This window comes from Castor canadensis, chromosome 12, assembly GCF_047511655.1.
Source record: "Castor canadensis chromosome 12, mCasCan1.hap1v2, whole genome shotgun sequence".
In the NCBI taxonomy this organism is placed as follows: domain Eukaryota; kingdom Metazoa; phylum Chordata; class Mammalia; order Rodentia; family Castoridae; genus Castor; species Castor canadensis.
The window spans coordinates 46,448,793-46,737,150 of record NC_133397.1 but is presented as its reverse complement, the minus strand read 5'-3'; the positions used below and the strand labels follow the sequence as shown (position 1 = coordinate 46,737,150).

The 288,358-nt window shown below is 37.7% G+C and overlaps 5 protein-coding genes, 1 non-coding gene and 3 pseudogenes across 14 annotated transcripts in view; 5 read left to right on the top strand and 4 right to left on the bottom strand.

The window, feature by feature from the left end:
* Positions 1–91,512, top strand: part of Psme4 (proteasome activator subunit 4) — a 96,177-nt gene extending 4,665 nt beyond the window's left edge. Inside the window, exons 2-47 of one of the 4 annotated variants that reach the window (XM_020168581.2) lie at positions 12,722–12,862; positions 14,161–14,277; positions 25,519–25,563; positions 27,455–27,604; positions 28,369–28,432; positions 29,146–29,220; positions 30,337–30,459; positions 32,576–32,668; positions 33,317–33,582; positions 36,567–36,753; positions 37,663–37,752; positions 38,992–39,056; positions 39,331–39,481; positions 41,958–42,056; positions 42,343–42,412; positions 42,926–42,993; positions 43,814–44,029; positions 44,718–44,875; positions 45,977–46,072; positions 53,255–53,310; positions 54,758–54,814; positions 55,031–55,086; positions 55,173–55,271; positions 56,763–56,825; positions 56,961–57,056; positions 57,869–58,000; positions 60,402–60,611; positions 62,289–62,425; positions 63,406–63,459; positions 64,011–64,140; positions 64,751–64,832; positions 65,951–66,104; positions 66,619–66,688; positions 67,244–67,369; positions 67,883–68,035; positions 70,033–70,137; positions 70,640–70,731; positions 71,673–71,804; positions 72,189–72,397; positions 74,712–74,797; positions 78,678–78,806; positions 79,949–80,104; positions 85,717–85,879; positions 87,736–87,869; positions 88,526–88,664; positions 89,989–91,512. In XM_020168581.2, coding sequence (XP_020024170.2) covers positions 12,722–12,862; positions 14,161–14,277; positions 25,519–25,563; positions 27,455–27,604; positions 28,369–28,432; positions 29,146–29,220; positions 30,337–30,459; positions 32,576–32,668; positions 33,317–33,582; positions 36,567–36,753; positions 37,663–37,752; positions 38,992–39,056; positions 39,331–39,481; positions 41,958–42,056; positions 42,343–42,412; positions 42,926–42,993; positions 43,814–44,029; positions 44,718–44,875; positions 45,977–46,072; positions 53,255–53,310; positions 54,758–54,814; positions 55,031–55,086; positions 55,173–55,271; positions 56,763–56,825; positions 56,961–57,056; positions 57,869–58,000; positions 60,402–60,611; positions 62,289–62,425; positions 63,406–63,459; positions 64,011–64,140; positions 64,751–64,832; positions 65,951–66,104; positions 66,619–66,688; positions 67,244–67,369; positions 67,883–68,035; positions 70,033–70,137; positions 70,640–70,731; positions 71,673–71,804; positions 72,189–72,397; positions 74,712–74,797; positions 78,678–78,806; positions 79,949–80,104; positions 85,717–85,879; positions 87,736–87,869; positions 88,526–88,660 — 5,290 coding nt within the window. In that variant the 3' untranslated portion in view covers positions 88,661–88,664; positions 89,989–91,512. Of the gene's footprint in view, positions 1–12,721; positions 12,863–14,160; positions 14,278–25,518; positions 25,564–25,612; positions 26,475–27,454; positions 27,605–28,368; positions 28,433–29,145; positions 29,221–30,336; positions 30,460–32,575; positions 32,669–33,316; positions 33,583–36,566; positions 36,754–37,662; positions 37,753–38,991; positions 39,057–39,330; positions 39,482–41,957; positions 42,057–42,342; positions 42,413–42,925; positions 42,994–43,813; positions 44,030–44,717; positions 44,876–45,976; positions 46,073–53,254; positions 53,311–54,757; positions 54,815–55,030; positions 55,087–55,172; positions 55,272–56,762; positions 56,826–56,960; positions 57,057–57,868; positions 58,001–60,401; positions 60,612–62,288; positions 62,426–63,405; positions 63,460–64,010; positions 64,141–64,750; positions 64,833–65,950; positions 66,105–66,618; positions 66,689–67,243; positions 67,370–67,882; positions 68,036–70,032; positions 70,138–70,639; positions 70,732–71,672; positions 71,805–72,188; positions 72,398–74,711; positions 74,798–78,677; positions 78,807–79,948; positions 80,105–85,716; positions 85,880–87,735; positions 87,870–88,525; positions 88,665–89,812; positions 89,954–89,988 lie in introns of those variants that run through there. The other 3 variants (XM_074049705.1, XM_074049706.1, XM_074049707.1) reach the window with 3 other exon arrangements.
* On the bottom strand, positions 12,984–13,112 carry LOC141415298 (small nucleolar RNA SNORA51). Its single transcript, XR_012440280.1, has one exon. It is a non-coding gene; the product is annotated as a small nucleolar RNA SNORA51 (small nucleolar RNA).
* On the top strand, positions 21,600–21,815 carry LOC141415241 (small nucleolar RNA SNORA73 family; annotated as a pseudogene).
* A 3,492-nt stretch (positions 91,513–95,004) lies between the features above and the next one.
* Positions 95,005–104,517, top strand: Gpr75 (G protein-coupled receptor 75). Of its 2 annotated transcripts, none has more exons than XM_020168583.2 (2): positions 95,005–95,220; positions 100,109–104,517. In XM_020168583.2, the coding sequence occupies exon 2, from the start codon at positions 100,226–100,228 to the stop codon at positions 101,846–101,848; it is 1,623 nt and encodes a 540-aa protein (XP_020024172.1). In that variant the 5' UTR covers positions 95,005–95,220; positions 100,109–100,225; the 3' UTR covers positions 101,849–104,517. The 2 variants fall into 2 exon arrangements, with proteins under 2 accessions (XP_020024172.1, XP_073905809.1); XM_074049708.1 differs by lacking the exon at positions 95,005–95,220 and adding an exon at positions 98,328–98,475.
* A 24,976-nt stretch (positions 104,518–129,493) lies between these two features.
* LOC109689639 (sorbitol dehydrogenase pseudogene) lies at positions 129,494–130,125 on the top strand (annotated as a pseudogene).
* Positions 130,126–131,465: 1,340 nt separating this feature from the next.
* On the bottom strand, positions 131,466–132,160 carry LOC109689638 (CD9 antigen pseudogene; annotated as a pseudogene).
* Positions 132,161–139,456: 7,296 nt separating this feature from the next.
* Erlec1 (endoplasmic reticulum lectin 1) lies at positions 139,457–168,928 on the bottom strand. Of its 2 annotated transcripts, XM_020168575.2 has the most exons (14): positions 168,189–168,928; positions 161,091–161,195; positions 159,798–159,878; positions 159,060–159,137; positions 158,865–158,928; positions 155,609–155,643; positions 153,438–153,661; positions 153,216–153,345; positions 150,120–150,281; positions 148,579–148,638; positions 145,349–145,473; positions 143,604–143,681; positions 143,308–143,383; positions 139,457–140,372 (listed from the first exon to the last, which is right to left on the bottom strand). In XM_020168575.2, the coding sequence occupies exons 1-14, from the start codon at positions 168,348–168,350 to the stop codon at positions 140,301–140,303; spliced, it is 1,452 nt and encodes a 483-aa protein (XP_020024164.1). In that variant the 5' UTR covers positions 168,351–168,928; the 3' UTR covers positions 139,457–140,300. The 2 variants fall into 2 exon arrangements, with proteins under 2 accessions (XP_020024164.1, XP_020024165.1); XM_020168576.2 differs by lacking the exon at positions 148,579–148,638.
* Positions 168,920–263,235, top strand: Asb3 (ankyrin repeat and SOCS box containing 3). Of its 3 annotated transcripts, XM_074049709.1 has the most exons (10): positions 168,920–169,059; positions 189,322–189,530; positions 201,842–202,000; positions 224,682–224,794; positions 225,409–225,544; positions 227,867–228,044; positions 230,765–230,962; positions 238,239–238,496; positions 243,614–243,747; positions 261,210–263,235. In XM_074049709.1, exons 2-10 carry the CDS (start codon positions 189,335–189,337, stop codon positions 261,413–261,415), a joined length of 1,578 nt encoding a protein of 525 aa, XP_073905810.1. In that variant the 5' UTR covers positions 168,920–169,059; positions 189,322–189,334; the 3' UTR covers positions 261,416–263,235. The 3 variants fall into 3 exon arrangements, with proteins under 3 accessions (XP_073905810.1, XP_073905812.1, XP_073905813.1); XM_074049711.1 differs by lacking the exon at positions 238,239–238,496; XM_074049712.1 differs by lacking the exon at positions 243,614–243,747 and having other exon boundaries at positions 261,210–261,419.
* Positions 176,516–184,104, bottom strand: Chac2 (ChaC glutathione specific gamma-glutamylcyclotransferase 2). 2 transcript variants are annotated; one of them, XM_020168578.2, is made up of 3 exons: positions 183,725–184,094; positions 179,948–179,983; positions 176,516–178,094 (listed from the first exon to the last, which is right to left on the bottom strand). In XM_020168578.2, the coding sequence occupies exons 1-3, from the start codon at positions 183,857–183,859 to the stop codon at positions 177,729–177,731; spliced, it is 537 nt and encodes a 178-aa protein (XP_020024167.1). In that variant the 5' UTR covers positions 183,860–184,094; the 3' UTR covers positions 176,516–177,728. The 2 variants fall into 2 exon arrangements, with proteins under 2 accessions (XP_020024167.1, XP_020024168.1); XM_020168579.2 differs by lacking the exon at positions 179,948–179,983 and having other exon boundaries at positions 183,725–184,104.
* Positions 263,236–288,358: the final 25,123 nt, after the last annotated feature.

Here is a 288,358-nt window from a genome sequence, read left to right as displayed (position 1 = left end):
GGCTGGCCTCAAACTCGAGATAGTCCTGCCTCTGCCTTTCTAGTGCTGGGATTATAGGTGTGAAGGACCATGCCCAACTCATTTGGTCTTTGAGTGCCTTGTATGAGCTGGTCACTATTTTTGGCATTTGGCACGTATTAGTGAAAGACTTCTGCCTTCAGGAAGTTAGTACATTTTTGTTCATTTAGAACATTCCAAACAGTGGTAGTTACATGAAGAAATTTGGAGAAAGGAAATGTGAATTTTAAATGTATCTCATTAAAAAATTTGGGGTGGGGACTGAAGGTGTGGCTCAAGTGGTAGAGCACTTGAATTTTGTACCTGCAAAGCCCTGAATTCCAATCCCAGTACCACCACCACCACCAAAAAAAAAAAAAAAAAGAAAAGAAAACTCACTCTGAGCAGTGTGATTTTAATGCCTTGCATTAGGCACAAAGAAAGTCAGTTAGAAAACAATAAAACAGTACCATCAGGTGTTCTAAGACCTGAATGTTTGCTTTAAACAAACTTTGAATTTGTTTTTGCTGCAGTGTTGTAAAATAAATACATTTTAATTTTAATACAATTTAATTTTAATACAACTTAATTTTAAATGCATGTTCTTTTTCCTTTTTTTTTTTTTTTTTTTTTTTTTTGCATAATGCTGGTGATGGAACTAGGGCCTTGAGCATGCTAGGCAAGAGCTGTGCCACTGAGCTACAGCCCCAGACTGAAATAACATGTTCTTAAAATTGAAGTTGAGGCAGAAATTTTGTTGGAGAGGAGGGAAATATTTATCAGTAAGTACAACTTTCTTTTTCTCTTTGGTGGGACTAGAATTTGAATTCAGTTCTTTAAGATCACAGCAGGCATTCTACAGCTTAAGCAACACTTCCAGTGAATTTTGCTCTGGTTATTTTGGAGATAAGGTCTCATGAACTTTTTACCTGGGCTAACCACAAACCTTGATTCTCCTGATGTCAGCCTCTCAAGTATCTAGGATTACAGGCGTGAGCCCCCAGGTAGTAAATAGAATTTTCAAATTTTTCTAATTGTGAAATCTTGGAGTTAACTTTTTCTAATCAATATCCTTCTCATTTTAATAAAAAAAATCCAAGTCTGTGTTTTCATCTAACCTTTATAGAACATTAGATCAAAGTCTCATTTTGTATGAACAGATGGAGAGTACGTTAATAAAGTGACAGCATAAACAACAGCAGCGATGACAAAAAGTTGTATATGTTGAGACCCCCACGGAATGTTAAAAGCAGCACATGCTATAAATATTCCCGTTGGGAATCTTGAGGTTGACTACTTCCATATTCAGCCTGTGCTTGTGTGTATTTCTTCCTTCAGTGCATTCTCTTCTTTCTTCTTTCTCACGGTACTGGGGTTTGAACTCAGGTCCTCAAACTGGCTAGGACAACTCTCCACCCTTTGAGTCACTCTGCCAGCCCCAAGTGCATTCTCTCTTGATCCCTTGTTCATGCTTTTGTATTTTTGCTATATATATCTTCTTTACTGGGAGTTTTTTTTTGAGGTCTGTATTTACTTCTCCAACTGTCTACCATCAATATTGGTGTATATATTCATAGGTACTCAATGTTAGAATTGCCTTTGTGTACTTTGTAAGCTAAAGCATTATGCAGATTTTAGGAATTGTTAATTTTATATTCAAAATAGAGCAAATAAACTGGATGAGATCCATTTTAATACTGGATTCAAAAGAAAGTAAATATTTAACTAAAGAATTACAGAGAGTGAACATTTTGGTTAAGAAAGAGATTAGTGTGTTGCAGAGGTATCCAAGAGCAAAGCTTAGAAAAAGTAGGTAATATTGTTATATCAGGGATTTTGATCAAGAGTTTGATTTTAAAATAAATCAACAATAATTGTTATGGCAAAATATCAAGTGTTACAAAGTCTAGGCTACAGTTATTATAATTTTTGACAGCTGACCGTTAAATTTTGGTAGTAATCATCACCTTTTTATGTTAATTTGGCTGTTTATCACAATATGTAGGCCCTAAATAGTTGAGATTAAAGATACAGCAAATATTTTTTCTTTCTAGGAAAAAGCTAACACCATTGCAACTGTGAAATCAGTGTGAGAATAGTACTGTAGTCCAAACAAGTTGGAGATTGCTGAAGAATTATTAAAAATGTTTTGTAGGTCTGGATGTGTGGCTCAAGCGGTAGCATGATTGCCTGGCAAGCACGAGGCCTGGAATATCCAGTGCCTCCAAAAAAGAAAAACATAACTTTCGAATCTTCTAATGTCTAAAGGGAACGTGTTGCATCTGGGGGGTGTTTTTATTTCATTTTCTTAGGTTTTTTTTGTGTTTTGGTGGTACTGGAGTTGAACTCAGGGCCTTGCATTAGGCAGGCTGTATACCACTGGAGCGATGCCCTGGTTCTTTTTGTATTGGTTGAGATAAGCTCTCCCTTTATGTCTGGGCCAGACTGGACAACAGTCATCCTATTTGTGCTTCCCTTAGTAGCTGGGATACAGGCATGCATCCAAGCCATTGGTTGAGATGGTGACTCATACCTGTAATCGTAGGTACTTGGGAGGCTGAGATTGGGAGGATCACTCAGGCAAATAGTGTGAGGGACCCTATCTCCAAAGTAATTAGAGCAAAATGGACTGGAGGTGTGGCTCGAGCAATAGAGTGCCTGCTTTGCAAGCTCAAAGCCCTCAAAAACAAACAAACAAACAAACAAACCCAAAAAAACCTACTGGCTAGGCTGACCTCCAACTCAGATCCTCCCCATCTCAGCTTCCTAAGTAGCTAGGATTACAGGCTTGAGGCACCACACCCCACACTCAGCTGAATTTTTTTGTTTGTTTGGGTTTTTTTTTGGGGGGGGGCAATGAAGTAGAAGATTGTAGAGCAAGAAATGTTATGAACACTATGTTTTGTGTGTGATTATGTATATTTGGGCAGATAATTCTTTCCTTCTCCACTCAGACAGCTTTAGAATGGAGTTGGCAGTTTTTGGCAGATTCCTGAAGAGTTTGTTTAGTGACGTATTTATTTAGTTTTGCAGGGCTGGGAATCCAATCCAGGCTTTGTGCATGCCAGACAAGTGTTCTGCTTCTGAGCTACACTTTGAACTCCCTCTGAAGAGTTTAGTTTGTATTCCAAGGGAAAGTAGATCACTTCCAAAAAATCAAAATGACAAATTTCTGTAAACATAGAACACATACCCATCCCGTCCACCCCCCCCCCCACCCCGGTCCCCAACGTACTACCACTTGAGCCATGTCCCCAGACCTCATGCCTTCTTTGAGATATGGTCTCACTGTATAGCCCAGCTGGCCTGGGACTTGCTGTGTAGTCCTGGCTGGTGTTGAACTTGAGATCCTCCTGTCTACCTGAGAGTACTCAGATTACAGGCATGCACTACCTTGTCAGGCTTGTATTTTGTTTTTGATACAGGGTATCACTAACTTTCCCTGTCTATGGCAGATCCAAGTCTGATTTGGAAGTGTGACTAAAAAATTCATAGTTTAAGATCAAGAAATATCTTAAGACCTTTTTACTTTGGATTTTTTTGGGGAGGTGGATTACAATCTTCTATCTGTATGTTCATTTATAAGTACATTACATAATTTCCAAATAATGAGTCACGACCAAAAGACTGACATCAATTTGATAGGTTTTAACTAGTTTCTGTTTTGTTTTGTGTGAAGTAGACTAAAATGGCTTGTGTATATTTGACAGTAATTATATAGAGTGATGCTCATGATCTCTGTTGAAGTTTCATATGTATGTATGTATGTGTGTACTGGGTTATGATACATATGTTACACAGGGTTATAGTTAAAATTTTTTTAAAGCTACATATTAAATAGGTTTCTCTCTACTTCAGGTCTCAATCAGCATTTGTTATTTAGTCTTAATGTTTCCAATTGCTATGTCTGGCTCAAAAGTGACACCCAGCAAAACATTTCAAGAAATTACTTGCTTTTATCCATATCTAGGAAAGAAAACTGGGAAAAGAGCAGTGGCATTATTAATAGTGGGTGACTTCATTACTATGGAAATTGTATCAGTTTTAATGAGTAACAAAAGAGCATAACTGAACAGAAATACCCTGAAACTCCAGTGATTTTTATCCAGCCCGTGGTGGCCTGAGATAAAGGAAATGTCTCATCTCTTTGTTCGTTTGGAGCCTTCCATAAAGAATACTATACTTTGTAAAGATGGTAGACCTGTTTTTTATTTTTTATTTATTTATTTTTTTGTGGTGGGTCTGGGGTTTAAACTCAGGACTTCATGAAGTTTAGAAAGCAGGTACTGACCAGGTGCTGGTGGCTCAGGCACATAATCCTATCTACTCAGGAGGCAGAGATCAGGAGGATCACCTTTGGAAGCCAGCTGGGTCAAATAGTTTGAGAAACTCTATCTCAAAAACCCTTCACGAGAAAAGGGCTGGTGGAGTGGCTCAAGGTGTAGACCCTAATCAAACCCTAGTACCACAAAAAAAGAAAGGAACAAAGCAGGTACCCGCTTGAACCACACGTCTAATCCATTTTGCTTTTGATTGTTTTAGAGATGGAGTCTTAAGAGCTATTTTTCTTGGGGGGGGCCTTGAACCTCTATCCTACCAATTTCAGCCTACCAAATTGCTAGGATTACAGGCATGAGCTACTGGTGCCTGGCTTAGATCTAGTTTTTTATGTTTTGGTAACGTGTGTGTGTGTGTGTACAGTACATTCAGTCTTTTAAAAAGATGTTTCTCAGAATGTTAACCATGTTAGAGCTGTTACAGCTCTACACCTGTTCAGTAGGTGTAGAGGCATAGTCTCATTCACAAAGTAGCTTTCAGTGAAAGGAGCACAAGTGTACATACATAACTATAGTATGAGATAGAATGTGAAAAGTACACACTTGGTATAAGCTATTAAAGGACAAAGAGGACAAAGATAGTACTTGTGGTTGGGAGTGGTAAAAGATTATGAAGGAGGTATGTCTTAAAGGATGGATAGGCTTCCATGAATGTGGACTGATAATTCATATGACAATAATTATAGTAAATGAACTTCTTAACACATATTTAGCCTCATAACTAATTAAAGCAATATAAATTGAAGTGGATTGCATGAGTATTACATTTTTAATGATTTGAGTAGTCTTTAAAAAGCATACAGGCAGGGCCAGTGGAATGGCTGAAGTGGTAAAGTGCCTTCTTAGCATGTGTGAGGCCCCGAGTTCAAATCCCAGTGCTGCCAAAAAAAAATTGGAAAAAAAAAAGCATGCCTTTTGTTTCCATTAGCTAACATCCAGGGGTTCTCAAACCTAGTGAGACAACTGGGGAACTTAGAAAAAACTGGGATCAAGAGCCCCAGTCCAGAACAGGTAGATCAGAGTATATTTCATGTATATTAATCAGTTTTCTATCATCATAGCTTTATAAGGAAACCAGGTTTACAAATACACGGATTGATTAAATAATTTACCCAAGGGACTGACATAAAGCAATTTGAATTCTCAGCAAATAAAACCATGCCATTCCTGTTTTCTTGGCTACTGTGTTGAGATTCGTAAATACTCTATGCAGAGTTGACTATATTGTTGGGAGTTGCAAAGCATGCTAAATGGAAACTTTAGATACATCTAATTTACCTTTGTTCTATGCCAGCAGTTTCTTGTCCCTGTTGAGTGTATATTCATAGAAGAAAGAGTATATTCATTTTCATGATCCCTCAGCTTGGTCTCTTAGGAGAGGAAGTGGGAGAATATATATAACTAATATATATAGTTAGTTATCTCTTTGTCACAGCAGTACAGTTCTTAATCTCTTCCTCGATCTAGAGCTGTCCCTTAGGACTTCCTATCTCTATCCACAAATGCTTACCTTTTTTTGTTTTTTATTTTGAGATAGGGTCTTCCCATGTAGCCTAGGTTGGCCGTGAACTCACAATACTCCTTCTGCCTCGCAAGCGCTGGAATTACAGGTATATACCACAACACCTCTCATGATGAAACTTTTGTTTAAAAAAAAAAGCCGATGTTTGTGGCTCACACCTGTAATCCTAGCTACTTAGGAGGCAGAGATCAGGGGAAACACAGTTATTTATTTACTTATTTTAATTAAAAATTTTTTTTCTCTCTCCCCTCTAACCCCTGCTCCTTCCCTTACCCCTCCTCCCTCTGCACCCCCTGCCCCAACACAGTTTGAAGCCAGTCTGTGCAAATAGTTTAAGAAACCCTGTCTCATACCTAACAGATGCCGGGCGCCAGTGACTCACACCTGTAATCCTGGCTACTCAGGAGGCAGTGATCAGGAGGATTGTGGTTTGAAACCAGCCAGGCAAATAGTGAGACCCTATCTTGAAAACACTGTTCACAAAAAAGGGCTAGTGGAGTGGCTCAAGGTGTAGGTAGGCCCTGAGTTCAAGCCCCAGTACCAGAAAAAACAAAAAACAAAAACAAAAAATGGCTTGGTAGAGTGGCTCAGGAGGTAGAACACCTACCTAGCAAGCTACCACGTGTGAAACCTTGAGTTCAAAGCTTGATACCACAAAAAAAAAAAAATCACAAAATTCTACTAATACTTCATTTATCCTACTTCTATATATTTAGTTTTCCAGGTGCCTAGAACTCACACCTTTTCTATGATTGTCTTTTCATATCTGATTGTGAATTCTTTGCCTAAAGGGACTATTTGAGTCACATTCTTGTCCTAGGTATGTCATTTGCTCTGGACATGCATTGTGATTAAATAGGTGTGAAGAGAGGAGAGGTGAGCTTTTACTTATTCACTATTTCTAGCAGTGAAACACTAACTGTAACTTTATTGATGAATATAGTCAAAACTCCACAAACCTAGTGATTGCCTTGAAGAAAACCTATTGGTTAAATGAGAGCTTATACTGAAAATCAATGTTGTTAGCTTCTCTGTCTTAGTTTATTTTAGTAGTACTATGTAAGTTTATATTTTACTTTATATTTTCTTCTGATGTATGGTAAACCACCTTTAGAATATACAATAGAAAAAAGATCTTTGGTTTTATACATTTTGTTAAATAATTACCTATCCAGGTATGCTGTTTTCTTTACTAAGATGAAATATTAAGGAGTTTGATAGCACACTGTAACATTGTGAGGAAGAATCAGCTGGAAGTGCTTTTGTATTATCTTTTTCTCTTGTGGGAGGATGGAACATAATGACTTGTCATTTGTATATTCTGCATAGTTTAAGAAATGTTCTATTCAAAAGTTCAGTCATGACTTAACCATGGTTTTCAAGTACTTGAGACACCTAATACTTATTTTTAGTACTATAACCTAATGTAAAAATTAATTGGAGAAAGGAATGGACCATCTGTAAGTACAGTTTTAGGTAGGGTTTTTGAGCTTCAACATATAGAAAAATCAAATTGGAGTAATTTTAAACATGAAAATTGTTATTTTCCACTTTTTTTTTGTTTTTTTTGGGGGTGGGGTGGGTGGGGGGAGTTGTGAGGAGTTGGGATTTTTGAGACAGGTTCATGAGTAGCCCAGGCTGGCCTAAATTCATAATCCTCCTGCCTCAGCCTCCTGAGTGCTAGGATTATAGGTATGCACCACCATACCCGGCATTTTTTTTTTTTAAACTGGCTTTTACTAAGATTTAACACTCCCAGTAGTTTTGATGAACTAAGTCTAAGATAGCTTTCCCAAGAAAATATGCATTTTAAATAGTTACATAATCCTGCTGAAATAATCCTTCAGCTACTCTTTTTTCCTAAAGATAAATCCATGTTTCATTCATGTTTTTCACCTCATTTAAAAATTGAGGCATAGCATTCATTCACCGAGGAGAATTAAATGCACCGCTCTTAAATGTGGAACTTTATGAATTTTTGCATGTGTGTATACTTGTGAAACTTTTACCCAAATTAAAATGTAGAATACTGCTAGAATCCTATAAAATTCCCTTTTCCCAATGAATATTCTTTTTGTTTGTTTGTTTATTTGTTTTTGTTTTGGTGGTACTTGAGATTGAACTTGGGTACTCCATCACTTGAACAAAATTACCCCCACACCCAATTAATATTCTTTAGCCAGAGAATAACCCCTACTCACTTTTGACACCGTAGATTAGTATTGTCCATTCTTTAAAATGGAACCATGTAATTTCATTCTTCTAAGCTTGACTTCTTTTGCTCATCCTCATGATTGGGAGATTTTTACACATTTTCGTACTTCCCTTTTGTTGATCTGTGTCCTCTGTGTATGCATATCTGTAGTAGGATTGCTGGGCCATTGAATAGGCCTTCATTTACCTTTCCTGGTAAAGGAAAGGCTGTGTGTTAGCCTTCCCTAACTGTGCAAACACCTGAGATAAATCAGTTTAGAAAGAGAGAAGGTTTATTTCAGTTCACAGTTTGGAATGTTTAGTCCATAGTTGGGCAGACGCATTGCTCCTAAGCTTCTGGTGCAGGGGAGGGGAGTGAATTACATCATGGTGGGAATATATGGAACAGCAGCATATGCAGTTGCAAATGTCCACTTAAGGGCTGGCAGTGAGGGTAGGGGAGGCCAAGGGTCCAATGAACCTTAGGACATGTTCTCAGTGACCTAAAACCTCCCACTAGGCCCCCATCCCTTGAATTTTTCAATCCCTCCCAATAGTGTCAAGCTGGAGATTAAGTCTAAAAACACGTAGGCCTTTGGGGTGCATTTCAGTTTCAAATTATAGCACACTGTATTTTCCTCAAGCAAAATAGGAAAGGTCCACTTACTCCAAGTTCTTAAAATGGATATTGTTATGCCTTTTTTTAAAATTTAGCTAACCTGGTAATGATGAACTATTGTGGTTTTAATTTGCTTTTAGGCTTTTTTTTTTTTTTTTGTGGTACTCGAGTTTGAACTCAGGGCCTACGCCTTGAGCCACTGCACTAGCCCTTTTTTTGTGATGTTTTTTTTCGAGATAGGGTCTCTTGAATTATTCACCTGGGCTGACTTTGAACTGTGATCCTCCTGATCTCTGCCTCCTGAGTAGCTAGGATTATAGGCATGAGCTGCCATCACTCAGCATTGCTTTTAGTTCTTTTTTTTTTTTTTGTGGTACTGGGGTTTGAACTCAGTTCCTTCTTTTTTTTGTGGTACTGGGGTTTGAACTCAGGGCCTACACCTTGAGCCACTCTGCCAGCCCTTTTTGTGATGTGTATTTTTGAGATAGGGTCTCACAAACTATTTGCTTGTGTGTGATCCTTCTGATCTCTGCCTCTTGAGTAGCTAGGATTACAGGTGTGAGCCACCAGCTCCTGGCAGATTTTTTTTTTTTTTTTTTTTTTGGCAGCACTGGAGTTTGGACTCAGAACCTCACGCTTTCTAGGCAGGCACTCTATCTCTTGAGCCACTCTGCCAGCCTTTTAGTTCTTAATAATGATGTTGAATATCTTTTACTATGAGTAATGATAATGCATATGTGCTGATTAGTCATTTGCCTGTTGCCTTTTGAGAAGTACCTGCCCCCATGCTGACACCTGAGAAAAAGCTTTTGGCTTTTGGCTTTTCTGAGGCAGGGTCTGTATAGTCCATCCTTACCTATAACTTGCTATTAGACCAGGCAGGCCTTGAACTTGTGATCCTCCTGCTTCAGGCTCCTGAGTGCTGGAATTTTGTCCATTTTTTATTGGGCTGTTTATGTGGGGTTTTGTTTGTTTTTTTTTCTTTTTAATTTTGTGGTACTGGAGTTTAGACTTAGGGCTTTGCACTTGCTAGGCAGCCAAGTGCAAACCAGCCTTTTTTGCTCTGTTATTGTGGAGATATGGTCTTGCGCTTATGTTTGCTTGGATTGTGATCCTATTTCAGGCTTCCTGGTGTCATTGGGATAACATGTGCGTGCCATCATGCCCAACTTTTTTCCATTGTGATGGGGTCCCACAAACTTTTTGCCAGGGCTGTCCTGGAAACCTTAGTCAATCCTCTCAATCTCAGCCTCTTGAATAACTGGGATTACAGTTATGCACCAATACTTTTCATTTTTAATGGTGTCATATTACAAATAGAAATTTCCAATTTTAATGAAGACCAATTTATTAATTTTATTCTTATGGCTAGTGCTTTTTTTTAATTATTAATATGTGCTAGTGCTTTTTATATTTAGAAAATCTCTTGGATCACATTTTGAGAAATGCTGAGAAAAGAAGTGTTGCCATTTGGCAAGGATTTAGGGAAATGAAAGATTTCTGAAGAAACCCCTTAAAATCATTAGCTTTGTCAGCAGCTCTGTGTGTTTGAGACATCCCTTCCCCACCTCTTTTTACAGTATTAAAATTTGAGTTTTGTGAATTTTAAGTCTCTACTGTTAAACATATGGTGTGTGTAATGCAGTATATGCAGTGGGCTGTAACGCCTTAGAGCTGCATTTCCTCCACACTTCAGGGAAGAGTGCTTTGTGCATAAATCTGGCAAGGCCTGAAGCATAATGAAAGCAGGAAATAGTTGTTTGAACTTCTGCTTTATCTTAAAAAAAAAAAGATACCAGTTTTTAAAGATAATTGGCTTTTATTTTAAATAGCATTTAAGAGATTCTAGCTTTTACCTCTAAATTTAGAGTGAAATAAAGGGGGCTGGAGTAATGGCTTAAGTGGTAGAGTACCTGCCTGGCAAGTGTGAAAGCCCTGAGCTCAAACCCTGATACGGCCAAAAAAAAAAAAATAGTAATAGAATAAAATAGAGAGGGTGGCTTCAGGAGTCTCCCACCTTGCTTAGCCAGCAGCCTGAAGTATTTTTGGTAGCCCTGGGCTTAGAATCTCTGGTTTTTTTTTTTTTTTTTTTAAATAGGATCTTGCTAGGCTAGCCTTGAACTAATAATCATCCTCCCTTGGCCTTCTGAGTGCTGGGAGTACTGGCATGCACCACCACGCTGGCTTTAGGGTCTTTGTATATATTGTCTTCACACAAGCCTGAGAAAAATATGAATGTTCTTACTGTACTAAGAGTTTTGAGGCATTTCTGGAAGATAGAAGAGCACTTAGGTGCCCTAACTTTGTAAGTTAAGCATAAATTTAATTGGATTTTAAGCTGTTGAGGGAGTGCTAGAGATCATATAAGTAATAGTAATGCTGTCTTTTCTGTTGACTTATGCACTTAATTGTCTGTAAAATGACCCTCATCAAAGTTGTTTTTTGGTTTTAGGTATCCAATAATTCTAAGTAAATTTTGGGTGGGTAGTTCTGACTTTTTTTTTTTAAAGCAGTACTGACTGGGGTTTGATGTCAGGGCTTGACACTTGCTAAGCGAGCACTCTACTGCTTGAGCCAACCCCAACTCTTGATTTTTTAACTATGTTGTGATTGGTCATTCTTGTGTTTTGGAATACTTTTTTTTTTTTGTAAAACATCTGCTTATGGTTGGTGCTTTTAATTACATTGTTTCTCTAAAGTTACAATTTTGAAAATGTACTTTCCAGATGAAATAGTTCTGACAGTTTTATTATAATTATAAATTACTGCTTAGAGACAAATACTGCAAATTATATAACTTGCAGTGTTGTTTGAAGAGTCTAAGTAAACTATACCTAATGTTAAAACATTTTTATGACTAGTACATTAAACTGTATTTATTTTCTTTAATTTTATTTAACTTTAATTCTATTCTTTAAGTTTAATTCTGTTTAACTTTAATTATATTGTGGTATGCTGTGTTTTTTTTCCCCCCTGTAATACGGGGGTTTGAATTCAGGGCCTTACACTTGCTAGGCAGGCTCTGTACCACTGGAGCCACTCGGCTAGTCCTTTTTTGTGTTGGATATATCTGAAATACGGTCTCGTGAACTATTTGCCTGGGCTGGCCTCAAACCAAAACCCTCCTGATCTCTGCCTCCTGGGTAGTTATGGTTACAGGTGTGAGCTGCTGGTGCCTGGCTCACTATGCTGTTTTTAAGCAACTTCAGGGAATTTAAATCAAGTGTTATTTTGTATTAAGTATTTCCTTAGTAAAGGGAAGGGGCCAGAAGAACTCTTTTCAGGATACTTATGATCAAAGGCCAGTAAAGACCATGTGACAATAAGACAGCAGTGTTTTAATTGACGTTAAATGTTGTTGAGAACTTTGTTATCATTATGCCCTTTATTATTAAAACATTTACTTAGTAATCTCTTGATGAAAGTATAGAATAATTCTTTGTTGCATAATGATGAGAAAAGATATAAACTTCTTAATGGCAAAGATATTTGAAATGAATGTATTTGAGATTTTGTGTGTATATGTGGTTTAAAAAACCACATCATAAATTTACCCTCTTAACAATTTTTAAATCAAAGTATTACTAACTATATGTATTTTTTTGTTTTATATTTTTTCATTTATTCATATGTGCATACAATCTATATGTATGTTGTAAGCATGTTCCTAAACCTTTTCATCTTGCGTGACTCATACTCTACACCAGTTTCATAACCACTCCCCAATTTCCCTCTCCTAGCAGTTGGCAACCCCCATTCTACTTTCTGTTTCTTAGTTTGATTATTTTGATAGCCCACATAAATGGAACTATATAGTGTTTGTCTGTGATTGGCTTATTTTATTTTATTCAAAGTTTTAGCATATGATAGGATTTCTTTCTTTTTTTAAAAGCTGAACAATTCATCATACTACATCCACCTCATTTTCTTCATCATTTGTCCCTCCATGGACAGTAAGTTTTGTCTGTTTTTGTTAGTCTAGATGATAAAACAAAGAACATGAATGTGTTACCATACCTATTTTTAAAGGCCTTATCAATCTTTCTCTTCCAGGTATATTCGACTTTATGGGAGAAAATTTAGCAAAGAAGATCATGTTCTTTTTATTAAGTTACTGTATGAGCTGGTATCAATTCCAAAACTGGAGATCAGCATGATGCAGGGGTTTGCTCGTCTCTTGATCAACTTATTAAAGTAAGTCCATTTCTTGTGGTTTATGGCAAGAAACCTTGTTTCTTCAAGGTTTTAGAGAATGAGAACCAATTTTGGAAAAAAAAAAAATCACAGAAAACATCATAAGTTTATGGTATATTTTCCATGCCTTCCCATTCACAATTCAGATCAGGCACAGGTCCTGAGCTGAGGTATATATGGGGTTAGGTTTACTTTCCCTTCTCTTTATACAGTCAGTGTAATAACAACCTGTGATAAGCACCAGGAGGCTTTAATTAGTTTTTATTTAAAAATTCTAGCCGGATGTGGTGGTACATGTCTATAATCCCAGCACTATGGAGGCCAAGGCAGAAGGATCAAAAGTTTGAGTTCAGCATGGTCTACGTAGTGAGATCTTGTCTCAAAAGCAAAACAAGGGTTGATGATTTGATTTAAGTGGTAGAGCACTTGCCTAGCATGTGTGAGGCCTTGGATTCAATTCCCAGAATCTCCAAAAAAAGAAAAAAAAAGCAAAACAAAAAATTCCATTTGCACTATGAAGTCTTCTCGTGTAGCATATATCAACTATACAGCTGATAATCAGTTGTCTGATTATTTTCTTATCCTAATTATTTTTCCCATATAGATTATAAGTCCCTTGAGAAGTCAGAGATTGTATTGTTTCTTTTTTAATTTTCATTGTTTTGGTGATAATGAGATTTGAACTTGGGGCTCTGAGCTTGTTAGGCAGGTACTTTCCACTTTGAGCCACACCTTCAGTCATATTTTGCTTTAGTTGTTTTTCAGATAGGGTCTTATGTTCCAGACTGACCTGGAACATGATTCTCCTATATATGCTTTCTACATAGCTTGGGCGACAGGCATGTGCCACCTTGTCCAGTGTTTATTGGTGAGATGGGGTCTTGTGAATTTTTTGCCCACATTGGCCTCAAACTGTGACCCTCCGTCTCAATTGCCACCTCCTGAGTAGCTAGGATTACAGTTGTGAGCCCACCACACCCATCCAGGAACATATTCTTTTGCTAATCCCAAAGCATTCAACACAATGTTGGAAACATTAAATACTCCCTAAATGCTGTAGAAAAATGAAATTTGTCTACAGTAATGGTGGCACAAATTTAAATGTCCCCTTTAATGCCGTTTGATATTTGAGGAACAGCAAAACTCTGGTGCATTGTACTTTCTAATACTCTGTTCTGTCAGTAAGTTGCTGTGAATGGGGAAAAGCAAAACCCTCTGTCATTAACTGTGCTCCCTGTATAGTGTGTTTAATATACATAGCTCTGCACACATATGTATTTCATTTTTTTTTTAATTAGGAAAAAGGAACTTCTGTCAAGAGGTGATTTGGAGTTACCTTGGAGACCACTTTATGACATGGTAGAAAGAATATTATATTCTAAGACAGAGCACCTGGGATTAAATTGGTTTCCTAAGTAAGTGTTTCTGTTAAAGTACTTCTTTGAGGACACCTGGAGCTTTTAAGGGATTGATCATGATTGACAAATATTGGGTTATTTGAAATAAGCAAGTGAATACACATTGTATTATGCTTATTTCTGTGTAACTTGACTCCTAAGACAAGGCCCTCTTGAAACTATCTGAAGCTATACTTCTCAAGGCTTTTCTACCAAGATACCTCTAACAGCTAATGTCACCATACTGACCAAAGGAATCAGGAGACTTTTCTTGAACTTTAGTTTTTGTCCTCAGAAGCAATCCATGTTTATCACTATCCAGACCTTTGGCTAAGATCAAGTGTGGAAGTAATCCACATTTGGCATTCTTCACACTATATCCATATGTTTTAATTCTTCAAGTTGAACGAATGCTTCAAGAAGAGGAGCCTTATGTATTCCAGAGGGTACCCCTATCCCAGAAGATACACACTCACAGTTAAAGAAATTTCAGTTTCAGTGATTGCTTTTAGCGCACAAACTATCTAAATATGCACTCATTGGTTTATGCTGTTTCCTAGTCATGTTTAGGTTGATAAATGTCTTGCTGATTATTAGTGTCTTGAATGTACATGTTGACTCTTCTAGACCTTTAGTTTTAGTAAATTTTGTTTTATTTTGAATGTATAAAGTATGATATCATCTGTCTTTTTATATTAATAATTTCAGACTTTAATGCTAATGTCGTTTTCTCTGTTAACAGGGTCTGTCCGGTTGTGATCTATCTTTTAATTTTCTCAATCTTAGCAAGTTTGGCTTAAAATACTCTTACCTATGTGATTAAGATTAATTTTTAGTAATTTTGTCTTCAGCTTTAATAGCTATTTCTTTTCATTGTCTAGAGTCATTTCATACAGTTACGTACTGATTTCCCGAGGAGCACCATTTTATATGTCTGTAGCAATTTCTCTTTTCCCTTTTATAAATTAAATCTTTAAAGACTTATTGGTGGTGTTTCTCTCTCAGTCTTAGACATGATGACATTAATACATTATTTCCTATAGCTTCCCTAGTTCAGTGCTTTCATTCCAAGATGATTAACTTTTAGGCTTTATTGACTTAGTCAGCAATCTGTGTTCCTTACATAAAAATTTTTTGAGAATGACTGCAAATGGTAGACTTTAAAAGATCTTTAGATCATAGACAAGTGGGAAGTAAAATGATATAAATGGAAAGCATTACGAAAATGACTACAGGTGATCCTTAACTTAGGCCCTAATTGATTTTTGGACAGTGATCTGTCACAAGTAGAGTGGCTACAAGTCATTTCCTGAAAGTGTCATATGTTAAACTCATTTCAGACATAAATATAGGAAAGTATATCATGAAACTGAATGATGCAATGTACAAATATGCTTTTACAAATTTTTAAGAAAACTCAATTTAAAATGAAACTATTTTGGTAAAAATTATTATTTTGTTGTTATTTTTGCTGTAGAGACCATAGCATGGATTGGATTGACTTAGCCTTCTTTAAATATGAACTCGAGGAATTTATGAAATCATAGCTTTCTGAGACCTTTGAACTATTATCAGTTATCTTCTTGAAAAATTCTTTTTTGGCCTGACTCTTAAAATCATTGCCAAATGGAGGGTGAGGGAGGGAACACAGTTTCTTCCGTAAAGTTCTGTGTCAATAATAAGATCCGACTTTGTTCGTTGGTGATATGAACTGCTTGTGCTCTGTTAGTCAGTGCTTATCACATTCCAACCGTGAATCTTGATAGCGTGCTTACCATACCATGTTTCTTTCTGAAGTGACAGCTCATCCTTGCTCTCATGGAAACCTTCCTCCTTTAAAGCTTCACCACAGCTTTTCTTTAAAAGAGACACTGTGATTCTACTGAAATCTTTTCTTGGTGGTAGAGAACATGACTAGTTATTAACTTTCTTAACTCTAGCCAATTCAGCATTCCATTATGTAATTTGTTATTATTCTGAAATCAGATTTAATAAAAACATAACCAGGCTGGTGTATAGCTCATTGTGGAGTATATGTTCTTAGCATATGCAAAGCCCTGTGTTCAGTCCCCACCATCACTAATTAATTAATTAATATAATTTATACTCAGTGACAAAAATAAATACAAACAATACTTTCATTTAAAAAGAGAAATAATAGGACTGGGTGGATGGTTCAAATGGTAGAGGCCCTGAGTTTAATCCCCCAGTAATAAAAAAAAAAAAGAGAGAAATAATAGTAAAGCACTTTGTTACAGATTTCGAACATACAGATATCATTACACTAAAAGACAGTATCTATCTAATATGAATATGTTGGACTTAAAGATCAAAGCACATTTCGCATAAGAAATACAAAGAAGCGAAAGTGCAGCAATCTCTGGGTTGGACATTGAAATAAAAACTAGGGCTAGGATAAAGAATACTCTTATTACATGGAAAATCAATAGAGGCAAAGGGTGAATAGGGAAAAGATACAATATGTGAAGCCACAGAAAATTGGTGCAGTATACTTCATGGGGGAGTATCAGAGTAAGGTTAAAAACTAGTAAGTCATTCAAAATAAATGATGCCAATATATAATTTCCACAATATAAATTGCCTTTGTGCCACACAAAAAGGGATGGCAGTAACACAAAACTTGTGTGTAGGTGGTGGTGGTGCTGTGGATCGAACCCAGGACTTCATGATGCCAGGCAAGCATTCTATTGACTAAGCTACATCCTCAATCCAACATGAAGCATTTTAACAATAAAATTCTGAAATATCATTATTTTGTGTGTTGTTAACTGTCATTTTAATGACCTTTGGTTTAAAAGTTATTAAAATGATTTTCAGTTGCATATTCCCATGAAGCAATTGCATTTGCAAATGAATATTGGCAAATCAAGTGGAGCAATTGGAGTTGTCATTAGTGGAATGATATTTCAGAAATAGTGAATAACTAGGTAAAATTTAAGACAAAATAAATGTAGTCTTCAATTTACATGTTAGTAGCATTCCTAGGAGCTACAGTATCTTAAAACTATGGAAAAATATGTTTTAAGCAATTAACTTTTAGGTTCAAAAAAATTTTTTTAACTGCATTCAGTGGTGCATTTGAAAGTCTTACAATAATTTTTTTTGTTACATAGAGATATTCCAGGAATTGCATGATATTTAATATACTTGGCTTTTGACCACTGAAGGTCAACTGAATTCTCCCCAGTCATGATACTTAAAAATGTCTGATGGGGCCCAGGGATGTAGCTCAGTGAAGGAGGTCGTGAATAGCATTTGTGAGGCCCTGGGTTTAATTTTCCAGCAGCACCAACACCATATGTTTCCAGAATGCTTTCTAGGCAAATGTCCTACCACAGATTACCACCTCTCCCCTAAGTGTTTTCTAGATATGGTTTAGAGACGCATGAATTTATGTCACCTGTTCTCTTACATTCAAGCAATCAAAGGTTTTCTGCCTCATGAATCCATCCCTTATGTTCTTTTTACTGGTCCAGCATGCTTTACCTTTTTTTCCCCCCATTTTTAATTCTGTGAAACCCTGATCGTCTTATTTCTAAGACAGTAAGAGGTCTTTTCCCTGTACTACTACTACTTCTCAAACTTTCACTTAATACCCCCTTCCATTTCCCAAAGGCTCTGATGTGTACCTGAAGAGTTCCTAGTGCGAAGTGCTGCATGGAAGTTTTTCATGTTATCTTGGACATCATAGCAGGTGTATTAGGTGATGTTTTTATAAGTATATTTCTTTCCTATGTGTCTGATTCAGATCGATGCTTGAGGAGTATGCCCATACTGGTCCAGTGGCTTGGATTGTTCCGTGCCCAGGATGTTGCATCTTCACTATACTAAGTAGACACTATGAAGTACAGTCTTGATTTAGCCTCTTCTTCTAGTATGTTTTTTTTTGTGTGTGTGTGATGGTTCCGGGGTTTGAACTGAGGGTCTCACACTTGCTAGGCAAGTGTTCTACCACTTGAGCCACTCCACCAGCCGTTAGCCTCTTCTTGAGAATGTTAATCAGTTCTAGTTTTCAGTTGGAATGAATCAGGAAGAATACTAGAATCTGGAGCTGCTTTGGTTTTTTTGTTTTGTTTTCTTTGGGTTCTTTTGGGGATGGCACTGGGGTTTGAACTCAGGGCCTCATGCTTGTTGGGTAGGTACTCTTACTGCTTGAGCCAGCCCTTTTTTGGGTGTTCTTTTTTTGAGATAGGGTCTCATGAACTATTTTCCTGAGCTGGCTTCAAATATGATCCTCCTGAGTAGCTTGGATTACAGGTATGAACCACAGGTTTTTAAGGGGCCCTGGCTTGGTGAGAGGCAGCACTACAGGACAAAGCTTAGTGTTTCTAAACTTTTTGTTTTAATGGTACTTAACAGTTTTTAGGACTGCAATTCTTCATTTTCTGTAATTTTCTTTAGTTTGTTTTTCACCGTTACTACCATTCATGTTTACTTTTGAAAGGAATACCTGCTACTTTATTTCCATTTAGGTCTTTCATACTTATTTATAAAAATTAGCTTTGAAAAGCCATGTTCCTGTCTGTAATTTCAAATTTGTTGGGTCTTCATCACAGTTGCCTTGAATTGAAGAATCTAGTAGTCTTGGTTCATTGAAATGTTAAGAAACCGGATGGGGAGTACAGCAGTACTTGTTCTTCAGAGAAACTCTTTGTCCACTGTAATTCTAAGCAGAAATTGTTTTTCAAGAAAAAATTTTATTTGATTTCTTTGCTTAACATTTGATTAAATATACTAATAATAGCAGTGCTTTAAGCTTTTATGGTCAAAGGATTAAAATTACTACTTTTTACAAATATTTTATTTCCCCAAGCCCCTTAGATTATGAAAAGCCATTTACTATGGCCTGCTTTTAGAACTGGAATTTTGTTTTGAGCGTTTTTGTCTTAGATATATTTTGACACATTTTAAAACAGTTTTGTCAGCTGACTACATGTGCTCATACTATTTTTAGAATACTTTTTTTATAATCACAAGTGAAAGGTTGCTTCATTTGTTAACCATTTGTCTTTCACATCTTAAACTTTATGTCCCTTATGTATTTGTACTTATGGAAGCCACCGCCACACATTTCAGCATTATTGGAAAAGCTGATTCTGTTGTTTGGAGGAAAGGTTATCAACATTGTTGTCTCTTCCCTTCCCCTTTTTCTCTTTCTTCATCTTTTGCCTCAAAAGTAAAGCCCCTTTTTATTCTCTTCATGTTTTTAGTTTCTACTGGAGAAAGAAATTTGTAGAGTTGTTTTATCTATTTGTTTGTTTGTTTTTGAGACAGTCTCTCCATGAAGCCTAGGCAGGCCTGGAGCTCGTTATCCTTCGGCCTCAGAGTGCTGAGATTACAGGCATGAGCCACTACCTGATTAATGAAGTTTTTAGTTCAGTAGAGAAAGCAAAATTGGAAAGGAGATGAGTATTTGTGAACCTCACACTAGCAATGTAAGAATTATTGTTTACTTCATTAAAAGAAGCATGTGACTCTTTCAGGCATTGTTTCATTTTATGAAACAGTGTTCTGTACACTTTGAGTAGTATATTGCAAGTTAGAAATATAGGCAGAGTATAATGTAGAGTATTTCTCTAATAAAATGTGGGAGAACTATGCATAGATAAGTTCCTACAAGTGAGCATAGACAATTCATATTTGAATTAGTATGCATATAAACTTGCTTACTTCATAACCACTAATTTAGTTTTGTGGGTTGTTTGATGTTACAGGCTTATATTTTTATCATGAAGAGTTTTAAAAAGAGCTGGGGATGTAGCTCAGTAGTAGAGTACTTGTCTGGTATGTGCAGAGTCCTTGGTTTGATTCCACCCTCCCCCCCGCCACCTCCCCCACACAAAAAAGGTTTGAGTGTCAGGAATTTAGTTCAGTGGTAGAGTGCTTGCCTACCATGCTTGAGGCCTGGGTTCAATCCCCAGCACCATTTAAAAAACAAAAATTTGTGTCTGCATAACTTATTTACTGTTTTTTTTTTAAATTTCAGAGTATTTTTGTTTTATGTGTTTGCTCTAAGAGTATCATGAAGTACTGTTTTTTATTTTTCATATGGCTCTAAACTCAGAACTTCACATTTTAAAGCAGGTGCTGTACCACCTCCAGTCCGTTTGTGCTCTGGTTATTTTGGAGATGGGGGTCTTTAAAACAATTTACTTGGGCTGATTTCAAACCTCAGTTCTCCTGATCTTAGCTTCCCAATGAGCTAGGACTACAGGTGTGAGCCACAAGTGCCTGACTTGGTACTTGTTCTTGATGACCTGTGTTTCTGTTGCAGTGCTGAGGACCATAGCCATGCACATTGTATCACTGAGCTACATTACATCTCCAACCTGTGTTTCTTTATTGAGCTGTCAAATGGTACTCTTAATGTTACTTATTTTTTGGCAATACTGGGGTTTAAATTCAGGACCTTGTGACTGCTGGGCAGGCACTCTACCACTTAAGACACACACCAGCCCCTTTTGCTTTTTTTTATTTTTTCAGGTAGGGCCTTGGGTTTTTTTTTGCCCTGGCCAGCCTGGACCGAGAATCTTTTTGCACCTGCTGTGTAGCTGGGATCACTTGCATGACCACTGTGCCTGGTAGTGAATTGGTTCTCTTAAGTTTAAAATACAATTAGGCCAAATGCCAGGGCTCATGCCTGTAATCTAGCTATTTGGGAGGCTGAGATCTGGAGGATTGAGGTTTGAGGCCAGCACAGGCAAACAGTTTGTAAGACCCTATCTCCAAAATTATCAGCTCAAAATGGACTGGAGGTGTGGCTCAAGTGGTAGAATGTATGCTTTGCAAAAAAAAAAAGATGCACTTAAATTTTTGTTTGGCCCCATCACCACCATATGGAAGTGAACTTCTGGAGTTCTTGGCATATTTCTGAGTTTAAGTTAACTACTAGCACCTCATGAATTATGTTTTAATAGATAATGAAATGATGAAGTAATTTCTCTAAGGACCTATAACTTAAGAGAATTGTTACAGTTATTTCATCAGTAAGCTTACTAATATGGTATTTGTAATGATTTTTAATGTATTTGAAAAACATTTTATTTGCATTTTAAAACATTCTGTTTGAGAATAACAGAATAAATATTATAAATGATTTTGATAATGTTTCTTCCAAAAATTGGGTCTCCACTACAGTGATTGCTTTAAAAACAAAAAACAACTGATAAAGCAGTTTAAAAAAAGACATAGTTCACATGGATCAGGTTTGCATCATTTAAAACAATTGTGTGTACTTTTTTACATGAGTAGTAAGGTAATTATAATTTCTTAAGATTTGCCATAGAGAATTACTTTTTTTCCTTAATTTTAATGAAAAGTCAGTGTTAACACTGCATTAATGATGAAGATTTTGTACTTTATACTTTTATTGTATAATGATCACGACCTTAATTTTAGATGAAGTAGCTATGAAGAATGACTCCCCTTCCACAACATTGGAGAAGTTGGGCCTGAAGTCTGCACCTGCACATTCCTATGACTTCTCAGAGTCCTGTGAACTATTACTGAGGAGACAAACCATGCAGGAAACAATGTAAAAAACAGAAAGAAAAAAAATGACTCCTTGCTCACTTAACTGAGCAATAGTAGATTTTGAAAAAGTAGGTAGGAGATAGAAAATGTTTAACTTAACTTAAGATGAGTTTGTTTAGGTGTAGAGAAAGAAGGCAAAAACTGACTTCTACATAAAGCATGTGGTACATGCTTGAGGAAAAAAAATACTATATAAGCAGTTGCCATTAAATTATAAAGAGATTGAAGGAAATAAATGTAGAGTGTGTCATTGTTATAGTTTCCCAGTTGATTTATGAAAAAAGCAAATACAATTATTCTGAAATCAAATTTTCATTCAAGTGAAGCTGGAAGTACATGGCTATGAGCACTCCAGTTTATTCTTATCTTGAATATATCATATATTATTCATTTCTAGGGTTTAGAAGTGAATATTGTCCTGATAGTTATATACAAAACTATGGAGACAGGAAACATAAACCTCCAAATTTGTATTGTTTCAGTATCTCAGTAACTGGAGGCTAAGGCTATTGGCTTTCCTCAGGCTTTTCTTCTACATATTTGGCATTTATTAGTGTCATCATAAGGAATGTCATTGTAAGGAAATTGAGTTTCAGAGAGGGAAATTCACACAGACCCCTTGATTAAAACTTGAATAAGAGCTGGAAAACGAACAAGAACACACTTTCTGCCCTGTAATAATAAAATGGCAGTTGAAGAGGATTTCCCATTTTGATGTAATTTCCAAAATCTTATTAGTAGCTACTCAAAGGCAATAGAAACACTGCAAAAAGCAAAATAAGCACAAACTTTCAGTTCTTACAGAAATTGAAATACAACTTAGTTTGGCTAAGTATAATTGTTAACATTTATTGTACTTAATTTTGAGCCTCTTTCTGGCTTTCAGTGTAATGTAATCTTTATAACAGCTTTATGACAGGTAGGTGTTATTGCTCATATTGATGAAAAAACTAACCTATGATATTGTACCATGAGGAAATGGCAGAATTGGCATTCAAATTCAGATCTGTCTGACTCTTATCCCAAATTGTGAACCATTTTGCTCTACTGTGGCTTTCTTTTTCCACTTGACCATTTGTAAGAGGAATTGAAGTATAAGAAAACCCACCCAAAGCTTAGTCACTCTGTAGATCCTTTTTGATTTTTTTTAAAGTATTTGAATTGTTATCAGTTTAGTATTTTAAATTCCCAACAATTGGAAAGTATGTAATGATTGTTCACGCCCTCTAAAAATTAGTGAAATATAGTCTAGTAGCATCTAGCCTTAACCTTTTATTTTATTTTTAAACAGAAACATTGTTCCTTTCATCTTGAGAGATTACAAGAATCACAAAAGGTCACTATACAGATATCACAGGTTAGAGAGATTGTACCCTTTTCTGGATAAAGAACATAAACCCAATGGTACAGGCCTTATGTATAAGAAGGGGTTGAAATTATTTAGGTGAACTAAATCACATTCTCACAAACCCTAGTCCTTATAATAAATGAAGTGACACCAAGTGTTATGATTAACTTTTTGCTTCTGAAGAGTGAAGGGGTACTGGAGGAGTGGCTCAAGTGGTAGAGCACCTACTCTATGAGCACAAAGTCCTGAGTTCAAACCTCAAGCCCCCCCCCAAAAAAGTGAAAGGAACTAGAGAAAACATGTAGCTGTACAGCCTTTAATGACTTGCTTTTTAGAATCATTTTTGACATTACTTGGAAGTTTCTTGGTATAGGGAAGTTACTTGGTAAAAACTTCAGGTTTTCTGTATAACATTCTCAAATGAGTAGCTACAGAACCAGCAAAATTTAATATGAAATTTTATATAAAATTTAATATCATAAACATTGGGAAGCATGGTAGAGTCACATATCTTCTGCTTATTTCCTTGAAAAGACAGTTTACAACTTTAGAATTACCCTTTTAAGCCAGGTGTGCTGACATATGCTTGTAATCCCAGCTACTTGGGAGGTCGAGGCAGGGGGATTGCAAGTTCCAGGCCAGCCCTGACAAAGGCAGCAGCGAGACCCTGTTGCAGAAACAAACTAAAACCAAAGATAAGGCTGGGGCATAGCTCAAGTGGTAGAATGCTTGTCTAGTATGTGCAAGTCCCTGGCCTCAATCCTCAGCACCATGAAAAACAAATAAATAATCTTTTTAAGTCTGTATTTACATTGATTTATTGTTTAACTTGGGACTAGATGGCTCTGTAAACCTTGCCTGTTAATTCTGTAATTTGTTGCTGTAAGTGGTTCTTCAATCCAAACTGAAAGAAGATCTGAGATCTTGTTTGTTGCCCTGATAAAAAGTACTTATTGAGGATTGTAAGTAAATGGATAAATATAAGTGTGTGTAAGTATATGAGCAGACAGCCTTATTACAAGCACTTTGGACATGCCTGAAGGAAAACTCATAGCCATGGCTTCAAGAAGCTTTAAGTGTAGTTCGAAAGAAGTTTGCCCTTTCTGAATTGCTTAGCTTGTGTGTGTGTGTGTTTGTGTGTGACAGAGAGAGAGAGAGAGAGAGAGAGAGAGAGAGAATAGCCTCTCTTCTGATCAGAAAAATGCTTCATGATTGGCTCTCTGGCCATTTGGTCCCACTTTGTTTTTGTTTTTATGTTTTTTAATTTAGAGGTCCTCTCCTGAGTTAAAACCTGATTTCCTTTCCAGTTTTTCTCTGAGTAGTTTTGAAATGAAATATGATTCCTGCTATTCCCAAATAATGAGATTATAGTCTCCTGTCTTGGTTTTATAATACATTGGTTACTTGTGCAGAGTTTGCTTAAAGTTATTCCTTGGACTTCCTTTGTAGTTTAGTTCCCTCAGAGAAGTTGGATAGAACACTGGACTTGAGACTTTGAAGAAGCGTAATGATAGTATCAGGTGAAAACACTGCCTGAAAGTTAGCCCCTTTTTTGAGATTTGAAAACTGTTTTTACTTGTATACATCATGCTGTAAGTAGTCACACATTTATTTTAAAATTTCAGTTCAAAATTATCTAATGCCTTTTTGTTTGTATTTGACCTCTTTTGATTATGGTCTGGTTAATATTTTGAATATCCCATTTTGGTCACAAATTTAAACCAGTTTTACATGACCTTTTCCTTAACGTTCATGTATACATTTGTGTGTTGGTTTCCTGTATGCACTTGAGGTACCAATTTGTTAGAGAATATGTTTTATCTGACTTTGGCCAAAGAGATGGTTGTTCCTTTTGGTAACTGCTGCTGGCAATAAAGTGCCTTGGAGGGTTACAGAACTCTCATTAATTGATTATGGAAATTTATTTCTGGCATTTGCTGAGAAGCACACCAGATTTTGCTGTGTCTGCTGCTTACATTTTGATGTAAAAGCATTATAACAAAAGTTATTTGAAGTTTTCAGCCACTAAGCATACTTCTTCAGGTGTTGATAAGTATGGTCATTTTTGCACATTTTGTAAAGATTGAAAATAACATGTCCTTTTTCCAGAGTAATGTTTTCTTCTGTTGTTCTGTTTTGTTCATAACAATATGACTAAAATGAGTGTAGAGGAAAGAGTAGATTAAGGAGTCTAGGTAGTTAATTCTTGCAGTTCTGTCTGTATGAAGGAGAATTAATTACATGTAAACAGACAGTATCTGAAATACGACCATATCTTTGATATATTGGCTAATAGCATTAGATGTGTTCTTAAAATACCTTAGTCTAATTTATCAAATGGCTTTTTTTCCCCTCAGTTCTGTAGAAAATGTTCTCAAAACACTCGTGAAAAGCTGCCGACCGTAAGTAGCATCTCAATTTTATAAGCCTCTTGGTTCTGTGGGCCTTCCCCATCTTTAGTATGCTTTGAAGAGGAAATTAAAGGTATAAATAGTTCCTGACGTTATGATACTAGTCATTGAGCATAACATACCATTCCCAGCTCTTGAATTGCATTGTTCATATTTCATATTTAAATTTAGAAAGGTTTGTCACCTTTATAAAATAAGAACACCGTAATTTACATATAACTTTGAGAGGTTTTCCTTGAGTATTGTTATTCAGATTAAAAATATTTTCCAAAAATATTTACAAAAAGTGTTGTAAATATTCACTAGAATATGAGTAATAACAAGAAGGTGATCTGTAAGTCTTTCTTACCATGTACTGTTTTAGTAGAATCCTTAACTCTAAATACCCTGTACTCTGATGATTAAAGATGAATGTGGATAGAATTTAATTTTAATTAAAGTCCATCTTTATGTACTTGAATTATTTTCTTGTTTTTGTTATCAGGCTATTCTACGATTTTTCTGCTATGGATGCAGTGAATACGTTTGAATGGAAAGCCTTATATTTATCATGCTTATATGAGTTTTATTTATTTAATAAGTTACTTAACAAATGAGATTTATTATTGACATATTATACTACTCAGTCCTAGGCAAATGTATTTTTAGGATATAAGACCCTCTTAAGAGGCTTAAGGTCTAACCTGAGTCATATGTCACCAGTGAGAAATGTCATTTTGTGCAAGACTGTTACCCTTTTGGCTATGTTTCCTCAGTGGAAACTTATCACTGGGGTACTTACTGGTTCTTAACGTAATTCATAAACTCCCAAGTTTTTATTTTGGATTACTAGGCTAACAATTGACTCAGAAAAATTAGGAAGCGGAATTTTGGTGTTTGAGAACCTTGAAGGTGGAACATAGGTTAGTGTTTTTGTTTTAAATTCCAACCTATTACACAAGGGCCCGACATAAAATGTTTGGTTAACTCGATAGAAGTATTATTACAAATGTAATCTTATTTTTCACGTAACAAAGTGAAGTATGATTTAACACAGGTTTTTAAGATAGAGGATTAATAATATGTTATATAGGTCAAATCTGTGAGTGGATTTGAAGGGTCTTTGGGAAGAACACTCATTCAGTTGCTGGTCTTTAGTTTAATCCTCATAAGATACATTTAGTTATGCATGTGTTGTCTTTAGCCATGTGCCTTCGTTTTGTGTGTATATGCACACTTCAGATTTCTTTTTCAAAGTTTCTAAATGTACCACAGCAACACTAAGGCCATTTCACAGAAATACAAAATATTAGGGCCTGTAGAAACTTGTACTCTGGTCTATACCTCTCTGGTATATAGGACTCCAGGGTCCATTGAGGTTAAATGGGTCCTGAGATTCCTGGGCTGATGCCTTCTTGCTCAGTTACTGATTATTCATTTCTTATACAAACTGGAGTCTAATATAAGACATTCAATTGCTATTATATAGTACAAAGGAAGCAAAAACTGCAACCATATTTAACTTCATAAGTGATTTAAGCTACTTTATGTTTTAACTGAAATTTATCAACTTCATAGCATTTTCTGAAAGTCTCTTAGACAAGAGGAGAATTTACTTTATCCCAGGTGTAGTATTTTATTTGTGTAAAAATGTGTTTACTGTGGCCTAACTCAACATTTGTAGTTTGTGATATATCTTATGAAATTGATTTTCCTCTCCCTGCACACACTTTTTCTTTTGTGGTACTGGGAAATGAACATAGGGCCTCAGGCATGTAGGCAAGTTCTCTATCACTGAGCCCTGTCCTTTCTTCTCTCTTTTTTTTATCAGTCATATATAGGTGCTGTAGAATTTGTTTCAAATGATCTGATACAAGAAACACTTTTTTTTTTCTTTTTTAAGATACTTTCCAGCAGATGCAACAGCAGAAATGCTAGAAGAATGGCGGCCTTTAATGTGTCCTTTTGATGTAACAATGCAAAAGGCCATCACTTATTTTGAAATATTTCTTCCTACCTCCCTTCCTCCAGAACTTCATCATAAAGGTTTTAAGTAAGTATATACATATTTGACAAATTCTAGAATGTAGCAGGAAATAGTTATACTAACAAACTAATAAAGCAATAGCTAAAAAGAAACCCTGCAAGCTTACCTATTATATTTATTATACTGTAAGTAAATAGTTAGAAGACTAAAACAGTTGAATATGTGATTATAAATAAAGAGAGAATAATACTTGTCTAACAAGCCAAATAAGAATGAGGGTTAAGCCAGGCACTCACTGGTGGCTCACCCTAGCTACTTGGGAGGATTGTGGTTTGAATCCAGCCTGGGCAAATAGTTTGTCAGATTCCATCTCCAAAATAACCAGACCAAAATGGGCTAAAACCCCAGTCACACACACACACACAAACAGAAAAAAAGAATAAGAATTTTTTAAAAATCAGGAGAGAAGAGAGAAAGAATAGTGTGAACAGGTAGTAATATTAAAAATAAAGGGATAGATAGGGAGCAGGAAGAAGACAGTTATAAATAGTTGTTCGATAAGTGGATAGGAGTGCACAATAGTCATTTTAACAGTGCAGTGAAAGTTTAATAGATGCAATTACATTTTATAGCATAAATAAATTTGAAGAAGGGTATATTCATATAAGAAGTACTCCTTTGTGCTATTAAGTTTGTAACTTTCAGTATTATTTTTTCTAGGTTGTGTAGTTATCAGTAAGAATAATAGATTTAAAAAGTACAAAGGATACCTGGCTTTGAACCACTGTCTATAATCACTTGCTATTCATAACAACATTTTTCTTCTTCAGACTTTGGTTTGATGAATTAATTGGCCTTTGGGTTTCAGTGCAAAATCTCCCACAGTGGGAGGGGGTAAGTATCTCTTTTTTTCTCCTATACTTTTTAATTTTGAGATAAATAGATCATTTGATAAGTAACTTCAATTTCTTAGATTTGCTATTAGCAATGTTATGGTCAATTCCTTTTTATCATACTGTTTTCTAGCAAAAGCAGACATTCATTTTGGTCTTATCAGAAACGTAGAATATTAGCATGTATTATGAAATGCATGAACTGAAAGACTGTTGTTTGTTTTCTTTGGTACCATCTCTAGATGGTGCTAGACACATAGTGGGTTTTTTTTTTTTTTTTTTTCTTATTTATTGGGTTAAACTTTCCTTTTCTGTTTGCATTGTGGTTGATGTTTTTTCATTTTTCTTTTTAGAAGCATTTCAGTTGCAATTGATTTTAAATGGTTGACATGAACAGAACTTAAATTTGGAAGTTTTAAAAAAAAGTTTAATTCATAAGCTCTATAAGTTGTGCAAATGATGCTGAAAAAAGTAAATGAGGAGCCAGGCTTAATGGTGAAGTTCTGTAATCCCAGCTCTTGGAAGGTTGAGATAAGAGGGTCACAAATTTGTGGCCAGTCTGGGCTGCTTGGCAAGTTCCAAGCCAGCCTGTGCTGTAGAGTGACACCCTACCTCAAAATACCAAAGATAAATAAATAAAAAATAGGGTATGACTGTTACATTTATAAACAACAAAATATGTGTAGTTAACTTTATTTTATTTTTTACTTTCAGCAACTAGTAAATCTCTTTGCTCGATTGGCTACAGATAATATAGGGTACATTGACTGGGATCCATATGTACCAAAGGTAATTCAGAATATTTGAATATATATACTGTAGTATTTACATCAACTTTATTTCATAAAGGAGAATTGTTTTTTGTATATTAATGCCAGGTGCCACATAAAATATTTTTGACTGGTAGTGAAAACATGCATAATTTACACTTGGGTCAGTTGTATGCAGAAGTTAACTAGAATATATCAGGGTATCATGAGTATGTGATTTTTGTCTTATCTATGTAGGATATGAACAACAGGTTTCATAGTGAGTTATTCAGAAAGTACTAAGTGTATTACTGTGAGTGTCATAATTTTTTTCTTCCAACAAATTTTGTATCTTATACTTGATAGCTACTCTAGAGATCACAATGCACATTTTCCTAGAGTAAATAAAACTAGCGTATCTTCAGGTGCAGTGCTTAACACTGCATCTTTGATATAATTTCACTTGTGGGAGATTCTCTTAGGGAGCTTTAGTGGGGAATAGGCCATCCAGGTGATTCTGATGCATATTAGAGCTGTCCTGGGAATTAGCAGAAAGGCTCTAGTTACCTTTGCTTGTGCTGTCTTTTGTTGTTGGCTATTAAAAACTATAACTGAGGGGAAGACTTATTTTTTCTCCTCACATTTGGGTCACTATTAGTAGTTAGAATTTAAAATGTAAGCTTATCTTAAAACATAGTTATTAATTGACTGCTTCAAATATAAATACATAGGGGAAAATCAAGTCCACATTAAGATTTTAAGAGGGAAAGTGATGTGCTGGAAGACTACATTGAGGTTGTACTTTGGCATGGAATAGGAGCATAGGAAAAATAATTTGAATAATTTACATGCATTTAGAAAGGGAGCAGTGGTAAAAAAATTTCATCTAACTGCAATATCTACATTTTGCCTTTTTATGTCTAACTGTAAATATCTCATTTGTCTATTTTTGGGTACATGGACACAGTTGCTTGATTTCTATGTGCCTATGACCTCAGAGCATACAATGTATCTGTTTGTATTTATATTTATGTTTATATCAAGACTTCCATGGTAAAATGAGAATATATTCTGTCACAGTAATATACACACTAAGTTATTTAAGGAATTTATTGTGAAACTTATAAATATTTTTCTTCTTTTCATTTTTTAAAAGATATTTACAAGAATTCTGAGAAGCCTGAACCTCCCAGTGGGAAGCAGTCAAGTGTTAGTCCCAAGATTTTTAACAAATGCTTATGATATAGGACATGCTGTAATATGGATTACCGCCATGATGGTTTGTAACAAATTCTGTTTGTCTTGTGTAGTTTACCTCTATTTTTCCCTTAACATACAAAAATTCAAGTCCTTATTAGTAGGTTGGTTGGTCACTTGATTCCTGTATTTTTTTTCTTTCCTTTTTTTGTGGAGGGGTGATTGTTAGGGATTGGACCCAGAACCTTGTTCATGCTAAAAGATTCTTCAGTATTTTCTGATGTAGCATATTTGTGGTTATCAGATCCAGAGTGTAGACATAATCCTCCTAACCAATGAAGCTTAAAAATAGGATTGAGAATTCACTGGGCACTGGTGGCTCAAACCTGTAATTCTAGCTACTCAGGAGGATTGTGGTTTGAGGCTAGCCCAAACAAATAGTTTGAGAGACCCTATCTTGAAAATACGCAACACAATGCAGGCATAGTGGAGTGGTTGAAGTGGTAGTGCACCTACCTAGCAAGCGTAAGATTGAGTCCAAACCCCAATGCCGGCAACCGCCCCCCCACCCAAAATTATATATATGTTTCTAATAATAGGGTTGAGAGTATTGAGGGATTCAGTATTTCTAACATTTTACAGACCAGAACCAGACTCATAGTATAAGGATTTTTCCAAGGTAAGATTAGAACTTAGGGTTCTGCATATACTCAAAAGCTTTACCTATTCACTTTTAATGTTCACTTAAAACATTATACTAAACACAAAGCTTCTTAACATTTTTTTTCTTTTTTCTTTTTTCGGTTGAAGTGGAGTTTGATCACAGGGATTTTTGTTTGCTAGGCAGACACTCTCTCACTTGAGCCACGCCTCCAGCTCCCAGTATTTTCTTAGTGATGGAAGAAGTATGAAGGATTGATTTACTATTATTCTTGAAGGAAAGAAAAAAATAGAAGTTTAAATTTCAGAGTCATCTTTGAAATAGGAAAACAGTATTAGAGCAACTTTTTGATTTGCTATTAATAAATTATTTCTCTGGAAAAGATAGAATGATCGTTACAGATTTATAGCAAGAAATTCATGCTCCCCCTGCTTTGCCATTTCATTGATAAATAGAGGGAAGAATCTCATTTTTTCCTACTATGCAAAAGAGCAAAAACATTTCGAATGTCAACTACATTGACAGTAAGTTAAAACACATTTTCAGGAGGCTCATTGAATTGGATAGTGATCACTATAAACCTTGAGTTAATTTTGCTCTGCTTTCCCACACAGTTCTCACCGGCAGCTTCATTTTCTGATGTGAAAATAAAGTCAATAATGACAGTATTGTCAGAATTTTGAAAAATCTTTGAGACATTTTGCTATAGAATTCTTACGGTCTTTTTGAGTAGTTGGCCTGTTCTATCTTCTAGATTAAGAAACACATAGTTTTCATTTTAGCAGTTCCTACTATAATTTGACATGTTATCATCTGTACTGTTTTTGAAGAAGATCACCATGAGTTAGACAGGAGGTTTTAAGGCTATGTTGTAGTTTTTTTTATTAGCTATTTGATAGATAAAAGCTGGCTTTTTCCCCAATTTTTCTTCTAGGTTGTTTGCTTGTTTGTTTGTTTTGGCAGTAGATTAAGAAAATAAGAATATTTTTCTTTTGCATCAAAATGTGACCAAATATAACAAGTATGATCATTTTAAACATTTAGAGGTAATTATAAGATATCTGAATGTGTTTTTGTAAATCTTCCCTCTTCATTTCATGAGAAATGAGAAATTCACCTAATGATTGATTTTAAAGAATGCCTGGTATTCCTTAGATTACCACTCTTGGTTGTTTTCTTTTTCCCCCTTGGCAATACTGAGGCTTGAACTCAGGGCCTCATGCTTGCTAGGCAGGCGCTTTACATTTGAGCCACTCTGCCATCCAAAAATACGGTTACCCAATTTTCAGTTTTATAATTTCAATTTTTATAACTCTGGTTTAAGTAAGTTGCTCTTATTTTTAGTAAAATATTTTAAGTTGAGTTGCATGAAATTCATGGGGGAGTTGTTTTTGACTCCTATTAGAGGAAGAATTGATTTTTGTCAGTGTGATGAAGGGGAACCACGTTAGAAATCTGTATCGGGTTGTACCTATTGGCCCCCTCATTTTTATAGAATATTCTAAGTACTGACATTTTTGCACTTTTATCTGGACAGGGTGGACCAAGTAAGTTAGTGCAGAAACACTTAGCTGGCTTGTTTAACAGCATCACATCTTTTTACCATCCTTCAAATAATGGACGTTGGCTGGTGAGTATTTTCATTTTGCATTGTAGTGTTTGAAAGCTTAGAGATAATGGTTATATTTAACAGTTGCCTATTGTGTGATGTGTAATAATATTTTCTGTCCTTGGGGCCATAAGCAAGTGATTATACTTAAGTTACTGTGTTTGTAAGACATACAGAAATATATTAGGACAATACCATCTGATAACTAGTAGTGACAGAATGCCACAAAAACATAGGATCTTTTCAGTTTTTTCATGTCAACTGTTTTTGTTTTGTTTTATTTTGATTTCTTTTAATTGCTTGACTAAAATGGCTTTTCATATAATGGAAAATTTATGTGGTGCAAGAAACTCTTTTAAAACTAGAATTAAAGGCAAGGCCAGGTGGACTACTGCTATAATCCCAGTACTTGGGGGGCAGAGGCAAGAGAGTCACAGGGCTAGCTTGGGTGTATAGTGATATACCCTGTCTAAAGGAAAAAAAAAAGTTCCTGAAATTAAAAGTCATTTTTATTAATTGGCATAGTGTTTTATGTAGTTATGCTCTATAGGTTTTTGTATTTTGAGCTATTATTTTAAAAATCTTTTTTTTGAGTGGGTAGAGAGGAACCATGAATACCTATGTTGGAAAATTGAACCTATTTAGAACTTTTTGTTTCTTTGTCCCCAGAACAAGTTAATGAAACTACTTCAGCGGTTGCCAAACAGTGTTGTTAGAAGATTACATCGAGAAAGATACAAGAAGCCCTCTTGGTTAACTTCTGTGCCTGATAGCCATAAGCTTACTGATCAAGATGTTACAGACTTTGTACAATGCATTATTCAGCCTGTCCTCTTGGCTATGTTTAGCAAAACTGGTAGTCTAGAAGCAGCCCAGGCTCTGCAGAATCTTGCACTCATGAGACCTGAGCTAGTGATACCCCCTGTACTTGAAAGGTAAGTACAGCTTTACATGTTTGTGGAAGTATCAGCCATAGTTGGGTTGTTCTTGTCTGTTCCCTCTCCTGTTTTACTTTGTTCTCTTCTTCTCTGTGGCATTTGTTTAGCATGTTCTATGCTTACATCTTCCTGTTCATAGAATAGAACCAAGATATTTGAATTTAATTGGTAGCTTGGTAAAGGTTTATTGGAGAGAAAAAATTAAGTAAAATGTTTAGCATAAGTATTTTGGATTATTTACACATTTTAGTTCTTCAGATTTTTGCTTGTAAATTAAATATGTTTTCTCATCAAAATGTGTCACTAAATATTGATAATGTGAGAATCAGTGATATAGATGAAAATTTCACGGTCTTTATTCATGTTTTGTGTAATCTTAGGTGTAATGTTTTTATAATATGAATCTTATTACATTCATTTTTTTTTTTGTATGTTGAGCCAGTATTTATTTACAGTAGTCCTCTATTTGCCTAGTCACTGTCACAGTAGAGGCATAATTTGTGTCCTAGGAAAGAGACTTAATTTTTTTGTTTATGTTTGTTTGTTTGCTTTTGTTTTAAATGTTTTTGGCAGTACTCGGCTTGAACTCAGGGCCCCATGCTTGCTGAGTAGACACTCTGACACTTGAGCTACTCTTCCAGCCTGAGACTCAAATTTTGAGTATTAGATTATTTCAACTTTCTGTTATGCTTATTTTTTTTCACTACCTGAAGTTGAATTTTATAATTCCTCTCCAAATGCGCTTGTCAAAAATAGAAGGGAAGTATACTTTTTTAGAGCCCATCAGGATCTGGCAATGGAGTTCCGCTAGTGGTACTTGGTGGAATAACTCACTACAGCCTATTTTCTGACTCACTGTTGAGACAGGATAAGTATTAGTCACATTTATTGTAAAGACCTTGACCAAGATGAGGCTCTATTATCTGTGAATTTCAGTTCCACCTGCTGTCTCACCTTATCCTTTTACCATGAATATTCAAGTTTGGTCTAATTCTTCCCCAACCTTTTTTTTTTTTTTTTCTGTGTTGGGGATCCACCCTAGGACCTCACTCATGAAAGGCAGCACTTTACCACTGAGCCACATCTCAGCCCTATCCTCTCCTATTTTTGTGTGCATATTTTGGTACTTAAACCACTCCAATGTGTAGAATTAGGAAATGGAGTGGGAAAGGTTTTCCCCTCAACTCCCAGTGTTCTTTGCTACTTGGCCTCTATTGGGCAGTAGAAGCTAATAGTCAGTAGCAGTTCCCTTGATGCTCCTTGGGGAGGAGGGACCTCAGCTGTTTGCATAGCTAAAATTTTGAACTTCAGAGTGTTAAAATGTTCTCTATTTTTCCCTTTGTTTTTGTTTTTTTTTTCAGCTGGTTAATTTTGAATAGTAAGAATTTTTTATATAAGGAATAAAACTTATAAGTACAAATACATTTATCACATTTTCCAAGTCCTCAATATTTGGGCAAATATCAATATATTGGGTGATATTTTATGCTTAGCTAAGATGTCATTTTTTTTGAAGTTTTCTTTCTTTCCACTGTTTTTTTGTTTTCTTGTTTTAGTTAGCGATAGTATCTTGCTATGTAGTGCAAACAGCCTGAAACTCACTGTATATCCCAGGCTGGCCTCGAACTTCTTGTGATCATCTTGCCTCTCAGCCTCCCAAACTCCTGGATCACAGTTTTGTGCCACCACACCTGGCTTGAGACTTTAAATTGTAGTCTTGTGCTGTTTTGATGTGTCATGACTTTTTTTTTTTAAAGGTTTTCTTTTCTTTTTTATTTTATTGTAAACCAGGCACAAGGCAGGAGGAGCACTTGAGCCAGGAGTTGAGACCAACCTGGGCAACATAGTGAAACCCTGTCTTGGAAAAACAAAAACCAAAAAGCAAAACTGGATTAGTGACTCACACCTGTAATCTCAGCTACTCTGGAGGTGGAGATCTGGAGGATCACAGCTCAGGGCTGTGTAAAATGTTAGCAATATTCAATCTCAATAAGCCAGGTGTCTTGGTGTACTCCTGTGGTCCCAGCTACAGTAGGAGTCTGTCCATAGGCAGGTGGATCTGGATTGTGTTTTAACTGAAAAATAAAACAAAGGGCTGGGGGTGTGGCTCAAGTGGTAGAGTGGCCGGTCTCTCGAGGGGAAGCCCTAACATCCACCCTTATTTTTTGTTTGGTTATTTTGTTTTGGGTTCTTTTGAGACAGAGTCTCACTATGTGTAGCCCAGGCTCCCTTGAACACATGATCTTCCTGCTTCCACCTCCTGAGTGCTAGAATTACAGGTGTGCTCTACCAAGGCTGGCTTGATTATTTTTTTTAATCTTTAACTATAAATCCTTTTTCAGACTTATATAATGAAATTTCCCTTATTCACTTTTTCTGCATGAAGTAGATATAGGATAACTTTTTTTTCTCTGTAAAATAGAATCTGAGAAGTGAAATCAGTGAGTCAAAGAGTGACTTTTTTGTTCGTTTGTTTTTGGTGGTGGTGGTGGTGGTACTGGGGGTTGAACTCAGGACTCAGGGCCTCGTACTTGCTGGGCATGTTGCTCTACCACTTAGCTCTTAAATATTTCCTTGGTGGTTTTAACATGTTTTGAGTAATTGATTTAAAACAGAAGAAATTTCAGCATTTTAGTAAGATGGTTTTACCTATTACAGGATGAATGGGATATTTGTAACTTATTCCTGAATTGTAATAATTACTTAGCTGTTGTATTAGTAAGTTTAATGTGAATTGAAGTGATTGAGATAATGCAAAGCCTCGTTTTTCACCATGGAATTTATACTGAGAGGTGACAAGATGGTATGAGGTTGGAGAAACATGCAATATTCTGCTTATTTTTTCTTTATATGTGTAATTCTGTTAACGTTGACCTCAAATCTTCACTTCAAACGTTCTGCTGCCTATAGTCTTTTAAGTCGAAATGTAATTTATGAATTTAGGTTATTTAATGTTTTAAAATTCTGTTTTCAAATTGTAGAACATATCCTGCATTAGAGACTTTAACAGAACCTCACCAGCTCACAGCCACTTTAAGTTGTGTAATTGGAGTAGCCCGAAGTTTGGTGTCAGGGGGCAGATGGTTTCCTGAAGGTCCAACACACATGCTACCTCTATTGATGAGAGCATTGCCTGGGGTGGATCCAAATGACTTTAGTAAATGCATGGTGAGCATATCAAGTTTTTATTATGTAAATGGACATCTTTAGAATATAGTTCATTGTAAAACCTGTTAATGATAGCACAACATTATGTCTGTAAATGCCTGAATTTAGACTTGTGGATAATTAATTTATGTAATTTGCTGTAACCTGTGTATATTTAATTATATATTGATTTAAAGCTCATTATATATTTACCTTAAACAGTTATGTTAAAAATCACAGCTTGAGGTCACTTACTCTTCTCTTTATTTACATTTGTGACAAGGTAGTGTGATGAGATGTTGTGAGTTATAGAACCTAAGCATGGTGATTTATGTCTTAGGAAGCTGAAGGTAGGAGGATTGTAAGTTTGAGGCTAACGTGGGCTCCATAGGGAGACTCTGTCTCAAAAAACCAATCGACCAAACAAAACACCTCCAAAACATTGTCGGCTATAAAATGCCAACTCCTACTTATACACAGTCTTCTCCTAACTTAACCAGTTGGCTTATCTTGCTTTTTTCCTGTTTTTTTAGCTTTCTGCATTAGCTTTCTTTTCTTGGCATTTCTGGGGTTTGAACTCAGGGCTTCACACTTGCTAGCCAGGCAGTACTCTTACTGCTTGAGCCACTCCACCAGCCCATCATTTTCTGTTTATCCTTAGTTAATGCCGCATTTTTAGGTGGGAGGCAAAGTAATTTCTCAGTGTATAAACCTAATAAATAATGAAAATAAATTCAGTATAACTTCATTACTGAAGTAACATCTAGTAAATTGTTAGGCACCTTAACATGTTTGGTTGTTAGTGTAAAATATCCAGAAAGATTATTGTGGGGTTTCCCCCAAGATAGTTTATTTGGGTGTTTAGCTTATGGCATAATTGTATTGTAATAGAATTAAATAATGTTGAAAATTCTTTATATCTTTCCATAGATCACATTCCAGTTTATAGCAACATTTTCTACTCTGGTGCCTTTAGTAGATTGTTCATCTGTACTACAAGAAAGAAATGACCTCACAGAAGTAAGGATGCTTTCTGGTGGTTTAACTGAGTTCTAATTATTACTGTGTATGTATAGTAATATTTGTACAAAAACAACCTTGTGTAGGTTCTATACCATAAAATTACTCTTTTGTGACTAGAATGGTATAAATGAAATGTGAAGGCATCACTGATAAGATAGGTGGCATAGCATCCATCATAGGAATTGACTCAAAAGAAGCTATTTATTAATGGCTGCTAATCTGGAAATGAAGTTCAATTTTATGTCACATTTCATTGTTTTGTTGCATAGGTGACATTTTTTTTTGTCACTGTCTGTTAGAAAAAAAACTTTTCCAGGACATTGGCATCTAGCAGAGGGGTTTCCTTCATTACTGTGGTTCTTTTAGAAATGTTAAGAAGCACACTGTCGAGTGAAGTGTTACTAAACGGCAAATTATTTTAGTCTGTCCTTACAAATCTAAGGTGGCTGATAATCTTGCAGTTTATAAGGTGAAAATTGAATATCCCTAAACTAAAATCAGACCCTTTAACCACATAAATCAATATACCATTTTAATCTGGGAGGTAGAATGCTCCAAGCTCCTACCCAAATATCCTAGCAAGAAGATATTTTCCTACTGTAAAGACCCATCCAGGAATAAAATGGCCTGTGCAGCCCAAATAAGTGATTATATCATTGCCTCAAGAAGTTACTCTGGCAGAGATGTGGAGACTGATAAGCCTAAGATTTCATAGATTCCCAATGTAGATACTGCTGACATTTTGAGCCAGTTAATTCTTTGTTATAAAAGGCTGTCTGGTACATTGTAGTACAATGGAATGCTTAGCCTGTATTGAAGTGTCCCTAGTACCAGCCTGGTTTCCCTCACACAGTGCTGACAGCAAAAGTGTCTCATATTGTCAGATGTCCCCTGAGGTTAAAACTGACCCCTTCTGTTTTCTTTATTGTAAGCTTGACTTGTATTATTTACATATCAAGTAGTGCTACATGTTCTTTTCATAAATACCAGCAGTTTGGTAACTGAAATTGGTAATAAAGGTGGCAGCCCGACCTCTGACTTTGACCTGTGTAAATCATGTACTTTTTTTTGGTTCTGAGATCGAGTTATATGGTTATGGTGGTGTTTCTCACAGTGTCCAGTATAATAATTTATTATCAGAGCTATTTGGTAGGTCATAATTGAGTTTTATTAGTTCTCAGGGAAAAAAAAAATCAAAGCCTATTTATAATTTTTCTCCACTTTGGGATATTAAAGGTGGAAAGAGAACTTTGTTCGGCCACAGCTGAATTTGAGGATTTCGTGTTACAGTTTATGGACAGGTAAGCTGATAGCCCAGACCTATCCTGTTTTGATAGTCAAGAAAATGATTGTCCTGTCCTAGAAACCTTAGTTTCTTTCTGTATTATATCCTTTATTTAGCACACAAGGGTGGTTACTTGCGAAGTTAAAAAAGACAATTGTTTTGTGAGCCATGTACAAATTAAGTAGCTATTATTTGAATAGTCATGACAATTGAGACTTGTTTAATCATCATCAAAAATATTTTTAACCCGTTTTTAGTTGCTAAAATTATACATTGTTTGGATTATTTAGATGCTTCGGACTTATAGAAAGTAGCACATTGGAACAAACAAGAGAAGAGACAGAAACTGAGAAAATGACTCACTTGGAGAGTTTGGTTGAATTAGGTCTGTCTTCTACATTTAGTACAATCCTCACACAATGTTCCAAAGAAATATTTATGGTAAGAGAGAATTGCTGTAATAATTAACCTTCAGTCTTTTGTTTCATTTGACTTTACACAGTTGACCTTCAAGTACTTTACATGTGTTTGTCATGCCAGTTCACCCTTTCTATCCATACTGAAGTTTAAAAACATGTACAGGGTTGGAGGTATGGCTCAAGTGGCCAATATGTGCCTCACAGTGTAAAACCCTGAGTTCAATCCCCAGTATCTCCAGAAAAAAAATTTGTACAGTTGGCCCTCATAATTCCCAAATCCCATATTTGCAGATGTACTGTCTTGATGTTGTTCTTTTTCTTTTTTGGTGGGACTGGAGTTTGAACTCAGGGCTTAATGCTTGTGAAGCAGGTGTTATACTGTTGGAGCCCAAACCTCCAGGCCCATTTTGTTCTGGTTGTTTTGTTCATTCTTCTTTTTGAAGCACTGGAGTTTGAACTCAGGAACTGACCTGCAAGGCAGGGACTTTTGCAGCTTGAGCCACTCCACTAGCTGTTCTGGTTATTCTGGAGATGGGGTCTCAAGAACTATTTGCCCGGACTGGCCTCAAACCAAGATCGATCCAGGCAGCTAAGGTCACAGGTGTGAGCCACCAGCACTGGGCTGATTTCTGTTCTTTTGTGAGAGAATCTAATGATGTAACACAGGGCAGCCTCAAACTCAGACTTCTCCTGCCTTAACCTACTGAGTGCAGGGATTACACCAAACTCAGGGCCTATACCTTGAGATACTCCACCAGCCCTTTTTTGTAATGGGTGTTTATAAGATAGGGTCTCACTGTTTGCCCATGCTGGCTTCCAACTGCAATCCTCCTGATCTCTGCCTCTTAAATTCATACTTTTGTGAGGATTTGTAGAGTGGCAGAAATGTGAATTAATTGGCGCGCACATTCCCAGCTCAGGTCAAACAGGGCCACACACTCTGCCTTCTTGTTTCAGTTCTAAAATATACTATAAGTGAGCGATTAAGTGCAACATTTTTTGAAAGCTTTTCTTTGATAATTTTCCTGTTTAAACATGTTTAAAATGACCTCCAAGAAATTAATGCTTAAGTGAAATCTATTGTTCCTAAGCATAAGAGAATTGGATTGTGCCTAATGGAAAAAATATGAGTGTTGGGTAAGCTTCAGCAGGTGTGGGTTATATTGCTGTTAAATGAGCTCAATATTAATGAATTAATAAGTTTAAATAAATGTCTGCAAATAGAGACACACTTAAAACAGAATTATATATTGATGAATTGATAAAAAAAAATGTGACTAGTGGCTCACAACAACCTAATCTTACATTTCCCTTAGGAGCAGTATATTAGTATTTGCTAGTTCAGCATTCACAGCAGTATTATAAAATGTTAATACCATGAATAATAAGAAATGACTGGGTGGTTTTTTTGTTGTTGTTGTTGTTACTGTCATTTTCATCAATACTGGAGGTTGAACTCATGACCTCCCAATTGCTAGGCAAGCACTCTACCCTTTGAACTACACCCCCAGCCTTAGGCTGTATTTTTTATTTTTTATTTGTCTTTTTCTCAAGACAGAGTCTCACTATGTAGCCCAGGCTGAACTAGAACTTGCAATTCTCCCGAGTGTTGGAATTATAGGCCTCCTGCCACCATGCCTTGTGTTGACTGTATTCTTTAAATTCACAGTTAAACATAATTACTTGGGAGGGAAGCCTTTTTTTTATGCCATCACATAACAGAAATTAAATTCTCAACATAAAAGTCTGGCTCTGTGATAGATTTAGAAAGAGTTGTCCTCATAAGGCATCTAATAAACATCTGCTGATTTGATACTGGTTGATACCTGTATGTGCATTGTGGGTTTAAGACTACTCTGTATTCCATTTCTGTTTTTTCTTTTTTCATCTGAGGTTTTCACTGTTTAACATGTTCATCCTGGTTAAAAGCTAAATTGCTTTACATCTACATGAAATTAGATGTTACTAAGATTATGTTAGTTTAAAGAAATGAACATGAATCATCTCTTATTTAACTGAAAAGAGTTGCTTAGAGTTTTCAGCATTGTTAATCTAAGTTCAGAACTCCCTCCCTCCCACATCTTTTGCATGTAAGTTAAAATTCTGTGACATGATTGTAAAATTAAATAGACTGCTTCAGGTCTTTCAGAATAGGAGCTGATATTTATAGTTGATATTTGTCAGAATGACAGATTGTAGGAATTAGATATTCTAAAAAAAATCCATGTTATGGATTAACCATCTAGATATTAAATTATTTCTATCATCTGTAATTTTGTGTATAGGGTTTTTGTAGCAAGTAAAACCTTGCATCTCAAATGTTTTATCCAAGTTAGGATCATCTGCAAAGACTGGTCTTACAAAATTAGATGGTTAAAACTTTTCTACTTGGTGATTTTTGGTATAGTTTGAGTATATTTGTGTCATTTTCTTTTATTCCACACACAAAAGATGTTTAATTTTCTAAATACTGATTTCTTTCATTTCTTACACAACAGGTAGCCCTTCAGAAGGTTTTTAATTTTTCTATTTCACACATATTTGAAACAAGAGTAGCAGGGCGCATGGTGGCAGACATGTGCCGTGCTGCTGTGAAGGTGAGTTTATTTATTTATTTTTGAGATAAGGTCTCACTGTGTAACTCAGGCTGACCTCTTTAACTCTCTATCATTTTGCTAGGCTTCCATAGTGCTAGGAGTTGAGTTTTTTGAACTTATGAATTAATGTCTTAACAACCAACAAATTTACGCTTGCGAGACTTCAATATACATTCTTGTTCAGTATCTGAAAACTTACTTGCCACTAAAAGTAGTGCTAGTATATATTTTGTAACTGTTAAATATTTACCTTTCAGAACACTCATTTATACAAATATCTTTTCAGTGCTGCCCAGAAGAATCTTTGAAACTATTTGTTCCTCATTGCTGCAGTGTTATAACTCAGCTTACAACGAGTAAGTCATAAATAAACTCATTATTCTGTCTTTACAATTTTAGATAAAGTTTTTTTTTCTTTGCCTCTATTAGTGTTGATTTTTGTTTGTTTGTTTTGGTGGTACTGGGTTTTGAACTCAGGGCCTCATGCTTGTTGTGCAGTAATTTAATTTTGTATTTGGGAAGGAATTGCCCATCCATCACCCAGGTTGGCAGGTAGTTTAGAAAATTGTAATATATAATATTTTATATATTAATATAAATTTATATAATATTTTCATGCAACAGCTAGCAGAGGTTACTTTAAAAACTATCAGTTATTTTTTGAGTTGCTTGAGGTGTAGTAGTCTTGGTCATTATGTTTATTTTCTCAAAATTGAGTTTATTTACACATCCTTTCAGAATTAATTCACCTTCATGAAGAAGAAATAAGTCCCATGAAAGTGATTTTATGGACTATTAGTAGTATTAAACAGAGATATTTTTAAATGATGCATACATTTTTTTCTCTGATACGATTTTGCCATGTTTAGATGATGATGTACTGAATGAAGAAGAGCTGGACAAGGAGTTATTATGGAATCTTCAACTTTTGTCTGAGGTATTGTAAATCTTTGGAAGAAAATAATACTATGAAAATATTAACTTGGGTTTGGTATTTAGCCCTTTTTGACAAATTGATTTCTAAGCATACGAAAAATTCAAATTATGGGAATTTCTCAACCTATAGCTTCAGAAAGTCCAAATATTGCATATTCTCTTATTGTCAAAGAAGTCTAGAAATTATTTATTGCAGCATCATATTCAATTTAGTTTTTGCTGATTAATTCTAATATGAGTAGCTCATTGATTGGGAAATTTGTCAGATTTGGGAGTCTTTTTTTCTTTTCTCTTTTTTTTGCTGCCCTGGGGTTTGAACTCAGGGCCTTGTACTTCTTAGGCACCCTTAGTCCTAGGAATACTTTTCTTTTGTATTAAAAATTTGCCCATCAATCAAACTTCAATTTCTTTCTTTCTTTTTTTTTTTTTTTTTTTATTGCACTGGGGTTTGAAATCAGGGCCTCAGGGCTTGCTAGGCAGGCACTCTTACTGCTTGAGCCACTTCACTGCTCCCAAACTTCAGTTTCTATTATGAGAATTTAATTTAAGCAAGTAAAATGTGTCTCTTTAAGGAGATAGACCCTTTGGAAAGGGATTTTACTTTGGAATGTGAGAGCCTAAGGTCAGAAAATGAAAATGTTTTCATTTTTTAAAAAGAATTACTAGTACGTAGTTAAAATGACAATTCTAAAATGAATTTTAAAAACAAATTTTAGACGAGTTTAGTGGCCAAACATTGAACTTTGCATTATGATTCTTGATCTTTTGACCAAAATATGTTCAGCTGGTTTTGTTGGGGTTTTTTTTGCTTCTCTTTTTAGATTACTCGAGTGGATGGGAAGAAGTTGCTTCTTTATAGGGAGCAGCTTGTAAAGATTCTCCAAAGAAGTCTACATTTAACCTGTAAGCAGGGTTACACTCTATCTTGTAACCTTTTGCATCATCTTCTTCGTTCTACTACACTTATCTACCCTACAGAATACTGCAGTGTTCCAGGTGGCTTTGACAAGCCTCCTTCTGAATACTTCCCAATCAAGGCAAGCATTTTCAGTAATTTAGGATTTAAGAATATATTGGGTTCTTTTTCTAAGTAATTCACAATATTTTTTTTCTTGTGTGTAAAAATGTTCCCATTTTTAAAAAGTTGTTAAAACTCTTATTGGAATGTATTAATCTTGTGCGGTCTGTGTGGAGTTGAAACTTCCTTCCTTCCTCCCTCCCTCCTTCCCTCCCTTCCTCCCTCCTTCCCTCCCTTCCTTCCTTCTTCCCACCCTCCCTCCTTCCTTCCCTTCCTGCTTCCTTCTCTCCTTCCCTCCTTCTCTCCTTCCCTTTTCTTTCCCTTTTACTCCCTCCATCCCTCCCTTCCTTTCTTTCCTTCTTCCTTCCCTCCCTTCCCCTCCCTTCCCCTCCCTATGCCACCACTTTTCTTCTCTATTTATATATGAAACAACTTGGCATGCCGTATCTCACCTCCATAGTTCCATGTAATTTTATTACTAAGCTAGCTACCCTTATAAACTTATTTCCTCTCTTACATTCATATGAAGTGGCTCTTTAGAGAGACTTTTTTTTAGGAGTGATAAGGAAGAGGTAATATATTTTCATGATATTCTTGCATATTATTTGCTTAGTTTAGGGTTATTTCCCTTAAAGTCTTTTATATTTTATGTATGTATATTTCTTTGATCTTCCCACTTGCTGAACAAAAGCTTCTGTTTTTTTTAGGACTGGGGTAAACCTGGAGACTTGTGGAATCTGGGAATCCAGTGGCATGTTCCCTCTTCAGAGGAAGTATCCTTTGCCTTTTATCTGTTGGACTCTTTTCTTCAGCCTGAGCTCATCAAACTCCAGCGTTGTGGGGATGGAGAACTTGAAATGTCTAGGTTAGTTTTCTTTTATAATCAAATTGTATTTTTCAATTGCCAACTAAAAAACATCTCTCTCATCTCTGACATGTCCAATTTCAGTGTGTGTTTTGAAAATCTATCTCAAATGTATTTAGAAAACAATTTAATATTGTACAACAGAAAAATTTAACAGCATTTAAACATTTTTAAAATAGAAAAACTCTAGTTTTTTCTAGTTTCTAGTAGAAACTGTTTTCTACTTAGCATTTCACTTGTTTCTTTTGGAAAGTATTATAGGTATGTCCCCTTTGAAAGGAAATGCCTATTTTCCTGTATTGAACTGAAAATCTCTGAGATTTTTTTTTATGTGGGTATTTAACAAGAAACAATTACTTTTGAGCCAGGTGCTGGTGGCTCATGCCTATAATCATAGCTACTCAGGTGGCAGAGATCAGAAAGATCGTGGTTTGAAGCCTGCCTGGGCAAATAGTTCAAAAGACTCTTATCTTGGGGGGAAAAAAAATCATTACAAAAAAAGGGTGGTGGAGTGTCTCAAGGTGTAGGCCCTGAGTTCAAACATCAGTACCATAAAAAAAAGAAAATTACTTTTGAGAGACCTTTAGACTTTTATAGTTTGAATCTTTGGAAGTTCCTAAAATAAGAAGAAAATTAGTATATATCAAACACCAGGAATCTTATTCAATAGTAGTGGGCTTGGAGGAAGAAGTCTGATTGTCTAATGTTGACTATGGTAGTACACTGTACTGCTTTGGGAAGCAAATGTTTATCCAGGTCCATTTTCAAAATATGAATTAAGGTAAATTTATAGTACTATTTCCCATTCTTGTTAGTGGCAGCAATATTTAGTAAAAAGATAAGAAGAATTGTTTCACAAAAGGCAGTTGTGATTATTTAAATTATTTGCTTAAATGCAAATAGGTCTAGTATTAGTAATAAATATGTTTAATTATCCTACACTATTAAGTTAATAAACTGAAGATATTTGCTACTTCCTTCATTCAGTTTTGTATATCCACACTTGAACAAGGTTTTGTACTTTACCCTGTACTCTAGAAGTCCTGTTAAGTAGCAATTAGGACTCTTATAAAATATGACAAAATCTTTTATCTTGTTTAGAGATGATATTCTACAGAGTCTGACTATAGTGCACAACTGTTTAATTGGCTCAGGGAACCTCCTACCTCCGTTGAAAGGCGAAGCAGTTACTAACTTGTAAGTAAAAATAACTATTTTACATATTTTACTGTTTTTGCCATTTGGCATACATTTTAAGTTAGTCACTTAATGGGGTACTGGTTTTGTTACTGCTCTTGTTTTTGTATCACTTTTATCTTTTTTATTTGTAATTGTTAGTACAAAATTACTGAAGGCACAATTTGGGTCTGTACACTTCTTAAAGGCTTTATTCATATTTTCATATGGTACCAAGATATAATACTTTAGATATGAATAAATTTGAAAATATCAGCTTAGAGACATTAAGTTTATCTGCTAATTTAAAATAAGTAATTTTTTAAAAACAAACAAAAAACAAAATCTTTCCTTTGCCTTCTTTCCTTTGTCAACATTGTTAGAATTTTGTAGGAGGAAAAAAAAGTGGAGTGTTTTTTAGTAAAAATTTCTTCAGTGTTACTCAATATGATTTTGAACTTCTTATATCTATAAAGATGATTTTATGATTTTAATTGCTTTTCAGCATATTATTTGGAATGAATATCTTTATTCCATTGTTAGTGCTACCACCTAAGCTGAAAAAAAGAGTTACAGTGAAATCAGCAGTATTAATAACTTTTGCTTAATTATTTAGTAGACCGATGCTAGTTTCAGTAGTCTTAAGATTTTTTTTTTTTTCAAGTCTCATTACTGGATCAAGGTAATGAAAATCAAATAAAAATGAATAGATAATCTCATCTACCCCTTCAAAAAACACAAAGGGAAGAATTTTTTGCTGATTTTGCAATGACAACAAAAAAGCTTCTAGTGGTGGTTTAAAATTGTGGCTTGCTTGTCTTTTCCTTATTTTGTGTAGCTGTTGTTTGGGGTTGTACTTTGCCATAATTCTCACTTATTCAACTATAAACTGTTTCTAGAAGGAAAAGTAGAGTCATTTTTAGGCAATGGAAATCTGTTTTAAGATTGTCTAGGAATTTGCTGAATTCTTCCGAAAGAGTTGATAGTTTAGGATCCAAGAGCAATTTTACCAGAAGTTCATTCTGTTATGAGAGATTGATTTTAAACACCATTTTAAAGTGAGAGGCCTTGAGGTTTTAAAATTTTTTTCACAATGGTTTTAACTGTTTATAAGAACTTAATCATTTAATGGCATGCAAAAAGCTATTTCCTACTTCACAAAGTTAGCTTATATGTAAACAGAGTTATACTTGAAAGTGCTGACTGAGAGAATAGTGGTCATTTAATCCAAATGTTTTTCTGAATAAAAGCACAGAAAATTTGCTTGAAAATTTTTAGTGTTAGGCGGGGTGCCATGCAGTGGCTCCTTTAGGTACTCATTAGTGGGAGGTCAGGGTGATCCTGGTTACAGGCCAGTAGGAGCAGAAAGTTAGTGAGATCCCTATCAACCAGTAAGTCAGGCATGGTGGTGCTTGCCTCTCATCTCAGTAACGCACAAGGTATAGGTAGGAGGATTTTGACCTGAGGCCAGCCCTGGGCAAAAACACAAGACCCTATCTGAAAAATAATTGAAGCCAAAAAGGGATAGGGGTTATGGCTCAAATGGTAGAGTGCCTACGTAGGTGGGAGACTCCAAGTTCAAATTTCAGTACTGCTAAAAAAGCTAAGACTTTTAAATATTGAATGATCATTAGGATGCAGTGGTAAAAGGTCAGCTAAGAGGGTTACTTGTTTCCTGTGCAGTTCATATCAGCATGTAGTCTACTTATGTCATGTGCACTATAATGATTGAAGCAAATCTTTATCTTTTGAACTAAATAGTCACCATAATGAAAGCTCTTTATAAGCCAGATACAGTACTGTACACCAATAATCCTAGTACCCGAGAGGCTGAGGCAGGAGGATCACAATGTTTGAGGCTAGCCAGCCTAGGCTGTATATATAAGGAGACTCTTTCTCACACACACTTCCCCCCTCACTTCCCCCTCTACAAAAAAAAAAAAAAAAAAACAATTTCCTTAGTTTGGGTTATTATAAAGCCAATTCATTTTTTCTGTAATGAGGGTGAGTATATCATAAATTTTGAAAGCGATATACTCTATAGTACTATACATTGTAAGCTCTAAAATTGTTACTGTCACAGGGTTTCTCAGAAAAAATGGAAGGAAAGATAAATTTAGACTAGACTGAAAAGTTTTGTTTTAGAATTTTTACATTTAGAGTGAAAATCTAAATGCATTTAAGAATAAAAATATAAAATGTTTCCTAAACTTTAATTTTTAAAAAACCATTGAATAATATGTATGTTTTAGGGTTCTTTGTAGTTACATGTATCTATGTAGGATAATAGTTACATAATACAGAATTAAAAAGAGAGCACATCTTCCTTTTACTTTTAAATAGTTCTTAACAGAATCCTTTCCAGCTTATAATTTGTATCACCTTTATCTGAAAATTTATTTTGACAAAGTAACTTTTTATATTTATTTCCTATGTGTTGCATTGTGAGTTTCTTTTTACAGAACGTAAATTAATTTTCACCAAACTGTCATAAACTAATAAAATCGATTTTTAAAATGCTTATTCTCATATAGTTTCATAGTTGTCAAAATCTAAATCTAAATTGATTTGTAAAATAAACAATAAAATAATTTAAATGGTTCCCCTGTTCTGTGACGTGGAGTCACATTCCTAATGTGAAAAAAGAATTATCTATAGGATAATTCCCATAGATTATCAGCAAGTTAAAACTGGTAGGGAAAAAGAAAAGACTGACTTAGTGTATTAGTTATCTGTAGGAAATGGAAGGAAATGTACTTATGGGAGAGATAAGGATGCATAATTTTGATGAGCACTTTGTATAATGCTTAAAATGCCTGAGGAAATACCTCTTGTTAATGACAGTTTGGTTGTGGAATTATGAAGCATTCTTATGAGACATTCATGGTGGGAAACACAAGTCTTTATCATGTAGATAGATGCTCTAGCTTCTGTAATTATTTTCCATCAGATTACTCAGTGTTAGATTTGCTCTTTCTATGTATTGGTAGTATAATAATTGTTTCCTAGAACATTGTGATGAAAACCTAGAAGTTGAGTTTATTTCTGAGTTTTCCTATAAGAAATCTAACTTGATTTCTAACAGAGTATATGTGATGGTCTTTATCTCATTGTTAGGGAAATGGCTTCAAGATGTGAAAACATATTTTCTGTGCAATATGATTAGAGATTGACAAAATACAAAAAGGTAAATCCTAAGTATAAAAGTGAATGATCTACCTATTAGGCCTTAAGCAATGTAGAGCTATGAAATACTTGTACTTAATAGACTATAAACTTCCGTTTCAAAGCACAAGTATAATAAGGTCCTTTAGGGTATAAATAGTTTAGTTGACTTTAAACAATTTGAATTTTTAACAGTTTTGTCAGATACCACAGGTTGTTGAATGAATCTTAAAATGGAATCTCCCTATTTTGCTATGGGGACCATTAGTTAATGTTTAAGAGAGATCTTAGAGCTATCATTAGTATTCATAGTTCTACCTCTGCAGATGTGGAAATTGGATTATGTCTTTCAAGGGTCACACAGGAATTTTGGACATTTGCCTTTAATCTTGAAATCCTCAATTTCTGCTTTTTCAGTCCACTGTTCTTTACAATCTTTTAGGTCTAACCAGCTATCACAGAATGCAAAAAACTAACATCTAAAAAACAGGGTTACTCAAGGTAGAGCAGTCACCATTTTTTATTTCAAAATACTTCTTTGTGCCCTTTCCCTCTGATCTGTTAAATCATTCTTAGTTAAATCATTCTTAGGATCTCAACTTTACTAACTTTTCACTCAAAAAAATTCTTACTTAAGGTCTAAGAGTGAGACCATTTCGTAGAATATGTGAAAGGATGTGTTGCGTATGCAATGAGGGGCAGGGCTAGCTAACCTCTCTTGGCACCTCCAGGAAACTACCCAGCTCTGCTGGGGAAGCTGCACACAGAAAAAGGAAACAGTTACTACTCCACGGTGAGTAACCCTGTTTTCTCCTTATTTCACCTTCTGACTGTTTTCATTGATTTTTAAAAGCTTTGTGTGTCAGACATGCAGTATGTAAAATTTCTTTGTGAACCCTTTGTTCACATGGTAGATGAACAGCCAGCTTTTCACTGTGTTTACAGCTATTGTTGACGTGTAGAATTGAATTGGCTAGTAGAACACAGAAATAGGCCAACTGTCTCTTAAGAAACACTTGTACTTTAAAGGGAATAGAGGGTTATTAGTAGCCTGATTTTATGTCTTTTATGTTTGCTTTTATTTAGGGGAATATTGGGAAGTACAGGATGTCCTTTCCCTTATACACAGGAAGAATTTTATATTGTTTGTACCTGTTTTGTGATACTTCACCTAGTCTTCATTTGCGTATTTGGATTGCTTATTTTGCTGTTATGTTATTAGTCATTTCTTCCCTTTTTTTTTTTTTAACCATCCTCTCTTTTTCACTTGTGGTTATTTTCAGTTCTACTCAAAATCTAAAGATTGCCATCTAGTGGTACAAATAACATAGTAGTAGGAAATTCATAGGTCTTTTTAGTGACACATACATTCTGTTATAAATTAGGTGGCTTGGTACTATCTAATGACTTTGTAGCTGAAATTATTTACAATATGTTGTGTTAGAATTGTTTTTCAGAATTGTGTTTAGTTCTTGGGTCTAATGATGTTAGATTGTAAAATGAATGAATTAATGAGTAGGGTGAATTTCCATAAGGGAGGGGGAATGATGGTATTTGATTTAAATTATAGATATTGCTACTATACCTTTTAATCCGAACATAAGTCTGTAGGTGTTGATAGCACTTTTAAGTCCATTCAGCTAAGATTATGTAGGTAGCAAAAAGTTAGAAGAGCAGTTTTACGTATCAGTGAGTATAGCTTTGACATATGTAGACCTACATAGTAGCTACAGAGAGATATACTCCTCATGCAGAGATTTCTTTTAGAAAATCACTTGCCTAAAAATCAGAAGAGCCATGCCTGTTGGTACATGCTTGTAATCCCAGCACTTGGGAGGCAGAGGCAAGGAGAATCAAGAGTTAGAAATAAGCCTGGGTTAACTAACAGAGACTCTATCTCAAAAAAACCAAAAAGAAAAGAAATCAGAAGAAATATTTAGTGTAATTACCTATTTATACTTTAGTGTATGCCAACTCAGTTGGATTGTAATTATATCGTGATAGTTACGAAAGCACCAAATTAAAGCTGACAAAAGAAAATTGTGGATAACAAAATTAAAGGTGAAGAATATATCCAACCAGATACCGTGTGTGTGTGTGTGTGTGTGTGTATAGGTATATATGGAAAATCCATTTTAATCCAGGTTTTAAAAGTAGAATAAAAGGATAAACCATTTTATTTAAACACATTAGTTAATACTTTAAACTCCTATATAGACTAACATGTTTTCAAATAGTCAGCTAAATAATAATCTTCAAATGTTCTGATAAGAAAATAGTTCATAGTGATCAGGCCTCTTAGGATTATGATTGGTGTTGCTAGAGCCAGAAATGTATGTAACAAAACCACTTTAGATTATCAAGTGATAGTGTTATTTGATACAGTAAAAGTTGTGGAAAATAGCTTTCTGTAGAGACTGCTTCTTACTCTTATGTGTAAGAGTAGTGTGACTACTTGACTTGTGCTTGATTAGATATTAAGTAGTACTAGGTATGGACTGGGTAAAGTGCAGTTGCATTTGTACTTTAGAAGACTAGGAGTTTGTAGCAGCAGTGAGAGACAACTGTTCCACATGACACAGCTCGTGACAAGCACTTCCCTGTCCTGAAGCAGAGGCAGTGGTAACCCCCTTTTGGGCTTTATCCTTGCACTTCATTGAGCAGAAACCTTTGTTCTTGATGGTAAAATCTAATCTCAATAGAAACTTAAATTCATTGTGAAGGAGTCTGATTTTTTACTGACTAGATTTTATATACATACGTACTCTTGATCCTACACAAATTTGCAGTACGTTCAAGTTTGCAAGCTATTGCCACAGGATGAAGCTTTATAACATGAAAGCAAAATTTTAAGGAAAGTCTCAGGCTGGTAATGTAGCTCAGTGGTTGAGTGTTTGCCTAGCATGCACCAGGCCCTGGGTTTGATCCCCAGTGCCATCACCGCCCCCCTCCCAATTAAGCTTCTGAAAAACAAATTCACATTTTATACTAGAAAATATTAGTGAGACTTAAATTAGTGAAAAAGAAGCCATTGCTTGTTTATCATCTGTAGGCTTGATTATGAAATTTGAAAAGATACCGTTGCTTTGGTAAGCACTGCTGGATTATGATGAGGGACACTTACAGCTGAGTACCTATTATTTAGCTACATTTCAGAATTTATAACTGTCAGATATTAAGATAAAGAGCCCATTTAGCTCAACTACTTTTGGGGATATGTTGGGACATGTTGATTTAAAAATAATATGTTCTTCATTATAAGTGCTGTGTAGCTCATTAGTGATTAATGGATTATACTCTGTTTATTAATTATCCTGTATTGAATCTGCTTACCCTATGTTTCCTCGGCATTTGTGCCTATGCTCTTCCTCTTAGAAAGTATCTTCTCTTGGTATAAAAACTGCTATTGGGTCATATATAATATTTGAAGTGTGCTTTTTATTATATTTCAGATATATAGATTCTTATTTATGATTTTAGCTGGGTCTGGTTGTGGTAACGTATTTCTCTGTGGCAGATTTTTAATTAGGAAATACAATTTTTTACCTGTGAATTTCTTCAAAAGGAGTGACATTTTACTATAAACATATTAGGAAGAGATCCATTTTGCTGGTTTAAAGATAAAGGGTATTGATTATCTAGAAGCTGGTCTGCTATATATATTTTAATAAAATTTGACTGAGTTTAACCATAATTATACAGTTATGAAGTTTAATTTTCTATGTATGAATGTATAAATGTTTATCATTGGGCTTAAGCTTTTACATTTGAATATTCAATTATCAATATTATGTTCTGATGGGAGGTGCATTTTTCCCCCGAAGACAATAAGTTAACATGTTCGTTAAGTAATTTGGTTCTTACTGAAACAGATAGCATTAATCTTGAGAAATATGAAGAATTGAAGTATTGAAGATACTGTTTGCTGAAAAAGCATTATCTTTTTTTAAAAATTTGAACATTCTAGCAATGAGACTTTTCCCTTCAATTTTCATATTGGTATTATTGATAAATGCAAGCACTCTTGTTTTTATACAGGGTACCAAGTATGGTGTCCTTGGAGGAAACAAAGTTGTATACTGGACTTGAATATGGTATGTGAATCCTAATCTGAGTAAATCTGAGTGGGCTACTTTTAATATAATTCCATAAGAATTAAAGTGGAATACTTTTGTAATTGTGAATTTCGTAGACTCTGAGCTAAAAATCAATCAGTTACATAATAATCTTTTTTGCTGTTTCTGGAGAAACTAGAAAATTGTCATATAATGAATATAGCTAGTAAGAGGTAGCAATTGGGTTAGGAAATTTGAACACTTTCTATGTGCACAAGAAATCTGCACTATACCATAATGTTCATTTGTGTTTATAGCCTTTCAGGACTGATATACTTGATATTCATATTGTAACCCTTATATTCTAGTGATGTTTGTGTCTTTCTAACACAGTGATTCAAATTTTATTTCATTCATTTATTTTTGGGTTTTGAACTCAAGAGTCTCACATTTACTAGGCAGGTGTTCTACCACTTGAGCCACTCCGAGTACCAACCCTTTTGGGCGTTTTTTTTGAGATAGGGTCTCACAAACTATTTTCCCAGTGCTTGCTGGCTTTGAATCTTGATCTTCCTGATATCTGCCTCCTGGGTAGCTAAGATTATAGGAGACAGCCATCAGCACCTGGCAAATTTTCTTTTCTTTTAATTTATTTTTTCCTGTGGTGCTAGGGATTGAATTTAGGACCTTGTGAATGATAGGCACGTTCACTACCACTAAACTACACCCCAGGCCCTTGAATTTTACGTTAATATTTATGTGAAACAAGGCCAGAGATGTAGGTCAGTGGTAGAGTACATGCTTAACATGCACAAAGTCCTAGGTTCAATTTTCAGCACTGGAAAAAAAAATTTATATGAAACATTTTTTGTGCTATTTTAATGTTCTTGATCTCACCTTAAAAGATACTTAGCATACTTCCTTACTAGTGGATTGAGCACTAGAATTAGTTAATATGCATTAATTGCTAAGGCATAATTGTTTGCTTGATTTAAGTCATCTATAACTCTTTAGAGAATTCTGTGCACTTGTAGTCTCTAGTTGGCAACTAGAGCCTTTGAAATATTGGTAATTGGTTTTTCTCCCCTCCTTTTTGCCCCTCCCCCCACCTTACTGCCTAAAGGTTTTATGAACTAGTAATTTTATTTACTTTTTTTTTTTTAATTTCAACTTTTTTTTTGAGAGAGATCTCACTATGTAGCCCAGCTTGCCTTGAACCTGCCATCCTCCTGCTTTAGTCTCCTGAGTGTTGGAATTACAGGGGAAGCTAGACATTCTAAACATGGATGTTTTGGAAGTAATTGTATATATGTATCATGCCTGCTACTAGGCCAACTATGATAAAAGACAGGCCCATTTGTTTTTTTCCCTAGATACTTTATCCCTTTTTAACATAAGCTATTGATAACAAATGTCAGTAACCTGAGGAACCTTCAGTATCTAAAATGCTTTCTCTTGTTTTTGTTTGTTTGTTTGTTTTAAACAGATACATCCAGAGAGAACCATCGAGAAGCAATTGCTAGGGTCATAAGGAAGCTTCTTAGTAAGTGTAGATAATACAGATGTACATACATACATTTAACTTATATGTGCTAATAAGTGATTAGGAATTTTAGCCTGTAACTTATGTGCTTTTACTTAGCATTTTTTATCCTAAATGGGGAGAATATTGGGCAGGGTTTTTTTCCTTAAGTAATGAATTGAGATTCACACAGTAATTCAAAATATTTTAAACAAAATTGTTTTTTACTCATTGCAGACCACATACTTGATAATTCAGAAGATGATACCAAGTCATTATTTCTTATCATAAAGGTATAATTATTATAGTTCCATAATTATTAATATAATCTGGCATGACTTGGTGGCTTGTAATTAAAATGTGAAATTCTTTGATACAGATTATTGGAGACCTTTTGCAATTCCAAGGATCTCATAAGCATGAATTTGACTCCCGGTGGAAAAGTTTTAACTTAGTAAAGAAATCAATGGAAAATCGGGTCAGTATTTTCACTTAAAAGCTGAAATAATATTTTTAAAAAGATGTATAATAGTCCTGATTTGGGCATTGGTTTGTTTTTTGTAGTACGGGGGTTTGAACTTAAGACCTCACGCTTGCTAGGCAGGTGCTCTGTCACTTAAGCTACTCCACCCACTGGTCCTTGGAGATTGTTTTGTTTTTGGAGATTTTTTTTTTCTACAGAGGAATTTTCCCTATAAATAAAAATAGTGTATTTTAAGATATTGTATGAAGGCTGAGAACATCATGGTATAGTTCAAATGGATCATAGAGAAGATGTGTTTACTTATGCAAAGTCATCCAGCTCCTTCCATGATCATTTCTGAACTCTCAGTGGGAATTTGTACAACAGGATCCAGGCTGTCTCTCAGGAACTTAAAAATACTAAAAAACAGGAGGAATTGTCAAAGGCATGAACATTTATGTAAATCAGAAAAATGTATCTTGTGTTATATTTGTGCTCCAGTGGAAGTCAGTATGAGCTTCTCTGGAAGCATGGAAGAAAGAGTGTCTGATTACACAAGGAGCTGTTTGTAGCAATGTTCTTCTACAGGGGACTTTTACTGAAGTTGAATCTGTAAAGGTTGTATGCTAATTGTGCTACATATTTTGGAGAGAGGGAATAATATGTAAAGGGGCAGAGAGACATAAAACATGGCATCCTTTAGGGAAGAGTGGTGGGAAGTAAATTAGGTTGTTCATAGGTTCACTAGTTTGTTTTTAGAAAGTGTTTCAGTTTTATAATCAGCACTGGGGAGCCATTAAAAGTTCTTAAGGTAGATTTAATTTGAATGTTGGAAAAATGAATATTCAGTTTACTGAGTATTGGCAAGCTCTGCCACTACTGAGAAAAACAAATACTAAGAGATCAAGAGTGGAAACTGGGATGACAGTTCAGTTGTCATTATAGTCCAGGTGATTAAAACACTGCTTAATCAAGTTACTGGCATTAGGGAGATCATGTGTTTTGAACAAGGCAGAATTGTGGGGACTTTGACGAATGTGATAATGGTGTGCAAAAGGAATGGTCTTTGAATCTTAAGTGTCTTCCTTCGGTGACTGGGTGGAAGATTATGTTTGAAAAAGCTTTAATGATAATTTTTAGGAATATGAAACATACTATGTTTTGTAGTAAACGCATAGTTATCATGAAAGGCTGTTTGTAAATGTAACAGAGTTACCAGTTTTCTTAAAAGGCTTTTTTGTACTTTCAGTAAATACTGAAACTTAATACAGTTAAATAGTAATAAGTACCAACTCTTGTTCTTCCTTGCATCAAATCAATTAATAAACTACCAGCAAAACGAGCTATTTCTGGAGCATAAAGGAGGATGTTTCTGCTATTAGACATAATATTAATTCAGATGTTATATTTCTAAGTGTAAGCCTGATGGTTTCTGAATGAATGAAATACCACCAGCACTCAGCAGTCCACCATGAAAGTTTTTTGAAATACTGCTTTGTTTTCTAGCTCCATGGGAAAAAACAACATATCAGGGCATTACTGATTGACAGAGTAATGTTGCAGCATGAGGTAAACATCTTTTTCAATCATGATAACCTTTTAAAATGCCAGCTTTCTGGATGAATACTTATTTATGGTTTTCATAAATAAATTAACTTTTAGTAAATGTTAAAGAGATCTGATTTTTTTACATTGTTTTCTTAGCTACGAACACTAACTGTTGAGGGTTGTGAATACAAAAGAATACATCAAGATATGATCAGAGATCTTCTTCGATTATCTACAAGTTCATACAGTCAGGTAAGGCTTATCTGAGCACTCTGCCCTTCATTCTCATTTTATTATGTGCAATCCAAACATAATAATAATCTCTCAAAGGTCATCCAGTAGGAAATAAGAAAAACAAAATTAAAATCTAGGCCCCACTTAACTCATACTAGCATTGAAAACACCTTTCAAATATATTCAGTTTTTTTGGATAAAAATGTTTTAAGTTTGCTATTGATAATAAGTTTCTCTTTTTTTAAATTTAAATTTGAGAGAGAGTGCTAGTATGGTGTTGCTGTCATTCAAGTTAGATTTTGAAGGCTGCTCTATGAAGGCAGTATCATTCCTTCTATGCATTGTGCTTTGGTTTCAGGGAGATGCTACCATGTAGGGTAGGGTCCATTCTTTAAGGTAGGACAGGACCAAGAGATATCTCTAAGCACACAGAACTGGAAAAAGGAAGTAATTCACATGCAATCACTTATTCTTTGTAATTTCCTTTGTGTGGACAGAATAAATCTGACTTTTCTCATTAAGAGTAACTCAGTAAAATGTTTGTTGATCTGTGACTTACTTAGTTATGTTACTGAACAAATGTTTATCCATTCCATTACATTCAAGTTCCCTTTTATCAAAAGAACCTAAGCCATGAATATGGTTGGTGATTATGTAATTTTCTTTCTGTAATTGTCTGCTCATTTTTTTAGGATACATACTTTGATATATTTTTCTGTTAATTAGAAAGCATTTAAATTACCATCACTTCGCTTTTGATAATTCATGTAGACATCTTTCTTAGTTTGTCTACCATTTCATTAAAAATCTGATTTTAATACTTTTTCTAGGTCAGAAACAAGGCTCAGCAAACATTTTTTGCTGCCTTGGGAGCATATAACTTCTGTTGCAGAGATATCATTCCTTTGGTTTTGGAGTTCTTACGGCCCGATAGACAAGATGTCACACAACAGCAGTTCAAGGTATATATGTTTTTTACTATGAAAAATTTCAAAGATACAGAAAAGAATTCTGAAATAACCATCCATGTATGCACTACTCAGATTCTATATTTAAAATTTTATTTTACTTTAGCACATGTCCATTTATCTTATTTTTAAAATGTATTTCAGAGTAAATGAAAGAACATCAGGGCAATTTATCTTTAAATAAGTGTACTCTTTTTGTCCCTAATTATTCACATGGTCATTGTTACCATGAAGAAAATAAAGCATGCAGACTCCCTTCAAGAAGAGTTAAGTGATTGAATAGCCTGACTAACCCATGGGAGAGGGAAATGAAAGACCAAAAAATTTAGAGTAGCATGACCAGCATGAAGGAAGGGCCTGAGACAGTAAGAAATATTATAAGTAAGAGCAACTGAGTGAAAGCTTCTGTGATTTGAGCAGAGAGGGAAGGAAATGACACAAGGTAAGGCAGATACTATGTCTTACAGAGATGTGGTAGAGTCTGGGTGAGATGTATTGATTGTTTTTATCACCAGAAAGAAATGGGTTGATTGATAGTTATTAAGGAGAGAGAATGGATAGGACTTGGCAAATGAATGTGAGAGGACTGAAAAGTGGGGGTATTTATCTACCTCTAAGTTCTGGATTGTACAGCTGGTTACTGGACGCATCACAAAGTGAGAACTGAATTAATTTGTTTGGGCAAGTTGAATTTGTTTGAGTCCTATAAACCAAAAGACAGTGTCTAGAAGGCTGTTAGCACAGATACCTTTTCTATGTATTTTGGTAATAAATGAAATATTTGGGTTTGGTTTGGAGCCTAGACGTTGAGTGAGAAGAGGGGCATGTGTTTGAAAAGCTCTTTTAGAAGCTAAGTAGAGCTGGGCATGGTGGTACTCACCTGCAGTCCCATACTTTGAAGACTGAGGCAGGAGGACCAATTGAACCTATAAGTTTGAGACCAGCCTTGGCAACACAGCAAGACTCTATCTCAGAACAAAACAAAAAACAAAACAGGGCTGGAGGGAAATCTCAAGTGGTAGAGCATACAAGGCCCTGGGTTCAAATCCCAGTACTGGCAAAAAAGAAAAAAATCAAATTAGAAGCCAAGTGGAAGAGCTGACTGAGATTCAAGGAGATCAGAAAGATATCATGAAATGAGGAATCATAGAAGGCAAGAAGAGCTCTTCCTAAAAACTATCCAACTTTCTGCATAAAATAATGATGAGCATTAAATAGGTTCTTGAAGTTAGCTTGTAAGACAGAAGTCAGTAAACTATAGCCTGGGCTCAATTATTTGCTTTTGTACACAAGGTTTTATTAGAACACAACTGTATCCATTCCTTTATGTATTCTATATGGGTGCTTTCATGCTATAGCAGCAGCAGTGAATAGTTGAAATTGCTACCAGATGAAATTGCTTTCTGGTCCTTTACAAAAAGAGTTTCCTGACCTCCAGTGGCAAGTGTTGTATGTAGAAGGATGAATTGGAGGGTATGTGGTTGACCTCTTGTTTTATATAGACAATATAGGGAGGTCAAGTAGAATCAAAATTGAAAAACACCTATTTAGTCAGCAAATTGAGGTAACCAGTGACCTTGTGGAGAGCAGATATAGAAAGGAATGGAATACAGGTATGTATAAATCTAGATTGGAATGAAGTTAGAGTAATTGTTCTGGAAATAACAAAGTGTTGTGATAGTAACAGCTCTTTTTATGAATAAGGGGTACCTTAGGGCTAGACGCATGGCTCAAGTAGTAGACCACCTGCCTAACTAACAAGCATGAGGCCTTGAGTTCCAGCCCTCATACCAAAAATTAATTAAAATAAGTAAATTAAGTAAAATAAAATTGGAAATTACACACACATACCCTCTCTTTCTCTCTCTCTACATATATACATATATACATATATATATATATAGAAAAGGGACTACCTTAGAAAGAGTATCCACTGTCCTCAGAATCATTCTGGTTAGTTGAACTGTGAAAACTACATAGTATAATTAAATAACCAAATTTTTATATACTTAGTAAAATGCCACACAACTGAATATTAACAACTACTTTAAGCCATGTACCCTAAAATACTGATATGTATTTTATGATATGGTAGAAGAAAATTAGAATGGAATCTATGTTCTTAGAAACATCCTTTGCTGATTACCTTTTTAATAGTCATTTTATACTGGGGGTTTGAACTCCACCTCGTGTTTGTTAGGCAGGCACACTACCACTTGAGCCACTGCAATAGCCCAATAGCCGTTCTTTTAGCAAACCCTTCATGTTAAATGTGTGAACCTATTTTATAAACCAATGTCTAGTATTTAAGTAATCAGTGTGAATTTAAAAATACCATGTCGGTGCATTGGCTACACCTAAACCATTTTACATATAAATTTATTTCTTCCTGCAGGGCGCCTTATATTGTCTCCTTGGAAATCACAGTGGTGTGTGCTTGGCAAACCTTCATGATTGGGACTGCATTGTGCAGACATGGCCAGCAATTGTTTCCTCAGGGCTTAGTCAAGCAATGTCACTGGAAAAGCCATCAATAGTGAGATTATTTGATGATCTTGCAGAAAAGATTCATAGGCAATATGAAACAATTGGCTTGGACTTCACAGTAAGCAAACCATTTTTTCATTCAAATTTTAGTGGAAATACTGCCTTACTAAAAGTGCCTTTTATTTTTCTACATTGTCTTTTTTTTTTCAATAACAATAATTGTGACCTTTGATTGTAATGATTTTTGAAAGCTGTTTGTTATTCTCTTTCCATTTTGTGCTTTTAGTGATCGTTATTACAGATAATGATAATAATAGAATAGCAGAGCATGTCCAGGAGAGAGCCAGGCCATTTTCTACCAAGAGGCCACAATGATTAATGTTGTGTCTGCCGTTATTCCATGTGTGTTCATGGTAGATTTTTTAAAAGTTCATTATATTTTAGCCAAAGTCACCAAAGATTGGGCACTGGGTTCATACTCTATAGTGCAGAATATCAAAGTTGGATGATTTGACAAATGAAAGAAATAAGGACATAAGTTTCAGTTGACCTCAAATGGAAACAGATAATTAATAGATCTTCTAGGAACTTTCCAAACACACATTCATGCTCCTTAGCATGTCAGAATGAATAAAAGAAGGGTGAAAGAGTAGTCGAACCCCCCCCCCCCAACCTCCCACCCCCGTTTCCTAAAGTGATTATGGTTTGCATCCCTCCCTGGTTTAAAAACCACTGCTCTAAATATATTCCCTGCTGTGCACAAATGTCATTAAATTCTGCTTTCTCTCTCTCTCCCTCCCTCCGTACCACCTTCTCTCTTCCTCTCTCTCTCTCTCTCTCTGTTTTTTGCAGTACTAGGGCTTGAACTCAGGGCATACACCTTGAGCCACTCCACCATGCCTTTTTTTGTAGAGGTGTTTTTGAGATAGGGTTTCACAAACTGTTTGCCCCAGGGATGACTTTTAACCGGGACCCTCCTGAGTAACTAGAATTATAGGTGCCACTGGCACCCGGCTATGCTTTTTCTCTTAATTGAAATGTAATTTGCGTACCATTAAAATTTCATCCTTCTAGCATGTATAGTTGAATACCTGTATGCTCACAGAAATCACAGTTGTGTAACCATTACCGTTCTAATTCCAGGAGATCTTCATCACCCAAAATGAAACCTTGTACCCAATAGAATTCCCTTGTACTCCTTACCTCTGCAGACCACTAATCTATCTTCTCTCCAAATTTGCCCATTAATAGACATATCATATAAATGGAATAAAAAACACATGTATTAGTTAGACTTTTCGTCACTGTAGCAATTACCTAATGAAATCAGAGATGCCTTTTGGCTGATAGTTTCAAATGTTTTAGTCCACAGTGCCTGAGACCTGTCACTTTGGGCCTGAGGTGAGGCAGAATATCATGGCAGAGGAGTCTCCTCACCTCACGGCAGCTAGGAAACAGAGAGGAGTAACAAGAAAGGGCTAGGACATGCTCTTCAAAGGCACACCCCCAGCTTTCTCCCATTAGTATGCCCTACCTTCCGTAGTTCCACCACCTCCTAATAGTCCACTCACATTTTAAATCCAATAGATTAACCTATTAATGAAAGTGGAGCTCTCATGATCCAATCACTTCCCCAATGCCCTGCTTCTGAACACCGCTTGCATCGGACACCAAGCCTTCAATACATACAGGAACCTTTTGGTGGAACACTTCATATTGAAACCATGATAACCTGTATTTGTAGTATGTGTCACAGTTCTGTTTTTTTTTAATCTCATTTTCTCTTTTTAATAAGATTCCAAAGTCATGTGTTGCAATAGCAGAAGTCCTTCAACAGTCAAAAAATCCTTCTGTTAACCAGGCATTACTTAGCCCGGAAAAAATTAAAGAAGGACTTAAACGCCAACAGGAAAAGAATGCTGATGCCCTAAGGTAATTGATGAATAATGGCCCACTAAGATGGATGACATTATATTTAGTAGGCTTTAAATAACTCTAAAGTATAGATGTACCTTATTACTTACTTTTTATGAATTGATTTCTGAAAAACTGCAAAATGTTGCAAGATAATTCTCGCAAAGATTCCTAATGTTCAATTTTAGCTATGGAAGTGGAAAACATCATCTTGAAAGTAAAAGTTATTTTAATTTTGTATCCTTTTCTTACGTGATTTGTCTCTTTTTTTTTAAGATAGTAACATATTAGACACTGTGTAGTTAATACACCTTAGGCATTAAATCCTAAACTCAAATTCAACACATGTAATAATTACTTTTTGATTAAATTTAGTATCTGGATATTAGTAAACTTTTTGGATTTTTGGAATCAAAGCAATTCAGTGATAACACTGAAGTAGGAGCCTTCCTAAACTCAATTTTGCTTTGCCTTATAACTAGAATGTGATTTTTGCCTACCTATTGTTTTCTAAAACATTTGTTTTCTTGAGACGGGGTTTCATAGTGTTGCTTGACTTGGTCTGTAAATCCTGGTCTCAAGCATTCATCTTGCATCAGTGTCTAGAGTTCTGGGATTATAGGCCTTATGCCATCATACCCTGCTTATTTTCTGAAGTGTCTATAGCTTACCTAATGTATTTCAGATAGCCATCTTACCATATAGTACCATTCCTAACTAGTCTTTACTACTTAAAGATTTACTTTTTACTTTTGAATGCCCACTCAGCAGTTGAATTGTTGCCTTATACCTAGCCTTTCACATTCTTCCCCCAGTGCCTCTGCTTATTCATGTACTTTCACTCTGGTCTGCTCTTTACCAGGCCTTGCACCGTCTGGTGATTCACCTGTTATTTAGGGTGAATTTGACTAGAATTTGAATTTATATTATACTGCTTGATGTTTGTCTTTGAACTATAATCAAACAATACCTTTCCTTAAAAATTTTTTTTTTTAAAGGAACTATGAAAATTTGGTAAACACTTTGCTAGATGGTGTGGAGCAAAGAAATTTGTGAGTACAAAAAAATTTCTTTTATTTCCTCAAAGGACTGACCATAAATATTATAGGGGTTTTCTACAGGGAAGACTGAATGACTGTGTTATAGAAATTTGTACTCATTTGTGTGCTTAGAAGAAGACTAAGCAAGGAAAGAATGGAGGAGTTTGAGGTTAATGATAAGAGCAGTGTTCTTTGTAAAACGGGAGGACGGTTTGGAATTGGGAACCAGAAAGAGCTGAGGGGGTGAATGGTGGCTTATATGATCAAAGAACTTCATGCACATTTTAAAAACAATGATGAAACCTGTCAAACATTGTTTTAAAAAGTAGGGAAGTAAGGAGTAATAGGGGTGAATTTGATCAAAGTATATTATGTGCATGTATGGAAATAATCACGAAGAAACACCTTTGTACAATTAATATATACTAAAAAAAAATGAGAAAACCATGATCTTCAGAAGACCTATTTTAATTCTCGAAAGACTTAAATTTGTATTTCAGATACAGTTTTTTTAAGTGGTTTTATAAATAATGTGCTTTCTGGCTTTTGCTCTCCCTTTTAAGGCCCTGGAAATTTGAGCATATAGGCATTGGACTTCTGTCTCTACTCTTGAGAGATGACCGAGTGTTGCCTCTTCGTGCCATACGATTTTTTGTTCAGAATCTCAACCATGATGCAATTGTAGTTCGAAAGGTACATACTATCTTAGATTGAGAATATTTTTCCACTGGAAGTCTTTAAATGTTTCACAAACAGTACATACCTAATATCTTGAAATGTATTGATATGAAATCTGTTAGTTCAGAAATGGTAATTCATCGATCAAACAGCTATGAGGGCATGTTCAAGCATTGCACTTTAATACTGGAAACATACGAAAGATTGACTTTGAAAAATTGGAAAGTCAGGCATGCAGTGTTTCAAGAGGAGAAAAAAATCTAAGGTTACAACTTTTGGTTTGTTTTCAAAGTATTAGAAGTGAGCTGTAAGGTGGGTGCTATCCCTTTCTAGTAAATACATTGGAGAAAAACCCTTAAAAGACCCTGAGGCTAATTTAATGAACAGATAGTAGTTGACAAAGAAAGGGTCAATGTTCTTTTACCAGAGATGCCCATAGGTAATGGTTCAAGAGTGGGAGCCACTAATAGTTCCTTCTCTGTCAGATATTACACTCCATGAGTATTCCACCTCTGCCAGTGTGAGAGGTGCTTTTGACAAAAGTAAGAGTCCAGCTTCTTTTGTTAGTAGTCAGTTATTTAAGAGATTTAAAATTATTGATTGACAAACATTACCTGTTTTCTAGATGGCCATCTCAGCTGTTGCTGGTATTCTCAAGCAGCTAAAGAGAACCCACAAAAAGTTGACCATCAACCCTTATGAAATCAGTAAGTAATACCAAAAGTAATCAGTAGTGCTTTTCAATAGAATAGAGTCAACCTTGGGGGAAAGGGGGATAAAGGACAATGATGAAGGAGGTGAATTCAACTACGATATATTGTGAGAACTTTTGTAAATGTCACAGTGTACTCCCAGTACAACAATAATTTAAATAGTCAAGCTATTTCTATAAATATTTTTATCCCTACTTTTTACTAAGTCAGCTATTTACTTCCTAACATTATTTCATACTTTGTGTTAGTAACCATAGAATAATGTTTGAGGTTATAGTTCTTAAAATAATGTTCTTATTTATAGGAAATACGCAGAAAAATCCTGGGGGTATAGGGATATTGTATGTAAGTCCCAATAAAATAGTGAGTGAGGACGTGAAAGAGCGAATGTGAGAGAGAGAGTGAAAATGTCAAAGTACACATAATAATGTGTCAAAATTTGAGATGTGTAAGTGAAGAGTCTGTGGGAATTCCTTGAAATGTAAGTTCGAAATTAATTCAGAACTAAAATGTTTTCCTCTCCAAAAGTGACATTGGCACAGGCAGAGCTTCCTCAGGCTCTGGAGTCAGAAAAACTTAGCATTCCACCTCAACTGCTTATCCACAAAAGGTCAAGGGCAAGTGTATTCAGTTAGACCCCAGTGTCATCAACTACACAATAGGCTAAGACCAGGACTGGTGGTTTTATACATACACATGAAATGCTGCAGTGGGCAGAAGAAAAAAAAAATTAAAATGTTTTAACAAAATCCTGTTTTAGTGAAAAGGAATGAAGTATGTTAGCATACTTCTCAAATCTTAATATCATTTACTGGATAAATCTAATCTTTTCCGCTCTGGTTTAAAATGCTTCCTCAATTACTCATGTATATGTGGTTCTTTTTTGTTTTTTTCAGGGCTGGGGATTGAACCCAGGGCTTTGAGCATGATAGACCAACACTCCACTGCTCTACCACTCAGCTGTACCCCTATTCCTATATGGTCTTTTTTGAGAAAATATTAATAGATTATTTCTTGTTTTAAAGAGTTGTACTAATAATGTTGATTAAAAGTTGAGAAGAATTGTTGGATAAATGATTTAAATTAATAAAATGTGATTATCTTTTCCTTAGGTGGATATCCTAAACCCACCCAAATTCTTGCTGGTGATAGGCCTGATAATCATTGGTTGCATTATGATAGCAAAAGTATACCAAGAAATAAAAAAGAATGGGAGTCAAGTTGCTTTGTTGAAAAAACTCACTGGGGATACTATACCTGGCCAAAGTAAGTAACTTATCATTGTGCCCCTAATCTATCATTAAGCAGCCTTTGATAATAATTTGTTTTACCTTATTTGGGTTTCTGGGGAGGTTCAGAGGCCCTTGAAGGGTTTTTCCTTCTTCCCTCTTCCTCTCTTTCTTTTGCTCCTGCCAATGCTGTGTCTTGTTCCTGCCTCTTTCCTTCCACTGAAATGCTTTCTTAGCCTTCCTTATGCCGTAACTTACCTGGCTAAGAAGGTTGTTAAAAGCTGCCCTAAATTGTATTCCTATCCATTAATAGTACACATGCCTAAACCAGCCCAGAGAAATACTTGTTTCTCATTGTTGACTTCAATAATTTATGCCATTAGGACACAGTAATCTGGTAGATTTTTAAGACTGAGACTATTATCAACATACTCATATCCCCAAACTTCACATGTAGTAGAGTTCATTAAAAGTACCTTCTAATGCTTTATATCCATGAAGGTGTAATTTTTTTCCTGTGCATATTACAAATATAAACTCTTACTATATAGGAATATGGTTGTTTATGCTGGTGTGGAAGAGCAGCCTAAGCTTGGCAGAAGCAGGGAGGATATGACAGAGGTAAGCATTCATTCCATCATGGGTTTCAAATTCATTTTATTTTTGGCCACTGGTTTATCTCAGTCTCAGTTCAGGTCTTTTTTCCAATTCAGATATTTCAGTGTAGCACTAAACATATGGAGATTATTTGTTGAATTGGTTTATAGTTTGGGGATTTTCATAAATTGCATAGAAGGTGACACAGAAGCATTAAGCCTTCATTTCTTAAGCATAACATTTATTGGTTTTAATTTACAATATGAGAAATGGGTTCATGCTTGAGGATAAAGGAAAAGTCTTAGCTCTTCTTGTGGATTTAACATTTTTAGGGGAGATACTATTTTGGTTCTAGGAAAGTTTTCTGGAGAACCAAAAATTCTTTTAAATAAAATAAAAGCCTTCCATTGAATCAAAACCTTACAATTTTAGGAGCTGAAGGTATGGCTTAATTGGTAGAGCATCTGCCTAATAACTGCCAAAACAAACAAACAACCCATAATTTTATTTTAACCTTTTCAGAATCATGTTTTTAAACAGATTTTAAACCCTGAATATTCTTTCTTTTTAACTTTATAGGCAGAACAGATTATATTTGATCATTTTTCTGATCCTAAATTTGTTGAACAGTTAATTACTTTTCTATCTTTAGAAGACAGAAAAGGGAAAGATAAATTTAATCCTCGACGTTTTTGCCTCTTTAAGGTAAATATTACTTACATACCTTCTTCATAGAACTCAGTAACTGCTCAGTTTATAGATTAATAAGTTTTAAATATTTCATGGAAGTTTGAATTTAGCCATCTGCCTTAATCTAAAATGATACTGGAATTTACATTGATCATACTCATCTTGGCTTAAGGCCAAGACTCTTGAAAAACAAAAAAGACAAATCTTGAGGGATTTATTTTTAGTGTTTGTGATTACAACAAGGAACAACAACAAAAAAGCCTATGCATTTTATATTCATTTGGTTTTTTGAGGCATGATAATATTTTTAAGTTCAAAAGATCACTAATGTCTATTTACGTTTTAATGTGACATATAACATAGCAATATTCTTTTAACTTATAGTCATTATTAAAACAGTTAAGTTCTAAAGGGGAAAGCACTTGGAGTCTTGTAAGGATAATGATGTAGAAACAAATTGCATATGTAATTATAATTTAGAATGATGACCATTTATTTGAGTACTGAATTACTTTCTTTGTTTAATAGGGTATATTTAGAAATTTTGATGATACCTTTCTGCCAATTCTGAAGCCCCATTTAGAGCGTTTGGTTGCAGATTCTCATGAAAGTACCCAGCGATGTGTTGCAGAAATTATAGCTGGCTTAATCAGAGGTTCTAAGCACTGGACATTTGAAAAGGTGATGTAACTGTGCAGCACAATTTCTCTTAAAGATATAGTATCTGTTTATGCAGCGATCCCCATCATAGTTTGATAATGATACTTACAATGGGTCCAGTATGTATTTAGTGCTTTTGAATACATGTCACAAATTCATGGTCCATAGTCAACATTCACTGTCTTTAAATTTTTTATTTGTCAATATTGTGGGTATGGGAAGGAGGGCTATGTTGGGTTGTTTTGGTTTTGATTTTGGTTTTTTTGGCAATTCTGGGGTTTGAACTCAAGGTCTCTTGCTTGCTCGGCAGGAGCTCTCTGCTAGCTCTTTTTTTGTGTTGGGTATTTTTCGGATGGGGTCTTGCTTTTTGCACAGATTGGCCTCAAACCATGATCCTCCTTATTTCTGCCTCCTGAGTAGCTAGGATTATTGGCATGAGCCACTGGCACCTTATTACATTGTTTTGGTTTTTTTTTTAAAGATAAAAGAATTCTGCTTTCTTTTGAAAAGGAGGAAAATCCTGGAACTGTTGCCCCACATCATTGAATCACATCCATTGGCTGTTGCTGTACCTGGGGCTTCTCCCTTCATGAAGCCTCTGCAGCCTTTTACCAAATCCTTTCTCTTATCCTCCTTCCACAGTGCATTACTTCTCTAGTCTTGTACACAGTTGGAGTTTGAGCTCCCTTTTTAGAATGTCAGTCTTAATCTTTGTAAATTTACTTTACACCCTGGTCTAAGGTTAGCAAAATGTACTAGACTGAAAATAACCTGATCAAGTTATAAGGAATACCTAAAATATAAGGTTAGCCACTATTTTCTCAAAAAGAAGACACAAGTATAATTTTTGGCCAGCTTTTAGGAGAACTATGAATGCTTTTGCCTACAAGAAAAAAAATTTAAATGTGTCACACATATCCTTGTCATCCTGTCATTAGAACCACTTTTTGAGGTACCTTTTTCCCAAAACTTACCTCCTTTTTTGAAAAGTCTGTGCCTGGTGCTTTCTGTGGCAAATTTATCCCAAACTTTTCCTCCCCCTTTTTAACTGAAGTCCATGAGTCTGCAGGGTGGGCATCATCTGGGAGGTTGTTAGAAAAAGGAGATCCTGGTTCCCCCTTGAGATTAATGAGTCCATATTTTAACAAAGTCTCAAAGTGATTTGTATGTTCATTAAACTTTGACAAGCAGGACTGAGGCTTGGCCTAAGTGGTAGAGTGCATGCCTAGAAGCCTGAGGTCTTGAATTCAATCCCCAGTATAGGTGTAGGGTGGGGAGGACTTCAAGAAGCATACATACCCATTAAGTCTGTGTACAGCTAAACTGGCTTGTTTGTTTGTTTTTGGTGGGATAAGGGTTTGAACTCAGGGCTTTGTGCTTACAGAGCAGGTACTCTACTGCTTGAGTCACACTTCCAGTCCATTTTGCTCTGGTTATGTTGAAGATGAGGTCTCTGGAACTATTTTCCGAGGCTGGCCTTGAACCATGATCCTCTCAATCTCATCCTCCCAAGTAGCTAGGATACAGGTGTGAGCCACCAGCGCCTGGCCACAGCGAAGCTGTTTAAATTATATTTATAATAATCTAAGACTTAATTTTAAAGATTATAACTGAACTAATTCCTAAATTATATTTACATGTTACTGCCTCCTGTTTTAAGATTCAGTTAAGTAATTGCAACAAGCATGCAAAACTTAAAATTGAGATGTTTTTGTTTTAGCCCAGTGTATTTACTATGCTTTTCAAAATATTAAGAAGAGAAAGTAGTATATGATTTTATAAGGAACCATCTAACGTTTTCCCTTTTTCTTGAATAATGTTTTTTGGGGAAAATTGGCCTATACTTAAATATGTATGAGGATAATAATAACATGGTGAAGTACTTTTTTGGATTCTTTGGGTACTCTAAAAAGTAAGTGATGTGTCAGTTTTTACATGTGTATGTTTCCAAGAAAAGAGATCTTTTCAGAAAAGTGTTAGTGTCATTAACTTTTCTCCATGTCTTTCACTCTGAATAGGTGGAGAAGCTTTGGGAGCTTCTGTGCCCTCTGCTTAGAACAGCCCTGTCCAACATTACAGTAGAAACTTACAATGATTGGGGAACTTGTATAGCAACATCCTGTGTAAGATCTCCTGCTGCCTTCTTTGCCTCACTTTTCAAATTGTTTCATGCCCTATCTCAAAAATGTAGGACATCTCATTATACCTCTTGAAATTTTGTCCATACATACTTTTATTATTTTATACAAAGATTGTACTATTCAGCCCTTCCAGTTTGAGTGAGATCTGCCATAGAAATACGTTTTTAAATTAAGTGACAAGTCAGATTATGTATATGGAAATGTAGCTTCCATATAGTAAAAAGCTGTATAATACAAAGTTATATGGTGTTTATTTCTAATACCAGTTATGTCCATAGCTCATGTACTTCAAGTACATTTAGCTAACAATTTTCTGTTAACATGAGTTATGATTACATTTGAATTTAACCCACCAATTTTAGTTTGATTTTCTTTCTGTATACTTATATGTATTTTTAACATTAAAAAATATAACTGGGTATGATTTTTAAAAAATAGACCTTTAGGTTCTCCATTTAATTATTACTTTATATTTTCAATATAGGAAAGCCGAGATCCCCGGAAGCTTCACTGGCTTTTTGAGCTGCTGTTGGAATCGCCACTAAGTGGTGAAGGAGGATCCTTTGTAGATGCATGGTAAATAAAAAGAAAACCTATGAGGTTAACACGAAAGATTTTGTATAAATGGAAATGCTTTGCATTGGCGGTGCATACCCAAAAAGTCCTAACATTCAGGAGGTAGAACCAGGAAGACCATGAGTTCTAGACCAGTCTAGGATACATAGTGAGACCCTTTCTCAAAACATAGAAAAAATAAAAAATGAAAATGAATTGTCTATTCTTCTAAATGCTAGATGAAGTGATTTACTTCTTCTGAAAGACAACTTAATCCACTTTAGTACAATGTAGGATACTTAGTTATTTGTTGTTTGGAAACAAGTAAGAGAAATGTGGGCCACCTCAGCAATTCCAGCATAAGCTAGATCCATCCTTACCTGCTTTCACATCTTTTATTTGGGTAGCTGTTTGTAGTTTGACAGTGTTGACTTTGCTATCACATCACATATTAGTAAAACATTCATTTTTTTTCCCATGTCATTACCCAACTTCTGCTAAAGACATGCTGCCTTTCAACAAATCCAGAATTTTCACTTTTTGCCTAACTTAAACATACATGCCCTTTGTAGCTTGGGGGGATTACCATAATGTTTACATTGCTTTTGGGGACCCCATTTGATTTTTGGAGGCATATTTTCACAAAACTAAGAGCAGGGAAACACTCAGCAGATAGCACAGAATTTAAACACAACCAGTGATCATGTGGGACTGACAGAGCTTCTGCACATCAGCTGAGCTGCATAATGGGAATTTAATTTTTTTCTTTAGAAATTTATTTTTTACTGTGTTTGATAATAAATCTGCAAATAAGGCAGGCTTAATGTATTTTGAATTGTGGATGGTTTATTAAGTGGGAAATGGTGTAAGTTTTAATAAAATACAGGCCTTGCTTGTCTGTACTATTGGCATGTAAAAGTAGAAAGGGACTCTAATGTGATGCTTTCGTCTTTTAATTTTAGTCGACTCTATGTTCTGCAAGGCGGCCTTGCCCAGCAAGAATGGAGAGTGCCTGAGCTATTGCACAGACTACTGAAGTACTTGGAACCCAAACTCACCCAAGTTTACAAAAATGTCAGGGAAAGAATAGGGAGGTAGGTATAATTTTTTTCTGTGGTGCCTCTTAAGTTCTTTTTGTTAAATTTTAATATCTCACAAATACATACTGGTTATGTTGCTAGTGAGTGTCATTCTGTCTTCTTGCTCAAATTTTGTTTAGTATTGTTTTGTGGGGAATGAGACAAGACAATGAATGTAAAGTGGGAAGGCAGTGTGTCAGAAGCCAGAGGTAAGAAATCACCACACCCCACATTTAATACAGGGCTCCAAATTACAGTGCTCCTTTTACAAACAGGGTAGTCTGAGACTCTGTCCAGGAATTGTCTTTGAGAAAGTTTACTTTGGTTGGATCATAACTTTTGAACGTAAGTTTTAATGATGATGTAGGACCTCTTACTTTTATGCATCTTATTTAACAGTGTGCTGACCTACATATTCATGATAGATGTTTCTTTGCCAAATACTGCGCCAACAACATCCCCTTGTATTCCTGAGTTTACTGCTCGAATCCTAGAGAAATTAAAACCCCTCATGGATGTGGATGAAGAAATTCAGAACCATGTTATGGAAGAAAACGGAATTGGTGAAGAAGATGAACGAACTCAGGGCATTAAACTCTTAAAAACCAGTGAGTGGATAAAATCAGTAGAAATTCACTTGAAAACAGATATATATTTTGATTCTCTGGCAAAAACTCCCTCTCCACTTTTAAAATTGGGGTAAAACATCATGTATTGTAAAATTTAGTATTTAAACCATTTTTAACTGTATAGTTAATTTGCATTAATTTCATTCACATTTGTGCAAGCATCACCATCACCCATCTCCAGAATTCTCTTCATCATGCAAAATTGAAATTCTGTGCCCATAACAATAACTTCCATTCTGCTTCCCCTACCTCCAGCCCCTAATGGCCATCAGTTTACTTTCTGTATCTATGAATTTGTCTATTCTGGATAGCTCCTATCAGTCAAATCATACAATATTGGTTCTTTTATGTGTAGCATAGAATTTCATGGTTAACCCATGATGTACCATGAGTAAGAAATTCATTTCTTATTTTCTTTATGTATTCATGTGTTAATTGACATTTGGGTTATTTCTACCTTCTGACTGTTGTAAATAACATGATTATGAGCATTGATATGTAAGTATCTATTTTGAGTCCCAGCTTTCGTTTCTTTTTGCTTATATACCTAAAAGTAGAATTGCCAGACTATCTGGTATTTTTGTGCTTAACATTTCAAGGCGCTGCCAAACTGTTTTCCACAGTAGGTGCACCATTTTTCATTGTAATTATTAAATGCAGAAGGGTTCCAATTTGCCCACATCCTTGCCTACCCTTGTTTTCTGGTTTTTTTCCCCCCCCCTGTCTTTTTTTCTCCTAATTATAGCCCTTCTAATGAATGAAAAGGTATCTTGTGGCTTGATTGGCATTTATGTAATGATAAGTGATGTTGAACATCTTTTTGTGTAGATGGGTCATTTGGATATTTTCAGTAGAGGAATGTCAACTCAAGTCCTTTGTCCATTTTTGAATTATGGTGTTTTGTTGCTGATGAGTTATACAGTTCTTTATATGTTCTGGATGTTAACAATACCTTATCAGGTATAAGATTTGTAAATATTTCCTCCTATGGGTTTCGATACTGGGGTTTGAACTTAGGGCATTGTGCTTTGCTGAGCAGGGACTCTACCACCTGAGCCACTCCACCAAGCATTGAATTTTCTTTTTACTTCATTGATATTGTCATTTGAGCAGACGTTCAATTTTGATGAACTCCAATTTATCTGTTTTTTATTTTCTTTCCTTTGTAATTCATTGCTAAATCAAATACCATGAAGTTTTCCCTTTATATTCCCTTCAGGGTTTTTTTGTTTTTGTTTTGTTTTTTATAGTTTTGGTTCTTACATTTCTATCTTTAATCCACTTTGGTTTTTGTATATGACGTGAGCTTTAGAGTCTGACTTCATTATTTTGCATGTAGAGATCGAGCTTTCCTAGTTCCATTTGTTGAAAAGATTGTTGTTGGACAGTGAGTATGACTCAAATGGGAGAATGCCTGCCTAGCAAGCACAAGACCCTGAGCAAACCCCAAGACAGCCAGAAAGAAAAGTAAAAAAACACATTGTCCTTTCTCCATTGAATAGTCTTAGGAGTCTTATTGGCCATCACATCGTGAAAGTATACTTCTGGATTCTTTATTCCATCAGTTTAGGTGCCTGTTCTTATGACAGTAGCACACTGTTGATTACTATACCTTTGCAGTAAGTTTTGCAATCAGTAAGTGGAAGTCCTCTAATTTTTTCAAGATTGTTTTGGCTATTCAGGGTATCCTATTGTATAGTATCTAAAAATTTTCCAAGGATTCTAAGTATAGAATAATAATAACTGCTTGGTTATTATTTTTGTTACCTTAGAATTATTGATGACTAATTTTAATGTTTACTTGGTTTAAGCACTTGGTGGACTGCTAATAATTTGCATATTCTTGCCAAGCGTCTGTGGCTCACACCTGTAATCATAGCTATTCGCAGGCAGAGATCAGGAGGATCACGGTTTAAAGCCAGCCTGAGCAGATAATCTGCGAGATCCTATCTTGAAAAAACCCATCACAAAAAGGGGCTGGTGGAGTGGCTCAAGGTATAGGTCCTGAGGTCAAGCCCCAGAACCACCAAAAAAAATTTTTTTTTTTTTTTTTGTATATTCTTTTCTGAGAAGTAGCCTCACTACCCTGGATTAGTTGATAATCTTTGTCATGGATCCTATTTTACTGCTGGTCAGTATCTAATTTATGAAGTACCATAGGTGATTTCTTTCATAATAGTAAAGAGCTGTCTGATGGCCTCTTTGATGCTAGTATTACTCTCATTGTAGTATCATTCTTTGTAATCTCTTAACTTGATGTGGTGACTGACTCTACGTGTTTATTTCCAAATAGTATTGAAATGGCTTATGGCAAGTGCAGGAAGATCTTTTTCTACAGCAGTCACAGAACAACTTCAACTTTTGCCTTTGTTTTTTAAGGTAAGGTTACAGTTGAAATGAAGAAAATACTAATGATGAAAAGAAAACCACAGTGTAACTTTTGAATGTAGTCATTTTTTCCTTATTATTCCTTAGATAACTATTACAATTTAATGTTCAGTTTACTCTGTAATAGTTTATGTTTGATTTTATTATAGTTGTTTCCTAGGTAGGCAATAAGAGGCGGGGAGTCTGGTAATTCACAGTGTGAACTCTGCAGATAGGCTTCCTGGGTTCAAACTTGGCTCCATAACTGGTGTAACTAAATAACTATGGGCAAGTAATTCGGCCTTTCAGAACTTCCCTTTCCTTATCTATAAAACAGGAGTCACAATAACCACTTATCTCCTAAGAATATTGTGAGGATTAAGTGAGTTAATATTGTATATCCTTCACTATTAAAATTGAATAGTTTTATGACTGAGTTCAATACCTGGAATACCATATCATCTGAGTTTTCATTCCCTGCCCTGGCATTAACAAATGTTAAGAATTCAGATGAAGTGGAATAGTTCACTAATATAGTGAATTCTAAACTAAAAGCATAAGGGTTGCCTGCATGTGCAAGGTGCTCAGGGCTGCCTCAGGGTTCAGTGTGTAGCTGAGTGTTAGCTCTTGCAGATTCGATCCTTAGCACCACCAAAAGTTAAAAAAAAAAATTTTTTTTTTCAAAGAGAATGTTTCTGTTCATTAATGATACAATGAACATCTTCTGCATAATAAATTTTTCACATTTTGCATGTAGATTTATATATCACCAGAAATGAAAACAGTGAATCAGTTTCAGTTAATGCAGTGTTTTTAGAAACATGGTACATTAGCTGTTTCATTTAATATGTTATTTATCCTATCATAAAGCAGTTTTATATCCATGAAAATCAAGAAATTTGGTGGGTGCCTGTGGCTCATGTCTGTAATCCTAGCTACTTGTGAGGTAGAGATCAGGAGGATCGCAGTTTGAAGCCAGCCTGGGCAAAAAAAGCAAGACTCCCGTCTCAAAAATACCCATACACAAAAGGGCTGGCTCAAGTAGAGTACCTGCCTAGCAAGTGTGAGGCCCCGAGTTCAAACCCCAGTACTGCTCCCACCCAAATTAAAAAAAACAAAAAAAAATCACGAAATTCTTTTAAAAATACACTCAAAGTAAAACTTTGAGTACTTTCTCTACTCTGATTGCTTAGTGCTGCTCAAGATTAATGGAAGAGATGTTCCAACCAAGAATAATTTACATAGTCCCATGCTTTGGGGCATATAGAGAGTTTTCAGTCAAAATACTACTTGCAAATGTTTTTTTTGTTGTTGTTTTTTGGGTGAATTTCCACAACTTCTAAAACTGTCTTCAAATACATGAAGCAGGGGATAATGTTAGTATCTGTCACAGAATTGTTATAAAAGAAAAATGAAGTGGTTCCTGTGTTTCTATCAGTGAATCAGTTAAGGTTCTTTTGATTGCAAGCATTTGAAATCAACTAACTATGAAAGGAAATGTAGGAGATTAATTAGATTACCCACAGGTATCAACATGGTTCAAAGAATAGAGTAAAAGCTGAAAATCAGAGTAGGAACCACAGCATCTCTGAGAATCCTTATATGCAGTAATGAAAGTATTCTTCCAAACCTAGAGACTGTTTTGTTTAGCAAAAAAAAAAGTTTTAGTTCCACAAGTAATACAATAATTGGATACAGTTACTCAAAACTAAAATATTTAAGAGAGTCTGACAGTCTTTCCCAAATGAGTTTCCTTGCATTGCTAATGGCTTAATTTGCTGTTAAGGAGTTTTGCATCATGCTTAATCCATATGGTAGAGTTCAGCCATTGAATTTCAGGCTTTTGCTGTTTTGAGTAGAATGTTTTTACCCAAGATGCACTTGAGAATACTGCAGCTTAATTTGAAAAGTACATTCTTTTGATAGTGTTAGCAAGAAAGACTGACAACTCAATAGTGGATGAGTATCTTGAATTTTCTGGCAGTAATGATAGGTTTCCTACAAATGGGTACCTTTCATTACCCAAACTCTAAATAATCTCATTTTACTGTGGTAGAAAAATGTACAAAAGGAGAATGGAGGAGTGGCTCAAATGGTAGAGCACATGCCTAGCAAGTGTAGGCTCTGAGTTCAATACCAGTTGTGTTGGGGGGTGTGGGACACAACAAAAGAAAAACAGCTGCCTACATTACCTAGAGATTTTTAACTATTTCAAATTTGTCATTTTTTTACCTCCTTTTTTCACATGTGTCATTTTTACCCTGATTTGTTCATGTGTACTCTTAACTCCTTGGCTTGTGACTATGCCTATGCCACATGCTGCAACAGTTTATATGTGAAATTGTTTTAAGCAGGATTATTTCGTTCTGAAAGTGGTTTTTATTTTTAATCCAGCATATCACGACCATCTTTCCATATCAGTATACACTTTTGCCTTTTGATTTTGAATGACTTATATTTTTATCATCATTTTAAAATTTAACTAGTTGTCTGTTGAAGGAAACTCTTAACTCCTTGGTTATTAGAAAACAATACTGACAATATCTTGCACACATGATATAAAGAGCAAATACAAATTGTCAACAGAAACTTAAGAATTTTTTGCATGAGAGGTAAAAGATATAAAAGTGCAAGTGGTTAAATAAAATCCCAGCAATTCTAAGTTTAAAGTACATAATATTGAAAAATAATATCTATTATAGTATAATCTATTTCTCTTTTGAAAATGTACTTAGGTATTTTATAGCTCTCTCTACCTAAAAAGCAGAAAAACAATACCAGCCTAGAGTTGTAACAATTAATGCTCCTAGTGTCCAGATGATGGTTTCTAAAGATCATTTACCACTAAAACAACAAGGGCTTCTTAGGGAAATGAATGGTTTCATGTTTAGAGCAAGGAATGTACAAGATAAATCTAGATCATCTTGTCATACCAGAAACCAAAGACACTTGTGTTAAAGGAATCGAGCCAATTTGCGGAAGTCCCTGCTAGTCAAAGAAGAAATGAACATCAGCATGAAGAGTAACTACAGTGGATTAAAGCCACCAGATATATTTAAATTAATTATGTTAGAATGATTTTTTTTGTGAAAAAATTTCATACGCACTTTTACAGGACAGGGAGGAAATCATTGTTTTGAATAGCAGAAGTTTTTCCATATGTAAATATTCTAGGTAATAATGAAAGAATGACTGTCACCATTTTGCAAACCTGTCTTTATATTCTTGGATCATCACTGAAAGAGAAAACAAAATATCAGTGAAGGAAATACACAATAGCAATTATACTGTGCTCAGTCACACTTCAATAAAATTAGACCTCTAGATCCAGTGCCCATACTGGAACCAAGGCACACCTACTGTCACAGGGCTGCAGTCAACACAGGCCATGGAAATAGACCTAGGTTTTTCCCTCTAATTAAAAAAGGTCAAGGAATTTTAAAAGAGATTTAAGAAATATAGTAGTTAAATGCAATGTGTGATCATTATGTTGAATAGTTCCAAAAAGCCAATTGTAATAACATATGAATACTGTGGTTGGGAATGGTTTATATTGTAACTAGTGAAGTCTTCTGTATGATCATGTCATTATGGGTATTTTAAAAGAGACCTTTGAGAGAGAACATAAAATATTTATTGATGAAATATATTTGGGGTTTGCTTCAGATAATTTAGTTGGGAAGGGGAGCCAGCCATAGGGAAGCAAAAAAAATGAAACAGAGATTACCCATGAAATTTTTCATTATTGAAGAGTGATTGGCTTCTGGTGGAGGGGGGTGTTATTCTCTAGTTTGAAATTTTCCATAGAAAATGTTAAAATATATAGGATGCCTTTGTACTTACTGGCAGTTATTTTTCACTTTGCCTTTTTTTTCCTTAAATTTTTCTCTAGATTGCCCCAGTGGAGAATGACAATAACTATGATGAACTGAAAAGAGATGCAAAGCTATGTTTATCACTAATGTCTCAGGGGTTGCTTTACCCTCATCAAGTGCCTTTGGTACTTCAGGTGCTAAACCAAGTAAGTGTATAACTACTTACTTGTTTACCATTCTAAAAAGTTCATAGAGTCATCTATAGTACATCTAGTACCTGATTTTCATTTTTATTTTGGATTTTGTTTCAGTATAAGAAGACATATATATTAACCAAAGAAACAAACATAGATTCTGTACTGGCTCTACCACAACTTCCATGACTTTTTGCAAGTCACTGAAATTTTAAAAACTTACCTATATACACAAAGTGCTAATTACAAAAGTGCCTTAAATACAAAGTGCTTAAGAGGGTGGGTTCCTTTTGTCATTTCCCTTTTATTCATTTCTATACCTGGTCTACACTAAAGAGCTATAGGATAGTATATTTTCTGTCTATAGTCTTAACATTACTATATGCCAAAGGTTTTTTTTGTTTTATTTTTGGTGATTCTGGGGCTTGCGCTCAGGACCTCACTTGCTAGGCAAGCACTTTACCACTTGAGCCACTCCACCAGCCCTGCATGCTCAGTTTTGTCCAGGGCATACATATGTTACATAAAAATGGACTTATTCTCATAGCTTTCAGATTTTTTTGCCTGAAAAATTTTCAGCAACCTACATTTTTTTTGTAGTGGAATTTCGTAGCTCTTAATCCTTGGAGATGTTAGTAGTCATTATTCATAACTAGTTCTTTTTTTTTTTTTTTTTTTGCGGTGCAAGGGCTTGAACTCAAGACCAAGACCTACACCTTGAGCCACTCCACCAGCTCTTTTTGTGTTAAATATTTTCAAAATAGGGTCCTGTGAACTATTTGTCTGGGCTGGCTTCGAACCGCAAGCCTCCTTATCTCTGCCTCCTGAGTAGCTACGATTACAGGTGTGAGCCACCAGCGCCTGGCTCATGACTAGTTCTTGCTCCTGAAGTTAACTTTTACCTATGTGTTCCTATTATTCAACTATCAGACATTCTCAATTGCTACCTGAAATGGCTCTTTCAGCCCTTTATTTAGGAAGAGACATAAGATCAGCTTTCTTGTGTACTGGCAGCAAATGATTACCTAGTCCCTAGGATACTAACAGACTAGTTGTAACAGCTTCAATTAAATCAGGATATTATACCACTTGTGTGTACTATCATTTTCTTGGCAGTATTGTTATCATTATTTATACTTCTTTCTTGTTCACAGATAGCAAGAAGCAGTTCTTGGCATGCGAGATACACAGTACTGACCTACCTCCAGACCATGGTATTTTATAACCTCTTTATTTTCCTAAACAATGAAGATGCAGTTAAAGACATCAGGTGGCTGGTTATAAGCCTTTTGGAGGATGAACAACTAGAGGTAAAAGTTTAAGTTATAACATACGGAAATTTAGTCAATTTAAAGACACTATTGTGGTTTCCTTTGAAGAAGTGTTTTCACATTCATACATGTTGTATGAAAAACTGTTTAATTTTGACATAGCCTTATATGTGTAGTATAATACCCTAATCATGATTTCCTAAAGTACAGATGGAAAAAATATTTGGCTTGTTCTTTTTTGTCTTCCCTTTCCAATTGGTTGGACAAATAACACTTGTGAAACTCAGTTTTCTTATTGGTGATTATGGCGATTGTAATTAACCCACTTAACTGATTTTTAAGGAACTAGTGGATGTGTGTATGAAGACAGTTTGAGGAGAGTAGAAGTCTGCACATAGATGCTGTTATTCAGTAGATTTAAAGTAGAAGTGCAATAGTTTTTCCTCTCTTTGGTACAGAAATTAAAGGCGACCTTAGTGGTGCAGTTAATATTAATACTTTGTACAAAAAGTAATCTTCTCATTCAAATAGCCTAATGTAAAAACATCATATTGTAGTTAAGTACAGAATAAGGTACAGCTTTTTAAATTGGTGCTAGGAAAAGAAAATATACTTGAAGTTTTTTTGAAAATTTTACTTGTTTTATTGACTTAAAATTTTTCCATATAATTGAGTACTTTTTGTATACTTTATTTCTATGGGAAATTGGGAGTGGGAATTTCTCCCTTCCCAATGAGCCTGTCCTGCTTCATTGTGTACTGTAGAAAGTGTTAATCTAGTCCTCGGGTACTCACAGACTCTCTTTAGAGAAAATACTTAATTTGTGTGTCTTTTTTAAAAATCTAAGGTAATGGAATAGAAACGGAAAAGTTGAAATCTCAAGTTACTGGTTCCTAAATTTAGTTTTTAGAGTATTAGTCAGCTTTCAGTCACTGTAATAAATTCTTATCAAGAGAAAAGATTTATTTTGGCTCATAGTTTGGGAAGTTTCAGTCCATGATCTGTTGGCCTTGTTGATTGTAGGCTTGTGGTGAGGCAGCATATCATGTGCACATACCTATACTAGTCTTGCATGGCAGAGCAGAACCACCCACTTCATGCCTGAGAAGTGAAAGAGACAGGAAGCGGCTTGGGTTCCACTAGCCCCTGGAAGAGAATGTCGTCAGTGACCTAAAGACTTCCCACTATGCCAGGATCCGGTGGCTCCTGCCTATAATCCTGGCTACTTGGGAGGCTGAGATCAGGAGGATCACAGTTTGATGCCAGGTTGGGCAAATAGTTCAAGAGACTGAGTCTCCAAAATAACCAGAGCAAAATGGACTGGAGGTATAGAGTACCCACTTGGCAAGGTTGAAGCCCTGAGTTTAAACCCCACTCCCACAAGGCTCCACCTCTTAAAGTTTCCACCATTTCCCAATAGCACCAGGTTACTGACTTTAACACAAGGGCCTTTGGAGGACATTTAACATCCAAGTTGTAGCAGAGCATTTTCATTAAAGTGTACTGTTTTTAGGAGCTTTCACAGATACTTTAAATGTTTTCTTTCATATAATAGGCTTATTAAACATAGTTCTTAAATAAATATAACCATGAAATTTATTAAAAATATATTTTGCTGGCAGTCCTCAATGCCTTAGACTGAGACTGACCTTGGAAGGAAAGAAAAAGATAAGAGTTGATCTGGGAGAGAACCCAAATAATAGCATTGGAAATGTAGCTAGAGACTATTATTGGACAGGTCACAATAGCCTGAGCTGCAGCCAGCACCCTTTCTGAGGCAGTACCAATCGCCCAGCTGGTGTCCCTCATCAGCACTTGTGTGCTGCAGGTTTGACTGATGTTCCTGCCTGTGCCTCAGGAAAGCTCTTTTTAAAAAATGAGACATGGTGAAGAAGTAGAAATTACATCCCAAATTTAGAGCCCGGTTTTTTCAAGAACCTGCAAAAAATGAAAATGAAGAAACTCTTAACACTGACCAAAAGTTGGCAAATAGGAAAAGCACTCTATTAAGTGCTGATTTAGAAGAAATGTACCAAAAACAAGGTCAGAAAGGGAAAAATTCTAATCTAGTGTTAAAAGTAGCAGATGGAAAAGTCACTTGATGAAAGAAAATTCAAGCCAGGTATGATGATGCATATCTGTAATCCGAGTACCTGGGAAACTAAGGCAGGAGGATCCTGACTTCCAAGCCAGCCTGGTCTTCACAGTAAGGCCCTGTTTCTAAAAAGAAGGTAGGAGAAGGGGAGGGAGTGCAGGTGGTGCACGATTATAATTCTAGCTACTCATGAGGCAGAGATCAGGAGGATCTCTGTTCGAGGACAGCCTAGGCAAATAGTTCTTAAGACCCTGTCTCGAAAATACCAAGCACAAAAAGGACTGGTAGAGTGGTCCAAGTGGTAGAACTCCTGCCTAGCAACATGAGGCCTAGATTTCCGACCCTAGTACCGCCCCCAACAAAAGGGGAAGAAGGAGAGGATTAAAGAATGAGAGAACTATGTTTATTGGGTATTTGTTTATCACATGTAATAAGAAGGTGAACTTGTTTTTTCCTTCTTTGACACTGCGAATGAAACCCAGGACCTTGTACTATACCATTGCTCTACATCTCCAGTCCTCTGGAGTCATTTTTTAAAAACAGTGTGGCCAGATGCTAGTGGCTCATTTCTATAATCCTACCTACTTGGGAGGCTGAGATTAGGAAGATCATGGTTCAAGGCCAGCCTGGGTAAAACCAGAGCAAAACGGACTATAGGTGTGACTCAAGCAGTAGCGTACTCGCTTTGTAATCTCCAAGCCCTGAGTTCAAACTCCAGTCCCACCCACAAACAAACAAAAAAAATGTGGATAGATAGAATCTTGTACAATTTCTTTCCTTATTCCAGTAACAATAAAATATAAAATTCATTCTGATCAGAAAACTACTCACAACTATGAACAAGAGTGCTGCTACAAAACTGTTGAAAAGAAATGGGACCCAAACTGCAGATAGATGTCATATTCAAGTTGATCTCACATTGGAGATCTCATGTAGGGATAAGAGATCAGTATTCATGGGGAATCTCCATTACAAAGTTGAATCTTCTGTGGAGGAATACTCTGTACTGTTAGGAGTATTATGGCAGTAAGGATTGTGATTGACCCAGCTACAAGAGTCAGCAAAGGGTCTGCTGCGTGCTATTGGAGAGCACATACAGATGGTATTCATCAGGCTGGTGCCATGGTTCAAGTGGTAAGAGTGCCTGACCTAGCAAGCGTGAGGTCTTCAGTTCAAAACACCAGTTAACCCTCGCTCCCTCAAAAAACCCCAGCACCAGTTGCTGTTCATCTTGCTCTGAAATTAAATCATTCTGAGCTAATGAGAAGAAAACTCATGTGTTCTGTTAATAAAGAAAAATTAAAACAACCAAATTCAAGTGCAGGTTGAAGAATGTTAGCAAACCTAAGCAGGTATTTAATTTTGCTTCTAAAGGTGCAGGACATTCAAAAGATATGTTTATGCGATAAAAGGCAGTTCTCACTAAAACAGAAGGTAAGACAAAAGAGAAGAGGCTGAGCTAAGAAATGAAGAAAGCAGAGGTAACAATCAGAGCTGGTTTGCCTTCTTTCCCACAGAGTACTGCTTATTTAAGTGCAGTGGACTCATGGATTGAGTCAGATTTCTTATGCATTATGTACGTGAAATGTGGAGGCTTCCACAACAATCTCTGAGCAACTTCCTTTGAAGCGTTGGTTTTTAGTTGTATAGACTGGTTATGATGGGTTATGTGTTACGACTGATGATAGAAGAGATGATAGCAGAGCCTTGATGAACATTTAGAATATTAATGATTATTATTTATTTCAGTGTGTTCACAGTATACAAACTAGCACTTCAGACACACTTTAACATTTTTGGGGATGAGATTAAGTTAAAAATAAGTAAATTTAAAGAATATTTCTTATACCCACCAATGATTAGACTGTGTATTAAAACTTTGCAGATTGACTATAAAAGCATATTTCTATTTTAATTTCTGTTTTTATTTGAGAACTATTTTCCCAGGAAAATTTGTAATCTTTAGGACTGGAGGTGAGGCTCAAGTGGTAGTGCACCTGCTTTCCAAGCATTAAGCCCTGAGTTCAAACCCAAGTACCACCCCCTCAAAAAAAAGTTTAAAAAAAAATTGTGATCTTTAAATTGGTCTCACTCAGAATGAAAGTTCTTCCAGAAAAATCATATTTAAAGGAAACGTTTTCTAATAAAATATACTAAAAGTCACAAAATATAAATAAAATTCAACAAAGGGATCTTTTGGAACTCAGGCTGGCCATAAGTTTGTGTCCCTGATCATACCAAGCAAGCTCTGTATCCGGGGAGAAACATGGGAGTGAGGCCGACCAGGTTGCCTGATCAGAGTCAGACAGAATCTGTATGAGCATGCGTTATCACTGCGATGGATGGGGGGAAGGTGCGTTTTGTGACTGTCTTTAAGAATAGTACATGGAACTCTGTTCTCTCTCTCTCTCTCTCATATACACACACACACACACACACACACACACACACACACACACGCAGGAACGGAATCCAGGGCCTTGTGCATGACAGGCAAGCAACCTGTCACTTGAGCCATACCCCCCAGTTCTTTCTGTTTTAAAATTTTGGTAGTACTAGAGTTTGAACTCAGGGCCTCATGCTTGCTAAGCAGGAGCAGCACTCTACCACTTGAGCTACTCTACCAGCCTGTGTTTTGAAAATTTGGAGCTAGGATTATTACTCAGTGGTAGAACAGTTGCCTTGCATGTACAAGGCCCTGGGTTCAACTCCCAACTCTTGGTTGGGGGGCGGGGGAACCCTGCATAGAGTTTTTTGTAGCATAATAGTAAGTTGAAGCATTCTAATCAATAGTTACAAGCAGTATATAAATTGTGGGCCGGGTGTGGTCATATGTGCTTGTAATCCCTGAACTCATTGAGTCTGAAAAATACAAAGCAAAACGTTTGCCTTTTTGGTAGTACTGGGGTTTGAACTCAGGGCCTCATGCTTGCTAGGCAGGTGTTCTACCACTTGAGCTACTCCACCAATCCACATTTGCTTTTTGGTTTGGTTGGTCATTTTTGTTTTTATTAAAAAAAAATTGGTTTGCATATTTCATTGTCTTTTTAAATATTAATATTAATCAGGAATTTTTGTTATTTATCAATGAAGTGATGCTTTTAGTATTTGTATAAAATATTTGTAGTTTGATGACAGCTTGCAGAATTCTTAAATTTATGATATGTGCCAACTGAATAAATTAGGCTGTCCTCCATGTTTGTTACCAATAGGAGCAATCACAGCAGTGGTTTAAGAATGTAGAGAAACTTGATTTTAATTATGAGGCTTCTGGACTGCCTTACAGTTACAGCCCTGATGAGGAACAAGAATCAGTGGGCAGGCAGTTTGTGGAGAAATGGAATTTTGCATGGAATGGTTGGACTTCCACTCCGTAACTCTAATTCATAGAGACCATAGACCCTTTGGGAATCTGATGATTCACCTCTGTCAGGAAACTCCCAAAGAGCACATAGTTCCAAGGAAGGTCCCTACCCAGTTCTCCCCTTACTATCCCAACCTCCTTTATTCCCTCAGATCTAGAGTCTCATTCTAATAGAAATAATAATCTCTACAGGTTCGAGAAATGGCTGCTACCACTTTAAGTGGTCTGTTACAGTGTAACTTCCTTACCATGGACAGTCCTATGCAGATTCATTTTGAGCAACTTTGCAAAACAAAACTACCTAAGAAGAGAAAGCGAGACCCTGGTTCAGTAGGAGATACCATTCCTTCTGCAGGTAATGTTGCTGTAAAAAAAATATATATATCCTTTTGAGAATTAACCACGCTTACTCAACAGATGTTTAGGAATACTTGTATGTGTCTAGATCTTTGCTAGGTAAGGGGGAGAGATGTCCCTACTTTTGAGAAGTTTTGCATTAAGAAAAGGCAGGGCCTCGATTGTAAAAACTAAAATTGAGGTAGATATAAAGGAACCTGTACACTGTTTTAATAAGTCAAGTCTACCCCTACCCAAAATATCTTTATAAAGAGCAATTCAGAATTAGTTATTTTAGAGGATTTAAAATACCTATTCTTAGAATTTAGGACTAGGTGTACTAAGAGAAAAAAACTGCAAGAAACAAAGAGAAGCCTTACTTTTATTTGGAGATGGAATATTTAGTAGTCAAGTATGCTTTATGGTGAGGATAGGTTCCAAGAAACAAATCATTATAAAGGATTTCCTTATCTTGGGAACATAATAGAGTATACCTACAACACTTTAAAACTGCTGTGACTCTACTAAGTCCATTGTATATTCAGTCCCTCATTGTCCAAAATGTCATTATACAGTACATGACTGTTTCAGTAGTCATTTGGTGAGAATGAAGAGAGTCATTACAGAAGCTCCCAGTGTAATTGAACATAAAGAAGCAGATGAAAATAAGATCTGACTAGTATGTCATGTTTAAAGAGAAATTTATATGTGACTACAAAGAAGCATCTGACCTTGATACTGCACTACAGTCGTAAGAAAATAGAAAATACATGGGAAGATTAGTAAATAGGAAATAATTGGATTTGTACTTAGAGTATGGAGCTCTTAGGTCTCAGTTATGTCATATAATTACTTAATAGCAGATTTCAATAAAATGCCAATGTTTGTATTTCATTGCCTGAGTTTTTTGGGTTTTTTTTTTTTTGTTTTTGCAATACCGGGGCTAAAACTCGGGGCCTACACCAGCCCTTTTTTGTGATGGGTTTTCTTGAGATACGGTTTCTCAGACTACTTGCCGGGCTGGCTTCAAACCATGATCCTCCTGATCTCTGCCCCTCAGTAGCTAGGATTATAGACATAGCCACCGGTGCCTGGCAAGAATTGTGTTTTTTTAAAATAATGAAGTCCCAAGGTAATTTTAAGTCTTTGTTATAAATTACGAGGGAAACCGGGAGTGTGGTCAAGTGATGGTTCAACCCCCAGCACCACAATAATAAAGAAAGAAAAGACAAAAGAGATTATTTTTGAAAAGAAATTATAAGGTGGCTGGGGATATGGCTCAGTGGGAGGGTGCTTACCCAGCATGTGCAAGGCCCTGGGTTCAATACCCAGCACTGCCAAAAAAAAAAAAAAACAAATGCGGAAGAAGGAGGACTTGAAATCAATTTAATTTTTACCACCAAGGAAAGAACAGAGACCCCTTAGAATACAGACATGTTGCAGTTCTCTGTTTTGAGATATACAGACATTTTTCACACATGGTGTGTTTACCTCATGAATTCTGTGTGGGAATAATCACATCAAGAAAAACACTGGCTTGAGGTTGTGTTAGGATCTGGGATTGTACTTTGGAATCTGCGTTGATCAGAAAAAAACACTATTATGTTAGTTTTTCACAAATAATATGACACATTCCCTGGCCTAGAAACAATTTTGCTTTCACTGAGGGCCATCTATAGGCTGTCTTAAATTTTTTTAAATACAGGGCTTTAGTTCAGCCCAAAAAGCTGTGCTTTTGATGTATGCAGTCGTAGATTCATTTTTAATGCAGAAATTCACACACTGAAGCACCACTAGCATAATTAGAAACCAGTTTATTTCACTGCAACGAGTATATTGGAGACCAAATAGCATACTGTGTGGTTTTCTTTGCAGAGCTGGTCAAGCGCCATGCTGGAGTGCTTGGACTTGGTGCATGTGTTCTTTCCAGTCCTTATGACGTTCCCACTTGGATGCCCCAGCTCCTTATGAATCTCAGTGCACATCTGAATGATCCTCAGCCTATTGAGGTATAATTCTCCTTTGTTGGTTCATTTGCACATGCAGTATCTGTAATGTTTTAGAAGAAACCATTTGTATTAATTTGCTTAACACTTTAAACTTGCTGCTTTGATAAAGCTACTGCCTCTGCCACAGCTCTCCAGTGATTAAAATTTTGCAGAGACATTGTTCCCATGTATATTTGAGATCTTTTGGTACCAAACAATATTACTGTAGCTTCTGTTCTTTCCATTATAATGGAACTAAAGTATTGCTAAAATTATCTGGGTAGTTAAATTTTATGCTTCTATTTGTCTAGCCTTTTGTGTCTGGAAAGTATCTCACTGAAAGGAAGCTAATATTAAATGGGAAATAGTGGTTGTAAACATGTATGTTTGTGAGTTAAACAATTGTAGAAACTAGTGACTTAGTCCTTCTCACCTTTGTAGTTAGCTGTGTTTATTGAAACTGGTCTAATAATACAGTCTGAGTTTCACTGGTTTGTCCAAAGTGACACTAGTACTTCTGCAAGTTTGGTGGTTTGGGGAGATAAGATGGACTTGTTGGTTTGTAGTATTGTGGCACTGTAATGGGTAAGATCTGAACTCTAGCTAAAGATGTTCTGCATTATAGCCCTTTTGTTGTTCAGAGAGGTTAAAATGTATGTGGGTTGCCTACTCTACAGATGACTGTAAAAAAGACCTTATCCAATTTCCGAAGGACACACCATGACAACTGGCAAGAACACAAACAGCAGTTCACTGATGACCAACTGCTTGTTCTCACTGATCTCCTTGTGTCACCATGCTACTACGCATAGAAGGGTAAGTCAACACGGTTCTGGATTTAAACATAACATGTCCTCAGGCAAATGTCATTTTCTTGGTGACTGAAAAAAAAGTATAATTTTAAAAAATTGGGGGGGGGGCAATACTGGAGGGTTGAACTCAGCCTTGAGCTTGCTAGGCAGGCACTCTACCACGTGAGCCATGCGCCTGGTGGCCCCTTTTTTCTTTCATTAGTTTTAGAACAGGGTCTCCCATTTTTATGTGGGCCAGTCTGGATCCTCCTTCCTATGCTTCCCCCGTAGCTGGGATGACAGGCATGTATCACTGTGCCCAGCTTACTTGTTGAGATGGAATCTCACTAACTTTGTCTGGACTGGTTTCAACCCATAATCCTCCTGATTGTCACTTCCCAAATAGCTGTGATTACAGATATGTGCCACCATGCCCAGCTCTAGTTTTTTAATTTTTGCTGACATTCTTAAGTACAACTGTTTAGATAAAGTGGGAGGAGTTCCCTGTTTTAAAGTTTTTTTTTGTGTTAGCATGTTAGCTGTTTTGTTTTTAAACATTGCTTTGGGGCCTGGGAGTGTAACTCAGTGATAGAACATGTGCTTAGCATGTGTGAGGCCCTGAGCTTAATTCCCAGCACCTAAATAAATAAATAAACCAACATGATGGCCATGCATGTTGTCACACACCTGTAATCTCAGAGGCAGGAGGATCATGAGTTTGAAAATAGCCTATGCCATGTAACAGGTTCAAAGCAAGCCTGGGTTGCATAGCAAGACCCTACCTCAATAAATAAACATGGCCTTTTCTATGCCCCGTGGAAATTAGTTCCCATACTTTTCCCATGCCTTTTTGTTTCAGTTATTAAGCAGAAAATTGGTATGGCTGCTTTTGGACCTTTATGAATGAGTAGTCTTAGTAGCCTGGTAATAGTTAGGTAAAAGATTTTTTTTTTTTTTTTGCTGTACTGGGGTTTGAACTCAGAGTCCTGAACTTGCTAGATCGGTGCTCTACCATTTGAACCATGCCCTCAGCCCCTGAATGAGACATTTTGAATTGTCCTGAGGACTCTGGGTTCTAGACAGTTGTGAAAACATTTCATCTGGAGTCTTTTTTTTTTTTTCTTTTTGCGTCACTGGGGTGTTTGAACTCGGCCTTATGCTTGCTACTTACAGCTTGAGCCACTCTGCTAGCCCCACATCTGGATTCTGAAGTACATAAAGTATGTATTACCCACTCCATAAAGGATGGGACAGGAAGAATAGAGAAACCGTCCTTTCTTGGGTTTTAGAACTGAGTGTCTTGTTAACTAATTGAGGTTTTGTTTTTTTTTTCCCCCTCCCTGATGCAGATGACTAGTCCTCACTTCAGGCTCATTTCATCAAAAATTCCAGATCCTCAGGTACCATCTGTGGTGGCTCTCTGCAGGCTTTAGAACTCTGCCTCTGTTGAACTCTTGTCACTTTGGTGGTTTCTGTGTTTGGTCTCATCAGTCTGCGTTCCACAAGTTCTCAGCTGCCATTTGATTTCCTAACTCATCTGGAACTGTTTCCAGAATATTGATCACTTTTTCTTTGAGGCATCTGACAAAGTCATGGGGTCTCAGACCAGAAATAATTACCCAGTATGATCATGGTGTCCAAGACCAAACAAAGTCCAGGACTCATTAAGGAACAATTTCTTGGCATGGAGAATGCCCGTCAGTAATACAGGTCCTGTCATTTCATTCATCTCAAATTATTTTGAATTCTTCCCAAATGGCTGTTAGGTTTAGATGGTGGTAGGGCAGTGGGCCATAAATCTGAAGACTTGAGAGCCTTGGGTCTGGAGAGCCATGAAGAGGAAAGGAAAAAAGAAGGGCAAGTCTCAAAACTGAACCGATGACTAAGGATTGCTCAACCAAGCCACAGAAGTCTATGTCTGTGTGCTCCCCACAGACTGGAGTTTGTGGTGCTGAGTAGAGCCAGTTATTGAAAAACCGGGGTTTGGTGAATAAATTTTGATTGATTCGTTGTGTGTGTACAACATGTGATTCTAAAAATAAACAACAACAATTAACATCCTGACTGGTTGATTTTTACCTATGTTCTTTACAAATATTGTTCAATCCCCCTCTGAAAGCTGTTACACTTCACTTAAATGGAAGATTGCTGTATTTGTGGACATTCTGTAATTTTTTTCTCTTTTGTTCTTTCTTTCTCTCTTCTCTTTCCCCCTCCCCCCGCCTACAGAATCGTTGAGAGAATAATAAGGCTTGGTATTGAGTTGACTTGTTTCATATATGTTACATAGATGTAAAGGATTGTATAAACTGTAGAGCTAGCATTGGCCAGACTTTGTACAGATGCAGCCTTTTACACACAGCATTGTGTTATTAATTTGTAAAGATTCATGTAGCTCTTTATTATAGTGATTTTGGGCTTTGTAACCCATTGAATGCCATTTTTTTTGTGTTTTTAAATTATTTTCTTTATCTTTTAATGTTACAAAAGCTGAAATGTGGGATTTCTTTTAGTTCATTTATCATTAGCGTGTCTGAATTTTTATGTAACTTTTTTGTGTGCATTCCTAAATGCTAACACACCATGTTTGCCCGAGGCAAGTTTCTACAGTGCAAGGTATCTTGTCGTTTGAAAGAATCCACAAGCTGGTGAATGTCATCTTGGAACTCACCCTGTCCAGTCTTCCTTAAAGGAGCACTACAGTATATTCTTTAGTATCTACTTGCTGAATGACCCAATCTAAGCCCAGCAGTAGTCCTGGTACAGTATTGACATGTCAGCATACACAGGTGTAATCCCTGTATAGAGTAGTGCCAAACAGATTATTTCAATTGTGTAACTAGTTTAAAACCCAATAAATGGATTGTTTTTAACACCTGGCTTTTGTCTTCATTAATAGGAGAAGACAGTTCTGTTAGGCACTGGCTCTTGTGGATTCCTTTTGCAGTCATAGATTTGGATCTGTAAATTCCTTCCCTCTGATCAAAATGAATTACTTAGATCTGCCCTGTCCCAGTAGCTAGTAGCCACATGTGACAGTTTACATTTAATTAAGAAATTCATTTTCTCAGTCTCACTAGGCATATTTTAAGTGCTTAGTCACATTGACTAACACAGATGAGCTTTTCCATCATCACAGAAACTTCTGTTGGATAGCACCAACCTCGCTGATTGATTCTCAAATTAATGTGCTAAAATTATGACAATTATGTTAAAATGTAACTTCTTACTCATTGTCCTAGCTCATGGTATCAGTGTGTGGTCCTAAGACCACACTTTGAGTAGGGAAGCCTTCCATTATATGTTGACTTTTTCTTACTGAGCTATATGAAGCTATGCCTTAGCCATGGTCCCTACGTGGAAACTAAAAAGACTGTAAGGTACTGGGTGCTCAGTATGTTCCTCATAAAAATATCTCTGCATGAAGCTGTGGCATTGACTTTTTTTTGCTTTTTTTTTTTTTTACGGTACTGGGATTTGAACTGAGGGCCTACCCTCCGAGCCACTCCATCGGCCCTTTTTTTGTGATGGGTTTTTTCGACATAGGGTCTTGTGAACTATTTGCCCAGGCTAGCTTCAAACCACAGTCTTCCTGATCTCTGTCTCCTAAGTAACTAGGATTATAGACGTGAGCCACCAGCACCTGGCTATTAACATCTTTTTAAAGCTCCCTGATGATGTAGTAGTCCTGTTGGGATTGAGAACCACTGGTGAAAATAGACTTTAAGGCCTGCTCTAGACTTAAAAGCAGAGCACCTTAATCTGAGTGCCTCACATGCTCCCCAGCTGATTCCTGATGCCAGGTTTGGATGCTGCTTATCTCCTTGATATTTGCCTAGATTAATCTGTAAATTATGTCATTAAGCTTTCTACCAGTGGCCTCAAGAATGAAAGGGAGAAGGGAGAGAAAAGATTTGGATGGCTAATATCTGCAGTACTTAAAACATAACGCTGCATAACATAGGGTGGCAATGGTCGGAGCAGGAGCCATGTCAGGGGAGGCAGTGAGATTTGGTAGGGGAGGAAGGAGAGGCAGGTAGTGCTCTCCAGGCCTTGTTGATTGGGCATAGAAGACAGCATAGGTTTCTGAAGCTTTGCTGAGAAGTGAGGAAAGGAGAAAACCTCTTTGAGGTTGTAAAATCTAATTCTTTAGTTTCTAAATCGATTCTTTGAAAAACAGGCAAACTTTCAAAATGGAGGAAAAATTACTTGTTAATGTGGATGACTAAAAGTGAAGTGTAGATACATTCTTAGCCATTTTATAGAAGTTTTCAACTACTTGACATACTTGGCATTGCCAGGCCCTTTAAGTTGAGGGGCAATTTTGGTGTTTAGTGTGGTCAGAAAGAGCCAGTAAGACTTTTTATTGAAAAAATTTTTTTCTCTATGTAGTCTTTATAGGTACCTTTGTGAATTTTGTTGTATTAACACAAATATTGCTGAGTATTGCTCCATTGTTGAACATAAAGGTTATCTTCCGTTTACTACAAATTACATTTCAATGCACGTTTTCATACCTTCACACTTCAACTTCTTTCTTTTGAAGCATTTGCAAGGAGTGAGATTTTTAGGTCAATAATCTAAACATTTACCTTGATGTGTGTTTTCCTCCGAGTAAGAATGTATCAGTTTGCATCGCAATTAGTTTCATTGGAATGCTGGTTTCACTGCAGGTAGCCACTCATATTTGAACATACTGTCAGCCCTGCTTGATTATTTGCAGATTTTCCACTTTTTAACTACTATACCAGTGTTCTTTACAATTTATCACTTTTCACTGGTATATTTTGTAGACTTCATAACTTGTTATTGTTTTTGCTGTGCTGGGGATTGAACCCAGGATCTTGCACATGCTAGGTAAGCACTCTACTGCTAAGCTACATCTCTGCATAACTTGTTCTTGAGCAAGAACAAGTTGATGAGTCCTAATTTCATCTTCTAGAGCTCTAGAATCCTTTACAACTTGGATTTTTTCAGTATGAGGTCCTTTCTCCCATAGGTGCAATTGATGGCACCAATCAGCCCAAACCTACGGTAAATTTCCTTGCATGGCCAAATGTTTGGAAATGAGCTTGCAATTATTTTTTGTTTTTATTTGGACGACGTTTGAACTCAGGGCTTCATACAGGCACTCTACTACTTCAGCCACACCACCAGTCCGCATTCTGGTTATTTTGAAGAATACTTTTTTTTCTTTTTCTTTTTGGCATACTGGGCTTTGGACTCAGAGCCTCTGCTTTCTAAGCAGGCACTTTGCCACTTGAGCCACTCCACCACCCCTTCTCTGGTTATTTTGGAGATAGGGTCTTGGGAGCAATTTGCCTGAACTGACTTGGAACCTTGATCCTCTTGTTCTCAACCTAGGATTACAGGCATGAGCCACCGATTGTATGTATGTATTGATAAAAGCACAGGGAACTGGGAAAGAAATTTTGTGCATAAATCAAATTCTCTGGTACTTGATAGTTCTCTGTAGAAAGAAAAATCTTAGTCGTAATGGAGATTGCAGTAGCAACATTCCCACTGAATATTTCATCTGAATGGAGTCAGTGCTCCTGGTGTTCTGGTACAAGGTAAAGAAAAACGGCACTCAAATAACTTTCTCTGTTGTTAAACAGCATTCTTGAGGCAGAAAATACCCTAGTTTGGGGTATTGAAGGGATAATTTAACCAGCAAAACAGCATTCTTGAGGCAGAAAATACCCTAGTTTGGGGTATTGAAGGGATAATTTAACCAGCTTTATTTTGTGTCCATAATAGCAAACACACTCGAGAATGTTACTTGATGACCCAGACTAAAATTAAGGGCATTTTAACAAATTTTGGACACGTGCACTTTAGGAGGAGAGGCTGGTGGGGTTTGTTTTCTTTTCTAGCTGGATACATTGCAGTATTGCTTTTCGAGATTTGTTACATTCAATATAGAATTAAGTAATACCCATGATTTCTTAGCTTGGGTGTTTTCTTGCTGGTTTTTCTTTTTTTTTTTTTTTTAATACTTAGTACTTTTTCATAATAGTTATTCTCGTTGCTGAGTTCCCTCAAATTCACTAATGTCTTCAAACACTTAATCCATGTTAAAGTTGGTTTGTTAAACATTTTGTTGTAATGATTTGATTTTTAAATCAGTGTCGCGAAGTGACAGCCCCATGAGAAGCCAGACAGGCCGGCTTGAAAGCCCAGGGTCTGGGGGGAGGTAAGCAGCGGGCACGGTGAGAAGTCCAGGGATCCCCAGGGGACCTGCCCAGCCAACTGGGACCCTGCGCCTTGCCCATCCCCGGGCCGAGCCTCCGGGCCGCCGTGCGCCATGAGCGCACTGCTGGTGCCTAGGTGCCCTCCTCCCATGGCAGGTGCCCCGGGGGGCCGCGGGGCGGGCGGGCTGGGTGTCCGAGGCGGGGCAGCGCCCTCCGCGTCTCCGTGACTGCGCCTCGCGCCCCCGGCTCGCTGAGGCGCCCAGGATGCGCGGAGGCGGCGGCAATGGCGACGATGCCTCTCGCCCTGCATCATCCGGGGCGGCGGGCCGCGCTGGGGTCCCGGCTGCCCGATGGAGGAGGAGGGGCAGCTCTGCGGCCACCCGGCAGGTGAGAGGCCGTGCCCGGGCCCCGGAGGACAGCGACCCCGGGGGGACCCAGAGGCCGGCGGGCGGGGTAGGGGGGAGGCGGCGCTGGGCCTGGCCGGGCCCGCGCACCTGTGCTCAGCTCGGCCTGCAGGGAAGCCATCTGTCCCGGTCCTGACCAGTTCCCCTGCCCTGCCCAGCCCAGGCTGAGCCTTCCTCACCCTACCGACCCTCTTCCGATTCTCGAATACGCTTCTCATAACCCGCCTAGGCCCTCCTTACCTCATCTCCCCCTCAACTCCGGGCCGTCCCCACCCAGCAGTCACTGGCCCGGGGCGACCTCGGCTCCCCCCCAAGTCTCCCACCTCGCTCTGTCCTCAGGCTAGCGTGCTCCTTGGCCTCCTTATCCTTCCCGTCGAAGGACCCAGGTCTTCCCTTCCCCACCTCATCAGTTACCCCCGGCTTTACAGCTGGTTCAACAGCTGAGACCCTGCGAAAGGCTTGCAATCAGCCAAAGCTGCCCAAGTGACCTTGGGCGACCTGCTGACCTCCCTGCGGGTTTTCCCGAGCCACACAATACAGCAGGGACAAATGCAGAGCTGGGCTCCCTGGGAGGGTCACGTTCTGAAAGTGCCTGCCTTCAAGAAACTTGGGACATCATGTGAGGGAGACAGGAGTTGGAAGAATCGAGGTCATGAGTTAATTTGTAAAGGCTCATTTAAAATGTTATAATGTCTATTAAGTAATTAAAGCAGCACACAATATTAGGGCTCTTCCAACATCTTAATGAGAAATAATCACCACGGGGTGATGTTTGGGTTTCCTATTATTTCGGGGTCCCTCCTCCTCATAGCCAGATGCTGAATCATTCTGTCTTAGTGTGGCTAATATGCATGCTTAATACTGGTGTTCAAAATTAAAATCTTTCTGATTTTTATGACTTTAATCACATCTTCTAGGACTGGTTTATGGTCCCAGAGATAAAAAGCATTGAAAATAACTTTGGTAACATCTAATATTTAGGTCCCCCAAGCACGGAATTTTATACTTCTGCCATAACTTTGTCATAAATTGTGATCTCAGCTTCTTTTTTGGGAGTGGTACTGGGCTTTGAACTTAGGGCGTCACACTTGCTAGGCAGTTGAGCCACTCTGCCGGCCTAGCTTCAACTTTCTAAAGTCCCAGGAGTTCTGGATTAACTCTCTCTCCATTTCCTTATTGCTTCTAAAGTTTCTCTTCCAAAACCATTCTGTCAATTTTGTCTTCTGTTTTTCCACCCTTTTCTCTTTCAAGCTCCTGATTTCTTCTTCCCCACCTCCACCCCCAATTATCCCAATAGGAGTGATTTATAACTACTTTGTACTGGAACTAAAATCATCAGGCTTGCCCAAAAGGTATAATATAGAAGTGTGTGTGTGTGTGTGTGTGTAGAGATAGGTAGGTAGGTAGAAAGATGTGGGCATATATAGATATATGAGAATTTTGTGTTCCAGGAACTTTAATTTGGCGTGACCATTCACAGGATTGGTCGGGCACCAGTGGCTCACTCTTGTAATCCTAGCTACTTTGGAGGCAGATATCAAGAGGATCCACGATTCGAAGGCAGCCCAGGCAAATAGTTCTGCGAGACCTTATCTCAAAACCCTTCACAAAAAAGGGCTGCTGGAGTGTCCTTGGGTTCAAGTTCTAGTACTGAAAAAAAAAAGAAAAATTAAAAAGTTCACAGGATTATTGTGAGAATGAAATAGTTTCATATCTTATATAAAGGCTCTAGTATAAGGGCCTAACTGTAATAATTACCCAATAAGTTTCAGCCACTGTCATTAACTTTTGACCTAGGGACCCCTCCCTTGAGCCCTTTGCTGTTCAGTGTAGCGTGGAGGTGAGTGTGGGCTTTGAATAGTGACTGCCCAGGTTCAGATCCAGGCATCTACCACTGACTTCAGTAACTGGGCTCTCACTTTCCTCATGTGCAAAAAGAAGATGTGGATCTTATTTCATGGTCATTGTAAGGATTCAGTAAGTTGATAGTGTAGAACATTGAGAACACGGCACACCATAAGAACTCAGCAAAATTAATATGCCAATGATGACATCGACAGGCATATTGCCATTATTATTTCCTGACCTGGAATTCTCCTTTATTTTTAAAAATCTATTGAAAATGTTTTCATTATTCTAATATAAAATATATAACTGCCAAAGCTGTGCCTCCAAGGCATCGTTTTTCCTCCTTTCTCTTATACTTGATTAGATGGAGTGTCTCATCATCTCATTTTCCCCTTGGCAGCCCCTAATTACCTCTTGGCCTGGGGTCTTTGTAACATCCATCATTCCTCTCCTTCCTTATTTCCCACTTTATTTCTCTTAGCATCCTGATCCCAAGATCTTCCTCCCTCTGATTTCCTTGGACTGAATTCCTGCTTCCTCCTCACTCTATATTTTTACTTCTATAGAGGAAACCCTTGGTTGGGGAGGTAGGGTGGGGGGCACGGTAGATTATTGCAACACTAGTTAATGTCTCTGCTCTTCTTGGCTCCTCAAATGGACTTTTCCTTCTACTTTTCATAAATTAACTCCAATCCTCCAATTAACAATGTTTTATCAACAGTAAAAAGTTGTCTTTTTCACTACAAAGATACCAAAAGAGTTCAGAAACAGGTATACAGTCTGTGTGTGTGTGTGGTGGGGGGTATACAGTCTTTAATTGGAAACATTAAGAGCTATCCATTCTTACTATTTAATTCTAATCATCAAGAAACAAAAGTCCAGGATTTATATTTTCCATAGAACTTCTCTGAATGAAAATACAGAAGAGCTGGGTCTCACTGGCACCATCCGAACCATGTGACCATTAAGCACAGAAGAGGTATCTTCTTCCTTCATAAAGGAGTTATATGGATCTCCCAGAACTGGTATTTGTCTGAACTCACTGGCGTGGCATGGCTGTAACTGTGGCTAAATGCCAAAAGACCTCTGTACTGTGCTCCAAGTTGCTACTTGCAGCAGCAGTAATCCCTCACTAACCTGATCCAGCAACTAAAGGGTTGACAGCTGGAGGCCTCTGGGATCCAGCTCAAGCTGGTGGTTAAGAATTCTGAACATCAGCCCCTAGACCTCCCCAGTGCTATTGGCTATTCCTAAACTGTTGGGGTAAAGCAAGTTCTTTTCAATTGTCAAGAGCATAGCACTGAACTACTTCGTCTGCCTTGCTGGAATCTTTGGGAGCAGATTGGACACCAGGCCATATAGGTCTTTGGGGACAATGTAGAAGATTTGTGTAAGTGTATACTAAATTTCATTGCACAATAGAGAAAAAGAAGGTTACTAAGACAAAGGAGGAAGAGCAGTTATTAAAGTGAAGAGTGTGTGTTGATCATCTTTGCACCTTTAGCATCTTTCACAATGCTGCCATATGGCACGTGCATAATTAACGTAAATTGAGTGAGTAAATGCCTTCTTCTACTTTGTCATGAGAATATGAGGACATTTCTGTTGAAATAATGGTAACTAACAGTTTAGAGATTACTGAGTGGTTTTGTTTGTTTGTTTGTTTGTTTGTTTTGCAGTGCTGGGTATCAAACCCAAGACCTCGCCTATCCTAAGTAAGGATTGCTCTACTGAGCTATATCCCTGGCCGCTGTGGTGGGAGAGCATTTGCCTAGCCCTGAGTTCTACCCCTAGCACTGCCAAAAAAAAAAAAGAAGTCAAAGACAATTCCAGACATCCTTTGTTATTTGGATTTTCCCCACCTCACAAAAATACAGCCTTGCACAGAGTCTTTTGTTTGTTTTGTTTTTTACCCCAAAGAAGCATATGTAGTTGGCCAAGAAGTTTCAAGTTGGGAAAAGAGCCTGATACTGGGAAGTCAGGGGTTCTTCCTTAGAGAAGAAAACAGCACTTGCAGGTGATTTGTGGAGGTTAAGTGAAGGGCCGCAACACGACACATATCAACAGCACCCTCCTGGTTAGGTTTCAAGTATGTCCTGCTTCTGCCTTGGTCCCTCTACTACAGACACCCATTCGCCTTTCTCCCAGGCTGTTTGTCCCACTCCCTGCCCCTCATCTTCCACCCAACTGCCTCCCACTCACTAGAGGTCTCTTCCTTCTTCCCAGCTCCTCCCCAGGCTGGACCAAGCTTCCCCTCTTCTCTTTGTCCCTAGTACCCTGCAACCAGGCTGCAGTTACATAGTTACATAGCTAGACTGATCTCCAACTGGATTGCAATCTCTCATGGAGAGGTTATGTTCATGAGTGTGTGTGTGTGTGTATTTCCAGTGTCTGACATGGAAATGTTTATTTGCTGGGTTGGACCTTGTGAAGAGAAATGGGTTTTTTTCCCTCTTTATTTATTTATTTGCAGTATTAGGGTTTGAACTCAGGCCTGCATTTGAGCCTCTCCACCAGCTCTTTTTTGAGATAGGGTCTCCAGAACTATTTTCCTGGGCTCACTTTGAAACCGAGATCCTCCTCATCTGTGCCTTCTAAGTAGCTAGGATTACAGGTGTGAGCCACTGGTGCCTGACTGACAATAATTTCTTCTTTTCTTTTCTTTTTTTTTTTGTGAGACTGGGGTTTGAACTCAGGGCCTTGTGCTTGCAAAGCAAGCACTCTACTGCTTGAGTCACACCTCCAGTCCATTTTGCTTTGGTTATTTTGGAGATGGGGGGTCTTGTGAACTATTTGCCCAGGCTGGTCTCAAACCTCTATCCTTCCAAACTCAGCTTCCCAAGTAGCTAGCATTACAGGTGTGAGCCACTGGCACCTGGCATGAAGTGCTTTTGATACACCAGAACAGAGGTGAAAAATTCTAATGCATTTGTAAAATAATAATAATGATGAGATCACTGTATTAATTCCTTTATTTCCACATTAATCTCTTTCTGTTTCTGGATGTGCATTTTTGTGTGCAGGCTTATCTGCCTTGGGCCTCTTTTGTCACGTGTCACTCATCTGTGAGTTGAGGGCCTCCTGATTCCTTCCCCCTGACAATTTTGGAGAGCAGAAGGAAGGCACGTTTTTCTCTGAAGATGAATTCAACAGGTCCCCTTCAGGATGCCTCCAATGTCACCTTGCTCCATGTGCCTCACTTACAGGGGGGAAACAGCACCTCTCTCCAAGAGGACCTTCAGGATCTCATCCACACAGCCACCTTGGTGACCTGCACTTTTCTGCTCGCAGTCATCTTCTGCCTGGGCTCTTATGGCAACTTTATTGTCTTCTTGTCCTTCTTTGATCCAGCCTTCAGAAAATTCAGAACAAACTTTGATTTCATGATCCTGAACCTGTCCTTCTGTGACCTCTTCATTTGTGGGGTGACGGCCCCCATGTTCACCTTTGTGTTATTCTTCAGCTCAGCCAGTGATATCCCAGACGCTTTCTGCTTTACCTTCCATCTCACCAGTGCGGGCTTCATCATCATGTCCCTCAAGACGGTGGCAGTCATTGCCCTGCACAGACTCCGGATGGTGCTGGGGAAGCAGCCCAATCGCACGGCCTCTTTTCCCTGCACCTTGCTCCTCACTCTGCTTCTTTGGGCCACCAGTTTCACCCTTGCCACCCTGGCGACCTTGAAAACCAGTAAGTCCCACCTCTGTCTTCCCACGTCCAGTCTGATGGCTGGAGAAGGGAGAGCCGTTCTGTCTCTCTACGTGGTTGACTTCACCTTCTGCATTGCTGTGGTGTCTGTCTCTTACACCATGATCGCTCAGACCCTGCGGAAGAATGCACAAGTCAGAAAGTGCCCTCCTGTGATCACGGTGGATGCTTCCAGACCACAGCCTTTCATGGGGGCCCCTGTGACGGGAGCTGGAGACCCCAGCCAGTGTTCCATGCCGGCTTTGTACAGGAACCAGAATTACAACAAACTGCAGCACCTTCAGACTCACGGATATCCCAAGAGTCCCAACCAACTGTCAACCCCTGCAGCCAGTCGACTCCAGCTGGTGTCAGCCATCAACCTCTCCACTGCTAAGGACTCCAAAGCCGTGGTCACCTGTGTGGTCATCGTGCTGTCGGTCCTGGTGTGCTGTCTTCCACTGGGGATTTCCTTGGTACAGGTGGTTCTATCCAGTGACAGCAGCTTCATCCTTTACCAGTTTGAACTGTTTGGATTTACCCTTATCTTCTTCAAGTCCGGATTAAACCCTTTTATCTACTCTCGGAACAGTGCTGGGCTGAGAAGGAAAGTGCTCTGGTGTCTCCAGTACATCGGCCTGGGTTTTTTCTGCTGCAAACAGAAGACTCGACTTCGAGCCATGGGCAAAGGGAACCTTGAAATCAACAGAAACAAATCTTCCCATCATGAAACAAACTCTGCCTACATGTTATCTCCGAAGCCACAGAAGAAATTTGTGGACCAGGCTTGTGGCCCAAGTCATTCAAAGGAAAGTGTGGTAAGTCCCAAAGTGTCTGCTGGACATCAGCACTGTGGTCAGAGCAGCTCAACCCCCATCAACACTCGGATTGAGCCATACTACAGCATCTACAACAGCAGCCCGTCCCAGGAGGAGAGCAGTCCAAGGAACTTGCAGCCACTGAATTCCTTTGGATTTGCCAGTTCATATATTGCCATGCACTATCACACCACTAACGACTTAATGCAAGAATATGACAGCACATCAGCCAGGCAGATCCCAGTCCCCTCGGTGTAAAGTCATGCACGTAGAGAATATTGTGCCAGTGGCTTTTGTTTCTAATATTGGTTGATTTTGAAAAGACTGTGAAGCCAGTGGCAGATTAAAATGTAGAGATTCAGTTGAAGGGTTGACAGTTGGGATTGTCTTCTGTCTGGATTTGCTTCATAGATCCTTGCCATTTTAAGATTTGATGTAAAAGTTTATTTAGATTTTTTTCCTGACTTGTGCCCCAATCTTTTGTACTGAACCTTTAAACAGAAGCCAGGAATGAGTACGCTACAACCTTAACGTAGAAAATCAACTGACTGCATCTTTTTTCTGTGTTCTGGGGCTTCAGAGTATATATTGGCTAGATCTTTTTTAAGGAATTTGAAAGTATGATCTTTGCTGAAGTGTTATTTTTATAAAAATGTAAAATTTGATTCTTTAAAGTAAGGAACACTTTGGTAGCAGCTTGATTTGAATAAACAACATATTGTTAAAATAAAAAATCAAAAATATTTTACCTATACTTCGGTCCTCACCCAAAATGCCAACATTAAGTTCTTTCCTTTTCTAATGTAACTGAGAATATAGAATTACAATTCTTGTCATTTCTTATATAGACATTATTATATGTGTTAATTGGGTAGCTGTCTAGTTCTTTTAAAAAAGAAAGGGGTTTTTGTTTGTTGTAAGTGAATTATTCTGTGTCGAAATGATCTTATCCGAGAATCCTACTAGTGAAGTGGGACTGCAGGCGGTCATCGTAGGCAGGGGGCTGTTACGTGGGAGGCAAGGTAGATTATTATGCCTTCTGCGATCTTTAGTCTTGTTGGAAGGGTTTTGATTTGTGTTTTCCTTCTGTGTGAGAAAAGTTTATTAGCACCTGACAGAATTCAAGTAACTATTTAGAAATAACTTTTTGTCTATTTATATATTACTATAGTAGATATTTCTCAAGGTGAATCTATTTCTAAACTAATTGTTTTAGTTCTCTTCCATTAATCCTAAACTGGAAATGGGCAACTACATTAAGTATTTCTATACATAAAACTGATTTTATTCTATATTCTGTGATTCCTAGGATAACAACTGTGAACTCATATTTTTATGTGAAAATATTTTCATTATACAGTTAGTATTTGAACTCACTAGAATTTTGAAACTGTAACTATTAGACTCAAGACAAGCATTAAGATGCAAAACCTGACTTTATAAACTGTTATAGTTAAGAATCATGATTGCATATCAGAAGGTACTTTGTTCCTTTGGATGAAAGGCACTGAACTGATAGCATCCTCCCTCAGGCTCTTTCCAAACACGGAGGTCATGGATGTGGGGTGGGATGGGGAGAAGACAGAGTAGATTTCCAACTAGAGCTCAGCTCAGCCTCATCTAGCAACTCTTATGTTCTGGCATTCACTGGTTACTTCTATTTCTGAGATTTCGGTGCAAGGTGTAAATTTTGTTTTTAAATTCACCTTTTAGGAATGACTCACGTACTCCTTTGCATTCTCCCTCCCTCCCTCCCTTATCTCACTTTATTTTTGCTGTTAAATTTTATAACAGAAGAGAACATATTCACTCTCACTTTTTTTTTGTAATTGAATGCTATTTTTGGAAGTCACTATTACCTATTTCGATTGTGCGTTTATATTTTTAATGCAACACTTTTCATTTATTAATAGCCCCATGAGATAGGTGAGTATATTACCTTTTTTTAACAAAGAATTGAGAAATCTAGGGCACTCTCTCTTGGGACCCATTTGCCCTCCCTCCCCCCGCCACCCGGTTCTGGGGGCTCAATTCTCCCACTTTACACTTTTTTTATTTCAATAAACTCTCCCACTTGAAAAAAAAAGAATTAAATCTAATATCCTCTCCCAAGATCAAAGAATGGTGGCAAGTTATGAATCAGATTTTTGTCTTAATTTAAACCCTATTATTTAGTCCAAGAAACCAAATAGCTTTATAATTAATCAGGAAGGTGTTTCACACTTTTAAAGGTGATAAAAATCTCAAAAAAATGTATACATCTCACTTTTTGGACAGGAATTTTAAATGCGATTTAATAAAAGCTTATAACAAAAATAATTTCTACTTGTAAAATTTTACATGTCAAATTTTCTGACCTTTGAGTTTGAGATGATTTGACCAGCATGGGAGCCCACCCATCTTTGGGTGGTAAACATTGTAGCATAAAGAAAACTAGGCATGTGTGTATAAGGAATTCAGTTTCTTTTTGCTCATCAAGAAATTATTGATTTAACTTGCTTGAAAAACATAATGGGCTAGATTCTTAGCTCCTCTCCATGTCTATATCTACTTATAGATATAGATATAGATATATAGATATAACTTGTCTCTTCATAAGTTATGTATGACTTTCTATACCTACATGGTATTACCATACAGGTAATGTCTATACCGTGTAGGTATAGATAGACATATATCACTTGTCTCTTCATAAGGGCTAAAATGAGAACTCAGAGTAAGAGAACTCAGTTGAATATGATTAATTTGAGAGTACGTTAATTAGTTCTCTTGATGCTTTACTGTGATGCAAAGTATGTGATGTCTCTAAAACCATTTAATAATTGTTCTTACGTTAACCATTAGGCCAGATTTGTATTTCTGATGCTTTTAATGTACTTTTAAAATAAAGTTTGGAAAATAAAATGTTGAAAATCCTGATACTTTAACCATTAGATTTTCATGATATCTTTCCTTCCAGTCATTTAAAATCCATCATTGAGTGAGCCTGGTGCTGGTGGCTGTTGCCTGAATCCTAGCTACTTGGAAAGCTGAGATCAGAAGAATTGTGGTTCAAGACCAGCCCAGGCAAATAGGTCAAGAGACCCCCATCTCCAAAATAACCAGAGCAAAATGGCTGGAGGTGTGGCTCAAGCAGTAGAGCATCTGCTTTGCAAGTGTGAAGCCCTGAGTTCCAACCCCAACCCCACCAAAAACCAAAAATCACCAGAGGAGGCTAGGGGCTCCATTCAAGTAGTAGAGCACTTGCCTCACATGAATGAGGCCCTGGGTTCAACACACCCCAAAACAAGTGAACAAAAAAACAGAGCATAGCAATGGTCATTTTTGCACAATGGATATGTTGAACCTCAGAGAGGGAGAGATGGTTATTTTCCCTAAGAAATAATTTGTTGGAGCTGGTGAAGTGGCTCAAGTGGTAGAGCACCTGCCTTGCAAGAGTGAGGCACCAGTGGCTCATGTCTGTAATCCTAGCTACATGGGAGGCAGAGATTAGGAGGATCAGGTTTCAAAGCCAGGGGACATATCCCAAGTCCCTATCTGAAAAATACCCACCAGAAAAAAGGGCTGGTGAAGTGGCTCAAGGTGTAGGCCCTGAGTTCAAACCCTAGTACCCATACTGTAGCATATATACTAACAGAACTAACCAAGAATAGTTAATTAACTCCAAAGTTTACTCACTTGGCAACCACCCTCCAAACCTACAAAGTAAATGGTCAACATCAGAACTCTGTTCCAGAAAAATTTGGAATCATGTGTTTCATTGGAAAACCCAATTTGCATCTCAAACTGTAGCTTCTGGGGCATCTGGAAAGTGTAATTACACTATGAAGGCATCCTAAAAGGAGGTTAGGAAGGGATACTGAGTTGTAATCCACTCTGCCCACAATGATCCACATTGGCAGTACTCCACATCGATACACACAGCTGTAGCCATGCTTCCAAACAGAAGCACAGCAACTCTTCTATGCTCCCTCATGAGATAATGCAACCTCTCATTTCAACAAAGATAAGCTTCAGAGGGAAGATACAAAGTAAATCACACCAATCACTATTCTCAGTGGTGTTCACTACCCTTCTAGTTCAGTCAGAAAATCCCAACACAATTGTCCGTAAATGAAGGACTAAATTATAAAGCTTATTCCAACAGGCATTTCATATAAAGTAGCAGGGAAAACAGGAAGGGTAGAAAAAAGGAAATTGGCTGAAATGTTCACTGACACACACACACATGCATGCATAATAAGATGAAGAAAATATGGGAGCTATCGTAGCTTGCTTGCTGGAAGCTGTAGTTGGTACTTTTTAACTCCTTCCTCCTTTCTCCTTTTCCAATCCCTTTTCCCTTAGCACATCAGATAGTCTGAGAAATTAAGTTTTAGGAAATAGTGGAGGGATCAAAATATAAGAAAAGAAAATTTATGGCTGGTGGTGTGGCTTAAGCAGTATAGCACCTGCCTAGCAAGTGTGAAACACTGAGTTCAAGCCCCAGTACTGTCAAAAAAAATTTAGAGCCAGGCACGGTGATTCACACTTGAAATTCCAGCTATGTAGGAGAGGTAGAAAACTATTGCCAGCTGGGCAAAAAGCAAAAGGACCTATCTGAAAAAATTAACTAAAGAAAAAAGGGCTGGGGATGTGACTCAAGTGGTAGAGAATCTGCCAAGTTAGCGTGAGGCCCTGAGTTAGGAAAAATCAAGTAGAATTATAGAAATAAAAATAGTATGAAAAAACCAAAAATGCTTAATGTCATTTATAAAAGACAACAATCCTTTCATTTCCCTTTGAGGTATAAATCTGCTTTCCTAATAAATATCACTTTTTAAAAAAAATACTTAAAAAAAAAAAAGAGTCGTTCTGTTAAAAACAACATGAAGAGCTGGAGGTGTCACTGAAGCAGTAGAGTGCCTCCTTTGCAAGTGTGAAGCCCTGAAATCAAACCCCATCCCTCCAAAAAACAAAAAGCAGTGCACAAGGCAAAATTTGTTAGAAATACAGGAAGAGGGAGGGGGCGGAGTGGGTGGTAAGGGAGGGGGTGGGGGCAGGGGGGAGAAATGAACCAAGGCTTGTATGCACATATGAATAATAAAAGAAAAATGAAAAAAAAAAGAAACCAAAAAAAAAATATATATATATATATATCATACATGAATTCAAAAAAAAAAAAAAAAGAAATACAGGAAGAAATGAGGAGAAACACAAAGTGAGAGATTTTAACAACCTGCCAAGTCTAGGATGCACCAAAAAGATAAACTGTGGGCTTGGGTTGTGACTCAAGTGGTAGAGTGCTTGCTTCATGAGGCTCTGAGTTCAAACTCCAAACTGCAAAAAAAAAAAAAAAAAAGTGGCTGGGCTCTGGTGGCTCACACTGGTAATCCTAGCTATTCAGGAGGCAGAGATCAGGAGGATCATGGTTTGAAGCCAGCCCAGGCAAATAGTTCCTGAGACCCTATCTCAAAAAAAATCCAACACAAAAAAGGGCTGGTGGAGTGTCTCAAGGTGTAGGCCCTGAGTTCAAATTCCAGTGTCACAAAAAAAAGACAATATAGAAATTTTAAAGAATATAGTTAGAATGTAGGATTAAAATTTAGGTATTTAGAGATGCTGGAGACATGCTTGGCTGAGGTAAAGCACCAGTGAGAGCTGAAACTTCTGCACCCTGAACCCTTAGCCTGTGGAAGTCTTCTCTACGCCACCACACACTGAAAGAACATGCGGGCTGCCACCCCGACACTGCCACCGCCTACTGGCCCACTGGGCCTCTGCCCCGCAGACCTGCCAGACTGCTGCCCACCTGCCAGCCCACCAGCACACTACCCACCACCCACCACAGGAGGGCTCCAACACCACCAGACGCCTGCTCCAAACCTGCCTAGAAGATGCAGACAAATGACTGGATGCTAAAGGAGTAGCATCAGAACTATTAAGACTGAAATTCTACAGTTCCTGAACCCAGAATTTTATTATTTTTTTTTCTCTTTTCTTTAAGTGTTTGTTTGTCTTGCTCACTGTCTGATTGTCCACCATATCTCCCTGTTGATTTCTTTGGTTCTCTGGGTTTTTTTTTAATTCTTTTCCTTCTTTTTCTTTTTTTCTGCTTCTTTCTTGGTTTTGTTAGTTTTGCTATTGTAAGCTAGCTAATACTAAATTACATATAGACTAGGGACAGAAACAGTACCAAGTGGAATGATGGGAAGATGAAAAAGGATGGAAACCATTCTCCCCCCCCCCCCCGCCAAAATAAATTACTACAGGCTTCAGAGGGAAATGAAGAAAATGGATACCCAGATACAGACTCCAACAAAACAAAGATAAATTATACCAAGGAACCCAATGAAGCCCACAAGCACACTCTGAAAGAAGAAATCCTGCAAGTAATCAATGAGAATTTCATAGATACGATACTAGACATGGTCAACCAAAGTGTACAGGAGGCACTCAAGAAATTCCAAGACAACAAAAAGAATATGAGAAAACACAAAAACAAATAAATGAAATCATAGGAGCCCTAAATAAACACCAAAATGAAATAGAGAACACCATAAATAAAGAGATAAATGAATTAAGGATGAAAATTGACAATATTAAAGAGGAAGTGACCCATGATATGGAAAACCTCAGAAAAAAGAAAAACAGAAATACAAAACACAATGAAAGGCCACTCCAGCAGACTAGAACAAGCAGAAGACAGACTCTCAGAACTTGAAGATGAAATGGTAATTAAAGGAAAAAGTGAAGAACTATTAAGTCAGACAACTAAAGACCTGTGAAAGGAATATGTAAGAACTCACTGACTCCATCAAAAGACCAAACCTGAGAATCATGGGCATTGAAGAAGGAGAAGAGGTGCAGGCAAAAGGAATTCATAATATAGTCAACAAAATAATAACAGAAAATTTCCCAAATCTAGAGAAAACTATGCCAATTCAGGTACCGGAAGCCTCTAGGACACCAAGCAGACTTGATCAAAATAGCACTACCACATGACAGATTATCATTAAAACAACAAGCACAGAGAATAGAAGAAAAAATATTGAAGGCTGTAAGAGAGAAAAGCAAATAACATATAAAGGTAAACCCATCAAAATCACAGCAGATTTCTCAACAGAAGCCTTAAAAGCAAGAAGAGCATGGAGTGAGGTCTTCCGGGCACTGAATGAAAATAACTTAAACCCTAGGATACTCTACCCAGCAAAACTATCACTCAAAATAGATGGAGCAATAAAAGTCTTCAATGATAAGCAGAAACTAAAACAATATGTGACCACAAAGCCACCACTACAAAAGATTCTTCAAGGAATTCTGCACACAGAAAGTGAAAGCAAACAAAACCATGAAAGGTCAGGCAGTACCAAACCATAGAAGAAGAAAAGGCAAGAAAGTAGAGAGTAATTTTGATTCAGCTCCACACAATCAAATCCTTAAATAACAAAGACAACTAAATGACAGGAATCACCACATACCTATCAATACTAACACTCAATGTTAATGGACTTAATTCTCTTATCAAAGACACCATTTGGCAAACTGAATTAAAAGAAAGATCCAACAGTATGCTGCCTACAGGAGACCAATCTCATTGACAGAAACAAGCACTGGCTGAGGGTGAAAGCCTAGAAGAAGATCTACCAAGCCAATGGCCCACAAAAACTGGCAGAAGTAGCAATACTTATCTCAGACAAAGTAGACTTCAAACTTACATTGATCAAACGAGATAAAGAAGGACACACCATACTAATAGAAGGGGAAATACACCAAAAGGAAATAACAACTTCCAACTTAGATGCACCCAACATCAATGCACCCAATTTCATCAAACATACTCTGAAGGACCTAAAAACATATATAGACTCCAACACAGTGGTAGTGGGGGACTTTAATACCCCCCTATCACCAAAAGATAGGCCATCCAAACAAAAAAAATCAATAAAGAAATTCTAGAACTAAATGACACCATAAATCAAATAGACCTAGCTGATGTTTACAGAATATTTCATCCAACTTCTGCACAATATACATTCTTCTCAGCAGCTCATGGAACTTTCTCCAAAATTGATCATATTTTAGGGCACAAAGCAAGCCTCAGCAACTATAAGAAAATAGAAATAATCACATGCATTCTATCTGATCACAATGCATTAAAACTAGAAATCAACAACAAAAACAACAGTAAAAAACATGCAAACAATTGGAAGCTGAACAAGACATTGCTCAATGATCAATGGGTCATTGATGAAATAAAAGAGGAAATTAAAAGTTCCTGGAAGTTAATGAAAATGAAAACATGACTTACTGGAACCTATGGGACACAGCAAAGGCAGTCATAAGAGGAAAGTTTATAGCCATGAGTGCATATATTAAAAGGTCAGAAAGTTCTCAAATCAATGACCTAATGCCACATCTCAAACTCCTAGAAAAACAAGAACAAGCAAATCCCAAAACAAGCAGAAGAAGAGAAATAATAAAAATAAGGGCTGAAATCAATAAAATAGAAACAACAACAAAAAACATACAAAGAATCAATGAAACAAAAAGCTGGTTCTTTGAAAAAATAAACAAGATTGACAGACCCCTGGCAAACCTGACTAAAATGAACAGAAAAAAAACCCAAATCAGCAAAATCAGAAATGCACAAGGGGAGATAACAACAAACACCATGGAAATCCAGGAAATCATCAGAGACTACTTTGAGAGCTTATATTCTAATAAATTTGAAAATCCTGAACAAATGGACAGATTTCTAGATACTTATGACCATCCAAAACTGAACCAAGAGGATATTAATCACCCGAATAGATCTATAACACAAAATGAAATTGAAGCATCAATAGTTTCCCAAAAAAGAAAAGTCCAGGACCTGATGGATTCTCTGCTGAATTCTATCAAACCTTTAAAGAAGAACTAATGCCAACCCTCCTTAAACTATTCCATGAAATAGAAAGAGTTCAAGGAACACTGCCTAACTAATTTTATGAAGGCAATATTACTCTCATCCCAAAACCAGACAAAGACACCTCCAAAAAAGGAGAACTATAGGCCAATTTCCTTAATGAATATCTATGCAAAAATCCTCAATAAAATAGTGGCAAACCGAATCCAACACACAAACACATCAGAAAGATCATACACCATGACCAAGTCGGCTTCATCCCAGGGATGCAGGGATGGTTTAACATATGCAAATCTATAAATGCAATAAAACACATTAATAGAAGCAAAGACAAAAACCACTTGATCATCTCAATAGAGGCAGAAAAAGCCTTCAACAAGATCCAACACCATTTCATGATAAAAGTTCTAAGAAAACTAGGAATAGAAGGAATGTACTTCAACATCATAAAAGCTATATATGACGAACCTACAGCCAACATCATACTTAATGGTGAAAACCTGAAACCATTTCCCCTAAAATCAGGAACAAGACAAGTGTACCCACTATCCCCACTCCTATTCAACATAATTTTGAAATTCCTAGCCACAGCAATTAGGCAAGAAGAAGAAATAAAAGGAATACACATAGGCAAAGAAACTGTCAAAATATCCCTATTTGCAGACGATATGATCCTATACCTTAAAGACCCAAAAACTCCTAGACACCATAAACAGCTATAGCAAGGTGGCAGGATGCAAAATCAACTTACAAAAATCAGTAGCCTTTCTATACACCAACATTGAACAAACTGAGAAGGAATAAATGGAAACAATTCCATTCACAGTAATCTCAAAAAAAAAAATCAAGCATCTAGGAGTAAACTTAACAAAGGATGTGAATGACCTCTACAAGGAGAACTACAAACCCCTGAAGAAAGAGATCAAGGAAGACTACAGAAGATGGAAAGATCTCCCATGCTCATGGATTGGTAGAATCAACATAGTAAAAATGGCTATACTACCAAAAGCAATCTACATTTTTAATGCAATTTCTATCAAAATCTCAACGACTTTCATCACAGAGATTGAAAAATCTACCCTAAAGTTCATTTGGAAACACAAGAGACCACAAATGGCCAAGGCAACACTCAGCAAAAACAGCAATGCTGGAGGTATCACAATACTCGACTTCAAACTATATTACAAAGCAGTAACAATAAAAACAGCTTGGTACTGGCACAAAAACAGACATGAAGACCAGTGGTACAGAATAGAGGACCCAGAGACAAATCCACACAACTATGCACACCTTATCTTTGACAAAGGTGCCAAAAATATACAATGGAGAAAAGACAGCCTCTTCAACAAATGTTGTTGGGAAAAGTGGTTATCCGTTTGCAAGAAACTGAAACTAGATCCATGTCTATCACCCTATACTAGTATCAACTCAAAATGGATCAAAGACCTTAATATCAGACCTGAAACTCTGAAGTTAGTACAGGAAGGAGCAGGAAACTCTGGAATTAATAGGTATAGGGAAGGACTTCCTCAATAGAACCCCAGCAGCCCAGCAACTAAGAGAAAGAATAGACAAATGGGACATCATAAAATTAAAAAGCTTCTGCACAACAAAAGAAATGGTCTCTAAACTGAAGAGACCACCCACAGAGTGGGAGAAATATTTGCCAGCTATACATCAGACAAAGGACTGATAACCAGAATATATAAGGAACTTAAGAAACTAAACTCTCCCCAAATCAATGAACCATTAAAGAAATGGGCAAGTGAACTAAACAGAACTTTCTCAAAAGAAGAAATTCAAATGGCCAAAAAACACATGAAAAAATGCTCACCATCTCTAGCCATAAAGGAAATGCAAATCAAAACCACACTCAGATTCCACTTCACCCCTGTTAGAATAGCTATCATCAAAAACACCACCAACAATAGGTGTTGGTGAGGATGTGGGGAAAAAAGAACCGTCATACACTGCTGGTGGGAATGCAAGCTCGTATAACCACTCTGGAAAGCAATATGGAGGCTTCTAAAATATCTAAACATAGACCTGCCATATCATCCAGCAATCCTGGATGCAACACAGATTACTCCAGAGGCACCTGCACACCCATGTTTATTGCAGTGCTATTCACAATAGCCAAGTTACGGAAACAACCAAGATGCCCCACTACTGACGAATGGATCAAGAAAATGTGGTACTTGTACACAATGGAATTTTACTCAGGCATGAAGAATAATGAAATTTTATCATTCGCAACTAAATGGATGGAACTAGAGAACATCATTCTGAGTGAGGTTAGCCAGGCTCAGAAGACCAAAAATCATATGTTCTCCCTCATATGCAGACTTTAGATCTAGGGCAAATATAGCAAGGTTGTTAGACTTGGGTCACATGCTAAAGGGAGAGCACACACGGGAGGTATGCAGATAGATAGAAAATCCAAAACATGAAAGTGTTTGATGTCCCCACTCCAGAGGAAGTAATACAGAAACCCTAAATTGACAGAGGTCAACATGAGAAGGGGATCAGGAACCAGTGTAAAGATCAGTTAGAGATGAAACAACTTGGGTTATGACACATTTGTACATGGAAGCAATGCTAGGAATCTCTCTGTAAAGCTACCCTTAAGTCAACTAGCAAAAATGCTTTGTCTTCCTTATTAGGCTTATGTTTTCTCTTCAACAAAATTAGAGATAAGAACAGAATATGTTCTGCCTGGAAGTGAGGGGGGGTAGGGGAAACAGGGCTGGGGGCGGTGGGCAGAGAGGAGAAATGACCCAAACAATATATGCACATGTGAATAAATGAATAAAAGAAAATACAGATGAATATAATTTCAAAAAAAAACTTGGTGTTTATACTCAATTTTACATTTTACCAGAACTAAAGAAGAAAACTGACCATATTATTAGAACTCAAAAATTCTCAAAGAAAGAGAGAGACAGAGAGAGAGAAATGAGAAGATAGTAGAGTGGCTCAAGTGGTAAGACTGCCTGCCTAGCAAGCTTGAGGCCCTGAGTTCAAACCCCAGTACTGCCAAAAAAAAAAAAAAATGACTGAGAGAGAGAGAATCAACTGAATTTTTTCTTTCTTTTCAAAACTGTTCAACTGAATTTTCATTTGACTTATTGAGATTTTCATTTCCAGAATTTCAATTTGATTTTATTTTCAGAATTTCTATAACTTCATTGAATTTCTCTTTCATGTCCTGTCTTGTCTTCTTTATTTCATTCAACTCTTTGAGTTTTCTTGGAATTCATTCAGGCATTTTTTCATGTCCTCTAATTTCATTGATCATTCTTGTAATCATTTTTTAAAATTAATTCTTTGGGGTTTCATCCACTTCACTATCATTAGGATTTGTTTCTGTGGAGTTATTGAGTGTTGAAGGAGTCATGTTGCCTTCCCCCCTCCCCCATATTTCTCGTGTTTCTGCCTTGAGATTTGCACATCAGAGGCCAAATCATTGGTGGAAGTTCTAATCACCTATGACCTTTCAGTTGAAATAGTCTCAATGTCAGGCAGGACAGTGTAATAGTTTGTTCTGTTTCTCACCACTGCACTGGTGGTATGGCCCAGTAGTCAAGAACTTGCCCATGTCCTGAGGGCTCCAGGCCTGATCTCCAGCACTGTTCTAATGGAGGAAAGCTAGCTGAAGTCTTTTGTAGAAGGGTGGGATGTCTGTTTCTGGGCCACTTTCACTATAGGAGCTTCCCTTCCTTGTATATTGGGAATCACTGCAGGCTGTAGGGAGCTTTATAGCCTGTGCACCAGGCAGAACCACTTGCTCCACAACCCCTGACTCCTCCATTTTTGTCACCTGAAGAAACAAGAAACCAAACCTAGGGGTATCCCCTGAATGTGTTGAGGAGAGCAAATGGAGCACTGAGATCTGTACTGGGGAAAACTGAGGGACCAAGGCACTCTGCCTACTGCTGGTCTCAGTCTTTCAGACCTCACCCAGCAGTTCACTTCTGTGGGGTGGGAGGAGGCTATGGAAATCAAGAGAGCCTGACTTGTTGCCCTCAGACCCAGGTGAAAGCCAACACACATAGCCATGGGGCAGATCTGGAAGCCAAGTACATCAGCCACAGTCTCAGTGCTGTTTCCACTGTGACCCTCGGCCAATGGGACTTGCTTCTCACCAGGCAGAGCAAGGCCTCCAGTTACCTGGCCCTTCATTGCTCAAGCTCTCTGCTGCTTAAACTTCTCATTGGGTCTATGTCAAACCATCTCCACTTTTCATAGCTGTCTCCCACTCAGACACTGTTCCAAGACTCCCTGACCCATAACTGTTCCTTGTTTTGAAGTCTGAAGTTACCTCAGTCTCAACAGGCTCCCTCACAAGATAGCACCTTGCTCTAGCAATGTCTCTCTTCACTGATGCTAACTTCCACACTGGAGCAGTCACAGGGTCACCAGATTCCCCCTAAGGGCTTTGAGGCTTATGCATGTGGTGTGGTCAATATCCACATTTTTTTATCTGAAAGATAATGGAGGATAGAATCACCCTGAAGGCTTTTTGTCTGCAAAGGATAGCAACTGAGCTGAGATAAGGAACATAGAGTGCATGAAGTCTAAAGAGTGCCTTGTCATCTTTCCCTATTTTTAGCCTGCCTCACTTTCATGCCCACCCTGTCCACTGTGCCCCACCTGCATTGGCTTTTTGGCTGTTTCTCATATGTTCCTTTTTTTTTTTTTGGCAGTATTGGTGATGCACTGGAATTCTTGGTGGTGAGGTCCTTGTTCTGTTCTTAGATAGAAATCAAAGGCAGGAACTCAAGCAAAGATCAAAGGAATTTTATTTGCAGAGAAGCTATAGAAATGGCCACATGGAGAGGCATATGCCAGAACCTGGAATCTGGTAGTTCCCTGAGGTGGGTTGGATGTCAAGTTTTATTGTATTTTTATTGCCAGTGGGAGAGGTATGCTTTGGTGTGAAGATTTTGATGTGAACAGGTGTCTTTTGGGAAGGAGATGGGGTGTTTCTTCCCCTGCCTAGTTGCCATCTTTGGGGAACACATGGACCTCCTGCAGTCTGCCCTTCAAGTTCCCCCATCTCAGTAATCACCCTAACTACCGTTAGGAACAGGGACTATGAAGTCTATTCAGTGACTGCTTCCTGCTGAAAGGGGGAGACAAAGGGGCCCAAGGCATCAGGGCTGACCTCGAGACGGGTAATCCAGGGGACCACGATAATAGGTTGTCTTCATTTCCATCAGCATCTGTAGTTTGATGGATTCTAGACGAGATGAAACATACTTGACTAGTAAGTTTAGAATGCAAGGCCCAAACACAGGTAAGAAAATAATGGCAACTATAGGACCCAGGAAGGGTAGAAACCATGTCTAGAGGGGAGCCAGGATTTTATTTGATCCCATACCTGTGTGGATACCTGAGCTTCAAGGGACTGTTTCCAGAGCCACTTAGCCTGTAGGAGAATATAGTCTGCACATTCCTCTACAATGTCTGAAGTGTTTGTATATGTGCAACAGGAAGTATTGGTGATGGTACATACCCCTCCTTATTTAGCCAAAAGAAAAGCTAGGGCTAGGTGGTGGTCCATGACCATACGGGCAAAGGATGACAAATATCTTTTCATGTCCTTAATGGAAAGGCTAACCTGGTCTGAGGTACCCTCTACTTTGGTCAGGTTTTTTGCAGTTACATGGGTGGCAATCACCCCATAGCTTATTCCAGCTAGGGCTGCAATTGATGCCATTATCTTTAAAACCATTAGCGTACCCCCTCTCTTATCCCTGTGGGAAGTCATTCCTAACTGTTGGGGAAAATTCAGTCTGTTATATTATGGTATTATTCCAAAAAGAGATATGCTCAAGATTGGTATAAGTTGGGCAATTGCCCAATATCCTGGAGTATGATTTGGGTGTAGACATGGCAGTCCCCATACCAAGTCCTTTTTTTGTGATTTTCCCACAAAAAGATATCCTTCCTCAAGGCATAAAATCCCTTGGGTGTTGTTAGCCTGGGCCTGAGAGGTATCTCCTGGAAACAAGTAGATGGAGACATTAAGGCTGTTGGTGAAAGATGGAGGTACAGGGGGTGGCAAGGTAGAGTTATACAGTTTTTTTTTTAACACCTTTGTATTTTTTGATAAGATACATTTGTGATGGCCAGTAGCAAGTATGCAATAAGAATTTTTACTAGTGAGGTTTGAGGACTTGGTCAGATTGTAGACGAGGCTCCCATTACAAGCACTAGCCCCAAGCACATTGGACTCATAAAAGTAGGGTCCTTAGGGTTATTCATACAGCACCAGCTGGTTGCCAGACGATAGTCCCTTTTAAGGGTGGTGAAGTGAAATATGTCCTTTCTTTGGAGAATAGGCCCTAGGCCCTTTATTGATAATTTATGTGATGAATGACAAACTGGTGTATAGCTGTCTGGGACAGAGACATTAAACATCCAATTTTTTTTCTGAGAAATGAACCCAAGCCAACAGTGAGACATAAATTGTTGGTTCTTCCATGGGAACCTGTAAGAAGAACCATGGCATAGGAGAATTTATGTGGCCTGAATATATACATATTTTATTCATATGTGCATACAATGCTTGGGTCATTTCTCCCCCCTGCCCCCACCCCCTCCCTTACCACCTACTCCGCCCCCTCCCTCTCCCCCACTCCCTCGATACCCAGCAGAAACTATTTTGCTCTTATCTCTAATTTTGTTGAAGAGAGAGTATAAGCAATAATAGGAAGGAACAAGGGTTTTTGCTAGTTGAGATAAGGATAGCTATACAGGGAGTTGACTCACATTAATTTCCTGTGCATGTGTGTTACCTTCTAGGTTAATTCTTTTTGATCTAACCTTTTCTCTAGTTCCTGGTTCCCTTCTCCTGTTGGCCTCAGTTGCTTTTAAGGTATCTGCTTTAGTTTCTCTGTGTTAAGGGCAACAAATGCTAGCTAATTTTTTAGGTGTCTTACCTATCCTCTTATCTCCCTTGTGTGCTCTCGCTTTTATCTTGTGCTCAAAGTCCAATCCCCTTGTTGTGTTTGCCCTTGATCTAATGTCCACCTATGAGGGAGAGCATATGATTTTTGGTCTTTTGGGCCAGGCTAACCTCACTCAGAATGATGTTCTCCAATTCCATCCATTTACCAGTGGATGATAACATTTCGTTCTTCTTCATGGCTGCATAAAATTCCATTGTGTATAGATACCACATTTTCTTAATCCATTTGTCAGTGGTGGGGCATCTTGGCTGTTTCCATAACTTGGCTACTGTGAATAGTGCTGCAATAAACATGGATGTGCAGGTGCCTCTGGAGTAACCTGTGTCACAGTCTTTTGGGTATATCCCCAAGAGTGGTATTGCTGGATTAAATGGTAGATCAATATTTAGCTTTTTAAGTAGCCTCCAAATTTTTTTCCAGAGTGGTTGTACTAGTTTACATTCCCAGCAACAGTGTAAGAGGGTTCCTTTTTCCCCGCATCCTCACCAACACCTGTTGTTGGTGGTGTTGGCTATTCTAACAGGGGTGAGGTGGAATCTTAGTGTGGTTTTAATTTGCATTTCCTTTATTGCTAGAGATGGTGAGCATTGTTTCATGTGTTTTTTGGATGTGGCCTGAATATTAAAGAAGGGAATGGACCATGAATAAAATTTAATAAGACCCATGCAGGCAGGTGAGTGGTGTTGGTCTCTCATAGCAAACCCAGGAGTCCTGTAGTGGGGATTTGGGGAGGGCAAATGCTCAAGAGAGGTTTAAAAACCCATTGGCCTCCCATGAAGGGCTGTAGCTCTTCCCATATGGGGTACTAGTGTACCCAGAGGACCAAGTTCCACAGCAATATAGCTAGCAAATAAAAGGAACATGCTAATGCTGTCTTTTGGGTTTTAATCCAATTAGAAGAAGCTGTAGCAGCTAGTCCCATTCCCAAAGTAATTACGAACAGAATGAATAGACTGGTTAGGAGGTATTGGAGGTTTGGATCAAAAGGGCTCGAAGAGGTGACTTATCTGTATCTGTTGGTGTTTTCTTTTTGAATAGCAGTTTTAATCCATCCAAAGGTTTGCACGAGAGGGAGGCAGGCTCTGATTCTGGGTCCAGAGATGGAGATGAGCTGGTCACAGGGGAATTCCAGCCCTTGACTCTGATGATGAGTCCAGGCCAGCCACTTGCTCTGCCATGGGGATAGACAGAATGACAGGATGTGACCCCTCCCAAGGAGGGTGTTTAAGTCCCTGGTTGAATTTGGAGTCTTTATTAGGAATAGATCACCAAAGCAAAAGAGAGGGGGTCCCTTTATATCCTCCCTGGGGATGGGTTGTTTGATCTGTGAGAGTGTTTGTCGGAATTTAGCAAGTTGAGTGACATGAGAGATTAACTGAGCTGTCTCTTGGTCAAGAAGGAGGTCATTGGTTAGGAAGGGCCTGCTGTACAGAGTTTCAAAGGGAGTCAGTCCTTGCTTATTTCTGAGCCTTATGAGAGCAATAGGGAGGAGCTTGGTCCAGGGGGAAGGGGTTTCTTGGGCCAATTTAGCCAGGTGTCTTTTAAAAAGTCCATTTGCTTTTTCTGCTTTTCTAGACAATTGGGGATGCCAGGCATAGTGGAGATGGTATTTTATGCCTAGTGCCCTAGAGAGTCCCTGAGTTACTTCTGTCTTAAATGCAGGCCTGTTATCACTTTGAAGGCTTCTGGGGACACTGAAGCAAGGGATTATTTCTGTGATTAGAACTCAGACAACCTCCCTAGCATGTTCTGTACTGCAAGGAAAGGCCTTCACCCACCCAGTGAACATGTCCACCAATACTAACAGTAGTTTTGATTTAGGTCCCCCTGGCACATGGGTAAAGTCTAATTGCCAGTCCTCCCAGAGATAGGACCCCTGTCTCTATGACCCTGACACCTGGAGTCTTTTATTATTAGGATTATTTCTCTGGCATGTCTCAAATTCCTGTACAACTTGTTGGGTGATGTCCCTTAATTTTGTCCCCCCAAACATCTTGTTGGCCAAAACTATTGTCTAAGCCCAAATGGTACAGTTGATGGAAGGTCTTAAGAATTTTCCATTGGAGTGCCTCAGTGAGCCATAGCTTTCCTTCAGGGGACACCCAGAAGACCTGGTGATCCAACTGGTATCCTTGGTCTGAGTTTTGTTTACTTTCCTCTGACCGATACTGTAGTCTCTCTAGGGGGAGGAGAGTCCCTTCCCAGAGAAGAGGGCCAGCTGTATATTCCTGCATGACTGTCCATTTAGCTGCCTTGTCAGCAGCTTTGTTTCCCTTTGCTCGCTTATCTTCCCCTCTTTGGTGACTTCTACAATGAATCACCAAGACCTTTTTAGACAACAGAACAGCATCTAGGAAGGCTAAAATGTCATGAGCATGTTTAATGAGAGATCCCTTTGTGGTTAGTATTCCCCTTTCCTTCTAGATGGCTGCATGAGCATGCAGGATCAGGAAGGCATACTTAGAATCTGTATAGATATTTACACTCTGCTCTTTTGACAGTTTTAGGGCTTCTGTTAGCGCACTTGTATTAGGAGGAAGGTGACCTGATTGGAGGGTGTCAAATTCTGTCACAACTGCAAACACTGCATTTCTGACAACATTCTTGACAAAGGAACTGCTGTCAGTATATACTTCTAGATCTGGGTCTTATAAGGGTTGATGGAAAATCAGCATGATTTTCCATAAGCACCTCCTTACACGAGTGCTCAGGATCCTCCTCCCACCGTTTCTGTAGAAGAGATGCAGGGTTTAAGCTCTGACAGGTCCTTGAAATTATTTCCATCCCTCCCAGAAGCTGGGCTTGGTATTTAAGCAGACTGCTGTCAGACAGACAAAGTCCTTTTTTGAGTTTGAAATTCCTCCTAGGTCATGTGGGTGTAAACTCTCAGGGGCTGGTTGAGCTTTAGGCACTAGAAGACTAACTGCAGTGACTGCTTGAAGACATCCTGGCCATCCTTTAGCTACCTGATCTAATTTTTTACTTAAGTAGCCCACTGGCTGGGGAGTGATGCCCTGGAGCTGAGTCACCACTCCCAACGCCAGTCGTCTCTTCTTACAAACATATAATTGAAACTTGTCCTATACCAGGAGACCCAGGACTGGAGCTGTCATAAGGGCCTTTTTTTAACTGGTGGAATACACCTTCCAACTTGTCATCCCATTCAATAAAAGGCTGCACTTCCTTAAGGATCTGATATAAGGGCCTGGCTAGGTCTGCATATCCTGGGATCCAAATTCTACAGTATCCTATCACTGCCCAAAAGGCCCTCAATTGTTTTAGAGTCTCAGGTAGAGGAAATAGAGGAAACATCAGGATCAGTGATTTCTATCTTCTCCTATAGCCCTCATCTCCTTCTCCAAGATAAGACTTAAATATGTAACTCTAGACTGTCACAATTGGGCTTTTTTTTAAAAATAGATTTTATAACTTCTATCTGCTAAGAAGTTTAGTAAGGATTCAGTAGCTCATGAAATGACAGACTTGACTAGTCCACAGAGGAAAAAGTCATTTACACATTGCAGCAGAGTAGCTTGTGGATATTGCCACTCTGCTAAGCCTTGAGTTAGAGTAAACCCAAAGAGATGGAGGCTGTCTCTGATTTCCTGGGGGAAGACAGTCCAGGTGACCTGTCCAGCCTTTTGTATGGAGTCCTGAAAGGCAAAGACAGGTTTACTTTCAAGCACAAGGGAATGCAAAAGAAGGTATCCTTTAAGTCCAGGACAGAGTAGTAAGCAGTACGTGGGGGTATTTGGGCTAGAAGCATATAAGGATTTGGAACTACAAGGTGGAGAGTCACTACTGCTTCATTGATCAGGTGGAGATCTTGGACTAGCCTCCATTTGTTAGGTTCCTACCTGACCCAGAGAGTAGGAGTATTATATGGGCTGGAGCATTCTATTAGCAGTCCCTGTCTCTAAGCGTTTTATTATGGAAATTAGCCCCTCCTTAACTTCCAGTCTTAAGAGATCATTTTTGATGTGGAAACTGAAAGGGGTTCTTGAGATTAATCAGGACTAGAACAGCCATCTGTGCCCGTCTTACCATATGTCCATCTTCCACACCATGGGGTCTGCCTGTTTCTCTATCAGGGACAAGCAAAAGTACTCCTCTGGAGGTAAAAGGAGCTGGACCCCCAATTAGCTAGGTCTCACCCTAGCAGAGGAGTAGTGGTTTCCAGGACAATTAGAAAGGAGTGACAGAAGTGGAAATTTCCCCAGGAGCAGGCTAGAGGCTGAGTGAAATAATGCTCAAGAGGCTGGCCTGATATGCCCCAAACAGTAATTTTCTTGGAGGACCTGGGTCTGCCAGAGAAAGGAATAGGCGAGATACTGGCTCCAGTATCCATAAGGAGGCTGACCTTGTGCTTTTCGATGGTAAGTACCACCTATGGCTCCTCTGGTCTTATGGTGGTCACAGGAGCCTGAATGGGAGGCGCCAGAACCTGTCATTGGGTGTGAAGCTCTGGCCTTGGTCCCCTTGGGAACCAGGGACCATGTACCTTCCAACAATTTCCCTGGCAGATGAGGCAGGGTCCCAGAGGAGGCATCATCTTGGGGTACTCGCTCTTAAAATAGCCCTCCTGTCCACATTGAAAACATATCCATGGATTTGGACTGGACCCTGAGGGAACCTCTCAGAGCACTGTGTTCAGGGCCTCCTGCCATCTATCCTTCCTCTTTTCCTTTTCCAGGTCCTTTTTTTCTTTTTCTAAGTCCCTATTGTAGTATTCAGATGTAGCTGCATGAACCAATTGGTCAAGATCTCTGCTCCCTTCAGCCACCAGTTTTTGAAGCTTTCTACGAATTTTGGGGGCTGATTGTGTGAGGCATTTATCCTTTAGGATGATTTCCTCCTCCTGTGACTCTGGTACAATGTTGGTATGTTTTTGTAGGACATCTTTAAATCTCTGTAGGAAGGCTACTGGGGCTTCTAAGGGTCCTTGTTGTACAGCCATGACTTGGGAGTAATTAATGGTTTTCACTTTGGCCCTTCTTTCCCTCAAGAATGCAGCAGATAAAGTGGTTACAGGTCCATTTATCCTTGTCACTCTCAAGGTCACAATTAGGATCAGATCTAGGCGCTGCCTGATCCTCTGTGGGAATTAGGAATCAGGATTCCCTTTTAGGTATCCAGTGTCCCTGTTCTCCTTCCCCCTCCTCCTCCAAGGGTCTGGTCTGAGATAGACCTATAGGGCCACATTTATCTAGGTGATAATCGTCCCCAGCTGCCACTGCCTGATCTAGTACTTCCTGTTTCTCCAAGGTAGTGAGGGTCTGAGATAATAGTATCATTACATCTTTCCAGCTCAGTTCAAAATTTTGGCTGACTTCCCTGAATGTCTGACTATACTGATCCAGGTTTTCAGTATAACTTCCTAAATCCTTTTTTATTTCCTTAAGCTCACTTAATCTACAAGGAACATGAGCCCTATCCCCTCTGGGAATTAACTGGAGGGGGTGGAGTCCTGTGGGACAATGTTGGAGGCACAAGGTGGCTGAGTAAGGGGGTATTGGATGGAAAGGGTTGGTGACAGAGGGGCCAGTGGTTGGGGCTCTGCTTGGAAGGAAGAGGATAGAGGCCTTGGTTTCTGGTGGCAGTGTGGGGCCTGACCAGCTCACCAGGGAGTCCAGATGTTCTGAGTATGGAGGTTAGAGGGGAGCTGTGGGAATATCAACCAGTTCCCTCAGGATGGGATATATCCCCTGTGGTTCCCCTGGAGATTTGACTTCTCTCACAGGGTAAGCCCCTTTTGACACTATTGGGGACCCTTAGGCATCAGACAATTTTTCAGGTTCTGGTTCCTCAAGGAAGCTTGGGGGCTTTTTGCAAAGTGTTGCCATGGTCTGTGTATTTAGCCTGCATTCACTCAGCCACTCTGGGTGGTCTCATAGAAAAAAAGAAAATATGGGAATATGGGACTTTTGTCTACTTCCCCTCCTTTCTACAGAACATATCTAATTAAAGAATGATATTATAGTTAATGCTCCCTCTTCTGACCACTTTTCCTGGTCTCCCAGAGGATACTGGGGCCAGGTCTGGGTGCAGGAAAACTTGAATTGCTTCCACTGAAGATTTTCTGGATCAAGATCTTTCCAATGTTTTGGTAAGCAGGCAAGGGGGAATCCTTCTGGGATCCTGGAAGGTTGATTCCCCAACTAAAAGTGAAACAAGGAAAATTGGTCACCCTAAGAGGAGTTTTCTCGTTTTACTCTCTCGCCTGTGCACACCTGCCCTGCCACCTATGGCTAAGGTCATGGGGAAGACACTCAGGTCTATCCAGATTGTAGCTATCCTATCAGTGTGACCCTGATCAATTTTCTTTTTATTAGTTCTGTGACCCAGGTACTGGATCCGCTGCCAGGTGGCAAAGGCATTTAGCTCAAAAAGGACTCTCTTACAGAAAGTGTTGGCAATAATTGCGTTGATGGGTTTCTGTTTCTTGCTGCACCCTTATAAGGGTTTCAGTTTCCCAGGGCCCTTGGGTTTCAGTTTCCCAGGGTCACGATACCACCTAGCTTGGACTTCCTTACTTCCCAACCTCCAATCACATGAACCACAGGGTCCTAACCAATTGGATGATGCCAAATCTCACTGAAGGGCATTTAAGCCCCTGCCCTTCCTGCCTCTCTCTCTCTCTCTCTCTCTCGGCTCTCTCCCTCTCCTACCCAGCAATAAAGAATCTCTTGGCCAGATCACTCCTCTCTGCCTGGTCACTTTGGGGCCTATATTTGCCTACAGAAAGGGTCCATATTGATCAAAAAGGCCAGCATGGAAGAGGGGAGGGCTCTAGTGAGGCTGGGGCTGTGTTGTAGCAGCCCAATGTCTCCACAAAAAAGCTATCTCTGATAAACTTTAGCCTCAGAAGGGAGGGTATGGGTCTCATGTTGATAATGAAGGAAGGAGGAGAAGAGCACTGTGGGAACAGCCTCATGAGGGAACCCAGAAAATGCACTATTCCTAGCTTGGGGTCTTGGTGCCAGGGGATATTCAGTCAAATGTCTGATGTATATCGCAAAGTGGAGATCAGGCAAAGCTTTGAGAAAGTGAGTCCAGTCCAAGAAGGGATTACAAAAGAGACAGGGATCCTCCTGGGGGCATAATCTGGCAATGAGTTCCTGGGTTGGGACTGGGGTAGTCTCAATATAAATCCAGTGAAAGAGGGAGACCCACTGTTGCCTAGGGCAGAAGGGACAGCCACTTATTCTGATCTACTTGGTAAAGAAAAAGGGAGGAAACTGAAAGTTGAGAGAAAAGCTTGGTGCTCTGAGGTTTCAGCTCATAGCATTGGCAGTCCAGTATAAGCCCTTGGCCAGCCTCCAATCTCAGGTTGCCTGCCTAACAGCTGTAGTGGGCTCAGAGCTTTTTCCCCATATTCCCAAGGGAGAAGCTCTCCTCAATGAGAGAGAGAGAGAGAGAGAGAGAAAGTCAGCCTGAGAGTTCCACTGTAGCTGAGCCATGGTGGGGGGCTCTCCTGGAGGGCAGACTCCACCAGAGTGCTGGACAATCATGGCCACTTCAGAGGTACTCCCCTCCAGTTTGGAGCAAACTATTCCGACTTCAGATGAAGAAGAGGATCCCTTTGTGGTCAAGCTCTGGACTTCTCTGGTGGTAAGGGTTCTAGTTCCACACTTAGAAATCAAAGGCAGGAATTCAAGCAAAGATCAAGGAATTTTATTTGCAGAGAAGTGATAGAAAGGGCTGCATGGAGAAGTGCCCTATTCAGTACAACTCTCCAGCCCATCACTGGGCATCTCTCTGCCTGACTTTATTTTGTTCATTGTTATTCTCTCCTATTCTTTTTTTTTTTTTTTGGTGGCACTGGAGTTTGAACTCAGGGCCTCATGCTTGCTAGGCAGGCACTCTTACCACTTCAGCCCTTGAGCCACTCCACCAGCCCTGTTTTATTGTGTTTATTTATTTATTTATTTCAAGATAGGGTCTCCTGAGCTATTTGCCCAGGGCTAGCTTTGAACCTCTAACCTCCTGAGTAGCTAGAATAATAGGCGTGAGCTGCTGGAGCCCAGCTGATATGCGATTTTATTAGTGTGCTCAGGCTGCTGTAACACAGTACTACAGATTGGTGCCTTAAGCAACAGACATTTATTTTCTTATGGTCGGAAGGCCAGAAGTCCAAGAGCAAGGTGTTGTCAGGGTTGGTTTCTGATGATGCCTTTCTGGCTTTTCGACAATGTCTTCTTACTGTGACCTCACATGGAAGAGAAACAGGAAGCCATGATCTGTGGTCTCGTCTCATAAGGGTGTTAATCCCATCATGAGGGATTAAGCTACCCTTAAAATCTTGCTTAATCTTAATTACCTCTTTAAAGGACCCACTGTGAATTAGGGCTTTAGGTATGAATTTGGGGAGAACACAGTTCATTCCACAGTTATATTCAATTGTTCACTGGCTGTCTCCCCACCAGAACAAAGGTCACTAAGGCAGAGTTTGTTTTGCTCAGAATCATATCCTTACCCAATGGGCTTTCAGTGAATAAATGCTGAATAAAAGAATCAAACAATGAATAAATGGATGGATGAAGCTTTTTACTTTTTATATCCTCTATTTTCCCAGGATGATTGTCAATCAGTAGTTACTCTAATAAAAAGGGGGACCTGTGTCCTGATGTAGGAGGACAACAAGATCCTGTCCCTGCTGCTTGCTCAGTTAGGGGACTGAGCAAAATACCAGCTCTGATGGTATCTTTTCCCAAGGGACAATCCTGGCTTCTAGAAGCTGCCAGACAACCTGCATTCACTGTCATCGGAATTCCTTGGCTTATTATACCACCTGGAGTCATTGAGGAGGCAAACAAAGTCCTTCAGCAACCAGGAAAGAGAAATGGGTTAACCAGTTCTTAGAGGGAAAGAAGTGGGGGGTGTGATTACTATAAAGTCTATGACAATTTGAATAAAGGTGAAGATTTGGGGAAATTTTACTTTCCACAAGACATCGTTAACAGGCAATCTCTCTGGGTCCAATGCTTTTGAGATTACTTTTACTAAAGTAAACACATAATTTCATTACTTACAGAAAATTAATCACTTTTTCCTCCCCCCTTCCAGATAAACAGATATTCTGCATTCTTCCAGATGCACGGAGCTGTGCTGAGAGGTTCAGCTTGTCTCTGAGCTCGGTTCCTGTGGAGGTTTGCCCTCTCGACATTTTCTCCACAGCTGCCTGTTGCATGCTGATGAGGGGGGGTCTTGTTGCTGACGCTCAGTGTGGGGGGCTCCTGATTTTTATGCAAAGCCTGATGCTCTGCAGAATTGAGCTTGTTCAGAAGCCAGAAAGCCGTGCACAATGAGCAGCTCACAAAGAGTGCTTTGTGCCTGTCTTCTGGGCTGGGGTTCAAGGACAGGTCTCACAGCCTGCTTCAGAATATCTTCCAAAGCAAGGGCTTGGGCCACTTCTCCATCTTTTGTTTGGCTTCAGGAACAACATATGTCCAAGAAACAGTGAACACTAAGTTTATGAATATGACTGAGGACAGATAAGGCTGGGAGTTGGTGCTCTTCACAGAGGAGCCAGAAGGGAAGCCAACTTGTTTGTCTGAGTTCAGAGCACCTCAGAATGTGAGTGTTGTCAGTTCATGAAGTGGGGGAAATATGAGGAAGGAGACACAATGTACTCTTGTTAGGGCAGAGAAGCAACCCACAGGGGAAAAAGAAATATGAAGCCACAAGCAAACAGTTGAAGACAGCAAAAATTAATTACATGTGGCAGAACCAATAGATAAAAACTGAAGAAAAAATTTTTTTCCATGAAAGCACCAAAGACTGCAAAATAAGGAATGGTAGGAAAACCTGGAGTAGCTGGAGAGGATTTTTAGGTGTGAGTGAGAGGGTGAGGGTTCAGTCATTTATTCAGTGAATATTTGTTGAGTGTCATTTGTGTGTGTCTGTGCTTGCAAAGCAGGTGCTCTACTGCTTGAGCCACACCAGCAGTCCATTTGGCTCTGGTTATTCTGGAGATGGGTTCTCACCAACTATTTGTCCTGGTTGGCCTCAAATTGCAATCCTCTCAATCTCAGCCTCCTAAGTAGCTGGGATTACAAGAGTGAGCCACCAGTGCCTGGCTTCGAGTGTTATTTTTATTTAAGGGTTGAGGAGAAATAAAATATGATGTATTTTTTACACCCCAATAGAAAACATAAATAAAAGATGAGAGAATGATCATTTCGTCACTTCACTCATAGCCATCTGGACATTCATACATCACCACTGCACTTTCAGTGTCTACCACCACTAAAGGATTAGGAAAGAAGGGAAGGATGGATGGATGGCTTAAATCAAACCAGAACATCCTAGGGTGACTTTGTTTTTCAGTACCAGAATTTGAACTCAGGCTTCATACTTGCTAGACAGGCACTTTACCACTTGAGCCACTTCACAAACCCAACTTTTCTTTTTATTAGTGTATATAATTGTACAAAGGAGTTTCACTGAGGTATTTCCATGCACACATATAATATACTTTGATCTAATTCACCCCCTCTATTGGTCTTTTTCTCTCTCTCCCCCTTTTAACCAATTTTTAATGGGTTTCCTCATTCTATTCTAATTATTTATTTATTTTTGGCAGTATTGGAATTTGAACTCAGGGCCTCACGCTTGCTAGGCAGGTGCTCTACCACTTGAGCCACTCTACCAGCCCTTTTTTTATGTTGAATATTTTTGAGATAGGGTCTTGAGAACTATTTGTCTTGGGCTGGCTTTGAACCTCGATCCTCCTGACCTCTGCTTCCTGCGTAACTAGGATTATAGGTGCCAGCTACTGGAGCTCAGCCTGTATGACTTTTTCTAACAATATAGACAGTTTTACAGGTTGAACTTTCCTAACGTGAGAATGCACAATCTGAGACTTTCTGATTGTGCAGACAAGCAGCCACATAAAACATATTGCATAAAATTCCCTGCAGGCTATATGCATAAGGTTTATATGAAACTTAAATGAATTCTGTGTTTAGACTTGGGTCTTCTCTACAAGAGATTTCTTTATGTATGCAAATATTCCAAAATCTGAAAAAATGGAAGTACAAAACATTTCTGGTCCTAAGCATTTTGGACAAGAGATAATCAACCTATACTTTAGTAAAAGTCACAAAATATTTTCAAAATGTCCCTTGATTTTAAACTGTCTCATGTTGACATAATAAACCAAGAGACTAAACAAGAACCTGTTTCTTCAAGAAATTGTATGTGACCAAGTAATTTAGCTTATCTGCTGAAGGCATGGCTCAAAGCCATAGTGTACCTGCCTAGCAAGCACAAGGCCCTGGGTTCAAATCCCAGTACTGTCAAAAAATGTAATTTAGGCTGTAACTTTACCTAGGAATAAGATATGAAAGGTATGATTGGGCTGGGGATGTAGCTTAGAGGTAGAGTCCTTGTTTAACATATGTGAGGCCATGGGTTCAATCCCCAGCATCATCATTAAAAAAAAAAAAAAAGCCAGGACAGTACTCTTAGAACCACCACCTGTCCAGCAGAATGGACACCATTCACCCTGGGGGTGGGGGGAAGGGAGGAAGGGAAGGGGAGAGAGACAGAAAGAGAGAAAGAGAGAGAGAATGAGAATGACAAGGCTGAGAGCCTCCTTGGTGGTATGCAGACAGGAGACAGGAGACGTTCTCCCGGACAACTATCTAATTCCTAAACCAGGCCCAAATGAGGTGCTGCTGAAGATGCATTCTGCATAAGTTTTTTTTTTCTCCTTCTTCTTCTTCTTTTTTTTGGCAGTATTGGGGTTTGAACTCAGGGCCTCATCCTTTGAAGATGCATTCTATTGTGACCTGTGGCTCAGGTGTCCATTACTGGCAGCATGGTCAAAACTAGGAATTGTGCTGTGAAAAAGCCAGTGGTTCTGGGACATGAAGCCTCAGGAACACTTGGAAATTTGGGATCTCTGGGGAAGCACCTAAAACCAGCTGACGGCATTGCCATCCTGCCTGGTGCTCCCTGAGAAACCCATGAATTCTGCAAGATTGCCTCATATAATCTGATTCCGTCCTTTTTCTTCTGTGCCACCCCCTTCCCATGACATGGTGCCCCCCACCGGCACCAACACTAGGACATCCTAACAGTGTCACCTTTGAGGAAGGGGTCCTGACTGAGCTGCTGTCTATGGATCTATGCTTGCTGGTGAGGTGGAGTCCCTGTGGGGACAAGGTCCTCATGTGTGGAGCTGGGTTAATGGGAGCAGTTCTAGTAGTAGTGACTGACCTGTGGGCCCATTGGTTGTCCAAAGCCAAGGAAGCGGAGGCCAGCTTCATCCTTCAGATCTCCAAGGAGAACCTTAAGGAAAAGGCCAGAAAAGTGGAAGGTCTGCTGGGGTGCAAGCCTGAGGTCATCATGGGGGAAGAGTCCTCTGTCCAGACAGCATCTCTGCCAGCCTCTCTGGTGCTTGTGGCGATGGGCTTGGAGATGACCTCTGTACCCCTAGTGCACGCAGCCATGGGAGAGGTAGATACCAAAACATTTCCATACTGCCACGTGGGGCTGATGGGAATTTCATCACTTGCATCTGAGGCTATGAATGTAAAGCCCTTAGCCACCATTTCTTGTGGAGATTTCTTGTGGAGAAAGCACTGGAGGCCTTTGAAACATTCAAAAAGGGTTAGGGGTTAAAAGTCATGATCAAGTGCCACGGCAATGAGCAGAATCCCTGACTGAGTTGGATTGTGCTCAGCATCTCAGTGCTGAGTGGCTGAGCAGATTTCAAACTAGATTCTTCTGATGGCTAGCTAGGGAAACACCGTCATTCTTCCCCACCACTGTAAAAAAGCCTTAGTACAGGCCAGGTGCCAGTGGCTCATGCCTGTAATCCCAGCTACTCAGGAGGAAAAGATCAGGAAGATCACCATTTGAATCCAGCCTGGACAAATAGTTCATGAGACCCTATCTTGAAAATACCTAACACAAAAAGGGCTAGTGGAGTGGCTCAAGGTGTAGGTTCTGAGTTCAAGTCTCAGTGTCACACACACACACACACAAAAAGAGTATCAGGACCTCAGCGATTGGAGCCATACTTGGTGAAAATAAACGTTTATCCTCTACACCATGATTCTGATTATCAACCTAGTATGGTCTTGATGTTGCTGACACAAAATAGCAATTCTGAGATAAGGAAACAGTTTATTCTGGGCCAAATATGAGTGAATATGCCCTGGGATCACAAACTCATGTTACCTGGAATGCTATGGTTCTAGGTTATATGAACCTGTATAAAATAAGTCCCCAAGAAAGTAGGAGTGATTGTTAAGTAGTCAGAGTACAAAGAGGCAGGAAATCTCTTCTGAAGGACTCAGATTCCGTCTTTGACAAGGTGAGGAAATCTGTGCAAAACTCAAATGCTATCACATTCTTAGCTTCAGGTTTGTTGAGGCAGGGATCAAGTCTAGTATATATTCCAAAGTTGTCCCTTATAGTCACAAAAGTGCCTGGTCAGATACAAAGGCTGACCATAAGTGGCTATTAAAAAGTATGAAAGATAGCCTGAAATAACTACTTTTTTCCCTTTGGCAGTATTAGGGTTTAAACTCAGGATTTAAGCATGCTCGAGAGGCAGGTGCTCCACTGCTTGAGCCACGGCTCCAGCCCTTTTTGCTTCCGGTTATTTTATTTTATTTTTTTATTGTCATAGTCTTCTATTATATATGAAATTGTCTTCAATATAAGTTACAACCTGATTAAATTTGATAGACATTTTTATCTACTTAAAGGCAAGAAAGTTCTCTTTATGTACAATATCTTTTGTCTCGAGTCTGGCAAAGATAGTAACTTTCATTGCAAGATTTCTGCTAAAATAACAAGCAAAAATAAACAATCAAAGAATATAAGCCAAAGCAAATCAAACCCCAAATCCCTTTACTACAAATGTCAGCATTGAGGAAAGCATTAAAAAGTCAAACACAGAATAACTTTTGTTTTAGAAATGCAAAATGAATACTAATGTTAGTGCCCAAAATTCCAAAACAACCCAATCATCTTCAGGGGTCAGTTTTCCTGCTCAGAATTTCGGCTGCCTCCAGACCATCTCACGGCTCCTGTGGATCGCACAGCCCAGGATCATACTAAAGATCTTGCCAAATATCACGACTGTAGTCATGCCGATACCCGTTGCACTGATGAGGTGGAACTTGTTGTTGAAGACATCTTTAATGGCCTCAGAGCAGGGCTTACATTGGATGGTGTTGAGAATATCCTTCTTGGGGCAAATGTCTGAGATAAACTGTTCCACACTCCCAGCTAGGTCACAACAGTTCAACGCATAGTGGATGGCTTTCAGGACTTCCTGCTGGGGCTTGCTTAGGGTGTTCAGCTTCTAGTATATGTCCTTGTAAAAATCCTGGACGTCTTTAATCACCTTATTTTTGTGAGAATAGCCCCAGGTGGCTGCAGCTATTTCAATGGCAGACATCACCAAGAGGAAGCCAAAGAACGATCCCAGCATGCACTGGGACTCTTGCACAGCCCCACAGCAGTTCAGGAAACCCACCAATGTCATGAGGGCCCTGGCTCCAATCAGAATGTAAACTCCTGGGTACAAGCTGGACTTACTGCTTTCTTGCTCAGTGATGCTCTTGGTCTGAAAGTCGAATGGGAGCCATGGTCCAATGGTAAGAACTGTAAACCTGGCCAACCAGAAGATGAAGTTAAATCCAAAGAGCAGGTGATGTACGTGGTACCTCCTTTGACATACATGATGCAGGCTGGCCTGGCCTGGACTGGAATGGTATGGCACTGCGGTAAGGGGTGAAATGTGGCTGAGGCAGAAGGGATCATATGGATAGAAGTGCTGGTGGATACAGGCTGGTCTCCAGCTCTGCTCTGGTTATTTTGAAGGTAGGATTTTGCTTTTTGTCAAGGAGGGCCTGTACTGCAAGCACATATCACCATACTCTGCCTTTTTCATTGAAATGAGGTCTCACATACTTTTTTTTTTTAACCAGGCTGGATCTGTCTCCCAAGTAGCTAGGATTACAGACGTGAGCCACAGGTGCCCAGCTAACTTTGGCTTCTCATTTTGCAATATTCCATCTCGCCACAATCAAGAACCTCCAATCAGCCAAGGTCAAACAGTCTACAAGGTTTTGAATATAGATGTGGCTTTTTAGAGAAACTTCAGTTCACAATGCTAACATGTAAAGGGACAAGTCCGTTTTCAGGAAGGTGACACGGACATTAACATGCTGTGATGTGGTGAAAGTCAAAAATAAAGGAAGGTATCCCTACCAACTCCACTACCAGGTAGTGGCCAGCCTTCGCTCTGAATATTGTGTTAACAGTCTTTTTTTGGGGGGGTGGGGTTGAACTCAGGGCCTCACATTTGCTAGGCAGGCATTCTACCTCACTCAGAATATTTTGTTTCTGATATGAGGCCTTTTGATTTATGAATGGCTGTGTGTACCAACATCAGTTCACATATTGAATTATTAGTGAAGCTTAATTCTTTGAATTTTTTTTGTATGTGTGTGTGTGATACTGGGGTTTGAACTCAGGGCTTCAAGCTTGCTAGGCAGGTGCTCTACTGCTTGAGTTGTTCCACCAGCCTTGAAGCTTAATTCTTAACAAATGAAAAAGCAGAATTTCTAACACTTTCTTCCTGGAGCACACTGAATTTTCCTGCCTGCTTGTACAACCTGCTTTTGACTTGGCGAATGAATGAGATAAATCGTGACCTTGTAGTGTAGCGGTCTGTGGATCCCCCTCTACCACCCCTGCCAATCAAGTTAAAAAAAAAAAAAAGAAAAAGGAAAAGAGAAGTGGGAAGATATGTCTTTTTTTTTTTTTTCCCAGTGTTTGGGATTAAACCCAGTTTCCATGCACATGCTAGGCAAGCACTTTACCACTGACCACACCCCCAGCCCACTATTTCTGTATTTAAAATACAAGCATCAGTAAGTAAAACTACCCAATACAGGAAGAGTTTGAAATCAGATCTAGGGTGGCTAATATTTATTCTCACATGAAGCTCTGGTTTCAAATTCTAACACATACAAAATGCAGGTCTTTTTCTTTTTATGCTAAAAAGGGGGGGGCTTAGCCTATTTATGCTAGGTGCTTGGTGCTTTTGGGTCAATAATTTGGCATAATTATGTATTATGTAGTTTAAACATTGTCAGAAATAAGTCTTGATTGAGAGGACAGCTCACTGGGCACTACACACAAGGTATATGGTTCAGTTTGAGATAATTTGTTGCCAATTATCTCTTTAATCAAGGATACAGGCCAGGGCTGGGTTACAAGCTCCACCTAGCGGTGTCTTGAAGAAAAGCAGGCAGAACTTAAAATGTCTCCATGTTACACAGCCTTCTTATAAAGATGAGCTACTTGTAGCCGGGCTCCCATGGCTCACGTCTGTAATCATAGCTACTCAGAAGGCAGAGATCAGGAGGGGTAAATAGTTCCACGAGACCTTATCTCAAAAAACCCTGCACAAAAATAGGGCTGGTGGAGTGGCTCAAGGTGAAGGCCCTGAGTTCAAACTCCAGTACCAGAAAAAACTTAAAAAAAAAAAAAAAAAAAACTATTTGTTATTTCCCTGAAACTCTAATCTGAGGGGTTAGTATGTGTGAAATTGTTGGAAGTGAAGTCCTTGAGCCAGTTGATTCTCAGCCAACGAGAATGTATTCAAAACAGAGAATCACTCGATAAGCTTATTTGAAACACAGATTCTTAGGTTCTGTCCTAAAGAATCTGATTTGGCAGCTATGGGATAGCATTCAACAGAGAGATTTCACGTGGAGAAGGCCTTCTCAAAGTGCACTAGCTATAGTGTAGCTGAGCCATCATCCTTTCCTATTAAGAATTTAGTTTGCTTATGGAGTTAGCGTCAAACTGAGGCAGGCTAAAGTTAGGGAAAATTCAGGACTCATTCATTTCAGATTAACCATGTGCTCAGGCACTGCCCTCACCTGGCCTGGGAACCACACATCCCCTCCCCACTCATTGATTATTGGATGGGAGTCACCTGGCTCTGCCCTTCCCATGGGTTAGCATAGGTTTTAAAAGCATTTGGATAGGTAAGACACCTAAAAAATTAGCTAGCATTTGTTGCCCTTAACTCAGAGAAACTAAAGCAGATACCTTAAAAGCAACTGAGGCCAATAGGAGAAGGGGACCAGGAACTAGAGAAAAGGTTAGTTCAAGAAGAATTAACCTAGAAGGTAACACACAAGCACAGGAATTAATGTGAGTCAACTCTCTGTATAGCTATCCTTATCTCAACCAGCAAAAACCCTTGTTCCTTCCTATTATTGCTTATACTCTCTCTTCAACAAAATTAGAGATAAGGGCAAAATAGTTTCTGCTGGGTATTGAGGGGGTTGGGGGGAGAGGGAGGGGGTGGAGTGGGTTGTAAGGGAGGGGGTGGGGGCAGGGGGGAGAAATGACCCAAGCATTGTATGCACATATGAATAATAAAAAAAAAAGCATTTGGAAAAGAGAAGCAGGCTCTCTTGGCCTCTAGATTCCACCTGCACCCCACCATGTCCCCTTTGTATTTCTCTTCACTAACTTTTAAGAATTTGGAACTCTTCTGATCATGGACTCCACCCTGATAACAAAACCATTTGCAGATCAAATGAGATTTTGTTGACTTCTGATAGGAAATCCAAGATTTAGAAGGCATATGGGAATATCTGGACTAGCCCATCTTCAGAGAAGTTGGAGTTATGTTACCCAAGACAGAAGGCTACTACAAAACCTTTCTATTTGAAATAACATTTTTTTCTCGGTGGTATTGCGGTTTGCATTCAGGACCTTGTGCTTGTTATGCAGGCACTCTAGCACTTGAGCTACGTCCCCAGCCCTTTTCACTTTTTACTTTTATTTTTTTGGTGGGACTGGGAATCAGGGCTTCACACTTGCAAAGCTGGTGCTCTACAGCTTGAGTCACACCTCTAGTCCATTGTGCTCTGGTTATTTTGGAGATGGGGAAGGGGGTTCTTGAGAAATATCTGCCCATGCTGGCTTTGAACCTTGATCCTTGTGATCTCACCTTTCCAAGTAGTTAGGATTACAGATGTGAGCCACCAGTGCCCAACCTTTGTTATTTTTCTAATAGAGTCTCATGTTTATGCTGGGCTGGCCTGGATTACAATCCTATTTATGCTATTTGTGTAGCTGGGATGACAGGTGTGCACCACCACCTTTTATTGATACGGGGTCTCATATACTTTTTACCTGGGCTGGCTTTGAATCTCCAACCTCTCGATCTCTGCCTCCCAAGTAACTAGGGTTATAAGCACAAGCCATTCTGCCCCACCATTGATTTCTATTTTTAAGACACTTCCTATTCCAACCTATTCCAAGTTTTTAGATATACAGTAGGTCCGTGGTATCAGTGGGTATACTGTTTCCAGGAGACTGCCATTGAGGCAAACCCTCAAATGTTCAGGATGCATAAAGTTCAGTAATATACTGCGGATTTTTTTTTTTTTAAGTACTGGGGTTTGAACTCAGGGCCTATACCTTGAGCCACTCCACCAGCTCTTTTAGAATCTTGTGAACTATTTGCCCATATTGGCTTCGAACAGTAATTCTCCTGATCTCTGCCTCCTGAGTAGCTAGGATTATAGGCATGTCTGGCTATACTGCAGATTCTTGATTCATTTTTCCTATACCACCACACTGTTCCTGCTAAACAATGCCACCTTCCAACAAACGTAAAAATTTCACTTTATCACTTAAATTAAGCACATTAATTTTTACCTTGCTTTTTTGGGGAATCAGATTTTCACAAAATTAAGGGCAGGGAAACAGGAGACTAGACAATAATTTAACACAACTGATAACAGGGGACTGACTTGAGAGTTTGTCTGCACTAACCATGTGTGGGAATTAAAACTTTTTGTTTTTGAAATTTCTTTGATTTTTTTTGACCATGTTTGGTCAAAACCATGTATAATAAATCCATAAATAAGGCAGACTTACTCTGTATTTTTTTTTGTTTTTTCTGTTCTAAGAGAAAGAGCTTTCAATATTCTTGAAGTGTCTTCTGGTAGTAACCTTTCACAGTTCTAATTATCCCCCTTCTTATAATATAGATATGAGGATAATTTTGTTTTAACTCATATGGTATAATAAATGATTCTGTAATTCACTGAAGAAATGAATTTAAATGGCTACTGTGGCTTAGATAACTGTTCCCCAAAAGCCCATCTGTTAAAGGGCTGGTCCCAATGGCACTATTGGGAGATGGCAGAACCTTTAAGGAGTGGGGCCACTTGGAAGTTTTCAAATCATATGGGATTGTGCCTTTGAAGGGGATAGTGGGATTCTGGCCACTCCTCTTTACTTCTCAATCATCTTGCAGTCAGCAGCTTCTTTTGCCACATGCTTCTACTACCTGTGATGTAATGCTTAGCCTGTGACAAGCCCAAAGGTAATTCACAAAGAACCATGAACCAAATCCTCCAATACTATGAGGCAAAATAAAGCTTTCCTTTTTTTAAGTTGGCTATCTCAGTATTTGTTACAGTAATGGGAGAGCGGAGCACCATCATGCTTTGGCCAGCTCATGGGAGACAGGGCAGTTTTCTTACATGTATTAGGAACCTTAGTGGCAAGTAGTGGGCTAAGCTTTTTACATAAAATAAAATCATGCATGGATACAACTGCCTTATTTTTTTTGCAGTGTGGGGTAATACAGTGACCTTATGAAGCAAGTATTCTCCCGCAAAAGAGGAAATGAGGCTCAGAGATTCATTCATGCATCCAGGCTCACATAGCTAGTATATTGTATAGTAACAAATACATTTGGTCTTTGTCCTAGGTTCCTGACATAGGGCTCATAAGACCTTAGGAATTTCCTGAGTGATAGTAGTGTCTTGTTATTCACAAGACCTGTTGGCTTATCACAGACTTTATGCTGAGGTTACTTAGAGTGAAACTCCTACGTAGTCTCAGGATAGCTCACCAGAAAGACCAAGTGATGGGATGACTGGAATTTTCAGTACCATCCATTGACCTCTGGAGTGAGGAACATCCAGAGAAAAAACTTTTTTTTGTGGCACTCAAATTTGAACTTAGGGCCTCATGCCTGCTAGGGAGACACTACCACTTGAGCCTCTCTGCCAACCTCCATAAAAACTTTGGAACTCTTGAGATTTGATGTGCTCCCAGGTTACTGGACACCACCAAAGCTCTTCCCATACCTTGCTTTAGGCCATCTCTTTCACCAGGCTGTTCCAGAGCTGTATCCTTTATAACAAAGTGGTAAACCAAATGTTTATCAGTACTGGAGTTTGAACTCAGGGCCTCATGCTTGTTAGGTAGGCACTCTACCACTTGAGCCACTCCACCAGCCCTTTTCGTGTTGGGTATTTTCAAGATAGGGCATCACAAACTATTTGCCTGGGCTGGCCTCAAACCGAAATCCTGATCTCTGCCTTCTGAGTAGCTAGGATTATAGTCCTGGCCACCTGCAATGGGCCCTAGTGTTTTTGAGTTCTGTGAGCCATCTAGCAAATTTTTGAGCCCAAGGAGGGGATCCTCGAAACCCGATTTTCAGTTGGCTGGTCAAAAGTACTGGAGGCCAGGACTTTTAACTGGCATTGAAGTGGGGGCAGTCTTGTGGGACTGAGCTCCTTACTTGTAGTATCTGATGCTATATCCAAACAGATGGTGTCAGAACTGAACTGGGCTGTGAGACACTAGATAGGTGAGTTGGTTGATATGGGATTAAAAAAACTCCACACATTTTTGGTGACCTAAAATGTTTTGTGCTATGTGAAAATAGGAAAAATTTAGGTTTTTTCCATCTCATTCCTAGTAAGTTATAGAGGATTTTGGACCGAGGTCTGAATTCAAAGTGCATGTTCTTTAGCCTGGCTCAAAAAACCAAAAATCGTATGTTCTCCCTCATATGTGGACATTAGATCAAGGGCAAACACAACAAGGGGATTGGACTATGAGCACATGATAAAAGCGAGAGCACACAAGGGAGGGATGTGGATAGGTAAGACACCTAAAAAACTAGCTAGCATTTGTTGCCCTTAACGCAGAGAAACTAAAGCAGATACCTCAAAGCAACTGAGGCCAATAGGAAAAGGGGAACAGGTACTAGAGAAAAGGTTAGATCAAAAAGAATTAACCTAGAAGGTAACACCCATGCACAGGAAATCAATGTGAGTCAATGCCCTGTATAGCTATCCTTATCTCAACCAGCAAAAACTCTTGTTCCTTCCTATTATTGCTTATACTCTCTCTACAACAAGATTAGAAATAAGGGCAAAATAGTTTCTGCTGGGTATTGGGGGGGGAGAGGGAGGGGGCGGAGTGGGTGGTAAGGGAGGGGGTGGGGGCAGTGGGGAGAAATGAACCAATCCTTGTATGCACATATGAATAAAAGAAAAATGAAAAAAAAAACAAAAAAAAACAAAACAAAGTGCATGTTCTTTGCTTGTGTTGTTTCCTATTAAAATCTACAAATAATCCTAAAATAGTCAATTATATTCATTTTCTCTTACTTTTCTTTCTGAGACAGGATTTTGCTATGTAGCCCAGTTAGCCTTATATTCTTGCTTCTTCTGCCTCTGCTTCCTGGGTGCTGGGATTATGTGCTTGAACCACCATACCCAGCTGTTAACTGTTTTTTTTAAACCAAATTATCTTTTGCCAGAGCACTGAAAAGGAAGAAAAGTAAACTATTTCCCAGAGCACTGAAAAGGAAGAAAAGTAAACTATTTCTTTTTTGCTTTGTTGATACAGGGGTCTTTAGCTCAGGCTGGCCTTGAACTCACATTCCTCCTACATCAGTCTCTAAAGTGTTGGGATTAAAGACATGTGCCACCACTGGATTTTATGGCCACTTTTCTCTCTTTCTTTTCATGCTGCAGATTGAACATGAGGCCTCAGGCATGCAAAGGTGCTGTACCACTGAGCTGTACCTTCCTGCCCCTAATGGACACTTTTCTGTCCTTCCTCAAAATATGTGCAACAGGATAATGGAGAAAGTAAAGGTGCTGAATAATCTGTCATTGACTACATGACAACTCTGCTTGTGAACATTTTATTCTCTTTAAAATAAATATTGTGCCATAAAACTGTCTAGAACCGAGATCTGTAGTACACAGAAGGCAGGTACAATGGATAACCAGCACAGTGTGTTTTGTTAGAGTAAACCACTCTAAATCAGAAAAGACTAACCAACTGTTTACACCAGATACATACTCTGGGAGTAAATACACTTCTATGAAGAAAAAAGAAAAATAGATAAAGTTTAGAGAGAAGCGACCTTTCACAAATGAAAGAGTATCCTTAGATTAATAGTGGTGAAGAAAACTCACAGGTGAGGCTCTCCTATGTGCCCATTTTCTAGTTTAATTCCTGGCAGAGAGCAGCTGCTACATAAAAATTTGTTGAAAGGATTTCAAGCACTAGAATTTACATATTTTACATGGTCTCTCATTTAAAACCTCCAATCAATTTCCTTCTGCATTATCTTTACTTCATTAGCTAGTTATATATAGTATGATTTACACAATAAATTTATTATTTAAAATCTTTCAGTAAGTACAACAATTACAACATTTGAATAGGCTGGGCTTTAAATTGCTTGGATGAGGTTTATTTTGTACTCACATTATCCAAGCAAAGACAAAACACAATCAGCTCATGAGACACAACAAAAATGAAAAAAGGGAGGCAAATGTCTGCCCTAGAAGTTTTTCAATAACCTCTTGTATATATACATATACATATTCACAAAGTGGCGGGGAATCCATTATACCATCCATTTCATGAAGTCCAATGGATGAGAATTCTGTAATGAGACACATGGTCAGAAAGAAATCATTAGGACATTCAATGATCTTTTTTCCTTCAACTTTAATATCCTTTAGTTGGGGAGAGAAAGCAGCCCATTTTCATCTGCTGTATCTAAGATTTTACAGATCACTGGAGATTCGACCTAAAAAACAAGAGCAACAAAGCCATTAAAACGTTGGTAAATACTTACTCTATTTAGTATTATTGTGCTGAATGAATACATTTTCTAAATGTACATGAGTCTTTGTATTGGCTAAACCATTCAACATTATTTCTACAAATTAAGCTTTCTGAGAGCTTGTTTGGAGGTTCTAGCAGTGGAGCACAGTTACTTGTATACCCTTGACTGAAGAATGGACCTCCTCTATCGGGGATGGTCCTCTTTGACCAAGTGCGCAGCTTCAGGAGGGATGCATATGGAGTGGTGAGGGAGGAAGGGGACACTACCTAGCCAGCCACATGAGCTGAATCAACCCTGGCAATCACTGGGGTAACAGATGTAGTACCTAGATCACCCTCACATCCCAAATTAAGCTTTTTGGAAAATATTTTCATCCATATAAAATATGAGATAGGTGAAGAAAATATTCTTATTTCTCAATTAATATGATAAGGGAGAAGAAATGGAAAGGACAGGAATATAACAGGACTACACAGATCTTATACAACAAAAATGTTAAGACATTATGGCAAAATAATAAGCTTTATTTAAAAGGCAAAGAAAAATGTAACTCAATGATAGGCAAGATGTTGAGATAATCAGATGTTATGATAATTATGAAAACTAAGTTGAAGAAAAACAGCAGATAAAGTAGATAATATGTGTGACCAGAGGGAATTTTAGCAAAGTAAACCATTAAAAAAAAAACAAACCAACTGGTGGTGCATGTCTGGGAAAAAAAAAAAAAGAGGGTATAAAAGAAAGCCTGAGCTTTTGGGACAATTTTAAACTAGTATGTTCAATTGGAGTTTCAAAAACAGGAGAAGAAATCTTTAAGGACACAATGGCCAAAATTTTTTCAAAATGGAACTGGGCACCGGTGGCTCACACCTGTAATCCTAGCTACTCAAGAGGCAGAGATCAGTAGGAGTGAGGTTCGAAGCCAGCCCAGGCAAACAGTTTGCGAGACCCTATCTTGAAAAACCCATCACAAAAAGGGCCGGTAGAGTGGCTTAAGGTGAAGGCCCTGAGTTTGAGCCCTAGTACCACAAAAATTTTTTTTCAAAATGGATCATTTATATGAACCTATAAATTCAAGAAACTCAGTGAACCTCAAGTAGGATAATACTGAAAAAGTCACAGTGAGGCAAAATACAATCAAAGGTAGAACCATAATGTTTCTAGAAGAAAATACAGGAGACAATTTTCATGACTTTGAGGTAGCAAAAAATTTTCTAGACACAAAAACAATTAGCTTAAGGAAAAAAACTGAAACCGAACTTAACCAAATAAAAAACTTCTGCTCAAGACATTAAAAAAAAATGAATAGGTAAGCCATAGGCTAAGGAAAAAAGATATGTACAATAGAAATATAAAGAGCTTATAGCCAGAATATATTTGAACTCCTGGAAACAGAGCAGTGAGAAGACAAACAACAGTAAAAAACTGACAAAGACTTCCTCCTTGACCTCTGAGCTATTTCTGAATACTCTCATTCCTGGGCATGGTCTTTGGCCTGCCTATTCCATGGTGGCAAGACTCCTGTAAGAGAGTTTAGAGAGAGTCCCCACCCGTGGTATCTATCTAGTCACCCTGGCTGCTTTCAGCAAGAATTCTGTTGAGTCAGTTTAGCAAGTATCCCCTACTCCTGATGCCTTTTCTTAGTCATTTCCATTTACTGAGTCCTCCATTCTGCTTGCTGGCTAGGTATCCTAAGCCACGTCTGCTGTATTCAGACGAGCTCTCCTTCCACTACTGCAACAGCTTTGTTACCTACCACAATAGTCCTCAATAAAGTCTTCCTGACACTTAGCAAATATCAGAATAATTTCTTTCTTTAATAAGGCTTGGCTAGACACTTCAAGAAGTATATGAATGCCAATAATCACATGAAAAGGTGCTTGCCATCACTATTCATATGGGGAATGCAAACTAAAACCATTAAATGATTAACAAAGACAGACAGCACTAAATTCGAGTGGGAAAGTGGCAACTGGGCCCTCATGCATTCTGGTAGGAGTATAAAATGGTGAACTGTGTGTCTGGTAAAAGCTTAACATGTATCTATTCAGGATTTACTAATTCTACACACAGGTATTTATTCAAAGTAAATGAAAACATATAACCACAGACAGACTTGTAAAAAAAATGTTCATAGTAACCTTTTTTTTTTTTTTGGGTGGGGTTGGGGTTTGAACTCAGGGCTTCATACTTGCAAAGCAGTTGCTCTATTGCTTGAGCCACACCTCCAGCCCCAGTTTTGTTTTGAGACAGTCTCACTAAAGATCACAGGCTGGTCTCAAACTTGGTATGGGACCAAGGCTACCCTTGAATTTTCTATTTTCCTACCTCTGCCTCCTGAGTGCTGAGAGTACAGGCTTGTACTACCATTCTCAACTCATAGTAACCTCATTCATAAAAACAAAAATTGAAAACAAATCAATTATATGTGAATTATACAAAATTGATATAAATTAAATTAGATATAAATTATATATAAACAATTTTATTCATGTAGAATCCAAAAAGAAGCACACCTAACCTATATTGTCAGAAATATAGAGTGGTGGTAAGGAGTGTATATCAGAAACAGGTATAAGGAGAACTTTCTGCAGTGACATATTCCCTGGATATATACAGGACTGTGTAAAATGGTTAGAACTTATTAAACTCAGCACTTAAGACCTGTGCATTTGATTTTATGTAAATTATATAACAAAAGTGATATGGGGACTATATTAAGTCTTACAGACTAATGAAGGTCCTTTTTAGACCTAATGCAAAATATTAAATGTGGCCTAAGAACGAATTTTTTTTGTGTGTGGTGTTGGCCTCATGCATACTATGCAAGTGCTCTACCAATGAGGTACATCCCCAGCCCTAAATTTGAAGTTTTGATTATTTTCATTTTACTTACCCCAAGAATATACTGACAGGAGTGAGGCTCTAGCATATATACAGTAACAGCATGAGGAGAGTCTGATTCTTTACACCTAAAACAGAGAGTACTTTAAAGTACTGCCCAAATCATAGAAAGTAAGATTAAATTGTCATCCTCTTCAACTACAAAATCCCATTCAATGGACCCATTTAATATAATTTAAGTAACATTATTTAACAATTATTCATGATTATATGTTTATATAAAACTTTTGACTCTCAGAAACAAGAAAAGGAGAAAGGTATAAAGCATAATTTGATGATTCAACTTACTTTAGTTTTACAGTCACCTGTCTTGGTTTGTCAGTTATATCACAAACATCTCCGTTCCCATAAAAATGTGATACCATCCTGAATTGGAAAAACACAAGGTTTATTAAAACCTCAATAGTTCAAAATAATTGTAATGGGTAGGGTGAGATGATGGCTAGGGTTTTTAGGGTTATGTCACAGAGACTGACGTTTAGATGCAAGGAGAATATAAGTTACAGATACCATGTACTGTCTTAATGATGTTTTAAACTTGCATATTATTTGTATATAAACAGGTTAGACTCCTTACAAAAAGTTGTTTTAAACTGATCCATTTGCCAGACCAGTATTTTTTTTTGTGGAATAATTCTTTCTATTCTCCATCAAATTAATCCTATTAAAATACTGTATGACAGCTGGTACAAAAGGCAAGCCTGGGCCAATGAGCAGTATCCAAAGAAACACTTCATTTTGCTGGTTGCATCCTCCTAGTCTTCAATATTTGTTGTACATGATACTATAATCTATTTTTACATGAAACATATATAAGCACAAGGCAGTCTGTTTAGTATATTAGGACAGTTAATGTCTACATCCTAATTTTGCAAACTCTGACTTTGGTTAGCCTGAAAAGTCAGAGTTCTGAAAATAACCTCTCAATACCATCTGTTCTATGATAGACAAAAGTAACACCTGAGAAGAACAAGAATGAATAATTTAAAATTCGCTGGGAAAGATACTACAAGCAAAGCCAAAGCTCAGTTATTCTTGGGAAATGACATTAATTTACTTATAACAAAATATATCCACATGTCCAAAAGAGATGTGAAGTAGTTTTACAACAAGCCACCATTCAGCTATTTTCAACCATTACCTCAAAAAAGCTAAGCAGCAAAGAGAAATGCTGCAGTATATTAAATAGAATTTAATAACTTACAAAGGTAAAAATTATACATGCTTTATAAGAGTCTTAGTTCCATAATTCTCAGTTCTCTGAATTGAGCTACTGTTGGGGCTCGAGATGTAGCTCCATAGCAGAGCATTTGCCTAGTATGGGTAAGACCCTGGTCCAATCCCCAACACTGCATAAAAAAGAAAACCAAGGGGCTGGTGGAGTGGCTCAAATGGTAGCGTGCCTGCTTAGCAAGCATGAGGCCCTGAGTTCAAACCCCAAGGTACCACCAAAAAAAAGCTTAACAAAATAAAGGAAAAAAACCCAAAGCAAGAAAGAATTGAGCCAGACACTGGCACCACAGCCACTCTGATTAACATGCCACTATCATTAAGTTTATTACATGCTACTGCAAGGCACTGTCCTCTCTATGAATTACCTCACTTAAATGTCACAATAGTCCTATAAAGCAAGTAACATCAGAAAAGAAAACTGAGGCTTAAAAAAAAAAAATTATGGGGATGGAGGTATGGCTCAAGTGGTAGAGTGCTTGCCTAGTAAGCACGAAGTCCTGAGTTCAAACCAGTACGACCAAAACAAAACAAAAAAGCCAATAAAACAACAACAAAAATAGATCATGTAATTTGTCTAAAGTAGTAAGTGAAGAGCCAGCCAAAATTTGAATCCAGAAAGCGGGACTCTAGGAACTGCGTGCTCTTAACACTGTGTTGCTTTCCCTCAAAAGAAAAGTAATCTAAAACATATCCCCTGAAATAACACTTACCTAGAATTTTACTTACATGTTTCAATTTTTATATATTGTGAGTTTCAGAAATTCTACTAATCACTTTCAAAAGCAAATGTTAGTCTTTACCTGACTGTCTGGGTACCATCGTCTTGAAGATGGTAAGCTCTAGCAGTATTCTTCTTAGCCCATTCAATATGCTCTTCTTGGTTCCATGTTCCCACAACCACAGAGGTTTTCCCACTATCCTTGTCCTAATACATGAAAAAATATTTGTGATAATGCATTCCTGATATCATCAAACAGACTTTTATGTAATGTCTACCATTAGAGGGAATGATGTAAGTCAAACTCAGTGAGTAGAAATTTATCTTCTTTATTCTTTGTTTCTCTGAATAATCTAATTCCTAAGGAGGCTAGCTCTACATGTAGTTATTTCTGATTCAAATATTTTTCCTCTCTTATATCTATCAGTTGTATCTATTCTCTCCTGGAGATTTTTTTATTTTTATTTTTGCTTCATTTTCTTTCTCTGTATTTTCACTACCAGCACCTCAGCCCATAATCAAAACTTTAATCTCTCATATCTAGATTATATAACCACATAGTACTGTGTCTGTTCTTAGTGTGTGTGTGGGTAGGGCCTTATGTATGCTAGGCAAGTTTCCCACTATGAACTCCTCCCCAGCCCTACTAATCTGATTCTTTTAATTTTTTTTCTTTTGGCAGGCAATACTGGAGTTTTAACTCAATGCCTCAGGCTTGCTAGGCAGGCGCTTTATCCTTTGAGCCATTCCACCAGCCCTTCTACTGATAATTAAATTTCTGGCTCTGTGTTGGCTGTGGGTTAAATGTGTCTCCCAGAAAGCATGCTCTAGAACCTTAATCCCCAATACGATAGTACTGGGAGGCAAGATCTAATGAAAGGTACTTGGGTCATGAGGGCTGTAACATTATGAATGCCAATTATAAAAGGGTTGCAGCTTTGAGTTTGGTTTTGGGCTTTTTTTTTTTTTTTTTTAGGATGGAACTGGTGTTTGAACTTATGGCTTTGCACTTGCAAAACAAGTTCTCTATTGCTTGGGCCACACCTCCAGTCCTTGAGGCTTTTAGTTCAATTTCTTCCCTCTCTGATCCTCTTGCTTTCCAAGATGTAGCAAGAAGGACCTTGCAAGACCTTGATATTGGACTTGTTAGTCTCTGGAACTGTGAGAAATAATTTTTTTTTTTTTTATAAACAATCCAGTCTGAGACATTCTGTTATAGCAACACAAAGTCTTACCCTACTTTTACTCTTTTAAATGTACTCTTTCAAGTTATACTGGTCTTTACTACTCATTTGAGTCTATGCTTATTTCTGCATCAAAATTATCTGTTCAAATTGGACATTGGGGCACATGCCTGTAATGCTAGCACTCAGGGAGGCTGAGGCAGGAAATGGTGAGTTTGAGGCCAGACTGGGCTACATCATAAGGTCCTGTCTCAAAGCAAAGAAACAAATACCTGTTCCTTTCCCAATTCTTCTTTTATTACTTTTAAGAAATACTATGTATTTTCTTTAAGTGGACTTCTTTCCTTTTGACTCCTTCCTTCTTCTTCCTACGTCTTGCCTTCCTTCATATTTTATGCCAGACAACAAGGCTAGGAAATAATACACTTCTCATTAGAACTGAAAACTCCTGTGGTGCAAATGAACCAGGCAGAACTACTGCCCTAGTAGAACTTATGGCTTAATGAAAGACACAACTATTACACATTTTTTTCAGCAACTAGACTAAATTTCTAGACAGGGATTAGACTAGCAAAATACAGTGGCACAGCTGGCTCACACCTGTACTCCTAGTTACTCAGCAGGCAGAGATCAGGAGGATTGAAACCAGTCTGGGCAAACTGTTCATGAGACCCTATCATGAAAAAACCCATTACAATAAAGGGCTGGTGGAGTGGCTCAAGGTGAGGCCCTGAGTTCAAACCCCAGTACTGGAAAAAAAAGAAAAAAAGAAAAAAAAAAAGGAGGCTGGATAGGAACAGCAAGACTGTGTGGGTTTGCATTTTAGTTTTACCATTTACCACCTATGTGTTTTAGGTAAACATTTCCTCATTTTGGAGTAACAATACCTTCCTCTTAAGGTTGTGATGAGGATTAAATGAGTTAAAAAAAAAAGTACTTAGTCCCTGGCATACAGTGAGCACTGTATTTGTTAGTTACTATTATTTTATATCTACCAAAGTACCCAGAAGAGTCCCTTAGAAAGTCTAAGTTATATGACCTGGACAAATTGGTAAAACCTAGTTTAAATGTATGAGAAAACAGTCATCTTAATGGGTTTGTTAACTGATTCAACCCTCTGTAAGGCAATTTTTCAGTGTGCATATACTTTGACCTAGCAAGGACACTACTGAAAATGTGTCATACGAATACACTAGCAAAAGTACGTCATGCTGAATGTGGTGGGGCATGTTGGTAATCCCAGCACTTGGGAGCCTGAGGCAGGAGATGTACAAGTTTGAAGCCAGCCTAGGCTACACAGCAAAACCCTCTGAGACACGAGGGCCTGTTAGGCAGGCCCTCTACCACTTAAGACACTGAACAGCATTTTTGTGTGATGGTTCTTGAACTATTTGCTCGGGTTGACCTTGAAGTGTGATCCACTTGAGCTTTGCCTCTAGAGTAGCTAGGATTTATAGGCATAAGCCATCAACACTTGGCTCCAACTCCTTTTTGTTTTAATTATTTTTCAGGTATTGTCTCCTGTTTTTTTGCTGGGGACTTGCCTCAGATGGGGATCTTCCTGCCTATGGTCTTCTATGTAGCTGCGATTAAGATCATAGGGAAATGCTACCACACCTGGCTTAATGACATGGAGACTCCCTAACTTTTTCCTGGGGCTGGCCTCAAACCAAGATCCTCTTGATCTCTACCTCTTTGAGTAGCTGGGAATACAGGCATGAGCCACCAAGCCTGGCTAAAAATAACTTCTTAATTAAAGGTAAAGAGGAATATCTACAACAGCCTATTATTCTACCAAGCTTATAGTAATACAAGAATCTGAGTGGTTAACAAGCAATGTTACTTCAAGATGACTGATTTAGTTAATATCAGATTTTTCTAGTTTCTAAAGTTTGGAGACAATTTGGTATGTCCATACTAAAAATCTTTCATAATTAAAAGTATTATTAATCCCCTTCCTTTACTCTACAAAGGATTTTAAAACTTTAATCCAGAACTTGAGAGGTAGAGCAGTGAGGGCACTTTCCTAGCATGCACGAAGTCTTGGCTTTGAGCCCCAGGACAGTAACCAACCAAACAACCTTTAATCCATCTAGTGACAGAATGATACATAAATGATATTTTATACCTCATGGTATTGATGTACATGTTTGCCATAGCAGAATTCATATTTCCACCAACCAACACCCTAAAGGAAAGAAAACATGTAAAATGTACAGAGAAAGGGGGACTGGGAGCTAATTTAACACTGTCACATGACAGTGTTGAAAACATATGTGACTTTTAGCTAGGTGCCAGTGGTTCATGCTATAATTACAGAATGGTAGCTATTCAGGAGGCAGAGACCAGAAGGATCACAGTTCAAAGCCAGCCTGGGCAAACAGTTCACAAGATCCTATCTCGAAAAAACCCTTCAGAAAAAAGGGCTGGTGGAGTGGCTCCAGGTGTAGGCCCTGAATTCAAACCCCAGTACTGCAAACAAACAAACAAACAAAAAAAACTGTATGTGACTTTTATAACTTTTTATTTTTGTGTGGGGTAGTAGGGTTTGAATTTAGGACTTCATGCTTTTGAGGCAAGCTTTCTGTGGCCTGAGCCATGCCTCTGGCCCTTTCTGCTGTTGGGAGATAGGGTCTTGCTTTTGCCTAGGCTGGCCTGGACAGCAATTCTTCTATTTTAGGCTTCTCATCATCGCTGGGATGATAGGCATTCCCCAACATGCACAGCTTTTTTCTGGTGAGATGGGAGTCTCACAAACTTTTTTGCCATCCAATCCTCCCAATCTCAGCTTCCCAAGTAGCTTGGGATGACAGTATGAACCACTATATCCAAATATTGGTTGAGACAGCAAATTTTTTTACCCAGGCTTGCCTCAAGCTGCAATTCTTCTGATCTTAGCCTCCCAAGTAAGGAGGATTACAGATGTGAGCCATCAGCACCTGACTTATAACTTACAATAATAATAGCATGGTTGAAAATTAAAAATCACTGGGAAATAATAAAAAGACAAATATAAAGAATTAACTGCTGCATTGTCTTGGTGAAGTAAACAAAAAATTGGACAAAAATTACACTTGTAAGTGTATTTCCTAGTAGTGTTAATGGTTGGGGCAAAATTTTACCTTTGCAGATGTTAATTCTACTTTGAATTTTTTTTTTTGATGGTATTGGGGTTTGAACTCAACTCCAGGGCCTACACCTTGAGCCATGCTGCCGGCCCTTTTTTTATGATGGGTTTTTTTGAGACAGAGTATCATGAACTATTTGCCTGGCTGGCTTCCAACCACGATCCTCCTGATATCTGCCTCCTGAGTAGCTAGGATTATAGGCGTGAGCCACCAGAGTCCGGCTCTAGTTTGAATTGCAATTACTACATACCAAAATGTAGGAAATACCATCCTTGATGCCCACTATAGCAATCAAGCAGAATCAAACATAACTGCCACATGAAAGGTCAAATTTTACCTTAGGAGTAGAGAATATAATGGCTATGAATGATAGAGATGTGGAGGTATGAGATTTCAGAGAGAAAATGTCCATTAGAATGGCAGGATCCTATCTTTCACTGTCGACAGAACCCTTCTTTTAGTGCTGCCAATGCCCACTGATTAAATAACTGCCAAGCAAAAGTTTTAAGATAAATTTTTAAACTGAAAGTTCACTTCTCACCCCATGAAAGCAGTACGAACCACTAAGGAACTCTTTTATGAGTTGGTCATCTGTCAGCTTGGATATGTGGGTTGTTCCAACAGTTACAACTGGCTGAGAGCCAATCGCAATAGGTTTGTGTATTGCTGGAAATCTCTCTTCTTTACTTGATTGCAAATCTTCCTAAAATTAAGCAGACATGTTCATGAGCATTTATGCCATTTTTTTCAGTTACGGCTTAAGCTGTTAGTTTTAAGCTGTAGAAAATTCAGAAACAAGGGCTGGTGGATGATAAAAAGCACATGCCTAGCAAGCATGAGGCCCTGAGTTCAAAGCCCCGGGCTGCCAAAAAAAAAAAAAAAAAAAAAAGAAAATTTGGAAAATAAACTTTCCACTTAATTTTTTGTGTTCTAATGAAATGGACTTTGTGATACTTACCGTATAGAGAAAGTGCTAAATAAGTGCTAGTTTCACCTACGGGTATGATGACCAGTCTGAACACCCAGGGACAATTTCCATCATATGTGTATGTATGTACGTGTGTATAATTTTTTGTGGTACTGGAGTTTGATCTTAGGACCTCGTACTTCCTAGGCAGATGCTCTTATCACTTGAGCCATGCCTCAAGACTATCCATAATATACTTTGTCTTATTACTCTTATTAAGTACTTTGATACTTGTTATGCTTTCTTTCCCTACATTTAGCTTAATGAAGGATAAAGAAAGGATAACAAGTAGGATAAAGAGGAGTGAGCAGGAATGAATATGAGTATTAGTTATAATTATTAACATGTAGTAGAACCTTGTTGCTGCCTTGGAGGAAGGAACCTGAAATTTCATAGAGGAGATTCAGGTAATTGGTACAGGGAACAAAAGACTCACAAAGAAAGAGGTGGTTCTAGCCAACTTAGACCAAGTATTGAAATATGAAGACTTGACAAATAGAGAACCCCTGATCAATTTTGAAACATGACAGTAATTTGTGTATATGCTTTGTATTTGTGTATGTGTGTGTGTGTATACATACATACATATATATATACACACACACATATATGTGTATATATATATATATATATATATATGCATATATATATATACACACACACACATGGGGACTTGAGGAAGATGTAGGAGCAAAGATGTGGGACTTTAATATATAAAACTAAAGAGATAAGCTGGCAGTATATGGTGGGAAACAACAGCTAAGAGATTTAGACATTAACTTATGGATATTAAGCAAAGGTATGCTGTGATTTTTTTATTTGTCTTTTTGAGACAAGTTCATACTATGTAGCCCAGGCTGTTCTCCAATTTGTGATCCTTCTGTGTCAGCCTTCTAGAATTACAGGCCAGCACTATCACACCTGGTCTGTGAAGCATTTTGACTAACCTTTATTATTATTATTATTTTTTGAGTGGGACTGGGGTTTGAACTCACCTCCAATTCATTTTGGTCTGGTTACTTTGGAGATAGGGTCTTGTGAACTACTTGCCCAGGCTGGCCTTGAATGGTGGTGGTCTTCCCACTCTCAGCCTCCCAAGTAGCTAGGATTATAGGTATGAGCCACACATGCCTGGTTCTAAACTAACTTTTAAATACCTGTCAGTACTTAGATCACTACTAAAGAGAATACCAGAAGAGAATTCCAGTTCAAATCTTTTAATACAGCACTCCAAATCAAACTGTGGAATTAATGTTAAGATCACTTTTTCCTCTTAGAGATTGACCACGTTGGTCAAAGCATCCAATGAGTCTGGCAATACTTTTGCAAGAAGTATGTAAGAGGAAGGGAAGAAATATGCCTTGCAGCTAAGTATTAGTTAATTAACCATTCAGTACCACAGCATGCCAGGCATTATGTAAGCAGCTGGAAACCCCAAAGTAAAGAAAGCATCATTTCTTCTGCCCTCCAGTTTAATGTAATAACCATACATAAAGCAACCAGTTCCCCTCCACCCCATGTAAGTGCCATAGTAAAGAACTGAATAAAACACAAGACCACAGAAGTGAAACACTTCTCTCTAATCCTGTTTGGAAATCCTGGCTCATTTCCAAAATATGTGACACTGGAATTACGTCTTCTAGCATAAACACAAGTTATGAGGTGAAAAGGAAGAGGGGGCAAGGCAATAGAAGAAGAAGAAGAAAAGCATATATTCAAAGGTAAGGAAGCCAGAAAGAACATGGTCCTTTTAGGAAGCTCTAAGTTGTTCAAAACAGCTGAAATAAAGGGAGTGGTAATGGAAGATAAGAATGAAGCCAGATCACAAAGGGCCTGGATTCCATAAGCAATGATCATGTTCTCCACCAAAGGATTAAATAATCAAATGCTCATTTTAGAAACCACATTTTATCAGCTGTTCGGGAAGGATTAGTAAGGGGATTTATGTCAGTTTCTGGCCCTAGGAAATAATGAGGTCCTGAACTATTGATGGGACAGATTTGAAAAGCATTTAGAAGATAACACTGATAGCAAATGAAGAGACAGGTAAGAAAAATGACTTAAGTTTCTGACTTGGTCAATTGGCCAAAACATAGTGCTTTAAAAGCATTGGGGAAGGTAAGAAAAGGGTTAGTGTGAAGTAGAAAAAATGGTGAGTGTGAGATGACTGAAAAGGTATATGGCTATGTCCAACAGGCAGACAGCAAGGAAGACAGTGCATAAATGGGGGAAGCAGCATATAGAAGTGGTTAAAAAGCAGCAAGGAACTGAGGAATAAAGTGTTAGGAGGTAGAGAGGCTTAGCTGGGACTACTTAAAACTCAGATTAACTATCATGAATAGGATGTTAAACTTAAAAATATGAAATTATGACTATAAGAGAATTCTAAAAGTAGTTTCCAAAAAGTATAAGAAAAAGAACTGAAATTATGAGAAGAATTAGAACTTAAAATTTTTAGTCAATGAAATAAATTGCTACTACTGCACTATTTTTATTTTTTTTTCCACAGTACTGGAGTTTCAACTCAGGTCCTCACCCTTGCTAGGTAGGCACTTTACCACTTGGGCCACTCCTCCAGCCCATGTACTATAGAAGTCTTTAAAAAATTGCTGTATTTTCTGAAATCTGAAACATGAAAAGTGAGAAAGTACCCCTAGATAATTCTCATACCTCTTTATTTCTTCTAAAAGGCACTCGTAGTATTTCTTCCTGTTGTTCCAACTGTCTCAGTGTGAGGGGTTTAAATGGAGATCCTGGCAGTGATTGGCAAAATATGTCATTCACAGGAGATGCTCTGAACCTATTCATCAAGAACAAAGCATTAAAGCTAAGCATATAACACATAGAAGCATGTGTGCATTGTATGTTTAAAATATTAAATGCACATCCTACCTATATTTAGGATGATTGCACAAGAGTGGTGTCAAAATGACAACTTCATATTCACAAGTTGTAACTTCAGCTACTGAAAGAATTTCATGCTTAGATTCAGGATGACATATGTACATCACAGTACTTGATCTGGGCCGGTTCTGTTTCAAACTACAAGGTGTACCATTTCCCATTCCCACAGGATAGTAGGGTGTCATCTGACCTTCGATATTTTTAGTGGGAATCTTAAAAAAAAAGTATAAGACAGACTTTTCATTAGAAAATGAGGTGGTATTGGGGATGGGGGAATAATTTATTATTCTGGAAGGAAGAAAACTACATTTTATTTATAAACAGAAAAGCAACATTTCTGTAGTAAAGTCCACTCTGAATGTTTTGATTCCTAGACCAAACTTGTATTTTGAACTAGTGTTAACATATCAGAAAAGAAAATTATAATTTGATGTTAAAATTAAGATGTTAAGTCATTTGTATAAGAGGGCTATGAGATCTTGATTAATATGAATTATTCTTCAATAGTTCAAAAGGAAGAGAACTTACTATACTGGGCTGCTTTGGGCTTTCTTCATTAAACTCTCAGTGCATGGCTGTTTAGTTTAAATTCAACAAGTCTGAAGGCTGATTTATCAAAAAGTAGGGCAAGATAATAAAACAGTATGTTCTAAACAGGAATCTAAATATAGTACTGGTACATCTATCAAACTGGTTACTCTTCTGTTATTAACAGCACATACTTTTCAGTATAAAACTTCTACATCAATCAGTTCAAGTCTAGCAAATGGAGAATTAAGAAATTTTCATGAAATGGGGGAATAAGGGATATACCTGAAGAGACAAGGATTATTATTAGGGAGTTAGCTGCTATGATTTTCTCTATGTAAACACAAACACAAATCTGATGTATGAGCTTTAAAAAGATATTGTTAACACCTCTGGGCAAGCTGTTTGGAAGCAGGCATTTCATCTTGTATCACTTTTGTACCCTGTCAGTGTCATGTCCAAAACTTGGCAATAAGTAAGTGGTTCCTGGGAAAAATATTTTGAGATTTCCTTGTATATTTCTATACTATTGTTTGAAATAAGAAAATCCTGGGTTCCAAGCTTTGGATTTACTAGCTTTATGAGTGATTAAATTTCAGTATTTGTTATTTATAAAAATAGAATAATAAATACTCAAAGATTGTTGGGAGAATTAAACATTAACCTGGAAATAACTGCATATACACTGGGGCTCATTCAATGTTAGTTTCCTTCCCTTTCCCTTCTCCTTTTCTCTCTCTCTCTTTTTTGAATCCAGGGCCTTGCCTTGTGCTCTACCACTTGAACCATACCGCTAGTCTCATTTTGATTTCCTGCCATCTTGCTATTCTCAGAGTCATAGTAAGCAAGTATTTTATCTCAAAGGTAGTTCACAAAATTAAAATCTTTGAAAATAGCAATTCTATATGTGTCTGTACTTAGCTTATTAATTGCTCCAAAATCTCCCTGTTATGCTATAAGCATCCCTCCTAAGTAATTTTCAAGGTCATTTCCATTTCATTTCTTACTTCTAATAAAAGTATCACTACGTTATTAAGCCCTTTGTAGAAATACCCTCTATCAATAAGTTATTCAAACTCTATGGAAATTCTTAGGATTCAAAAAGCACACTCTGAACTGTATGAGTATTTACAAATTGTGGTTAGGTATCTTGAGAATCATTCTTTTTAAGCAATCCTTTTTTTTTTTTTTTTTTTGCTATTATTTAATAAATACTTATGAAGTGCCTATATTATGTATGGCCCTATGCTTTGCACTGTGGGACAATGAGATAAAAAGGTAGTTCTGACTTTTAAGATGTTTGTAGTCTGGTAGCTTGTTATTTACTAATACAGTTTATCTGTTTTACTATAGGAGAGGGTAGCAAATGAGAAAAAAAATGCAAAAGCTCTTACTACAATTGTTTCCAATACTAAACAGAGAGAACCACTAAGTACTGAAGTGACATAATGATTATTACAGAATAGATGCATAATTAATAGATTTATTATGATTTTAAAAGTAAATAGAAGAATCACAATGTAACTTTTCACAGAAAAACCAAATATACTGTAAATTTTCTTTGACCCAGTCCTATAATTTAATGCCTTACTAATGATGTAATAGTGAAAAAATTAACGTCTGTCACATACCTCATTTGATTTTTCCTTTTCTTCTGCTTCTCGTTCTGTAGAGTAACATAAAAGAAAGGTAAGTGTGTAAAGAATGATCAGTGACATATACAAGATACACACGGCTAAGTTTTCAACTATCTTTGTAACCTTAAACTGTTTTTTTGTGGTGCTGGGGCTTGAACTCAGGGCCTACACCTTGAGCCACTCCAACCAGCCTTTTTTTGTGTTGAGTTTTTTCAAGAATGGGTCTCAATTCATTAAAGAGATTGAAAAATCTACCGTGAAATTCATATGGAAACACAGAAAACCATGAATAGCCAAGGCAATACTCAGTCAAAAGAACAATGCAGGAGGTATCACAATACCTGACTTCAAACTATATTACAAAGCAATAACAATAAAACAGCATGGTACTGGCACAAAAACAGACATGAAGACCAGTGGAACAGAACAGAGGACCCAGATATGAAGCCACACAACTATAACCAACTTGTCTTTGACAAAGGAGCTAAAAATATACGATGGAGAAATAGCAGCCTCTTCAACAAAAACTGCTGGGAAAACTGGTTAGCAGTCTGCAAAAAACTGAAACTAGATCCATGTATATCACCCTATACCAAGATTAACTCAAAATGGATCAAGGATCTTAATATCAGACCACAAACTCTAAAGTTGATATAGAAAGAGTAGGAAATACTCTGGAGTTAGTAGGTATAGGTAAGAACTTTCTCAATGAAACCCCAGCAGCACAGCAACTAAGAGACAGCATAGATAAATGGGACTTCATAAAACTAAAAAGCTTCTGTTCATCAAAAGAAATGGTCTCTAAACTGAAGAGAACACCCACAGAGTGGGAGAAAATATTTGCCAGCTATACATCAGACAAAGGACTGATAACCAGAATATATAGGGAACTTAAAAAACTAAATTCTCCCAAAACTAATGAACCAATAAAGAAATGGGCAAGTGAACTAAACAGAACTTTCTCAAAAGAAGAAATTCAAATGGCCAGAAAACTCATGAAAAAATGCTCACCATCTCTAGCAATAAAGGAAATGCAAATTAAAACCATGCTAAGATTCCACCTCACCCGTTAGAATAGCCATCATTAGCAACACCACCAACAACAGGTGTTGGCGAGGATGCGGGGAAAAAGGAACCCTCTTACACTGTTGCTGGGAATGTAAACTAGTACAACCACTCTGGAAAAATATTTGGAGGCTACTTAAAAAGCTGACATCGATCTACCATTTGATCCAGCAATACCACTCTTGGGGATATACCCAAAAGACTGTGACACAGGTTACTCCAGAGGCACCTGCACACCCATGTTTATTGCAGCACTATTCACAATAGCCAAGTTATGGAAACAGCCAAGATGCCCCACCACTGACGAATGGATTAAGAAAATGTGGTATCTATACACAATGGAATTTTATGCAGCCATGAAGAAGAACGAAATGTTATCATTTGCTGGTAAATGGATGGAATTGGAGAACATCATTCTGAGTGAGGTTAGCCTGGCCCAAAAGACCAAAAATCTTATGTTCTCCCTCATATGTGGACATTAGATCAAGGGCAAACACAACAATGGGACTGGACTTTGAGCACATGATAAAAGCGAGAGCACACAAGGGAGGGGTGAGGATAGGTATGACACCTAAAAAATTAGCTAGCATTTGTTGCCCTTAACGCAGAGAAACTAAAGCAGATACCTTAAAAGCAACTGAGGCCAATAGGAAAAGGGGACCAGGAACTAGAGAAAAGGTTAGATCAAAAAGAATTAACCTAGAAGGTAACACACACACACAGGAAATTAATGAGAGTCAACTCCCTGTATAGCTATCCTTATCTCAACCAGCAAAAACCCTTGTTCCTTCCTATTATTGCTTATACTCTCTCTACAACAAAATTAGAAATAAGGGCAAAATAGTTTCTGCTGGGTATTGAGGGGGTTGGGGGGAGAGGGAGGAGGCAGAGTGGGTGGTAAGGGAGGGTGTGGGGGCAGGGGGGAGAAATGACCCAAGCATTGTATGCACATATGAATAAAAAAAAAAAAAAAAAAAAAAAGGAATGGGTCTTGTGAACCATTTGCCCAGGATGGCTTTGAACTGTGATCTTCTTAATCTGTCTCCTAAGTAGCTAGAATTACAGGCATGACACTGGTACCCGACCTTAAACTTCTTTCTAAAGAAGATTCAAAACATGCATATGATTTTTGTCTTTGTACTTTTTTTGTAGTAGGGAGCAGTGTTGGGTATTGAACCCAAGATTTCATGTATGCTAGGCAAGTGTTTTATCACTGAGCTATACCCACAGCCTTGTCTTACTAATTTTAAAGTTACTATTCTTGAAACAATGTGTTAAAAGGCAGTCACATTTAATCTTTACATCTTATTATTTATTTTTTTTATAGTGGCACTAGGGTTTGAACTCAGGGCCTAATGCTTCTAGACAGGTGCTCTTACTCCTTGAGTCACTCTGCTAGCCTAATCTTTACATCTTTACCTAGGAAATATCCTATTTCACAAATAAAAACTATTTCTTTGGAAATATCTTAGTGAAATGTTGAATCTTAAATTAATTGACCAGTTTGGGTAATGTATAGGTTAACACACATTTTTCACCATTGGAAGGATACATCTATTTCCATATATAAAATTTCTGCTTAAATCAAGCAAAAGACGAACACTATATAAATATAACACTAACGTATATATTCTAACAGATTTATAAAACTTCATTAATAAGTAGAAAAAAAGCGTAACATATTCCAAAGCAGGAAATAATGAACACAAAGGCTTCTTTAAAAAATATTTTCTAAAGGAAAGTTCAGAAACTTATTTTAGTGTTTTAAAATTCACATTCTCTGTGAGTCAATGCCCTGTATAGCTATCTTTATCTCAACCAGCAAAACCCCTTGTTCCTTCCTATTATTGCTTATACTCTCTCTACAACAAAATTAGAGATAAGGGCAAAATAGTTTCTGCTGGGTAGTGAGGGGGGGAGTGGGAGGGGGTGGAGTGGGTGGTAAGGGAGAGGGTGGGGGCAGGGGGGAGAAATAAACCAAGCCTTGTATGCACATATGAATAATAAAAGAAAAATGAAAAAAAAAATAAAATAAAATAAAAGTCCTAAAGAAACAAAAAAAAAAAAAAAAAAAAAAAAAAAAAAAAAATTCACATTCTCCAAGAAAATTTCTTAAATTTCAATTTGAACATAAATGTTAAAACAAATTCCAACATTAGTATCAAAGCACTTTGTAGAGACTAACCTTTTTCAGACAGGAGGTTCTTAGCCAACATATTCCCAAGGTAGTACTCATGAATATTTACTTTCTATATAAAAAAAATACAGTTAAGCACTTTGTAAATACATTTTCAAGGTTACAACATTAAAACTACCAATTTCATTATGAAATATCTCATTTTATAAGGTTCTACACTTTATATTTTTAAGAAAAACATACCTGACCAGTTTCTTTCTCTTCATGGTACTGTCGAATGTGTTTTCCATGACATACTTCATAAGTCCAGTAAGATTCAATCTAAGAAAGATAAACATATTTAAATATGCAAAAGCCATATAATTCAAGTACATGACTTTTTGGTATTTCGTGGGTTTTTTGGGTGGTACTGGGGTTTGAACTCAGGGCCTCCTGCTTGCTAGGCAGGCATACTACCACGCGAGCCACTCTACCAGCCTTGCTATTTTGAATAGATTTCCCCAAAATTTATAGTGATCTTTCATTAAATGATACTTATTCTTCACAAAAAGGTGAAACTTCTGAAGTCTATTCATTGTTTTTGTTGATTAGTCATGTGAGAATTTTGTGAAGGAAACAGGGCTAGAATAGACTGGGGTCTGTAATAACTATCTAGCTTAACGATAATTTTCTACACAGCTTAAAAAATAACAATTGACATTTTTAATTAAAATTCTATAATGCAAGGAAACTTTCTTTTGAACTGAAAGACATTCAGAGTCGCTTGGTAAATTATATGATATTGCTATTTTTGAGTGTCTTTTGCATATACTATACAAGAATTTAAATGAACAAAATACTATTAAGCAATAACTTAGATTTGCATCTAACTTAAAATTTGATACAACATATAAAGTGAGAAGAAATGCAGAAGTAATTTTAAGGTTCTAGTGGGTGCTGGAAATTTATTTTGCTGTTATCAAATGAACATAAAATACATACTCTGTAGGAACAACTGCTTTGTTTAAATAGTGGTTCCAAAAGCTCTCTTGGATTTGGGCCTTTATAATCCTTTTCTTCTTCCTAAAAAGGAACTGGAGTTTAATACATACAATTTTTTTTAGAACTTCACCCATCTCTACTGTTTGGGATTAACTCACGGGTATTGTATCACGATGCTTGGACATAAGAGCTGAAAAAACATCAAAACCTTTAACAAGATCCTATGGTATGACACTTCTTTCAAATGAGTTGAAATGTAAAATATGGAACCACAGAATAATCTTCCATGGTGTCCATTCTTTCTTTCTTTCTTTTAAAGTTTTTAATTATCAGTTTTCTGAACAATTCTTATCAACCTATTTCAGAATTTTTAAATGTCTATACAAAAACAAATTTTAGTTATGAAAGTCTTAGAATGGTTGATTTATACACTACACTGAAAAGGTATTTTTCTTTTTTTGGTAGTACTAGAACTTGAACTCAAAACCTCAACCTTGCTAGGCAGGCGCTCTTACTGCTGGAGTCAGTCCACCAGCCCTGGAAAAGTACTTTTAAATTTCCTACATATTTTTACATCTCAGAGTCGAATGCCATATATATGTATGTATGGTTACATGTATGCATTTGTGTCTTAAGAACAAATTAAATAGCTGTCTTATTAGACAGATTTCAAATTGGAAAAAAAGCTTAAGCAAGCACTGAGTTTAGTGTTTCTGTTTTACAGATCATGAGAATATGAACTGGCTTGATGAATGTGTTGAGTGTAGGAACTGAGATTCAAACTTGCCCACAGTTCTACAACTAATGGTAGCCTACATCTCAATCACCTGTCCTTTCCATTTTACCATGCTGCCTCTCCTGTTTCATCTTGAAACAAGTCATTGCCTTGAAGGATGGATAAAAGGCAGTTAGGGCCTTTTAGGAGAAAGAAAAGGGCATGAACTAAGGGAGTGAGAAAGCATAAGGTATCTATAAATTCATTATAAACTATAAATCTATAAATTCTTTATAAACATGTCACATATACATTGAAAAATTCTGCTGTTTTACAAAACCCTCATGTCTATAAAGGAAAACAATCATGGAGTTAAGAGTTTTATTCAAAACATTAATAATTGGTTGCTATCTTTTTCCAAAAGGAATTGCAAAACCAAATTCAGGGTAACAGAAGCAGTATTTTGTATGCTAAAAGAGTTGCTGAGACTCTTGTTACAATTTTAAAGTATGTGGCTGCAATGTTTTAAATAAGTATCTTTGATGACAGGGATTATCAACGTATTTATAAAAACATACCTCATCCCCACTTGTCACAAGGGGAAGTATGCATTTATATTTTTCTTTATGTGCTGTTGTCATGATGACATAATTATCTTCTTTATATAAAACTCCAGTTGTGGGCTAGAAACAGAATAAAAACATGTATTACTTTCTCCAGTTAAATTAAACAACTTACTAATAATTACTTTCCCCGGTTAAATTACGTTATATTGAATAAGTTCAGTCCTAGCTAAAATGAAGGTTCCTCAAGCTAAGTTGTTTCAACAGAGGACTTAAAAGATATTTTCTTTCTTTTTTTGAGATAGGGTCTTCCTCTGTGGTCCAGGCTAACCCAGCCCCAGATCCTAAAGCATGCCAAGCATATGCTTACCACTGAGCTGCATTTCCGCTCAAGAGGCAATGAATATTCACAGAAACACCATCACAGAACACTTAGTACTCCTATTGTCCTATATGGGACAATCCACAATACTTCACAAATGAATTCTTGATTCTGTTGGATGGGACACTTGAATATAATGTAATACAGTATTTTTTATATTTGAGGAGTGTACAAACTTATCCATAAATAAATTCCTTTAAAAAGAAAAACTACAGGGGGTGGAGGCAGGGAGGAGAAATGACCCAAGCATTGTATGCACATATGAATAATAAAAAAATAAAAATAAAAAAAAAAGAAAAATTATTATAGATCCTCTGTACAAACTTAACTTTTTAAAACATGTACCAGGGATCAGCAAACTTCCTACAGGGCTTTGTGAGCCCTGTAGTTTCTGTTGTTAACTCTACAACTTTAGCAACTAAGTATACAGACAAGATGTAAACTAATAGGCACAGGTGTGATCTAATAAAACTCTATAAAAATAGGTGGTGGGCCAGCACAATAACTACAGTTTGCTGACTCCTGGCATATCTAAACAAAACTACCCTTACAACTTTCTATATTATAAAAACAAATTCATTTTGGTTTATATGAACCAAAATATTTCAAATGAACACCTCAATTAATATAACTGATGCCATAATACTAAAAAGAAATACCTCATTTCTGGACTGTATTTTATGATATTCAATTTTCTCTTAATAATACAGTAAAAACCACTGTACAATTTGGCTATTTCCTAGAAGGAAAGAAGCATTCAATTTAACAATAACAATTATTTTTTCTTTTTTTCTGGTGGTACTGGGAGTTGTACTCAGGGCCTTGTGCTTGCTAGGCAGGTGTTTTACTATCTGAGACATGCCTCCAGTTCTCAATAACAATTCTTTTTTTTTTTTTTTTGTGGTACTGGGGCTTGAACTCAGGTAGGGCCTACACCTTAAGCCACTCCACCAGACCTCTTTTAATGATGATTTTTTCAAGACAGGGTCTGACAAACTATTGCCTGGGCTGGCTCTGAATTGTGATCCTCCTGATCCCTGCCTTGTAAGTAGCTAGGATTACAGGCATGAGCCACAGGCACCCGGCCTCAATAAAAATTCTTTAACCATAATAAGACTAGTATTATTTGGAACCAATGTAATCTTAAATATATGCAAATTAGAGTAGTAGTGTTTCCTAAACAAACAAGAAGTATTAGTATCAGCTCTATGACAGTACAGCCATCCCTTGGTATCCTGGGGAACTGGTTCTATAAAACTCCCTATCAAAATTTGTAGATCTGTAGATGCTCAACTCCCTATATAAAGTGGCAGAGATTTGCATAAAACCTATGCACACCCTCCCCATACTACAACTCATCTGTAGACAACTTGTAAGACCTAATACAATGTCAATCGTAAGTAAATAGTTACAGTATATTGTTTATGGAATGAGAAAAAAGGTCTTTACATGTTCAGTACAGACCCAACTTTTTTCCCAAGTATTTTTGATCCTAGGTTGGTTGAATTCACAGATACAAGTCTGTGGATATGGCTGTGGAGAGCCAGTTGTACTATTTTAAGTGCTTTACATGTATTAACTCGTTAATTCTAAAAACAAGCATTATACTCAATTTCATAGAAAGGACACTGTGGTCAGAGTTTAAGCAATATGTCCAATGCAACATAGCTAGAAGTAGCATAGCCCAGAGAAGCCAAGCAGGTTGGCTCCATACTCTGTGTGGTCATAACTGTTTTAACATATTTGAGTTAGCTTTTAGTATTTTTATTAGTGCATATTAATTATACAAAGGGATTTCATTGTTAATGTAGTTTTTAAAAGATTACTACATAGCCTTCTGTTTTATAGTCAAGAACCCTTGTTTGAAAGGCCATTATAGATGGGCATAGAGCACAGGCCTATAACTTAAGCACAGAGGCTAAGGTAGGAGGATTGAGAGTTCAAGACCAGCCTAGCCTACATGATAGTTCAAGGCTAGTATGACTTACACAGTGAGACTTTTTTTGTGGTACTGGGGTTTGAACTCAGGGCCTCACGCTTGCTAGGCAGATGCTCTACCACTTAAGCCACTCCACCAACCACAGTGAGACTCTGTCTTAAAAAAAACAAGCTGGGAATGTAGCTCAGCTGTAGAGCACTTGCCTAGTGAGTTCAAGGCCCTGGGTCCAATCTCCAGAACTGCAAAAAGGAAAAGAAAAAAATAATAATAAAGCCAGGTATACTAGTGCTAAGGGGAGGACAAGATATTAAGACTGAGACTTTGAAGCCATCCTGGGCTGCACAATTAGACCCTGTCTCAAAAAAAGAAAAAAGAAAAAAAAAGACTATTATAAGTGATAAGGGAATTAAGAGATTTGTAAGAGCTGCAAAGCCAAATTTATGACAGAGGAATGCTTAGAAACATTTACTCAATAACAATTTGCTGTAAGATGTATTTATAATAACTTTCCATGTTTTTTCACCTATATGATATGTATGCAAAGTGAAACTCACATTAATGATGTGATGACCTGACAGTTTTAATGATGGATGGCCTGACAGTTTTTCAATCTTTTTGTTTGTTTGTTTTATGATGGATGGCCTGACAGTTTTTCAATCTTTTTGTTTGCTTGTTTTGTTTTTTTTTTGTGGTACTAGGGTTCAAACTCAGGGCCGACACCTTGAGCCACTCCACCAGTCCTTTTGTGTAATGGGTTTTTTTGAGATAGGGTCTTTTGAACTATTTGTCTGTGCTGGCTTCAAAGAGCAATCCTCCTGATGTCTGTCTCCTAGTAGCTAAGATTACAAGTATGAGCCCCTGCTGTCCAGCTCAAATCACTCTTATATTGTAGTGAAGGAAGACAGAAGTAAATAACTTAAATGTATTCACTCATATTTGTGAAGTACCTGAACTCTGATCTTCACAGTTGAATTCTACAGTACTACTGACTTACTAAAATGTTCACCACAATGCTAGTAACAGACCTACGGAACCACAGCAAAGAAACAGACAATTCTCGAGATTTGTCTTTCACTAGTTTAGGAAGGACTACTTTTCAATACAGTAGAAAAAACAAAAGTTTCCAGCAAAAACTATTTGTGGTTTGCTGAAAGCCTGAGTCATTTGTTGGGATCATAAGATATAATGTTCCTCAATTTTACAAAAAAATAGGGTAAAAAAAGTTTACCCTATTTTTTGTAACAGAAATTACTGTGGAAAAGTTAACTTTTTATTAACTTTTTTTTTTTTATTAAAACATTTCCTTCTGATTTTGTAAAGCAGCATCTTATAAAGAAAAGAAAAATAGAGCTAGGAGTGGTAGTGTGTACCTGCATCCCAGCACTCAGGAGGCTGAGGCCGAAGGATCACAAGTTTGAGGCCAGCTTGGGCTACACAGGGAGTTCCTGGGCAGCCTAAGGTACACAAGAGAGACCCTGTCTAAAAAAAACACAAAATAAAACAGGAAAAAAAAAAAAGAGGAAATATAATAAAATCTGAATATACAGCAGTACAGAGTGTAAAAATTGTTTCATGTAACAAAGTATTCTCAGCATAAGTGGTAATATCTTCTAGTGGTTTGGTAAAGTTTTAATATAATGAAACTAATCAAAGAGTGGGCACCTTAAAGTAAAGCAACTTGAAAAGTACTTGGCATGGAAGAAATTCTTAATGTTTGACCTGAGTTTGGAGGAACTAAGACTATGAGATGATGAAAGGAAAAACTTCTGTCTTAGAGTTGGTAATCCCAGCACTCTGGAGGCTGAGGCAGGAGGATCTTGAGTTTGAGGCTAACCTGGGCTACATAGTGAGATGTCTCAAAAAACTACCACCACCAAACTTCTATCCTGGGAGAGGTTGTAAAATACACTTAGTGGTACAACTTGTGAATGCTGTTAATCACAGAGTTGGTCAGCATTCTTCCTAGTACAGTGCTTTGCAGAAAGCTTTTGAGTAGGACTATACTCTACAGTAACAATAGAAGTAGCAGAAAATTAATTTAGTAGTTCAATTTGGTGAAATCCATGGACTCTAAAATAACGAATAACTGAACAATAATTAAAGACAATTTCAGAAAAAATACATACACAAAAGTAAATGCTAAAAATTAGTACACAAAGAACATCATAATTACTTGCCAATTAAAATATTTACATATTTTTACTGCTCAATACTTTTTCTAAGTAAACAAAATTGTAAAAGACTGTGTTGGTTTGATATATCTGGACGGGGAGAAGAATTTTAGTTTAAAAATTGGAAGTTTAAAGCTTTAGGAAAAAAAATCCAGATCTTCTAATCTAGTGTCGTCCAATTTAGACAGTTGTTTGTTATATTCAAATGTCCAACAAAGTGGCTCACAAAAAATGGTGGTGAGAAGAGCTGCTTCAATTAAAGAAAGCAGGCAAAGTGAAGCCTTAAGGTTATGTATTAAAAAAATTCAAAAGATCAACAATAATGATTCTTATAAGCTTGTTTTTACATGAGGTCATAAGACTTTTTGCCAATTCATGGAAAAATGTCTAGGTTTTTCTCAAAACAATGCAGACTTAAAAAAAATAATTTCTCCAAGTTTTGAAATGTGTCCATCTTAGATTGTTGCATTGCCAATGCAAAGTAATTAAAAATGAAATTTCAACATAAAATTGATAGACATAAAATGTTAAATTAGTATACAGTAAGAGCAGGATCTTTTTTCATGACTTCTTTTTAGCTAGCAAACACCAGTGCCAGAAAGAAAACTGAATGACCATTTGGTAGTAACTTCTAAAAAGGCTACATTTAGTCACTCACTTTAGGTCAGCAAGTTTTCAGAGCCACATAGAAACATGCGTCTCAAATTAAACACAGGTGCAAGAGTAAAAAAAACTTTAATGACTACATTCTTTAAATATTTACCATGTTCATTCCAAGTGTGCTCTTTAGAGATGACAACCAAGGCTGGACTGAAGTATTTTCACCCTAAGCTTTCCAAAGTTCTATCTGATTTATAACAATATATTTTTGGCAGTACTGGTGTTTGAACTCAGGGTCTCACACTTGCTAGGCAGGTGCTGCCACTTGAGCCATTCCTCCAGCCCATGATTTATAACAAAATTTTATGTAGGTATTTTAATACCGGCCATCAGTATTTCATGGCATTAAAACAAAGGCAAACCTGACTGTCCATAGAGATATTTACCTAAGTAAGTTTGAGAGTCATTAAATGGCCAGAATGGATTAGAGGAAAGAAAACCAAATATGAAATTCAGTATAAACTAAAACCAACACTTGCAAATAGGAAGCTATAAGGTTTACGTGTACAAGATAGAGCAGAGCAGTGCTGCAGACAACTCAGTGGATTATTTCTGATGGTGGAAACTGTAAAAAGGAGGTGTTACTTCTTAAAGACAAACCCAGAACACATATAAATAACACCCCATGATGAATCTCTTCCTTGTGATTGCCAGTACTTGATGTAACTTTTTATCTAATTCCTGTGTATCACAGCTGTGGACAGAGACCAGCTTAGTAGAAGGCCCTGCTAAAGAGAACCAGGGAAAGAGTAGTGGAGTTGAGATTAGAATCAGGTTTCTTTTCACTAAGTCACAAAAATATGTAAACCTTTGAAGACAAAAACTATCTGCCACTGTAAAGTTATTGCTGCTTAAAGTAACAATTACACTTCCCTGTGCTTTTAGGTCTAAGCTCTAGTGGAATTGAGGCTTTAATAGAATAAATGTCTTTTAATTGCCAAAAAGAAAAAAAGAAAGATAGGCAGTAATGGTAGAACTTTCTCTTGTCAGTTTTTTTCTTTTGTGCTGTGCGCTGGGGATTAAGCCAAGGGTCTTGTACATACTAGACAAACACTGTGACACTGAACTATATCCCTATCCTCTAACTTGGGAAATCTTATCTTGACATCAAGGTACCACCTAATAATATAAATGAAATAGTATACAACAGTATACTACCTTTCTCAACTTGAATGACTATAGATAATTGGAATAAGATTTTAAAAACTTTTTTTCTTTTTCCAGTTCAATTTCAAATAAATGAGTTAACTACTATAGGGCCCAATTTTTATTGGCCTGCAGTAACTACACATGGATAGGAATGCTTTTCAGTAATCTCCCCCACAAACAGAATTTTCGTTTCCATGAGGTTATAAATATGCTCCTCATTGTATGAAAATTCATCATAAAATCTCACATCCTGGGGGCTTAAAACATAAAGAGTATTCGTGTATGTGGGATGTTCCGTGGGTCGTTAACATCCCACAGGCCAAACAGCCCTCTCGAAAGCGACTCTGAAGGTAAAGGGTTTCCCATGGGTTGTGCGTTTGTGTGTCTTGAGTGTGCGAGAGGAGAGCGACTAGCAGAGGAAAGTCGCGTAGGATGGTTGTGTGAGCAGGGTGGTGTGTAATACTAAAAAAAAAAAAAAAAAAAAAAAAAAAAAAAAGGCTGCTGGTGGAGGAAGGGCTGCAGTTGATTCTCCAAAGCTAAGATGCTTCTACGAGGTGGGACGGCTGGGAAACAAGGTCCAGGGCGGCAAAATTACAAAGGGGAGAACAAGTGATTGCTGGATTCCTAATGCTTGGTATGGAGGAAACATTCGCCTAGAGTGTGAATGAATGATGGAACGCAGGTAAGCGCCTGCCTGGAGGTCCTGCCGGGAACGCGGGGATGGGGGTTGGGGTTAAAGAAAACCGAGGGATCGTCCGGGCCTTGGTGCCAGAAGTAGGGGAGATGGCTGCGGGATTCGTAAAGGCACTGACCAGAGAGAACTCGGTGCCGGGCCAGTTGACTCGGAAAGGGATATCATCGCTGAGCTGGGGAAGCGCTCGGCCGCCGCCAGACGCCTCCAGGAGACCGCAAAGGACCAGTAACACCGGCCCCCCCGGGACCAGACTCCGCACGCCGCCGTCTCCTTCCTCCATCCTCCGCCGCCGCTTTCTCCAGCCGCCGCCACAACCTCCTCTGCTCTCAGAAGAGACGAGGAGGAGGAGGAGGAGGAGGCGGCGGCGGCGGGACTACAAAGCGTCCCGGGAGCAGGGGACCCAACCGCCGCCACGTCTCCTTCCGGAGAGCCCGGCAAAGCGGTCTCCGCCCCCTCAGGCCTCCCGCCACCACTTCCGGGGTAGGCGGCATATCAACATCCGGGGTCACAGCGCCATCCGCCTACGGAAGCCGGGACGCCGCGTTTTTCTGGTTTGCGGCAACTTTAGCCCAGCGGTGGGAATTAGATGCGATGGGCTTCTTGGAAGACCCACTGTCGGAGTAGGCTTTTCGGCCGAGAAGTGTCCGCGCGGCGAACCGGTGAGTTGTCTAGGCGCCAGCCGCTCGGTCTCTGGTAGGGTGAGCGGCGGCTTGGCCCGCGTCGCCCTGAGAACGGGAAGTGAGAAGAGGCAGTGGCTGAGTTTCCTGCTGACCTGCCTCTCCACTGCTTTCTTTGAAGCTTTTCTTCGCTATTTTTCGCAGCTCCTGGCTGACGCAGGGCGATTGGCCAGCTCTGTCTGCCCGTGTCTGGGAACCCGGAGTGAGGACCTCCGTCCCCGGTGTAAGGACACCGCGGCCCTGCAGGCCAGCCTGGCTGGACCCGGCGTTTTCGCCTCCCACGTCCGCGTTTGCGTTTGGTGGAGGAAGCTGGTAAGTTTCGTTACGTGCGGGTCAGGGCCGGGTGTCAGCACATGAACTTAGTCAGTCTGACTGCATTCCAAAATTAGAACGATTTGCTGTCTTCTCTTTTTTTAAAAAAAGGTAATTACTTGTTTTAATTTTCAGTATAACAGGCTATACAGTGTTTGCTGTAGAACACTTATTCTTGTAGAGGTGGGAGAAGCTCGATTGTCTTGCTGTATATGCTAGAGACTGATAGTTAACATTTATTTTGCATTTACTCTGTGCTAATCACTACTATAAACACTTTTTATGTATTATGTCATAGCCAGTATGAGGCAGGTACTGTTGATAATACAGTAGGATTATACAGTGAGGAACTCTGGGGTTGGTTAGAAAAGACCTCCCAGGAGAGGTGACACTAGAACTGGAGTTTTAAGGATTTATAGGCGTTCATCAAGCAGGTGGGGAAATAGATTTTAACATAATCTTTTAGTGGTCCATTAGAGCTTTGTGGTGTGGTCAGAGGGCAGGGGGGGATGGAGTCCGCAGCAGGAGACTGGGTTGGAGAGGAAGAGGGTCAGTTCAGAGAAGGCTGATATGTCTTGCAGAAGTGTGAGCTTTGTCCAGTGTACACTCTGCATTGCAGTCACCTGAAGCGATGCCTGTTTTTCAAGTATACAAAGATGAATTAGAAATGGATTAAATATTTGAGTGGACAAAAGCTTAATATGAGAAAATTTTGGAGTGTACAAAAGTTTAATATGAGAAAAATTAGGGTAGGAAGTGAATAATCTTGGCTTTAAGATGGGAAATCCTAAAATTGTGAAGGAATGGGGAAATGCTGCAAAGAACTTGGGTTTATGAGAAAAGGAATACCTGCAGGATGTGTTGCTTTTGGTAGGTTGTTAGGATTGGCTTCTGTGAGGAGGTGACACTTGAACTTTGATTTGAATGATGACAAGGAAGCTACACAGAAATTTCCAGGCAGAGGCCTGAGGCAGGGATAAGGTGGATGTGATGGAGGTACAGAGAGGCCAGTGTAGCTGGAGTATGAGAGGACTGGGGCAGGAGGTGAAGTTATTAGTAGAGGGCAGCTGGAGTTGCCTTTTAGGCAGGAGAGCCATGTGACCTGATTACATGTGTGAATATTATAACTGTTGTGTGGAAATTGATGATTGTGTATTGAATTGTGTTCCTTCCAAAATGTGTTGACATTCCAACCTCCAGAAGTTTAGTGTGAACTTACATGGAAATAGGATGTTTATATAATGTAATTAAAGTTAAGATGAGGTCATACTGAATTGGAGTGGGTCCTAATAAAAAGACTGGGTCTATGACTAGAAACTTTGGACACAGACCAATTTCTGACTCAAATATCAAAGGGGAACTAACAAGTTGGTAAATAAGTCTGAAGCTTAGGGACCAGACAAGTCAGAGCTGAAGTTAAAAATTTGTGTAGTGGCATATACATATAGTTAGTCATGGTACTGACTGAGACTATCTAAGGGAAAAATGAGGATAAAGAAGGGAAGACAAAGGTTATTGAGTATCTGAATAGCAGTGAAGAGTTAACAAAATGGACTGAGAGGGTGTGCCCAGCTAAGCAGACAGAAACATTAAGGAACATTAAGAGAAATAAGTGTTTCATGCAGGAGGGAAGTGAACAACTCACTGGGTGAGATGTTGTTGAGAAGATGAGGATAAGTAAGTGGCAACTGGTGTAGTAACTGGAACTGGTGTAGCAACATGGAACATGGAACTCAGATCCAATGGATCTGAGTTGGATTGACTGAAATGGAGGACTTTCTACGGTATATATTAATAAAATGGTTTTGCATTTTAGCAGAATTTAGAACAGGGTTTCTCCACCTTGGAACTATTGATAGTATGGGTTGGTTGGCCCTTTGGTGTGGAGTGCTATCCTGTGCATTGTGTGACATTTAGTAGGATCCCCTACTTGTGTGTCTACTGCATGCTAGTAGCAACCCTGTTTTCCCCACCCTCCAGTTTGTGACACCAAAATGCCTGCACACATCTAGAAATGTCCCCTGGCAGGCAAAACGGCCCATGGTTGAGAACCACTGGTTCAGACTCTTAAGTAAAAGACATGAGTATTAATGGTGACTTTTTAGACATTAGCTCACTGATTGGAAAAATGTTCAGGGACAAACGGGGAACCTTTGTGGCACTCCAAAAAATTTGCATTGTTGTAAATAACCTACTTTACCTTTAATGTAACTAGTTCTGTTTATAATTCTATCTTTTAATCATTATGCATGTCAGCTATTGCAGAGAATTTTAGATTAAAGATGTAAAGATGCTGGGTGCCAGTGACTCACGCCTGTAAGCCTAGCTACTTGGGAGGCAAGATCAGGAGGGTGGAGATGCAAGGCCATCCCTGGTGAATGGTTTGCCAGACCCGCATCTCCAAATAACCGCAGCAAAATGCACTGGAGGTATGGCTTAAATGGTAGAGCACCTGCTTTGCAAGTGCAAAGCCCTGAGTTCTAACCCTGGTCCCACCAAAAAAAAAAAAAAAGAGGTGTAGAAAATCGTCCTTAATTTGCAATTAGCCTTGACTCACAGCCTAGAATACTATTACTCCCACCCCCACTGTGGTACTAGGGTTTGAACCAGGGCCTACACCTTGAGCCACTCCACCAACCCTTTTTAGTGATGTTTTTTTTGAGATAGGGTCTCCTGAGTGATTTGCCTGGGGCTGGCTTCTAACTGTGATTCTCCTGATCTCTGCCTGCTGAGTAGCTAGGATTACAGGCGTGGGCCACTGGTGCCCAGAATGGCTTCAAAATTGTTACTTTGAGAAGAGTATTACTTCATTTAGTAGTCTCTTATAATTTTAACTTTCTAATTCATAGATTCTGTATAAATTCCCCTTTATTTGGCAAAGGCACATTTCTGTAGATGATGGAGTTAGTCTTAACGCAGGTGGAGACAGGAGGACACAGAGACCCAGTCTGAAAAACAACCTGAAAGCAAAAGGACTGGGAGCATGGATCAAGTGGTAGAGCTCCTGCCTAGCAAATGTGAAGCCAAGTTCAATCCCCAGAACCTAGAAAAAAAAGAAGAAAAAAAGGTTTTCACACTGCTTAAGAATGTTGTGACATTTATTGTAAATTAAAGGACTTAATATTGGAACTTAATATTAGAACTTAATATAGGAAAGGCAAGCTACACTTTGTATGTATTGTGAAGCTACTGTCCATTTTCTCCAAAAGCCTTTAAATTGCTATGAGTATTTTAAACATCCATTTTTTCTTCTTTTTGTTTATCCTGTTTTGACCATTGTCCAGTAATGTGGGAGAAAAAAACATTGTAGTTGGAAACGAGGAATTCTGTTTTTAGTATAAGTATACTAAGTTTTTATGCTTGTGTAGGGCAACCGGAGATGCCTTCATGTGTCAAACAGAGAGTTGTAAAGAATTTGAGAGATTAGAATTTAAGTAAAAACTGGTAATCGAAGCCTCAGATTTGATGAATGTGTGTATTTGATAAGGAACAAAATGTTGTAAATGGATATACAATGAGATAGTCTGTTTGGCCTTAGTATCACTAAGTAATAATGTAAGTGATACCATGCAGAGTCACTAGTGTCTGATGTGATTAAAAAGAAGAAAATAAGAGCTGTAATCCTATCTACTGACTCAGAGCCAGTCCCGGGGAAATAGTTTGAGAGAACCTAGCAGGAAGTAGTGTGAGTCCCTGAGTTCAAACCCCAGTGCTGCAAAAAAATAAAAACCAAACCAAACCAAACCAAAAAAACCCCCAGAAACACTTAGCAATCTTTGGGTAAAATCAGAAAGTGGTCATTGGAAATGTGAGACCACAGTAATTGGGTGCAGTAGTGTAACAGTAAAGTTGGATTGGAGAAGCATTAAGATGAGCTGATAAAGAAGTGGAACACTGTGTGGTTAAAAAATTTCTATGAAGGATATGAAACACGAAATAATAGCAATCATAGGGTTAAGTGGTAATTTTTCTGTTAAGAGATTGTGTGTATGCATATCATTTATAAGGAAGAGGTTCAATGTAATTAGAATTACCAAGAAAGTGATTGTGAAAGTGTAATATTTAGAAAGGCAAAAATGAGTCTTTTCCTTTTTTTGGTGGAAGCTACTGGGGATTGAACTCAGGGCCTTGAGCTTGCTAGGCAGCCACTCTAACTTGAGCCATGCCCCCAGCCTGCAAAATGGATCTTAAAAATGAAAAAAAATTCTGAAATTCAAGGAACGCTAAAGACAGTTTTTATTATGTAAATTTGACATATGGAAGAATATTTTTAGTAGTTGTATCCTTGAAATTCTTTGACAGATTAGCCACAGTATTAAAAATCATGACACTAATCTTAGGAGTACTAAATGTATGTATAGGGTGAGTTCAAGGTTTTATGAATGCATGGAAAAGATTGCTAAAAGCTGAACAAACTAATAGAAAATGTAGCCACACTTTTGTGGGAAATCTAGGCATGAGGAACATTAGAGGTTTTTTTTTTTTTTTGGTGGTATGGGATTTGAACTCAGGCCCTCACTCTTGCTAGGTAGGCTTCTACCTAGAGCATTAGGCCACACACCCACCCCTTTTCTCCTTTATTTTTTGGATGGTGTCTTAGGTTTTTGCTAGGGGCTGGCTTCTAACTGCAGTCCTTCTAATTTCTGCCTCCTGAGTAAGTGGGATTATAAGTGTGTACCACCACGCTCAGCATTTTTTGGGCTTTTGAGACAGGGTCTCCCTCTGTAGTCTAGGCTAGCCTTGAACTTTTTAATCCTCCTACCCCAGCCTCACAAGTGTAGGGATAATAGGCATGTGTCACTACTTCTGGCTGATAGGTGTATTTTAGGCTGATAGGTAAGAAAAGGGAATTTTAAAGCATGGTTATTATACAACTGAATTGAAAGAATCAGTGATAGTAAATAAGGGGAATACAATGGTTATATTGACACAACTCCTCAGAATGTAGAGCTAGGGATTTACACATTGAAAGAGTATTTGCCTAAGTTACAATTTAAAAAACATGTACTGTGGAAAAGAAAAATTAATATAATGGAAATAAATGTTGATTGCAAAATTTGAAAAATACCTGATAGACCAAATATGGTTCTTAAACTGTAGTGATGCTTGTAATCAACATGAATCTTGAATGTTCAACCCATGGTACTCTCTATATAAACTTTAATGTTAGATAATATTTATTGAGCATTGCCAGGCACTGTGTAATACTTTACATATATTAAACTTTGGTGGGTACTTTCAATACATGTAATATACATTTCAGGAACTTCATTAGTAGAAAATTAATTTTTTTCTCATTTAAGATGAGATGCATATCAGTAGATAGTGTTCAAACTTTTAAGATCACATTCATGCTTTCAGACAGAGTTGATATCACAATCTTTTCAGTAACTCTTTAGGTATGGAAGTGGTATTTAGATGGTACTTACAATGCTTAGTAAAGACTGAAGAGTGAATGTGTTGTTTGGAATAGAGAAAAATAACTGTAATAGTGATTTAGAACAGGAGGAGAAAGAACTACTTAAAAAAATCCACTCCAAGCTGAGCAAGGTGGTACATATCTGTAATCCCAGCACCCTGGAGATTGAGGCAGGAGAATTTCAAGGTTGAGGCTAGCCTGGGTTACACAGCAAGTTCAAGGCTAGTCTAGGCTACATAGTAAGACCTTGTCTCAAAAAATTTTTTCTTTTCTAAATACAGGGTTTCCACTGATAGTTTTCTTGAATTCCTAAAACTTAACACCTAATATTTCTGAGGAATGAGAACCTGAGTTTGAGTGTTTGTGTGATTGTAAGGACAGAATGAAAGAAAGTGTTTTGAAATTGAGATCTGAAGGCTGTAAAGACTTGCACCTTTGTAACTGTACTGGAGTGTGGTTTTCCTTAATTTCTCCATTTCAGTCAGGTTCCTCCCCACACTATTGACAATAAATATAGCTGCTTGGGTTGGTTAGGCTATTTACTTTTTTTGGCAGTACTGGGATTTGAACTCAGGGCCTATTTGAGCCACTCCACCAGCCTTCCTGGGCTCTTTAGAACCTGGCCTTCCTGTGAATGTTGAAGGTATATCATGAATGTATAAATTTTTCTAGTCTAACTTCTAAAAACCTGGAAAGACATATAAATGGAGATCCTAAAGTAATCCCTGTTGGAGCTTTGTAACCTAATTATATATATTAAATGATAGAACCACTTTCAGGAGTCCCAAACACTTTGGGACCTTGATTTCTTTGTAAAGTGAAATGCTTTGAATTGCCCTATGTGATTCTGAACTGTAATCTGTCAATCTTGGTTAAGTTGATTATATTCAGAGCAGATACCCATCTGTCAAAATTAGCTTTTTTTTGTGGGGGGTCTGTAGTCCATGCTGGCAGTGAATTTGAGTCTAGGGCTACAGGCATGCTACACCATGCCCAGCTAACTTTGAACATATATTTATGTATGGAACTACATACTGTGTCTTCGTACAAAACCATTAAATCTATTTACCTGCTGGGGAAAAGATGGAGGGTAGTGAAAATGGTTAAGTTCAGGTAGATTGCAAGATACTTATGCTTTAGAGACAGAGACTTGGATCTCTGCCACTTGTTAGATGGGTAATGGTGTGCAAGTTACTATGGAAATACGCTTAGAGGAGTTCTTCAGAAAGTGAGAATGTACATGCCTCCCTATGCAAAGTGCCTCAAACATTCTTACAAGATACTCATTAATAAATGTTAATATGCTTTCTGTAGTACCAAACAAAATGTCTTCTGGAAAACAAAAGTTGCTTTAAATGTTGGTAAATATTTAAAGTAGTTATATAGCTGAGTAAATTTACTAAGGGGCTTATAAATAGAAAAATGGACAACTATTCCTACTATGTAGGAGTTTTATGTGAGAAACTTCTGTATTATTAGTCATTTGTGGGCTGAGGAGTTTTTTAACAAGTTGAATATTAGACTTAACATGATACTGAAATTCTTTTCATATTCAAAGATTATAGAGCCAGGTGCTGGTGGCTCATGCCTATATTCCTTGCTACTCAGGAGGCAGAGATCAGGAGAATTGTGGTTGGAAGCCAGCCCAGGCAAATAGTCCCTGAGACCCTATCTTGAAAAAACTCATCCTCCGCCCCCCCCCCCCCCCCAGAGTGGCTAGAGTGGCTTAAGTGGTAAAAGAGTGTCTGCCTAGCAAGTGTGAGGCCCTGAGTTCAAACCCCAGTATTCCCCCTAACCCCCCCGCAAAAAAAAAAAATTGTTGAGAGACTTTATATTGAGAAAGAAATAACCTGTAATCAGGAATAATCTGATTGGCTTGAATCAAGGCTAACTCTACTTAAGTTAGTAATTTATGTATTAGTTTTCTGCTTTAGTAGCAGCTGCATAAACAGTTGATATTATTTGGGTGAAAAGATGTAAGAAAGAAAAGGGTAGAGCCACTTCTTTGTTTGACAAATTATAATTCCAAAAGCTAGCTGTTTGAAAACAAACTTTTATTATATGTTTCCACTATGTGTAATTATCAGAGAGCCTATTTTTAAACTATAATGTAAATACAGAGTGCACACCATTATCATTAGTGGATGTGATGTTATAATGTAACTTGTGTTCTTTAGCATGAGTTTTATTTTTATGTAGTAAAATGTGTGGGTTTTTTTTTTTTTTTTTTTCAAAAGAGGAGAGGTATAGCACAGTATAATTCCAAGGGAATTTTTAGATTAAAAAAAAAAGCCAATTTCTTTTTTGGATTTTTTTTTCTTTGTGGTTCTGGGGTTTGAGCTCAGGGCCTATACCTTGAGCCACCCCATCAGCCCTCTTTTGGGATGGGTATTTTTGAGATAGGGTCTTGGGAAGTATTTGCTGGTTTTGAACTGTGATCCTCCTGATCTCCGGCACCCTGTTCTTTTGGATTTTTGATACAGGGTTATGCTGTGTAGGGCAGGCTGGCCTCAAACTTCAGTGGTGGGATTACAGGTGTGCACCATCACATCCAGGCAAAAATCAGCTTCTTGTGCTGGGGGTATGGCTTAAGTAGTAGAGCGCCTGCCTAGCAAGCCCAAGGCCCTGTTTAACCCAATACAACCCCCTCCACACCTAAAGAAACTGTAAAAAAATCAATTTGTTTTGGCCTAAATTTGAAAGATCTCATTTAATTCCTGAATAACAAGGAAATTCACAATCAAGGCTGAAATCTTATCTATATTACTCCATCTTTCTAATCACACATTATTTTAAGCTTGTGTATCTTAAACAATGGTTATAGAATTATTTTATAGGAATATATTAAAGGTATTTTCTTATTATATGTATTGGACTTTTGATTTAATTCTCTTTAACTTTAAAATAGCATTGTGAGATGAAACAGTATAATTACTTTTACTCTGATAAAAACGAGCTAAATTGAGACCTCTGTGTATTTCTAAAGAACTCCTAATGAGCAAGTGCTAAATATAGTTAGGAAATCATGTTATTAAAACTGGAATTTCTTCTTTTGCTCTATGCTAATCTTCTGAATATATGTTTCAGGACATTTAGATGATGCCTCAACTACAACACTAAAAATAACAATATCTTCAGGTAAACACATTTCCAAAACATTGCCATTGTGCACAGAAGTTACTATCTGAAGACTAAAAGCTGCTTGTTTAGGAAAGTCAATGGCTAGGTCTTTGTATGTAAAAGTGAGGTACTATTTTTCTTCTAAACGTTCCTTTACTAATTTTTCCAAAGAGAAAAGATGCTCATCTGCCTCTTCTGGTACAAGGTTTCTAATAGAGTTTGCAAGTTCAAAAAGATACTCTGTATTTCTTCCACTTGGACCAGCTGCATTAAAAATTTGTTCGGCAATGTCTTCCAGAGGTGCGGGACCAAGGTAATTAGGATTATCACATGTTCCAATGTATAGCAACACACTGAATGGCTTTGTTGTGGGATCTTTTGGATAAAAAATGACTGTTATGGTTCGGTAGCCTCCTTTCTCTCTGAAGTCAAGGTATGTTTTTACTTCTTCTTCTTTTCCTACTGGCAGTTTGTAAGCAACACCCCATACACAACCCTGTTGAAAAATGAAAATACACTCTTTAGTATTTTTAAGGCTAATCAAAACAGGTGAAACATGTTAGGACCTGAGAGATAAGGTCTGAGAAGTCAAATGCAGCTTTGCTTCACTTAGAGTACACTGAAGAGGTATATACTAAAGGAAATCAGCATTTGAAGATCTTCATGGTGAACAGATAACCTCTTTGCATGGGGACAGTATGATACTATTTTCAACTTTTTTTTTTTTTTTGCTTTAGTTATTTTTTGGGACAGGCTCTTTTTGTACAGGTCATCCTGGACTGTGGTCCTCATATTTGTGTTTCCTGTGTAGCTGGGGTAACAAGCATGTACCACCATGCCCAGCTGTTAATTGAAAAGGGATCCAAAAAAGTAGCTTTTTGCCCAGGCTGGCTTCAAATCTCAATCTTCCTAATTTCCGCCTCTTCCTAATCTTCTTCTGAGTAACTAAAATTACAGATGTGAGCCATCATGCCCAGATAGCAATTTTTTAAGTTAGGTCTTAAAAAAAAAAAAAAAGTAATAAGACTGACCCAGGTGTGGTACACACATGTAATCTAAGAACTTGAGAGGCAGAGGCAGGAGGATCACCAGTTTGAGACTGGGCTGGGCTATGTAGTAAGACCCTGTCTCAACAAAACCAAAGTAAAACCAAACAAAACACTAATGGGATTGAAATGAAAAATAATCAGGTTTTCATCTGGTCATTAAGAAATTCTATAGAAGCTGGACTCACACCTGTAATCCTAGCTACTCAGGAGGCAGTGATCTGGAGGATCCTGGTTAGAGGCCAGCCCAGGCAAAAAGTGGGACCTGATCTCAAAAAATCACACACACACACACACACACACGATCTCAAAAAATCACACACACAGCTGTTGGAGTATCAAGTGGTAGAGTGCCTGCCCAGCAAGTATGAGCCTCTAAGTTCAAACCCCTGTAACTGCTTAAAAAAATTCTATAGAAACTAAGTGCAGTTTGTTTATTAACTGTTGATTAGGAGTTAATAGTTAACAGTTTGAAGCTATAGTGGTTTTCCTTGTGTAAATTCTGGAAAGCATTTTGTGATTTACACTATTATAAGTCTTACTACTAACTGCTTATTTTTTTTGGGTAGGGGTCAGTGTCTTGCTAAGTAGCTCAGGCTGACCTCTTAAATCCCCATCCTAAATGGCCATACTCCTGCTTGAGAGTGCTGACATTACAGGTAAGAGCCACTTCACCTAGTGTGGCTTGATTTTTGTACAAAGTCCTTTACAAAGTTAAATACCTAATTTCATAATACAAAAATCTGAAAATGTATACCAGTAAAAATGATTAAAAAAATTTAAGAAACTAAATCTATCAGTTAAATAAGTTTTTTGTGCTCCAAATCTGTGTGTTTAAAAAACACAGGTTCTGTTTTTAACATTAGGCAATACAGAAAGTAAGAATTACCTAGTTTTCTACTGAAAATACTGGATTCCTAGCAAATGTGAAGAAAGCCTTCAGGGTTCTATTTGATTCTTAGTGGCAGCATGGCTCTGAGAGACTGTCTCCATTAATGTCAAAGGGGATCACAAAGTTCTCACTCAACAAACTCATTTAAAAAAATCCACAAAAAGGAGACTATGTCATTTGGATGTGTTTTGTTGTTACCTTATACTCTATATTCTAACTTTTGACCCCATTTTCCAAAAACAAAAAAAAAAAACCATCCCACAATAAATAACAAAGAACAGTCCTAGACCTAGAACTATGGTTCAAATTGTGTGTGATGACTGATAGTAAAATTTTGTGAATATTAAAATTTAATAACACCAACATTTCATATGATTAAAGACTATGTAAAAAAGAATAATTATACCATACCCCAGGATCTTCAACAAGAGTCACAACTCTTCCAGGCTATTTTGAAAAAGGTAAAAAAGAAAACAAAATTTTTTTTCTGAATTAAGTAATTTTTTTTCTGCATTAAGTTTATTAAGTAACTAACTGGACATTAGCAACTTTATCCATATTTGCTCTAAGAAACACTTTTTGATAAAGGCTTTTTAAAAGAGCTCCAACTTATGCATGCTAAGTTATATATTCATTTCCATCAATTTGTATACATTAGAGTATGTTCATTAAAATAGATATTAAGTAACTAAGGTTCATCTAGAGTGACAGGCAAATGGAAGCAGCAATTGTGAGTCAGGGGCCAGTGGCTCATGCCTGTAATCCTCACTACTTGGGAGGCTGAGATTAAGAGGATCATGGTTTCATGCCACCCTGGGCAATAGTTTGAGAGACCCTATCTCCAACATAACAGAGCAAAATGGACTGGGAAGTGTGAAGCCCTGAGTTCAAACCCCAGCCCTCCCCACTCCCCAAAAGAAAGCCCACAAAAAAAGTAAAAGCTGGTTTTCCCTTTGGGAAAAAAGATTGTTACACTTTTATTAGGGAAAAATATGCCGTACCAGGGTGCTTTTCTTAAGGAAGTGGCTTTAAGCTTTGATAAAATTACCTGTAGGACTTGATAAACATTGATAGGTTACACCTCTAGAGTTGCTTATTCTATATGAGTTTGGAACAGCATCTGAGGTGGTTCCAGAGAAACTGTTTTGGGGTTTGTATATTGAGAAGCACTGCTACTAGATGTACACTAAGGTCTTAGAGTGAATGTGTGATTTGCACTTCTGAGCTACAAAGTGCTTTTACCTTTCTGTATATGGCAATGGGTGCTTCAAGGTACATGTCATTTTACACTCATAAATAACCTGTACTTTGCTCTATTGAGAACTTTTCTATTCAGATAGTTTATTTTACACATGGTGAGACTGCCAGGTGGCAGAACTACATCAGGCCAAGTGTTTGAGTTTAGCAGAGGGTCCTGCATGTTAGGTAGGTGATTCAGAACAATGATTGGAGAAATAGTCAAATTTGAAAAGCTAAAGAGGAGAGTGGATGGCTAAAGGTATAGCTCAGTGGTAGAGCACTTATTTACCTAGCATGTTTAGAGGCCCGGGGTTTGGAAATAAAACAAAGCACAAAAACAAGGCAGTGTTGAAATTAAGGGGACAATGAAAATAAGCCACTGAAAATTTGGGAGAAATTGGAATTGAACTACTGGAGCATTTGGGCAGCAGGTGACTGGTATGATAAAGGAGATTTTAGAAAGACCAATTTGGTAAAGTATGTATTGTGCAAGTTAGAGAGGAAGGAAGATGATACATAGCAAGAAATGTGACAGATACCATCCTCTACATCCCTTGTCTCCCCTTACATCCAACCCAATCACAGTTTTTTTTTTTTTTTGGTGGTACTGGGGATTTGAAGTCAGGACCTCCAGCTCTACCAATTGAGCCACCCTCTAGTCCTTTTTGCTGTAATTATTTTTCAGATAGGGTCTGGTGTTTTTCTTTGGGGCTGGCCTTCGGCTGTGATTCTTCTATCAATGCCTTCCACATAGCTGGAATTACAGCTGCCAGCCACCATATCCAACTTATTTATAGGAAGGGGTGGGGGGGTGGTTCACTGACTTTTTGACTGGACTGGCCTCAAACTGTGGTCTTCTTGATCTCTGCTTCCCAAATAGCTGGGATTGTAAGCCTGAGCTACTATGCCTGGCCCAAGTCACAATTCTGTCTTCTGAGTATCTTTACAATCTAGTTCTTCTACATCCTTCAGTCATCTTAGAGATTTCTTTGCCTTGCTTCTAATTCTGCTTCCCTACAGTCTGTTCTCTACTTAGTCTCTACTGAGTGATATTTCACAGGGTAAAAGTTCCTTACCCTGACTTAACTGCAAGCCTTGTTTCTTTCTACTTTTCCCCCAAGATGTACTGGATTATTTATAACTCTTACAACTGTTCATATCTTTGAATGTAGTGATGCTTATTGTGCAGTGCCCTGCTTCTTTTGTTTACTTGGCTTATTGTCTGGTCATCCCCTCCATAAAGCTTCAGCTCACTCACCAAGCAGATTTAGCACCTCCTTCTAACTTCACTGTTCCTTTTATTCACTTCCCTTAGTACACTTCCCAAGTATTTTTGTTTGCATAGGTGTTCCTACTACATGTTCAGTTTTAATTGTTGAAAGAAGAGTAGTGAATTTATAGTAGTGAGTGGTGACGGTTGAGACATCTACTTAAAATGATTTGTGGGGTCATTTTAAGTAGAAATGAATGGAATACTGAGACTGCTAACGGATGATATAGACATGGACTACTGACACTACCGATACATTTACTTAGAAATCTTTTCTAAAACGTAAGCTTTCACCCCTGAAATAAATGTTATTGAGAAAGAGTGTAAATTTGTAAGTGCACTTTAAATGCTTTTTTTTGAAAGGGGGCAATGAAACTCAAGAAAGGGTCTTCCAAGCTGAATGGATTTGGAAGGTGTTGGGAAACGAGTCATGATGGGTGTTTCTGATCTGGCAAAGTTAGTTTCGGTAAATGTTCTTGATTGTCTCATATTAAAATACTTCCTTTTCTTGAAGTTGTAATATATTATTTGTGGGGAAAAAACCTTTACAGTTAAATAAGATGCTTATTTTGGTGAGAAACTGCCACTTTTGTGATAGGTGCTTTAACTTATGTAATAGTTTAATGAAGCTAAAACGCAAGCATAATTTAATAAAGCAAGTATTCAGTATTTTTCCCACTGCAGTATGTGGAAATGAGCCTAATATTTTGTATATTTGTGTTATTAATGATGAAGCTTTTCTAATGACTAACTTACTGGGGTATATGTTGAAAAACACATAGTTTGTGTCCTGAATAGTATTTTAAGCCATTCTAACTTCCTGGATATTTCTGTAGCTTTTCCTATTCTTGCCAGAGTTAACATTTATATAAGGCTGGCAACCCAAACCCATTTTAATAAAAAATGTGAAGTAAAATCATGATGTTCTAATTTTCTTTTTTTAACTGAACACTATTAGACTTAAAAAATGTTTAGTCCTTAGATTTTCCTTTAATTTGCTAGAATGGATTTTTTTTAAAAAATGAAAGTTGTAAAAGACGTTGGGCAATGCAGCCCCCTCCACTTTCCCTCCCTTTTATATTGCAGTAAATTTAAATACAAAGAGATCCTGACTTTTATAGCTCCCTTCTATTTCTTTTGATGGAACTGGGGTTTGATTCAAGACTTCTTTCTTGCAAAGCAGGCACTCTACCGCTTAAGCCACACCTCTAGTCCATTTTGCTGTTTGCTCTGGTTATATTGGAGATGGAGGTCTCATGAATATTTGCCTGGGCTGGCCTCAAACTGAGATCCTCCTGATCTCAGCTTCCCAAGAAGCTGGGATTACAGGTTTGAGCCACAGTGCCTGGCTCTCTTCTACTCTTTTTCAAATTTAAATCAGTGAAACTCTGGCAGAATGCAGCAACAGCTTAACTGCTAAAAAGCTGCCTTCGCTGTGCTGTCCGTGGAGACGTGAAGATGCCTTTTCCCATCTCTTATCAGTGGTGCTGAGATGGGCCATCCAGAGCAAGCTGTGTGCCCTCCGCCTCCCCGACAAGACCCACCCGCGTCCTAACGCGGCTTCAGGACGCCCCGCACCGGGACAGGCGCCGGGAAGACGCACACTGCGGTGTTACTCGGCCCGCAATTCGGACCGGGAGCGCTCCGTGGGCAGTGTGCTGAACCTGCAGGCGGCTTACCTTGCCGGGGACCCCGCGGTGGTCGGTGCTGCCTTGCCAGAAACGCCTGCTGTAGTCTGTGATGTACCCGACAACCTTGTCTTGATAGGGAAAGTCCACCTTCCAGATCAGGGACCCGTAGCCAAACACCCACATCTTTCCCACTGCTCTGCCCGGGCTGCGCGGACTCCCCCCATCCAACCGCGCCGCCGGGACTGTGGTCTCCGGGACGCAAGTAACCGGCTGCTAGGGGCGCAGGCGCGATAGCCACCGCGAATCGGCGCGCAAGGCATACTGGGGTTGTAGTCCCAGGAACGCTTTCCCACTCCGTTTTGGTCAGCGTTGTTTTATTTCCTTGCTTGAGGGATTAAGTACCATTGACCTCTGTGTATCAACCAATAGTTTTCCTCAGCTGTGGAAAGTCACGGTAACCTTCTCTAAATGCGCGTGTGCAGAGCACTACATTTCCCACAATCCCCTTCGGAGGAGTGCGGCTGTAAAGATGGAACTTTTTTTTTTCTAGCTAGGTGGTGGGCGGGTGGGGAGAGAAAGGGCAGATCCTTGGCTGGCGCTGTGTAGATAGGTAGACACGCACCGGCACCCCAGCCATCTTGTGCTTCAACAGTTGGGTGTCTGCCCACATTACATAAGCCCCAGGAGCGCGAGCTGGAAATCTAATCCATATCGGCCCCTTTACCTTTCAATTACAAGCAGAAAATTTACAATAGAACTTTCATGTATGAAAAATTCCAATGGAAATTGTTTCCAATGGAAATTATTTCAATTTTATTATTAGAACAACCGTGTTCATCGTTGGTGTCCTCTGTAGCTCACCCAAAAGAGGCAAAGGTTCTTAACTCAGGGCTCATGTTCAAGCTTTGAGAATGAGCTAAGGAATCTAATGAATTTTTATTTTTCTAGGAGAAACTTTATAGCTTTCATAAGTTTCCAAGATCATAAGAAATGTTGAGATCTGCTGGTTAGAGCTACTCCTCAAATATTCTTTAGGAAGCTTACTTGGGCCATCATGGCTGTGTCCGTAAGACACAAACCTTACCAAATGATTGTACATTCTGGAGGATTTCTACATCATGCGCTTTAGCATTGTTAGAGGAGAATGCTGAAACACCCAGGTTCAGACAGTAGTATTTGTGTTTTTAAAAAGAAATCGAGAAATACAGCAAAGAAAAACTTAGTTTAAGAATAACCAGATCTTTTAATATTTTAAGTTGTAGCTTCCCCATTGTCTGGAATGGTTATTTTTCCCATTTTCCCCTCTCAATTTGGAAAACTTGCAAATATACAGAAAAATTAGAAAAAAGAGGGTAGTGACCCTTCAATAACCTCCATGTAGATTATCATTGTTTTGTAATGGCTCTTTTACTTTCTTTCTTTATGCATTTTTTTTTTTTTTTTGGGTGGGACTGAGGTTTGAACTCAGAACTTCATACTTGCAAAGCAGGCACTCTACCACTTGAGCCACACCTCCAGTCCGTTTTGCTCTGGTTATTATGGAGATGGGGTAGAGGGGTCTCATCAACTATTTCCCTGGGGTGGTCTGCAACCATGATCCTCCTGATCTCAGCCTCCCAAGTAGCTAGGATTGCAGGTGTGAGCCACTGGCACCCAGTTCTATACATACTTTTTGAAGTCTAAAGAATTTGAAGAAAGTTGTGTGTGTTATGACATTTTATTGCTACATACTTCTACAAGATCTTTGAAGAATAAGAACACATACTATCCACAGTGCATTTATCATAGCTAAGAAAATTAATAATAATTGTACCATCAAATAGCTATTCCATATCCAATGTTCCTTTAACTATCTCAAAATTATTTTGTTTGGAATTGATTCACCTCCTTTAATCCAAGATCAGTTGTGGTTTTTCTACCTACCTGCTTTTCTCCCACTGTCCCTTCATCCCTCTTTCCTCTCTATTTTCTTCCTGCCCTTCCTATCTATCTTTTTAAAAATACAGTACTGGGGATTGAACCCAGTGTCTTAAAGATGCTCAGCAACTACTCTACTTCTAAGCTATACCCCGTCCCCACTACCAGTTGAGTTTTATTTATCACATTTGCTTGACTCTGTACTCTCTTTTAGTTTAGAGCACAAGGACTTTTGTGAAAGAGGATATCTTATGAATAGTTTATGTTAATTATAGTGAGTAATACCAGGGATTGAAATGAATAATGGTGTTATTTTCAGCACATTTCACCTTCCCTTAAGAAACTCAAAGGTATTACCCAGTTCTAGTATCTTTTCAAGTTATCTATTATCCTGGTTCCATTAGTATCATTTGTAGCCAAGAGAAAAGCCAGTAAAAGTTATAAATGAAATCATATCTGCTTTTACTCAAATGCTGTTTTTAATGTTCTTAAAGTGGTGTTCTTGTGTTTGTGTTTTTCCTACAGAGAAAAAAGTCTTCTTGTATAAATGAACATAGTGTGTAATTTGTCCTCTTTTGTAAAACATATAATTGTTTTTGTAAAACTTTGTAATTGTTTTGTTTAGAAGTTAGCATGGTTCAAAAAATCTTCAATGCTAAAAGCTTAGCATTGAAGATCCTCCACAGTTTGTCCTAAACTTATCTCTGTAATCTCATTTTGCTACTGTTCTTTGTTTACTTACTCTTCCTTCCAAAGTGAACTGTTTCACTTATTTATTGTTCTTACTCATCCTTACTTACTTATCTCCCCCATTTTTTGGCTATGTCTTTCCTTCTGCCTAGGAATGCTCTTTTTTATTGTATAAAATAATGAGTTTACTCTTCTTTGATCCCAAGACAAGTTCAGGTTCCTCTGTTATTGATTCTCACAATTCCCATACTTTTCCTTAGATCTTGTTAGAACTTTCACTTATAAAGCCCCTTATTTGAGTAATAATTTGTTTAATTTCTGAGTTCTTCCCTAAGCTCTCTGTTGGAATAAAAATTGTTTCTATCTTGTTCTAAAAAAATGAGTTTCACTGTGACATCTTCATACATGCTTATAATGTATTTTGATCATACTCAAGCTTTCCCCTTACTTTCTTTTGTCCCCCTTCCCTAGCTCCTTTCCCTGGTCACCTTTCTCTTCTCAAATAGGCCTCCTTAAACTTTCATTAATCTACATTTTGCATATAAGAGAAAACATGCAATATTTGTCTTCAAGTATGCTTATTTTGCTTAACATGATGATCTCCAGTTCCATTTTCCTGCACATGACCTAGGCTGATTTTATAACTTGCTTATTGTAAATAGTGCTGTAATAAACATGGATGTTCCTGTTTCTCTACCATTTGCTGATTCTGATTTTTTTTGGGTGTATACTGGAAGTGGTGTAGCAAGATATATGGTAGGTAGTTCTATTTTCAGTTTTTTGAGGACTCTCCATACCAATTTCCATAGCGGGTATACCTATTTATATTCCCATTAATAGCAGTATATAAGGGCTCCTTTTCCCACATCAAGTTTGTTCTCTTGATGATAGCCATTCTGACTGGGGTGAGAAGGAATCTCAATAGTGTTTTGATTTGCATTTCCCTGTTTACTACTAAGGGTGTTTTTCATGGGTTTATTGTACATTTGTACTTCTTCTTTTGAGAACTATCTGTTCAATTCATTTGCTCACTTATTGATTGGATAATTTGTTCTTTTGGTGTTAATTTTGTTGAGTTCTTTATATATTCTGGATATTAATCTCTTGTAAGATGAATATCTGGCAAAGATTCCCATTTTTTTTAAGGTCATCTCTTGATTTTGGTAATTGTTTTCTGTGCAGAAACTTTTTAATTTATTTCAATTTCACTCATCAATTCTTTGGTGTTATGTTCTGAGCTATTGAAATCCTATTCAGAAAATCATTGGCTATGCCTATATCTTGAAGTGTTTCCCCTATGTTTTCCCATAGTAGTGTCAAAGCTTCAGGTCTTACATTAAGATCTTTGATCCATTTTCAATTGATTTTGTAGAGTGAGAGATAGGGATCCTAGTGTCAGTCTCCTATGTATGGCTATCCAGCACCATTTGCTGAAGAGGCTTTTATTTCTCCACCATATGTTTTGACTCCTTTGTTGAGAATCAGGTAGCTGAAGCTGCAGGGAAGGGTATTTCTGGGTCCACTTTTTCTATTCTATTGGTCTGTGTGTCTGTTTTTGTGCCAGTATCTGACTGTTTTTGTTATTATGGCTCTTTAGTGTAATTTGAAACCAGTTATTGTGGTACTTTCAGTATTGCTCTTTTTGCTCAGGATTAGGGATGCTTTTCTGCTCATTGACTCAGTTTTGATTCCTTCCTGTCCTGTAAGACACGACTCACATCCCTTACTGAGCTGAAGCAGATTCTTCTTTAATTTCAATGGCTCTTAATTTGTACTTCTTTTGGCACTCTCCATTTTCTATCTTGGATCATATATCATTCCTATGAGATTGTAAACTACTTGAGATAGAATCTATGTCAGTATCATCTTTGTATATTCCCCATTGCTGATGGTGCTTAGTAAATAACTGCTAATTGAATAATTAAAGTTTGGTGATATATATCTAGTAACAGAACAGGTGATACAATCAGATTGATCAATAGCTAACATTAGCTGTTTGACTTGCTATATGATGAACTTCTGCAGTTACAGCTTTGTAGAGGTGACCATGGATAAAGTTAAATTTATTAAAGGAATGTTACATGCTCTCTCCTCAAACCTTCCTTTTCTGGATAGATTACTTGCAATGTGTTTCTAGAAAGTTTTTCATGTGTTTTGGGGTAGACATGTTGGCATTTCCTGAACCACCACTTCTTAGGATCATTAGAAAATCTAAAAAGTGGGATAGAAATATTTTAAAGACTCTGTTTTAGTGATAACTGTTTCCCGAATCTCAGATCAACTTGCTTCATAGTCACTAGCAAATTGTCTTTATTAATTTCTGAGAGTCATGTGCTGAGTGCTGTACTGGACTGTGACTGCAGGGAAACTTGAAATGAACTTTTGAAGGGAAATGATGATGATGAGGGCAATAGTGCTATGAAAAATGTTCTGTGCTGGTGTAGAAAGCTAGGTTCATCTCTTTGTGGCTGCACTTTTTGGTTTCAGTATATTCATTCATGGGACAAGGATGGAGAACCGTAATGTTGAGCTCCTTCTGGAAAGGACCAGCAGAGAGAGGAAAACTAAGATAACTACTTACCTCTGTTTTTCTCAATAAACACTTCTTTTTCTTTTTGGCTTAGCCTGTTTACTATAGAGGGTTTTATGTAGAAGGTGAGCATTGCTGGTAGTTAAATGGCCCTTCTGCGTAATTGAGCGCATATTTGGGATTCACTGGAGTTTAGCTCTCTCATCAAGAGACCACCAACTAGTAAATTTTGGTGGGATATGAATAGTAGCAGAAAGAATTGCTCAGACATTTCCAGAGGAAGAACCATAGAGTACTTAAAAACTCCTTCGATATTTTAAACAAGAACATTCCTAGGAGTACTTATTTGAGAGATTTTCTGGTTTAGGCTCTAGCCTAAACTGCACAACAGTCTATTTCTCCTCAGACATTTGAAAGATGTTACACAGGCTCACTGTGATCTGTTAATCTCTAGGAGTTCAGTGTTGTTTTATTGACTTTAGTATTATCTTTCTACCTTGTTTTCTAGACTGGTCAAAAGAATGGATTTTACAGAGGCTTACTCAGATACATGCTCTACAGTTGGACTTGCGGCCAGGGAAGGCAATGTTAAAATCTTAAGGAAACTGCTCAAAAAGGGCCGTTGCGTGGATGTTGCTGACAACAGGGGATGGATGCCAGTTCATGAAGCAGCTTACCACAACTCCGTTGAATGTTTGCGGATGTTGATTCATGCAGGTAAAGTAAATTCAAGGTATATGAGAGGCTGTGTCTACAAGCTGGGCTAATAAAATAAAAAAATAGTAAAGTGGTAGTATTTGTTTCTCTTTCTATAATCCTAAAATAACTGCCTTATCTATTAAGGACGATAAGATTGCTGCACTGGATTGTGTCAGCATGGTGTTCCATCTGGACAGCTATAAATATTGTCCTTTATGTGGAAGTACTTATTTTTATTGACTGGCTTATTTTTATTGACTATGCTAGGTGATGTGGCAAAAGCAGTTTATGTTTTTTGTTTTAATTTAAGTATTTGGTAGTCACTGGTCATATTTGTTCTTTCTTCCTTTTCCAAACAAAAGGAATAGTGCCACTGAAATTGAGATTGAGTGTTTTGTTTGGATTAGTTTTTTTTTTTATTTTATTATTCATATGTGTATACAAGGCTTGGGTCATTTCTCCCCCCTGTCCCCACTCCCTCCCTTACCACCCACTCTGCCTCCTCCCTCTGCCCCCCCACTCAATACCCAGCAGAAACTATTTTGCCCTTATGTCTAATTTTGTTGTAGAGAGAGTATAAGCAATAATAGGAAGGAACAAGGGTTTTGGCTGGTTGAGATAAGGATAGCTATACAGGGAGTTGACTCACATTAATTTTCTGTGTGTGTGTGTTACCTTCTAGGTTAATTCTTTTTGATCTAACCTTTTCTCTAGTTCCTGGTCCCCTTTTCCTATTGGCCTCAGTTGCTTTTAAGGTATCTGCTTTAGTTTCTCTGCGTTAAGGGCAACAAATGCTAGCTAATTTTTTAGGTGTCTTACCTATCCTCACCCCTCCCTTGTGTGCTTTCGCTTTTATCATGTGCTCAAAGTCCATGGATTAGTCTTTTTTTTTTTTTAATTCTTTTGAACACTTGTCAGTTTCTTTAATTTTAGGAGACATTCCAATTACTTGAACTTTGTATTCTCAGAGAATATGGTAGAGCATGGGCCAAAGTACCTGCTTTCACAGGGCTTGTATTTCTGAGAAGGGAGACAGACAGTAAGTACATAACAGTTTAACAAGATTATTTCAAAAGGCAAAAGTGTTTTGGAGAAAATAAAATGGTAGCGGATGGAGAATGACAGTGTGTTACTACACTTATCTTTGAAACTCTGCATTTAGTAACTTGTTTGTAGCTTGGGATCATCCATGGCAGGAGTACTGACACAAGAGAAATCAACCAGTGCTAAAAACTGGGCTTCTCTCCCTTGGGTGAGCCAGGTGAATGTTAGTCAGAACACTGCTGAGTGAAGGGTGGACCAAAGGAGAGGACTGTGACCTAGCACATGTGCCCGATGCTTGATTTACATTATTTGTCCAGCATGTGCACAACTGCTGTGAGAGGCCCTATTGTACTTATTCCCAAAGTTCAGAGACAGTGACTCATGAAAGGTTGCATAATAAACCAGGGTATGTGATTTGAACCCACTTCTCTGACTCTCAGCCTGTATTGTTTTCTACCATACCATCCTTCTGACATTTAATTGAAGTAAACATTTACAGCATTCTTTTAATTTAAACTGAGTTTGAATATAGTACTCCATATTGTAACAGTTACTGAATCATTCACATCTCACTGATCATGGAAATTCAGGCTTTTTTCTTCTCTGTATAGTCATCATCAGGTATAGACATTTAAAATTTAGACACCTGGGTCTGTAACTCATCAGAACTACTATTACCTTATGGATAGGAAAGGAAATAAACTTTACATTTTTTGGTAGTGCTTATTTTATTTATTTTTGTCTTATGGTATGAGAGCTGACAAGTTATAATATAGGAAGTTTGTCATGATGGTTTTAAAGTCAACATGTTTTAGTGTCTATTATAATTTAATTCTTTTTTTTTTTTTTTTTTTGTGAAACTAGAGTTTGAACTCAGGGCCTTGCACTTGCTAGGCAGTCAGTCACTCTATCACTTGAGCCATTCCACCAGCCCCTATAATTGAATGTTTAAAGATATTAGAGAATGAAGTTTTATGCTTCAATTTCAAAAGCTTAAGTATACTTGTAGACTCTGCTTGAAATGAACTGTAACTGTCTCTACTGATGAATATATGTATGAATTTGGATATTCTTTTCTAGTCAAAAAGCTCATTCCTAACACACTGTTACATATCTTGTCCCCATCAGAATACTGCTGTATATGTACAAATGTTTTCCCTTTAACTGCTGAGTGTGTGGACATGCTTTTGAATAAAGGTGTTTGAACTGGCTATTATTTTCTTTTAGAAATTTTAAGTATCAGCAGTGGCTAGCCTTCATTTAAGCTTGATGTTTTTGAAGAATAAGATAGCCACATTCAGCCATGTGACTAGTTGTTATAAATGATCAAGTACAATATATATATATATATATATATATATATATATATATATATATATATATTTTTTTTTTTTTTGGCCAGTATTGGGGTTTGAATTCAGTGCCTTACCCTTGCTATGCAGGCACTCTACCACTTGAGCCACTCTGCCAGTCCTGTTTTGTGTTGTGTATTTTCAAGATAGGGTCTCTGTAACTGTTTGCCCAGGCTAGCTTTGAACCTCAATCTTCCTGCTCTTTACCTCCTGAGTAGTTAGAATTATAGGCATGAGCCACTGGTGCCGAGCTGATTAAGTACAATTTTTTCACTTATTTATATTGGAGTTCACCATTATGAATTAACTTTGGATAAATTTTACTTTTGTGTAGTGTATAAAAGATTAGAATAGGGATATGGAGGTAGGAAGTAGGGTTTGTAGAGGGTAGGAAAGCAGCTATAGGCATTCCTTTAGGGTGACATCTTGGAGCTTAATCTTCAATGGGTTTGGCTGTTTTCTATAGTTTCTCCTACTCCCTGTAAGACACTATATTCCTTTGATCATTGCTATAATGTGGAAATCCAAAGGCAGTAGCTTAGTTAGGTAGAAGTGTTCCTCTTTTTCATGTCCAGTACAGGTGGTCTGGCTGTGACTGTCTCTGTCCAGTCAGTAACATGCCTGGGGACTTTGAATCTTGCTGGTCCATCATACTCCAGGATGTTCTTACTTGCAAGGCCAAAGCTGGGTTATTGTCATGTTAGGCTCCAGATCACAAGAAGGGAGAAACAGTGGAAGTTCAAGTCAAACCATTTCCCAATAAGCAGTGCAGCAAGAGTTGCATGAAGCACTTGTATTGGCAAGAACTTTAACGTGTTGTTGCTAATGGGCTGAGGGTTCTTTGGCTACATTTTGCTGGAAATCATGAATAGGCAAAGTGAGACTGCCTTCGTGTCAGCAACTCTGAGTTTAAGGTGTTGGGACCCTCCACTCTCAGTGGTATAGCTCCTTGGTAGTCAGAACTACTCTTGTTGGCTTTCTGGAATTCTTCTAGCAGCCAGGGGTTGCAGCTCTTCTGCAGTTTTAGCTCTTTGCAACTCTGCCTTCCTCAGCCTTCAGTCTCAGCTCTCCACAGTCTAAGCTCCTGGCCACTATATGGAACTCTTCAGCTGCTTTCTAGCTGCTGCTTCTGGGTGTGCCTAGGGCTGACCACCCTGGGAGTTGTCTGTTCTTCTATGTTACCAGCTCAGTCCACTCTACCCGTAATAAAGACCACAAGGATGCAATAAAACACTCAAATGAGGCTCTATTGGAGCCTGGGCTGCACCATCAGAAAGGCAGTGCAAAGGAGGAAGGTCTCCCAGCCTGTTCCAAGGAGACAGGAGTTATGCCATATAGTCAGTCATGCATCTACACAAACTCTCACAGGCAGTGAGATGCTCTTTCCCAACCAGATTGAGGACTGCTACAGGGAGGTCCTGAGGTGGCTGTGGATGGCATCATCTGAGGATATCAGGGCCAACTCCAAGTCTCCTGGAGACATCTCAGAGCATTTGGAGTGACTGAAGCACAGTATACCAAAGTAAAGCCTGGGTTGGAGTGGTGGCCATGATAGGTTGTGGTGGTCTCTCCTATGTTGGTTGATTGATTCAGACAGGGTCTTATTATGTAGCTCAGGTTGGCCTCGAAATCACTATCATCTGGCCTCACTGTGTTAAGTGCCTGGGCCTGCACACTGGGCTGTAGCATTCTTGAAGTTGAAACTGGTATCCAAAAATCTATTAAATTTGGTTAACTAACCAAAATTAGAAAAATCAGATTAGAATGAGGTAGAAGGCTTATGTAGCCTATTATTTGCTTTAAAAAAGGCTGTATGTATTCCCTGGTCTTTCCCACCCCCCGCCTTTTTTTTTTTAATTAGCTAATCTCCATAATTTAGTCAGATACTTTAAACTTTTCTAGATGTTTTAAGTTCCACAATGTTGACTAGTGACGAATGATAGCTGACTCCTTATTTTTGGAAAAGATCTAGCTAACATAAAGCTACATGGGAGGAGGTATTTAAATTTTTTAAAATTTAAATTTTTATTTACTTTTTTTTTTTTTAACTTTTGCTGTGCTAGGGATCAAAACCAGTACCTTGTTCATGCTAGGCAATCACTCCTTTTTTTTTTAGTTTATTTATTTATTTATTTTTCCTTTACTGTTGGGCAGAGTGTGGGTACTCACTCTACTTCTGAGCTACTTACAGTCTTACAATTAATGAGAGCATATAGCTAACAAATATATATATATATATATATATGCATATATATACACACACAAACATATATATATATTTGGTGGGACTGGGGTTTGAACTCAGAGCTTTGTGCTTGCAAAGAAGGCACTGTACCTGTTGAGTCATGCCCCCAGTCACTAACAAATATTTTTATTTGACAAATAAATAATCTAGCTTATAGTAATTTTTGTTAGTTTATGTTACTGTGCTGTAATAGCAGTAACAAATGCTGAAGAGCCTTAACTAAATAAGGCAATATAGCACAGTGATTAAGAGTTATAGTCAAGTTGTCAGTTCTAGTGACTCTGCCTCTGCCTTTTTTTTTTTTTTTTTTTTTTTTTTGGGTGTGATTTGGACAGGTTTTTTTTTTTTTTTTTTTGCAGTATGGGGGTTTGAACTCAGGGCCTTCACCTTGAGTCACTCCACCAGCCCTTTTTATGTGATGGGTGTTTTCGAGATAGGGTCTCTTGAACTGGGCTGAACAGCCCTATTTGCCTGGGCTGGCTTTGAACCGAGATCTTCCTGATCTCTACTTCCTGAGCAGCTGGGATTACAGGTAGGAACCATCAGTGCCCGGCTTCAGTACTGTTAATACCTTGGTCTGAGCTACATCATCTCTTGCCTGGGCACTGTAGTAGCTTCTTAATGGATCAGTTTCTGCCCTCACTCCCTCCCTATCCTATGACAGGTTGCTCATGTCAGAAGAATCCTATTTTTTTTTTGTTTTTTCAGTGTTTGGATTGAACCCAGGCCCTCGTGCATGCCTGGCAAGCACTCTACCACTGAGATATACACCCAGCCCAGAGGGGGATCCTTTTAAAAATATGCCAGACCATGTTTCTTTGCTCAAAAGTCTGCAGCAGCTCCCCATTTTGTTCTGAGTAAAGCATTGTTGCATATATTTCATAGTCTAATAAAAGGTCACTTAACTATATATCTATTGATGGACACATTGTATTTCCTAAAGTTTTATTATAAGTAGTGCTTTAGTTTACATACTTTACATATGCAACTTTATACATGCTTTATATATGTACCTTTATACATGTTTTATATATGTACCTTTCTGTAGGATGGAATTTTAGAAGTTAAATTGCTGGCTCAAGAAGTATGTTGTATTAATTCAAGGTTTTCTAGAGGAACGGAACCAACTGGGGACACATACACACACACACACACACACACACACACACACACACACACACACATATATAAAAGGGAATTTACTAAAAAAAATATGATTATAGAGGCTGGAAGTCCCACCTTGCAAGATGGAGGACCGGGGAAGCTGGTGGTATAAATTAGTCTAAGTCAGAAGGTCTGAGAGCCAGAGAAACTGGTGAAACTCTCAGTCTGAAGCCAAGGGCCTGAGATCTAGTGGCTAGAAGGGGCTCTGGCATAAATCCCAAAGTCTGAAGGTTCAACTCAAGAACCAGGATTTGTAATCTCTAAGGGCAGGAGAAGATGATGTCCTAGCTTAAGAAGATGGGGTAGGGCGGGAGCTGGAGATGTGCCTAAAGTGGTACAGCACCTGCCTGACAAACACAAAGCTTTCAAACCTCAATTCGAAAGAGAGAGAGAGAGAGAGAGAGAGAGAGAGAGAGAATGAGAATGAGGATTCTCTTCTCTGTTTCTTGTCCTTGTGGCCCTCAACGATTTGCATGATGTTTGCCCACTTCTTTAACTCAGTCTCTTGATTCAAATGCTGATCTCATCCCCAAAACCTGACCACCCAGAAATAATGTTTAGCATCTATCTTGGCATCCCTTAATGCAGTCAAGTTGACATATAAAATTAACTTTCACATATGCCAAGTTAAAATATTGACAAGCTACTGCTAAATTATATGGTGTCTCAATTAGTACTCTTCTAGTAAAAAGAATAAAGAATCCTAGTTTGTGTTAGCTTAAAGAAAGGGATTTAGTGGCTCACGTAAATGCTAGGTCTGAGTGGTAGGCATTACTGATTCTAGTATCTGAATGATGTCATCAGGACTCTGACTCTCTGTTTTTCTCAGCTCTACTTTTCTCTGTTTTATTTTCAGGTAGGATTTCTCTTTGGAAGTTCTATACATACCTCATCCTTAAAATGTGGGGAGTGGATTATGAGAAGCCTATGAGAACTTGTCATATGTACAGTTGTGCTCAATGATTTACAGGCTGAGTTTGGCATGGCCCCAGCCGCAGAAGAGAGTGAACTGCCAAATGCAGCATAGCTGCTTTTCCTCAGTTGTTTATGTTCAGAGAAGTAGGAATGCAGGTTTCTCTTGTTACAGTGTCATGCCCCTCCCCCAGAACTGTTGCTCCACCTCCTTGTTGACCACTGGATATAAAAGACTCATGGAAGGAAGATGTGAGGTTTTTTGATGGAGGGTTTTTTGATGGTTGATTGATTGTGGGCAGCTTGTGAGAATGCTGCTTCTGCTGCTGAGTTACGCTAGCAATTAAAGGAAACATGGGACAGTGCGAGTCTGATGGGACAGTGCAAGTCTGAGCACCGAGACTTTAAGAAAGCTAAAGAGAAAGCATGGGACAGTGCGAGTGTAAGGAAAGAGTTTAAAGACTAGAAAAGAAGCAAGGTTTTAAAGAAGACTTTAGAAGTAAGGTTTTAAAGAATAGAAGACTTTAGAAGCAAGGCCTTAAAGAATAAAGGTAGAGAAAAGAAGTAGAGTAAAGAGAAGTAAAGAAATAATGAGGCTATTGTGCATCTCCATTTGAGCGCCCAACACACCTGACCCCAACTTTCTGCATGTCTGTCTTCTATCGTTTGTCCTTTCTGCATCTCCTATTGCCCCCAGTTAGGCCAGTTAGGTTCAGTAGAATTAGGAGTGAGAGAAAGCTTGCTCCATTAAAGAACTCCTGGGCTGAGTGTGGTGGTACACATCTGTAATCCCAGACACATGGGAGGCAGAGATAGGAAGATTGTGACTCTAGGCCAGACTGAGAAAAAGTTAACAATACCCTATCTCAAAAATAAGCAAGGTGTGGTGGGGCATACTTGTAATCTCAGCTATAGGGAGGCAAATGTAGAGGATTTTTCTTTGAGTTCAGCTCAGGCAAAGTTAGTACAAGAACCTATCTGACAAACAAACTAAAAGCAAAGGACTGGGGTTGGAGGAACATGGTTCAAATAGTAGAGCAGTTGCCTAGCAAAGCTGAGGCCCTCAGTTCAATCCCCAGTACTGTACACACACACACACACACACACACACACACACACACACACACACACACACACATATTCTCTTCCCCTCCTCCCAAACAAAACCTCCTTATGTATTCTGGATATTAATCCTTTGCTTTTACATGTATTTCAGATATTTTACATACTTTCTCTCAGTCTTTTATTTTTCTTACAGTGTTTCATTTTTTTTGTGGTACTGGGATTTGAACTCAGGGCCTACACCTTGAGCCACTCCACCAGCCCTTTTTTATGAAAGGTATTTTCAAGACAGGGTCTTGTGGACTCTTTGCACAGGCTGGCTTTGAACTGAGATCCTCCTTATCTCTGCCTCCTGAGTAGCTAGGATTACAGGTGTGAGCCACTGGAGCCAGCATTTAATTTCTTTGTAATGCCTCCAGACCTCTTCCTTTTACTCACTTCTTCTCTGCATCTTGCTGAGGTCTCTCCTGAGGATTGTCTGTGAATTTTGCACATAGTAAAATCACCTGTATGATGAAATTATTTTGTCTAACCTATACCTGAAATAGGTATTTATCACCTTTGTGATCAGCACATATGAATTTTGTATGGTCTCATCAAATTCTTGCTCCAACTACCAAGATATGGTTCTGGTCTGAATTTGATACCTGTCTCCTACTGAAAGCCTTGTGGTTTGTTTTCTTTTCACTACAACGATTACAAGTAATAAGCCAGTTTATTATTTAGAAGTAAAAGGACACTTTGCGTCAGCAGACATAGGGTGTGGTAACTGTGGAGGAGTGTTCAGGCTCTCTCTTGTCACTGCTGCACAGATGGTCCCAGCCCTTAAGTGTAAACAAGAACTCATGAGTTGTTATGAAAGACCTGACATGCTCATTGTGTCTGTCCATTTGGAAGTCTTTAATTTTGCTGACATTTAAATTCAGTAAGTAGATGAGAAGCAGACACCGCTTTGCCTTCTGTTGAGAATCATTGGAGGTTAAGGCATGGAAAGCAGTGAGCATGTGCAGCCATTTTTTTCAAGAAGCCCTGTTGAGGGAAGGGAAGAAAGCCGGAGGGTGGTATCGATGGTCCAGGACACCATGGTAAAGCTCACACGTCAACTTACGAAGACAGTTTATCTTTGGAACTTTCCAAACTGATTGGGTGCTGAAAACCTTCTTAAAATGATATTCTGTGGACTTTACAAATTTAAAACAACTCTTACAGTACATAAATATTATAATAAATACATATCTACTGCATTTGTGTTTTATAAAAATTCAAAGTATATTCACAGTTCTGTTGAACCCCACTGATGGTTAGGCCAGCAATGTTATCCTTGTTGCAAAACCCTGAACCTCACAGAGTTGAAGTAATTTGCCCAGAATAAAATTGGAATTATAACTGGGAGAGCCAGGATTGCAGCCTACATCTTCTGACTCCAAATGTTACATTCCTGACCCAGCCATTTTAAAGTTACGTAAAATCTTTCAAACTCTCAAGTAGTAAATTGATTTTAGTTTCTCATCCTGGGAAATGCCTTTTATTTTTGGTAATTACATCAGAGGTTTTGTTCGTTTTTCTCAAAAAAAAGTCACTAAGGGTGGCTTGTACTTAAGGGGTGGGAATGAAGTTCTGTTTCCTTGACTTTCTACATAATTATTTGGATTATTATTTCTTTTTTTTTTTTGGATGGTGTCGGGGATTGAATTTATGGCCTCATGCACGCTAGGCAAGTGCTTTACCAACTGAGCTGCATCCCCATCCCTGGATTCTTTTGTTTGGGGGAATTTCTTCTTTTGCATTTATTTAGTTAGTCATTTGTATTTGCATGTACTCATGGGTATTTATTTTATACTTTGGACTATAACCTAATATAGTGTTACTTATTTTGTATGTTAAACAGTTTTGGCTCTTAGTTGTCCTCTCCGATTGGCTCTCATGTCCTTTTTGAGATGCTCCTATTTTTTATTTTTTGATGATATGATGTTTGAACTCAGGGCCTTGCCCTTGCTGGCAGGCTATTTTTTTATTTTGGAACAGTTTTTACTCTCTGATCCTGAGTATGCTGCAGGCTCATTTTGTGTATTCCCTTCCCCAGTCTTAGAATCAATCATTCTTTTTTTTTTTTTTTTTTTGTGCTGGGGTCTGAACTCAGGGCTTGCACCTTGAGTCACTCCCCTAGCCCTTTTTTGTGATGGGTTTTTTTGAGATAGGTTCTCAAAAAAGTATTTGCCTGGGTTGGCTTAGAACTGAGATCCCGATCTCTGCCTCCTGAATAGCTAGAATTACAGGTGTGAGCCACTAGCACCTGGCTAGAATCAACCATTCTTATGAGAGCTCTGGCTTCTTCTGTTGGAGAGTGACTTTCCAAGCCAAGATCTGGGGACTGGGTTGTTCATTGCTACTGGAGTGTCATTGCTTGTAAGTCTTTTCAGCAAACAGAGCTATGTATGGATTATAACCCGTGTATATACACACAACTGTAGTTATTTATGAATCTAGACAGATATTTATATTTAGTTAATACCATTAAGTTAAATGGGTTCCTCCTGATGTCTGAACTCTAATCTTGTACCACGTTCTGAGTTCCTTTTAGCCTTCCCACTTTGCTTGTATGTATCCTTGTCTCCATTTTGTATATTCCCTGGTTCCCAGATATGCAGCTCATTTATTTGTTTGTTTGATAGTAGTATGTACATGTACAAACTCATGATCATCCTGCCTCAGTCTCCTGAGTGCTGGGATTACAGGCATGTACCATCATGCCTGGTAAGAATTGATATCTTTATAATGTTGAAATTTCCCATTTAGAGTCTCTATACCTTCATCATAGTCTCTCTCTCTCTCTGTCTCTTTTTCTCTAGTGTTCCTAGTTATTTAATGCATGAAATACTCACTAATCTGACTATTCAAGGCAAACTAATCTGAATAGGAGTCAGTTTCTGACTATCTCTCAAACCCTGTTTCTGTGATGAGGCACTAATGTATCCTGGAAAGTCTGAGGCTATTTTCTTTGAATACTGTACTTAGGAGCTGTTTTTAAATGTTAAAGCTTGACCTATTTGTTTAGTCAGTGAGTTACAACAGTTACTTAGAACAGATGATCATTTTAGTCAGGAGTGTTAGTTTCAATTCTGGTATATCAAGAAAATACTTTTAAAAGTTTTTTTTTTCTTTCATTTTGTTCTGTTTGTTACTACTCTCAGAAATGCCTTCACTGTTCACATTAGAGTCCATCCTTCTATTATGGACTTAGAATTTTACTGTTTTTAAGAAAACTTATTTTTTAATAGCATAATAGCATATAATAGTTGTACGGGGGATACATTGTGACATTTACGTATCTGCTTACAATGTATCTTAGATTCACCCCTCCATAGTTCTCCCTCATCCCTCTTCCTCTGTCCCCAGAATTTTACTGTTTTTGGAAGCAGAGGTAAGAAAGTCACTTCTTAATATTATTGCTGTGAAATTTAAAATATTTTAATGCAGATGTATTTACATAATTTGACTGTTACCAGAACCTTCAGAGTTTTTTTGTTTGTATTTTGGCAGCACTGGAGTTTGAACTCAGGCCCTCTCACTTGTTAGGCAGGCACTCTATCACTTGAGCCACTTCACCATTCTAAGAACCTTCAATTTTTCATCACAAATGTATTCATAAGTTCTTTGTAAATTGTATGTGACTCATGATAAGGCGAGAGCACACACAGGAGGTATGGAGATAGATAGATGTCCTCAATGCAGAGGAACTAATGCAGAAACTTTAAAGCGACAGAGGTCAATAGGAGAAGGGGATCAGGAATTAGTGAAAAGATCAGTTTGAGAAGAATCAATTTAGAATGTAACACATATGTACATGGAAGCAATGCTAGGAATCTCCCTGTATAGCTATCCTTATCTCAACTAGCAAAAACGCTTTGTCCTTCTTATTGTTGTTTATATTCTGTCTTCAACAAAATTAGAGATAAGGGCAAACTGGTTTCTGCCTGGAAGCAAGGGGGTGGGGGGCGTGGAGAGGAGGTGGGGGAGGGGTGGAGGGCGGGGGGGGGGTGGTGGGGCGGAGAGGGGCAGAAATGGCCCAAACATCATATGCACATATGAATAAATGAAAAAAAAAATGTATGTGACTGGTTTCTTTGGAGTGCATTTTATTATTAGGAGCACCTTTATGATGCTAGAGGTAAGACCATTTCACTTATGGAAAATTAGAAATACAATCAAAGTTATTAATACTTTGATAATTCTTGTCTAAGCAAATCTTTGGTGCTGCATCTTATTCAGATCTGACCTTTCAACTTCTGCTACTCTTCTCTTCCTCATCCATTGGAGAAAGAAGAGAAGAGTGAGAGGTCAGAAATTTTGTGGTAAGAATGCCAAAGAACCATTCACACTGGGATCCCTATAAAACTTTTCCTTGATTTTCTACAGTTTTAAACTGTGAGACCTCTCATTTGTAAGTTATTAAATTTTAATATTTCATTAAATTCCTCTTGTAATTTTTGCCTTTCAAGCCCAAGAAATAGAAGTGATAATCTAGTTGATGTGTTTTTGTTCTTCCACAGATTCATCAGAAAACTACATTAAGACAAAGACGTTTGAGGGCTTCTGTGCTTTACATCTCGCTGTAAGTCAAGGACATTGGAAAATTGCCCAGATTCTTTTAGAGGCTGGGGCAGATCCTAACACAACTACTTTAGAAGAAACCACGCCATTGTTTTTAGGTGATGTATGCTATTTGTGGTACAGATGCAAATTTTTATTACTCATCTATTTATTTATTTATTTATTGTTAGAGAAACTGTTATAGAGTGTTCTTTTGGTAAATGTTATACCGCCCTTTGATTTGGAAACTAGAAAGCTATTTTTAAAGGTTTCCCTCTTGTTTTCTATTCTTGAGTGGTGGTGGCAGCAGCACCTGGGGCTTGAACTGTTTACTTAAAGTTTCAAAGTCTGTTCTGAATTGTAGTTTCCTTTGTTTTGTTCCCACTGTAGTTCTGCAGACCAGGTAGTGTTTAAATTGTAGCAGGAGTTCCAAGGTTACCTGCAAATGTTTTGTTTGCTTTTTCTTAGTATTAAGAAATTAAGAAGCTTTTGTGGAAGAAATTCCCAGCTAATCCTTTAATGTTAGTTAATTTGTTGCCTATACAGATGTATTCAGACCTCTTCAATTATAAACTTTTAAAATTCCTTAAAGATGACAGCCAAGTTCTAAGGGGCACACTTTGAGCAATCTTCCCTCTCTGCCTCTTTCCTTTCCTCCCTTCCTTCCTTCCCCCCATTTTTAAACTCAGGGCCTCACACTTGCTAGGCAGGTGCTGTACCGCTTGAGCCACTCTACCAGCCCTTCTTTGTGCATTGGATATTTTTGAGATAGGAGCTCACTTTTTGCTGGGGCTAGCCTTGAACTAGTCCTGCTGATCTCTGCTTCCTGAGAAGCTAGGATCTTCCCTTTCTTTTGATTGAATTCCGGGCCTTGTGCATGATAGACAAGTACTCTATCATTTGAGCCACCCCTAGCTCTAGATTTATAAGTTTCATTAAGAGTATGTTCTTTTCTTTCTTCATTTCTCTCTTTCTTTTGAGACAGGATCATGCTACGTTGCCCAGGCTTGTCCTGAAATGGTGATTCTCCTACCTCAGCCTCTCAAGTGTTACTGTGCCTGGCCTCCCTTTTTTCCCTCTACCTTGCTTTTCTGTTCACTATCCCAGTCCCTTGCTCCATATACACATAGTAAATATTGCAAGGACAGGTTTATAAAAAACTGCTTTCAAAATAAAAATATCTCTTAAAGCAAATGTGGTATATACACATTGTAGCATTATTCAATCATAAAGAAGAATGAAATTATGTCATTTGCAGGAAAATGGATGGTACTGGAGACCATCATCTTGAGCAAGATAAGCCAAGTTCAAAAAGCCAAATATTGCATGTTTTAACTCATACGTGAAATCAAACCTAAAATGATGTTGATATTAACAATAATAATGAGACATAGGTGTAAAAGGGGGACTGTTTGGGGGAGGGTGAAAGAAAGGGTACTGGGGCGTGAAGAGGATTTAAGTATGTTTTATATTTATAAAGCTAACATAATGAGCATAATGTTGGGCTGACAGAGTGGCATAGGTGGTAGAGCGCCTGTCTAGCAAGCTTGAAGCCCTGAGTTCAAACCTTAGTACCACCAAAAACAAAAAAAGAAATAGCATAATGAAACTCACCAAACACTTTAAAAAGCTGGGGGGTGGGTAGAGAGGAAAAAGTAATAGAGGGTGTGAATTTGTTCAAAGTATACTGTTGAAACCCAGTTGTATGATTAATGTATGCTAATAAAAAAATAAAAGCAAAAAAGTTCTTATTTATAAATATATTGAACTCTAAGTGAAGCCCTGATAATTATTTAAGAAATGTTTTTTCTTAGTTTGTTATATATAGAAAACATTGATAAATTGGAGGCTCAAATCCAACCCACTGTGACTTCACAGAACAATTTCTATGGGAACTGCACAGCATGCGCTTTTGGCTTTTGATGGATTGCTTTTTATTTTTTGTTCTTCTGAGTCGCTGCTTATTTTGTGTAACCTTCGGTGTTAAACATAGCAGTAATGTTTAATGAGAACAAAGTGTCTTATAAACAGTGCTATGTGAGGCTGCCTATTTCAATACTGAACTGTGAAATGTGTCGCACGTTAGCTCATGTGGCATATCCTTTATTAACTCTGCTGACAGATTCCAGAATTGAACGCACTGCTGTGTTTCACTTTTCACTGTGTCTTCATGGATAAATGATCGTTCATAAAGCTATTCTTTAAGTGCTAAGGATTCTGAGGGTTAGTGTTCTTATATCTTAATATATATTACGTTGATCTTTATTTTTATAGATATTTTTAGATTTTCACCTGAATGATTAATCATCTTCCTTTGGAATTGTAATATAAGCATTTTTTTCTTGAGGACATGTTATTGAAATATGAATTTGAATTTTCTCAGATCAAAAGTGTGGAGTTCACTAAAGGTTATACTTAGAAACTATTAATTTCATGTTCAAGTGTTTACTTTTATCTGAGTTTATATAGTTGATGTAACTTTTTATTATCTTATATGTCTTAAGACAGTGCCTTGTAAATCCTTAATGTAAGCAGTTGTTAAAAAAAGATGTCTATTATCTTTCTTGTTTTTCCTTCATACAATTAAATGTATTTATATTATCTTTCATTTACTGTCATGTAAATGGAGAGATTTTCAACTCTCAGTATTTAAAGATGAGGGAATCAATGTCCTTATATTGTCCTTAAGTAACTCTCTTCTTTTTTCCCTGCCCTTTCCAGCTTTTGTCAGCTACGTCATCATATTTGCATTGTTAGTGAAAGTATTTTGCTTCTTCTGCATCTTAAATGCTTCATTTGTTTTTTGTTAGTTCAATGTTGAACTAGCTTAGAAATTTATTGCCAGTTGTTTTGCCATAGGGTTTCCAGTATTGCTTGGTTAACTAAATTCTTCCCTTAGCAGAATCTCCTGAAAGAACCTATGGAAATAATATTCCCTGGGATCTTACATGTTCAATATTGAACAATAGTTTGATTAAGTGCAAAACCCTTGAGTTTCACTTTCTTTCCTTAAGAACTTCTTAAATTCTGTTTTAAGTCCATTCTGTTGAAGTCTGAGGACAACCTAATTTCTCTCTCTCTCTCTCTCTCTCTCTCTCTCTCTCTCTCTCTCTCTATAGTAATGGTATTTTTGCATGGCTGTTCTGTATTAGTTTTCTCTGAGGTGTGCTCTACCAATATATAGATCTGGACTTTTAAGCAATTTTAGTATGTCTTTCCAGATATACTAAAATTTTTCTATATTTTAAATATTTGTTCTATAATTATGGTGGTGTTCTTAGTCTTGTTATTCATATGTTGGTTATCTTACCTACTTTTTATGTTTATAATTTTTCCTTTTGAATCCTCTGTCTCTTTTATTTTACTTCTCTTGTTCCTTTTAAAATCCTCTATGTTCCTTTTTAGAAATGTCTATTCTTTTTAGTGTTTTTGGTTTTTTTTTCCCAATTTCATTTGCATTTCCATGATTTTTTTCCAGATCTTTTCTGAATTCTCCACATTTGAAATCTGTCATTTCCTATCATCTATCCATCTTTTACTTGGGCACTTGTATATTAATGTTGTGCTTTTTTTCACAGAGGAAATTGTTCCATTAGCTTCTTTAAAAAAAATACAGCAAAAGATTCAGTCAGAGTTTTCATTCACTTTGTGGCAATATGTTCATGATGAGAGCTCTTGTTTTCTTTTGTTTTTGGTTTATTATCTTTCCTGTAACTTTTGACCCTTTTTCTTACACTTCGTGTGGATTTGTGCTGGTTTCTTTGTGATAGTTCATCTTGGAAGTTTGTATTATTGCCTGACCAGCAGTTTTGAGAAGGTTTATAATGGGAAGGAGCTAGAGCCACCTTCTTTAAAAATTAGCATACATTAATAGTATAGGGGCATTTCATTGTATTATAGATGCATACAGTGTACTTTGAGCAAGTTTACCCCTTCTATTATATTCCTTAACTTTTCTTCCTCTCCCCTTTTAAAACAACGTTTGGTGGATTTCATTATGCTATCTTCATATATTATATATATATATATATATATATATATATATACATATATATATATACACATATATATCTTCATATGTATATACACACACATATATATCTTCATGTACATATATATATATATATATTCAATATACTTTGACTCTTCAGCCCCAGTACCTTCTCTTCTCACCTTCCCCTGATCTCTCCCAAAATAGTCCCTTTTGTGTATTTTAAAAAGAGTAAGTAGAAATACTTACATTGTGCTACAATATCAAAATTCAAAGTCTATTCATTTTTTTTTCGCAGTACTGGGGATTGAACTAAAGGCCTTATGCTTCCTAGGCAAGTGTTCCACCACTTGTGCTGTGTCCTGAAGCCCTTTTGTTTACATTTTTGTTTTTGAGACAGGGTCTCAGGGCTACCCTTGCCTCAGCTAGCCTCAAATTTGTAATCTTCCTGCTTCTGCTTCTGAGTAGATGGGATTACAGATGTGTGCCACCATACCTGGCTTAATTTTGAAAATAAAATAAAAATTCTTGATTTAAGTATTTTTAAAAATAATTTATGGTAGAAATGAAGGGATCTCCTCCACCATACAGTATAATCTGTATTCAATTTAGGCGTCATGGAGTGGTGCTACTCAAAATATCAGATTATTTATATGAGAAACTTGAGCCAGAATGTGAGTCAACATATTATTTCCTTAATCAATAAAGTCCTGTTTCAGGAAGAATATCAGCTGAACTAAGCACAGTGTATAGGGGTATGGTTAGTTTACATTCTGGTAAGAACTTCCTGCCTTGTTGAGTACTGGTAACAAAGTTTGTACCAGTTTGTGAATGATGCTGAGTAGTACTGCTATACAGTCTGCCTGTGTGGCTATCAGTCTGCATCATTGCATAATTAACATGGTTATCTCTTCATTCATCATGATTATTATTGCCATTGGTTATCTAATATATAAGATTTTTATTTGTTAGTATGGCTGAAATAGAAGTGTTATCCTTACATAAATAGGAAGCCTTGGAATTAAGAATAATTGTTTCATATGCTTTTTCTTTGATAGGAATCCTCAGGGTAGTAACTTATTTCTTGCCTTAATATGGATCATACTTACAGAAATGGTGTCTACCAAAAGTGTCCTGTTTTATAAGTGCTACATGAATTAAAAAACTTGAATAAATACTAAAAATTATAGAAGTCAGTGTTCTAGGCCTAGGAGAATGTTCAGGGATGTGTTTGCTAAGTCAAACGTGTCTCTGAATTCTCAGCTGCTGGGGAGATGTATGGAAAAATTATCAATAGATAGAAGGAGAGTAGAAATTTAGTTTTCTGTCTTCCTGCATGTGATTGAAGGATGCACTTTTCTGAATATGGTTTTTGATGTCTGATTGGCCCTTAGACGTCTCCCTGTCTATTGGAAAGCATGAGACATGGCAGTGGCAACATACGGAATAGGACTGGGATAATCACGGTGGCCTTTTTGTTACATTCCTACCATGAGTTTTGCCCATGAAGTCATATATTTTACCGTTAGCAAACATCTTTAAGACTGTTAGCCACTGGGAGGACACAAGGAAATTTATAAGATGGAAGTGTATCTTTTTCATTACAATTTTAGAGAAAGATTTTCTAAGTATCAATAAAATACCACATTTCAGACTAAAGATTAACAGCATGACACACTTTAGTAATTCATCTGAATCTGTAGAGGGTGATTTGACATTATGTAGCTATCCTTAATGGGAAAGCCTCACTGTATAAACAATCTGATTCTGAGCTTTAGTTAGGAAATAATGACTTACTTACCTAGTAACATTCTTGAAGTAATGGAAGCTTCACACTTTTGCTGTGCACATTGCCAGAATGAAGGGTTGCAACTAATGTTTGCCATCAACTGGCATTAGAATGATACTTTTGAATTTTTTAATTAGGCATATATTAGTTATACAAAGAAATTTCATTATAATATTTCTGTGCACACATATAAGGTATTTTGATCAAATTCACTGCAGATCAGTACTAATAAGTTCTGTTGTTTTTGGTATAGACAAAGCCTTAGAAAAACACAAACTTGAGGTTACATAGAATAAATTAGCAGTACTGGAAAAAGATTTCTTGTTATTACAGTGCAGTTTGTTTTCTGGTGCCACCAGATGTCAGTGTAACCCCAGGACCAGAGAAATGCTGCAGCAGATAATTGCTTCTGAGCATTGTTTTTCTTCATAAAAAGGTAGTAAAGAAGTTTTACGTGAACTAGGTATATAAGGGAAGGGTCACCTTACCCCAGAAATGTGTGGAGATGAGCACATACATAATGGAGAGTAGAGCTCAGCAAAGCACATATACAGTAAAAAATTCACACGCACCTCAAATATCCAGAGAACCTCTAGGTAGCCTCAGGACTCTCAGCCTCCTTCTGTGTAAGTAGAGGAGATAGATGGCTTGTTGTTAAACAGTCATTACAGCCCCACTGACGTGATGTTTCTTGGAGTGACTGTCAAAATCTGGGCCTCAAAGTGTATTCATCAGCTTAGAAGTCACCTCACTGTGATTTGCAGTTGGTACAAATTATCTATAGTAATTCTCTAGAACACAGATACATTAAGCATTTTCTCAAGATAATTAATCAAGATAATCAGATTTTTTAAATGTCACCCTTTTAAAAATTTTGTTGTTTTTGGTTGTGGTAGTACTAGGGTTTTGCACCCAGGGCCTCACACTTGCCACACCTCCAGTCCTTTTTGCTTTAAGTTATTTTTCAGATAAGGTATCTTACTTCTTTCCTGGTCGACATATGACAGCAATCCTCCTACCTGCACACAACTGGGATTACAGACATGAGCTATCATACCTGGCTTGTTCTTGGAGATAGGGTCTTGTGAACTTTTTTGCTTGGGCTGTATGATCCAAGTAGCTGGGATCATAGGCATGAGCTACCATACCCAGCCCTAAAAACTTATTCTTTAATGGATGCTATGTTAAACGATGCTTGTTCACTACTCCTAGGTAGGGTTAGTGGTTATGTGTGTGTAGGTCAGCTAAGTTTCTTCTGGATGAGGTCCAGGCCTTCATGAAGTCTTCATGTGAGGCTTTTGAATGGACTTAATGTGCTTTACAGCACAACTGAATTTTGATTTTGGTCAAAAGTCTGGTGTGTGATCAAAGGCTGCTTTAGGTCTCTCCATTTCTTGCTTTTTTTTGTTACTCAGGGTGAGTTTTCTTAGATTATTTCTTTTTGCTTTCTTTTTCCTTCTAATTTAGGGACATGTTTCTAAATTTTCTAAGAAAAACTTTTTTCTTCAAAAATATGAACAGTCTCCCCAGAAATTATTATAGGAAATTATCTCATTATTTTTGCTTCTTTAACCATATGTACTTACACCTTCTTCAGTACTGTGATGTGTTCTGTTGGTGGAGGGCCAGTGTTCCTAGCCTCAGAGCTTCTGGTTTTTCTTTTCTACCGTCTTAGCTGGATGAAGTCTTACAGACAATACCTGTTTGAATTGAAGAGAGGAAAGTCTTTGTTCCCATTTCTCTGGGTATCCTAGACATGCTGTCTTCCAAAGTGAGTTCTTCTTTCTCATTCTGTGTCCCCCAGTGCTGGCTTCTATTGGATGCCTGTATCGAATAGAATATTAGATATCAGATATTATGATTCTGCTTTCCTTTTCTTTCTAGGAACCTATAAAACATTTCTAAGTTCTGGAACTACACATTTCTTTTCTGTCTGTGAACATTTACCACACTTAATGGCCTGTTTCTGATGTCAGGCATGTATCTTTGAGATAGGTATTCTAGGTTAAATTCCATTTCACTTAAATTCTAAACATTCGATCAGTGTTGTCCAATAGAACTTGGAGATGCCCTCTATCTGCACTCTGTTACCATAGTCACTAGTCATATGTCACTGCTGAGCACTTGAAATTAGGCCAATTTGATTGAGGAATTAAAATTTTAATTTTGATTAATTTAAATTAAACATCCACCATTTCATTGGGGTATTATAAGAAGCAGAATTCAAGGCAAGCATTTATATGTGCCATGGAGGTACAAAGTGTTATGAAGGTTAGTTCTGTCCTAATTACTACCATTGTCTTGCTGTATATTCATCTATTTTTATCTTGTCTAGTCTTTAGGGCTCAAAGCTTTCTTTCCTTTCCTTTCTTTTTTTTTTTTTTTTTATTTTGATGGTACTGGGGTTTGAACTCAAAGCCTGTGCCTGCTAGGTAGGTGTTCTACCACTTGTGCCATGCCTCCTTAAAGCATTTTAAAGTTAATATACAAAGCATGACTTTATTGATTAATGAGGATAGTGTTCAGTTAGATTTTTATTCTGAAAATGTTTTTGAAAAATCAGAGTATACTATATGCACATTAAAGCATTTCAGTTACTCAAGTGTTTTTTAAATTCCCATTTTGAAATTCCATCCAGAATGTGTGGAAGTCTTTTTAATTTTTGAATTCATGGACAGTTTCAAACATTTGCCAATGTATGGAGAAAAATATAATAAATTGCTATGTACTTAATACCCAACTTCAATAATTTTTTTTTTTCGGTTTGAACTCAGGGCCTCATACTCGCTACACAGGTGCACGTACCGCTTGAGCCACTCCACCAACCCTTTTTTGTTGGGTTTTTTCAAGATAGGGTCTCATGAACTATTTGCCCGGGCTGGCTTTGAACTGCAATCCTCCTAATTTCTGCCTCCTGAGTAGCTAGGATTATATGCATGAGCTGCTGGCGCCCAGCCCAACTTCAGTAATTCTTAATTCAATATATCGATATTGTTTCACTTACAGCCTTACTCATTGTCCCCACCCCATTATTTTGAAGGAAAATCCCCTTCATCATCTAATTTTTTTTTACAATATTGGTGTTTGAACTTAGGGTCTGCACCTTGAGCCACTCTATCAGCCCTTTTTTGTGAAGAGTTTTTTTAAGATAGGGTCTTGCACACTCCTTTTCTGGGCTGGCTTTGAACCTCAGTCCTTCTGATCTCTGCCTCCTGAGTAGCTAGATTATAGGTATGAGCCATTGGCACCTGGCCTCAGGTGGTGATGGTATTGGGGTTTGAACTCTAGGACCTTGAGCTTGATAGGCAGATGCTCTACCACTTGAGCCACACTGTGAGCCCTTTTTTTCTTTTGAGACAGTGTCTTCCAGTGTAATCCAGGCTGGCCTCAAAGTTGTTATCCTCCTGCCTCAGCCTCCTGACTGCATGTAACACCATTCCTGGCTTATTCATCTTATAATTCAAAACAAAAATACTGCATACAGGATAAGTATATACTTTAAAACAAATAATATGTGCTGTTATTATACATAAAATAATTTATTTATTAACACCAGTTAGTGTCCAAATTTCCCTGATTGTTGTATATCTATATATGTATATTTCAATTTATTGAAACTGGGATCCAAATAAGATCCTTGTAATATAATTAGTTACTATGTCTCGTATGTCTCTTTTAATATAGTGTTTCATCAATTCTGCCTCATGTAATGTTTGTTACCTGTTCATATATTGATTCTGTAACCAAGTGTTTGAAGGATGAGAGGCCATTGATCTTTTAAGGACCTGACAAGATTGATAATGGTGTTTTAAAAGAATGTGACTTACAACAGTTGAGTGAATTTTCCTTCATTCTCCAGATGCCACCTTGTATACAAACTACTATTAATGCTTATTAGTGCCCATGTTATTTGAAAATTCTTATTGGGAGATATGATGGTGATGTTACCGCTGATCTTGATAACAGTATTAAGGACTTTGCAGGTTCATCTTCTGAAATGCCTGGTCCTGTGCATTTACACTCATGACGTGACTTCTTTCCCCTCCTCTTTCTTCTTGAAAATATTGTGTAGTATAAATATCATGTACATGGTCATCCAAGTATCACATGGAAATTTGTTTTATTTGATAATATTCACACTTTTTCATTGTTCAAAATCACTTGAATTGTGGAATTGCTTTTAAGTTTAAAAAAGTGTGTATAACCATATTGTTGAGGAAAAGAAAAGAGAGTTTGGTTCCTAAACTTCAAATAAATGTGCAAGTATGTCATACATTCAAGTTTATATACCCTCAAATAATAAAAAACAGCTCTCTGGTCTTACCATAGTGATTAAGTTGTTGAAGTATTTTGCCATAAAAATGTTATTTGGCTTCTAGCATATTCAGTTATGATCGACATTGATTATAATACACATTCTTAAATTATGGCTATACATTCAAAATTAGGTGAATAAAAATTAATTTCTAATAAAGAGTATGCTGGGACTAGATCATGGAAAATTATTGAAAAATCTGTGAACACTTAATGAGTGTAAAGGAATCTTTCATTAAATTGGAAAGAATCAATTACACATTCTTTTTTTTCAGTACTGGGACTTGCACTTGGGGCCTTCACCTTGAGCCTCTCTACCAGCCCAATTGTTTGTGATAGGGTTTTTCGAGATAGGGTGTCATGAACCATCTGCTGAGGCTGGCTTTGAACCATGATCCTCCTGATCATGTCTCTTGAGTAGCTAGGATTATAGGTATGAGCTACCGGTGCCCGGCTCATCTTTTTTTTTTCCCCCCACTATTTTAGTGGGTTCCCTAGAGTTTGCATTATCCATTTATAACTAAGTTCACATCCAGATAACACTGTACCCCATACCTTTTCTTTCACAGGTAATATGAGTACCTTATAATAACAAATTAAGCCTAGTTCTTCCCTCCTGTGTTTTTCATTGCTACCATTCATTTTACTTATATATAAAGGAAACGTGACTATTGCTGTAGTTTGGATCTGAAATGTTCCCTAAAGCTCCATGTGTTAAAGACTTGATCCCCAGAGGTACAGTACTGGAAGGGACTGGAATCTTTTTTTTTTCTTTTATTATTCATATGTGCATACAAGGCTTGGGTCATTACTCCCCCCTGCCCCCACCCCCTCCCTTACCACCCACTCCTCCCCCTCCGTCTCTCCCCCACCCCCTCAATACCCAGCAGAAACTATTTTGCCCTTATTTCTAATTTTGTTTTAGGGAGAGTATAAGCAATAATAGTAAGGAACAAGGGTTTTTGCTGGTTGAGATAAGGATAGCTATACAGAGCATTGACTCACATTGATTCCCTGTTCGTGTGTGTTACCTTCTAGGTTAATTCTTTTTGATCTAACCTTTTCTCTAGTTCCTAGTCCCCTTTTCCTATCGGCCTCAGTTGCTTTTAAGGTATCTGCTTTAGTTTCTCTGCGTTAAGGGCAACAAATGCTAGCTAGTTTTTTAGGTGTCTTACCTATCCTCACCCCTCCCTTGTGTGCTCTCGCTTTTATCATGTGCTCAAAGTCCAATTCCCTTGTTGTGTTTGCCCTTGATCTAATGTCCACATATGAGGGAGAACATAAGATTTTTGGTCTTTTGGGCCAGGCTGACCTCACTCAGAATGATGTTCTCCAATTCCGTCCATTTACCAGCAAATGATAACATGTCGTTCTTCTTCATGGCTGCATAAAATTCCATTGTGTATAGATACCACATTTTCTTAATCCATTTGTCAGTGGTGGGTCATCTTGGCTGTTTCCATAACTTGGCTATTGTGAATAGTGCCGCAGTAAACATGGGTGTGCAGGTGCCTCTGGAGTAACCTGTGTCACAGTCTTTTGGGTATATCCCCAAGAGTGGTATTGCTGGATCAAACGGTAGATCAATGTCTAGCTTTTTAAGTAGCCTCCAAGTATTTTTCCAGAGTGGTTGTACTAGTTTACATTCCCACCAACAGTGTAAGAGGGTTCCTTTTTCCCCGCATCCTCGCCAGCACCTGTTGTTGGTGGTGTTGCTGATGATGGCTATTCTAACAGGGGTGAGGTGGAATCTTAGCGTGGTTTTAATTTGCATTTCCTTTATTGCTAGAGATGGTGAGCACTTTTTCATGTGTTTTTTGGCCATTTGAATTTTTTCTTTTGAGAAAGTTCTGTTTAGTTCACTTGCCCATTTCTTTATTGGTTCATTAGTTTTGGGAGAATTTAGTTTTTTAAGTTCCCTGTATATTCTGTTTATCAGTCCTTTGTCTGATGTATAGCTGGCAAATATTTTCTCCCACTCTGTGGGTGTTCTCTTCAGTTTGGAGACCATTTCTTTTGATGAACAGAAGCTTTTTAGTTTTATGAGGTCCCATTTATCTATGCTATCTCTTAGTTGCTGTGCTGCTGGGGTTTCGTTGAGAAAGTTCTTACCTATACCTACTAATTCCAGAGTATTTCCTACTCTTTCCTGTATCAACTTTAGAGTTTGTGGTCTCATATTAAGATCCTTGATCCATTTTGAGATAATCTTGGTATAGGGTGATATACATGGATCTAGTTTCAGTTTTTTGCAGACTGCTAACTAGTTTTCCCAGCAGTTTTTGTTGAAGAGGCTGCTATTTCTCTATCGTATATTTTTAGCTCCTTTGTCAAAGACAAGTTGGTTATAGTTTTGTGGCTTCATATCTGGGTCCTCTATTCTGTTCCACTGGTCTTCATGTCTGTTTTTGTGCCAGTACCATGCTGTTTTTATTGTTATTGCTTTGTAATATAGTTTGAAGTCAGGTATTGTGATACCTCCAGCATTGTTCTTTTGACTGAGTATTGCCTTGGCTATTCATGGTTTCCTGTGTTTCCATATAAATTTCACGGTAGATTTTTCGACCTCTTTAATGAATGTCATTGAAATGTTGATGGGAATTGCATTAAACATGTAGATTACTTTGGGGAGTATCGACATTTTTACTATGTTGATTCTACCAATCCATGAGCATGGGAGATCTCTCCACTTTCTATAGTCGTTCTCAATCTCTTTCTTCAGAAGTGTATAGTTTTCCTTGTAGTGGTCTTTCACACCTTTTGTTAGGTTTACACCTAGGTATTTGATTTTTTTTGAGGGTATTGTAAATGGAATTGTTTTCATACATTCTTTTTCCGTTTGCTCATTGTTAGTGTATAGAAATGCTAATGATTTTTCTATGTTGATTTTATATCCTGCTACCTTCCTATAGCTATTGATGATGTCTAGAAGCTTCTGAGTAGAGTTTTTTGGGTCTTTAAGGTATAGGATCATGTCATCTGCAAATAGGGATATTTTGACAGTTTCTTTACCTATTTGTATTCCTTTTATTCCTTCTTCTTGCCTAATTGCTCTGGCTAGGAATTCCAGTACTATGTTGAATAGGAGTGGAGATAGTGGGCATCCTTGTCTGGTTCCTGATTTTAGAGGGAATGGTTTCAGTTTTTCTCCATTAAGTATAATGCTGGCTGTAGGTTTGTCATATATAGCTTTTATAATGTTGAGGAACTTTCCTTCTGGTCCTAGTTTTCTTAGAGCTTTTATCATGAAATGATACAACATCATGAAATGGTGTTGTATATTATCAAAGGCTTTTTCTGCATCTATTGAGATGATCAAGTGGTTTTTGTCTTTGCTTCTATTAATGTGGTTTATTACGTTTATTGATTTTCATATGTTGAACTACCCCTGCATCCGTGGGATGAGGCCTACTTGGTCGTGGTGAATAATCTTTTTGATGTGTTGCTGAATTCAGTTTGCCATTATTTTGTTGAGGATTTTTGCATCAATGTTCATTAAGGAGATTGGCCTATAGTTCTCCTTTTTGGAGGTGTCTTTGCCTGGTTTTGGGATAAGTGTAATACTGGCTTCATAAAATGTGTTTGGCAGTTTTCCTTCCCTTTCTATTTTGTGGAACAGTTTAAGGAGGGTTGGTATCAGTTCTTCTTTAAAGGTCTGATAGAATTCAGCAGAGAATCCATCAGGTCCTGGACTTTTCTTTTTGGGGAGACTCTTGATTGCTGCTTCAATTTCATTTTGTGTTATAGATCTATTCAGGTGATTAATTTCCTCTTGGTTCAGTTTTGGATGATCATATGTATCTAGAAATCTGTCCATTTCTTTTAGATTTTCAAATTTATTTGAATATAGGTTCTCAAAGTAGTCTCTGATGATTTCCTGGACTTCCATGGTATTTGTTGTTATCTCCCCTTTTGCATTCCTAATTCTTCTAATTTGGGTTTTTTCTCTCCTCATTTTAGTCAGGTTTGCCAGGGGTCTTTCGATCTTGTTTATTTTTTCAAAGAACCAACTTTTTGTTTCATTAATTCTTTGTATGGTTTTTTGGTTCTATTTCATTGATTTCAGCTCTTATTTTTATTATTTCTCTCCTTCTATTTGTTTTGGGATTTGCTTGTTCTTGTTTTTCTAGGAGTTTGAGATGTATCATTAGGTCATTGATTTGGGATCTTTCAATCTTTTTAATATATGCACTCATGGCTATAAACTCTCCTCTCAGGACTGCCTTAGCTGTGTCCGATAGGTTCCGGTAGGTTGTGTTTTCATTTGCATTGACTTCCAGGAACTTTTTAATTTCCTCTTTTATTTCATCGATGATCCATTCTTCATTAAGTAATGAGTTACTTAGTTTCCAGCTGTTTGCATATTTTTTGTCTTTACTTTTGTTGTTGAGTTATACTTTTACTGCATTGTGATCAGATAGTATGCACGGTGTAATTTCTATTTTCTTATATTTGCTGAGACTTGCTTTGTGCCCTAGGATATGATCTATTTTGGAGAAGGTTCCATGGGCTGCTGAGAAGAATGTATATTGTGTAGAAGTTGGATGAAATGTTCTGTAGACATCTACTAGGTCCATTTGATCTATTGCATATTTTAGATCTTGGATTTCTTTATTGATTTTTTGTTTGGATGACCTATCTATTGATGATAATGAGGTGTTAAAGTCTCCCACAACCACTGTGTTGGCGTTTATATATGCTTTTAGGTCTTTCAGGGTATGTTTGATGAAATTGGTGCATTGACATTGGGTGCGTACAGATTGATGATTATTATTTCCTTTTGGTCTATATCCCCTTTTATTAGTATGGAATGTCCTTCTTTATCTCGTTTGATCAATGTAGGTTTGAAGTCTACTTAGTCAGAGATAAGTATTGCTACTCCTGCCTGTTTTCGGGGGCCATTGGCTTGGTAAATCTTCTTCCAGCCTTTCATCCTTAGCCTATGCTTATTTCTGTCGGTGAGATGAGTCTCCTGTAAGCAACAAATTGTTGGATATTCCTTTTTAATCCATTTCGTCAAGCAGTGCCTTTTGATGGGTGAATTAAGTCTGTTAACATTAAACCTTAGTACTGATAGGTATGTGGTGATTCCTGCCATTTAGTTGTCTTAGTTGTTTGAAGGTTTGATTGTGTGTACCGAAGGTGAAGTTACTCTCTACTGTCTTGCTTTTTCTTTTCCTGTGGTTTGGTGCTGCCTGTCTTTTCATGGTTAAGTTGGGTTTCACTTTCTGTGTGCAGAATCCCTTGCAGAATCCTTTGTAGTGGTGGCTTTGTGGTCACATATTGTTTTAGTTTCTGCTTATCATGGAAGACTTTTATTGCTCCATCTATTTTGAATGATAGTTTTGCTGGGTAGAGTATCCTGGGGTTGAAGTTATTTTCATTCAGTGCCCAGAAGATCTCACCCCACGCTCTTTTTGCTTTTAATGTTTCTGTTGAGAAGTCTGCTGTGATTTTGATGGGTTTACCTTTGTAAGTTAGTTGTTTTTTCTCTCTTATAGCCTTCAATATTCTTTCCTTAGTTTCTGAACTTTTTGTTTTAATGATATGTCGTGGGGTAGTTCTATTTTGATCTGGTCTGTTTGGTGTCCTGGAGGCCTCTTGCATCTTTATGGGTATATCTTTCTCTAGATTTGGGAAATTTTTCATTATTATTTTGTTAAATATATTACTCATTCCCTTCACTTGCACCTCTTCTCCTTCTTCGATGCCCATGATTCTCAAGTTTGGTCTTTTGATGGAGTCGGTGAGTTCTTGCATTTTCTTTTCACAGATCTTGAGTTGTTTAATTAATAGTTCTTTGGTTATTCCTTTAATTACCATTTCATCTTCAAGTTCTGAGATTCTGTCTTCTGTTTGTTCTATTCTGCTGGATTGGCCTTCCATTTTGTTTTGCAGTTCTGTTTCGTTCTTTTTTCTGAGATTTTCCATATCCTGGCTGTTTTCCTCTTTAATGTTGTCCTGAGTTCACTTATCTGTTTATTCATCGTGTTCTCTGTTTCACTTTGGTGTTTATACAGTGCTTCTATGGTTTCCTTTATTTCTTCTTTTGTTTTTTCACATTCTCTATTTTTGTTGTCTTGGAATTTCTTGAGTGTCTCCTGTACATTTTGGTTGCCCCCTATCCAGTATCGTCTCTATAAAATTCTCATTGGGTACCTGTAGTATGTCTTCTTTTAAATTATTCTTGTGGGCTTCATTGGGTACTTTGGCATAGTTTATCTTCATTTTGTTGGAGTCTGGATCTGAGTATCTGTTTTCTTCATTCCCCTCTGGTTCCTGTACTAATTTTTTGCTGTGGGGAAACTGGTTTCCCTGTTTTTTCTGTCTTCCCGTCATTGTCGTTGGTGTTGTTACTGTCCCTGTATTGTGTACAATTAAGTATTTTCTAGCTTGTAATAATAACAATGGTAATATTTAGAATGGAAAGATGAGCTGAGATGGAAAGCAAGAAGTTAAAGAAATGGGAAAAACAAATACACAGACTGGAGGGAGAAAAGAGAACAGGTATCAGACAAGAAGATTTCAAAGGTATAAACAGGGAGCTTTAGTGTACTAATTGATTGTAAGCTGAACAGACATTAGAGAGACAGAGAGAGGATTGAAAATCAAAAATAAAAAAAATAAAGGTAAGAATAAAAATAAAAAGTAAGTAAATGAAAGAAAAATCTATATATAAAAATGTATTAAAATTAAATGAAAAAATAGAAAATTTAAAAAAACAAAAAACCCAAAAACCTCCAAGTTCAAATGCAGTGAAGTTTCAGTTTCCAATCCTGGAGATGGTGCCTCAGATGTTGTTCTGTAGTTGTCTCATCAAAGGGGATGCATAAAGTAGAACAAAACTACACATACCCGCACAAAAAAACCCTCACCAAGTGTCCCAAGTTCAAATGCAATACAGTTTCAGTAAGTTTTTCAGCTTGCAGGTGTAATTCGGTTGTTCTCTCATCAAAGGTAGGGATACAAAGAAAAAAAAAAAAGTCTGGAGACAGTTCTGAGAGTGGTATCTGCAGCTGTGGCTTGCCTGCCCGCTGCTGTCAGCTGTTGCTGGAGGCGTTATTTATGCAGATCTCTGGGGTGAGCTTAGCACTCACCTGGCCCTGCAGGCTTTGTTTGCTCAGAGTTCTCCTGTGCGGGAGCCTCTGCTACAGCTTTCCCCTTTCCAAGCACTGTGAAAGGTGACACTGCACCCGCGTTCTCAGGCCTGTGTGTTTATTTACAGTTCATGTGGGAAGTGGGTCTTCCCCCCTCTCCTGTGCAGTTCTCCTCCCACCTCCACTTTCACAAGCTTTCCTGCTTCTGATTCGTGGGTGGTGCTGCTGCTCCTGCCACCCGCCATGTTTGTTTACAGCTCACGTGGGAAGTGGGTCTTTTCTCCTCTCCTGTGGAGTTTTTCTCCCTCCTCCACTCTCACAAGCTTTCCTGCTCCTGGTTGCTGGGCGCGCGCCCCGCTCCCGCCACAGGCTCTCCGGCCTGCCTGGCTTGTTTATTTACAGTCCCGGGAAGGATTCCCTTCCCCCAATCTTCGGTGCTCAGTGCGCCCCACCCGCTTTCCCGTGTGTCTTATTTGTTCTTATTGCTTAGTACTTAGTTTCTCTTTTTTCCCGGGTGGAGGTCAGTCTGTCCAGGGGGCTATGCTGCTCTGGCCCAGGCTTGTCTGTGGGAGAACCACGGTATCACGAAGCTCACCTGGTCCGCGTCTTCCCAAGCTGTCTGGGCCCAGGGGCCCTCCTGGTTTCTCCGTTTAACGTGAAGTGGAGATTCTCTGCGCCGGCTGGAGGTGTGGAGGGGTCAAAGTTATGCCTTTTCTCAGTGATTATGCCTGTAAAATGTGTCTCCAGTGTCTCTCCAAGATTTCACTATAGGAGGCTCGCTTTCTGCTTTCTCCCTCTATCCGCCATCTTGCTGCTCCTTTGGGGACTGGAATCTTTAAGAGGTAGAGTTTAGTGGGAATTTTAAGTCATTGAAAGTGTGCCCTGGTAGGGAACAGTGGGTCCCTAACCTCTTCCTCTTTCTCCTTTTTTCACTTCTTGGCCATGAATTGAGTAGATTTGCTTTGCTGTAAGCCTTCTGCAGGATATTCTTCTGCACCACAGGTGCAAAGCAATTTGGGGTCAACTGATAACCACTGTGAGCTAGAATAAACCCTTTGTCTCCCTCTCTCTCTTTTTTTTTTTTTTTGGTAGTACTGGGGTTTGAACTCAATGTCTTATTCTTGTCAGGCAGGTACTTTACCACTTGAGCCACACCTCTGGTCATTTTGGAAATGAGATCTTGTCAACTATTTGCCCGTGCTGACCTCAAACCTCAGTCTTCCCAATCTCAGTCTCCCAAGTAGCTAGGATTATACCATGAATCTGACTGTGTTGTGTATTTTTGAGATAGGCTTGGGCTTTTTTTGCCCATGCTGGCTGCCTTCTGAGTAACTGAGATTACAGGCATGAGCCACTAGCACCTGTCCCATTTCTCTTTATAAATTGGTTATCTCAGGTATTTGTTATACAGTAACAGTTAACTAACAAAAGCATACATACATGCATAGAGATTACATATACATATATATAATAGCATAAATTGTTGAAGTTAGTAATTTGAACAAATTTATCAGTTCCATTGAGTAAAAACAAGAAAAAAGTTTTTATCTTCTTCAATGCTCTTCTTTTCTTTATGAAGATCTGGGTTTTTCTTTTACTTTTCTTTTTTTGGTGGTACTGGGCTTTGAACTCAGGGCCTCACACTTGCCCTTGAACCACTCCACCAGCCCTTTCTTGTGATGGGTTTTTTCAAAATAGGGTCTTGTGAACTATTTGCCTGGGGCTGGCTTCAAACCTTGATCATCCTAATCTCTTCTGCTTCCCCACTAGCTAGGGTTATAGATGTGAGTCACTGGCACCAAGATTGGGCTACGGAATTTTTCATGGCTTGGAGGTTGCTGATGATTGTCAAGGGAGTCACTTCAAATGAATTATGGCAGTGGAATTTGTATGATATTTATGGAGAGAGTGATTACAAGGATTTTTTGTTTTTCATTCATTTCTGTATCTTTAATACCTAGAATATTACATCATATATTGTAGGCACTTAGTAAATATTTGCTGAATGACTGAGTGGGTAAGTGGAGAATGGAGGCTCAGGAATACTACTACTGTCTTTGGGAAGTTTAGTGGTCAAAAAAAAAGGAAGAGAAAATAGCACATTGATAGCAGGAGCAATGGAAGATTTTTTGTTTGTTTATTTCTATGGAAAACAAAACTAAGGTTTTCCTGGTAACTGTAAACTGGTTCAGACCAATTTGCAAGTTACCAGTAGAGCCCAAAAGAGAAGGGATGATGAGAGAAGTTGAAAAGTTGACAATATAAAGAGCGAACTCAGAAGTACAGAAAGTATAGAATTGGGGGTTACCACACAGGTAAAACTCCAAAAAGAAGGAAGCCTACTTCTTCTCTAGAGACAGGAACAACAACAACAAAAGAACAAGTAAACCATGTTTCTACACAGAATACTGTATAAAATATTATGTTACGCATTCCTGTCAAGTTAGCATCACTGATTCAATTGGATGGACTTGAATGTGCCCTTGTCACCGACATGTTTATCATTTCTCTCTACATTCAGATAGCTCTCAACTCCGAGGCACTCTTAATCCTTGGATGTCCTTCTCCACCCTTCCTCCTTCACCTGTATCCCTGCTGTCTCCATAGAATATGAAAGCACACAGCATTATAGATGCTTGAATAGTTGATTCTGTTCTTGGAGAAGATTTGCAGAGTCTATTTTGATGCTGGGTAGTTTTATGTGCTTTTACACTTGCTTTTCTCAGAATGGTTGAGAAAGGATGTCTGTAGAAAATAATGACTCCCTGTTTGGAAGCATGCTATTCAGCACTGTTTCAGGTACCACTCTCCATTTTCATAAAGACAAAGTTAATGCACTACTTCCTCAGGGAGGACTATGGAATTAAATGTAAATGTACTTTTATAAGCTGCTGTTTCTCAATTATTAGCCATTAAATTAGCTAAATTTAGAAATAATTAGCAAGAGCTGTGAAAATCTGCTCATGTGTAGGTTTCACTCTTTGCCATTGGGAAATGTTTTTAGTAAGATTGAGAAATAAGCTATCTTAATGTATTTATGATATTAAGAGTAAAATTTTTTTCTTGTGACTGACTTCTATATTGTATTTAATATTCAAAATAGATTTTTTGACTTTGCTTTTTGTAAGGTCAGCCTTATAAAAACAATCTGCTTCATATATCATCAACAACCTGATAATCTTCAAGTCAGGGCTTGGCTATAGAATTTTTGCCAGCAGTTATTGATAGTGATATATAAATTGGATATGAAACAGATTTTCTTCCTTCTTATCATGACCTCCACCTAAAGTTAGATTGACTTTAGATTGGTTACTGGAAAAAAAAAAAACAAAAAACCAAAAACCCTAGCTTGAAAAGTTGTTCTTTCCTTGGTAAATGCTCTTGATTTTTAACATAGAAATGAAATAAGTAATGTTAAACATCTATGCACTGTTTCGATCATTGGTTACACTTCGGAAACTGCTCAGGATAAGAGAATTTTTTTTATTAAAGAACTTCCTGAAGTCCTTATGGAAGAAATAATCTTTGGTGTAAATTCAGTATATACAATTAGTAGAGTATTAATGGCATGCTACTCATCTTCACATTAATGAGAATACTTCAGTTTTTACACTTGTAAGGATTTTATTTTTTCCTATTGTTTCATCTGAATTAGGATTTTCAAGTGTGATCCGTCATCCAAATGCCTGGTGCCTTTCTAATTTTATGACTGAGAGTTGTTGGTTCTCAACTCCTGCTTCCTGCTCTAGTAGAAGATACAGAATTACTGTGTGCTTGAGATGAAAAAAAAAATTGTTGTGCTGGTTGAGGTGCATTGTAGCATTTACAAAGGTTTTTACAATGTATCAAATATATTATACTTGAATTCACCCCCTTCACTTCTCTCTTTCACCCCCCCCCCCATCCCGGGGCAGAACCTGTTTTGCCCTATTGTTCTCTGATTTTGTAGAAGAAAAAACACAGAAGATAAACAGAAAAACATAATCAAACCTGTTTTTTAAACCTCCTTTCCCATACCCAACACATCATGAAGCTGGATCTTCTTATACCCACCTCAGCTCTATTACAGATACTACTGTATCTTCAAACTTACAATTCAAAGAAGTAATTTACAATATTCACAGTCTATCTCATTAGCTTATGGTTTATGAATGCATGTGTGGACTTATTCTATGTAGTACTACAATGTTACCTCCTTCATATGCAGGGAATATATTCCAAGACACCAAGTGGATGGGTGAAATCATGGATAGCATTGAATTTATATTTAATGTTTTTTCCTATATATGTATATACTTAAGGTAAAGTTTAATTTATATGATAGGTACAGTAAAATATTAACAATAATAACTAATATAAGAGAACATTTATGACAATGTAGTATAGTAAAACTGCCAAGATTACTAAATGACTAATGACCAGTTAGTGTGTACAGTGTGGATATTCTGAACAAAGGGATGATTTATGTCCTGGATGGGAGAGAGTAGAACAATGTAAGATTATATTATACTACTGAGAACAACATGCACTATAAAACTTATAAATTGTTTATTCTGGAGTTTTTTTTTTTATTTAATACTTTTGGACCACTGCTGACTGTGGGTAACTAATACTGCAGAAAGTAAAAAGATAAGGAGAACTGCTGTAGTTCTCTTTTGGCATTCTGCTTTTTATTAACTCTGTGCTTAAACTCTTCTAGGGTGACCATCACCTTCATAGCAAAGTTTTATTGTCAGTACATCCTGGGAAGTTTAACCCCACTTGCTTGTATCAACTTGATAACATGTTCTCCACATAGATTATACATTCCTACTCAGTTACACTTATAAACTGTTACGTGTGCAGGTCTTAGACCAAACGTATTTTTCCTAATGGTAAGTTACATATGTAAAGGAAAGTAGAATAACTTTTGTGCATCTTTTTTGGGGGCTATCCGTAGGTTTTAGAACTATTCCTTTAGAAGATCTATTATAGCAGTGACTTAGGAGTGGTTAGTTTTAGTTATTACAGCCATTTATTCACATTTCTTTAACAGCACTCTTTAGTGTATCATGACTTCCCTTTAGTTCAAGTAGCTGAGATGGTTCTACTATATTTTCATTAGTGGATGTATAACATCATTTTAACAGTAATTTAAGAGTGATTGTTATTTAATAATGGTAAAAAATATCCAAGATGCAGAACTTGCTTTTACTTTGTGAGAGATTCTTGCCATTTTTGATAGAATGGTAACCATAGCAAACCTTTCAACCTTTTTGAGACTGTTTTTCCCGACTGGTAGTTTCTTTTGAACTGTACACCCTTGTCCCCCCTTCCTGTTGCATTTTTAGCAAACTTGAGCCATATCATCTCTATTTTCAGAGAGGATAAATATTTCCTCTTGTTTCCATTACCTGTATGTCTCTTAACAATGATTGAGAATAATTTCGTATGTGCATAGGAAAGTGTATGTAAATGGGCTTGGGCTAAGACAGTTGTGACAGATGTTTAGGAATGATCACAGCCTTGTGAGTTCTGAGGTGAATAAGTGATGAGAACATTGCCAAAGTGTCCAGTCCTACAAACATACCTTTTTGCTGACAATAACTTTTCTGACTGCTGTATTGCAGCTGTTGAAAATGGACAGATAGATGTGTTAAGGCTGTTGCTTCGACACGGAGCAAGTGTTAATGGATCCCATTCTATGTGTGGATGGAACTCCTTGCACCAAGCTTCTTTCCAGGTAATCTCTAAATTTATTATTTCATTTCCATGTAAATTGTGTGTTTTACCCTTTTAAAATGACAGTTCTATTCAGTTTTTCTTCCTATTTGCCTGTGATTTATGATGGTTAGTGCAGCACAGAAAAGGCAGTCTAAATGCTAATGATCATTCTGAAAAGCCAACTGCTATAGCAGCTGTAGAAGCTTTGGGCTAGGGGGATTATCTAAGTTTTTAAAATGCTGATAGCACAGTTAAGAAATCATCAGAATATGTGGGGTATAAATTGATAAAGAGAAATGGTGTATTTTATTTATAGCAGCAGTGTATTTAGAAACTGTGATAGCTCTTTGGTGCTTGGGTTAGTAGACTAATTTTGTAGTACTTTATGAGGATTATAATTCCTGGATATCAGTATTTAATCTGTTTACATTTAATGGGCTAGTTTGAGGTATAGAATATCTGGTTGTTCGGTCATTTCTTTCCCAAACAATACAACTATATTGTTTTATTTTTTTCTTCAAGTTTTCCTTTACTGAGAGGATAAAAAGAGAGAAATATACAAAAGACAATAAGAAAAAAAAAAAGGATACCTTTTGTTTGTTTTCTCTTATTTAAAATATGACTGTGCTTTAGGGAAATGCTGAGATCATAAAGTTGCTCCTTGAGAAGGGAGCAAACAAGGAGTGCCAGGATGACTTTGGAATCACACCTTTATTTGTGGCTGCTCAGTACGGCAAGCTAGAAAGCTTGAGTATACTTATTTCATCAGGTAAGATTAATCTGTTAGTCTTTGCATTGTTAAGATCATGATTTTTAGCTTTATATCTCCTAGGAATGATAATTCTTGACCCATGTGCAAATCAGTTTATGAAATTTATGGTTTTATGAAAATGATAAATAAGAATATATACAAGCTATTTTAAAGCTTTGTTATTGAGTGTCTATTACTAGCAATGCAATACACAGCTACTAATTTATCTGAGAAGGAACATAATGATCTATCACTAAAGCAGGTTTATTGGCAGGTTGAATGATGGAAATGTCTTTTCTTATAGGGACCTGGGCAGTTCCAGCTTTCTACGGTACAAGATTAGTTTAGGCTTAATTAATTTGTTTGATGGTTATTTTGTATATTAAACCTTTGAGTTGTGTGTTTTTATAATTAATCTGATTATTTAAATGGCTTTATTTAAAAGTATGTTTGTACTTTATTATGTTAATAGCAACAGAAGCCTGCTGAAGGTTTCTCTTTGACAACCGTTATACATTCGGTCTTTCCAGAGAAGATGGCATTCTTATTTTGTGTGACATTCCTGGGACTAAAAATGTTTATCATTTAGGGACTTTTAGATTATTCCCAAAGAGTATGTTCTCACAGCACTAACTTGTTCAAGCATGGGTAGTTAAAGGGAGGGAAATGTCACCATATTTGCTTCTGGGCACTTGTTTTTCAATATGTAGACTTTAAAAATTACCTCCAAATAAACAAGACAAAGTTCATCCAGACATCAGGGTGCATATTTCCTTATTTCCTGCTTTTTCCTTACAAACCTTCCAATATTTAAAGTAGTAAAAGGATTTTTACAAAGTAAAAGGATTTTTACAAAGTAAAAGAAAAAAGCATTCATTGTGTGTCAGTTTAAGGTGTTGAGAAGAATCTCTAAAATCATTTCTTCAAATATGTATTTTTTAGATTAAGAATCCTAGGCTTTGAGTATTTAAGTGCGTTGATCTAGAAACTATTTCTGACAGGATTAGGGCTTGGATTTAGGCCTTCTGACTTCTTTTGGTTTTGGCTGAACTGGGGTTTTGAACTCAGGGCTTCATGCTTGCAAGACAGGTGCTCTAATGCTTGAGCCACGCTTCCAGCCCAGGCTTTCTGACTTTTGATGTTCTGTCTCATACTCCTGAGGACTATCCTAATTCACCTAATTTAGTTTATGATTTCCAGTTCCGTAAGTTCCGGTTAATAGTGTTTAACTAATGCTATGAATAAAGTAAGAAAAATTATACTTAAAGGCTCTCTTCTGCCACATCTCTTGTCACCTGGAACTCTAAGCATTTGTTTTATTTTTCTTCTCTCTTCTCTGAATTGTTATGAATAGCAAGTTGAAAAGGTCTGTAGTTCTGTTAATGTTTTCAGTTCTTTTTTTTTTTAACTTCTTGGTACTGAGGGCCTCCTGCTTGCTAGGCACGTTCTCTGCCACTTGAGCCAGGCTTTCAGTTGTTTCTAGCTCTTTAAAATGACATTCCTTTCAGTGAAATACCTGTTAGATTTTCAACTTTTCTACCTCTAGTCTTACAGGGACTAGTTCTTTATTCTTTCTGATTCTTTGAAATTGTCACTCAAAATGGAATGTTGATTTAAAAAAAAGTTAAGTAGGTTTATTTCTTGATTTAGTCTTTTCTCAGTAATGGTGTTTATTTCTTTCTGAAGTTGTCAGCAGGTGAAGTACCCAACTCATATAAATCAAGAAGATTCTAGTTGTGTAGTATGTTTGGGATTTCTAAAGGTCCCATAGACTCTTTAACTTATATTTGTGTTTTGCATAGGTTTTACCAATCTCAGGACTTTGCTTTATTTCAGGTACAATTATGGAGCATACTTTTATTATTTTTTAATTTTATTTTATTTCGAGACAGGGTCTCACCATGTAGCATAGGCTACATGAACTCACTGTGTAGCACAGGTTAGCCTTGACTCTTGATCTTTCTTCCTCAGCCTCCTGAATACTAGGATCACAGGCATGTGCCACCATGCCTGTATTATTTTTCCTTTTTAAGTGTTTACATTTTGGACATACAGAGTACTTGTTGGAAGAAAGATTGGAAAGAAATATTGTGTTCATTGGATAGGAGTTTTGTTTTAGCTTAACAATGAATTCTAAAATATGATCCTTTTCTTGCTAGCAGAGCAAAAATGATTTATACAATACTAACAGATTTGTAAAATTAGTATGTTTACTCAATAACATCCACTGAAGGGAAAAGCTGTTATACTATGAAACTCTTTTATGACAATTGCTTTGAAATTTATGTTGTTTTTTTTATACAAATGAGGATTATCTGTTAAATGTTTTATCTGTGTTAGGTGCAAATGTCAATTGTCAAGCCTTGGACAAAGCTACTCCCTTGTTCATTGCTGCTCAGGAGGGTCATTTGGAATGTGTGGAACTTTTGCTGTCCAGTGGGGCAGATCCTGATCTTTACTGTAATGAAGACAATTGGCAGTTACCTATTCATGCAGCTGCACAAATGGGCCATGCAAAGTAAGTGTTAAAAACACAGCAAAAATGGTCTTATAATTGAAAGCTAATAGGAATAAATCCAGGCCAGACCTTTCTAACCTCCAGGCAAAATCCTTGGTAGTCCCTTCTGTAACCAATTTGCTGGGTAGCTATATCTACTTCTGATCTGTCCTCATGCTGTCTTCAGCTTCTATTAGTCTTACACTTTTGTTCTCTGGGGCAGAGTGACTAGAGATGGGGTGGCTTTAGGCACTTTCCCAGGGCGTCATCTTCCCTCTGATTTCTCCAGTTAATGGCCATCCTTTCCCTCCTCCCTAGTTTTATCCTAAACATCTTCAACTAGCAATCTGGTGGCCTTATTCACTTCATCCACATTTTCTCTTTGACCCCAGAAAGTTTTTGAGTTTGTAACCCCTGTTGGAACGGACTCGTCTTTTTGTGTGTGCTCAGTAGTCCAACCTGATATTTTCCTCTTACTCTTCCTTCTTTGTCAAAAGTTCCTTGGAAATTATTAGTATTTTTTGGGGAAGAGTATAATAGGGGATATGGGACTCTTAGAAGCCTGGTCACCTGGTTATACCTATAAGAATACAGCTCCTTATCATAAATTGTCACTGAACAGTTTTTAAAAATGTTTATAATCTTTAGAGTTGTAATTCTACACTAGTATAGTATTATTTAAGATATAATAATACAATGGTCATTTTTGTTTTTGGTGTACTGGGGTTTGAACTTAGGGTCTCACACTTGCTAGGTATGACTCTACTGCTTGAATCAGTTTGCCAGCCATTTTTTTTTTGTGATGGGTTTTTTTTGAGATAGGGTCTTGTTAGCTATTTTCCCAAAACTGCAGTCTTCTTGATCTCTGTCTCAATAGTAGCTAGAATTATAGATGTGAGCTACCAGCCCCTGAGTGGTCATTATTTAGTATGTTTACATAGTAGGAAAATGGAATCTATAATTGGGTTATTATGCCACTAGGTGGCATGGTATTTCATATGTCCTTAAAGATATTTGTAATATGCATGTCTGTGCCTTGAGTATGATTTTTGTAACTCATCTTAAAAAATTAGACACATTAAAGTTAAGGGGTGTTAAACAGACTATTTTTTGGCAGAACTGGGTTCAAACTTAGGGCCTCATTCTTGCTAGACAGGCACTCAACCACTTGAGCCACTCTGCCAGCCTTTTTTTATATTGGGTATTTTCAGTTGGGTCTTGAGAACTATTTGCCCAGACTGGCTTCGAACTGTGATCTTCCTGATCTCTGCCTCCTGAGTAGCTAGGATTACAGGCGTGAGCCACTGACACCCAGCTGAGACTCTTATATATTTAGGTTTTAAAATTTGCTAGTTTTCCTAGTACTTAATCATTTATTTAAACATAACTCTTAGATGCAATTATACACTGAGCTTTAAATTGATTCCAAAACTGTCTTAGGAATTTGTCCTCAGTCATGTTCAGTTTTCATAAGGAAGAGTAGCACAGAGAAGTTTAGTGTTATAAAGATACTTTGGAGTAACCCTATCTACCTCTTCCCAGAAAGGGGGGCTTGCTTAATCCTTACAGTTCTATTTTCAAATTATTATTATTATTTTATTTTGAGGTACTGGGGATTGAACCCAGGGCCTTGTGCTTGTTAGGCAAGCACTCTACCAATTGAGCTAGTGCCCCCAGCCCTTTTGTTTGTGTTTTATTTTTGAACTCCAGGGCCTCACTAATTTGCCTGGACTGGCTTCAAACTCAAGATCCTCCTGCTTCTGCCTCCTGAGTATCTGGGACGACAGGATATGCTACCATGCCTGGTTTTAGTTTCCATTTTAGGATAGTAAAATAGTCCTTTTTCCAGTTAAATGCTGGAAGTAACTTTACAAATTTACATTTTGGGCTGGAGGTGTGGCTCAAGCAGTAGAGAGCTTCCCTGGCAAGAGCAAAGCCTTGTGTTCAAACCCTAGTATCACCAAAAAAAAAAAAATCGTTAAAATATAAGGGTGTTTTTGTTTTGTTTTTTTGTTTGTTTACAATTTTCTCTTCCTATCAACTAGCTTCTTTATAAATCTGCCTCAGGTTTTAGTGAGCGCATATTCTTTTCAGAGAATACAGTATTTCAGCAGGAATTCTAACTTCATCCTGATGAAAATATTATTCTTCATTTTATGTCACTTACCATCTTTAAAAATTCTTAGTAATTGGAAAAACAGAGTTAGTTGGTTTGTGTGTGTGTGTGTGTGTGTGTGTGTGGTACTAGGCTTTGAACTCAAAGCCTCATATTTACCAGGCAGGTGCTCTGCTACTCGAAACATACCTCCAACTGCTAATTGGTATTTTTAAGGAGAAAAATGCTTCATTTTCTTGATACCACTTTGTATTTGATATATTAAGCTTTGAGATAACTTATTAGGTTATAAAATGTGAAACATAAAATTTTGAATTTTGGAGTATAGGTGATGGTGGTAAGGCAAATAATTAGTGAAAAAGGAAAACTGCCTATTTTCTTACAGGACCATTACTTAATTCTTTCTCAGGTGTATTTAAGGACCTTTATATTAATCAACAGTAAGTGTAATATTTTGAGTAACTATGTAGCATGTGATATTAATGGAGTTAGAAGGTATACTAAACACAAAAAGGCTTATTTAAATCAACTACTGAGTGATTCTTAGTGTATGTGCCATAGAAATGTTGGATACACTCATGTATGTATGAGAACATTAAATGCTCCTAAATTTGTGTATTTGTAGAATCTTGGACTTGTTAATACCACTTACTAACCGGGTCTGTGACACTGGGCCAGACAAAGTGAGCCCTGTTTACTCAGCAGTGTTTGGAGGGCGTGAAGAGTGCCTAGAAATACTACTCCAGAATGGCTACAGCCCAAATGCCCAGACATGCCTGATCTTTGGATTCAGTTCTCCAATGTGCATGGCTTTCCAGAAGGAGTATGTATACTTGCTATATTTAATTCTTTTTTGCTATATGGTGATATATTCCCAAGTGACTTTTTTCAAGGTGAAATTTGCTATCTCTGTTAGTGATAAATTGCTACAGATTTCTACAAAATTAGTACCATTAATTGACCAGTTATGTAGAGAACATTTAAGTAGATCTTATTAAAATGCATCGAGGAAGCTGAAACATGGACCCTATCCTTTAAGAAATTTGAAACTATGGGGGAAAATAATATTTAGTAGTGTTTTCCTGCTGTCACCTGCTATCTTTAGCAAAGAGCTGGTTTTAATATATTCAGTCATGGAAGATAAGGCTTCTACTTTTTTCTGCTGCATCTAAGATAAATGTAAATATGAGCTATTCTTGTTGTATAATGGCGTAAATGGTCATTTTTTCCCTTTCCTTTTATGTTCTTTCTCTCCCTTTCTGTCTGTGCGGAATATTCAACCCAGGGCCTTGTAAGTACATACTAGACAAGGGTTCTCCCCCTGAGCTATAACCACAGCCCCTGAACTTGTATTTTGGAGGAACTGTACAATTACATGTAAGTTACTCTGTAAATTTTTTTATCTTTGTATACTTCAGTGCTATTAAATTCTTAACATGCAGTGTAGGGTTACTTCTAACCTAGGTGGAGTAATCCCACTAAATTCTCTCTTTCCCTCTCTCAGTAATTACATTTAAAAACTGGTCAAAATACAGAAAGGATACTCCTGAGGACGTCTATTGAAATAGACCAAATAGACAGATTATAGAGGGAAGTGGTGAAGTAACCCTTATAGAGATGAGTTTTCTAGTCTCATTTTTCTTTTGCTGTGTGGCCCTGACGGTGGGCCCCAGTCTGGATCTGGGGAGCAGCTGTGTCTCAAGCAGCTAAAATCTTAGAGAAACTCTGCTTTTCTACTTGAGAATTGGGTAAGTGGAACCCTATGGGCCAGACAGGGGAGTCCCGGAGGAAAAAGAGTTAGAGCAGGGATCCTCTAATTCTGTGTATGAATCCACAAATTTTTAGACTCATGCCAAGCTTCAGATGCACAGGGTGGGCCTATATTGTTGAAACCAAATTTAAACTATCACCAAAATTTCAAGCTAAACCTTGAGTGGTGCATATATGGGACCAGGCCCAAAGCAAGGCTGAGAACTGAACTGACATTAGATAGAACTGTTGTCTATAGAAGATGAAGCAGAAGTAGTAGTCTGTACCCTGCTAGGTTATATGTCTACTTAAAGAAAAAAACACCTAGGGCCCGATGGAGTGGCTCAATTGGCAGAGCACCTGCCTAGCAAGTGTGAGGGTCTGAGTTCAAATTCTAGTACTGCCAAAAAAACCAGAAAGCAAAATCAGTACTCTCCAGAGGATTACAGTACAAATGACCTAGAATCTGCACAACAATGTCTAGGATAGTGTCTCAAATTACTTGATACATGAAGAACCAGTAAAATATGACTAAATCTCAAGGGAAAAGGCAATTAACAGTTGTCAATTCTGAGATGATCCAGAGGTTTAAAATAGCAGTGTTTGAAAGCAGCTAGTATCATTATGTTTCATGAGGTAAACACACTTGAAACAAAGAAAAGGTAGAAATTCTCAGCTGAGAAGTAAACACTATAAAATTTAGTTCATGGGCTCCAAAGCAGAATGGAAGTGACAGAGGAAAGAGTCAGTTAACTTGAAGATAGATTGATAGAACTTATCCATACACAAGAACAGAGTGAATAAAGGTTGAAAGGTGTGGAAAGAGAGGATAGAGCCTCCAAAACCCAAGGGACAATATCAGGTAATTAAAGTGTAGAAGTAGAGGAAAAAGTGATTAGCACAGAAAAGTAAGTAAGTTATCCATGGCCCAGAACTTCCCAATATTAGACAAAAACACAAATTTATAGTTTTAACAAGCCTGGGAAACACCCAACAGGATAAACTAAAGAAAAGCATGCTCAAAAACACTTGAATTGTGGTAACCCAAAAATGGAAGAGAAGCAGTGCGGCAGTAGTCTTTGGGCACAGGCACAAGCTAACAAACTTTATTTATTTCTTTATTTATTTATTTTTAATTCTGTTGGAAATTTTGCTGTTTGAAGTATCCTAAAAAAGTATCAATGAAATTGTTTGGTTGCTCTCAGAAAGATGTAATTATTTTCTTCCATGTTGGAATGTGCTGATTGGACTACAAGTATTCTTACTAGTAAGGTAGGTTTTTGGTTAAAAAAAAAAGCTATTGGAAAATACCACTTTTTTTCTTTTTTGGCTGCACTGGGGTTTGAACTCAGAGCCTCATGCTTGCTAGGCAGTTGCTTTACTGCTTTACCACTCTGCTAGCCCTTTTTTGTGAGGGCTTTTTTTGAGATAGTGTCTCGAAAATTATTTGCCCAGCCTTGAACCGTAATCCTCCTGATTTCTGCCTCCTCAGTAGCTAGGATTGCAAACATGAGCCACTGGCACCTGGCCACTACTTGTTAAACTGTAGGAAAAAATGCCAAAACATCAAAATATCTGTTATATGAATCCATATTAATTTGTTTGCCTGGAACACATGGCAGTAGACTAAATTTTGTTACATCTTTGCCTTTATGACTTGCTTTGTAGAGAATTTAATTGAAGGGTAACCTTTCCCAAAGGATTAAATATAAAAGATGGTAGCATCATAGTCACATATGCCTAATTTAATGTGTGTAGATAAAGGGGTTGACTTAAGAATAGTACATTGAACAATTTTGGTACATAGAAAAATGAATAGGTTGGTTCTCTTCTCCCTGCTATGTTTATATTAGCTGATGTCTGGCTATTTGATAAGTATATTAGTGTGCCAGTTTATATACATGTAAAGTGCAAATCACTTGATTATTTTGAGACTTTATAAAAAACTTTGTTGATCAAGAAAATTTTAATTTTCCTAATAGGTTTTGTTTTTGTATATGAAAGGAATAATATAGCCACTGTCTGAGTTAAAAAAAAAGAAAGTTGAAAATTTGAATTTTTTGCTATTTATTTCAGTAAGTAAGCATCATTAACATGGGGATTTTGTATAATCATATGCCTAAACATTTATTAAATTAATTAAAATTACCATTTACAAAGGAAGAAAAATAGAATTTTAATCTGAAAATATCATGTTATTTTTCCTTTTTTTAAATGAAATAACTTATGAATTTCCTATATCCCATTTACCAATAATTAATAAGAATTCAAGTTTTGGTCACATTGATACCAGGTATCTGGGAAGATTCCATTTTGTAAAATTAATTTGATATTTTAATTTTCAGATAATATATAATGAAATGTTCACTGGCATCATTTTGAAACTGTTTTTATAGCAATAATGTATTATTACAATGATGGTACTTTGGTATAAAATTGTTGTATAAAATGATTTAGTTAACATTTATCTGATTTAGGGTGTTAATGAATAAAAGATTTTTGTTTTTCTACTTTCATGTTTTCTGATATTTCTCAGAAATCTAAATGTTCAGTATTTGTGGTCTTATACTATTGGCCTGTTTTGTGCTTAGTAAACTTTTATCTGCTTTTATAAATAATATAATTAATATCAAAAGGTGATGAAAATAACAAGTCTAAGTAACTCCATATTTTAAGTTTTCTCTTCTTTATTGTTTTATTGAACCAATTCAACTTTTCAGGATCAGTGTTCTGAAACATTTTTGGTGGATGTTGTGAGAGTGTAAGTTTCCATTTGAAGTAGTGACCTTTAGCTTTTCCCTCCACATCCAGGCATGATGGAAAGGTGCTTCTTCTGATACTGTACAGATCCCACAGCAAAAAGTAGTCTTTGTCCTTGAGTTCAAAAGTTAACACTTGTGGTGATATGAAGCCAGTCTTTCAGAGGCATGCTTGAGTAATTTGACTTAAATGAGAAAATGTAAGAAAAGAATTCCTGTAGCTAAAGTGGGAAAGGAGGAAGGAAATTGAGAAATTCAGGACAATTTGGGCAAATATTAATGCCTTTTGTATCTGGCTATATACCAGATAGCTGATCTTATTTGATTTTGTCTGTCTTTATAATTGATACTGATCGTTGTTATCACATTAGTCTCATAGAAATCATTGTGTCTATTTCAGTCATCATAAGTGGGTACACTGGAAAAAACTAGTGTCTTCATTTTGTTTTTAACCAATGGCTGAAAGCAATTCAGTAAAACTTACATCCTTTTGGAAATTCAACTAAGAAGTTGGTTAGACATTTCATTGGCTAGTCAGACATAAGATGCTCAAGATCGGACATAAGATGCCCATTTCTATTTGTTTAAGGTAAATCTTGTTTTCACACTGATGTTTTTCTTTAAATGAAGCTCTTGAAAAGAAGTAAGATCCCAACTATGGTTCCTGGTCCTCAGTAAGTACAGAATAAGTGTTTCTTCTTGGAGGTTAGGATTGGGTACCAGACTTTTATTTGGGCACTATTTTTCTGCCCAGTTTTGAACTATAAAGAGAATAGTTGTGGTAATATATAAGCCCTCATATAAGGTCTAGATTGCTTTTTAGTTTTTAAATCACTCTCCTTTTGCAGAACCAGATTATGTTCACTCTTTGTGTAATATGCTGTCTCTTTTTGTGTCACAATTAATTCTTGATGTTTGTGTTACAAAACAGGACAGATTTTTTTTGTCCTCTAGGATCTGAGAAGTTTTCCCAATATGATATCAGGGCTTGAAGTGTTAAGAAAAATGCACAGATATTTCCATATAATTTATATTTTAACCAAAGATTATCTAAACCGTACTGTATGGTTGGTGACATGTAACAATCAAGGTAATATAGAACACTAGAGCTGCTTGCATTTCTGGAACATTCCCACATATTTCAGGTATTCTTCCTCTTTGTCTTCTCCTTCTCCTTCTTTTGGGTAGTACTGGGGTTAGAAGTCGGGTACGTGCTTCCTAGGCAGGTGCTCTATGGCTTGAACCACACCTTAAGCTGAGATCTTCTTGATAACCTCCCTGTGAAGCTCAAGGAATGCTGACAAAGTTTATGATTCTCCAGTTTGCTTCACACTTATTCTCCTTATAAATAGTAGTTTCATTGGAAAACTGTTTATATTGTAACACTAGCCAGTTTCATAAGCCTTCTGGGAGTATGGACTTTCCCCTTCTAACACAAGGCACTGTGAATACAGTAGTCAGAGGAAGTTTAGCACTGGTTTCCAAAGGATGAATGATAGAACACTAATTCTGCAGATTGCTAACAGATATTACACTGGATAAAAGCAATTCTATAGTTAAATAAGTATGAGAAACACAGAGTTAAGCAGTATTAAATAGCTTCTTTTCTGGAGAGTTTTTGAAAATTTTCCTGTGGCAGTTGCTTTGTGAAATTCTTTAAAGAAGAATGGATCTACATAGTTTTGAAAAGTCTGGAAGCCTAGAATAAACTTACATTTTCAATTGACATACCATTGCTCCTTTGTTTATAGTTTTAAAGCATTTTGTACTCTATTATACTTTGTTCAGATTAATGATTGGGTCTGTTGTTTTAATTTTAAAGGTATTTCTTCTGAAAAATACCTGGAAGTTGAAGAACATTGAACATATAACTTGAAATTGTAACTAACATCCTGCTTAAAAATAAGTCCATCCTGTATTTCTTTCTTTTCCAGGCTCACTATGTACTATATAAGAATTCTCCAGTTTTTTTCATTTAAGAGCTTTTTCATATGGGTCATTTTTGGGGACTGACATTCCATGCAACATACTTTGAGAAACATAATATAAAACATAAAATATTCCTCAATTTGACTGTTTCATTAAATGGTCAGTTTTCATAATAGTTACAGGAGAGAGATTTTAGAAATTTGTCTTGTTATATTCATCTTTTGATTTGGTTTGATACTATTAGCCTAATTCTATTATTGGTTTTGTGACTGAGCTTCAGTTTTTCTATGTAGAATGGAGACAATAAACTTACTTCTTAGGGTTAGTGTGAGGATTAAGGCAAATCTTAGATGTAACACATTTAACGTAGTGCCTAATACAGAATCAGTAGCCAGTAAAGTTTGTCATTATAAGGAATTACATATGCCTATGTTCTTTTCGTACTTTATTTTTATTTATTTATTTGCAGCACTGGGGTTTATACTTGGGGCTTTACCACTTAAGACACTCTGCCAGCACACTCTCATACTTTAGAGATGGATGGTTTATCTTTTGGCCTTGCCCTTAAATTTTTCTTAGCATGAGCCACATGTTATAGATGCTATATTATAATTTTAATCAAAGCCTCTTGGTTTTGTAGTTCTTTTTCTAAACAGAAAATGGCTAAGGTACCTACCTATAGCATTTACTCTAATGCTTTTAAGAGATATCAGTAATGCTCACATGTATTTTGTAGCAAAAGCATGGTCCTCTGGACTGAATCTTTGGGACCTAAGTACCTATTGTTAGGATACTGGTGGCTTCAAATGCTTGAGGAAAGAGTTCACCTGTCCCTTAATTGCACACGTAAACACACATGCCTGGAAAATTGTCAGGCTTCTTGAGAACTGTATCATATTTAAAATGAGCTGTATCATATTTATCTTGAGCTTTTCCCACAGTTGCCCTTCATACTTACTGGAACATGTTCAACAATCCACGTGTAGTTTTTCTCTTCTATAAGTGGAATCTGCAAGTAGTAACTGTAGGCTAAATAATGAGAGCATATTTAAGTGAGGTCAAAGTGGTTGAGACAAATTGGTGATAATTATCTAGAACCATTGGTCAGAGGATATCCTTTTGGGTTTCCAGTAGTAGAAGACTGCTAGCAACAAATTCTCAGTGTATCTCAAAGCAGCCAGAGGGAATATTACATATATTACAGGGTTGTTTTCAAGAACAATTACGTGAATTATGGTAGACTTCTCATCAGGAGCAAATAGCCAGTAGCATAGGAGCAACAAAATTACTAACTTTTAAAAGAAATCGTGCCATTATAGATTTTTCTTTTCTAATTACTATACAAATGATTAATAGTAAAGAGAATACTATCTGAACTTTTAACTGAAGAACTGAAAATTGGAGAATAAATGAAATAGATTTATAAAGATATACACGGAATGAAGACATTTTACTTACGTACATAGCGTCTCAACTCCTCATGACCTTGATTTCACGTTTTATAGATAAGTCCTCAGAAGCAGTTGGTCTCACATGACTGTAGTTCAGAAACACACATGAGCGTGCCATTCTTATTTCCCAGTGGGAACTATTATTAGCAGTTTGTAAAAATTATTCATAATATAAAAGTCTAACTGTGTTTTTCATTTTTTTGTGGTGGAGCTGTGAGTTCTTTGGAATTGTGAATATTCTTTTGAAATACGGAGCCCAGCTAAATGAACTTCATTTGGCATACTGCTTGAAGTATGAGAAGTTTTCAGTATTTCGCTACTTTTTGAAGAAAGGTTGCCGGTTGGTACTCTGGAGCCATATATCTGAATTTATAAATCAAGCAATTAAAGCACAAACAAAATATAAGGAATGGTTACCACATCTCCTGCTTGCTGGATTTAACCCATTGACTCTACTATACACTTCTTGGTAAGAAATCCTATTGTAGTAGGTGCTACTCTTTTTGAGTGACTATACTTCCTTTAATTTCCCAATTTCTTGATATCTCTGTGCTGGGAGGAGGTAGGGTGTGTGTGTGTGTGTGTGTGTGTGTGTGTGTGTGTGTGTGTGTGTGTGTGTACTGTTATGGCTACATTGTCGTGAAGCAGTTGGGGGCTGTGAACAGTGAAGTTGACTTTAAGCACAGAGTTCTAGGAAAGGTGACTGGGTAGGGGTCTAAGGGGATAGATGCCACTGAGCTCTTCTGATAAGATTATTTTTCTTTTTTTTTTTTTGTGAGATAGGATCTTCCCATGTAGCCAAAACTGCCCTCGAGCTCACTGAACTTGCAGTCTTCTTGCCTCCAGCCTTTGACTGCTGGGATTGCAAGCATGCTCCCTTATTCCCCTCTTAAGTGCCTGTGATAGAAGAATGCCTGTAGGTGGTTTGGAGATTGCAGTTAGCCCTCACCAGACTCGATTGAACTCCCCTGCCCTGTAGCATTCACCTTTTTGAAATTTGTCTCTCTTAACAAATAATGGTTTCTAAAACATCTGAGGATATAACTTGCTTACTTCAGGTAGTTCCTCAGAAGGGCAGTGCTTGCCAAGAGATTATGTGAATGTCGAGTTAGAATTTTTCTTGGGCAAGAGGAGGAAAACTGTTTCCATCAGCCTCCAACTTTGTAAAAATTATTAGTGTATAGACACAGGTAATTGTAGTAGCAGGAGGACTCCTGACCTAATAATACAAGCCAAATGAGAAAATAGAACGAAAATTTCAGTGAAAATGGAGGACATGTTACTTTATAACATTTCAGTAAAACATCTACTAGTTTTCATTTTTGTGCTTCAAAAAATACCATTCACTACAATAGAGTTTAGATAAATACTGACATTTTGCCTTTCTGCCATTTGAATGTTTCTTCTCCAAAGATCCCTTGTTTGGGGTTTAGACATGTATATTAATTAGACTTTGTGTCATTGTAACAAAATGCCTGATAACACACAGTGGAAAAGAGTGAGATTTATTTTGGCTCAGTTCATTGTTGCTTGGCCCAAACACTTGGGCAGTACATCTTGGTTGTAGGAACCTGTGGCAGAGGAGAGCTGTTCATCTCATGGCAGCTAGAAAGTAGAACAGAGCAGCTCACATCATGGCCAACAGGAAGGTAAGGAAAAGAGAATATAAGGAAAGAGCCAGGGCAAGATACAGCTTCTAAGGACTGCCCCCCAGTGACCTACTTCCTCCAACTAGGCCCCACCTCCTGTCTTTTACCACTTCCCCATAATGCCATCACATCTTTATTCCATCAGGGATTAGTCCATTGATTAGGTCAGAGCTCACAAGATTTAATCTCTGGAAATAGCATCACAGACACAACTAGACGTGTAGTTTGCTAATCTCCTAAGGAGTTTCTCAGTCCAATCCCAATCTTGACAAGATTAACCATCATAGCATAACCAGTAGTCCCTCCTCAGAGCGTTTAGTTTGCATTTCTGTCACCTCCACCTTCTACCTGATGGCTTCTCCATTATGTGAAGAGCAGATGTTTTGTTTGGTGGTATTCCAGTATCTCACCTTTTCATTGTGTCTGCCATTTATAGAATACAGAAACTTTCACTAAACAAAGACTTTATGCTTAGGACCATCTTTCTAATACTATCTTTTGGAATGTTGTTTATATTGAAATACTGCTTCTGGTAGGTGGTTTGGGGAGTATCAAAGTAAAAGCAAAAATAAATATTCTATTCCATCTTGCTTCTGTTTATACTTTATAGCAGGTTGAGTCTCTAATTGTATTTATTCTTTTCCTAATTACTGATTAATAAGTGCATAGTTGTCTTTTAAATGCTTACACTTGCCATTCCTTCTACACCTTTTCTATTAAGTTTTGCAAAACTCATTTTTTTAGATAATGAATGAAATATAAAGATTACTGACAATCTACTACTGAGGCATCTCTGATTTTTAAAAATCATTTGCACACATTTATATAACAAGCTGCCCTCCCATACACACATACCTATACATAGTGAGATATCAAACACTTGATAATAAATGTTATATCTAGTCTTAACATGGTTATTTAAGTACTTTTAACTTTTACTTACTGAATTTCAAGATTGGGTCTAGTTTATGGTCAGCAGCAGATGCCCCTCACCATTCTAAGATTTGCTGCAGACTGGGCTATAACTCCACCCTAACACATGGTGGCTGTGGACAGTGCCAGTCTCTTTTACCCCATCTTTTATCATACATGGTGACTGTCCCCAAGGCATCCACTTTCTTCTCAGCCACACTCCTTGTTTTCTTGTACTGAAACCATAAACTGACTTTATATGACTTGTCCTATACTTTCAACCTTCACACTCCTTTTGGTTTCTAATTTATTTATTTTTTTAAATAAGGATTTAGAATCCTGCCTGACACCAAATAGGCACTATTTTAAGTTCTTTACTGATATTAGCTCATTTACTATTATGTTTATTTGATAGAGAAGGAAATGGAGACAGAATATTCAATGTATTTGCCCAAGCTTATACAGAGAATTAGTGCTATAGTTTGGATTTGACCCCAGGCCATCCTGTAGTGTGTCTCAAGTCTGTGTTCTTAACCCATGTGCTATGCTGCCTTAGCCTTGTGTATCCACAGGGATGAGCTAGTTGTGTCACTTAATTTCAAGTACTTCAATCCTTTGCCAAACTGGGGATATTTGTGTCAACTTTTCTTGTTCCTTATTGCTCCTAAACAAAGAAAAAGAATTACATTGCCTCTTTTTCTTTCCCCATCAGTCAACTAAGTAGACTATTAGTAGAGAGAATGAGTTCCTTAGCTTTATTCTCTTAGATTGCTTTGTAAAATATACACTTCTTTTCCAAGTTCAGATACAACCTCCCCCACCATCTGTGAGTATTTGAGCATTTATGGTAGTAAGCCACTGTGTGTATGCTGTATTTGTTGGATATGTTGGAATAGGAAAGAGTTAAGAACCAAATATTTTAAAGTAAGTTGTAAAACTGTCAGCATTCTGTTTTTTTTTTTTTTTTTTGTGGTGGCACTGGGGTTTGAACTCAGTGCCTCTCACTTGCTAGGCAGTTGCTTTTATTGCTTGAGCCATTCCATCAGTCCATAACTTTTAGCATTCTGAATTTAGAATGCTAATTTCATGTATTTTACTACCAAGGAATAACTTTAGTCACTTTATATTCATTAGAAAAAGTACAATGGAAAATTTCACTTTAGAAATTTAACATGGTCAAATTTTTGTTCACTAGTCTCTTATTTAGTGGATAAAGCCAGTGTTTACACTGAATATGGTAAATGTTTTGCTTTGATCAAATTTACATTCAAAGAGCTGTTATAGGAAAAATTGTCCCATAAAAATTCCAATATGTTAAAGTAGATTTGGGTTGTTTCTTGTTTATATCAGATGTAAGTCTATTGCTTAGTCTTTGTCATGTAAATTATTAATGTCTTTCTTAGGTATTTCTTGTCTTAAACAGTCTTAAACATGTATCTGGCTGAATAATTGCCTGTCACAATATAATCTACAAAGCTGAAATATTTTTCAACTCTAAATGCAAGACTAAGTCTTGCAGGAGTGTAATGGGAGAATAATAGAAAGCAAATGTCATCTGTGCATTTTGTTGATTAACTGTCACTCGTTTATGAGTGTACAGCTGCTCTGTACAATGTAATGGTCAATGTAGTACAATAATGATATGTTTTAATGGCATTATCAGTGTTGGTAAAATAAGCTCACCAATATATTAACTAAAGCTGTGCAAACAGATTTACATCTCAGGTGTGTGTTCAGATAACTGCATAAAAATGACTGTGATGGGTCACAGTGAGACCTAAAGCATATTAAGGCAGAAAAATGAAGCCATTAAAAAAGAAATAAGAAAGCAGAACCAAATAACCTTTAATATGCTACTTATAGATGCCAAGGAGATTGTTTGCCTTTGAATGTATTTTATCTTTTATCATTTATTCCCAGTATTTCCTGATAAGTGTTGATTTCACTGAGAACTGACTAAGAAGAAAAATGTTTTCTCAAGGCATTTGTTCTGCATTTTAAGTTCTTTCTTGTATGTATACATATCAGAGAATTAAGAATTTGGACAATGGTTTTCATACTCTCTAATCAGTCATTTCAAGGATACTTTGACCCTGAAATACCAAAAATAAATTGTGTTTGAGACAAGTTTAGAGTACTACTTAGCTTCTTTCTTCTTCCTCTTCAGTGTTGCTTAGTAATGTCTCCAAAAAAAAAAGACCTTGAGAAAAATTTCAACTTTTGCAGTTATTATCAAAGGTCCTAATCATTTTATTTTTCTTCCAAGAATGTAATGATAGAGGTATCTAATTGAGCTTGGATGGATTATCTTGTTAGGATTAGAGTTCTCTTTAAGCTTTGACTAAATTTCATGTGTATAATATTATGAGACTTTCTGAAAATGTAATGCTGAAGTTTTCATATCAGTTCTAGTAATATCAAATATTTATATAACACTTTATAGTTTCAAAAATATGCTTACTATATTATATTATTTTAATATAATAATATCTTATTGTAAAGACCCTATTTCAGTCCTTACAGAGGAATCTTATTCTGTTACATCCTTAAAACTGAATATATAATGAGCGAACAGCTCAACATTTTCATTTTTTGGGCAGAAAAAAAGAGTTATCTCTCATGTATACTCAGTTTAGCAATAACTTGTGTGTTTGGACTTCATCCTTTTCAGTTTGTGCCTGTAAGGATGACCCAATTGGGAGGAGATAATGGCAATGGCAAGTCCATTGTTGATATTGGTGCTTTCTCCAATAGGAAGGGCTGTTCCTGCTTTTTATGGGAGTAGAGATACCTCTTGTTACCTCATGGACAACTACATATAACCACACAGGTTCCAGGTAGAACCTGCAGATGACTATTTGTGTCTACTGAACTTGTCTTCAGTTACACAAATTCTTTCTGTGCCCCATTTTTTTGTCCGCTTTCCTAAGTAAGATGTATAAGAATAGTTTTGTGCTATTTGTTTCCAACATGAACCCTAGGTATGTTTTATGTCTGATGGCATGTTCACATATTGCTAATATAGGATTGACTCAGTCAGTGATGATACCCTCATCTTCACTTTGGAGTTTACTAATTGGAAGAGGCTTCCGCCAGTTGTTGAAAAGATGCTCTCTGCTCGTGCCTCAAACTCTTCTTGGGTTCTACAGCAACATATTGGTAAGAAAGAACAATTATTATTATTATTATCTTTTATTCTGCTTTTATCTCCCCTCAGGTTTCATTTTTCCATTTTCATATATGGGTATATAATATTTCCATCATATTCACCTTCCTACACCCTTTCCTTATATCTTCCCCCCCTCCCACTGGTGCCAACCCCCAGACAGGACCCGATTTACCATCCTGTTCTCTGTTTTTGAAAAAAAGATGTTTTTGTTTAAGATATCTATACAGAGAGTTTCATTATGACTCCCATGTATACATGTATTATATCCTGAATTGGTTCATCCCCTCCATTTTTCCCTTTTTTACCATAGTCTTTTTTCTTATGGTGAGTTCAACAGGTTTAAAAATTCTATATTTATTCTTATATAGGGCACATATCACCCAAGCTGGGAGCTGGTGGCTCATGCTTGTAATCCTAGCTACTCAATAGACAGGGATCAGGAGGATTATGGTTCAGAGCCAGCCCAGGCAAATAGTTGGCAAGACCCTATCTCAAAAAAACCCACCATAAAAAAAAGGGATGGTGGAGTGACTGAAGGTGTAGGCCCTGAGTTCAAACCCCAGTATCACAAAAATAAGTAAATAAATAAGGACATCACCCATATTCACCTTCTTTACCTCCTTCTTTTACTCTCTCCCTCCCATTAGTGTCCTCCCCTTAGTGTGACCTGTTTTTCATTCTTGTCCTTCATTTTTTAGGTGTCTGCTCATTAGTCAGTGGGATTTTTGCCTGTATATGCATTGTGCTTATCAATGTAACCCACTGTACTTCCTTGCTCTTTTCCTCTTATCCTGTGCTGTTTAGCAGTTTTCAGCATGTGTCCTTGTGTCTTGTTCCTACACAAATGTATATTTCATCTTTCTGTTGTAGGAAGGCTCAGACAGAGAGATGGGGCACCAAAGCTTTCAAGAAGCAAGTTTATTAAGCAGGCCGGCAGCAATTTAGTGGATTCACATCCAAAGGCTGAGCCCCAAGAACAAAGGGGGCTTTCCTTCTATACCATTTAGAGCAGGTTACAGAAATGGGGGGTACAGTTTGTCCCATACATGGTCACATACTATTTCATTGGCCATTTTAACCTCTGGGGTGAGGTGACCTTTCTTTGGTCTTGCCCCAGGTGCTATGTGACATTCCTCAAATCCATTTTGTTTGTTTGTTTGTTTCACTGTTGCACTCATTATCTCTCATTGTCTCCTTCATTGTCTCTCATTTTCTCCTTTCCCCTCCACCCCTCCTCCCTTTCTGCCACATTCCCTGCCTTGATGCTTAGATCTGGTTCTGGGTCAACGACCATCATCTTGATCTTAGGGGTTTATATTTACACAGCGTCATTACATGAGCAGCTGTCTTCCCAGGCTAGACATAAACATATAAGTTTTCTCCCAGGCTAGACCTCTGCAGGTGTTTTCCAATACCCTGAGGTCAGTAGATGGAGGTTTTAGCTATTATGGTGCACAAATCAAGGTGTATAGATATTGGCCTTTTGGGATTGTAAACCTGTGTCTGGCTAATAAGGCCCCCAGTGCTGGTGAAGCTTCAGACCTCTAGCCATTACTCCTGAGAGTGATAGTTGGGGTTAAAATAGATATATTGACCATGATGAGAGCACACTGAGTAGGGGTATGGTTGTGGTTGCATGACCCAGCACTTGTCCCTGCACAAGAATAATAAGTATGGAAAACCAGAGTTTTGGTAACTCCTGCTTGGGTAGTATGCATACATGAGTCACAGTCCAAGGCCTGGGGCCCCCAGGTAGAGAGCTGACCAAGATTAGCAAGAAGAAAACATGGAAGGGACTCATCCTCAAAAATGAGATGGGCAACTCCTCAAGCTTCCACTGTAGACTAGTCAGCTTCCAGAGTGACTAGAGCAGGGCTGATGTCTCATCTTGGCCTCAGGCCCTCTTGGCTTTAAGGCTGCCTTGCTGTCAGAGTGAAAAGTTATCTGTGCCCTTAGTTTGCACAACAAGTCTCTGCCCATCAGGATCACAAGGCAATCAAGATGGTAGAGGAACTCATGCCTTACTTCATGCTTTCCAAGATTGCATTTTCTGGATACAAGGAAGGGGCGTCAAGTCTGGTCTTCTGTGGCCCTGACAGTGGTCCCATGTCTGTGAGAGAGGGCCCACAGGTTGGGTTACAACTGAATGGGTCACATCAGAGTCCATCAGTAAGTCAGTGGGATGGCCCCCTATCTTCATTTGGACCATAGGCTCCTGGGGGCCCAGAAGAATGGAGCCCAGTTCATCCTAGTCCTCCTCATAATCCTCAAAAGAGGCTAGCCTGACAATGTCTTCCTCCCAGGAGCCCCTTCTCCCCTGAGCAAGCTGATACTTTCCTTCAACAACTCAGCCTCTGCCTCTGGTCTGCGGGGGGGTCTTCATTTTTCCAATGTCCTTCCTGATGACAGTAGGCACACTGGTCTCACCTTAGTTCCTCTCAAGGGTGACGCCATTCCAGGGGCACTGACTGCTCTCCATAGGGATTGCCTCTCCCTCTGTCATGGCCTGCATGCCGGGGCCTGCCTGACTGTTCTGCTAGAGCCTCAGCAAGGAGGTCCACCTTCCTTTTCTTCTTTCTATCGGCCTCCCGTTCAGCCTCCTGATCTCTATTGATAAAGACTTTTGTGGCCACTTTCAGAAACTGGCTGGTGTTCATACCAGCAAACCCCTCAAGCTTTTGTAATTTTCACCTCTGTCCCCCTGTGCCTGACTGACAAATGTTGCATTAATCATCCCCTGGTTTTTGGCTGCCTCTGGGTCAAAAAGGATATATAGGTGGAAGGACTCACATAGCCTCTCATAAAACTGTTTGGGGCTCTCATCTGGCCCTCAGAGGACTTCTGTTGTTTGATTCATGTTCATGGCTTTTCCCCTCTGTCCTTCACACCTCCTAATAGTGCTCCTGACACCGTTCAAGCCGCTGGTAATCTAGGTTATCATTGGGGTCCCAACAGGGGTCCTCCTTGGGGAACTGGCCCTGAGCATAGGCTTGGGCATTTAGAGTGTCTCCAGGAGCATGATCTTCCAGCCACTTTGGAGCTGCCAGATTATACTGCATCACTTCTCAGTATTAAATAGAGTCAGAAGAAGCTGTTGGCAGTCTGTCCATGTGGGCTTGTGAGTTTGGATTATGGACTCCATTAGATCAATTAGAGCCTCAGGCTTTTCCATGAAGGAGGGGTTATGGTGCTTCCAATTTAAGAGTTCTATGGTGGTAAAGGGCTGGTAGACAAATGTCTATCTTCCTTCTTGTATCTGACCATGCTGGTCATAATATATTGAGCGCTGGACCTCTCTCAGGCATCTGCAGGGCAATGGGTCCCAGGGGGAGGGAGACTAGGCCCATATTAGACTGTTTAAATGTTCCTGGTTGAATGTAGGGGTCAATCTCACAGGGAGTGTGGAATGAGGACTGGGGAGCTTGGAGTGAATATGAGGTTCATGAGGACTGAGGAAGGTGGGGTTGTTGCAGTTTCAAGAACTCCTGGGCCCAGCCTTGTAGACATAATTGTTGCTAGGGCTTCCCTGTCTGATGCTTCCCCTTCCAAGAGTAGAGGTAAAGGGGCAGAAGGCAGTGGCAAAGGTAGGTACAGTGACACATAAGGGGGCAGGGTCTCCTCTGGGTCCCCTGCTAATGTGGGTTTCTTCGGCTTTTTACATTTTTCCTTGCATTTGGAAGCTGTCGCCACCCTGGCTACCATGACCCTATGTGGTTCCTCTAGGTGGGGCTTTAGCCATGTGGGCCAACTGAGGACTGCATCCTGACAGCTGTCAATATAATGAAACTGATCTGGGTGTCTAGGCTTCCCTACGACCACTTCAAAAACTCTGTTGACTATGACCTTATCTAATGACCCCTCTGAGAGCCATCCTACACCAGAAGCAGGCCAGTCTGTTTCATGGAAGGTCCTAAGCTTGTCAAGAGTCACCTTGACTCTGTAATTTCCATTAAATCCCTTTTTAAAGTTATTAAGTATGCACTCCAGGGTGGTGTTCTTACTGTGATCTCCTCCCATTCTTCCTTTTGCCAGACATCCAGACAGAGACAGAAATGGAAGGGATGAGGGTTATGGAGAGGAGGTAAGGGGTCCTCCTTTCAGGCACACAGGGGAAAACAAATAACACCACTCACTTCATCCGTCTCTTGGGCTGCTCCCCTCGCAGGGATTTAGGTCTTTCTTAGCCACAGTGAGTCTGTATAAATCCTGGACTGGAGACCCTGTTAGGGCTCACCCTAGACCATATGAGTTCACCACAGACTTGTGTATTGGGACTCTGCACTTGCTTCATAGCTGGGCTGTATCTCAGGGTCTCATTTTCACACACTCTCACACAGCACAGTACTTCCACCCTGCTCCCTGAACCTGAGAGACATGGTTTCACCCCAAAAGGGGGTTACTCGGATGTCACTGCTGAGAGTTGATCAGACTCCTGTCTGCCTCCTCTGGCAGGTCTAAATTCGAACGCAGGTTCTTACCAGTCTGATGGTGGGGGGGAGCGCCTCCCAAGTTGGTTCCTGAGCCTTTCCAGGCACCTTTGTGTGACTGAAACTTGCCTTCTTGGTTCGCTGGGAGAGAGGCTCCCTCCCCTCAGATCAACACATCTGGTGACACCTGACAGGGGTGGCCTTCCCAGCAGACTGGGGACTCTGAGCCAGCAACAAGGAGGTGAAAACACTGCCTTCTGAATCCTGGTCCGAACCCCCAGATATGTTGTAGGAAGACTCAGACAGAGACACAGGGCACCAAAGCTTTCAGGAAGCAAGTTTATTAAGCAAGCTGGCAGCAACTCAGCAGATTTGCATCCAAAGGCTGAGCCCCAAGAACAGAAGGAGCTTTCCTTATATACCATTTAGAGAAGGTTACAGAAATGAGGGGGTACAGTACAGCTTGTCCCATACATGGTCACATACTGTTTCATTGGCCATTTTAACCTCTGGGGCAAGGTTACCCTTCTCTGGTCTCACCCCTGGTGCTACGTGACATTTCTCAGATCTGCTTTTTTGTTGTTGTTTCACTGCTGTACTCATTATCTCCCTCATTGTCTCTCATCTCCCTTCCTGCCACATTTCTTTCCTTCTTTTTTCCTCATCCGTTGGTCTTCTCTACCAGTTCCACTTTTGGATACATGCTTTGTATATATTTCTATGAATATAAATAGTATTGCTTGTATTTGTATTTGGCCTGTATTCCACACATGAGAGAAAACATATGGCCTTTGGTTAAATGACATTCATTAAAGAGATTGAAAAATCTACTGTTAAATTTATATGGAAACACAAGAGGCCACGAATAGCCAAGGCAATACTCAGTCAAAAGAACAATGCAGGAGGTATCACAATACCTGACTTCAAACTATATTACAAAGCAATAACGATAAAAACAGCATGGTACTGGCAAAAAAACAGACATGAAGACCAGTGGAACAGAATAGAGGACCCAGATATGAAGCCACACAACTATAACCAACTTGTCTTTGACAAAGGAGCTAAAAATATACGATGGAGAAATAGCAGCCTCTTCAACAAAAACTGCTGGGAAAACTGGTTAGCAGTCTGCAAAAAACTGAAACTAGATCCATGTATATCACCCTATACCAAGATTAACTCAAAATGGATCAAGGATCTTAATATCAGACCACAAACTCTTAAGCTGATACAAGAAAGAGTAGGAAATACTCTGGAGTTAGTAGGTATAGGTAAGAACTTTCTCAATGAAACCCCAGCAGCACAGCAACTAAGAGATAGTATAGATAAATGGGACCTCATAAAACTAAAAAGCTTCTGTTCATCAAAAGAAATGGTCTCTAAACTAAAGAGAACACCCACAGAGTGGGAGAAAATATTTGCCAACTATACATCAGACAAAGGACTGATAACCAGAATATACAGGGAACTTAAAAAACTAAATTCTCCCAAAACTAATGAACCAATAAAGAAATGGGCACGTGAACTAAACAGAACTTTCTCAAAAGAAGAAATTCAAATGGCCAGAAAACACATGAAAAAATGCTCACCATCTCTAGCAATAAAGGAAATGCAAATTAAAACCATGCTAAGATTCCACCTCACCCCTGTTAGAATAGCCATCATCAGCAACACCACGAACAACAGGTGTTGGCGAGGATGCGGGGAAAAAGGAACCCTCTTACACTGTTGATGGGAATGTAGACTAGTACAACCACTCTGGAAAAATATTTGGAGGCTACTTAAAAAGCTGGACATCGATCTACCATTTGATCCAGCAATACCGCTCTTGGGGATATACCCAAAAGACTGTTACTCCAGAGGCACCTGCACATCCATGTTTATTGCGGCACTATTCACAATAGCCAAGTTATGGAAACAGCCAAGATGCCCCACCACTGACGAATGGATTAAGAAAATGTGGTATCTATACACAATGGAATTTTATGCAGCCATGAAGAAGAACGAAATGTTATCATTCGCTGGTAAGTGGATGGAATTGGAGAACATCATTCTGAGTGAGGTTAGCCTGGCCCAAAAGACCAAAAATCGTATGTTCTCCCTCATATGTGGACATTAGATCAAGGGCAAACACAACAAGGGGATTGGACTATGAGCACATGATAAAAGCGAGAGCACACAAGGAAGGGGTGAGGATAGGGAAGACACCTAAAAAACTAGCTAGCATTTATTGCCCTTAATGCAGAGAAACTAAAGCAGATACCTTAAAGCAACTGAGGCCAATAGGAAAAGGGGAACAGGTACTAGAGAAAAGGTTAGATGAAAAAGAATTAACCTAGAAGGTAACACCCACGCACAGGAAATCAATGTGAGTCAATGCCCTGTATAGCTATCCTTATCTCAACCAGCAAAACCCCTTGTTCCTTCCTATTATTGCTTATACTCTCTTCAACAAAATTAGAGATAAGGGCAAAATAGTTTCTGCCGGGTATTAAGGGGGTGGTGGGAGAGGGAGGGGGCAGGGTGGGTGGTAAGGGAGGGGGTGGGGGCAGGGGGGAGAAATGAACCAAGCCTTGTATGCACATATGAATAATAAAAGAAAAATGAAAAAAAAAAAAGAAAGAACAATTTTTAAACACACTTCACTACTTTTCCCCGTTGTTTCTCAGTGTTGTAATTTTAGTGATTGTTGGAGAACAGTAGTAAGTTGGACATAATTTTCATTTGTTATGTGCGGAAAGACTGTAAGCAGGATAGTAATTTCCTTCAATAAAAATCATTTTGATTTTGTAAGTTTAGCCTAAGTATAAAGAAAAGCAGATGTTTACTGATATTTTTATTTAATAATATCCTTTTACTTTAATAAAAATTATGTAAACAAGAGTGAACCCTACAAATTTGCTTATTTTAATTATGGTCAGAAGAATGCTAAACTTAATTCTTTCTGAAATTTGCATGGATTTATGTTTTCTCTGTAACACTTTATCATCTTTAAAAGGAAATGTTATCATACCTTATTTATATGTATCCTTACTGATTGTATGCAGTGTGTTGGCATAGCAATGGAGGTGAGCTGAATAAAAATTGTGAATTGATTGGTATTTTAAATCACTATTCTAAAACAAAATTTCAACTTACTTTCACTTATTAAAACATTTTTAAGGTGGTTAAAACAATTAAAAAGCATGCAGTAGGAGAAGATTTAGCACAAGAAAGCCAGTTTAAAGTAAACATCACATATGCAAAGTATCCCCATTTGCTTATTCAGATTTATTTTACTTTGACTATGTTTTGTTAACCAGATTATGTGTCTGAAATTAGGAAAATTGTTTCTTCATTGCTACTTTTACATAAAATGCAGACTCTTCATAAAACATTTTGAATAGTTTTTTAACAAGTGAACTTATGCATATATAGAAATGTTTTCTAATTTCTTAGAAAATTACATTTAAGTAGATTTTCTCAATCCAAAACAGATATTTCAGAAAATATGCTCTTGAACTGAGGTGTATTCAGACAGAGGTTTCTGCTGAAGGAAAGAAGTATCCTCTTTAGAGTCTCTGAGCTTTCCAGTACAGAATTTCTTAATGTTAATGTTGGAAAGCTCACTTGTATGTAATTCTTAATGTTGAGAATTGCATCTGCTTTTGCTAATTATGTATCTGCTGCAGAAGAGAACAAGGGGCCATTCAGAAGACCCAATATGGGGCAATAGATTTGGGAACAAAGAGTCAAAACAGGGAGCATATGCCAAATGGGAAAATTATTGCAGCATTTCAATTAGTAAAGATATGTGAGAGTTTACTCAGAAGACCTTAACATATGGCAAGTTGGTCCAGATGAAGGTACAAATAGTGCATGAGTATTTTACTCCATGATAGACTAAATCCATGAAGGACTTCTTGTTTAATTAGGCACTAAGTAGAGCTTGTGTAGTAATTATCATCATCTCTTATGAGGATTTTATGTTGGCTGATGATTTGTAGAAGTCTTTCTCTGAGGCATTAACGTAGCTAATGCTTTTCTGGTTTATTTCTATAGCTTCATTTCTTGATTCTAGTTCCATATATACAACTACCACTTGGACATCTTCACTTGGCATCCCATATTTTGACATATCCAAAATTGAACATGTCATTTTTCCTGCTAATCCTTCTGTTCTTTTTGTTTTCTGGTTCAGGAGGTAAGGTAGTTTGGGAGTATTACTTACCAAGAGAGAGTTAAGCTTGGCAGCTGTTTGTTAGGTTTCATTCACAGAAGTATAATGTGTGTGTGTGTGTGTGTGTGTATGTGTGTGCGCACGTGTGCGTGTGTGTGCGCACATGTGCGTGTGCACGTGTGTTTGTGTGTGTATGTGTGTGCGCACGTGTGCGTGTGCATGTGTGTGTGTGTGTGTGTATGTATGTGGTGGGTAGGATTTTGCCCCCAGGGGACATTTGGCTATGTCTGCAAACAGATTGTATTGTCACAACTCATGGAATGCTATTGCCATCTAGGGGATAGAGGCCAAGGGTGCAACTGAACATTGTACAGTACACAGGACAGCCTCCAATGACAAAGATTTATAAGTTGCAGATGTCAACAGTGCCAAAACTAAGAGATCCTGGCCCATAGTGACTTGTGTTATCAGAAGAAGCTCTCCTCTATACCCCGTTTTTTATTTTATTTATTTATTTATTTATTTTTTCATTTTTCTTTTATTATTCATATGTGCATACAAGGCTTGGTTCATTTCTCCCCCCTGCCACCACCCTATACCCCGTTTTTTAAATTGGGATCTCTTATTAGCCCAGGCTGGTCTTGAACTCACAATCCTCCTGCCTCAGCCTCTTGAGTGCTGGGATTACAGATGTGCACCATTATTCCTTGCTCAGAAGAAAGTTTTTAACCTTACCCTAGGTAGTCTTTTTAACCTTATTACAAATTACTTAGGAAAAGCCTACGTACTTCCTCCTACTTAAATTGGTCTCTCAGGGAATGTTGCAGTGTTTCCTCTTCTGCAGATAGTAGGAGCCATTCCAATACTGGAATTTTAGTAAGTCTTTGAAGAAACAGTTTGCCTAGATGCCTGAGTTTCAAATCAGATTAAGATTTTCTTCTTTTCTGTAGTTCAAGGTGCTTATTACATCCCTTTTCTCTTCCATTTTTTTGACACTTATTTTTTCATGTTGGTCATCTGGACTTACTCTCTTCCCTGGATTTTGAGTTGCAGAATTTCTAGAAAGCAGAAGCATGCTGAGATTTTGACATTAGTTGGGGAGGAGCTCTGAAAGTACTCTAATTACCTCTCTACATGTATAATAGTCTTACTTTCTTCAACAACTTTCTTGTCACTTCCTTCAACTTCTACCTTGTCAATATATTTACAAAAATTATTTTGAAAGAAGTATCTTATATTCATGTATAAAATGTCATAATGAAACCCATTACTTTTTACAATTAACATATGGTAATTGAAATAGACGGAGGATATAGTTCAGTGATAGTGCTTCCTTAGCATGCTCAAGGATCTGGGTTCAATCTGCAGCACTGCAAGAAACAAAAATAAAATAAAAAAAATTTGAGAGACTGCCTCTTGCATGTTGGCCACTGTTAGTAAGCTTTTAGATAATGTTGAGGCCCCTAGCTCCATTAGTATGCCATTAGTATCCATCTCTGGAGAACATTTTCTCCATCTTTTGAAGCCCTTTACAAACGTTGGAGATGCCATACAGCCCATGCCTTCCTGCTCATCTTTTAACCATTAAAGACATCTTCAAAAATTGGACAAATGACCTTCCATTTGTCAAGTGGGAAATTTTCAGCCTCTCACACATCAGCTATATTGTGGACTTTCACAACTCTGGCACAGATTTGTGCCTTGTTTTTAAGTTAGCTATATATTTATTATTTAAAAAACAAAAACAGGGTGACAGGGGATGAATATTATGGAAGTGCATTATATATATGTATGAAAGTAACACAGTGAAACCCACCAAAACCTGTAAAAAGGACAGATGAGGAAGGAGGATGGTTAAGAAAGAGTAGTATTGTTGGGTGGATTTGATTAAAGTACATTATATACATGTAAACATAATGAAACCTCTTCATAAAATTAATTTATGCTAATAAAAAATTTAAAAACAAAACAAAAACCAAGTCTGGCTCTTAAATCTAGTGGGAAGGGCAGATTGTAAGACCAAGATTTACTAGATGTAAGAGCCAGATTTAGGGATTTTTTTCTCTATTTTTTATTTTATTTGCATATAATAGTTGTACAAGGGGGGATACAGTGTGACATTTACATATCTGCTGACAATGTATCTTAAATAGATTCACCCTTCAACCCCCCCATCTTCTTAAAACAATTTCAACAAGTTTCATTGTTCTGTTTTCATACACAAATTTCATACACATGTATTTTATACATGAATACATCTACCATATTTGACATCCTTCACCCTCTCTGTTTATCCTTCTCACTCCTACTGGACAGGACCCACCTTGGACAGGACCTGTTTTACCTTCCTGTCCTTCATTTTTTTAAGTGTATACATACTGATGGTTTCTATTTTTTTAAATGAGAAATTTGTTGCTAACTCATAATTTTAAAAAGGCACCACCTATGCACTTACAACTTTAGCTTTACCCAGCTTCTTCTTATCTAAGTTCTTTGTTTTTATTTTGCAGGGAAATTCCTATTACTCTGGTTGCAGCCACCTTTACTGGGACATTTTGCTGTTAAAATTCTTTTAAAGTTATCAGCAGTCTGTTGATAAACTAAAAGAGGACAAATTGTTGCCTTAGAGCAATTAAAACAGAGGGTTTTTTACATGTCTGAAGTAGTAGGTGACCAAGGTTGTTGGAAAGCCCATTTCATTCTTCCTACTTAACTGCTGAATTGGATATGTTTGCAGATAGACCGCTTGGGACAGCTATATCCCATTTAAGACAAAAAGAAAATTTTTTTCTGAATTTCAAACATCCATTTTAAGTATAGTAAATAGCAATGAAGAGCTACCCAGAGTTATGATGTTGTCTCTGAAATCAAACGAATAAAAATTTCCCTTGATTTATTCTACCTTCAAGATTTGCAGGTTCTATTTGTAAAGTAGTTCATTTAGAAATTGTTACAATTAAAATTAATGCAACCGTTTAAAAGATATCCCTATAGAGAACCAATCTATTGATTCTTCACTGTTTTCAGGTGCGATCCTATAAACTTCCTACTAATCTTTTCATTCAGGTCTTTCTTCCAAAATGATGAACAATATAAACTGCACATGAACTATATAAAGTAAAATTTAAAGAATCATAAAAATGTGGTTATTCAGGCTCTGTGAAAGAGAAATTATAAGTGGGCAGATAGGGAGCGGGGGGATAAAGGAGAATGATGGAGGGGGTGAATTCAACTATGATATATTGTAAGAACTTTTTTAAATGTCACAATGTACTCCCAATACAGCAATAATATGATTTAAAAAAAAGTGGGAAGGTAGACTCTTATAAAAAATGTTTAGTTAAGTTTCTCACTAAAAACCAAAAACACTAAAACCTAAAATCTTCAAGTCTAACCTCTTAAATCTAGTAATAAAGATAGACTGTAGGAGATTAACTAGGTTCATGTTGTAAATAAGAATCATGAAAAAGCTAGTATCTGTTACCATCTAGCTTCTTAGCAGACTCAACAAGACTAGAAGGAAAGATTCCTTGTTACAAGTACATGGACAACAGCTCCCTTGAGAGTGAAAGAGGTAAACGTGACCGATACTTTGGTGACCAATACCAATACTAGGGCCAGTATAGTGGAAGGCCCTGGCCTTCCCACTCCTGCAGTTGAAAACCTGCATATAATTTGTTGTTGTTTTGAGATAGGGTCTCTCATACCCAGACTGACCTGGAACTTACCATGTGTGCTACCATGCCCAGGCCACATAAACTTAAAGGCATGAGCCACCGGTGCCCGGCTAATAACTACCTTTTGATACAAGAAGGTGTCATTATGCTCATTTTATAGAGGGGAAACTTGAGTGCATGTCTAAGGTCACACAATTAGCCAGTAGTAACTCGTCAACTCCAGCACAGCTCTTACTACTGGATGGTGCCTTTCCACTTATCCCATTTATTGCACTATTCTGGTCATTCTTCCAAGTTTTTACTTTCTGCCCCAGTTATCTATTAGTTATTTTCCCAGTTCTCAGGTAGTTGTTTTTTTGCATTTTCTCTAGTGATTTTAGCTATAATCAGTGGGGAAGAGATAATGACTATATAAGTAATTAGGAAAAATTGGAATCAAAAGGATAGAAACCAACCTGAAAGACAGTATATAATTGATGAAAATAAAATGGAGGAAGTACAATAGGTCTAGAAGTCAAATGAGTACCTTTGATGTGAAAAACAGTACAAAGAAATGTAGTGCAGGCAGACTTTGACCACTGGCATGGAGGGGGTGCAGCAGAAGGATGAATAGTTGTGGAAAATATATTGGTTGTATATGACGTAGATATAATCCTTGTTACTGTAAATGTTGGTGTCAGTAATGAACTAAGAATTGTGGGGTTGAATTTGGTTGTTGTGTCTGCCTTTGATTTTAAGAAGACTTCATATAGCATGTAGCCTGTTTTGATTGCTCTATCAGTACATACAAAAATGAACAAAATTGAAGAATTCTATATAGGAATGAAAGATTAAAGGTTGCTTATCTGTTAATAGATCTATAGATAAATAGCATTGAACATACTAAATGGAAAATAGTTGAATCAGAAAAGTGAGTTAAAAGCATAGCCTGGTTTCGTCATTGTTTTCTAGGGCTATAATCTAAGAACACAAAGAATTCTTTAACAAATTCCTATCTAGTTTTTGTAGGTTTCCTTGAAAGTGTGCTTTACCTACAGCTTCTGTGGCCTTTTTATATTATACATTCAAGGAATATCTTGATTTATCAGCATAGTGGCAACATATCTGGAAATACTGTGCATCACTAAAACATTCATAGGAATTTTGTGTGCTTTGAAATATTGCGTGTATGGTTATAAAATTCCCCTGGTAGTCACTAGCATCTTAAACTAAAATGTCACTAATGGGTATAGTATTTTCTATACTAATAATATACCGGTGAAAGACTGTATCAGTTCAGTTGAACACAGTTCATACCTCTAGTTGTTCATTAAGCCAGCAACCTATTATGCTCTCAGGAGGAAAACCAAAATTACAATTTGAACTAATATTTGAAGTAACTACACCTTTCCTTTAAAAAAACAATAAGTAGATCTTCTGAAACTTATGGTAGTTTTGGTGGTTTAGAAGATGTAGAAAAACATTTTGGGCTTTTCACAGCTTTGAAAACCCTTGACTTGGAGTCAAATCATTTGGATCTAGTTAACAGGAGCGCTATGGTGTTGATATGTGGTGTCAGGTTGGCAAATCATGTGAACTTGCCCTTATAAATGTACTGCTCCAATCTAACTTGGTCACATGTAGTTATGCTTCCACACACATACTAGCATACACACATGCCTTATTAAGCTGTAAAGATAGGGCTTCAGTGGTGTAGTCTGCTAACCTGGGAAGGCTTGTCAGCACTGCAGGAGGCTAGGACCAGCCAGAGGAAGTCTTCCCCAGCCAGCCCCAGGAGTTTTGAGTCCATGTAGTATGTCAAACCAAGAAACTGGGATAGCATTAGGATCCTGTGTTCCTGAGTAGGCAGCTTTCCTATTGGTTACACAGCCATCCTTTATCTTCCTTCTGGATATGTAAAAAATAGTCACATTACAAGAACATGCAGAATAAAGAGATTTCACTTGACAGATACATATTAAACTCTAACTGAACATAAGTGGACATTCTCTTAACTCTCTTTGTTTTAACCCAACACTGACAACTGGATTACCAGTCTTGTCATTTCCTCTGTCAAGCCCATCTGACTGTGCCCATGGCATGCTCAGTGTTTGCAGCTGGTAAGCTGTTCTCTAGAATGCCAGCATACTTATCCCTACCAACTGAGTTGTATGCTTACTAAAAATCAGCTGTGTTTGTTTTTGAAAATTTATTACATTTGTGCATATTATTGTAATTAAATAATTTAAATTGCATAAATCAGTGAATATGAGTGTGAAAAGAAAATAATTGTTTCTATTATGGCACAGTTTAATGCTTCTTTTTTGTTTGCTTTTTGAGGTGGGCTCTTGCTAAGTTGCCTAGGTTGGCCTTGAACTCTTAGATTTAAAGCAATCCTGCCCAAGCCTCTGGAGTAGCTGGAACTACACGTGTATACCATAGCAGCTGACTTACAGCTGAATGCCTTAAAAAGACTTAATAAAGATGAACACTGAACAGAAATAGAAGTTGAATTAGATGTGGGTGAAACAACTGAAAGATATGAAAATACAGTAAAAGTATAGAGAAGTTATATACTCACCTTGCTTCATGTATATCTTTAAGTCCATGCTGTAACTTAAAAAAGTGAAACTGCCAAATGCCGATGATGTATTAGGGATGTGGTTTATGTATTCATTTTGTTTTATTTTGTTTATTTATTTCTTTATTTTTGTATGCTAGGGATTGAACCCAGGGCTTCTCACATGCTAGGCAAGCACTCTGCCCTATGTAATAACTCTGAATTAGTGTTGAAAGTATGCATGGTTTGATCATTTGCTTTCAGGTGACTTCCCATTAACAGTTCAGTTATTGTTCCTGATCTTCATGGGAGGAGAGCTTCCTTATGTTTGATAGGTGAACATAGTCAACCTTTTCACACCTTTGAAAAATGGTGGCATTTGCAGTTTGAGCATGCTTTCCATACATACCCCTGCTCATTCCTCCAGTGTTCCCTTTGCTGTTTTCTCATCTTACAATTAAGAACAGTATGCTAGTCAGCTTTCTATCACTGTAGCAAATACCAGAGATAATTAACTTATAAAGAGAAAGTGCTCATTTGTGCCTACAGTTTTGGAGGTTCCTGTCCATGATTGGTTAGCCCTGTTGCCTTTGAGCCTGTGGCAAGGCAGCACATCATGGCAGGAATGTGGAAGAATAAAACCACTCACCTCATGGCCAGGAAGCAAAAGAGAGAGGAAGTGGCCAGACTCCCACAGTCCTTTTTATTCTCCACATTTTTATTAGCACATATTAATAGTACAATGTAGAGGAGATTCATTGTGATATTTCCATACACACATATGATATACTTTGATGATATTCATCTTCCCACAGTCCTTTACTAGGGCATCCTCCAGTGGTCTCAACTCCTCCTGTAGGTCTCAACTCCTGAAGTTCCTACTGTCTTTTAATAGTGTCACTCTGGGGATGGAACCATTAACATATGGACTTTGGGGGACATTCTAGATTCAAACAGTGATTCCTCTGAGTTTACGGAAAAGGTTAAAATTTATCAATATATGGGTATAAAACTACTTTGGAAATAAAGGTACTAAACACTATAGATGCTGCTGTAATTTTATTATTTATTACTCTTTTTTTTTTTTTTGGCATTACTAGGGTTTGAACTCAGGCCTTCAAACTTGCTAGGTAGGCCCTCTACCACTTGAGCTATACTCCCAGCTATTTTATTTATAATAGAGGGTCCCTAACTTTTAGTTTAAGAAAATGCCTATCTTTCCTTAGACTCAGGTTTTAGGCACAAAATCAGGTAACTATTTTTCTTTTTTATTTGGCATTTTGAAACACTATAGTTTGACAAGGTTTTTAAAACTTTAATTAACCTAAACTTAAACTAAAATTTAAGATGATGGGTTAACTTCAGTGGTGTGGAAAATAGTGAAGATGTTAGAAAATTAGTTTTCTTTAGGCTGCATGGGGATTAGAGTTTAAAGAACCCTAGACTTGGAGTCAGACTAGCTGGTCTGGTATCAGCTGTGCTCTTGATGGTACTTGTCTTTGATGCTCTGATCCTAGTCCATTTATCATTGCTACATTTCAGACAGTTATAAAAGATTTCTTGCACTAACAAAAGGTTTGATTCACATAAAAGCACTAGCTATTTTAGTGCTCTTGGTTTACATGAACATTAGCCTCTTTAGCTAAAATCTTTCATGTTGAGAAATGAAGCTGCTGTCATGTGATTCTTAGTCACGCCATGTGACTCATCCTTTAGTTGATAATTAGTTTTTGGCTGCTGTGGCTTTAGCAAACACCTGTCCCCACACACAGACGTTCGGGGGTCAGATGGATCTGAGTTTGAATTCTGGCTCTGCCACTTACTAGCTCTGTGACCTTTGGAAATTTACTTAAACTTCTTTTCACTTTTAGAATTTTATTTTCTTTTGGTGGTACTGGGATTTGAACTCAGGACTTCTCACTTGCTAGGGAGGCACTCTACCACTTGAGCCACTCCACCAGCCCTGAAACTTCTTTTTAAACCTGTGCCTTCTTATTTTTATAATAACATGATAATATATGCCTTAGGGTCTGGGAGTGTAGCTCAGTGGTGTTTAGCATGAACACAGCCCTGGGTTCAATCCCCAGCACCCACAAATACCTACGAGGATTAATGAAATTGAAAAGAGAATATGCATGAGGTACATGGGCACATGGTGTAGAAGGCACTCAATAAATGCCCTTCGTCTCTGCCAATTTTGAAATTTCATTGTATGTCACAGATAAACAGCAAAACTTGAAGCTCCACATCCATTCACTTGATGTGGGGCTGGTGACGATTTGCAGTGAAGCAGACTAAGAAGGAAGTAGCGTTTGCTGTTGTGTACTTGTATCATTTCTAAAGTTAGTCCCTCCATTTCTTAAATGCCAAATAGCATCTTTAGAGCTTCAGAATCTGAACATTTAGTTCTTCTGTCTCTAAACACTGACTTTGAACCTGTGAGCAATAAGTGGAAGGAGAGGAACCAGGTGAAGGCTGAATGAATAAGGTTTATTTGGCCATCCTGGCACAAGCAGTTTTCTTTTAAAGTGAATCTAAGTAATGTAGCACTTTTCTTATTACATTGAGACAGCAGGCATGTACCTTAATGTACTGTGATATCTTTCCATTAAATTTTTTTTCACCTTGCTTTTCTTGTTTGTTTTTCCAGCCTCTGTTCCATGCCTAACCCATCTTTGTCGTTTGGAAATTCGGTCCATCCTGAAACCAGAACACCTACGTTCTGAGGGTGTCATCCATCAGTTGCCACTTCCCAGAAGCCTACAAAATTATTTGCTCTACGAAGATGTTCTGAAGATGAATGCGGTTCCGGAACTGGCAGCTAATCATGATGGCGAGATCAGTGAAGCTACTTAACACTGCTCGTTTCTTACTCTGGAAACCACCAAGAAAAAGAGCAAAGGACTGGCAATTATTCATGATTTTATAGTCACAAAATATGATTTTTGTTTGTGTGATTGGTTATGTTTTGGGGGGCAGTAGTAAATGAATGTTTACAACTGAGCTTCTCAGTAAAAAAAACAAAACAGACAAAACTATAAACTTCACTTGTACTACTTTGTTGCAGATTCATTTCCAGTACACTGTGAGTTGTAATGTTTACCTGACCATTTTTTACTTTATTCTGCTAATGAACTGTGGTGCTGCTTCTAGTGGTAGACATGGTGTTTTTCTGCCTAAGATTCATGTTTACCTGGTGCTAGAAGCTAAGAATAGAATGCATAAAATGGAGGGAAGTACATACACTGTGCTGTTGGACCTCATTATTATTATTTTATTTGAGGCTGAATATCACTTATGATTATAAAAGAAAAAGTGTTCCTGTCCTGTCATGGTCCATTTTCATCTCTTAGTCCAGTCACTTTTATGAAGGTTTGCTATCTATTGCCTTTTTGCATGTAAACTCAGGAGAAACTTTTTTTTTTTTTTAATATAGAAAATTGGAGTCCTTGTTCCCATTTCCTACACGGGAAATGGAGAAACAGGAACTGTTTCTCGCTGTGTGTCTCTGTCTTTCTCCACCTCCCCTTTCCTCTAGTCTTCCTCCCTCTCCCCCATCATTTCTCCCTACTTTATTCCTTGCTGAAACTTAAAATAAATACTTGCTAAAACCTAAAAAAAAATAATATTGAAAATCAGTTGTATTGCTGGTCCCTCACCCCTAGTTCCCTCTTTTATGTTCTTTGGCAAATCTGTACTTCATGTTTAATTTGCAAGAAGAGGCGCACATCTAAACTAAAATATATGCTCAGTTTCAAAAACCAAACAAATAAACATGAGGTCAGTTTTAGGAGCATTTTACCACTTTTAGAATGTTAATGAGGAAGACTGAGAGGGGCATTTTTGTGGCACCATATTCAAAGAAAGTGTACACATTTCAGAGTTACTTAGTATCAAATGCAGCAGTCAGGCTCCATTCAACTCCAGATTCAGTGGGCAGTTTTATTTCTATGAAGCAGCAATAGCCAGGTCTATTGTATTGTTTTTCCTTCATAATATTTAGAAGGGTCTTCAATCAGTCCATGAAATAAAGACCTTAGAATCCTAAGTTAATGAGGCATGGCCTCATGGGATTTTGCTATTGCTGAATCTAACTCTAGAGTCAGGAAAAACCAAACACAGGATCAAATAAGTTTGATAAGAGACTAGCTTTGAGAGAAAGGTATGAGAAATTACTGTCACAGTAGACAACTAGAGATTGGTCCAAAGGAGGCAAATCTTCCATTCTGTTGGCATCCTGTGGTTAAAATAGATGGGAGCGGATCACTACTCTATCCGTCTCTGATAGGCTTTTGCTGTTTGACAAAAGCATGATGGTGGTAGACTAAAGGAGGGCAGCATTGCTAAGATTCACAGGAATAATTGAGCTTTTCATGTTATGAGCTGCCCTGGTTGGGTGGAGGCAGAGTGTGAATGTGTACAGGTAGAAATAAGGTTCAATATTGGGACCTAGGTGGAGATTCTGATACTAAGTTTAACAAAAATCCCCAAACTGTACTATGTAGTATTTTAAAAATACTGTAACTTTTGGTTTTCAAATTGTAAGTCTCTGATTTTTATCATAATAACAATTTTTTGGTAGAGTCAAATGTATATAAAATGTTTAAATATGAGAGTGAATCTTTTATATATTTTGTTCATATTCAAATATTTAATAAAAACTCACTTAACCATAAGTTATCATTGAGCTCTTGTTTTTGAAGATTGAAAATCAATGCAGATGGTCCTCGACTGGTGATTTTTTAATTTTTTATTAGCATATAATAGTTGTATGGGGGGATTCATTGTGACAGGTATATATGTGATTGCAATATGTCTTAATTAGATTTACCTCCTCCTGACTAATGATTTTTTGACCTTACAATAGTGCATAAGTGTTATGCATTCACTAGAAACTGTAATTGAATTTTGAATTTTGGTCTTTTCCCAGGCTATTGAAATGCATTGATACTCTCTTTAAGATCTGGTGATGCCAAGCATTGGCAGTGAGCTCCAGCCAACCATGTGACCACAGGGTAAATAGCCAGCACTCTATAGTATACATTGTTGCTAAGATATGATGTGCAGTAGGTTAGATATATTAAATGCATTTTCATGTTAGGTTTTCAACTTGCAATGGCATTTTAGAAACATTAAAAAATTTGGTATTTTAAACTGTAAGTGATTGCTATAGTTTGGATCTAGAGTGTTACCCCCTTCCCCCACAAAGATCCATATGCTTAAAATTTGTCTCTAGACTCGGGTGCTAGTGGGAGGTGGTAGAACTTTTAGGAGGTAGGGCTTAATGGAGGGAAGGAAGTTAGGTCATTGAGCTGTGCTCTGGAAGGGGATATTGGGACCCTCAGCTCCTTCCCCTTTCTTTGCTTTCTGGTGAGCAGCTTTGCTTAACCACTTGTTCCCCACTATCATATACTGCTTCATCATAGGCCCCAAATCAGAGGGTCAATGAATCCTGGACTGATACCTCCAAAACTATGAGCCAAAATAATTATCTCTCCTTTAAATTGATTGTCTCAGGTATTTTGTTGCAGCAGCAAAAAGCTGACTAAGCAGTGATACTTATTGTATGCAGTGTATCTTTTAGACTTTTTATGCTGAAACATGATTTTTATGATTCATGGCAAGGACTCGGTGAGAAATGCAGTCCAAAAGCATGTCAAGGTAGGTAAGCTGTGATGGTAGCATCTGATCAGAATGCCATCATCTGGTTAGCATGAGTGTTTGCCTTACCTATGTGCACAGTGGTGCTTTAAAACTCCACTCTAATGTCCCAGCGAGCCTCATGGAGAATCCAAAGTTGATAGTTCTCTAATGGTGGTTCCTACTACCAGAGCAGAACACAAACCACCAGTTTTAATAGCAGAGGCTAAGATTTCACCCTTCCTTGATCCCTGGTTTTCTTTCAATTATATTTCTGCTGATCTCTCCTATCATATCTTTCTCTGGTGACTTGATATAACAGTGACATGGACATTCTTCTAATTTCTTTTCCTTTTACCAAATAAGTGTTTTTGATGTGTGGCTTTCTGGAGACCCTACTTCCCAGGGAAGTGTCCCGCAACCACTTATGGCAGTGACAATTCTTGACTTACAGCCTGTGGCATTTACATCACATGACCAGTTGAGAATTGCATGAGCTATAGCTTAAAGACATGAATACTTTTGACTGGTTACTCCCTAAATTTCTGTAATTATGTTGGTCCTCAAAATGTGTCATAAATAATATACCTGTAATCCCAGCACTTACAAGTGAAGGCAGGAGGATTGCAAGTTTCAAGCCAGCCTGGGCTACATGTCTTCTGGAATTTAACAGCTCTATCTTGATGGTTCAATTATATGCAAAGAAGTTGAGAAATTTCATCTAAAAGTTTGCCTTTCATTTTATACTGCTCTGCATTCTCAAATGTATATTCCCCTATTTGTGTTCCCCAAATAGTCATAGAAATACCTTGTTAGAGAGGAGCTCCTAGCATAATTATTATCAGTTGTACCCACTGCTATGGGGGAAAGATTTTAAATGCTGGGGAATAGTCGAATAGCTAGTGAAGTTGCTACTAATGTGACCACCTTAAAATTTATGATCAACTATGTTAAACCTCAGAATTTAGGGGTATAACCAGTAAAATTAATTAACACTGTTTGCTTCCAGTTTCATTAATTCATCATCTATATAAAACAAGTGGAAGCTCAGCCCACTGGCTCCATTCAAATACTTAGTTTAAAGAGAATCTGTAAGCCAAAGGGATAGCTAAAGCTTTTCTGTGAACTAGGATCATCCTAATAGCACCCATGGTATTTTTTATTCCACTGAATTTCCTGTCCTGGAGCACTTGCCTCCCTTCTGTCATCCCAGTTAGACATAACAGGTATCAGCCATAACATGTGGCTGGAACCCAAACCAAGAGACTCCATTACTCACAGCCCTGTATGACTGGGGGTAGTTATTTGAAAGGTTAGTTATTTGAAAGGTATTAAGAGCTAATGTTGGATCTCTTGACATCTCATGTATACAGTCCATTTGTAAGAAGACAGTGTTTCTGAAGAGCTAATGTTGGATCTCTTGACATCTCATGTATACAGTCCATTTGTAAGAAGACAGTGTTTCTGACTTTAGATAAATATGACCCATCATTGACAGTTCATATACCATCATGATAATTTTATGAACACACTGGGCTTTTTTCTCTTTCCCTTTGTATTTTTTTAACAAGATACTTAAGGAAATTTTAGTATTCCTAAGTGTGACTTCAGGTTTCTTATTTTGGTTTTTCTTTCATTGTTTTTCTATTTGCAGCTGATTTGTCCTTTTTAAATTTGTATTGTTGTTATTAAATGACAAATGGTTGTGGAAACTACCTTGCAGTAAGTAAAAATTTTTTTTTTAGTAAAATCACAGTTATTTTCTTTAAAAAATTTTATTAGCATAAAGTAATTGTACGAAGGGGTTTCATCGTGGTATTTACATACATGCATATAATGTACTTTGATGAAATGAGCCTCCTTTATTACTCTTTTTAACCCTTTTCCCACTGTTTTCAGTGGATTTCATTATGCTATTTTCATAGATACATAAAATGTGACTTTGATCACCCCATCACTCTCTTCTTGCCCCCTCCCCCTCCTGGTTCCCCTCCCAGCATTTCCCCTTTTACAAATATGTCATACTAATTATCTTAGGTGTAGATTCCACAGATGAGTGAAAACACATATTTGTTTTCCTGAAGTTTGCTTATTTCACTTAACATGATATTTCTAGTTATATCCATTTTCCTAAAGATGATGTAATTTCATTCTTTATTGCTGAATAATAATTCATTGTGTGGGTGTGTTGATTGATTGTTGGACACCTGGGCTGATTCCATAGATTGGCTATTGTGAATAGTGCTGCTGTAAACATGAGTGTGCAGATATTGCTATTGTATGTTGACTAACATTCCCTCAGATATATGCCCAAGAATGGAACCGCAGGATCTAATTTCAGTTTCTTGAGGACCCTCCATATTGACTTCCGTAGTGCCTAGACTAACTGACATTCCCACCAACAGTGTATGAAGATCTTTGCCAGCATTTGTTTTAAAGTCAGATAGTTTTAATGAGATGAAACTGATTAAGTCTTAGTGTTTCTGTGATATGTTGGTAGAAAATGTATAGCCTCTGTCTGCAATGACACATCAATAATTCATACTGAGAAGAGGCTGGTCTGAGTTACATTTTTATAGAAGCATATACTTTGAAATAACTTGGGCACAGATTTTAAGTGTATGCCTTCCAGAGATGCTCTAGTAGATAAAATGTATTTACATTTTAAATAAAGGACATCTCTTAACCTGTCATTATGCTAATAAATCTTTTAAAAAATCTTATATAGAAATAATAAATTGCACATTTTAAATAATAGATAATATTCAAGGAGAATATATTTTAAACCCCAAGAAAAAGAAGAAAGGAAGAAAGGGAGCTAGAACTGTGGTTCTGTCATCTAGGTCCATTATTGTGTATTGGAGTATTTTTTCCCCTCAGGGTTTTAGTTTTTTTCATCTATGCATAGTTTTGAGGAATCCATATATATAAAATCAAACCATCTTCACAATTTTGTACTTTGATCTATCCTTTCTTCACCACATTAATGAAACCTGCAGCTGAGCTGAAGCTGTGAGTTACCACAGATTCTGAATTGGTAAGAATGAGAAAAAATGAAGTATATCTGTGCTGATTCTTTTCCTAAGAGTCTGTGCACAAAGCAAACAGCCCCTCCTTCCTATCTGTGAAGGAAAGCAGAGAATGGGGGCGAGATCTCGCAAACCTGCTCTGGTCATCTGGTCTTAGTGTAGGGTAGTTATGCAATTGCATGTTCTTTGTGTTACTCTAGTGTTACTTTGTATGGGATGTGTTTTTAATGAAGGAATTTAAAATATAATTGTTGCAGTAAGGATTATTGTCTGCATGGTTTTTCTGTGTCTTGGCTTTTTCATGCACAGCACTGAGAGATGAAGCAGAACAGGTGGTAATTGCCATTGGTTCACTGAGACTTGCAAATAGCATCTGTTTATGTCTCTTTTACCATCAAATGGTTAGCATAACCTTCTCTTCACTGCTTTCCTATGTGGATGATAAAAGTCTATCATGAGTCATTATAAGGTGTTAATTTACACTCTTTTTCTAACATGATGAAATAGGTGAAGAAGAAAGTCCATCTGGTGACTAAATATGATTATGATTTCAATTGAACAATTAAAAAGAAAGCATAATACCTCTGAGGTTATTATGGGATATTGGTTCAAATAATTTGTGCCAAGGATATCAGTTCCATGCCTGTGAGTTTTCTTAAATAGATGCATTAGTTAGTGATGTGAAGTCTATATTTTGATTTTGACACTTAAAAATTATCATTTACTTTTAAATACATTAGGGCTGGTGGTGTGGCCCAAGTGGTACAGTGCCTGCCTAGCAAGTCCAAGACCCTGAGGTCAACCCCCAGTACCACAAAAAGTCACTTCTACTTTATATTGGACAATAAAATGTTGAAATCCTATAGTTATCATCTTGCTTGTAATTGTTTGGTTTTATTAAGCCTACTCTTAAATGCTAAGGAATTTGTTTATGTGTGTTAATGTAAATGCATATTTTCTCTTTTTATCTTCATAATGGGAAATTTCAAGCAAAAAATGGAGTATTATATACTGAACTTCTGTTTCCTCACAAATTCCCTCCCTCCCCTAGGCATTTTGAAGCAAATTCCAGATGTAACATTTATAAATATTTAGTATGTTTCTCTGAAAGTCAAGGACTCTTCTTTTCAAACATAAATGCAATACCATCATCACACTTTTCTAAAAAATCAGCAATTTATCAATATGATTAAATATGCAGACAGTATTTATATTATTTTGTCCTCCTCCAGCTTTATTTTTTTTAGCAGTTTGTTTGAATCTATATTCCCCCCAAAAAAGATTTCCATGATGGGATTTCTTTCTTTGAATTGTTTTGATGGAAAGTACTGAATTCTTTTCCTATAGAATTTATCATTGTCTGGATTTTGCCCATTGTATCCCCATGCTATTATTTAATGTGTGACCTGTTTCTTCTTCTATGAGTTATATATTTTTGTGTAGTGAATTGCCTCAAAACAGAAGATTAAAACAATGATATCACCTCACAATTTCTGTGGACGAGGAATTCAAGAGTGGCTTAGCTGAGTGGTTATGACTCGGGATCTGTTATAAGGTTGCATTCAAACTGTAAGCTGGGGTTTCAGTGATCTAAATAGCCACTCTACGACTCACTCATGTAGCTCTTGGCTGGAGGCCTTAGTTCCTCCCCACATGTATCTCTCTGCCTACAGCTGCTTGAGTCTCCTCACAATTCATCAGCTGATTTGCCCAGTGCAAATGGTCTGAGAGTCAGCAAGGCAGATGCCACCTTGTTGTTAATAATCTATTCTTGAAAGCCACACTCCATTGTTACCAATCCACTCCATTAATTAGGAGCAAAGCACAAAGTAGAGCCCATACACAGGAGAGAGGAATTAAACTCCACTTTTTAAAGGGAGAAGAATGAAAGAATGTGTAGACATCTTTTTAAACCACTACATTTTTATCTCCTGTACACTGGTAGCCATATGTAGACAATGCTACATAATTTTCGGGGTTTTATGCAAAATAAACATGTGGAACCCCCTTTATAAATTTTAAGATGGGACTAGCAGAGCATTAAACCAAACATAAAGCCTTTTTGAGCTCAGAGTTCTGTGACTACACAGATTACACCCATGAAACATGGACACTTGAGATTCTAAGTCAACACACATACACTTTTTTTTCTTGTGTACTGCTTCATAGTGTTGGGGACTTCATCTCTTCTACTGACATTAGCAATTGGTAATCACCAGTGAGGTCTATTAATTTATGATAGTTTGTTAACTTGTAAAGCTTTCAAAAAGAGAATTTCCTTTCATTGAATATGTGGTTACCCTGAGGTCAAGTTCAAATAGAAAACACAATAATATTCTGGTTCTTCACCTTTATTTGCCAATTTCTAGGACAATGAATTGGTTCTCTGATATCCTTTAAAGGCAGTCAGTGAATTTCTTTTCTCAGTGTTAATATTTTTGAGGTTTTGTAATTCATTGTGACTATTAACAATAATACTCAAATAGTCCTAACCTTAGTTAGTATTTAAGTAATCTTTGATAGCTACTTTTCTTTCCTGGTAACAACATAGTCCAAATTTATCATGCACATTTCCTTCCCCAGACCCAGAATCACATTTTTACAAAAAAATTTGTGGTACTGGAATCCAATCCAGGACCTTGCGCATCTTAGGCAAGTGTTCTACTAGTAAGCTATATCCCCAGCCCTGTATTTTTGTTTCTGTTTTGTATTTTCTTGGTGGGACTGGGGTTGAATTCAGGGCTTCATGCTTGCAAAGCAGGAGTTCTACCACTTGAACCACACCTCCAGGCCATTTTGTTCTGGTTATTTTGGAGATGGAGGTCTTCTAAACTATTTGCCTGGGCTGTCCTTGAAACTTGATTTTCCTGATCTCAGCTAGGATTACAGTCATGAGCCACTGACACCCAGCCCCAGCTCTGTGTTTTGAGACAGGGTCTTGCTACGTAGCCAAGGCTGACCTTGACCTTGTCATCCTCCTGTTTCTACCGTCCTAATGCTAGGATTACAGGCATTCCCCACTCCATCCTGTTTTTGTTTGTTTTGAGAAATGGTACCATACAGACTGTAATACATACCACATGCATCCACCCATGCACACACATGCATGCATGCACGTGCACACACAGCAAACAATGCAAGACGAGGTTCTTTTATTCAACTTTATTGACCTTATAGCTGTGAATTTTATTTTCTTTTCCTTTTTTTCTGGGGCACTGGGGTTTGGATCCATTGCCTTGCGCTTTCTAGGCAGATACTCTACTGCTTGAACCCCCAGCCTCTTGTGTATTTCTTTTCTTATATGCTGAAAATCCTACTTCTCAATGACACTAACAATTACTCACTTGTCTTATCCAAGATTCACACACAATATTCTCACAATAACAATTTCTAAGTTACCATCAATAATATGACCAGTGAAAGAGTTTACAATTTTTCTTCTTCCCCCACTCCAATTCTTTTGGTTGTTCATCTCACTAAGGACACACACTCACATTGCAATGTTTCAAAGTTATTCAGATGCACAGAATCATGTAGTTCATTTTCATTTTGTCTTTCAGGGATTTAAAATTTTTCTTTTATTATAAATCTGTAAAAGATTTTGTTATAAATTTATTATAAATCATTATAAAATTTATTTTGCTTTACAATTATGAGTAATATTTGCATCATTTCCAAGTTAAATTACAGGAAAAGTATATTCAAAGAAATCTTGTTTCTATCTCCTGTCCTATTTCCATCCTATTCCCTCCCCCTCCCAAAGGAAACCAGAATATAGATTATTTTGAAATTTATTTTAAAAATAGCATATATTTTCAAAGCCCTTGCTTTGATAAGCAGGATGATGCATAAAATTCTCTCCATTCTAGTTCTTTTCATTGAATATATCCTGGTGATAATTCCATATTATGGAATTATAGGGAAATTATTATAGTAATTTATAGGTATAGCCCTCATTTATTTTACTCCAGTGTGCAGTTATGCCAGAGTTTATTCAGTATTTCCTCTATTGGGCATTTGTATTACTTCAAGTCTTTGCTATTACAAATGGTGTTGCAACAAGTAGCTTTGTGCTGTGTATATTTTTGCCTTTTTAGCTTCTGGAAATTCCTACAAGTATGATTGTTAGGTCAAAAGGTAAATGCCTGGAAATTTTTTAGATGTTGCTGGATGTATATATAAGTAATGTATGAGAGGCATTACAGTGCCAAAAGAGAAAGTGTCCAAATATTTGGATATTTGCTAAATGTCATAAACGAAAAATATATGTCGATATTGCTTTTGGATTTTTTTTTGAGGTGCTGGGGAGCCCAGGGTCTCATATATACTAGGGGAGAGCTCTGAGCTGTACTTCAGCCTGTCAATATAATTTTGATTTACAGTTCTCTTATGAGAAAGATGATGCATGTTTTAATATTGATGAGGAGAATAGGTTCAATTGTAATTGTTCCCTTTGGCTGTCCAGTACCCCAACAATATTTATTAAAAAATCCGTTTTCCCCTACTAATTGAGATATTGTCATTAATTGATATTACATTTCTCTATGCTCGTTTCTATTTTCCTATCTTGAATTCTTCACAGATGCCAAACTGTTATCAAAGGTTAATAACATGTTTTGATGCCTGGCAAGACCAGCTCCTTATTGCTTTCAGAATTCTCCTGGATATTTTTCCTTATTTGTTTTCCTAGGGAATCTTTAAATAGTTTTTGTAGCCCTGGTAAAGTACTTTATGGTATTCTTATTGGGATTATGCCAGATTCATTAACTAATTCAGAGAGGACTAACTAACATCTGTGTAATGTTCTTCCTATGCAAGAATATGGCATGGCTCTCCTGCTGTTCACCTCTTCTTTTTGTCTTGGTGACTTGCTTCTAAACAATAGAATGTCATAAGCCTGGAGCAGAGACATGACCCTATAAACCCAGATACTTAAAAGTGTGAGGCTAGAGAACTGCTTGAGCTCAGTAGTTTGGGACCAGTCTGAGTAATGTATATATTAACATTTCTTAAAGAAGAAACCCCGAAATGCCCACAAAACCCAATGTGTTAAAGAGTAATGTCCTAAGAGTCTAGGTCATTAAAAAGCAATATAATGTCTGCTTTTTCTTTGTCTGTCTCTGAGTCTCTTTCTGTTCACCCTTGGAACTTAGTTGCCATATTGTGAGGAAGTCCAGGCCACAAATTGAGGCCACATGTAGGTGTTCTGGCCCGTATCCCCAGTTAAGGGTCCAACCACTAGTAGAATCAGCCACCAGATGTATGAGTTAATAAGTTTTCATATGATCCCAGCCTTCAATTTTTGAGCCACCCCAGTTTATCCCAAGTGAAACAGATTTGAGTTATCCCTATCAGACCTTGCTCAATTTGTAGCAAAATAAATGCCACCATTTTTCTAATCCACTAAATTAGGAGGTTTTTAAAGCAACAAAACCTAACACCAAGTGCTACCATTCAACCCATAGTCAGTGTTGTTTGATTTATACCCCACCCATTTTCCTGATTAAGTTTAAGCAGATTCCATTCATATACACACACAAACCACTTTTTTTTAAAACTTTCTTTTTATTATTGTGCTGGGGGTACATTGTGACATCTCAAAATTTCTCACCATATATCATAGTTGAATTTACCCTCTTCATCATTTTTCTTTATCCCCCACTCCCCCGTAAAAAACCCACTTTTTTAGACAACACAAACACAATGCTTTTATCATCTCTAATAATTCTGTAACATTGTCAGTGTTAAAACTGTCTGTGCTCTTATGAATTAAGGATTAGAATCCAATTAAATTTTCAATGTATTACAATAAGCTAATTTTTCTTTTTTTTGCTAATCCCTAGTAGCTGGGATTATAGGTACACATCACTGACCCTGGCTAATTAATGTTCTTTTTAATGTCTTTTTAAAACTCTATAGGTATTCCACCATTTTAAAGGTCCTATTTTTGTAGGCAGTTTATAAAGGACAATGGATAGCCTGAAAGAGATGTACATACACAAAGACTATGAAACAAAGAGTAATGTGATAGGAATTGGGTGAATAAAGTGTAGTGAGGTTTGAGAAAAGGAAGAGGACACTTTGAGCATCTTTTGGCCACAGTGGCAGTGTTTAGAGAAGTCCACACAAGTATCTTTGTCAGTTTTGGCTGCTATAACAAAATACCATGAACTGGGAGGCTTAAACAGAGAACATTTACTTCTTACAGTTGTTGAAATTAGGAAACCCAAGATCAAGGTGCTGACAAATTTGATACCTTGTGACATCTCAGGGGGTCTCAACATGATCCTAAACAGTCTCTTCTGTGTCTTCACATGGCTCACAGACAGACAGAGTGAACTCATGTCTTTCCTTCTTTTTATAAGGGCACTAATCCTGCCATGATGGCTCTATTCTCATGACCTCCGCTTCACAGATGTCAACACCAGTGAGAACCTGAAAGGCAAGTTAAAACACACAAAATATGAGAACAAAGAGTTTACTCCATCCAAAATGAGCTGACCAATTAAGGAAAAATACAAATTCTGGTTGCTCAAAATAAGTACTCCCCAAATGGCATCAGGAATGTCTGGCTTTATTGATTAAATGGACAAACAAACAAGTAAAACAACAACAAAAACAAGAAAGGCATAGCAAACAAGTTGTTAATAATTGCATTGGTTAGCAAGAATGTCACTGGACAATGATTGGTCATCAGTCACTTAGGTTATATATCTCAGGTAAGAACTTTGATTCACAGGAACAAGGCATTCTCCAAGTTACTTATTACTCTAATGAGGTCACTAGGTCTACATAGAAGTAAATTGAGGCACTTAAAGATAAGTGGGACTTTGGAGTTGAGGAGAATGTGAGTGACATCCCACACCCTTGTCTACTGGGATCAGCAGGAGTCTGCAGATCCCTTTTCTATTATTTATGTCTACACTAGAAGGCAAAGGAGTAAAATATCTCTCTTCTCATGATTTCCCTTAGAACAATTCCACTTGAGATTATTATTGATCCTTGCAACCAATTTGAGCTTCCATTTTCATAGTCTTTGGTTCTCCAGAGGCAAAAGCTCCTAAGATAATTTGCATCACAAACTCTCAGAATTACCGCGGAGGAATCCTTTAAAATTGAAATTTTTGTCTGGGGGAAATGAATGTAAGAGCAGTTTTATTATAACAAGGGTAGTGATAAATATTTTAAGTGTGATCAGACTGAGAGGAGGAAACTTTAGCAAAAGGAATTTTGCCCATTCAATATTAGCAGTGCAGATTTTGGACAATACAAGACCAGAATTAAGCTTTATTGATTTATTGGTTTGCAAAAAATGCAAATACTGGTCTTGACAATCCTTTGGCTACATACATCTCTAGAATATTTTTAAAGCTAAACAAGAGTCTTTTAACTGGTTCAGAGGGCATTTTATTCATTTTGTCCTATTTTAGTCTAAAGAGTCACTGTAAGAAGTAGGGGAGGATATTTATGACCTGTGACTAATACCTAGTAATCATGATGGACAATGACTGTTTTTCATTAAGAGCTACTTGAGGAAGGGGAAAGGCCTTCAATGGCCAGTAAGGCATATAAAAAATCTAATAACCTGCTATTACTGCTTTGGTAGTAAAATGTAATGGCTTGTTAGACAAAAAATTACATGAAACTTATTTAAAGCAATTTTTGGGTCAGAATAGATTTATACATACAATTATCCTGTTGATCAAGGTGAAAATGAGCAACTTGTTTTTACTAAAAAATGTGTGAGGGCATGCTTATTTTATTGTTTTTATATGTTATGAATCTTGGTGGTGATTGTAATTTCAGAATAATTGTTCTAAGGTGATAGTTTTTCTTTTTGTATCATTCAAATGATTTGGGCTTTGGAGGGCTCAAAAAAAGGGAGATGGGTGTAGAACTCTGAAAATGGTCATTTCTTGTCAGGCTTAGGCAGAAGCATATCTGGTAGTCAGAACATCTTTTCAGGACCCAAGCGTGAATAGCATCAGGATTGGGGCAACTCATACTTTTGCTGGCTAATACCTTAATTTTATCAATAGGGTAAAATACAAGAATCCATTTATTTTGTTTACTTTTTCATCATATGTACCAAACAAAGTGTTAAAATTGCTTGGCTTCTCAAATGTTTCCATTTTCTTCTTTATATATTTATTCTATAAAGATAACTATTACATTTGTATCAACTGTTTATTGCTACATAATGAATTATCACAAAAATTTAGTAGCTTAGAGAAACACATTTATTATCTTACAATTTCTGAGGATCAGGAAGTTGATCAGGAAGTTAAGCATAGCTTAACTGGGTCATTTGCTTCAGAGTGTCTCAATAGTTTGTAGTCATGGTGTTGTCCAGAGCTGGGGGTCTCATCTGGTAGCTTAATTGGAAAAGGATCTGCTTCCAAGATCACGTGGTTGTTGGCAAGATCTAGTCTTTGCAACATGTTGAACTCAGAGCCTCAGTTTCTTGCTAGCTGTTGGCCAGAGTCCACTTTTAACCTTGGTTAGCTGTTGGCCTGAAGACACAATTATTCTTTTTTCTTTCTTTTTTTTTGCTACCTGTTTCTTTCTAACATGGCTGCTTGCTTCATAAAAGTATGTAAGGCAAGAAGGTAATTGGGAGAGTCTTTTAGCATGATGAAAGTCACTATTGTTAGAACGAAAGAATGGGGCAGAATGGATAGACAGGAAGATAGCACAAATGCCAGCATAGGGTTTATTGTGGAGAAGTAACCCTGTGGAGGGGGATTTCAGCAAGACAGCTGGAGCCCATTGCTACTTTCAGACTGTAGGTGTTTATGAGGTGGGTGGAGAAGCTCCAGGAAGGTCACTGGACAAAATAATCCTCAATGACCCCCTGACCCTCCTGAGATAATGGCTTATGGGCAGGTCATTCCTTCTCCGCCAGGTAGGGAGTTTCTAGTAAATGGCTTAAGGTGGATGTCTATTTTTCTTTAGGGCCTGGTGGAGAGTTTTCAGTAAGTCACCTTAAAGTGGGAGGGGGTCCAGTTCCAATATGGCTTCCTTTTGTTCATCCTAATGACTATTATGTAACATAACCATGGAAATGACAACTGTTTTAATCAGCTTTTTATCACTGTCATAAATACCTGAGAAAGCATCAACTTAAAGGAGGAAAGATTTATTTTGGTTCATAGTTTCAGAGGTTTCTGTCCATTCTCAGCTGGTTCCATTGCTGTAGGCCTGAGATGAGACTGAACATCACAGTGAGGACCATGTGGTGGAGCAAAGTTGCTGATGTGATGGTAGCCAGAGAGAGAGAGCAAGAGCAAGAGAGAACAGGACCCAGGACAAGCTATCTTTCCAGGTGCAAGCTCCAAGTGACCTATTTCCTACAGCTAGGTCTTACCTCCTAAAGTTTCTACCACCTTCCAATATAGCACTGCCAGCTGGGGAACAATTCCTCAACACATAAGCCTATGGAGGACATTTTATATTCAAACCATTACAACAAATCATCCCTTTTGCCCTATTCTAATATTTAGAAGCAAGTCACAGGCTATGACTGTAATCAAAGGAGCAGTTAAACAAGGTGACTACCAGGAAGTGAAGACAATAAGAGGCTACTTTAGAGTTTGTGTGACCTACATTACTTTTTTATCATTAAAAGATATGTTTCTTTAGAAATTAAAAATGATACGAATAAGTTACAAAAAATCCTCCAGTCTAACCACTGATACTTAAAAAAACACTAATGTTTTGGCACACATTCTTCTAATGTTTTTTCTACTATACATATATACATATATATATGTATATGTGTGTGTGCATTAAAGTTAACAAAAATGTGGTCATAACTTGATATACTGCTGTATAATCTACCTCATTTAATTCATTAAGCATTCTTGCAAGCCAGTAAGGAGTCTTCTATACAATTTTAAATTGCTGCACAAATTTATGTTATGATTAGATCCTAGTTTGTTTGACCCAGAGGTTAGCAAACATTTTATGTAAAGGCAAGATAGTGACTGTTGTAGGTTTTGAAGCTGTGTAATCTGTTGCAACTATCCAACCTGCTATTGTAGCATTAAACCAGCCTCAGACCATATGTCAATAAGTAGGGTATGTCTGTGTTCCAGTCAAACTTTATGGACAATGAAATTTGAATTTTATATAATTTTCATGTGTAAAACTTTTTTAAAATTTCTTTTAACCACTTAAAAGCATAAGGATTACTCTTGAATTGTAGGCTGATTGAAAAAAATTGATGCATCAGATTTGGCTCATGGGCTGTAATTTGGTTTATCTCATTACTTCTAGATATTGAGCTAATTTTAAACTTTTAGTATCATGCTTATTGCTGAGATTAACATTTTTGTAACTAGGTCAATATGCCTATTTATGATTATTTATTGAGGGCAAATTCTTAAATAGAACTATTGGGCTAAAAGTTAAGCACAAAATTTTATGTATATTGGTAAATTACTCTCTACATAGGTGGTGTCAAATTAATATTCTTAATGAAGTATAGAAGTATATGGTTATACTTATTTCTCTATGTACTCTCCAACACTAGGTATTTTCTTTTTAGGAATTTTTGCCAATTTGTTAGGTTAAAAAATGTCAAAGATAAGAGGTGGGCAAAGATAGTGGAGTAGAAGCTTTCTCTGTCTGACTCCAGGGAATAAGAAGAGTCAGGCTAACAAAGGAGAGGCTATATGTGGAAGAGAGAAAGAGGTAAAGAGCTCTGGGAAACATGAGAGAAGGACAGGACAGCTGGAAAACATGGAGAAACAGAAAAGTAACAGCATAAATTAGGAAACAGTCTGCATCTCCAGCCCCATATCATGGGGTTAGGAGAGCTGAATAGAAAAACTTTTTTAGCTCTCCATATCTTAGAGAGCTATAGCAAGGCACAATCTTGAGAGAGGGCCACTTTTTGAGAGTGAGCTACTTAAGGGACTTGAAAACAAGGAACATTCATGACTCAGGGCATCTCTGGACACCAAGCTATAGTGTCTGGGAGGGAGACAGACATAGGCAGTTGTGGAGAGGAAGAGGATCTGATGTGGACTCTCTGAGTAGTTTAATCAACCAGGAGTTCAGGCAGTAAAGGGTAAAGTGAAGGGACTTGCCCTCCCTAGGATCAAAGCAGAAGCAGAGACCTGGCCTGTGATGGGCAGAATGCTCCAGTTCTAGGAACTGCCTGCCCAAGTGGTAGCTGCTGCCATATACGGCTTGAGAATGAACTAATATGGGGACTTGAAAACCAAGGAAAAACTGTGACTCAGGGAATCTTGGGACACCCTGCTACATTGTCTAGGTGGGAGACAGCCATAAGAGGTGGTTGTGGAGAGGGAGAAGGTCTGATATGGATCTGCTGAGAAGATGAGACAGCAGGGAGCTGAGGCAGTGATCTCAGAAGCATAGTGATCAGTGGCCCTACCCTCCCTGGCAAGAGCAAGTCCCATTGCCTAAGAATTGCTGAAGAAATAGCACCATACCTGTGACTGGCAGAGTGCTTGTCCTCCAGGAGCTGGGTACTGTTTATAGGTCTTTGCTGCCAGGTAGGCTGAAACCTCTGAGCACAGGACCCAGGAATTACACAATTTCTCCTAGCCTCCTCTCTTCCACAGAGAGGTAAACTGCTATGTGGGGGTCTGAAATCCCTGAGACCTGCAGGCAGAGTGCCTGAGTCCTTTAGTTCTCTATCACCAGTGCAGAACTTAATACCCTGTGCTCCCCCTCTCACTATTGTACACCTCCAGAAGACACCCTTAGGCTTGGATGCTTGTTGTCCTTGGGGGCAAAACTTGGAAGGGGGGTTGTGCAGTGATCAATGAAAGTTAAAAGGTCATGAATAAATGCCTGAATGCATTCTGAGAGGATACAAATAAACAACTGAATGAAATAAGGAAGACAATGTAGGATATTAAAGAGGAATTCAATAAAGTTAAAAAAATCCTGAAAAACATCACATTGGAATTCTGGAAATGAAAAGTTCAGTAAGTCAAATAAAAATATCAGCTGAAAACCTAGCTAATAGCTGATCAAGTTGAAGCCAGAATATTAGAGCTTGAAGGCAACATAGAAGAATTAGAAAATTCAGATAAAAAGTCAGGTGCTGATGGCTCTAGGATTACACCTGTAATTCTAGCTACTTGGGTGGCTGATATTGCAAAGATCACATTTCAGGGCTGCCCCAAGCAAATAGTTTGTGACCCCATCTCAAACTATAGCTAGGTATAGTGGCACAGTCATCCCAAGCTACACAGGAGACTGAGATCTGGATGATCATGGTTCCAGGACAGCCTAGGCAAAGAGGAAAGAAAGGGTGGTGAGACTCCACCTCAATGGAAAAAAGCTGGGTGGGGTGGGTACACCTGTCAGCTCAACTGTGGTGGGAAGTGAAAATAGGAGGTTCATGGTTCAGGCTGGCTTGGGAAAAAACTAAGACCCTGTATCCTCAATAACTAGAGCAAAAGGGTTGGAGATGTGGCTTAAGCAGTAGAGTGCCACCAAAAAAAAAAAAAAAAACAAAAAAAACCAAGGGAACAGATAAAACCTCTGGGTTGCAATGAAAAGACTAAACCTAGGAATCATGGGCTTAGAAGAAGATAAGGTTCAAGGTTAAATGCATAGAAAACATATTCAATAAAATAATAGGAGAAAACTTCCCAAATCTTGAGAAAGAGATAGTCATGAAGTTTTAGCATGCTTTAAAGACACCCAATAAACAAGACAAGCAAAGAACCTTTTAAGGCATTTTATAGTTAAAACATCAAATATAGAGGATGAGGAAAGAATGTTAAAAGCAGCCCCAAGTTAACACGCAAAGGCAAACCCCTAATAATACAATAGATTTCTCAACAGAAATTCTAACAAGGCATGGAATTATATATTTCAAACCCTGAAAAAAATAACTACCAACACAGATTACTGTATCCAACAAAGCTGTCCTTCATAATTGAAGAGAAATGAAAAACATTCATGATAAACAAAGACTAAAGGAATTCATGGCCATTAAGACAACACTGCAGAAGATAGTTAAAGGAATACTCCACACAGAAAAAAAAGATAAAGACAACTAGGAAAATATGATTGTCACACTTGATGAATGAGAATTAGGAAAGAATTAAACATTACAAAAACAATAAAGTAGCAGCAATTGCTATATACCTTTTAGTAATAACTCTGAATGTTAATAGCCTCTATTTTTGTAACCAAAAACCAAAGACTGATGATTTGGATTAAAAAACAAGACTGAGGCTGATGGAGTGGCTCAAATGGTAGAGCATCTACCTACTAAACATGAGACCCTGAGTACAAACCCCAATACCACACACAAAAAAAAGACCTAACCATTTGTTGCCTACAAGAAACACACCTTGGGAGGCTCCAAGATGGTGACTAGAGGGAGGAAGCAGACAGTGCAAGCTCCGTAAGTCAAAAATATTGCTGAGACTCTGGAGCCACACTTGGCAGAAAACCACCAAGAAGAAGCAAAACTCTGACACCGTGAACCCTCAGTCTGCACAAAGCTTCTCCACACCACGTTACACTGAGAAACCAGGAGGGCTCCTGTGCTGCTAGACGCAGGCTCCAAATTTGCTTGGGAGATGCAGGTGAGCAAATAAGTGGCACACGGTATTCCCACAGCCACCCCTGGGATAAACCAGCATAGCCCTCTGGACAGACTGATCTCTGCCCCGCAAAAACAAACAAAAAACTGAGTAATAAACAAGGAACTGAAAAGGACATGCAGCAGAGGGGGTGGTATGCTCTGAGTGCACCAGAGAAGGGGGAGAAGCAAGGAGCTGCTCTCCACGTGAACTTTTAGTAACAAAGCCTGCAATAGTAGCTGGCAGGCATGTGTCGCGCCGCACCCCCCCCTCCCGCTGGAGAAGGGAGGAGGAGCAATGAGCTGCTCTTCATGTAAATTTTAGTGAACAAAGCCTGCAGTAGTAGACAGCTGACAGTAGGTGGCAGATGAGCTGCTGCTTGAATATAGCAGAGCTGCTGCCTGAAATAGGGCAGATAGTGGTTCACAAAGCTGTCTCCTGATTCAACCACTTGGCAAAACTACAACAGAGATACTGCTTAAATACTAACACAAGGACTGGATGCTGAAGGAGTAACATCAGAAAAACCAAGACTGAAACTTCATTGTTCCTGAACCTGGGATTTTTCTTTTCTTTTTCTTTTTTCTCCTTTTCTCTAAATGCTTGTTTAGTTCACCATTGGTTAGTACACCATCTCTCCCTGTTGATTTCTCTGGTTCTCTATTTTTTTTTATTTTTTATTTTTATTCTTTTTTCTTTTCTTTCTTTTTCTTCTTACTCTTTCCTTCTACATCTCTTTACTTTTACTGTTGTAGGCTAGCTAATACTAAATTACACACAGAACAGGGACAGTAACAGCACCAAGTGGAATGATGGGAAGACAGAAAAGGGATGGAAACCATTCTCCCCCAAAAATAAATTAGTGCAGGATTCAGAGGGAAATGAAGAAAATGGATACCCAGTTCTAGACCCCAACAAAACAAAGATAAACTATCCCAAGGAACACAATAAAGCCCACAAGAACACTCTGAAAGAAGAAATCCTGAAAGAAATCACAGAATTTCATGGAGATGTTACTAGACAAGGTCAACCAAAATGTACAGGAGGCACTCAAGAAATTCCAAGACAATAAAAACAAAGAATATGAGAAGACACAAAAACAAGTGAACTCATAGGAGCCCTAAATAAATACCAAAGTGAAACAGACAACACCATAGAGAGATAAGTGAATTAAGGACAAAAACTGACAATATTAAAGAGGAAGTGACCCATGATATGGAAAACCTCAGAAGAAAAAATAAAGCAGAAATACAAAACACAATGTAAGGCTATTCCAGCAGACTAGAACAAGCAGAAGACAGAATCTCAGAACTTAAAGATGAAATGGAAATTAAGGAAAAAAACCAAAGAACTATTGCTCAAACAACTCAAAACCTGTGAAAGGAATATGCAAGAACTCACCAACTCCATCAAAAAACCACACCTGAGAATAACTGGTATTGAAGAAGGAGAAGAGGTGCAAGCAAAAGGAATTTGTAATATAGTCAACAAAATAATAACAGAAAATTTCCCAAATCTAGAGAAAGCTATGCCCATTCAGGTACCGGAAGCCTCTAGGACACCAAACAGACTTGACCAAAATAGCACTACCACATGACAGATTATCATTAAAACAACAAGCACAGAGAATAGAGAAAAAATATTGAAGGCTGTAAGAGAGAAAAGCAACATACAAAGGTAAACCTATCAAAATCACAGCAGATTTCTCAACAGAAACCTTAAAAGCAAGAAGAGCATGGAGTGAGGTCTTCCAGGCACTGAATGAAAATAACTTAAACCCTAGGATACTCTACCCAGAAAAACTATCACTCAAAATAGATGGAGCAATAAAAGTCTTCCATGGTAAGCAGAAGCTAAAACAATATATGACCACCAAGTCACCACTACAAAAGATTCTTCAAAGAAAGCATACAAAACCATGGAAGGTCAGGCAGTACCAAACCACAGGAGAAGAAAAGGCAAGAAAGTAGAGAGTAACATTGATTTAGCTGCACACAATCAAACCCTTAAACAACAAACACAACTAAATGACAGCAATCACCACATACCTATCAATATTAACACTGAATGTTAATGGACTTAATTTCCCCATCAAAAGACACTGTTTGACAAACTGGATTAAAAAGGAAGATCCAACAATCTGTTGCTTACAGGAGACCCATCTAATCAACAGAAATAAGCACGGGCTTAGGGTGAAAGACTGGAAGAAGATTTACCAAGCCAATGGTCCCCGAAAACAGGCAGGAGTAGCAATACTTATCTTGGACAAAGTAAACTTCAAACCTACATTGACCAAACAAGATAAAGAAGGACATTCCATACTAATAAAAGGGGAAATACACCAAAAGGAAATAACAATTATCAACCTATATGCATCCAATGTCAGTGCATCCAATTTTATCAAACATACTCTGAAGGACCTAAAAGCATATATAAACTCAAACACAGTGGTAGTGGGAGACTTTAATACTCCCATCACCAAAAGATAGGTCACCCAAACAATCAATAAAGAAATCCTAGATCTAAATCATACCATAGATCAAATGGACCTAGCCACTGTCTACAGAACATTTCATCCAACTTCTGCTCAATATACATTCTTCTCAGCAGCCCATGGAACCTTCTCCTAAATTGAATAGGGCACAAAGCAAGCCTCAGTAAATATAAGAAAATAGAAATAATACCATACATTCTATTTGATCACAATGCATTAAAATCAGAACTCAACAACAAAAACAATAGTAAAAAACATGCAAACAATTGGAAGCTGAACAACACATTGCTCAATGATCAATGGGTCATTGATGAAATAAAGGGGAAATTAAAAGGTTCCTGGAAGTTAATGAAAATGAAAACATGACCTACTGGAACCTATGGGACACAGCAAAGGCAGTTCTGAGAGGAAAGTTTATAGCCATAGGTGCATATAATAAAAGGAGAGAAAGATCTGAAACCAATGACCTAATGCCACATCTCAAACTCCTAGAAAAACAAGAACAAGCAAATCCCAACATAAACAGGAGAGAAATAATAAAAATAAGAGCTGAAATCAATGAAATAGATAAAAAAAAATACAAAGAATTAATGAAACAAAAAGTTGTTTCTTTGAAAAAATAAACAAGATTGACAGACCCCTGGCAAACTCAACTAAAATGAGGAGAGAAAAAACCCAAATTGGTAAAATTAGAAATGCAAAAGGGGAGATAATAACAAACACCATGGAAATCAAGGAAATCATCAGAGACTACTTTGAGAACCTACATTCTAATAAATTTGAAAATCTTGAAGAAATGGACATATTTCCAGATACTTATGACCATCCAAAATTGGACCAAGAGGACATTATCACCTGAATAGATCCATAACACAAAATGAAATTGAAGCGGCAATAGTCTCCCAAAAAAGAAAAGTCCAGGACCTGATGGATTCTCTGCTGAATTCTATCAGATCTTTAAAGAAGAACTAATACCAACTCTCCTTAAACTGATCCATGAAATAGAAAGGGAAGGAAAACTAACTCATTTTATGAAGCCAGTATTACACTTATCCCAAAACCAGATAAAGACACCTCCAAAAAGGACAACTATAGGCCAATCTCCTTAATGAACATTGATGCAAAAATCCTCAATAAAATAATAGCAAACCAAATTCAACAACACATCAGAAATATCATTCACCATGACCAAGTCGGCTTCACCCCAGGGATGCAGGTGTGGTTCAACATACACAAATCTATAAATGTAATGCAGCACATCAATAGAAGAAAAGACAAAAACCACTTGATCATCCCAATAGATGCAGAAAAAGCCTTTGATAAGATCCAACACCACTTCATGATAAAAGCTCTAAGAAAACTAGGAATAGAAGGAATGTACCTCAACATTGTAAAGGCTGTATGAGACAAACCTACAGCCAACATCATACTTAATGGTGAAAAACTGAAACCATTTCCCCTAAAATCAGGAACAAGACAAGGGTGCCCACTATCCCCACTCCTATTCAACATAGTACTGGAATTCCTAGCCAGAGCAATTAGGCAAGAAGAAGAAATAAAAGGAATACAAATAGGTAAAGAAACTGTCAAAATATCTCTATTTGCAGATGATATGATCCTATACCTTAAAGACCCAAAAAACTCTACCCCAAAACTCATAGACACCATAAATAGCTACGGCAAGATGGCAGGATAGAAAATCAATTTACAGAAATCATTAGCTTTTCTATATACCAATAATGAACAAACTGACAATATATGGAAACCATTCCATTTACAATAGCCTCAAAAAAAATCAAATTACCTAGGAGTAAACTTAACAAAGGATGTAAATGACCTCTACAAGGAGAACTACAAACCCCTGAAGAAAGAGATTGAGGAAGACTACAGAAGGTGGCGAGATCTCTCATGCTTATGGATTGGTAGAATCAACATAGTAAAAATGGCTATACTACCAAAAGCAATCTACATGTTTAATGCAATTCCCATCAAAATCCCAATAACATTGATCACAAAAATTGGAAAATCTACCTTAAAGTTCATTTGGAAACACAAGAGACTGTGACTAGCCAAGGCAATACTCAGCAAAAAGAGCAATGCTGGAGGTATCACAATACCCGACTTCAAACTATATTACAAAGCAATAACAATAAAAACAGCATGGTATTGGCACAAAAACAGATATGAAGACCAGTGGAACAGAATAGAGGACCTGGATATGAACCCATACAACTATGCCCACTTTATTTTTGACAAAGGTACCAAAGACAGATAATAGAGAAAAGACAGCTTCTTCAACAAATGTTGTGGGGAAAAGTGGTTAACCATCTGCAAAAAACTGACACTAGATCTATGTTTATTACCCTGTACTAGTATCAACTCAAAATGGATCTTAATATCAGACCCGAATGTTGGTACAAGAAAGAGCAGGAAACACTCTGGAAGTAATAGGTATAGGGAAGGACTTCCTCAATAGAACCGCAGCAGTTCAGTAACTAAGAGAAAGTATAGACAAATGGGACTTCATAAAACTGAAAAGCTTCTGCACAACAAAAGAAATAGACTCTAAACTGAAGAGACTACCCACAGAGTGAGAAAAAATATTTGCCAGCTATACAGCAGACAAAAAACTGATAACCAGAATATACAGGGAACCGAAAAAACTACACTCTCCCACAATTAATGAACAATGGGCAACTGAGCTAAACAGAACTTTCTCAAAAGAAGAAATTCAAATGGCCAAAAAACACATAAAAAAATGCCCACCATCCCTGGCCGTAAAGGAAATGCAAATCAAAACCACACTAAGATTCCACCACACCCCTGTTAGAATAGCCACTATTAAAAACACTACTAACAACAGGTGTTGGCAAGGATGTGGGGAAAAAGGAACCCTTGTACACTGCTGGTAGGAATGCAAACTTGTGCAACTACTCTGGAGAAAAATTTGGAGGTTTCTTAAAAATCTAAACATAGGTCTGCCATATGATCCAGAAAACCCACTCCTGGGGATATACCCAAAGGAATGTGACACAGGTTACTCCAGAGGCACTTGCACACCCATGTTTATTGCAGTGCTATTTACAATAGCCAAGTTATAGAAACAGCCAAAGTGCCTCACTACTGACAAATGGATTAAGAAAATGTGGTTTTTATACACAATGGAATTCTACTCAGCCATTTAGAAGAATGAAATCTTATCATTCTCAAGTAAATGGATGGAACTGGAGAGCATCATTTTGAGTGAGGTTAGCCTGACCCAAAAGACCAAAAATCATATGTTCTCCCTCATATGTGGACTTTAGATTTAGGGCAAATACAGCAATGTGATTGGACTTGGGTCACATGATAAGGTGAGAGCACACACGGGAAGTATGGGGATAGATAAGAAACCCAAAAACATGATAGTATTAAATGTCCTCACTGCAGAGGAACTAATAGAGAAACTTTAAAGCAACAGAGGTCAATATGGAAAGGGGATCAGGGAACTAGTGAAAAGGTCAGTTTGGGAAGAATTAACTTAGAACGTAACACATTTGTACATGGAAGCAATGCTAGGAATCTCTCTGTATAGCTATCCTTATCTCAACTAGCAAAAACGCTTTGTCTTTTGTATTATTTATACTCTGTCTTCAACAAAATTAGAGATAAGGGCAGAACAGATTCTGCCTGGAAGTGAGGGGGGGTGAGTGGGAGAGGGAGTGGTGGGGCGGGGGGGAAGAAGTGGCCCAAACAATGTGTGCACATATGAGTAAGTGAATAATAAAAAAAAAAGAAACACACCTCACTGGCAAAGACAAATGCAGGCATAAAGTAAAAGGATGAAAAAAGATATTCTGAGCAAATGGAGAACTAAAGCAAGCAGGAGTCACTACGCTTATATTTGACAAAATAGATTTCAAACCAAAATTAGTCAACAGAGACAAAGATGGTCACTTCATATTAAAAAAGGGAACAATCCATTGAAAGGATATAACAATTTTAAACACATACACTGAATGTTGGTATACACAATTACATTAAACAAACACTGCTGGATGTGAAAGCACAGACAGACCCCAATATAATATTGGATGAGTTCAACACCTAATACTCACCAAGAGATAAATCCTCCAGACAAAATGACAACAAAGAGAAGATGACAGATTGCAACTATCCGTCATTCCTGTGACTCCATGAACCATAAATAAAACCTCAGGCTGATCCTTTAAGATTCCACCAAAAACTCACATCTGATAAACACTTTCAGCAAACTAGAAGGATACAAAATCAACATACAAAATTTAGTAGCATTTCTACTAAATTTTCATACTAAAAATCAACATACTAAAATTTAGTAGCATTTCTACGACAATGAACAGGAAAAAATCAGGAAAATGATCCCATTCACGATAGCCTTAAGAAATTAAATACCTAAGAATAAACCTAATTAAGGAGGTGAAAGACCTCTACAATGAAAACTATAAAACATTGAAGAAAAAAATTGAAGAAGACAATAGAAGATGGAAAGACGCCAATGTTCATGGATTGGCAGAATTAATACTCTGAACATGACTATAATACCAAAAGCCATCTACAGATTCAAAACAATCCCCATCAAAGTCCAAATGTCATTTTTCATAGAAATAGAAAAACCAGTCCTGAACTTCATTTGGAAACACAAAAGAACCTGAAAGCAATCCTGAGCAAAAAAAAGCATCACTAGAAGTATCAATATCTGACTTCAAATTATACCACAGAGCCATAGTACAAAAAGAGCATGGTACAGGGACAAAAAAGACATATAGACAAATAGAATAGAAGACCCAGAAATAACCCCGTGTAGCTATTTCCATTAGAGTTTCAACAAAGGTGCCAAAAACATGTTGGTGAAAAGATTGTTCAAGAAATGGTGTTGGGAAAATTGGATATCCGTGTGAAGCAGACTGAAACTACTTCTCTATGCTAGTTCTAGTATAAAATCAATTTACAATTGGTCAGAGATATTAATGTAAGACCTAACACTTTGAAACCACCTGAGGAAAACATAGGGAAAACACTTGAAAACACAGTCATT

Bases quoted from the DNA above. Each gene is read 5' to 3' on its own strand.
- Gpr75 (XM_020168583.2), top strand. From the start codon at position 100,226: ATGAATTCAACAGGTCCCCTTCAGGATGCCTCCAATGTCACCTTGCTC.
- Erlec1 (XM_020168575.2), bottom strand. From the start codon at position 168,350: ATGGAGGAAGGAGACGGCGGCGTGCGGAGTCTGGTCCCGGGGGGGCCG. The intron at 161,196-168,188 runs GTCAGTGCCTTT...TTCTGTTTCTAG, and splicing joins CCGGCACCGAGTTCTCTCTG to CCCACAACTGGAGTTTTATA. The intron at 150,282-153,215 runs GTATGAGAATTA...GCTTAATTTTAG, and splicing joins CTTTTAGAAGAAATAAAGAG to GAAGATTTGCAATCAAGTAA.
- Chac2 (XM_020168578.2), bottom strand. From the start codon at position 183,859: ATGTGGGTGTTTGGCTACGGGTCCCTGATCTGGAAGGTGGACTTTCCC. The intron at 179,984-183,724 runs GTAAGCCGCCTG...TTTTCAAAATAG, and splicing joins ACCGCGGGGTCCCCGGCAAG to CCTGGAAGAGTTGTGACTCT. The intron at 178,095-179,947 runs GTATGGTATAAT...ATTTTTCAACAG, and splicing joins CTCTTGTTGAAGATCCTGGG to GGTTGTGTATGGGGTGTTGC.
- Asb3 (XM_074049709.1), top strand. From the start codon at position 189,335: ATGGATTTTACAGAGGCTTACTCAGATACATGCTCTACAGTTGGACTT. The intron at 224,795-225,408 runs GTAATCTCTAAA...ACTGTGCTTTAG, and splicing joins TGCACCAAGCTTCTTTCCAG to GGAAATGCTGAGATCATAAA. The intron at 225,545-227,866 runs GTAAGATTAATC...TATCTGTGTTAG, and splicing joins GAGTATACTTATTTCATCAG to GTGCAAATGTCAATTGTCAA.